The following is a 271,820-nucleotide window of genomic DNA, read 5'->3' as shown; positions in this document are numbered from 1 at the left end:
AAAAGGAAATGCAAATGTAAAATTTTGTGAAAGTAAAAAAAAAGTTAATATTTCTTATTCTAATCATTTTGCTTTCAATGGCTTTATATGGGAACTTTTTGATATGGGTGTAACAAACCTGTGTAGTTAACTAAATGGTGGGGAATTACCAGATTTCCACATGTTACTTTAATGTATCATTGTCAAATAGGTTAAATATTGTTCATATATATATATATATATATATAAGTAGCTATACTTTATACATGAATGTAGTCAAATTAATGAACTATTTATTAGTACATCAAATCATATTTGGTTGATTCATTGAAAGTGCCAAGTTAAACTAGGTGTGGCAGTGAGGCAATATTTAATGATTTAAATGTTTTATCAGGTTTATATTGCTGCTGGAAGACATTATAACTATAACTATAACTATTATAACATTTGTAGATTGGGTGATACCTTAAATGATGATAACAATGATAGCCATTCTATGAGTCTTTTTAATAGGCTTGTGGGTTAGGGTGAAAGTGAGGAAATCACCCAGAAGGAGACAAAGGGCGAATCACACCTGTGCCTTTTATAAAAGGCTCCAGACACACACAGCCCTCTCACAAGCTCATTGTCTCATCATGTTTAACACAGAAAGTGTGTTGTCTTGTTTAGAACTTTTGACATATTCAGTTTTCCTAACTACTGCAATACATGTCCACCATTCGCCTACAGTTACACTACAGCTTGAAAGTAGGCTATGTTATTCTCATGGCATTAAGTTTTATTTTTTTGTGTTCTTTCTTTTTCTTTTTGTGGCAACACTAAATCTGTTCAGACACAAATAATTCTAGTATATGATAGACAATATGCACAATTGCAATATCCACAGCAGTGCAAATAACTGGGGCTCTGCCTGTTTGGACACAACGAGGAGGGATCAGGTGAGAAACACATGCTGCAAAGGAACACAGGCTCTCTGTGTTTCCTGCCTTTCCTAATAAAGTACAGTACACTGGCACTCTACCACTGAGAGGGCAGTGGCCTGGATAGCAGTGGATGAAAGGCAGCTTTCCATCCCATTTCATCTGTGTTTAGAGCAGAGAGTTCAGCGTGACTCAAAATTGGCCTTTCTCTCTCCATGTTCTTGTCACACACAAAGTATTTCTGTCAAACCACCTGAGTTTGATCATCATTCTTTTGATCTTCTGGTCTTAAGTTGGTGAATATATATCATTACATGTGTTATATAAATTGCATGCCTCAAAGACTGTGGTGAACATAACATTCACAATACTCTACCATTTACTCTGTGTTGCAAAGTGGGCTCTGTTCTGGCAGTCACATGACATTCTCAGCGGGGAAAACTAATGGCTGCAGGCCACTGAACGTGACACCAATCCAGGGCAATGATGTGCTCTCAATGGTGAGATGTAGACTGTTTACAAGACCTTTGAACAAATAACTATCCCAAAACAAATTACAGACACGTTGGCTTCATCTTTAAAGGTGCAATGTTGCCAACTAATGAGCCCACTTTTCACTCGAACTTCAGCCCCTTTTGAAATGGTTAGCAACTATTTGCTCAAATGCTAACATATGGCTCCCTAAAAAAAATAAAATCACAGAAAACCAGCGTCAAGTCATCAGTTTCAATTTGTTCATGCGAAATTAAATAAAGTTGCTTTTTTGAAGTGTGCTGTGTCCACCTAACTTGATTTTGAGTGCAACAGTAGAAGTTTTGCCTCCGGGCCCCACAAGCGAATGAAAATCCAAACAGTAATTATCTTTGTTCCCATTACATTTAGACTGTAGCTGTTTAATAATTCACAACATTGATGCACAAGAATGCTTAAGCTGAATTTAGCACTGAATGAATAGAGATGTATTTTTTCACAAAGCTTTGCAGAACGTTAAATTTGCATAAAAAGATAAATAAATCAACCTCAGGCTTTAAAAAGATTCAAAAGAAGTGCCAGACATCAAACACCTGAGACAATAATAATAAAAAAAGAAAATCTATGACATTCTCCAAATGAAATTCATTTTCTTGAACATTACTTGAGCCATTATTTTCTAATCACTTACAAAGTACAACGTGAAAGCCCTTGGATCGCCACTCAGGGTAAGTAAAGCAGAACTATACTGCTTATTTAGAATGAGGAATAAATTAGGCTACCATCTATTTTTTTTAAAAGATGTGACTTTTACCAACATGCCAAAATAAGAAGAGCTTTTCCAGATAACAGGTATGATCAAGCATCTAACAGCTCTTTGTCCCTGCTGTAATCGCAGAGAAGTGGGGTCTCAGATTTCTATAGTACGTTAACACTCTGTCAACTGGATACCACAAAATTGCTTATGTCATGTAGCAGCTGAATTCTCATGAAATTCACAAGATCACAATCAGGAGAGTCGCAACTCCTTTTGGCTAAAATTCCTTTAAGGTGAACTCCTTTTAGCATGTAACCAGATAAACAGTAACACAGTGTTTACCAAACTACTTTGTTCAGACAAATAAGACTAAACTACCTTTGAAAGGAACATGAAAGTAAAAATCAGGAATACCACCTGTCCACAATCAATAGACAGCAATTAAATATTAACCACAAAGTCAAACATTGGTTCGATCTGTCGTGGCTGAAAATATTTTGTATCACAGTTTTCAGTGGGGATGACAAATAGACCACTTGAAACAGCTTGAGCAATCACTGAACACAATCACTGACAATGTAAGCTAATTCTCTTTTACCACTTGTAATTTATTAATCGCCCCTCCTAATGTTACACATACAATATGCATAGCAGTACAAACATAGGTTCCTTTCTGGCAATTGTGGTGTGACTGAATCAAATACTTGTCCACTACATGAATTGTTTGGCCACTAAAGCAGTGCTAACAAAGGAGAGAGAAAAGAAAAAACTTTTTTTGTTGAACACACCTGACAAATCATAAAAACTTGGCACAGTTTAGAGTAAACATGCACTTTCTAGTTATACATACACAATATATTTTGATATGTTGTCAATACTTATGGGTTAGGGTTAATTTATATTGAGATCAAGAGTCTGTTACATTAAAAAAAAACAACTAAGTGTAGCTGCAAGCAGTTATGAGGGGCCAAGTAGTTCAGATTTGATAGCAATTTGATCTCTTCATGTTAAAGTCTAAGTAAGATGGTCTCAGCAGGCACCAATGTCTCAGCACAGAGAGCTCTGCTCATTTTAGGATTTAGAATACACCTGCTCATTGTAATAATTCATGTGTGGCTAAGTTGTAACAAACATAGTTTACTGTAATTTGCCAAACTCTGAATGCACTCAGAAAAAGACTTTAAGAATGTGGCTGGATCAGATAGGAACATTTTTGCTAAATCAAATGCCTCCCATTGGCCAACTGGTGCAGTTTTAATGACAATCTTTGGTTGGGTTTGATTTCAATACATTAAACCAGTGCTGAGATGCGACAATCTTTTTTTTGGGAAGCTTCGCTGCCAACTGTTGTAGAGGATATCATTAGGTTGACATGCCCTTGGGACATGCTGCAGTAATAAACTCACAAGCAGCTGGTGCTTGTAAATATGCTCAACTAAGATTCTTTGCATCCTCTTTCTTCATGTGACCAGAAAATCATTCCTGTTCTGCAATCACAGAGAATTTTCCAGCGCCTTAAATGCACCCGCACAAGAAACTAAGGCATGGAGAAAGAAGAAACTAATAGAGAGGAAACACTCGTATATCTAAGTGAGAGTCTTAAGTGGTGTTATATGTGAACTTTGCATCTCAACCTGTAGCATGCATGTTGACATTGCTTTAGACTAAAACAAAGGCTCTAACCCTAACCCATTTATTGTTTGACCGTTTCTGCTTTCCTGTCCTCATGTTTCTTCTTTGCATTTATTTCTCACATGCTTGCTGGACAAGTATGCAAGATATTTTCTTTACAGGAGAACTGCGGTATTTTCAACATTAAGCCTCTTTTATGAGTCGTCTGCAATGTTTTAGAACCCCCCTCACCGCTTTTTTGAATTTTACTGCTGTCTCCAGTATTTGCCTAATTTTGATTCATCTCAACCTGCTTCAGAATGGCAAGTCATGTGCATGTCCTAAAAGGTCCGTAAAAGCACCTTAAACGTCCGTTTTCAAAATCATCAACTCACCGGAGTGGTTACTGGTGTGCACTGGTAATCCATATCAAATTTCGTTGCGAAAAGTTGCTTCTGTCGTGTTTTATTTGGCAGCTCGTTCATGCTCGAACTATTTTCTTAGCGGTGGCGGAGTAATATCAACGAACATCCAGTACAAAATGTCAAATGCCTCCTTGTGCATGTGATGGAGATTATTGCAACTCTCTTGAACAACTGGTGAGTGGACTTTAGACAGATTTACTTCTGTTCCTCATCAAAAAAAATAATGCCAACATGATTTGACTTTGCAATGCACCTGTTTTGTCCTTCTTTTCTGTCTAGCCATATTGCTTTTCATTCAAAGAAAAAGCCACATATCAGGTGTAGTGTAAAGCTGTGTTTTGATCTGTGAGGAGTGATTCATTCATTGCCAGACTACCCAAGACGTTTTGGAAATAACTAGAAGCTGTGAAATAAAAAAAGTGTACTAAAGTCAATGGCTATTTGGAATTCAGAGAAACATCTGTGGGGCATGAAGTCATGAGAAATAGATGTTTGTACATCTGAGAAAGATCGGATGGCAGGCGGTTTTTAGTGAAAAAAACACTTACAGGTTGAATCTCCATTTTCCAGATGTCTCCCAGCACAGGAGGTTCAAAAGTTCTCTTTCAGAGTAACCCGCAACAGCTGCACAGAGAGCTGCACTTCAATTTGAATCTACTCTCTTTTTTTTTCTTCTGAAGAAATTGTACAACATTTACATGAACAAACAACCTTTTCCCATTGGTAATGCTAAATAGAATACACGATTATCAAAATTATCAAAAAGAAGACAGAGGACAGTGTGGGGATGTGGGAGATGTGAGAGATAAAGGAGTAAAGGCAGATTTGGGTAACAAACTGAGAACAATGACAAAATGACAGAGAATCTGAAATATCCTAACAGAGATACGTTTGTGATGACAATGTCGACCACTAATTTAAAATCAGAGCATTGGTGAGCTTGGGTCACACATGAGGAGAGTTGGGATGAGGGAGAGCCAAGATGACAAAAGCAACACGAGATTTACGCAGCGTATGTTGTACTCTGGTTATTCACCCCCCACCTCCCTTACATAAGAGATGTACGCTTGACTGCAGGCGCAGAAAACAAGGTCTGTCCCCATGCACTGAACCTTCCCCTTCACTGGATCTTAAGCATGCAGTACACAAGAAAAGCAGACAGTGAGCAATATTGAATTATTCAGGCATAGAGAACATTGTGGCAGCGGCTCAAACTGGCCTGTGTTGTCTTTTGCCTGGTAAACAGAGCAAAGAGATTTTAAAAATGCAAATTGGTAAATTGGTGACTCGTGTCAATTCCCAGCATTCCCAGTGGAGTATCTATGTGCTGCCTGTTTTGAACATTTTTAAAATTCATGTGTGAACACCTGTAATAGACAGTAACTTTGTTTAAGCATTGTATAACACTAGTTTCAGCCTTTTCACTGAAAACTGTGGTACTATTTATTGATATTACCGTTTGATCAAATGACTCCTTCTAAGTAAAAGACGTCAGTCATGAAGAACCATTTGCTGATTCTGTGGTTTCCCTTCAAGATCACCATCTAATTTGGTTCACTCCCATGGTCCTCACACTATCATTTTTGGTAGCAGGAGTTACCAAATAGGTTCTGTACAACAGAAACAAACATCTTGGATGCATGCCACCTATAAGCATTTAGCAACATAAGAGACAAATCCATGGGCTTCAGATCTTGACATAGTTATACCTTATCACTGTTTTCACATTGTAGGTAGTAGGGGCATTTTCTGTTCTAATGCAAAAGTATTTTGTCTTCTGTCATTCATGGATCAGCTACAGCATTACAACTACCAGTTTAATATTGTGTAGCTCCCCACCTGTATTTGCCAAAACAATTCTGATCCACCCAAGCATGCACTCCATAAGGACCCCATATGTAATGTAAATCATGTACTGACAGTGACAATTTTCCATGAGATTATGTTTCGTGGGATTAGGCACCAAGATATTAGTAGCAGGTCCTTCACATCAAATGAGCTTTGTGGAGTGTCCAGCACGAACCAGACATTCTGTGTCAGATTGAGATCTGGGGACTTCAGTGGCCAAGAAAACATCTTAAATTATTTGAATCTTTTCCTCAAACCCTCTCTGAGTGATTACGTTCTGCAGTGGGGTGAAATGCATTAAACTATTGGAATGTCATTAAGAAATATTATTGCCATAAAGGGATGTATTTGTTCCGCAACAATATTTAGGTAATGTCAGTAGTAAGTGATGTAATTACATTTGTATTAAAGTTAGGACCAAAGGTTTACTAGCAGAGCATTGATAAAAAACAAAAAAATTAAAAAAAAACAGGATTTCTGAGAAAAAGACTAGACGGCCTTCTCTCATTGCTCTACGGTGCACTTCTGGCACTCACATGGCCATTGTAGGCAAATTTATCAGGGGACAAGGGTTGGCACATGCACTTTTACTGGTATGTGGTAACACAGCCCCCTACAGTGTAACTTGAGTTCACTGTATATTTTGACACCTTTCTATCAAAGCAAGCATTAAAGGGATAGTTCGCCTCTTTTGACATGAAGCTGTATGACATCCCATACTAGTGATATTATTTATGAACATTTTCTTACCCCCGCTGCGTCCTGTGAGCTGAGTTCCAGCCTCGTTTTTGCGGTGAAGTAAGTAGTCCGGCTAGTTGGCTGGGGCTTCACAAATAAAGCGTTTTGCTTCTGAAAAGAATATGCATTCAAAAGAGTAATACATTTGCATCACAAAATCGTATCTTCCGAAAAAGTTACACCTCACAATCGCTTGGCACTAGGTTGCAGTATCAATGCGCGCTGCCGCCTGCCGACAGCTGCGCCTGTTTCACGGTGTTTACTGCTCGAAAAGTTAACGTAATCATGTCTGACTACGACACCAATGATGAAGACATCCCTTTTACTACAGAGCTAAAGGGATATCTTTATGAACCAGAATATACAGATGCCGAACTTCACCAGATGGAGTTAGAACGGGCAGAGAGAGAGAGGAGGGACAGAGAAGTGGTCCCAGCTGAAGTTGGAGTCACAGCTGCACCTGTGAGAGACAGGGTGACCGACAAATGGTGGTGCACTTGTTCGAAGTGCCCAGTGATGCCAACGGAGGTGGAGAGCTGGCCTGGGTCGCTTCTTCCAGTTAATTTTGGGAACGTGGAAAAAGGTCCAGCATTCAGGATTGCGGGGAAGTCTTTATGATTTGTGATGCAGACCGAAGCTGGTACACTGGCCTCTTCATCAATTGAAAGGTCTTGCATCTGTGGCATGATGAGGTCCCATTCGTGGCAGCAGTAGCTCTCCACCTCCGTTGGCATTACTGGGCACTTCGAACAAGTGCACCACCATTTGTCGGTCACCCTGTCTCTCATAGGTGCAGCTGTGACTCCAACTTCAGCTGGGACCACTTCTCTGTCCCTCCTCTCTCTCTCTGCCCGTTCTAACTCCATCTGGTGAAGTTCGGCATCTGTATATTCTGGTTCATAAAGATATCCCTTTAGCTCTGTGGTGAAAGGGATGTCTTCATCATCGGTGTCGTAGTCAGACATGATTACGTTAACTTTCCGAGCAGTTAAACCGAGAAACAGGCGCAGCTGTCGGCAGGCGGCAGCGTGCATTGATACTGCAACCTAGTGCCAAGCGATTGTGAGGTGTAACTTTTTCGGAAGATACGATTTTGTGATGCAAATGTATTACTCTTTTGAATGCATATTCTTTTCAGAAGCAAAACGCTTTATTTGTGAAGCCCCAGCCAACTAGCCGGACTACTTACTTCACCGCCAAAACGAGGCTGGAACTCAGCTCACAGGACGCAGCGGGGGTAAGAAAATGTTCATAAATAATATTACTAGTATGGGATGTCGTACAACTTCATGTCAAAAGAGGCGAACTATCCCTTTAATACTTATAGCAGTTTGTGCCATGAATGTTCCCTTCCATTCCTGGAAATCCTCTAACCCAGTCATCTACCTGCCATCCCAAAGTCCCACCACGGATATTTAGCTTCAAGAACTGGCTATTCCAATTGCTGCTTCATAGATCTCCTCCTTTGACAAGTGGAATTGTAGCAAGGCAATCTCTATGTGATTCCTATGTGCCTGAAATGATAAAATGTTGGCTCCAGGGCAAAACAGACATTTATACCCACTATTTCCCCAGACATCTCAGGACAGTGTGTTAAAGTCTTTTGATTGCTGCTGTCTGTGGAGATATTAGATTTAAACAAAGTCTTTGCCAAGCTAAACATTCAGTCTTTCTGGTAAAAAAGCAGACAACAGTGTTATCACAAAGATACTGTTGATGATGTAACTTAAAGGTTCTTTTGAAAATTCCATTAATGATGAAATTTCCATTTTGTATTAATGAAGTATTACTACTTTTATTTAGAAGAAATTCATCCATCCATCTATTTTCTACACCTGCTTCATCCAACTCAGGGTCGCAGGGGGGCTGGAGCCTATCCTAGCTGTCACTGGGCCCTGGACGGGTTGCCAGCCCATCACAGGGCCACATAGAGACAAACGAGACAAACAGCCAGCCACTTTTAGGGTCAATTTAGTCACCAGTTAACCTGACATGCATTATTTTCAATTAATTTCACGTCAACAATTCAATTCAATATTTGTGTAGGGACCCCCATCTGACAAAGTCACAATGTAACATACTGAGAAATGAAAGAGGAGACCACAGTAAACTAGTAAGAGTAAACACTAAATTAATTTTCTCTGGTGCTTTGAAACATGACTCCATGTTAAGGACAATGTCGCTCATCATTTTGAATCATGTACTGTTGTTTTTCAACTTGAGTAAATTCATAGTTTTTAAGAGAGGTTTCTATCAACTGTTAATGCAAACATATTTTCTGCTCCACACTAAAGTGCAAATACCAGTGGAATGCCCTTTATTAGCAGCCACGAGATTCCCATCACCCACAGATCTCATGCTCTGTTTAAGATATTACACCAAACAAGATAACAGGACTTTCTTCTACCTCTGTCTGCAGTTCAAAACAGGACACAGACAATCCATTTCAGCCAGTGAAGTGGCTGAATCTCAACTTGTCGAATGATACATTTAGTTTGATAAGTACTGTTTAATGTGATTATGTGAATTTTCTTATGCTTCACATGTTTGCATTCAATATGACTTACTGTAACAAATTCCAGAATTCAACTTATTAGTAAACACTTATTTTTTTTTATTAAGTGTGAATAAAATCTTCATGTGTCGTTAACATCTAACGTTCTCTAAGATTTAATTTGGTTCTCTCTGTAGATATTTAAAGGTTTTTTGGGTTGCTCTTTGCACACTCAAAATAAACCTTAAGTTCTGTATGTAAGTAAATGTTAATGAGCAATATGACCAGTCAACCAGATGGTTTTGTTTTTTTCAACCAATTCCTATTTTAATCTCCAATCTATAAAATCAGATAGGGTGTGAATGATGATTAAAGGACATTTCTGCCTTTGAGGCTTATTCAGACAAGCAGATTAAGACAGTTTAAGCAAGTTTAGTAACATCGAGTGTTGTTGTAATGTATGTGAAAACAGGGATGTATATGCTAAAGTTGACACATGGAAAATAAAGATGTTAGATGGGTCCCAAACATGGAACCTCGTTGCAAATAGAGTTGTCTGTGAAAACAGACAAAGTGAACGAACAATGAAGATAAATAAACTGGAATCTCTGCATCTCTAAAGCCTGTTTCCCAAAAACACACTAACAACTACAAGTATTTGGCTTTTGATTGCAATAGGAAACTATTTAACCTTCATCCAGTGCTGCTTCAAATGACTGGCAGTAGTCACTGGTATTTATTGGCTCTGACTCCGGTCAGCAATGATGGGAAGTCCTGGATGCTCTCGCAAAATTTCAAAGAGAGTGCTATGCTCAGGAGCTGCCACAGTAGACATAGCTCACTTTGTCTTTACAGAAACACATACTTAGTGACACTAAATCTTACATTAGGACACTGAAACTGACAGCAACAACTCAAGGACGTAAAGAGACCAAATTGATCAATGTTACATGTCTTCAAGACAACTTAAAGTTCTTTCTCTGCCATTTCGGTCAGTATGCGGGTTGGCTAATAAATTTGCCTTTTCCACCCTAATTTCTCAGTTGGTAATGACAAATGTTTTTATGTACCTATTTAAGGCCTGCAATTATGTTGTAATATGAGCAAAAGAGATACCCACAAATATTACCAGAATGAATGTGTTGAAGGTGAGACAACAGAGATAAGAAAAACAGAAAATACACAATGAGAGATTTCCATTGTCTGCTTAAGAGATGAGTCAGCCCTTTACTGTGAACAACACTGAAAGGATGTTTGGTGGGTGTGAAGGATGTGGACACTTGTTGTCCGGGAAGTCACAAAGCTAAGCAATTAGAGAAGGATGTCTTTTTTTTTAATGAGGATATCCTGTGCACACAATCCACAAAATGTCACTTGACAACCACAATTTTAGACCCATTCCCTGAAGATACAGTGTTGACAAATTAGAAAGACTCTGCCTTTGTTGATACACAAATGCTATCAAATGAATGTAATAGAACAGAAAAAGAAAGGAAGGAAATCCTGCACTGTTGTTAAATTTATCAAAAGTATTCTGCGATTTTTCATGGACCTACAAAGTTCTTAGACCCAATTATATAGATTTATGTGGTTACAGTAACATGGCTTTATTAGGTAATGGCAAGTTTTTTTTTTTTACAAATAGTTGCACTATTATAACGCTCAGCAGTCATAGAGTAAGATGAAGTATTCTGAGTTTATGAATAAACATGTGAGAAAAAATACCTGCATTCAAATCCCTGGTAAAGTAGAAGCAAAGCCTATTTTTTGTTAAGTGTAACTAATGTATCAATAAAGGCAGGCTATGCTTCTCTGGCCAAATGGCTGCTGTCAGTGTAATATTGTTAAAAAGGTATAGTACAACAGGTACCTGATCCCTTGACCCGTGCAGGGAAGGCCTTTAGTGATTTTCCTGTGCTGTATGAGGCATTATTCTGGCATAATTTAGTTCCACCTGTCCCCTTTGAAGGAAGTTAACCAAAATTAATTAAAAAAGTATTGAATTAGAATTCTTTTATTGCTACTCTCTTGTTAAAAAAAACATGCAACATACTTTGAACTGCCCCTTTCGTAGAGTAAAACACATCCTTCACACCTGAATTCATACAGATTTCTCACAACGATAGATAATTAATTAGAAAATAAATAAAGCTGCCTTTGAAAAACAATGAGTAATTGCATTTTAAGAATATTGCACATCGGGTACTTAGAAAAAGAAAAACATTCTGGAGTCCATTCAAAGTGTGTACTGCTTTTAAGGAAATAGCTGTGACTGAATCTGTTAGTCTAGTGATTTAGTGATCTACAATGTCAAAGAGATCCAGGACAAGACTTTCACTGATGGATGCAGCTTTCCTGAGGTAGCAGTATTAGCAAACTTGCAAAAGGATGGTCACTTAATGAAAAGCATGTGAATCATATGATATTGTCTTCAGTCGTCTACATGTTTACCCGGTTTTCCACTACCGTCATCAAACAGTCAAATGAGGAAGAATGGTGTTCCATACTTCAAGTAGAATTTCACAAACTTGTGGAATCCTGTAATTTGACATCAGTGTCAGAAACAGATTACTAATGCTTTTACATAGAAACAGCATTTAATGTTCTGTCATGCTGATTGTAAACATGGTTGGCAATTTGATTTGTAGCAATGTTTGATCATTGTTCAAGTCAACATGTGCAAAACAAGTCATACAGAAGCTTTAAAAAATGATTTACTGCCTCCAAAAATCTCCTCTACAAGAGTTTTCATGGCTGACTAATGACATCTAAATTTAGTTAATATTGGTCTTTTACGAAAGATATTATTAAGCTAACTGGCCTAAATATGGTCCTGAAAGTACAAAATGTGGAATCATGGCAAGTAGTATTATGTCAAATGTCAGTAAACTGAAACTGAGCCGCAGATTTTGGACTGCTGGGGCAATATTTTTTCTGTTGGCAGTAAAACATATTTAACACAATGGCTCCATTTAAACAAAGCCACAATTTTTTTACATTGTTGGGTATTTCAATAAGCCTTGCTTTGTGATCTGGCTGCCAGCAGCTTGAATAGTTTTGTTCCTGATAGTAGACAGACTTTGAAGTACAGAACAGTTGGCTCTACAAAGCTTTGTACCACGGCTTTGCTCATTTATTGAATCAATTTGGCTTCACTGCTGCCACGGTTGGTTGTCTTTTTATATCAGCTGGCTGTATTTGGCATCTTCATCTTCTGATGCTGTGCACAGAACCGCAAAGGGTCTCTCTCTCACACACACACACACACACACACACACACACATACACACGCTCACTTTAGGCCTGAACATGCACACGTGGATACACTTAATCTTTCACATTTGGCTGGGTTTTTTTCTTACGTATCTACACAAACTTTGTTTTTATTTGTCACGTAAACATTAATATATTGGCATTACCACAGTGGTGGAGTACTTACATACAGAAGTATTTGCTTATAAATAGGAAGTGAAGCAACTTGTCAGCTGGAAGCATGAAACAAATGATTACCATTCAAAAAAAACTTCATAAAAGGTAAGGTGATCAATAGGCACCTGCAATTCTGTTGTTACTAAAACCTCATCCGTACAGGAACAGTTTGCTGTGATGCAAACACTGGGTGGCAAACTGTGTACAATTGCCATGGTTTCTGTGCATTCAGCAGATGTTTTCTGTCCACATGGAGTAACTGCTTACTAATGGAGCTCTCTGGGAATTGCCGTCTTCATTGGACACAAATCACACATTTTCATGTTATCTTTCTTGGATAGACCACATCACACAATATATTTGACATAACGTTTAGCGCAGGAGCAGATGAGAGAAATCCCTTTTCCCCCCGTGAACACTGACTTTATTTCTCTGCAGTCAATCAGGTTTCGATGTATTTTTTCTTTTTATGATTTGGACCCAGCTGTGTGTCAGCAGCAGCAGGCTTTAATGAAGATTTGACATGTTTTTGTAGCTCTAAAGCTGAATATTGTGTGTTGTGATACTGTGCGCAGGAGAGCGTTTCATTTTTTTTTTTACTTCACATGTTTTCTTGTGCTCTTTTTCTAACTATGTGCACCTCCTATTGCTTACCGTCATCTAAAAAGAAAATCTGCCCTCTTCCAATTTTAAGGTTTTGCATTTTGGGATGTAACCACAACAACATCAACAAAATACAGATACATAAAAAGATAAATAATTACACTCCATGATTCAACAGCTTCTAAATCCCCTTAAGCACTAATAACTTGAAGTAATTATTTTTCTCAATGTCATTATCAGTTTTATTGCATACTTGCAGAGGTAATGTGGTCCACTCTTTACAGCTTTGCTTCAGTTCATTGAGGTTTACAACCATTCATTTATACTCTACTCTCTTAAGGTCTAATGACAGCATTTCAGTTTAAATTCCGGACTTTGACTGGACCATTGCAACGTCCTGATTCTTTTCTTTTTCAGCCATTATGTTGTAGATTTACTAATGTATGCTTGGGATCATTGGCCTATCGCAAGACCAAATTTCATCCATGCTTTAGCTTCTGGACAGATGGCTTAACATTTGACTCTAGAATTCGATGGTATACAGAGGAGTTCCTGGTCGACTTAAAGATGTGTCAGCTAACACATCGATTATGTAATACTACTTACCATGATGCAAGGTGTCCAGGTCCTGTGGCTAAACAAGCCCAAATCATCACCCCTCCACCACTGTGTTCGACAGTTGGTTTGTGGTGTTTGTGCTGATATAAAGTGCTTGGTTTACTCCAAATGTGCTGCTGTGCACTATGATCAAACATATCCACTCTAGTCTCACCTGTCTTGTTCCAGAAGTGTTGTAGTTTGTTCAGATGCAGCTTTGCAAACCTAAGCTATGCCGCACTGTTCTTTTTAGAGACAAGAGGCTATCTAATAGTAGTGTGTAGTGTAATTGTTATTGTAAGAACTAAGGAGGACCAAAAACAAAACTTTCCCTTGTTTTCTTTATCAAACGGCTCCCTTGATGTAGTGAGTAAAGTGCGGTATCTGGGTCACATCATCACTGATGACCTGTGTGATGATGAAGATATCCAGCGTCAGTGCCGTAAATTGTATGCACAAGCTAATATGTTGGCACGCAGGTTCCATATGTGCACAGATGAAGTTAAGGTCAATCTCTTCAGAGCCTACTGCACTCCTTTTTATACAGCAAACCTATGGTGTAAATACCATGCAGGTAAGCTGAAGAAGCTGCAGGTGGCATATAATGATGCCTTTAGGATTTTTCTGAAGCTACCAAGATGGACAAGTGCTTGCACTTTATTTGTAAATTTTAACGTCCCCACTTTTCATGCTCTGCTGAGGAACTTTATGTATGCATTTATGGGTAGACTTGTTGGGTCCAGCAATGCCATTTTATCTTTACTCTGTGATACCAGGCAGAGTGATACGAGATACTTCTCTGAAATGTGGAAGCACTGGTATAGATGTTTGTATGTGTTTGTGTCCTAATTACCTGGTGTTTGTGTTGTACTGTCTGTTTTATGTGTTGTATGTGTTTTTTATGGAACATTGAGTCCGCAATAAAAGTTTTCATTCATTCATTCATACACACAGCCTTTTCAAACAAGTCACGCTTGTTCTGTTTGTTTCTATTTGTTGTGTCATTAGATTAAACTTTAACCACGCAAACTTTAGGTTTCTCTGAGCATTGCATGGTCCGACCTTGAGCTGAACTTGCTGCAATGTCCACCCCTGAGTAGACTGGTTCTGTTTCCCACTTGTGAATGATCTTTTTCACTGTTGAATGATAATTGTGGAATGTCAGACCTTCTTCTGGCGTTCTTTCTTTTTCAAATTACTTAGCTGTTTGAAAAGGGGCTGGTCTGTTACAAAGACTATTTTCACATGGCACAATGTATGGTAAGGAGTAAATATTGTAATAAAGGCTGAAATACACTTAGTTGCCATATTTTTAAGGTTCCTGTCATTGTATGTAAATAGTAAGTTTATTTTCCAGCTGAAATGAGTTTCATATGTGAAAAGTCTCTTTTTTTTGTTCTACTTTGGTTTTTTATGTAATGGTTTTGTTTATGACATGTGTTGTTGCTGTTGTAATCCTTGGGACCTCTTTGCCTAGTCTTATATTTGTCTTAATCATGTGCACTTGACACTGCTTAACTTTTTAAAAGAGGTTAGCTCTTTGGCAGTCACAGAGCCTGCACACAGTGGAAGGCATCAACAAATTTGCTTGTCATCTGTGTGCATTTGAAAAGAATGTTACATCTACCTCTTAAATTTAGTGAATTTTCAAAATCTGGATAAATGAATGAACTAATCATAGTGAATATGTGCTAAAAAGCAACAGGGAGGTTAAGAAATTAGGTGGGTACATAATTATGGATTTGGGTGACAAATATTTGATGTATTAGCGCCAGAATCTTATGTAGTTTTCAGCAATACAGTTTAGGTTCTCTTGTTCAAATGAGTGTCCAAAAACATGCATGTTGTGTATTTGTTGGTGTCCCTTGGAGTGAGTGTGAATGTGCGTGGTTGATTATCCTGTCTGTCTTTGTGTGGCTCTGTGATGGACTGGCGATCCATCCAAGGTGTGCCCTGCCCCACGCCCAGTCGCAGATGGTATAGGCTCCAGCTGCACCAACCCCGCCCCCTGAATTGGATTAACTAGGTATACACAATGGATGGATGGATGGACATTTTCCTTCAGAGTACCACATGATCGTGGAACTGACTATCTTTGGTGAAACTATGAAGTGTCAGCTCTGATAGTTTTTTTTTTAAGGTCTACTGCTGCCCTCTGCTGGCCAGGAATAGTTTAGACTTACGATTTGTCCTACTCTGTCCTAAATCACTACTTCAGTTTGAGATATACTCCGAGAGAAATGATCAAACATCCGGAGGGCTCTTTGGGATGAATATCACATTGTCATGCATCAAACATGCCTTCACTACCTCTTTTTGTCTCAATTTCTACATTTTCATCTCCTGTTGTGACAACTGGTCCACACATTTTTATGCATATTGACACCAGATGGAATCAAACTCTAATTTGAGATTCTTTGGATTCAAATTCAAAAAACATAATTGAGCAGAAAATTACTGGCACCATATTGCTGTCTTCTGTATTTTATGTACCAAACTGCAAAAAAGTTACGGCTTAGAAATGCCAAAAACATGCAAATGTTTCTAATTTTACATTGATAACAGCTGTTTAGAATTTGATGCTGGCTGTTTGTGACTTAAGGAGTCAAGTCTCTTTGTTAGAGTGATGACTTCCATTCAGTCGTATTTCCTGCTATAGCAGTCATGGCTCCGCTTCGTGTCTTTCTTGTCTTGAGAGATAGCTTAATCCTACAGGATACAGCAAATTTGGTGTTTGTGTTTGTGTCTGTTTGCTTATTAACAATATGTATAAATCTTTTACTACCTCTAGTTTTTATAGCAAAAGAGCACTGTCTCAATCACGACAGTATAAATAATCTTTAAAAATACAAGCAAATATTGATAAATCACCTCTCAAACGTTTTTACATTTCCCATGCCCACCAGTGGCATGGACTTACTGAAGAGGTGGGAGGCCATGGAGGAGTGACGCATTGGTCTCTCTCTGCAGTGTGGGAAAGAAACTTACCAAAGCAGGTCAGGAGTCAGGAGTCCACTTTTTTCCACAAGAGATTTGTAAAATAAAAGCAATTTGTTTAAGGCTTGTTACACTTATATCTGAATAAGATAAATAAAAAAATCATAGCCATTTTTTGAATATTTTCTTGGCATTCTGGACAAATTATTAAAAACACTATTGTCACGTCAAGAATGGAGTTGCTAACGCAAATATATTTAGCTGTGTAGTGCATGTAAGTCCAACAAGTGACCATCAAGTGTGGAACTGCTTCTGTCAGCTGTTTGGTACTGAGCAGGCTATGCAATAACTATAAGCTATTAGCCACTGTTGAAATGATTCGTCAAAATATCAATTTGCCACATCAATACATCAATAGCAGTGTGTTAGTATGCTATCTTTCTCTAGAACGCAGGGAGTATCGTGGTCCTCTAACAGACCTCTAACCTGTGCAATAGCTGTCTGACCTTGTTCCTTAGATGAGCCCTCCACATATCTCCAGGCTAGACTGGGTCAAGTACCAGCACAGTCCCATCCTTTCAGGCAAGATACTGTGGGAAACCTTTCTGTGGTTAAACTCAGAAAGAACTAATACCAAATGGTTAAGTTGGGGTGGTTGTAGCTCAGGAGGAAGAGCAGTCGCCTGGTCTGTTATTCAACTCCGGCTTCCCTGGGCCACATGTCGAAGCGTCCTTAGGCAAGACACTGATCCTCACATTGCCTACCAATGCGTCCATCCGCGTATGAATGTGTGTGAATGCGTAGAACAAAGCACTGTGTAGCCTCTGTATAGACGTGCTGATGAGTGTGTGAGTGAATGGGTGAAAGTGGCATGTAGTGTAAGAGCGCTTTGAGCGGTCAGCTAAACTAGCAAGGTACCATACAAGTAAAGTCCATTTACCATTTAAGTGTTAAGCTGCTGTTTGTTGAGTCTGGGCCCAGCAACAAGAGGTGTAGAGGCTTGTTTTTATTGATCACTAGGAAATTGCTACTTCTTACACTGAAACTCCTCTCCAGCCCAATTGCTCCTGTTTCCACAGCTGTGAATATCCATGTAGTTGAAATAAATCCACTCCACAACTTTTGAATGAGAAGTTGAAGTTTTACTCCTCCTCTTGACACTTACAAAAATCTAAATGAATTAACTTAAATATAAACTGCTGAAATCAAGGCTTCTAATATCTGCCGGAGGCGCAGAGCTGCAGGTAAGAAAACTGTTTGCTTCAATAGTTCCTGGCGATCTGATGGGAGAAGCGCAAAAGCATTTTCTCAGGTGGCCGGTTCGGTCAGTCCTTAAAGCGACAGTACACCTTTTTAATCTATAGGTAACAAATATACTAAGAACATAAATTATAATTCTTTTAACCTTTCTATGTAATAGTCATCATTTCTACCATGAAATAAACATATCTATTAAATTATAAATCCAAAATATATGATCTATCTTTTTAAGCATTAATTCCTATTCATATAAACATGAAGTCTTCTTTGGCCGCTACATACCCGGCCCCTAATTGCTTTCTATCCTAGAAACAATTACAAAAATAGAAGTAAAATACTTAACAGTCCTTTTCATTCTGCTTCTTGAAGCAGGCAGAGTTTGGTGATCGGCCGCTCAAGTTCATTCGTCTTCGTCTTGACTCGAACCTTGCGGACGACTCCATGCTCGTCCACCACGATCTTCACTATTCTTCCCATCACATGATCCTCGGGGGGCTGATTCATCGACGATCAAGACTACGTCTCCCTGGCTGAAGTTAAGCGATGGATGATTCCATTTCTGTCTTTTCTGGAGTTGAGGCAGATATTCTCTGGTCCAGCGTTTCCAGAACAGATCACTCATGTACTGGACCTGCCTCCATCTCTTTCGTGCGTAAGTATCATCCTCATCGAAGACACCCGGTGGTAGGTTGCGGTTAGTCTTGAGCAAAAGTAGGTGTTGTGGGGTAAGAGCTTCCAAATCATTCATGTCATTAGAAGGCGTAGTGATAGGCCTACTATTCAAGATGGCTTCACATTCGCAGAAGAACGTTTGAAGACCTTCCTCGTCCAGGCTTTGTTCTCTCAACGTAGCATTCATGATCTTCCTGATGGAACGGATTATTCTTTCCCACACTCCTCCGTGGTGGGATCCGGATGGTGGATTGAACAACCACTTGATGTCACGTTGAAGCAGGCTGTTCTCAATCTGTGTAGCATTCCACTCCTTTATTGCCTTTTTTAGCTCATGGTTGGCTCCGACGAAGTTGGTTCCGTTGTCGGATCTCATTTCCTTCACCTGACCCCTTCTTGCAATGAAGCGACGTAGAGCTTGAATAAAGGAGTCGGTCTCCAATGATGTTGCCATTTCTATGTGGACCGCACGACATGCAAGGCAGGTGAATATCACCCCATATCTTTTCACAGACACTCTTCCCCGCTTGACGATGAATGGCCCGAATAGATCCACACCAGTTCTGGTAAAGGGTGGTTCATTTGGTAGAACTCGGTTTCTTGGTAAGTCTGCCATCATTTGTGTACCTGATGCCCCATGTTGTCTTCGACAGGTAGTACACCGAGACAGCATTTTTCTGATTGACGAGGGGGCATCTATGATCCAATACCTTTGGCGTACGTGAGATAAGACATGATTACGTCCACTGTGCCCTAGGCACTCATGTGCATCCTGGAGAATCAAGTCCACCACGTGATGATTCTTAGGGATGATCATTGGATTCTTGGCTTCGGCTGGCATGGATGCTCGGCTGAGCCTCCCTCCAACGCGAAGGATTCCCTCTTCAAGTTGTGGATTGAGTCTGAAGATTCGGCTACTCTTCTTGACGGAGTCCTTTCTCCGAAGAGCAGATATCTCCTCTTGGAAGCTGTTGTTTTGGCAATGACCAATGATTCCGATCTCCGCTTTTTGCAGGTCCTCCACAGTCAGGTAAGTATGTTTGAGACTCTTTTTGTAGTTCAACATTTCCTTGTTCAACTGTTGTTCATCACTGAACAATCTTTTCAACTCTTTTCTCTTCCTAGACGGGTTCATCAGAATTTCCTTGAGTCGCGTAAACCGTGCCACAGCCTTCTTGAGCCGTATCCATGAAGAGAAGTATTGAATTAGTTGCTGCATTGCATCAATGCTTTCTACTGTGGTAGCATTAACCAGTATGCCTTTCTTCACCTCAGGATCCTCAGCCCTGAGCTCATCTTGCTGATCGGGTTTGACTGGCCACTCCCTTTCTGGTTGACAAAGGAAGCTGGGACCAGCAATCCAGACCTCGTTCTTCATGAAGGCATTCACTCTTAGACCCCTTGAGGCGCAATCGGCAGGATTCAACTGAGTGTTGACGTAGCTCCATTGATGCACGTTTGATGCTTGCAGAATTATGGCAATCCTGATTGCCACAAATGTCTTAAATCTGATGTTCTCATTGGCTATGTACTTGAGTACGGCAGTACTGTCCGTCCAAAACTTGGAGTCTGCCAATGGCAACTGAAGCTCCTTCTTCAGCATGACATCCACCTTCACAGCCAAGGCAGCCGCCGTCAGCTCCAACCGTGGGATGGTAGTTGGTTTCAGAGGGGCGACCCTCGCCTTCCCTAAGACGAATGAACAGTGTACTTGGTTACTGCTATTCTTCTGAACTAAGTACGTGACAGTACCATAGCCTGTTTCAGATGCATCACAAAAGTGATGCAATTCAGCTTGCACAGTTTTGCCAAATTCAGGTGGCTTGAAGCATCGAGTTACTCCAAAGTCAGTGAACTGTTGGATTTCTTCAGTCCACTTGGTCCATTGTTGTGCGAGGTGTTCTGGCACAGTGTCATCCCAGCCTGTTCTTAGTCTACACAATTCTTGCAGAATGTTTCTTGCAGGTAGTATGACTGGTGACAACATTCCGAGTGGATCATAGACTGAGCTCATTGTTGACAGGATACCTCTTCTGGTGAGAGGCTTCTGCTCAATGTTCACTTGAAACTTGAATTGATCTGACCGGATGCACCAGTGTACTCCCAAAGCTCTCTTGATGGCGAGTGTGTCCTGGTCGAGATCAAGATCTTTCACTTCCGTCGCTCGGTCTTCAAGCGGAATGGTTAACAGCACGTTACGACTGTTGGTCGTCCACTTTGTGAGTCTAAAACCTCCTGTTTGACAGATGGCCGTCAAGTCACGGAGTAGCTTGATCGCTTCCTTTTCTGTGTTGACTGATTTTAGACAATCGTCAACGTAAAAATTGTTCAACACTGTCTCCACAGCTGTTGCATCAAAAGTATTCCTGTTGTCCTTGGCACACCTTCTCAGCGCATAGCTTGCGCAGCTGGGTGAAGAGGTGGCTCCGAACAAATGTACCTCCATTCTGTACTCCTGCAGCTCCTTTGAAATGTCCCCGTCAGGCCACCATAAAAACCTGAGAAGGTCTACATCTTCAGGTGGGACCTTGACCTGGTGGAACATGGACTCCACATCTGCCATGACTGCGACTGGCTCCTGACGAAATCGAGTTAAGACACCAACCAGACTGCTGGTCATGTCAGGGCCTTGCAGTAGTTGTTCATTGAGTGTGGTTCTCTGATACGAAGCGCCGCAGTCGAATACCACTCGAAGTTTGTGCTTCTTGGGGTGGTAGACGGCGTGATGCGGAATAAACCACACCTTTCCATCACTCCTGTTTAGTTCTTCGTCTGGGACTTTAACAGCGTATCCATTGCTGATCACCTGGTTCATGAAGCTGACATATTCATCTCGTAATGTCTGGTTTTTCTGAAGCTTCTTTCTCATGTTGATCGCTCGTTGCTCTGTCATTGCTCTGTTGTAAGGCATTTTCACATGTTTGTTCTTCAACGGCAAACCAATTGAGTAGTGACCGTTGACCAGCTTAGTGGATGTGGTAACTCTGTCCATAAACAGTTGATCTTCCTTCGACATCTCACGCTGCTCTCCTAGAGCATTCTCGGGAAAATCATACTTGAATTGTTGCATCCACAATTCTTCAAGTCGAGCCACCGATATCCGATTCATTTGGATCTGTGGGTATCCATGGTTTGACCAGCTTCTGATGTTTCCACGCAGCGGTCCGTTCACTGTCCATCCCAAGACTGTACGAACTGCATACGGCCCATCTTTCACGCTGCGGATGACCTCTTCGGGCTCCAAAGCCTTTGCAACATCCGTCCCAATCAGAAGATCGATATCCGCCTTGATCGATGGAATTCGTACGCCTCGTAAGTGTGGCCACCTATCCACGTCTTCTTGAGTTGGAATATTCTCCTGACTAGCAGGTATGGCCTTTTGCGTAAACACACCAGTGAGCTCGACAAAGTCATCACTTTCCAGGCTGCTGACTTCAAGGTCTGGCAGAACTTTGCATGAGACTGCTTTTTGGTCTCCCATGGTGGTAAGTAGGATGTTAACATTTGTTCCTTGCAGGTTAAGGTTGTTGGCTAGCTTGTTAGTGCAAAAGGAGGCGTTGCTCCCTGGATCCAAGAACGCATAGCAAGTCAGCACCTTTTTTCCTTTCTTTGCCTTCACTCTCACTGGAACGATGGCGAGGACAGTTCCTGTACCCCCGGCCCCAGTCTGAGAGCAAGTTTGCCCTGCATCCACGAATCCACTGACCACAGTTTGTTCTTCTTGTGAAGACTCCTCCTTTGGTATGTCTTTAGGTTTCTGCTTTATGTGTAACAGCGTATGGTGTTTAGCTGAACACACCTCACAGCTCTTCTTTTCTTCACAGGTACTGCTCATGTGTCCTCCTATAAGACAGCTGAAGCAGAGTCCCTTGCTTTTAAGGAATTCCAATTTTTCTTTGTGCAACTTTTTTTGAAGTTTCTTGCACTGTTCCATTGTATGATCTCCCTGACAGAAGATACAAGGTTTCATGAAAGCCATGATCATGTTTGGCTTCTTCTCTTTAACTTTCTTGTCAGCACCAGCAACATCTTTCACTGCTTTCTGTTCCTTAGCTTCAGTGGCTAACAAAAGAAATAGAAGAAAAGAAATAAGTCCCAGGCACTCAAAAGTAGAAAAGGAAGAAGGTATAAATAAAAAGCCTTTAATGACTTTGGCTAATCATAATAAAATACCAACATGTTTCAACCACCACCGTGGTCTTCATCAGGGCAAAGCAAAAGTCACAGAATGAACAACGGTAAAGACAATTAAACCCCACACCTGGATCAGGTGTATAATTAGTGTGCCACCAATAACAATTGGAAGAGTAAGGCGCACCTGTCATAGAGGAGGGAGGGAGGGGGAGGGGGAGGGGGGGAAAAGGCATAGATCACAATACAATAATTGTTGTTAAAGTACCAGCATGACAAAAACAATAAACTCTTTAGATATACAAAAAAGCAAATGGGCAGATAATAACATCAGAAAAAACCAACAGACAAAATATCATAAAAAACATTTAAACTCGATATCTTCATTAAGGCCTGGATACCTAAGCGCATCTAACTGGTGGATCCAAAACGTCTCACGTTGGTTGAGCCTGCGGATCCGGTCGCCGCCTCTATCTAAGGGCCTGATGTGCTCCAAAGCCTCAATTTTTAGCAAGGAGTCGTTCTTATTGTGCACTTGTAGGAAATGTTGGGCCATCTGGTAGTCAGCATTAACAGTGCGTATCGCATATTTATGCTCAGCAAGTCGATCACGTAGGCGTCTTTTGGTGCGTCCTACATAGAACACACCTGGGCACGGACAGGACAGACGATAAATAACAAACGTGGTGTTACAATTTATAAAATCTTTTATTCTATATTCCTTATTGGTTTTAAAATCAGTAAATGCTTTTGAAGGAATAAGATGAGCACAATGAGGGCAATTATAACAACGGTAGACTCCCAATGGTCTCTTGAGCCAACTCTCCTTTTTAACAGGAGGAAGATGGGTGTGTACGAGTCTGTCGCGAAGTGTCGGAGCTCTTTTGTAAGAGACTAAAGGGAAGTTTAAGGGAAGTCTAAAAATGCGGAAGTTTAAGCGCGACAGAGAGGACTACGACAGGGGTCAGGTGTATCGTTGGAACCAACAGCGTACATCCAGATTCCACCGACAGACGCATCATCATTCGGAGCGTCAACCACGCCCCCGCCAACCTAAGGTATCCTTCAACTTAACTTCTAGTGACGATGAGGGCCGCTCCTTGGGCTCTGAATCCGACCATTTTTTGGAGGAGGAGTGGCCGCGACTTCAGACCAATCGGAAGGATCAAAGAAAACGCGCCGGGGCCGTAGGGGGAGAGGAGCGCACTCGGCCACCAACACTGAGACAGCAGCCGAGGAAGAGATTTCCTCTGTGATCAACCTCTCAGGTGTACCCCTTTCCAATGACCAACTGACTGTATTGTCCAAAGGTTTGTCGTTTGCACCCACCTATAACTCCAACTTGTTCAACACGAAAGTGGATTTATTCCGCTTTTATCGTAATTTACACCTTAAAGTATTCTATCACAAATCTGGACATACATGTCTCCCTGCTACTATAAATGGTGACATTAGCAGCACACCTGATTATTCTACTCCTTCTAACACTCCTAGGACTGACACTTTGTTCAAACCCAAATCCTACTTTACTCCAGTGGTGTCGAATCCCTCTCTCGTTGCATTTTGTAGAAAAGTGGATTATGAGATACAACATGTATTTGGTACACAGTCAAGACCTAACCAAAAACTTAATTTGACTTCGAATGAACGCAACGCTCTCACAGAGCTCTCTAACATGGACGATATCATCATACGCCCTGCTGACAAGGGTGGTGCGGTGGTAGTTTTATCTAAAGAGATGTATATTGTTGAGGCAACACGCCAATTGCAAACAAGACATTATGAAAGACTACATACTAATCCCTTGCCTACATTGACTGTGACCTTTCATAATATGTTGTCCCATGCTGAGAACGAAGGATGGATAACTCAAAACGAACGTAAATATATGACTATTGAATTCCCTTCTTTAGCTACATTTTATTTACTTCCCAAGGTGCATAAGCCTCCTTTTGACAACCCTCCGGGGCGACCTATTATTTCGGGCTATGGTACCCTTACTGTACTGGCATCTAAGTTTGTGGACTTTATGATTAAACCTTTTGTTAGGACTTTACCGTCATTTATTGAGGACACTGTGGATGTGTTGTACATCCTATCTAGGCTTGGGAATGTGAGGTCTCAATATCTCATCACTATGGATGTTGAGTCCCTTTATACTAATATCGACCATGAAGAGGGTTTACATGCATTTAAACATTTTTTGGCTGAAAGAAAGGACATTAGACCACCTTCAGACTTTATTGTGGACCTTACTGAGTTTATTATTTACAATTATGTTTTTGTGTTTACTGATGAGCTATACAAACAAAAAATAGGTGTTCCCATGGGTTGTTGCTTTTCACCCAACTACGCGTGTTTATATTTGGGACTGTGGGAAAAACTTCATGTCTTTAACTCTACCAATCCTTTCTATCATTGCTTAACATGGTATGGTCGCTTTATTGATGACCTTTTATTTGTGTTTAATGGCACCGAGACTCAAGTTAAGGGATTTCACCAATATCTTAATTCTATTAATCCTAATATTAAACTGTCCCTTGAGTACTCGCAAAACAAAATTGATTTTTTAGACCTCACAATTTCTATTGACCAAGAAGGTAATCTGCACACCACCATCTTTAGGAAAAAGACATCTCGCAACACCATTCTTAGAGCCGATTCCTTTCACCCACAGCACCTTATTGATAACATCCCTTTTGGTCAGTTCCAGCGTTTACGCCGCATCTGCAATGATGAGGCGGAGTTTGAAAGACAGGCCAATGACATGACTGACCGCTTTAGGAAGAGAGCCTACAAGCCTGATACGGTGGCGCAAGCCCGGTTAAGAGCGCAGGCTCTGAAGCGCTCAGACACTCTGATTAAAAAGAGCCTTAATAGAAATAAACTATCTCGACCCTTTTTTGTTACACAATACAGCTCAGAGGCCAAACAGGTTACACGGATCATCAGGAATAATTGGGCCATTATTAACTCGGACCCTGATCTGCAACAGATCTTTCCTGAACCCCCGTTAGTCTCTTACAAAATAGCTCCGACACTTCGCGACAGACTCGTACACACCCATCTTCCTCCTGTTAAAAAGGAGAGTTGGCTCAAGAGACCGTTGGGAGTCTACCGTTGTTATAATTGCCCTCATTGTGCTCATCTTATTCCTTCAAAAGCATTTACTGATTTTAAAACCAATAAGGAATATAGAATAAAAGATTTTATAAATTGTAACACCACGTTTGTTATTTATCGTCTGTCCTGTCCGTGCCCAGGTGTGTTCTATGTAGGACGCACCAAAAGACGCCTACGTGATCGACTTGCTGAGCATAAATATGCGATACGCACTGTTAATGCTGACTACCAGATGGCCCAACATTTCCTACAAGTGCACAATAAGAACGACTCCTTGCTAAAAATTGAGGCTTTGGAGCACATCAGGCCCTTAGATAGAGGCGGCGACCGGATCCGCAGGCTCAACCAACGTGAGACGTTTTGGATCCACCAGTTAGATGCGCTTAGGTATCCAGGCCTTAATGAAGATATCGAGTTTAAATGTTTTTTATGATATTTTGTCTGTTGGTTTTTTCTGATGTTATTATCTGCCCATTTGCTTTTTTGTATATCTAAAGAGTTTATTGTTTTTGTCATGCTGGTACTTTAACAACAATTATTGTATTGTGATCTATGCCTTTTCCCCCCCTCCCCCTCCCCCTCCCTCCCTCCTCTATGACAGGTGCGCCTTACTCTTCCAATTGTTATTGGTGGCACACTAATTATACACCTGATCCAGGTGTGGGGTTTAATTGTCCTTACCGTTGTTCATTCTGTGACTTTTGCTTTGCCCTGATGAAGACCACGGTGGTGGTTGAAACATGTTGGTATTTTATTATGATTAGCCAAAGTCATTAAAGGCTTTTTATTTATACCTTCTTCCTTTTCTACTTTTGAGTGCCTGGGACTTATTTCTTTTCTTATCGTGGATTTCCCTACCCCAAGAGCACCACTTTGGACTGTTCGTGATACACCTGAGCGCCGGGTTGATTTCTCTCTTTTCTTCAGTGGCTAACGTTGTGATGTTTTTCTTGCCAGCTGACCTTTCAGGTTGGCGCTTGGTTTGACCTGAAATTTCACCAAATACAGGGTGCGCTGCCATTTCAGCCTGTTTGGTAACGAATGACACCACGTCTTCAAACTTTGTTCGCCGGTCTTTCTTCTGTATGTCAATGGCGATGCTTCTGAATCTCTCCCTCAGCCTGTATGGGAGCTTGGAGATGACTGTGCGCATGTTCGCGGCATTCTCCATCTCATCCAAATACTCTAAGTCCGACATTGCGTTGTTACAATTGATCAGAAAGAGAGCATATGCTTCAAGTGCCTTAGCGTCCTCTGACTTGATAGTAGGCCAATTTAGAGCCTTGTCAAGGTATGCCATCGAGATCTTATATTTGTCACCAAAGCGCTCCTTTAGTAATTTCTTGGCTTCAGAGTAGCCCTGTTCTGCGTCCATGTGAAAACAGCTGCGCACTAAGTGATTAGGCTGACCGCTTGTGTGCTGTTCCAAATAGTAAAGCCGATCTTTGCTGCTTTCAGTCTTGCTCTCTATGCGATGCTCGAAAGCTCTCATGAAGAGACGGTATTCCATTGGATCTCCTTTAAACACTGTAATGTTTGGCGATGGCAATGTTGATAACCTTTGTTGCTTTATTAAACTCTCAGTTATTTCGTTTTGGCGTTGCATAACAGAAACCAGGTTATCTGTGTTTGCAGAATTGCCCTTTGAAGTGACATACACTTGTCGTGAAACAGACGCTGGTCGTGCAGCAGGCGCTGCAATGCTGGATGCATTGACAGCTATTCCACCACCATGGCTGTGCTGAGATACATTACTAGCCCCATTGCTCCTATTGTGGCTGACATGTTGTCTCTGAGTAGCCATCAGTGAATCCGCTCTATTGCCTTTAGAGCCTCGTGACACAATTGAGCTTTCTTCATATCTTCTTAACACGGCTAACTTTGCATCTGATTCATCAAGCTCTGCTTGTAACTCCAATTGTTCCTTTTCAGCTTTGAGCTGTAGCTCTTTTTCCTCCAAAGCTCTTTTTTGTTTCAATTTAGCTGTCTTGCTTAACAAAGTAGCTTGCTCCAATTCAACTTTTAAGCGTTCAGCGCGAGCTGCTGACACTACGGAGGCAGATGAGACAGACTTAGCTTTTTTACTCTGTCTGGATGTAGCTGAAGCGCTATCTTCAGGATTTACCTCACTGTTCACTTTTTTAGACTCTTCAATGCGAAGCATTACATCCTGTATCCACGAGTTTACTTCTTGCACAAATTTACCGTGGTCATCGTATCTTGGCTGAAACCAATCACTTTGATCTGCCTTCATGTTCTCTACACATCCAAGCTGAATGTACAGGTCTTTAACATCAGCATTTATCTTAATGAATCCTCCAATGAGCTCTTCATACTTATTTAGCAATTCCTGTGTTACAATTTCCACGTTTGCATCATCATCCATTAAAGCAAGCAATTCGTTTCTTTTCTCAGTCAATTTGCCTAGCTTAGCTCTTCTGGATCTGATTCTCGTCTGCAGATTATTTTCCAATGACACTTGTGTTGGTTTAACCAAACGTTTTTCCCCCGGAGGGCTTACCGTCTTTCCTTCATCATCCGTCATGATTGCTCTTTGAATGTCAGTCCGGTTTTTTTCCCGATTCCACTTGCGACAGTCACGTAGCAGCCACGAGCCACTTGTCCACTCACCAGTCACGAATGCAGCCCATGATCATGCTGTTTCTGAAGTTCCTCGGTAAATCCCTCAAGTATCTTCTTTCCAGTTTCAGCAAACCTCTCCAGCGTTTGTAATCCAATGTCAAGCAAGTTTTCTTACTAATGTAGAGGCTTGTTTTTATTGATCACTAGGAAATTGCTACTTCTTACACTGAAACTCCTCTCCAGCCCAATTGCTCCTGTTTCCACAGCTGTGAATATCCATGTAGTTGAAATAAATCCACTCCACAACTTTTGAATGAGAAGTTGAAGTTTTACTCCTCCTCTTGACACTTACAAAAATCTAAATGAATTAACTTAAATATAAACTGCTGAAATCAAGGCTTCTAATATCTGCCGGAGGCGCAGAGCTGCAGGTAAGAAAACTGTTTGCTTCAATAGTTCCTGGCGATCTGATGGGAGAAGCGCAAAAGCATTTTCTCAGGTGGCCGGTTCGGTCAGTCCTTAAAGCGACAGTACACCTTTTTAATCTATAGGTAACAAATATACTAAGAACATAAATTATAATTCTTTTAACCTTTCTATGTAATAGTCATCATTTCTACCATGAAATAAACATATCTATTAAATTATAAATCCAAAATATATGATCTATCTTTTTAAGCATTAATTCCTATTCATATAAACATGAAGTCTTCTTTGGCCGCTACATACCCGGCCCCTAATTGCTTTCTATCCTAGAAACAATTACAAAAATAGAAGTAAAATACTTAACAGTCCTTTTCATTCTGCTTCTTGAAGCAGGCAGAGTTTGGTGATCGGCCGCTCAAGTTCATTCGTCTTCGTCTTGACTCGAACCTTGCGGACGACTCCATGCTCGTCCACCACGATCTTCACTATTCTTCCCATCACATGATCCTCGGGGGGCTGATTCATCGACGATCAAGACTACGTCTCCCTGGCTGAAGTTAAGCGATGGATGATTCCATTTCTGTCTTTTCTGGAGTTGAGGCAGATATTCTCTGGTCCAGCGTTTCCAGAACAGATCACTCATGTACTGGACCTGCCTCCATCTCTTTCGTGCGTAAGTATCATCCTCATCGAAGACACCCGGTGGTAGGTTGCGGTTAGTCTTGAGCAAAAGTAGGTGTTGTGGGGTAAGAGCTTCCAAATCATTCATGTCATTAGAAGGCGTAGTGATAGGCCTACTATTCAAGATGGCTTCACATTCGCAGAAGAACGTTTGAAGACCTTCCTCGTCCAGGCTTTGTTCTCTCAACGTAGCATTCATGATCTTCCTGATGGAACGGATTATTCTTTCCCACACTCCTCCGTGGTGGGATCCGGATGGTGGATTGAACAACCACTTGATGTCACGTTGAAGCAGGCTGTTCTCAATCTGTGTAGCATTCCACTCCTTTATTGCCTTTTTTAGCTCATGGTTGGCTCCGACGAAGTTGGTTCCGTTGTCGGATCTCATTTCCTTCACCTGACCCCTTCTTGCAATGAAGCGACGTAGAGCTTGAATAAAGGAGTCGGTCTCCAATGATGTTGCCATTTCTATGTGGACCGCACGACATGCAAGGCAGGTGAATATCACCCCATATCTTTTCACAGACACTCTTCCCCGCTTGACGATGAATGGCCCGAATAGATCCACACCAGTTCTGGTAAAGGGTGGTTCATTTGGTAGAACTCGGTTTCTTGGTAAGTCTGCCATCATTTGTGTACCTGATGCCCCATGTTGTCTTCGACAGGTAGTACACCGAGACAGCATTTTTCTGATTGACGAGGGGGCATCTATGATCCAATACCTTTGGCGTACGTGAGATAAGACATGATTACGTCCACTGTGCCCTAGGCACTCATGTGCATCCTGGAGAATCAAGTCCACCACGTGATGATTCTTAGGGATGATCATTGGATTCTTGGCTTCGGCTGGCATGGATGCTCGGCTGAGCCTCCCTCCAACGCGAAGGATTCCCTCTTCAAGTTGTGGATTGAGTCTGAAGATTCGGCTACTCTTCTTGACGGAGTCCTTTCTCCGAAGAGCAGATATCTCCTCTTGGAAGCTGTTGTTTTGGCAATGACCAATGATTCCGATCTCCGCTTTTTGCAGGTCCTCCACAGTCAGGTAAGTATGTTTGAGACTCTTTTTGTAGTTCAACATTTCCTTGTTCAACTGTTGTTCATCACTGAACAATCTTTTCAACTCTTTTCTCTTCCTAGACGGGTTCATCAGAATTTCCTTGAGTCGCGTAAACCGTGCCACAGCCTTCTTGAGCCGTATCCATGAAGAGAAGTATTGAATTAGTTGCTGCATTGCATCAATGCTTTCTACTGTGGTAGCATTAACCAGTATGCCTTTCTTCACCTCAGGATCCTCAGCCCTGAGCTCATCTTGCTGATCGGGTTTGACTGGCCACTCCCTTTCTGGTTGACAAAGGAAGCTGGGACCAGCAATCCAGACCTCGTTCTTCATGAAGGCATTCACTCTTAGACCCCTTGAGGCGCAATCGGCAGGATTCAACTGAGTGTTGACGTAGCTCCATTGATGCACGTTTGATGCTTGCAGAATTATGGCAATCCTGATTGCCACAAATGTCTTAAATCTGATGTTCTCATTGGCTATGTACTTGAGTACGGCAGTACTGTCCGTCCAAAACTTGGAGTCTGCCAATGGCAACTGAAGCTCCTTCTTCAGCATGACATCCACCTTCACAGCCAAGGCAGCCGCCGTCAGCTCCAACCGTGGGATGGTAGTTGGTTTCAGAGGGGCGACCCTCGCCTTCCCTAAGACGAATGAACAGTGTACTTGGTTACTGCTATTCTTCTGAACTAAGTACGTGACAGTACCATAGCCTGTTTCAGATGCATCACAAAAGTGATGCAATTCAGCTTGCACAGTTTTGCCAAATTCAGGTGGCTTGAAGCATCGAGTTACTCCAAAGTCAGTGAACTGTTGGATTTCTTCAGTCCACTTGGTCCATTGTTGTGCGAGGTGTTCTGGCACAGTGTCATCCCAGCCTGTTCTTAGTCTACACAATTCTTGCAGAATGTTTCTTGCAGGTAGTATGACTGGTGACAACATTCCGAGTGGATCATAGACTGAGCTCATTGTTGACAGGATACCTCTTCTGGTGAGAGGCTTCTGCTCAATGTTCACTTGAAACTTGAATTGATCTGACCGGATGCACCAGTGTACTCCCAAAGCTCTCTTGATGGCGAGTGTGTCCTGGTCGAGATCAAGATCTTTCACTTCCGTCGCTCGGTCTTCAAGCGGAATGGTTAACAGCACGTTACGACTGTTGGTCGTCCACTTTGTGAGTCTAAAACCTCCTGTTTGACAGATGGCCGTCAAGTCACGGAGTAGCTTGATCGCTTCCTTTTCTGTGTTGACTGATTTTAGACAATCGTCAACGTAAAAATTGTTCAACACTGTCTCCACAGCTGTTGCATCAAAAGTATTCCTGTTGTCCTTGGCACACCTTCTCAGCGCATAGCTTGCGCAGCTGGGTGAAGAGGTGGCTCCGAACAAATGTACCTCCATTCTGTACTCCTGCAGCTCCTTTGAAATGTCCCCGTCAGGCCACCATAAAAACCTGAGAAGGTCTACATCTTCAGGTGGGACCTTGACCTGGTGGAACATGGACTCCACATCTGCCATGACTGCGACTGGCTCCTGACGAAATCGAGTTAAGACACCAACCAGACTGCTGGTCATGTCAGGGCCTTGCAGTAGTTGTTCATTGAGTGTGGTTCTCTGATACGAAGCGCCGCAGTCGAATACCACTCGAAGTTTGTGCTTCTTGGGGTGGTAGACGGCGTGATGCGGAATAAACCACACCTTTCCATCACTCCTGTTTAGTTCTTCGTCTGGGACTTTAACAGCGTATCCATTGCTGATCACCTGGTTCATGAAGCTGACATATTCATCTCGTAATGTCTGGTTTTTCTGAAGCTTCTTTCTCATGTTGATCGCTCGTTGCTCTGTCATTGCTCTGTTGTAAGGCATTTTCACATGTTTGTTCTTCAACGGCAAACCAATTGAGTAGTGACCGTTGACCAGCTTAGTGGATGTGGTAACTCTGTCCATAAACAGTTGATCTTCCTTCGACATCTCACGCTGCTCTCCTAGAGCATTCTCGGGAAAATCATACTTGAATTGTTGCATCCACAATTCTTCAAGTCGAGCCACCGATATCCGATTCATTTGGATCTGTGGGTATCCATGGTTTGACCAGCTTCTGATGTTTCCACGCAGCGGTCCGTTCACTGTCCATCCCAAGACTGTACGAACTGCATACGGCCCATCTTTCACGCTGCGGATGACCTCTTCGGGCTCCAAAGCCTTTGCAACATCCGTCCCAATCAGAAGATCGATATCCGCCTTGATCGATGGAATTCGTACGCCTCGTAAGTGTGGCCACCTATCCACGTCTTCTTGAGTTGGAATATTCTCCTGACTAGCAGGTATGGCCTTTTGCGTAAACACACCAGTGAGCTCGACAAAGTCATCACTTTCCAGGCTGCTGACTTCAAGGTCTGGCAGAACTTTGCATGAGACTGCTTTTTGGTCTCCCATGGTGGTAAGTAGGATGTTAACATTTGTTCCTTGCAGGTTAAGGTTGTTGGCTAGCTTGTTAGTGCAAAAGGAGGCGTTGCTCCCTGGATCCAAGAACGCATAGCAAGTCAGCACCTTTTTTCCTTTCTTTGCCTTCACTCTCACTGGAACGATGGCGAGGACAGTTCCTGTACCCCCGGCCCCAGTCTGAGAGCAAGTTTGCCCTGCATCCACGAATCCACTGACCACAGTTTGTTCTTCTTGTGAAGACTCCTCCTTTGGTATGTCTTTAGGTTTCTGCTTTATGTGTAACAGCGTATGGTGTTTAGCTGAACACACCTCACAGCTCTTCTTTTCTTCACAGGTACTGCTCATGTGTCCTCCTATAAGACAGCTGAAGCAGAGTCCCTTGCTTTTAAGGAATTCCAATTTTTCTTTGTGCAACTTTTTTTGAAGTTTCTTGCACTGTTCCATTGTATGATCTCCCTGACAGAAGATACAAGGTTTCATGAAAGCCATGATCATGTTTGGCTTCTTCTCTTTAACTTTCTTGTCAGCACCAGCAACATCTTTCACTGCTTTCTGTTCCTTAGCTTCAGTGGCTAACAAAAGAAATAGAAGAAAAGAAATAAGTCCCAGGCACTCAAAAGTAGAAAAGGAAGAAGGTATAAATAAAAAGCCTTTAATGACTTTGGCTAATCATAATAAAATACCAACATGTTTCAACCACCACCGTGGTCTTCATCAGGGCAAAGCAAAAGTCACAGAATGAACAACGGTAAAGACAATTAAACCCCACACCTGGATCAGGTGTATAATTAGTGTGCCACCAATAACAATTGGAAGAGTAAGGCGCACCTGTCATAGAGGAGGGAGGGAGGGGGAGGGGGAGGGGGGGAAAAGGCATAGATCACAATACAATAATTGTTGTTAAAGTACCAGCATGACAAAAACAATAAACTCTTTAGATATACAAAAAAGCAAATGGGCAGATAATAACATCAGAAAAAACCAACAGACAAAATATCATAAAAAACATTTAAACTCGATATCTTCATTAAGGCCTGGATACCTAAGCGCATCTAACTGGTGGATCCAAAACGTCTCACGTTGGTTGAGCCTGCGGATCCGGTCGCCGCCTCTATCTAAGGGCCTGATGTGCTCCAAAGCCTCAATTTTTAGCAAGGAGTCGTTCTTATTGTGCACTTGTAGGAAATGTTGGGCCATCTGGTAGTCAGCATTAACAGTGCGTATCGCATATTTATGCTCAGCAAGTCGATCACGTAGGCGTCTTTTGGTGCGTCCTACATAGAACACACCTGGGCACGGACAGGACAGACGATAAATAACAAACGTGGTGTTACAATTTATAAAATCTTTTATTCTATATTCCTTATTGGTTTTAAAATCAGTAAATGCTTTTGAAGGAATAAGATGAGCACAATGAGGGCAATTATAACAACGGTAGACTCCCAATGGTCTCTTGAGCCAACTCTCCTTTTTAACAGGAGGAAGATGGGTGTGTACGAGTCTGTCGCGAAGTGTCGGAGCTCTTTTGTAAGAGACTAAAGGGAAGTTTAAGGGAAGTCTAAAAATGCGGAAGTTTAAGCGCGACAGAGAGGACTACGACAGGGGTCAGGTGTATCGTTGGAACCAACAGCGTACATCCAGATTCCACCGACAGACGCATCATCATTCGGAGCGTCAACCACGCCCCCGCCAACCTAAGGTATCCTTCAACTTAACTTCTAGTGACGATGAGGGCCGCTCCTTGGGCTCTGAATCCGACCATTTTTTGGAGGAGGAGTGGCCGCGACTTCAGACCAATCGGAAGGATCAAAGAAAACGCGCCGGGGCCGTAGGGGGAGAGGAGCGCACTCGGCCACCAACACTGAGACAGCAGCCGAGGAAGAGATTTCCTCTGTGATCAACCTCTCAGGTGTACCCCTTTCCAATGACCAACTGACTGTATTGTCCAAAGGTTTGTCGTTTGCACCCACCTATAACTCCAACTTGTTCAACACGAAAGTGGATTTATTCCGCTTTTATCGTAATTTACACCTTAAAGTATTCTATCACAAATCTGGACATACATGTCTCCCTGCTACTATAAATGGTGACATTAGCAGCACACCTGATTATTCTACTCCTTCTAACACTCCTAGGACTGACACTTTGTTCAAACCCAAATCCTACTTTACTCCAGTGGTGTCGAATCCCTCTCTCGTTGCATTTTGTAGAAAAGTGGATTATGAGATACAACATGTATTTGGTACACAGTCAAGACCTAACCAAAAACTTAATTTGACTTCGAATGAACGCAACGCTCTCACAGAGCTCTCTAACATGGACGATATCATCATACGCCCTGCTGACAAGGGTGGTGCGGTGGTAGTTTTATCTAAAGAGATGTATATTGTTGAGGCAACACGCCAATTGCAAACAAGACATTATGAAAGACTACATACTAATCCCTTGCCTACATTGACTGTGACCTTTCATAATATGTTGTCCCATGCTGAGAACGAAGGATGGATAACTCAAAACGAACGTAAATATATGACTATTGAATTCCCTTCTTTAGCTACATTTTATTTACTTCCCAAGGTGCATAAGCCTCCTTTTGACAACCCTCCGGGGCGACCTATTATTTCGGGCTATGGTACCCTTACTGTACTGGCATCTAAGTTTGTGGACTTTATGATTAAACCTTTTGTTAGGACTTTACCGTCATTTATTGAGGACACTGTGGATGTGTTGTACATCCTATCTAGGCTTGGGAATGTGAGGTCTCAATATCTCATCACTATGGATGTTGAGTCCCTTTATACTAATATCGACCATGAAGAGGGTTTACATGCATTTAAACATTTTTTGGCTGAAAGAAAGGACATTAGACCACCTTCAGACTTTATTGTGGACCTTACTGAGTTTATTATTTACAATTATGTTTTTGTGTTTACTGATGAGCTATACAAACAAAAAATAGGTGTTCCCATGGGTTGTTGCTTTTCACCCAACTACGCGTGTTTATATTTGGGACTGTGGGAAAAACTTCATGTCTTTAACTCTACCAATCCTTTCTATCATTGCTTAACATGGTATGGTCGCTTTATTGATGACCTTTTATTTGTGTTTAATGGCACCGAGACTCAAGTTAAGGGATTTCACCAATATCTTAATTCTATTAATCCTAATATTAAACTGTCCCTTGAGTACTCGCAAAACAAAATTGATTTTTTAGACCTCACAATTTCTATTGACCAAGAAGGTAATCTGCACACCACCATCTTTAGGAAAAAGACATCTCGCAACACCATTCTTAGAGCCGATTCCTTTCACCCACAGCACCTTATTGATAACATCCCTTTTGGTCAGTTCCAGCGTTTACGCCGCATCTGCAATGATGAGGCGGAGTTTGAAAGACAGGCCAATGACATGACTGACCGCTTTAGGAAGAGAGCCTACAAGCCTGATACGGTGGCGCAAGCCCGGTTAAGAGCGCAGGCTCTGAAGCGCTCAGACACTCTGATTAAAAAGAGCCTTAATAGAAATAAACTATCTCGACCCTTTTTTGTTACACAATACAGCTCAGAGGCCAAACAGGTTACACGGATCATCAGGAATAATTGGGCCATTATTAACTCGGACCCTGATCTGCAACAGATCTTTCCTGAACCCCCGTTAGTCTCTTACAAAATAGCTCCGACACTTCGCGACAGACTCGTACACACCCATCTTCCTCCTGTTAAAAAGGAGAGTTGGCTCAAGAGACCGTTGGGAGTCTACCGTTGTTATAATTGCCCTCATTGTGCTCATCTTATTCCTTCAAAAGCATTTACTGATTTTAAAACCAATAAGGAATATAGAATAAAAGATTTTATAAATTGTAACACCACGTTTGTTATTTATCGTCTGTCCTGTCCGTGCCCAGGTGTGTTCTATGTAGGACGCACCAAAAGACGCCTACGTGATCGACTTGCTGAGCATAAATATGCGATACGCACTGTTAATGCTGACTACCAGATGGCCCAACATTTCCTACAAGTGCACAATAAGAACGACTCCTTGCTAAAAATTGAGGCTTTGGAGCACATCAGGCCCTTAGATAGAGGCGGCGACCGGATCCGCAGGCTCAACCAACGTGAGACGTTTTGGATCCACCAGTTAGATGCGCTTAGGTATCCAGGCCTTAATGAAGATATCGAGTTTAAATGTTTTTTATGATATTTTGTCTGTTGGTTTTTTCTGATGTTATTATCTGCCCATTTGCTTTTTTGTATATCTAAAGAGTTTATTGTTTTTGTCATGCTGGTACTTTAACAACAATTATTGTATTGTGATCTATGCCTTTTCCCCCCCTCCCCCTCCCCCTCCCTCCCTCCTCTATGACAGGTGCGCCTTACTCTTCCAATTGTTATTGGTGGCACACTAATTATACACCTGATCCAGGTGTGGGGTTTAATTGTCCTTACCGTTGTTCATTCTGTGACTTTTGCTTTGCCCTGATGAAGACCACGGTGGTGGTTGAAACATGTTGGTATTTTATTATGATTAGCCAAAGTCATTAAAGGCTTTTTATTTATACCTTCTTCCTTTTCTACTTTTGAGTGCCTGGGACTTATTTCTTTTCTTATCGTGGATTTCCCTACCCCAAGAGCACCACTTTGGACTGTTCGTGATACACCTGAGCGCCGGGTTGATTTCTCTCTTTTCTTCAGTGGCTAACGTTGTGATGTTTTTCTTGCCAGCTGACCTTTCAGGTTGGCGCTTGGTTTGACCTGAAATTTCACCAAATACAGGGTGCGCTGCCATTTCAGCCTGTTTGGTAACGAATGACACCACGTCTTCAAACTTTGTTCGCCGGTCTTTCTTCTGTATGTCAATGGCGATGCTTCTGAATCTCTCCCTCAGCCTGTATGGGAGCTTGGAGATGACTGTGCGCATGTTCGCGGCATTCTCCATCTCATCCAAATACTCTAAGTCCGACATTGCGTTGTTACAATTGATCAGAAAGAGAGCATATGCTTCAAGTGCCTTAGCGTCCTCTGACTTGATAGTAGGCCAATTTAGAGCCTTGTCAAGGTATGCCATCGAGATCTTATATTTGTCACCAAAGCGCTCCTTTAGTAATTTCTTGGCTTCAGAGTAGCCCTGTTCTGCGTCCATGTGAAAACAGCTGCGCACTAAGTGATTAGGCTGACCGCTTGTGTGCTGTTCCAAATAGTAAAGCCGATCTTTGCTGCTTTCAGTCTTGCTCTCTATGCGATGCTCGAAAGCTCTCATGAAGAGACGGTATTCCATTGGATCTCCTTTAAACACTGTAATGTTTGGCGATGGCAATGTTGATAACCTTTGTTGCTTTATTAAACTCTCAGTTATTTCGTTTTGGCGTTGCATAACAGAAACCAGGTTATCTGTGTTTGCAGAATTGCCCTTTGAAGTGACATACACTTGTCGTGAAACAGACGCTGGTCGTGCAGCAGGCGCTGCAATGCTGGATGCATTGACAGCTATTCCACCACCATGGCTGTGCTGAGATACATTACTAGCCCCATTGCTCCTATTGTGGCTGACATGTTGTCTCTGAGTAGCCATCAGTGAATCCGCTCTATTGCCTTTAGAGCCTCGTGACACAATTGAGCTTTCTTCATATCTTCTTAACACGGCTAACTTTGCATCTGATTCATCAAGCTCTGCTTGTAACTCCAATTGTTCCTTTTCAGCTTTGAGCTGTAGCTCTTTTTCCTCCAAAGCTCTTTTTTGTTTCAATTTAGCTGTCTTGCTTAACAAAGTAGCTTGCTCCAATTCAACTTTTAAGCGTTCAGCGCGAGCTGCTGACACTACGGAGGCAGATGAGACAGACTTAGCTTTTTTACTCTGTCTGGATGTAGCTGAAGCGCTATCTTCAGGATTTACCTCACTGTTCACTTTTTTAGACTCTTCAATGCGAAGCATTACATCCTGTATCCACGAGTTTACTTCTTGCACAAATTTACCGTGGTCATCGTATCTTGGCTGAAACCAATCACTTTGATCTGCCTTCATGTTCTCTACACATCCAAGCTGAATGTACAGGTCTTTAACATCAGCATTTATCTTAATGAATCCTCCAATGAGCTCTTCATACTTATTTAGCAATTCCTGTGTTACAATTTCCACGTTTGCATCATCATCCATTAAAGCAAGCAATTCGTTTCTTTTCTCAGTCAATTTGCCTAGCTTAGCTCTTCTGGATCTGATTCTCGTCTGCAGATTATTTTCCAATGACACTTGTGTTGGTTTAACCAAACGTTTTTCCCCCGGAGGGCTTACCGTCTTTCCTTCATCATCCGTCATGATTGCTCTTTGAATGTCAGTCCGGTTTTTTTCCCGATTCCACTTGCGACAGTCACGTAGCAGCCACGAGCCACTTGTCCACTCACCAGTCACGAATGCAGCCCATGATCATGCTGTTTCTGAAGTTCCTCGGTAAATCCCTCAAGTATCTTCTTTCCAGTTTCAGCAAACCTCTCCAGCGTTTGTAATCCAATGTCAAGCAAGTTTTCTTACTAATGTAGAGGCTTGTTTTTATTGATCACTAGGAAATTGCTACTTCTTACACTGAAACTCCTCTCCAGCCCAATTGCTCCTGTTTCCACAGCTGTGAATATCCATGTAGTTGAAATAAATCCACTCCACAACTTTTGAATGAGAAGTTGAAGTTTTACTCCTCCTCTTGACACTTACAAAAATCTAAATGAATTAACTTAAATATAAACTGCTGAAATCAAGGCTTCTAATATCTGCCGGAGGCGCAGAGCTGCAGGTAAGAAAACTGTTTGCTTCAATAGTTCCTGGCGATCTGATGGGAGAAGCGCAAAAGCATTTTCTCAGGTGGCCGGTTCGGTCAGTCCTTAAAGCGACAGTACACCTTTTTAATCTATAGGTAACAAATATACTAAGAACATAAATTATAATTCTTTTAACCTTTCTATGTAATAGTCATCATTTCTACCATGAAATAAACATATCTATTAAATTATAAATCCAAAATATATGATCTATCTTTTTAAGCATTAATTCCTATTCATATAAACATGAAGTCTTCTTTGGCCGCTACAAGAGGTACATGTAAACAGTGCATTGCCAACCCCCCCATACTGCATAATTCAGAATAGATGACAATGTACCACAACCAAATAGAGCCTCTGTAGTCAACTGTAAAGCACCTGGGGGGTATTCCTAGAAGCTGGCTTAGCGGAAAGCCTGGCTTATTTCGCTACTTCTGGCTAAATTTAGCGAGAGTTCCGTTCCATAAAGGTGGCTTATTTGAACGCCCGCTGAGTAACCATGGTAGTTTATGCTGCTGAACTAGTTGAAGTTGAAGCTTAGCTTATCTGCAACTCAAAAAATGTCCGAACGGCTGAAACGGACTCCGGAAAGAAATGTTCACCTAGAATTCTGCGCTCCCGCAACTCATGTCTTGTCTAAAAAACGAAGCAAAAACTGTGGTTATCATATCACCACTTTCACTGTCTCGAAAAATCAATCAGTCGGTGCCAGTGCAACTAAAGAAACACAACTATACACACGTATTGAGCATGAAATTAAATGAGAGAGAACATGGTATTCATTAAAACTAATCAATACCTAACAAACATCCGATCTACACCCACGTAGGACCAGACTCAGAAAAATGGGGGACAGGTAATAATGTTAATGATACAAATTATTTGTACAGTCAAGGACTGTACAAACAAGATATTAGATAAAACGCAGGAATTAAAACATCTTACCATATTAAAAATATGACCTCTGTCCTTTCAGGCTGCTGCTCCACATTTACAGTAGCCGATAATGTAAAACAACCTACTGGCTGAAGTATTTGCATTAAGTTCCCTCAGGCTTCCCTAATGTTATCGGTGCACTACACTGTACCCATGTACGCATCCAAGGCAAGGCAATTTGTAGAGCACAATTCGTACACAAGGCAATTCAAAGTGCTTTACAGCTACATAAAACCACAAGAAGGCAATAAAATCATTCCAAAAAACAAAAAAATCATTAATTAATTAATTTAAAAGTGAAGAGTGCAGATAAAATACTTTCAGGTGTCATATGCACATCTAAATAGAACTGTTTTCTGGATTTAAACATTGTCACATTGTCCAGGCCCCTGCTGGACCCGTGGAGGCTGACTATGTAAACCGAACATTTTTCCATATCCTAAATGTACAGGTACACTTGGGGATAATTGTCCATAGACTCTGAACTGGATTTCTCATTTTGAAGAATACCACATCAACCCCTTTGAGTAATGCTGAGCAATGTTACATTTATGCCCTGTGAAAGCTCATCATTGACTCCTATCCTCTGTGCATACAGATGATCTGTGATGGAGGTCATTTCATTTCCAACATTGAGGCTAAATGGCCGGGATCAGTTCATGATTCTAGGATCTTCCGAGCATCCTCACTGGCACAGAGGTTTGCACAAGGTGAGAATTTTACTTACCTGAAGGAGTGTACTTTTGAAGTAAGGTGTATATAGGCAGAATTTTGGTAATCTAATGAGAGGTCAGGTGTAGAGGTCATCTTAAGGAATTTAAAGTGCTCGTCATTCTTTATTATAGATAGCCATATAAGGCACATATTGCATCAAATTGCCAAGTCTTAACACATGTATATCCATCCAACATTTCTCTTATTCTGTAGGAGAGTTCAATGGTGTCCTGCTTGGGGACAGAGGCTATGCATGCTGGCCGTACCTCTTCACGCCATATCCTGATCCAGGAACAAGGGTGGAGAGGGCATTCCTTTTTTATTTTCAGTTTCTTCCATATCTAGTTTGGTGCTCTCTTTATTGGACAAACACATTTCTTCAAAGGCTACTTACCACTCTGAAATATTTTCCTGTACTTTACCTTCACCTGCTGCCAGGTACGCTTTTGGCTGTTAAGATAGCTCCTGTTGAGATGTAACAGTGAAAAATTAATATGTGGGTCACACACTCACGATAATACAGTCACAAAGTATGATGATGCGTGTCGATTATTGGGTTATTAATAAACTGAGCAGGGCCAGTATATTTGTACTGTACATCTCATACAGAGACAATTCAGCATGCTTTATGTAAACACATTATAACACAAAGAGGAGAGCATAAATACATGAGGACAGTGAAATAAATGTCTAACAATTGAAACTTTCAGAACTTACGCGTTTAGTCTGTCTGCAGTTGTTTGCCATGCTGTTTTCTTCGCTTTATTGATCGCAGCATTTCTGGTGATGACACTTTTAAAATCCTCATACAGCTCCATCAGCATTATTTGTTCAGCTGACGAAAAAATAACAGCTCTTGTCTCGCTCTCCTTTTCACAGAGATATCCGTTTTTCCACCATCCACTCGTCAGGGCTTCTTACGTTCCACGTTCACTCGCACTAAGCTAGGCTATGTAAGCCTCGCTTGGATTAGCCTCACCGAGATGCAGCTAAAATATCTTTGAGGAACGACTTGAGGCTTAAATGGGAGATGGCGATAGTTCAAGCGACGGTTACCGGCTATAGCCTGGCTTTCTTTAGCTACTTTCTAGGAATCTGCTCGACACCAAACTCTGTCATTATCGTCTTTTCTGTTGGACGTTTGAAACATTTCTCTTAAACTGTGATTTCAGTTTTGTTGTTTTCCCCATACTGTATTTTCTTAAATATGTTTATATTTCCTTCTTTCCCTTTTATATTCTTTTCTGCTATTTTTTTCTTCAGAACTGTTTAATTGTATATGTCTCAATGTGTTTAAAGGTCATTGTTTTGTTTTCTCTAATGTTTTTCTTTGTTTTTTTTTGTTGCTGTGATTTCTGAAATGTTGTGTTTTCAGTGTTGTTGTTTTCTATTCAATTGTATTTTCTCAAATGTTTTTTTTTGTTTTTCCCATGATGTTGTATATTGCAACTCAGGGCCATCGTAGCAACTAATAATTGAACTCACCTTGATCTTTGAACAATATCAAACATATTTTGGTATTTTTCATTAAATCGGGCTGTGACACTATCTAGTAAAGCTACAACATGTAAAACAGAAAATGAATGTGTTCAAGTGTTCAGCACAGTCTTTCATAGCCGATCCGAGCTTGCATATCACTTGTATTTTTAGTTTATCCAGCGAAAGAGAGCTCACAGCATTTTTCATTTCCTCCAAAGCTTCTCACAGCACTGCAGAGAAGGTGTTAAGCTAACAGACGTCAGAAGTCTACGAAGCTCTGCACCCCAGTTTTTGGTCATCAGTGTTTTTCAATCTCTCTGGGATTTGTTTATCATAGGGGTTGTGTGACCAGTGCGGAGGGGTTGGCTAGAGGGTGGGAGGAGGAAGGGAGACCTTGTTTACCAGTCGTCACCTCCCGGGAAGCTCCTGGCCAGTGGCTGATAGATGAGAGCATAGTGAAGAGGACAGGGTATAAAAAAAGGCAAGGGACAAGAAATTAATGCTGAGAGAGGCAGCTTTCACAAACTTGGATATTCACCTGTTTTTCCTCTTGCTGTCTGAGAAGTCATTATGACTCGACTACTGAATTATTGGATGCGTTTGGTTGCTTTATCATTGACAGTGACCACGAGCCATGCTTTGAGAAGGTAGCAAGGTTTTTCCTTAATATATCTTTCTGTCTGCCTAAATAGTGCAGTTTGGTGAAAATTGCAACGTAACCGAATTTGAAGAGGAGAAAAATTGTGTACAACTAAACACTGAATGTGTTTTTATTGGTTTGTTACAAAAACCAGTGAAATCGGCATTAGCTGAACATGTGGTTTTGTTCTCATTTATGGCTGGGGGCTAAAAGCAAAGTCTGTGCTTTATTTCAGGCTAATTGTCATACTGGGACTGTGATCAGGCGCATATGTCAGCTATATGAAAAATATACCTGACAGGACTCTAACATTTCTTCTGTCATCACATCCAAAGTTTTTCTTCCTATTTAGCTTTTTTGGTTTTACTTTGCTTTTAGAATCCCCCTGAAGAAGATGCCATCCATCAGAGAGACACTGAAGGAAATAGGAGTTTCTACAGAGCAGGCGTTGACTGAGCTGGCCCACATGAGCACAGCCGGCACCAACAATGGGACAGTTCCCACACCTCTAACCAACTACTTGGATGTGAGACATTTCTATGTCATTTTTTATTAGCAGGAACATTTCTAAAATTTACCACAAACATGGAGCTCTGTGAAAGGGTCTAGAGATGATAGGAAATCAAGATGTGTTAAATTGGAGACATCTGGATTTGCTGTTTTAGTTTTCGACATAAACAGACTTTTCGTCTTGAGGGTTAAAGGGGCCCACACGTCTAGGAGCCTTCATTGACGATCTCCGACGAGTGTTGAAATATCTTTTCGAGTAAAACAGCAGATCCATTTGCCTTTTAATTGGAACTTTGTGTGTGAGTCATACTCTGTGACATATTTTATGCCCTTAAGCTACATTTGAGGTACAGAGGTAAGTTGTTTGTTTTTTTTTATGTTCAAACACATCAAAAACAGCAGATCGTTTCTTCCTAACAGGCTCAATACTTTGGAGAAATCAGTATCGGCTCTCCGGCCCAGATGTTCAACGTGGTATTTGACACTGGTTCAGCCAATCTGTGGGTACCCTCTCAAAGCTGCTCACCTTTCTCCACCGCCTGTTGTAAGTTTCAGTGTGCATGACCACAAACAGAAAATAGTATTTACTTAAAAGTTATTATAATCTTTATTTCTGTGACAACAATCTGTCAGTCAGACACTCAGTCAGAGGTTGAAAACAGATATTGCAGGTTTAAATTGATAAAGTAAATATTGTTTTCAGATAAATAAAATGCAATCTTCCCAGGTGTCCACCTGTTTTATCACTCAAATGCATTTTGAACTTTCAGTCACTCACAACAAGTATGATGCATCACAATCTTATACTTACATCGAGAATGGCACCGGATTTTCCATCCAATATGCTTCTGGAAATGTCAGGGGATTCCTAAGCGAGGATGTGGTTGTGGTGAGTTGAACGTCTAAACCAATGACTCTGAGTTATTCTTTTTTTTCGTGCTTCTTACAGAAGAATGAACTCCTTCTACCATGCTCCACCTTTGATCCCTGCAGGTCGGTGGTATTCCTGTCGTTCAAGTATTTGCAGAAGCCACCTCGCTGTCTGCCATGCCCTTCATCTTTGCCAAGTTTGACGGAGTCCTGGGGATGGGTTACCCTGATGTGGCCATTGATGGTATCACGCCTGTGTTTGACCGCATCATGTCTCAGCATGTCCTCAAAGAACAAGTGTTTTCTGTCTACTACAGCAGGTGGGTTTGAGTAAAGAATTAAGCTTTGCTGTCATTTGGAACAAATTGACCTATAAACTGACATGAAAATAATGCATGTATGCAGTTGGAATTTTAAAATAGAACTTAAATAAATGACAAAACATATTTTACAAAATCATGTCCTATTAGAACATGTGCTTGGCTTAATATCAAGTTCTTTTAATCTTGTAGAAAATAAGGTTTTTGGTAAGGAGGAAAAAAATTGCAACAAAGTTAATAGACAACTGTTTTTTTTTTACTCACTTGCCATCTATCATGCTTATTTAGAATGAATCAGTTGAAAAAAAAAAGAGCATTATCTGTTCCTGTGGAAGGCTCTAAAGGAGTGAGAGGTCATAGTATCAAACCTCTGCTCAAGAACTTTGAGACTTACCAGCCTACATAAATCACAAAAATCCCAGCTTCACCAGTGACAAAGAGAAAATGCACTACAGGGGTGAGCTTCAAACGTTGACAGATTACGAGTGATGGACCCCTGAGTACAGAGTTGTCAAAAGGTCTCCCCTTATCAAAACAACTGCAGACAATGCAGTTGTTGTTTTTAGTCTTTTTGTGGTTATTTTATGTCTTTGCAAAGGTTGTGCTCATCTAGTCCTGCTCATCTCTGCCACTTTGTGGTCATATGTTTCTCTTTTTCCCTATTTTCGGAGCCACTTTATGTCAGTTGGTGTGTCTGTAACAAAGTTGTTCTAATTTTGTGCTATTTTCAGGTAACTTTGCTTCACTGTAAACATCTTGTGTCAATTTGCATTTTTTTGTTATTATTTAATGTTACCAGTCTCTTTCAGCAGAAGCCACTCTGACCTTTTGGGCTTCTTGGCCTTTGCCCAGCTGGCCCATTTTTTTAATCTTTGCACGGTTGCTCCATTGTTTTAAGAGACCCGAAACACTCCCCTGGTGGAGAGCTGGTCCTCGGGGGGACTGACCCAAACTACTACACTGGGAGTTTTAATTACATGGAAACGAGAGAGTTGGGAAAGTGGGAAGTTACCATGAAAGGGTGAGATACATTGCTTGAATTGAAAATAGTATGTGTATGTGTGTGTGCAAGCAACCATTCAGAAACAAGTTTTTTCTTACACACCTTATCTCGTACCTTTAGTGTTTCTGTGGGGACGGAGATGATGTTTTGTGCAGAAGGCTGCACAGCTGTGATTGATACAGGCTCCTCCTACATCACAGGCCCGGCGTCCTCTGTGTCTATGCTGATGAAAACCATTGGCGCACAGCTTGATGAAAGTGGAGTAAGTCTAACACAGGCAACATGGCTTAATACAAAAAATTCACCACCTGTTCTAATCCTTCACATTGTGTTATCCACCAGTACAAAGTCAGCTGTGACACTGTGACGATGTTGCCCAGTGTCACTTTCCACCTGGGAGGCCAGCCGTACTCACTCACACACGAGGATTATGTCTTATGGGTAGGAAGGATTTTAATGATTATACATATAAGAATTTTTATTTTTGATCCTTACAGTTACTTAAAACCAATCATTTTCCTCTTGTTCAAATGCTTTTTTAATGAAAAACTTTCACCGTAACTGATTATTTTTACGTTTCACAATTTATTTATTTTTTACTTATTTTACTGTATTAGTGGCTTATATTCAATAAACTGGTCTTTGTGGCTCCAGCAATCTCAAATTGAGGGGGATGTCTGCACTGTCACCTTCAGAGGATTGGATGTGCCACCTCCTACCGGTCCCATCTGGATTTTGGGAGCCAACTTCATTGCCCGATACTACACAGAGTTTGACCGTCACAATAACCGGATAGGGTTTGCTACAGCAGTCTGACAGGAAATTAATCATCAGCAACCTTATACTCTGTCTCTGCTTTTCTATTTTTGCTGCTATCTGTCTATAACCATTTACCACTTCTGAGTCCAGTCCTACTCTCTGTGATCTTTTATAGTAACTCATGATCAAAATGGAGGAATGCATATAATTTCTTGCATTTTTTTGCCTATTATGTGTCACAAGTTGCACCAAATGCCGTCTGAATATGTTTTTATTTATACACATTTTTAAGCAAATGCATTGTTTCTGTTTGTTGCTCTACTTACTATTAACATACAACAACAATGGAAATTTACATCTGCACTGTTCTGACTAAAGAATAAAGAATTATTTTTGAGGCCTCATTTCGATTTGAAGCTGATTCTAATACTGAGTGCATTGTTTACCTCCCAGTCTGTTTAATGCGTGCATGACAGCGATATTAAAAATCAAGGCGGAAGTTGGAAACAGATCCAGTAGCAGATTCTATCAGTCACACCAAAGGAGTCCTAAAATGCATTTAAAAATTACTCTATGTAAACATATCTGTTTTTAGGTAACATTGTAATAAAAATGTGATGTGCTTTTTTTTCATTTGGTTCTGTAAGGTAGGGCTTTAAAGTGAAGTAGACCACAGTCAGTATGAGCAAGAGCCACATATAATAAAACCGTTTTTCAATATTAAAGTTTTTAGGAGGCTCCTATCACAAATACAGAGGAGTTGCACTTTTTATTTGCAGAACAAGCTATTTTTTGTAAAACAAACATATCAGAGAACAGTTCAGGATCTGAACGGCAAAACTTTAATCTTCAAGGTGAATTAAAGACTGACTTGACAAAAATAGTTATTTTTGCTTACCTAGCAGACAAAGGACACACAAAGACAATAAAGCAATAAAAACACCTACATTTATCAGATGCTCTTGTCAGATCTTTTGTTCCGTTTTCTCAGAAGTGGCCGGGAAGTTCTCCTATGCTTCCCTGAACTGACAGCCGGAATGTCACGCTTCCTTGTTCTTACATCCATGAATTGTCTACTTTAGATTTGATCGGTTCACTGTGTGCAATGAGGTGAGAGTGGATGCTTGAATATAATCAATAGTCAAATCAATGCATAAACACGCTTCTCATACGAGTCAACACAGCTATGCAGACAGGAAACAACCAATAATACAACAGTAAATAATTTTTTCAAGGGATCCAGCTGTAATCTACATTATTTCTGGTAAAATTACATTAGATGTGTAAATAATACCTTAAAACTGAAATGTATGCCGTCCACTATTACAGAATGCATCATTAAATTGGCTGTAGCCTACAAAATTAAGTAAATTATTTCAATATTTCCAACTGCAGCTGCTGGTGTTAGTAATGGTAATATGTCTTCAATGAAGCCTAGCTATAGTCTACATAACTTGCTTAACAGTTTGGACTAATTCCAAAGAGGAAAATAAACAGAGTATCAGTATCATAACTACTCATCAACCAGATTTTTATTTCTACTTCTGAGACATAGAACATGGTATTCAGTTTTTAGATGACAGTTAATATCAAACCTGAGCTGATCTGGACACTTTATACTGAACTTATCCCTGAGGCGATGGCTTCAACTCTGGATGAAGAGATGAAGATCAACCAACATGAATGACAAATGTACAGCATCCATTGTCATAAAAACTCCACTCGTGCACGCACATGAAAATTAAAATTGAGCTAGAGTAAGTGTTGACAAATTTGTCTCTTATCAAAGTTAAAGTTTTTTTCTCATTCTCTCCTTCAATTTGGCATCTTGCAGTGACTGCCTCTGTGTAGGCGGAGGATAAAAAAATGAGGGTAAAGAATAAGAACCCCTCTGTTGTATTCAACAGAATACGACTGCATACTGAAATTACAATGACTTCTGTAAAGTGCAAGATTAAGATCTGGTAAGACACAACCAAGGGTTAAAGCAACACACCCATAAGCAATAGTGAAAAAATATACTTTTTCAACACTGCTCAACAACTATGGCTACTGTGCTTGTATGGAATATACCTATCGACTGTGCCTGTACAAAGTTAGTCCTCCAAACAGACTCCAATGGACAATAGTAGACGTATATATTTTTGCAGGGGAGCAAAGCTGCCTGCGGATGCGCCATGATAATCAGGCCTCTTAATGGCTGATGGCTATCAGTAATCTAATCACCTCTGTCGGTATGCCTTCCTGGAGACCCTCTACCAATTTTCTTCTTGAACAAAGATTATTGAATATAGTCAAAGAGGTAACCTTCTTAAAACGATGTTCTGTTATTTTTCTATTTATTCTTTTTCCAATTGGCGATGTGCAAAATAGTTATGAGTGATTAGTGTCTTATCTGCCATAGACATCATTCAGAGCGCTCTCTCTTTGGAGACAATGTAATTAGTTCTAATATGAGACTGAAACTAACAACTACCCAGACCAAGGTCACCAGATGAGTTAATTTTGCCTATTTAAAACAACCGAAAATCTAAAAGATTTCAAGCTAATGTGGACCTGAATAACAACACAAAAGTTCCTGTTCAAAAATGATGCAAAAACAAAGTATATAACTACCACTGTGACACTATGAGAGTGTGTAAAAATACAGAAAGTAGTGTTTACTCAAACTGCTGTGACACTGAAATTTTAGATGTTTGAGTTAAATATTTTATTTACTTGAACCAGCAGTGGTCATTCTACTCTAACTGCCATAACATTTGGAGCTCAAAATTAATTCTTGGTATCTAAATTTATCAAAACAACCAACACTAATCATTGCTCCCAGGAACTACGGAAGCACCTGGACCTTGCCTGTGTAGGTGAAATATAAGTATAACAACATACATAACAGAACCACACAACAATTAGTAAAAAAAAAAAAAACATAAGAAATGGCCTCACAAGAAAAGTACCCTCATGCCTCCTTCCATTTTTTTCTGAAGTTCAATCTTCAATCTCAACAAAAAAAAAACTGGAGTTCACCTTGCATCATAAAAGTTTGTGGAACAAAGAGCAGAAAGCTTCCTAGATTTGCCTGAAACCTTGAGTTCATTCTTGACTAATGATCTCCTTCTGTTACCTCTCCCCCTATTTCTACATCCCTTTCTTTATCACAGCTTCTTTCTCTCAGACTCAGTCAACTTATAACCAACTTAATATATGTCCTAGACTGATGTTTGAACTTATCAAGAGTTATATTCGTAAATTGAAAGCATTACTGTATTTACCTTTTTAATATCTGGAGTCTAGAGCCAGATGATGGTTGGTTTAGAAAGTGCTATGAGCAGGATTTTGTTAATCTTAAGGGAGAATCAGGACAGTATTATCTTTCTGTTTTTCCAGGAAAGCAACTGCAGTTCCACATTTGACTGGCAGACATTTCCTAAAATGTCCAACTATGCATTTACAGCTGAAATTAAGTGGTTGAATGACTGATAGATAACCTTACAGCAGCATTACATAATTAAGATATCATCAGTGTTTCTAATTTCAGCCCGGGGAGTTTTTGTTCTAAAAGAGGAGTATCAGTCCAGAAAAGAGATTCTTGAAATTTGGATACCACAGGAAGAAATGCAGAAGTACTTTAACAGTGGCTGCAAGCCACTTGGGGAGAGTTGGGAGGCTGAGGTTGAGGGCTGTGTGTACTGACTTACTATTAGTTTGACTTGTGATTTTACAAGGTCAAATGTCGGCATTGGAAAATATTTATTGCATCGTATGTAGAGCTTTATGTGATTTGCTCCAATGATCAATTATGCATTTGGCATAGACTACATAGGCTAGGCTGTTGTTCCATTGTTTTTGTTTCAGTTGAGATGAAACTCCCTCCTGCTATTCAAGAGATATAGCTGTCAGAGTTCATGGTGAGGACGGACCCAAATGGAGGACTGAGAAGACGAGGACAGACAATGAGGAACAAAGGCTTTATTGAAAACTAAACTGGAGGCGCTGCCATTGCATAAATGATAAACTACAAACAAAATGCACTTGAAAAAAGGGAAGATGAACTGACTGACTTACAAACCAACAAGGAAATCACAAAAGGACGAGTAAATAGCGACAGCAACAAACAACATACAATGATCTGGCACTGAACAAAGTGAAACCTGGAGGATATATATTTAGGTAGGTGATAAGAAACAAGGATCACGGGTGGCAATAAGAAACTGAACCAGGTGTGAAAAATCAACACAACTGAATACACATGAGAGCAAGTGCTTCAAAAATAAAACAGGAATCAAGGAAAGTGCAAGAAGTAAACTGATGACAAAAAAGGAAAAACCAGAACATAGGAAAACCAGGAAACCAAAAGATAAAGTCAAAACTAGCGGGGTGGATACGATGGATGGATAGACAACCTGAAAGGCCAGTGCATCTGAGAGGCATTAGTATTTCCATTAGACATAACTAACAAATATGTTATCAGATCAACCATGTGTGAAAGTGCATAACAAGTTCACAACCATCTGAGGAGATACATGGGCATCTCTGTTTTCATATGTTTAATCAAGAACCATCAAGATACTCAATATCAAACGGTGATTAGATACAACAAAACATGGTTTTAGTGCATAGCCTACTTTATTTGACCATTCTCGCACACCATTGAAAGCATGTAAGCCAGCAGAGGCTTTAAAAACAAGCTGCAACAGCAGCATGGCATACACGTAAAAGAAAGATAATAGGCCTCCAGCTTCCTGACAAAATCTGGTGTGGGATCATATTTTGTTGCAGTGAATGACACAGGTCAGAGCTGGCCATCTGTTCCAAGCTTAAACAAAAGTTTAGCCTACATTATTTCATTATTTCTGTATATGTTATTTATGTTCGTGACTGGTGCAGAAATCATTGCGATGTCTGTGGCTTCCAGGACGGCATGAGCCCGAGTGGTGTGTGCAGGCACATTTTAGCATGGCTCATTCATTTTCCATAAGAACCTCATTCAATGCCACGAGAGAGAGAGAGAGCTGCACTCACCTAATGCTCTTCAGTTAAATTCACGTAAAATATCAAATTCCCTCAAACACGTTCTTTCTCTTGAGTTTTTCAACAACACTGGTACCAGTGATGAGGCAATGTTTAAAAAAATTGCTATGGATTATTTCTTTGATTTGTCATGTTGGTTTTCAAGGAGACATGTTTGATTCTTTTCACAAGTTGACCAATTTTTCTTAGATCTTGATTAAATGCTTGCTACACTCTTTAGTCAAATAGTACAAAAAGCTCCCTTTTTAACTCCATTGTTTTCATCGCGGATGTTTAGAGGGTGGAGATAACAGCCGCATTTGGACAGAGCAGTTCTAAGAACGCAGTTCTAAGAACGCAGTTCTAAGAACGCAGTTCTAAGAACGCAGTTCTAAGAACGCAGTTCTAAGAACGCAGTTCTAAGAACGCAGTTCTAAGAACGCAGTTCTAAGAACGCAGTTCTAAGAACGGTCCACCTCGAATTTCGTTCTGATAACTGTCCTTCTTCAGCGGGACTGTTTCATTTTGCATTCGAACATGAGTCGGGACAAGGTCGGGACTGATGCGATGCAACCGTCTGCGACAGTGACGTGTTACTTTAGCCCCACACTCAACAACAAAACAAAACAAAACAAAACAAAACCCGCGAAAAGTAAGTACAGAAGAAAAAACACCCACCAAGAAGCTAATATGGAGAGCGGGGAGGCCACCGTGTTCATGGTCTGCAAGATGGTGATATTAATCATGGACGATCACATCGGGCGTCTAACATCGAGGCTGGAAGAGCACACAGATAGAGTCAGGATCTAGCGCAGGCGATACTTCTTCGTTTCATGAAGGAAGAAAGGAGAGCAGAGCGCCACAGACAAAGGAGACGACGTGTGCGTTCACACCAAACGCGATGCGAATATTCGCACCACCTTCATCGCGCGATTGTTGCCGCAGGTGTAAATTAAATTCCATCGCCTCAAGCGCCTCTCTCGCGCGAGTAAAAAACGAGTGAATAGCTCAAGGGGCTATCCATGGCTGATCGCGTCCTTGTACCTGCTGTGGCAGTCCGAGATTCGTCTGAAACGCACACGCCGTCGTGTCTGGGTCAGTGACATCATCCGGTGGTGCATTCAGCTCGGATAATTCATCGCCTTCTCCAGGAGTTGCGTCTGGATGACGGCCGCCTCCAGCGGCACCCCAGGCCCACCAGGACCCAGCCCGACGACCCGACGACCCGCTTGGGAGGACCGGCGCCTGCAGCCGGCGTCCCGCCGAGAGATCACGGCACCGATCCTCCCGAGCAGGCCACCAAACTGGGTCCCGGCGAGCCCGAAACACCGCTGGAAGCGGCCGCCACGGGAGGATCGGTGCCGTGATCTCTCGGCGGGACGCCGGCTGCAGGCGCTCCACAGCTGGGCCGAGAGATCGCGGCGCCGGTCCTCCATGAGTTCCGTCTGGATGACGGCCGCCTCCAGCGGCACCCCAGGCCCACCAGGACCCAGCCCGACGACCCGCTCAGGAGGACCGGCGCCGCGATCTCTCGGCAGGACACCATGCCACAGGCGCCCCGCGGCTGAAACGGAGCCGCGGCCCAGCTGCGGAGCGCCTGCAGCCGGCGTCCCGCCGAGAGATCACGGCACCGATCCTCCCGTGGCGGCCGCTTCCAGCGGTGTTTCGGGCTCGCCGGGACCCAGTTTGGTGGCCTGCTCGGGAGGATTGGTGCCGTGATCTCTCGGCGGGACGCCGGCTGCAGGGGCTCCGCAGCTGGGCCGCGGCTCCGTTTCAGCTGCGGGGCGCCTGTGGTTGGTGTCCTGCCGAGAGATCGCGGCGCCGGTCCTCCCGAGCGGGTCGTCGGGCTGGGTCCTGGTGGGCCTGGGGTGCCGCTGGAGGCGGCCGTCATCCAGACGGAACTCCTGGAGAAGGCGGTGATTTAATTTTTATTTTTTATTTTGTCAGGGACCATGTGCAAAGTACATTAATTACAAAGTAAAGAGATGACCTGCACCAGATTGTAGCTTAGAAGCTAATTTCTATGTGCAGTCCCATCTGCATGTCACAGACAGCGCCTGTCCATCTGTCTCCACGTCACTGTCGTCCAGAATCTCAACGCTGATAGGCTGTCTGGCGCGAATATTTCGCCAAAGTTGGATTTTTTGAACTCGCGCGAATCGCATATTTTCACTCGCGCGGCGGCCACCGCATCACCGCACCGCCTCACCGCTCCTCACCGCGCCGCCCCACCGCGCCTCATCGCGCCGCCGGCTCGAATCCGCGTCTAATCGCGTCTTTGCATTGACTTTGTATGTAATCGCGTCGCCCGACCGCGTCTGGTGTGAACGCACACGCGCCGGTTGTGTCTGTGTCGTATGAGTAAACATTTCAGCCGTTATTCTACTGTTTACATTGAGCAGATTAGGAACATGAAGAAGCGAAAATCTGACAAGGGGCGTGGCTACCAACCACCAAACACCTACAAGATGTGTTCCTATAGAACCCAGAAAAGACCCAGCCTCGGAGAAGGAGCTAAAATGGTTATAGGAACTGAGGGCCGTGGTCCCTAGTTCCTGTATAGCCGCTTTCGGACAGAGCCGTTCTAAGAACGCAGTTATAAGAACTGTCCTACTCGAATTTCGTTCTGAAAGCTGTCCTTCCCCAGCGGAACTGTTTCAGTCTGCATTCGCACATGAGTCGGGACCAGGTCGGGACTGATGCGCCGTGCGCAGCCGTCTGCGTCAGTGACGTGTTACTTTAGCGCCACATTCAACAACAAAGCAAAACAAAACAAAACCCGGTAAAAGTAAGGAGAGAAGAAAAAACACCACAAAGAAGCTAATATGGAGAGCGGGGAGGCCACCGTGTTCATGGTCTGCATGCTGGTGATATTAATCATGGACGATCACATCAGGCGTCTAATATTGAGGTTGGAAGAGCACACAGAGAGAGTCAGGAGACGAAGGATCTAGCGCAGGCGATACTTTTTCATTTCATGAAGGAAGGAAGGAGAGCAGAGCGCCGCAGACAAAGGAGACGACGTGTAAGTTTAACTTATTAAACACCCGCCGGTTGTGTCCGTGTCGTATGAGTAAACATTTCAGCCATGACAGCATGACACGGGGTGTAGCTACCGACCACCACACACCTACGTCAGATGCGTTCTATAGAACCCTGAAAAGACCCAACCTCGGAGAAGGAGCTGAAATGGTTATAGGAACTGAGGGAGATGGTCCCGAGTTCCTGTATGTCCGAATGCGGGAGAAAAAGGCCCCGCGGATTAAAAAGTTATTAGAACTGCCAAAGGTTCCTACAGTCCGAAAGCGGCTTATGTCAGAATGCGGGAGAAAACGGCCCTATTCCTGAAAAGGTTATAGGAACTGCAAAAGGTTCCTACAGTGGGAATGCGCCTAATTACTCAACTCTACTCCACCAAGACCAGATGCATGAATTAGGCATATACTTAAAAATGATGTGATACTTTTTCAACACAAAAAAACGATATTCATAAAGAAAAAATGTACAATTTCTCTGTGTGTTCCTCAAACATGCATCATATGACACCACGCAACATGTGACGCTATTTTTCCTACTATAGACTTTTAAGATATTTGTTTTAATTTCTCTTTTTTTGTTCATGATTGAGAAGTAAAGCCACTATGTAAATGTAAAACACAATTAACATTTGGTTGAATTATACTCTTTAGACTGTTTTTTTTACGTTTTATAATTCGTATAACTCTAACTATGTTTCATATTTTAGATTCCTCAAAGTTATTTCACACTTTTTGGTTTACTGCATAATTCCATATGTGTGCATTCATAGTTTCGATGCCTCCAGTGAGAATCTACAATGTAAATAGTCATGAAAGTAAAGAAAAACCATTAAACGATTATTTTACAAACTTTTGACTGGTAGTGTATGTGAGTCAGACTTGTGGACATAAAGGCAATTTCATGGGCCCATAGATTTATGTTCAAAGGACCGTGTGAAGACATGGGTTCATAAATCTAAAAAAAGGTGCAAATGCTCTTCATTTTTCAGGCTTTATGTGCACAGAATTTCAATTAAGTTTTATGAACTGCACCCCAGGTGTTGTAGAAAATGGCCGGAGTGTCCTTTGGGGTTAACGTGAGCTCAAACTTTCATGGTCTGTAAACAGGGTCAGCCAGTGATTTATTGATTATTCTTGCTCTTAATTTTACATTGAGTATGATTTTCTTAATTTCAGTCAATATAATGAAAATGATATTCTTTCATTTTGTGGGACTGTATTTGTCAAGACCCTTGTTTGTTCCTAAACCCAGAATGCAAACATAGACAGACAAAGTTGATTTATTGAAAATGTTAATGGTATTTAGAGAGAAGAACTGGAGTTTTGGATTCAGGATGGGGAGACGCTGTGCCATGCTGGTACAACTGCAAGAGGCAGCAGGTGATGGGTCTACAGATGTCTCAGTCAGAAAGACAGTGCTGAGGGGCAAGTGTCTACTAAAATAGGGTTGAAAATCCCTCGCATGAAAGTTCTTCATATCTGTCCTTATTCTCTGGTGTTTGGGCTTTTCATCTTGTTATTCTTTGTCACTTCTCTTTTCCCACGCTGTCAAAGTCACCTCATTAATTATTCCAGCTACCAACTCTTGCCCATAGGTCTTCTTGCCTGCAGCTTTTCAAGCCAATCAGTGAGGATAATCTTGTTCTTTCCTGTTCTGTCATTTTTCCTCCAGACTGACTTTCGCACCACCCGCCTCCTCCCCATCTCAACCTCTTTCTCACACAAGAGGAGCCTCAACCAAAGTATCTGCCAACTCCTATCTCTACTCATACACCGCCAATGTCTGGACTCCACCGGGAGTACCTTATTATCCACTACAGTGGAAACCGCTTATAGTGGTCACGGATATAGTAATCAACCGCTTATATAGATCAAAAGGCTTGGGACAGAATCATTTCTATACAAATGCTGTTTAAATAATTTGTTTATAGTAATCAAGAAATCCGCTTATAATGTTCATTTTTGGCCATTTTATGAATGTAAACATCTGCAAAAATAATTTTAAAACTACATGTAGCTATTTTACTTTTGACGCCCTTGATTCCTTTCTGGACGCTTCTGCCCTATGCTTCTGCCTCGCTAGCTAACGTAACGAGTTGACACCGGGCAGCAAGCGCGAGAATCATGGCTGGAAAAAGGAAGTAATTTTCTCTGAATGAAAAACGTAGTCTCCTCCATAGAGATAATATATGGTCATATATTATGGTCATCTATGTTCTCCTCGAGGCGTATGACAAATTACCAAAAACGAGCCAACGAGATGCTGCGGCGAAGCTTGGCATTCCTCAGGCTATCTTGTGTATTAAGCAACGACAGTCATGAATGCTAACGACGGAGAAAGAAAACGACAGGGGGTGTTTATTTACATGTGCACAGGAGCTTAGTGTGTATATGCTATATTCAACATGAATTTTTATGAATTTTTATGTTGTAGAGTTGTGAATTTATTTTATCAATGGAGAAATTGAGCAGCCTTGCTTTGTTGTCTACAGTAGTTGATCAACCCTCATCTTACTTTGAAGCTCCCAGATCAAGGAAGTGACGTCGACGCAGCTTTAGCAGCAGAGAAGCTATTAGGCTTGTGTTGATAATAATAAACTCCTGGACTATGGACAAACTTCCAAATGCATCGTTTTGTGAGTACAGACCATATTTGTACTACTGTAGAAGTTTGTTGTCATGGCATGTGATTTTAGTGTGGTAATTTTGGAGATACTGCCAGGGTCCGTTAGCGCTTGTACTAAGCTATTCGGGATAACTCAGTAACTCAGCTGATGTTCAGCCAATATCGGAAAAACTTTGGGTGGGCTACTTGGCTGGATGTCACGGTTCAAATGACCCAGGGTGAATCTACTCCGAACCATCACTTTTAAACATTTGCCGTTTTTTAAAAAAAGGCTTGTGCAGTGTATGAACACATGTGAAGTATTGAGTTTAGCCTATACGCATTTTAAATGCAAAGTATGAGTGAATGTGTTTATAGTAGGCTGTCTTGCGTTGGAGGTAGGCTAATAATAATAATAGCCTTATAGTAATAAATAATAATGATAATAAAAACAACAGTAAAACAGTAATGATGATACAATCGATTGTATATAGCGCTTTTCATGGTCGTGTGTGTGTGTGTGTGTGTGTGGGGATGGTTGGGAGGGGTAGCACCCTCGGTAAAAAGCCGTGCTCCCCCGTAGCACCAGCAGTAAAAAATCTCTGGCGCCGCCCCTGCTCGAGCCACAGTCGATGGCATATCAAATTGCTTTCTTTTTCCTTTTAAATTGGCATTAGGAAAACAAAACAACTTCCCCTTAAATATATGACTATATATATCGGCATAAAATAAAAGACTCAATACACACAAGTTCCAAAATATCACACCATTAACAACCTCAGTTCACTCTCATAGACTTTTATATCACCACAACTTTCTTTAGCACACCGAGAAACAAAAGAAAAATAGCCTCAGAGCAGCTAAAAAGACAAGTTTCTCACCGTTGCTCTCTGTATTTCAAAGTACGCCGATATCGGAGCTTGCAGCGGCTCTACAGATGACAGGTGAGTGTTAGCCTGTTAGACACAGAGCTAGCATTAGCATGGACGACGGTAAGCGTTAACAAGCCTTTATTTTGATAACTGACTCGTCTTACCGACGTACTTGTCTCCGGACTTCCAATCGGTATGTGCTCTGACTTTCTTTCAGTGTAACCTTTCTCCTTTTTCTGTCCTTTTCACAAGTAGCTGCGCTTTACTTCTCTGGTTAAAGATGCACTGAAACGAATGTTCATCTATCATTCAAATGAAATTTTTGTCTTTTTCTAAAACCATCAATCCAACTTGAACTAAATTTTCCGGGCATAACTTGTTAAAACGGCCATTTAAAAGTGTGAATTGTGGCCTTTGGTGCGAAATTGGCCACGTGACCGTGACGTCATAGGGTTGACTCCCTTATTTGCTAGTATGGCTGGCTGCGAAAATAACATACATTTGATGGACCTATATCTCATAAAGGAACCAAAATTCTGATACAAACATCAGCAGGTCGAAAGAACACACCTCTAACATTATGTGGAAAAACTTTCGTTGAATTTAAGCCACACAAATCGATTTAATATCTATATTGAAGAGGCTCTCTGCACCTCCGTATGGGTAATGGAAATGAAAGAAAGTTACCATTTTCGGCACAGGATCGGCGGCACAAAACAGCCATCGCTCCTACTACACGCTGATTATTATTAAGATGTTATCAATCAAATGACACAATAGTGTATGTTTGCTGTGGTAAACTGGAAAAGATTTGAACATGCCGGTTTCGCAGATATGGCATTCTGCTGCGCTGTCTTTGACACGTTGAAACCTAACGAAGGGGCACTTTGAAATCCAGCCACTTAAAAAAAACGTATGTGATAATAACATGGTTTTAATATAAGCTTAATAAACAATGGCGTGGATTAACGGGTCGGAGATCCTCCAGTGCGCGGCCCCATCTGCGGATCCTCACGGGTCGGCGGCAGGGAGATGTGCACCCGGCCTCGGCACGACTGACAGCAGCCATCGGTAGGAGTAATCCACGGAGCCTCGGATGTCGTAGCCGGCGCAATCACCGGAGAGACCAGACAGCAATTCTAGCTGGATATGTGTGCAGACCGAAGAGCAAAGCGAGCAGTCCCCTGCTTCCGAGCAGCAATTCAGGTGCAGCTATCGGCAGGCGGCAGCACGCAGTGATACGATCCACCGTGCTCTCAGCCAATAGCAGTGGTCGACACTTGCCTCTCAGAAGCGAACAGTAAGCGAACATTATTATATATAAAAAAAACAAGTCCAGTAATGTCCGATCTGGAAATTTCAGACTCACCTGTCTTCGCGCCCGAGCAGTAGTTCGAGCAGGGACAGTCTCCGTCGGCACACCAGGTCCAGCGATGTCAATAGTTGGAACAGCTTCAGCTAAAAGACGTCTCCTATTCCCAACCATTCCCGCGATCTCCACATTTTTAGTGAAACAGTTGTGATGGAAATGTACGGAGCACAACACGGATGTTGAGGACACTTCAAAATCACGACGATGCCTCCGTACAAACTGTATCCACCGTGCTCTCGTCTTTGCCTTCTCCTTGTCAGCCTCAGTTCCAGTAGTTTTTGGTTTGGGAAACATGTGCAGAGAGATCCCTTCAGTGAAGCTGCTATTTTTGCAACTAACACCATTTGTTCCTCCAGCAACACAATATTTTCTGCCGTGCTTTGATGTCTTAGCCATAGATGCCGCCATTACAGTTAAACTACGAGAACTTCTGTGTCAACCCTATGACGTCACGCATTAAAAAAAGAATTCGCACAAAAAGACAAAATGTGGCTCCTTTTGAGCCCGTTTTAACATGACTTCCCGGATAAATTATTATCCAGACAATATCTAATTTTAATCGCAAGGCTTGGAACCTTTAGAATCAGCAGCAAAAACTGTGAAATTCCAACAATTAAAATTCGTTTCATAAGCAATTTAAGGTCAGCAAATAACGTAAAAATCGCGTGCCTGCAGTTCACCTCCGAGCTGAGAGGCTGAACGTGGCCTGCGTAGCCCCTGATTGGCTGTTGAGGCACTCCCCACGTGGGGTCATACGAACTGTGCGGTGCATTCAAATGCAACAGGAACATTAAACTTTACCGATGCAAACATAAAATAAATACTCTCCCGCTTCTTTTATTGGTCTCTATGTCAGTCCAGAGAGATTCGGGGCTGAACCCCGGAGATTCGGGGCTGAAGCCCCGAATGACCAGGTCTCTCGACGCCCCTGGTTGTGACACATCACAGGGTAGTTCTCAGCTCTTGTCTGGCTCCCTTTCCATGCCTGTTAGTTTGATGGTCGCCTGAGGACAATCTGGCAATGGCTCTCAAAGCAGAACAAAAATCCCTCCAGACATGGGAACTGAACTGGGGCCTTTAGTTTCTTCAGCCGATGGAAGCTTAGATAGTGGAATAAAGTGGGCAGACAATGATGATCATTAACCATGATAAGAAATGCTGTGTTGCTGTCAAAGGAAGGCAGACAAATAATGTAGCCAAGAAAAATATGGGACCAGAATGATCCAGTGTTTCACACACAATGTTAATATTTGGATGGGCTGTTTCGGTAAATTAACAGATTCCTATACGTATATTTGTCTATAAAGATATTGTAATAGACTTCATTGCAGTCTTCTCCAGACAGAAAAATGATCATCACAGCAGCTGGCAAGGATGGAAATGAGATAAAAAGACACTCAACATGCATGTATAATATATTACAAATGTAACAGCAACTATACACACAAATATATCCAAAAACCACATGCTTGACTTAAACACAACAAGTACAGTGGAAACCGCTTATAGTGATCACGTTGGTCCAGAGCCAATTTGAACACTATAGGCGGTTGATTACTAAAACCGAATTTGTATTACAGGTATTTCACTTGTTTTTTTATGCAGAATACCATCTAAATGCCATTTGTATCGTTTTTCAATTATCGCAGGCGGAGCTGAAGTAGGTAGATGTTAACTGAGAACAAGTGTCCAGTGTGCTACACTTTCAGGCCCAAAACAAAACCTTTAAATGCCCTTTGGTTGAGATGCAGGTCTGACGTTTTACAGCTGTGTGTGAATGCAGCGGGAGCCGTGGGACGTTGGGAGGAACCTTTGATTAGTTTAGAGTAACAACAGCAGGTCCCGTGCACATGTAGATAAACCCCCCCGTCGTTTTCTTTCTCCGTCGTTAGCATCTCGTTGGCTCGTTTTTGGTAATTTGTCATACGCCTCGAGGAGACCATAGATGACCATATATTATGTCTATGGAGGAGACTACGTTTTTCATTTAGAGAAAATTACTTCCTTTTTCCAGCCATGATTCGCACGCTTGCTGCTCGGTGTCTACTCGTTACGTTAGCTAGCGAGGCAGAAGCATAGGGCAGAAGGGTCCAGAAAGGAATCAAGGGCGTAAAAAGTAAAATAGGTACATGTAGTTTTAAAATTATTTTGCACATGTTTACATTCATAAAATTATTTAAACAGCATTTGTATAGAAATGATTCTGTCCCAAGCCTTTTGATCTATATTTAGCGGTTGATTACTATATCCGTGACCACTATAAGCGGTTTCCACTGTATGTTCCTATTTTGTGGAAAATACTATCATCTCCTACAAAACTATGCTTAAAGAGTTCATATTGCAAAAAAAGTAGAATGTAGACGGCATTTATAAGGGAGCAAAGGCATGGTTCTTAAAAAAACCTGTTATGTCAGGCTCAGGCTGTACAAATTAGCAAATTCATTACCAGGTCGCCCCCCCATCCCATGTCAAGAGGAAAATTCCTGTTCAGGACACAAGTTGTTATCAGATTATCTGTTAATGTGATGGGTTCACATGTCCAGTAATAAAACTCCCGGACTACTTGGAAACTGATCGGGGCCACCCTGATAACATCAAACGCATTTGATACTTTAGAGATAAGTCTGTCCATGTGACGTAACTTATAACCTCTAAGCATGTATAATTTGCTGACTGTTACCTGCACTTATGGGGATGCAGCATTACTGTGTATCATTTATCAATGACCACTTTTGACTCCTCATTTTTAATGAGATGGATGTTCAAACTAGATGTTTAACATGTTCACTACATTCCACACAACATCTACATTCGACTCTTGCTGCATACTGATGTCAGCCTCCAAAAATTTATATTTGCCTACAAATGCTTATAGGGAAAAGGGAAGGTCAAATGGAGGCATTTGTCTGCCAGCCCCCGTGCTGAAGATCGAAAGTTCAGACCCATTCCACACAATGTTTTTCATTGTCCTTTCATTTTTCTGCTTGGCTTTTTGGCAGGATTTTGGGTACTCTTTTTTGACTCTTTGTCAGCTACCCATACATGTTGTGTGGGCAGATCTCCTGTGTGTGTGTGTGTGTGTTTTTTTTTTTTTTTAAATAAAGCTCTTTCTTTGCATAAATGTGTTTCTGGTAAATGTTCCTTGCCTCAATAAATTCAATCATGTCGTGTAGTAGCCTACATAAGAGAACAATGATATACAGCATAATAGCATATAAATTAAATAATAAATATATAATAATAATATAATAAATATATATATTATAATAATAAATATCATTTATTATTGGGGTTTACATTTATGAGCCTGCCTACTGGTAGCTCTGGCAACCAATCACGAGTGATTTTACTTGTTTGAAAAGTAGTGGTTTCATCCAATCCTGAGTAAGGACATTCAGCGCCAGGCACGCGGTTTCTGCATTCATATACTAATTAGAGCCGTGAGCATGGTTCGTTCCCGACAATTTGTGGCACCGACAAACGCCACGTTTGCAGCCTGTAAATTGTCGTTAACTGCCAAAAATTAGGGAGATTTTCGGGCGTTTACTGGGACGAAAATCCCACTTTTCATGCAGTGAGATCATCATGAAGTTTTTTCCATTGTGTCATTACGCCAATTTCAAAGGATTTTAAAACTCTTGCAGCCTGAACTCGTTTAAATTGGCCATAATCTGTGTAAAGGCTCTAGCATGGTTGCCGCGTCTGCTACCGCGAGCAGTGTTGATGACGTCACGATTTCGTGCCCGCAATATATAGTTGTTGCAATTTTCTCCGTCACAGAGGTGCCGATGCTACGTGAAGGTTACCGCTACTCTACAACGATGAAAGTTGAGAAGAAAACAATGAAGAGCAGGAATACTGTCATTAATGATACTGCTGCAGTATTCGGATAATTTTAATTTTTTAATTCAGTTAAAAGAGGTGAATGTCTGAAGCTCCCGGCATCACCACTTTTTGAGTCTCTGCCCTCTTCTTTGCCTTCACGTATCTGTCCCGTAGCTTCTTCCACACATTCTTACAGAACTCACTCTTTCCCCAAAGTTCTGTCAATCTCAATCTCAAAGTTTTGGGAGTTTGCGTTGGTCCCTGTGCTGTTTCACTGCAGTTTCGTACAGGTGCTGTAAAGACGCACCTCCTGACTGCATGGTCTCACATTGGTCCATTCGGTTTGTCATTCTCGGCGCAGCCAAGTTACAAAAATCGACTGGTGCACGACAACGCGATGCGCCGTCTTTTCAAGGCAAGCGCCAGGCCTGAAACGTCATTTTGACGTCACGGTCCGCCACCGCCGTGACAGACGCATCAACTGTAAATCCAGCTTTACTCAGATGAGATTAGGAAGTTTCAGTTTCAGTTTGCAAGTGCTGTGGGGAATGGCTGTATGAAAATATTAAGGTAGATTTATAAGACAAAAAAAAACCTCCTGAATGATAGATTACACTGAGCTTTGGAAGAAGCTGGGCTAGCCCAGATGTGACAGGTGAGCTCTTTAAACTAAACAAACATGATGGGTGAACACACAAAAGCAAGAATAAATGGTACTAAAAGGTTTATCTGAAACAGGTGCTGAAAAGATCAACAACAAAACAAATGTTTCGCTGAGAACTGTCAGAGGTTTGAATGATGCTTGATGCGTTTTTGGCAGGTTTTGATCTTTTTTTAAAATCTTTTCTTAACTACTGAATGAGAAAAACTCTCTTCTTTATTGTTAGTTTCAAATAACAAGAACAGATGTTAACAACCCCTTGAAGTGCACGGAAGGTGTCAAACTGAGTCGTCAGTCCATTTTTAGGAAAATGTCTGGAATAATTCCATGTGAAGGTAATAAGTCTATAACCCCCAAAAAAACTGCTTGTCATCACACATCTACAAAGACCGGATTGGTGTATCTTCTCCAACTTGGAGAGGTGGGAGGTCTTTAAAAGAGCTCTCTGACAACTGAAACAGTTAGATTCAGTTTGAACTCAGTCAAGGGAGGAGGAGCACGTCAAGTAATGCTTTGAAGAACAGCGCCACATGACGAAGTGTCAGATTTACTTAACAACACATTCCTTTCTGTGGAGTGGAAGTGAATATATAAAAAGGATCTTTTTGCTTCAATGTGTGTGACAGAGGAGTCTGGTGTTTTCCCAAGTCAAACACGTACCAGATGACCATCTTTGTGTCAACCCTGAGTCAGAGCAAAGTTAAGGTAAGAGCGTTTTAAAAATCATAGGATTGGCAAATGAAAATTCAGCACAAATACAACCAGTATACAACCAGCTTGTGAAAAAAGAGCCTGTTTGTCCACATGGGCAGTTTGCTGACCTAAATGCAATTCCTAAAGAAAGCATGGCAAAAAACAGATCATGTGATAGGGGATATTTGTATCATGTGCTCCTGCATTTGCCACATGCCAGTTACCTCAATAGTTTTATTAGATTATATTAATTTAATATGTGTTATAATCAGTCATTAAGAAGGCTCCGAGTAATAATTGAGCATGATGGTCTTTTGCTCCCGTGTAGCATCTTGTTCTTTGGGAATAACTCTTTTCACAGCTCTGTTTCAAATTACACACACCCTTGTTTCATTATTGCTTTGTCGTTAAAATTTCCATGGCATGAAATGACCATCTTTCATGGATTTGCATGAGGTTTGTAACACATAATTCACAAAAACAATTAGTATACAGCTTAGATGTAAATGAGTAACAGATGACAAAAACTGAAGATAATGTTTCTATTAACAAATCTGAATGTATTGACTTTTGTTTCCTAACACATGTCAGTAGTTTAACAGAAAACAAATGAGACTGTCTTGTTTCAGTTTGGTGTTTCATTTGAGTCTGTCATGACTGTTCAATGCTTAAGCTTCACAGAATGAACAGTACAAATATACCATGTGGATGATAATCAAAAAAATACTTTCAAGCTCTTTTTTTTGTACAGTAAAGAACATGTGCTTGTCACCATGTTTTAACCCTGAGTTTAAGTCCATCTGGAGCTCATTTTACAATTGCCAAAAGGTGCTTGGTTGCAGACATCATGAGCTAAATGAGGAGTTTGCATGTTCTTCTCTTTGGTCAAGTTTCAGTGGCAGAGGGCACTATACGACCATGGATAAAGCTTGTCTAAAACCTCAGCCAAAGGTTCCTTTGAGGTCACACACAATTCAACATCAACCGCTGTTGATGGAGCTGCAAAACAACATACATTTTGTTGACCAAATTTGATTCAAAACCATATCCTGGTTAAGTTGTTTCAAACAATTAGGTGCAGTGGTGAAAATGTATTTTGCGTATTATTTTCACTGAGCGGAAGGTCTAATGCAACACTGGGTTTGGATATTTGGGTGGAAAGACAAAAATTGGTGACATCCTGACTGTTAAACTGTAGTGGCACAACTGTGTAGAAATTCCATTGATGGTTGATGTTAACTTTTGTTTATTTTTTTTGGAAATTAATCTATAAGACAGTGCTTTTCCCTTTCTGTATTTTTTCTTTCTTTCTTTTTTTAAGAAAAGCTTAACTGGAATTGAACCAGGACTTGGGCACTGTAATGCCTGTTTGAATTTATTGAGCAGTTTTTAATATTGTTGTGGATATATATATTGTTGTTAATGTATTACATACTCATATACTGTCCTTGTGAGTTTGATTCAATAAAGATTATTTTGGTTGGCATAGAGATAATGTTCGCTTGTGTCAGTTGCAGGTAAAGTGTCTGTGTGTGCTTATGTTCCTGAGCTTCCGCCTAACAATGTCTGAGGTCCCTGGTCCATGCAGACACTCAATCACTAGGGAGCACCTGCTGACTGTCAGGCAATTGGTAGGTGTTAAAACAACCTTGGACTGATTGGATCACATCCCCCATGCTGAAATTCTGCTGTTGTTGTTTCTACAGATGGATAACCAGTTGAGAAGTGGATGCTCAATAACCTACACACTCGTAGAGCGGAGAAGTTTGGTAGGGAAACATTTGACTAATTGGAACGTTCCCATCTGAAAACCAAAACTTCCATCAAAGTGCTTTTCCTGCTTCTCACTTTGTGCTTTTCAACAGAGCAAATATTGCTTTGTGAAAGCTGCTTTACCCTGGATCCTGGAGCTGCTCACCACCCACTTCAAGTATAATCGGGGTTCAGTGAATGATGGCTATGTGCAGTCCTTAAGAGCCCTCATCCTCAACATTTATTCACAGAAATGTGTGCCTCAGATTAATGAAGAGGTTGAGGTGAGTGTGTGTTTCTGAAAACTGAAGGTAAAATTGTTTTAAAACATGAAATGAGAATATGTGTATTGAAAAATATCCAAGCGGGAGGAAAATCAATCTCGCATTTCCTAAAAATCATGTTTGTCTGAATCTGCCACAGGATAAGCCTGAAAGTTTTGAGATGCTGTACAGAGGGTCTCCTTCAGAAGCACTCCAGAAAGCTTCAGAGGTGTTGTCTGTTTATTGGGAACTTGTCACTACCGGTGACTCACCGGTCGACTGGAAATGCCAGCATGAATACACAGAAACCTTTGGCTCTACCACAGAGCTACCCACAGAGTCAACCACAGAGTATTTCACAGGTGGGAAACTCAATCTTTTGGAATGTTATGTGATGAGTAATGCAGATGTCCTGAGCTTCTGTAATCACGGATAATGTATTCCTTTTTACAGACAGTTATGATAAGGATTCAGTAAAGGCCTATCAGAGAAAACCGATCACAGATCTGTACAAGCTCGGCTTCATCATTACATCCATCTGCGGAGGACTGTTGGTCATTCTTACACTCTACTGTCACGTCATTTACAAGGTACTGGCTCATGTATACCCTGTAAACCTAAAAAACCGAAGTGTGCTTATAAAGTTTAGCCTTGGATAACTATCATATTAGAAAAAAGTAGGCCTTGTTGAGCCCGAAGTCTTCGGTTACCCCATAACCGGGCCCGCCTCTATGCCTAGATCCAATCACAATCGTGGGGCGGGGTGTTAACAGATTAGCTGCTGCTAGCTCCTGCTTTGCTCGCTGCTGTTGTGTTTTGTTTATTTTCCACCTGGACAGACCGAGAGACTGGTCGCGCTCCAACGCGTCACGTCCGCTTTCGATATGATTGGTCGAAGTAGTACGTGACACACACATTGAATTCTCCAATCAGGTTCGAGAGGTTTTTGAATACAACCCCCGCCTACTCACAGCAGAGAACAGCTAGGCAACCGACAAAATTCCAGATGGATGAGAAACATCCATCTGCGTGAGAACCAGGTTAGCCTGGCTCGGCTTTCTGGGGCTCTTCTTGCAGTAGCACAAGCCCTTCTTCACTGATAATAACAAAACAAGGTGAAGGCTACGCTTAAAAATATTGGCAGAAGTATCTGTTTTGTAAGAAACACATGCACAACATCTGCAAATGTAAATGTGCATTTATAGTTTTTTTTAATTGTCTAAAGTTATTTGACCATTTGGCTCTTGTATAATTTCCCTTTACGATAAATAAAGTATTTTTTTCATTTGGCATTTTGTAATTAACATCAATGGTTTTAATCTGCCTGAAGGCCACTGTCCACATTGTACCTTATTCATTAAGCTAAAGTAATGAGCTTAACAATATGCATGAGTGATAAAACTTAAATTTTTACACGTACAAGTAGTGAAACAGTACCAGCTGCAGTTTTCTCTTAATCAAAAACTAGTTCTCTTGATAGCAATTATATGCTAACAGGTAAATTATTAAATGAAATTGTTAGCTGTAATGTTTTTTATATATACATAAAACATTACAGCTAACAATAATAAAGCAAACAATTTTGAATTGCAGTTAAATGTTTGATGCCAAGCTAACAAATTATCTGTCCTTGTGGAGAAATTTATGCTTTGCCTATGATTGAGATATGTTGTCTATTTGGGAGCATTGGACTTACTTGGCGATTAAGCCAGATTCTCTAGCCAGAGCTTTAGACAAGTTTAGACAACTCACGAGGCCTTCTTTATTTGTGCTGCATGTTTTGTTTAGTATCAAACTGTAGTGCCTGCAGAATTATTCCCACAATACACAGAAAAACTTTTTCAACTGTGTTTTCACTCTGATGGCATCATATATATCACTTTAGCCAGGACATCTTGGAGTTATAAATCAATGCAGATGGAGCCCTTTAGTGTTAACGTTTAATGCAGCAGGTAAATGTAGTGAAACTGTGTATTTTTATGTTCGTATTCAAAACGCAAGTTTGATTTTACCAGGCAATCTGAGTTAAGATTATATTTTCTTCAAAACTAGTTTGATTCCTAATCATAACCATATAATTTTAGGTCTTATTATAAGGACCTTGCCACCTGTTAACTCTCCAGAATGTCACCTTCTGTAGTCGCTGTCGGCATCAGCCTGCTTGTCAGAGCAGCAGAGCACACCTTACATGCATCTCAAAGATGCTGCCAGCTTTGACAAAAGGCTAGAATTGAATGGCCTAGAATGAACTAAGAAAGCCCCTTGAATGACAGATGAAATGTCTTCAAGAACTAAAAAAGAAGTTCAGTTGCCTTCTTCTGAAGCATTAGGAGAGTGTGATGAATTTTGGTTAGGTTGGTGCTACATGGATCAGCGTAACTGCACCAACTACTGTGGTCAGTTATTACGTTGCTAACTGTTGGTAACTCCAACCAAACAGTGGGTACACCCTTTTCCTACTGCCAGGTTACAAGCCAGAAAAAAAGCAATGATAAGCAGCTGGAGAGAAGCTTAGCCTTAAAATCATGACCCAATAGGTCGAGAATCTGTCTGTCTGCTGTATTCTTCTCTTCATGTGAAGATTTTTGCATGAAGCTTATTTGGTGGAAGAATTCCACACTGGCAGCCTTTCACAAACACAAACAAGTATGAATGACCGGACAGGCAGCAACAGCACTGAAATGAGATGACATATTGATGGGTCTTGGTGTTTTTGGACACAAAAACTCACATATAAAGCTGCAGCCGATTCATTCAAATGATAAAGGGCAATGAAGACATTCCCAGCATGTCATGATTTGATTGTCTTTTTGGCCGAGTCTTAGGTACAAGTATACAGGCTAGGTAGCACAAGAAAGCATGTGGAACTAACTTCTCTTCCAGGAAGTTTTATTTATTTGCTTGTTTAGCTGATGACATGCAGTGCCAACACATACCATTAAAAGGCGAGGGGCTTACGCATGACTATGGCATGAGAGTCCCTGATATTATATTACTTTTAGTGATTTTCTAGATTTCTGCATGTAAGATTGGATCAATTTCCTCCATTGATAAATTACTCAATATTTTTGTAATCTCTTTGGATTCTCTGAATTTACATTTTGAAATTGTGTTATTATCAGATTCTACTTCTGTGTCCCTGTACCTAACCACATATAATCCTAAATGAGTGGGTAAAGCACTTTTCTTACTCTGAGAACTGACACTGACAAGATCCCTGAAAATGTCATTCATAAATGTATTTTCACCTCGTATTTTTTTTTAAACAAGATAATTTTATTCAGCACATATTATTGAATTGAATGTTGGTCTTACTGTAATATTGTTATAAGTCATGAGCTGGTTCATTTGGACAGTCCCCTCGAGAAAGTCAGAATATAATATCCCTGGATATTAGAATAGAATAAAGAGGAGATAGAATAGAATAAAAAATACTTCTATTTGGGGCAAATACCAAAGATTATATACAAATATGTATATATGTTTGTGTGTGTATTTATATCAGGGTAAATAATTTCATTCTAACCATGCCCAAGCATTGAGCACTGAAACCTCACAGACTTTTATTATAATCCGTTGTGTTTGCAAGCTGGGAGAATATTTGGCTATTTGAGGATAGAAGAGTTCAATATGTTGTTAGAGGAAGTAGACAGCACTAGAAAAAACAAAACTATATGAATATCCTGTTAGAACAAATTGCAGTCAGTATGTTTGTGCTGGGAAGTCTGAATCAGCTAACGCAATTAATAGTCATTCTAGAATTGTTGAAATGAACATGCCAGAGAAAAATGCCGTCAAGTCAAAACTGCGTTAAACTCAGTATCGTGTTTTTTTGTAAACTGTGACACATGCCAGATCTGTCTTTTTTGGCAGGATGGCAGTTTAAATATAGAGCTGATCTTATAACTGGATCAAGATCACAACATGAGGCAAACATGCAGATCTTTTTGGTCACAAAAAAACGCACAAACTTTCAATAGACCTCTATTCACCATCACTATCAAACGGTTTTCCTGCTAAGGCTCAATATCCACCCAAAGTATGTTTAACTTCAAGAGATAGATTCATTTGGCTGGAATTCTCTTGAAAATGATTTGTGACCCACCTTGGTTCACCACCCACTACTTGAGAACAAGGATCTAGTTTTTCTTTGTTCACAGGGGCAAGACAAAATAACATAAACATCACATTCCCAGAGACATTCCATGCAAAATTTGTGTGTGGACTGAGATGCTCATCCGTTGTAAATTTGATATGGCTGTAAAAAAATGCAATTTTCACAGTTGGGAAGCGTGGAGCCTGTGGTGTAGTACGGACTCAAAGCAGTAAGAATGCATTCCAGTAATGATAAAAAGAAAAATTTCACAGTGGAAAAAATACTAAATCACCTGCAGAAAGGTTTTGTAACATTACATTCAACAGCCTAATTCATCTGTGTACTATCTGTTCCAATTTTTGCAAAATATGTCACATTCATCACTTTTATTTTGGGGGTTTGGTGAATTTGAAAATGAAATGTCTTTAATTCAATTCCTCATGCTTTAGTTCCACCGTGTGTTCATAGATGGGTTTTATTTAATAAAATCTTCTCTTTGCAAAACAGAAAACTCATAACTATCATGGATCAAGAATACGCACAAATTCGAGGTAAGACCGTACTGTATAATTGAACCAAAAGGCAGTGGCCTTTCCGTGTTTGTTTAATTAATGCTAATGCATACTTCTCTCATCTGAATTAAAGAGGAGACCAGCAGGACATAGAGATGGAGCGACAGTAATGTGAGTGTCCCTCTAAGTTATATATAAGTGCTGTAGACTGTCAAACATCTGGAGCTAGCACAGATAGAGATCTGTTAAACACATGCTTGTCCATAAAGTTTGACTAAAAGCACATACATCTTTCTTTTTTTTTTTTGTATTTTCAGTGTCCCACTTTCTCCACAAGTAGTGAGAACACATGACTGCAACATCAGAAAGAGCACTTGGGAAGCTGTACATTTTATCCATTGCAAACAAATTTTCGTCCTTCTTTGTATAATGTATCCAACTTACCTATTTAATCAAACGCTTTGACAAACGCTTCAGACAAATTTTTTGCTTTTACTGAGAACAAAGGCAGATCTTGTTTTGAAAGATGCACTGTGTATATTATGCATTATCTATTGCAGATATCTTTTCCAGACAACTAAATAAAAGTTTTATTTTTTACGGTAGTCATGTATATTGAATCATGTGTCTCAATTTGCCACCACTTAACCAACTGTTTGTAATGTAATGTTTGCCATACATTTGCATGTTATTTATTATTTTAACTCAGTCACTGTATTGATAATAAAAAGTTAACCATCAATGACAGTGTGTTTTTATATGACCCCATAGGTGACCATTTTCTTAAAGTTATTATCAAAGATTTACAGATCAAGTTTTAATGCAAAACAGAACAAACAGTTTTAACACGAACTCTAAAAAATAATGCGTCATTGGCATTACACCCTGTGTAACTGTTGGCAGAGCAGTGGAGAAACGCTTATGATGGATACACATCTGTTACAGTGGCAGCTTAACAAGGGAGGTATTCACAACATAGCACATGACCAGATTCGGTAGGAATAATGTCCTGCCACAGTTTACGCATGCATGTATGACATTCAATCATCATTGCATGGTTATGGCAAATAACAGGCAAATATTGAAAGAAAAGACAAAGTGGTCCGTAATGCTGTCATGATTTTCACTACTGAGTGAAGGTCCTGCTCAATGTTTTATAATCATAAATTGCATAATGTGTGAGTTTGAGAAAAACTGGACAATTCCCCACAAAATTGAAACTTTTGTATGTGTCCCAAAGGATCACATGTCCTGTCAAAAAAATTTCCCACATGTGATCAAGTGCATGTGTGTTGGCCTCGCTTTTGTTTTTGAAGAATTCGTGTAGGAAGCCGAGGAGGAATAAGAAAAAAAAAAGAATAGCCTGCAACATAACATGGTCAGTAACACAGTTAATCTCACAGGTTACCACTTATCAGAGTGTCATTGTTACAGAGGCAGTAATCCATTTTTCATCCCAAGACATTGCTCCATTACAAAACAAGGAATGTATTTCTATAATTCAATGTACTGCCTTTTAGAGGATTAGAGGCAGCTGTGGAGAGATAGATAGAGAGATGAAAGGGCAAGTTTTCTTCAACAATAAATAAATGTGAATTGCCTAAGAGTTAGAATTTGCAAAAGGGTTCCCACCCTTTTTCTCTTTCCAAGCCTTTTTGACTTTTTTCTACCTTCTTGTTTTAACCTTCTGAAAACAAGGCCATTTTTTTTCAACTACTTCTTTATGGTGGTAACCTGTGATTCCCTTTCATTCTTAATATCTCTGCATGGATATGACCAAAAGATAGTTTATGGAAGTCATAGAAGTAAATAAGGCTAATTCGGTAAACTTGACATTATGATTATGCAGTATGTATATTATAGGCAAAAGTATGTGAATGCTTTCAGTACCAGGAATCATCTCTAGTAACTTCAGCCTTGGAATAATTAAAGCTTGTAACTCCGAGCAGCTTTACATCTGGGAAGTTGGTGGGTTTACATACATGAATTCCTTACGTCGTGTCCTTCGCTTACATTTCTCTTGGATTGGAGGTCAGGATTTTGATCCGACCATTCCAACACATTATCTTCTACTATTCTTTTGTTACTATCAACAAATGTGTTCCTCTGTAGAACATTTTGTGTGCTGGGGTTTCTTGTGATGCTGCATGACCCACTTTTTCTTTGGACTTGGTTTAAAGACAGTTGTTCAGATATTTTCTTAGAATTCACTAGCATAATAAAGAATCCACTGTATCCTCAAAGACAGGAAGACGTCCTGGCCCAGATGCAGCACAATGATAAACTATGATACCACCACCAACGTGTCTCACAGATAGGATCATTTGTTTTGTTGGACTGCAGCGTTTTCATATCTTCCAAAAAAGATGTTATGCTTTGTTATGGTCTGTCTACAACACGTTTTTCCAATAGTCCTCTGGTTTGTACATGTGATCTTAAGCAAACTGAGGTGGGCTGCAGTGTTCCTTTTAAAGAGCAGTGTCTCCTCACAGCGTTGTCATTTTGTGTTCTCCTGTTGGTGGACTAAAGAAAATTAACATCAGTTCATGTGTCCATGTAGACAATAAAGTAAATGGTTAGATATCATTTATTTGAATATCAGCTCAGGATAATGCAGTGACTCATTTGAAGAGGGATGCTTCCTCAGAGACACAAACAACTCTTATGCAACGTGGAATCTTCAAATGAAAAAACATTTTAACGTAAACATTTTAGTCAAATATTCTGACATGGCCAAACAATCAAACTGTAATTTAATTATTGAGTGCGAGTGATCAACTGAAAAATGTTCTCGAAGTAGAATTGAGAATTACAACAGCCTGAAGTTTCACCATCTTCCACATGGTGGAGACAAAGATCCAAACTGAATGTAAAACATTTAAGAGATCTATTCAGCTGGTCCTTTGCCAGACATGACAAGCGGAACTTATCGCTATTGGCTACAACTCAGTTATATAGGAAACAGTGTTATTTTGCCCCAAAAAAATTCTGATTAGTCTGTGAAAGGATGTCAGCAGTCTGACTTGTCTTGTTTTAATCACTTTCTGTCATTCATATGCCTGCCATCTGGATATGGGATTATACAAGGTTGGTAGTTCCCACTGTCTAATGCTCCAATTGTTTATTAATTGTAATAATGATAGCAGTACTTACAACTGCTTAACAAAACATAATCTCAACCATGTTTTAGTGCAGTGGGAAGTGAGCAGTATAAGGTGGATACAGTGACATGAGAGACACTAAGATGAGCGCTACACATCAATAAAGGAAATACGCCGCAAACAGTAGGCAGCTTCGGCAGGAATGTCTCTGGCACTGATCTCATTGGCATCCAAACGCAGCATTTTCAGCTTAGAGAAGTTTGTCATGTCTACTGTACCACAGAAACTGTTCAGGGAGAATTCTGAAAAAGAAGAAAAACGTAAAAAGGGGTTAAACATGCATGTCCCTCACAAATGCTATCAGACCAAACCAATCTTAACAAAAATGACTATGGCCATACATTAATCACACAAGGCATTCTATGAATGTGCTTTAAGGATAGCTTTCGGTCACAGAGCCAAACTAAGGTCACCAGAGTAAACTTATTAAATCAATTTAAAATGGTTTCATTATAATCAGTCAAGATTAATTTGCTGGAGTTCTTGGTAGTAGGAAAGCATATGACTCAGTGTGTGTGTGTGTGTGTCTGTGTGTTATTATTTGGGCTTCTTTAAGTATCCTTTTTATTGTGTGTAAAAAACAGTTTTAGAAAAAACAAAAATGCTTCAGGGGATGGGCATCTTTTCAAAAACTAATAAACAGCTTAAAATTCAGCTTTTGCTGCCATCTAGTGGTCAACAATTTATCTTGTTGACACACCAAATTATGATCAGCGGGAGGGTTAATTTCCAAAAACAAATTGTACTTTGAAAACAAAGAAGCCCCAAACAATATGTGTGAACTATTACATGACTTTACTTCAGCTTGTAATCACACAAACAATTGGTGTGGCCCATTGTGGCTAATTGATTTATGTAAGTGTGGACTGTAAAAGGAAAGTGCAACAGAAAGATAGTTCTCTGAATTAGTTTTTTAACTAACCATTTATCCATCCATTTTCTATACTTGCTTAATCCAAGTCAGGGTATTAGAAGCCTATCTAAGCTGCTATTGGACAGGCTGCCAGTCTATCACAGGGCCACACAGAGACAAATAACCATGCAGACTCACCCCAGTCACCAATTAACCTAACATGCATGTTTTTAGACAGTGGGAGGAAGTCGGAGTAGCTGTGTACACGGGGAAAACATGCAAAATTCACACTGAAAGGCCCCAGCTGGGATTTGAACCAGGAACCCTCTTGCTGTGAGGCAATACAGCCTGTCAAAAGTACAGGATAGTTACAAATATCCATTTCAATTTGTGCTATCACAATTTTTTTTTAAGTAAGTGTGTTATAATTATAATTGTTAAATTATTATAATAGTACATGGCATTGTGTGCATTTGACTGAGTATGATCGTATGAGCCATAAGGTTCAAGGCAGTACCATTTTTAAGATAAGAATTTGTTATTTGGCTGTCACCATCTTTGGTTTTTGGGACCAAAAATTGAATGGAATGGATGAATTTTTAAAACGCAAGGACACTATACACACCCCCATTGGATAGTGGCCACATCACTGACCTGTGACTGAAACCTCCCCTTTAATTATGAGTCATTTTTAGCCTAAATATAGTTTAGATTGATTAATTACTTAAAAATACAATCATATAGTAATTATGAATGGAAAACTAGCCCTGGAAATTGTATTCAAACACATTAATAGTAGCACATGCTGTTGCAACATCCTATGCATTGAAGGTAGATGTACAATCAAAGCTGTGCCATGTGTAGCTTATGTGAATAATAACAAATGCTAGTGTACAGAGGCAAGATAATGTTTGATATAACAGAGAAAAATCCTAACGTCAGCCATTCATCCATTTTCTATACAGGCTTAATATAGTTATTATATCATATCTGGGAAGACACTGGCCTGTCGTCTGTAAATTCATTGTTTATTGGCTCAGACTTGAAACGGCTGCTTTGTCCTGTAATTTTAGTCTTTGCAACACAATTTGAAAAGCTGTTACTATTCTGCTTACTGTAAAAACAGACAAAAAAAAATCTCAAATGAGCATTTAAACTTTTTTTCCCCTTTTTAAAATGATATCCCCTGAAAGTGAATTAAAACCTGAGATGGAAACCATTGTAGTTGTGCTCCTAATAAATCTCCCTTAGATCCATTGAGTGGGGTGTAGTGACATGTGTTGGCATAAATTGACGTTTGCGATTAGACTACTTAAAAACATTTTAAGCCTTTTGCTTGAAGTGGATAGAAGTGTGGACACAAAAAACATTAAATGCCTGCTGTTTGTGATTGATTTGACCCTGCTGAGCCACAGTTGTCGCCGGACGAATGGTCAGACACACTCTAATTTTCTTATGAACACGAGTTAAAAAATTTTAAATCATGAATACTTATCCTAAATGTTACAAAATGGAACTTTTAAGCCAACACATGATGTAGATATGCACAGCTACACTTATCCATACAGCCTACGCAGCCCAGTTGCCAATTGCCATTTCACATTTCTCGAGACCAGAAATATGTGCCAACTGTACGTTCTGCACATAAGTGTAGGGCTGTTTGTGAAAGTAGCAGAATGCGGCTTCCAGTATGCAAAACGTGTGCTACGTGCGAGAACTTGTCCGTGTAGCAGCTATTCATCCTGTTTCTTTTCTTAATCAGTTATCATCTTCCAGATCACTTGTTTAATCTGCAGCAACAGGACTGTCGAAGGTAAAATATATAAGGCAAAAGATATTCCTGCTGGAGTCGAAATCAGGTATGTTCGGTCAAATGCACATGTATTAGGTTAATTTGCCACTCCATCTTTTGTCTTTTAAGAAAGCACCTGTTCCTTGGCTGGTCACTGTTGTGTTGTCCCATCAAATGTCCCAAATGTCTAAAAAACATAAAAAATGGGTATGTACAAATTGTACAAAATTTGTTGGGAAGAATTTTTTAATACCTGTAGACAGAACATGGACATGTGATTTTTTTCTTTTATTTAGAAAAATAAAATGGAAATATATTTCCCAGGTGTCTGGGTTGGATTTAATCTAAATGAAAGAAAAGCTACATGCTTTGCAACATTAATAGGTTTAATGACTAAGAGAAAAATGATGCAGGCTATCACTGTGTCTTTACAAAAAAAAAAACGTTGTAATAGTGTGTTTGTCCAAAAAATGGATACGAATCTGTTTTAGACAGCAGTTTTATTACCTGGCAGGATCACATTGACTTAGAATCCTACTGGTAGTCATTAACAAAAAAATTCTTCCCCAATTTCATCAAAATAGAATTTGATCGAATATTTGATTAAAAAAAAAGAATAAGATTTCATTACAAATATTAATTTGTATTTTCTTTTTATTTGTTGCTTTGTTCCTTTTTTTATTTAGCAATAGCACCGTATGGGTAGTAGGTCTACCTTCCTTTTACATCAAAAAATTATTTGCATTATTTTGTTTGGAGGACCATTACAATAAATGTTTAAATGATCATCAAACTAGCTAATGATTGCAGATCTAATATAGTTTAAAACAGTTTTTCAGTAGTCTACCAGGCTGTAGGTATGTTTATTTCTACTATAATGTCAGAAATTTTAACAGTGGTTTTGCAGAGTTGACTCCCTCTTAGAGCCAGCCTCAGGTGTGTGTGTGTGTGCATATATATATATAACTTAATTTTTTACCTTATCCGGAAAAAAAAACTTAAGAAAATGTGACTTTAAGTGACAGAGAAATGTTCATACCTTTGATCTTATTGGCTTGTAAGTACAGGTTCTCGAGGTTCCTATTGACAACAGGGATCCTCTCCAGTTTATTAAAGGACAGATCAAGCTCGGTGAGTGTGCTGATATTGAAGACATTGGATGGAAGTCCTTTATCAGTCAGCATGTTGTGAGCCAACCGAACAAACTGCAGGCTGGGGTATGTGATGAAAAATCCTTCAGGCACACTCTCTATGCCATTATACTCCAAGTAGAGCTGCTGTAGATTTTCAGGGAGGCTGTCAGGAATTTTCTTCAGCTTGTTTTTCCTCATATCCAGCATGGCTAGAGATCTCAGTCCCTTAAAGACACCTACAGTGTTGTCTATGACATTGGCTTGGAGCTGAAGAATGGTGAGATTGGTCATGCCCTCAAAAGAGTTGGGGAGAATGTTGGAGATCTTGTTGTGACTAAGTCGCAAGTTTGTGATAGACCGGGGAAAATTCTGAGGCACACGGGTCAGTTCATTGTGATCCATGTAGAGCAGATCCAGTTTTTTTAGCTTGCTGAAGACATTGTTGCTGATCTTGTCTGAGTTGAGCTGGTTGTGAGACAAAACTATCCAGACAAGGTTGGTAGCATTGTCAAACACGCCATCCTTGATGCCTGTGATCTGGTTATGCTGCAGGTAGACATACTTTATATGTGATGGAACATAGGGAACATGCTGAAGATTGCGGCTGTGACAGTACATAGCTGTGGGGTAGGCTAAGGGGCAGGAACACTCCACGGGGCAATGCACATCGTCAGCCTGCCAATGGGTGTTCTGCCACCTCCCCTGTAGATGGGACAACCACCGGAACGGGCTGTGGTGCTGGCTGATGCTCACATCCACTATTCCCATTATGAGGAGGAACACCACTGTCTGCATGATTACTGGTAGAAAACAAAGGGGGAAAAATGGTCAAAATTATGGATTATAGAAAGGAAACAAAGTGCCATATTTCCTTATCACAATATCACACACTCTGGTCCTAGTTGTATATACATCTTGAAACTAACTCAGAATTAGGCTACTGTAGTAATCTAAGATATTTCATGCTTCACTTTTCAAATGGGCAGAAGGTACAGAATACTTACCAGTCAATTGATCTGTGACAATGTCTTCTCCCTAGCTCACCTCTCCTGTGTCTCTCTCTGACTGAGTGTAGCTGGTACAGTGTAAATAACTCTACCATCCCTCTTTGCAGCCTTAGTCCGAACCACCCTGTCCCATTAGTGCATAGTACATACATTTTTCCACTTGCATGTAACAAACACTTCAACATATTACCTCCAGCAATGTAAATATCAATCCCATCTGTAAACTGGTGAGAACATCTGCTTTTTAACAACCTTGTTTTCCATCTCTGTGTCAAGCCTTTTCATTAACACAGTCACTACATGTCTGGCTTGCCTCTTACAGTTGTGTTTTGGCTGTTATAAGCCGCTTTCGGACTGTAGGAACCTTTGGCAGTTCTAATAACCTTTTAATCCGCGGGGCCGTTTTCTCCCGTGTTCGGACATACAGGAACTCGGGGCTTTCTCCCTTAGTTCCTATAACTATTTAGCTCCTTCTCCGAGGTCGGGTCTTTTCATAGTTCTTATAGAACGAATCTAACGGAGGTGTGTGGTGGTCGGTAGCTACGCCCCATGTCATGCTATCACGGCTGAAATGTTTACTCATACAACACAGACACAACCGGCGGGTGTTTAATAAGTTAAACTTACACTGGTCTCATTTGTCTGCAGCGCTCTGCTCTCCTTTCTTCCTTCATGAAATGAAAAAGTATCGTCTCCTGACTCTCTCTGTGAGCTTTTCCAGCCTCGATATTAGACGCCTGATGTGATTGTCCATGATTAATATCACCATCATGCAGACCATAAACACAGTGGCCTCCCCGCTCTCCATATTAGCTTCTTGGTGGTGTTTTTTCTACTCTCCTTACTTTTACCGTTTTGTTTTGTGTTTGAATGTAGCGCTAAACGGCTAACGGCTAACACGTCACTGAAGCAGACGGCTGCGCGCGGCGCATCAGTCCCTATCATGTGCGAATGCAGACTGAAACAGTTCCGCTGGGGAAGGATAGTTATCAGAACGAAATTCGAGGAGGGTAGTTCTGATAACTACTTTCTTAGAACGGTCTGTCCGAAAGCGGCTATAGAGAGGGTATGTGCAATTGCTATTGAAAGTGTAACCACACAAGACATTGTAATTGCTGTTCTTTCTAATATTGAATCATTGCAGCTAAGGGGGTATTGTAAATCTAATCCTTATGTCTCTGCATGCTTTGGTCCAACATATACAGTGTGTCAACAAAGTATGCCAAACCCTGTTATTTGTACAAGATCTTCCTCCTTAAACATATTTCTTTCTTTTCCCATGCCTCAAGTGGCACTTTTGTCAATTATAGTATTCAAGTTGAATAGAAAGGGAACATGGCGCCTACACACAGAGAAGCACCATTATCATCCTGCGAATAGTTTTCAGAAAGGTCTTCACCGATATTCTCTACTGGGGCAAGGAAATTGGATGCAGAGTTTTAAGGATTGTTTTTTCATAAAATCTGGTTTCCAGGTCCCTTTGAGGAAATTGGTAACATTCTGTGTTGAAATGGACTTTGTCCAGCGAGTAACAGACCATAATAACCCGAAAATGGTTTCCCATCTGAAAAGAAAGGAAACTTGAGGATATACAGATGGGATTCTTTTGCACAAAAGGTCTGGAAACTCTTAGTAAGAGCCCAAAACAGATCAACTTGTAGTCTTAAATCTAAGACCAAATATGCAATTAAGTATATCCACAGTGACATTTTTTTCCATAATCATATACTGTCTAGTCTACATCGCACATGCATATCGATAGAGCCAAATTCAAAATAAAGCCACTCGTCACTTTTTTTTCTGTTTCTTCCCTTTCATGAACAAAATGCATCAAATATTGTGCTTGAAAATCATCTCATTAAGACTGCCTGTCACTTGAAGCATTTCCAGATTGTTGCTCTAATAACATCCTGATTCTATAACCAAATCAGCTGCCAAAATCACTATTTAACTAACTTACACACAATGTCTGTGCAGTAATTACATTTGTACTGATGCTTCTTGAAACAGATGTGTGAAGATTCTCATTGGCGTTTTAAAACAATTTTGTACATCAATTTCAGCAACTGAGGCCAAAGTTTCTTGCCTAACAGCCATGTCTTTTATGCTGTTTAGATGGATTTTTATACAATCTAGAAGACACTTACGCTCCCCGACTCATTTGGAAAAGGACATCTCTAAATAATTTAATTATTACTTCATGAGTCCACGATCAAGAATCAAATTATATCTATTTGAGCATATTTACATTTATGCCTGACACAATATATTGGTGTGCTGTGCTGAGTTTACAAGCTCAGTGGATGTTTGCCTGATTATTGGTTAAAGGAATCCTTTGATCTTATTGTATGCACATTTTGAAGCTCCAAATCATGTGAACTTGTTAGAAATGGTGGGGTGAAGACGGTGGAAGGACACAAATGCGGACTTTCAAAAAGCAAGACATGATCATGACTTAGACAAAAACAAAAAGGACTTAGCTTGACTTGGCGTGAAGGGTGAAAGGATCTCACAATGACTGTGAGAAACCAGAAAGACTAAATACTGTGGGAAGTGATGAGTAAATGGATGCAGCTGGAAGAATCAACAGGTTAAGTGAATGAACTGAACATGGGGACTGAGAAAACAGAAACTGTGGGGAAAACAATGGTAAAAATAAATACAAGACCTGGGGCCCGTTGCACAAAACTAAGATAAGGGATTAAGCCGGGATATGTTGGCTATCCTGGCTCAACTTATCCGTGGTCCAGTTGCACAAAAGTGGGATAGAGGGAAGTGGGATATGTTCAGACGTAAGTTACCATGGAAAGTTATTCTGTGAAGCTAGCCTGCTCCAGACCAGGCTAAGTTCCAGGATCTATTTAATCTCATTCCTCATCTCAGTCAGTGGTCGCCACAAATGGAAACCAATATTTATTCCACTACCTAGAACATATTGTTTAAACATTTAACTATACCCACTATCATTATTGAAACATTTGTGATCATTAATTGCAATCATTTTAGATAACTGATGATTTTAGATGAACTTGCAATCATTAGATAATTTAGTTTCCCACAGACTACACATAAAGTACATCACCATATAAATTAAAAATACGCATTAGAGAGTACCACGATGTTCCTTTATTGAACAAGCATGAATCAAAGCAAGTAAACCATCAGCTCCTTTCAAAACTGAAGTCACACAGTGCTCTACAAGACAAAAAGCACAGAATCAAAGCATGCAGTTTGAGAAACTGTAAAACTGTAAAAATGGGCTATACAAATAAAATTGCCTTGCCTATACAGCACAAAAACCTAACAAAAATTACTCTGCCATTGCAGGCCCAACTTAAATCAACATGCATATTAATTAAAATAATTTAACACATATTGGTCTCTGACCAGCCGACCACAGTCGTCATCCGGGAAGATGGCAGGATTGTCCCAGTCTATGAGAGCTGGCACTCTGGGGGCCCTCTCCTTTCTCAGGCAGGCCACATTGTGGAGGACAGCACAGGCCACAATGATATCACATGCCCTGTCTGGGTTGACTCTCAGGTGGGTCAGACACTGAAAGCGTGCCTTCAGTAGGCCAAATGTCATTTCTATCCGGGCCCTTGTTCTGGCATGGGCATAGTTGTATGCCAGTTGTGCCTCCAGAGGGTCTGCAAATGGAGTGAGCAGAAAAGGCTGGCAGGCATACCCTCTGTCACCCAGGAATTCACCTGTGAATACAAAATGTTACCATCACAACCTCATAAGTAGTGACATTCTTAACACAGCCATGATGTTAAAAGTGGTTATCAATAGAGGTTCTGTGGCTCACCTTGTGATAGGCGCCGATAGATCTGAGTTCCGAAACACTCGGGAGTCGTGGACCGAGCCGGGACACTTTGCCACAACATTACTGAACAAATAGTCAGCATTGCAGACCATCTGAAATGATAAGATGTTAAACCAGTCAATGCACATCACAGGCAATGTACAGTGTTCATTAATTAACTTTATCAAAAGTCATGTTCACCTGTACATTGATGCTGTGGAAGTTTTTCCTGTTCACAAAATCCCCCTCATGGCCACCTGAGGGGGATTTTATTTTGATGTGTGTGCAGTCCACTGCACCAATGACATTGGGGAAACCTGTAATACGATGAAATGAGTATCTTACTCTGAATGTTAACATTGTAATTGTAACTGTAATTTTTAAAAAAAATTTCTTAACTGCAATCCTATAGAACTCCTCCTACAAATGTGTTTTCAAATATGTTATATAACATTTTATTTGGATTGTAGCCCTAATTGTGATAGTTTCAGTGGAGTGGTGATTGTGTATTTGTGCTAGCCTGGAAAACCAGCGCCAACTGCTGGACGGCAAAATGTTTTGCCTGCGGTTGGGTCTGGCCTCGATCCACTTGTCATTTTGAAAATACTGCCCTGAATCTGGCAGATGGCAACTAAACCAATCACAACGCAGAGATGTGTTTTGAATCAACGCGGGCGGGCCAGAGGGTTCTGGTGCGGGGTTTTGAGGGAGTGACGACAGAGCAGTGCGACGTTGGGCAGTGGAAGCGAACATAGACAAGCGAAAGCACAACAAGAAAGATGGCGGCGGCAATGGAACAGTGCTCGTTTGATTCAGCCTTGGCACACAGCCATTATAACGAACAGCCTTGCCACTCTGTATTAAGCCCCATTGTACCGGCTTTTTGGCTGCAGTTCCACCAGAATTCCACTGGGAGCGTCGGTGGAGACCAGAATGAATGGGGCCCTATGGAGCTAGATGCTACAAATGGTCAGTTTCACCTAAGTCTCCTCAAGAGCGCTCAGATTTGAATGTAGTTTCTGAGAGCTCAACATGGGTTTCAAGTAAAAAATCTACTGAACGAGTACATATATCGCTTTGATTTCTTACTGGTTGGCTTCTTGTTGTCCACAACGCGCTAGCATTGTGCTAATGACAGCTGGTCGACCAGCTATGTATGACGTCATATACACTTCAAATCCTTTTTTTAAGCAAATGAGTGGCTCTAAAAATCTAAAACTCAGCCATGGGTATTTTCTAAACACCCTTTTTCGAAAACAACATTCGAATTACTAGAGAAAAAATTATATCTTGAGATAAGGGCACGAAAGGGCGTATAGCTCCATAGGACTCCATTCATTCTGGTCTCCAAAATTGGGCGCCCCACGTGGAAAGAGGGTGGAAATGCAACCAAAATCGCCTCGTTGGAAACCGGAAATGCACCGTGAGTGGCGTATCTGTCCTATTATAGAATCTGTGCTTGGCATCAGTTTTGGAAGAGTCCCCTCCCACCAAAGCTTTCTGTCGCGCTTACTACGTCACAGTCAGTTGCGCTGATTGGTCAGAGCGTTGGCCTATAGGCACAGACACGGTTTGAAAGACAACGGGTTGTGCTCATCAACAATGTTCCGTTGTATCCATTGATCGGTGCCAGACTAAATTAGACATCCAATCCATTTAGGCTGGTTTATCAGGCTATATTTGTGCACTACTTACGCATTCAGGCGGTCAGCAATGGTTTGCCACGCTTGCTCCCTTTGTTTTTTAACTGTGGCGGTATTTCCTTTTTGTTTTATTTTCTCCTTCACCTCTTCATATGCTTCCATTAATAGTTCTTGCTCCGCTGGGGAGAAATACGCCGCCCTTGTTGCCATGGTGAATCAGTGAATCTATGATCGATCGTGGGGTCTATTTAACCAAGTCGTGTGCAGTACTTATCCAGGATCGGTTTCACTTGGCTTGATGAATCCGTGTCTGCTCATCCTGGCTTGGCCTTTGTGCAATCAACTGGGCGCCCATGTTTTGGATTCCTTGAACCTGGCTAAGTAATTCATCCTGGATTTCTAAATCCTACTTTTGTGCAACGGGCCCCTGAACATGGGGAAAACCCCATGGACATGACAGAACTTGGAACATTTCCTGCATTTAGTTATTTGAGGTGCTATACGTTCAATGAGGGAGGGTGTGGCCTAAAGTAAATACCACCTAATATTAAAGTGTGCATAATCATTAGGTAGCTTCCCTTTGGTAAAATTAGCCATAAAAGAGCTTTACCAATATCAATCATTTAAAAATTACACTGACCACTTGGCAAACTCATAAAAGAATTCAAAGTAGCTTTCCATTGTACCAATCATGCAGGTTTCTTCTCTAAAGAACAACTTATTTTTGAGTATGTTTTCCTGTAATTTTGTCTGGTCTGTCAGCAAGATTTGGCAAAAAAAAAAAAGTATTTGCATTTATGACATGCCACCAAATCTTTGTGAAGTAAGTAGATTAAAATTCTTTGGGCTTGGACCAAAGTGGTGTGCAACATTTTCTGCTGCACATAACACTATTCCCTTTTTCCCTGTGGCAAAAACAACTCTTTCTTGATGTTGGAGAAATTCTTCTCGTGTTCGATCAAGATAAAAACAAAAAGTTGTGGTTTCTGGTTGTGGTCATTCGATAGACGCATAAATAATGCTGGCAAACTTTCTCAGCAACATCCGTCAGCCAAAAAGTCTGTCTAAATGGTTTCAACATTGAAAGCAGACCAGGAGTCCAAAGTTGTCTGCCAGAGTTGTGAAAACTGTCCTAATAAAAAGTACGCACCTATAAGCCACAGACCTACAAGCATCCCCCATATGGCATTTTTTCATCTCTGCACTCCAGTTTGTACAATAAAAACATCTTTACACCAGTGAGCTGCTCATACAGTGTCAGAATACACCATTTCAATATTTTTTTTATTTCCTGCAACTCAATCAGACAAGCAAGGACTTGTCAGTCCAACAACCAACATACCTCTATGTGTAATATCAGTATTTGAGGTGAGTCATCCTCACACAGACTTTTGAAACATGTGTTATGATGTTGTACATGTGCAAATTCAATTTTGATAAAGTCTGTGCTGTAGCACCTCCTGTGATCTTTGGTGCCTTAAGAAAAAAGAAGATGGTACAGATGGAGTGACAAGCAGGGTTTAGTTGGTTTCATACTACATATTTTAAAATTTCTAATTCAGCTCTCTTTCTAAATATCAAATATATTTTATTGCCCAGTGGTTGGGGACATCTATTTTCCACATTAAATACAACAAAAAAAAAAAAAAACTTAACTAACTTGACTGATGTACTTGGCATTGCTTATGCATCATGTTGCTGGTGTGAAGAAGAGTTTATGGGACCTGAAAAGACAGCTGTTGTCCAAAGCATAAAAAATCTACGAAAGCATATTTTTTAATTGCCTAAATGGTAATATTGGCAATACAGCAGTAATAGATACAATAGTAAATTAAATTTAATGTAGTTGTATATGAGTTTAGGCTTGTTAATTGATTAATTCTTGTTGGTTATAGTAAATCAACCACTTAAAATGATAACTTTTTAATAAACATAAGAAAAAGAGCATGTGAAAGACATTTCCTCACAGTTACATGGTTTTCTTTCAGCATTAAGCAATTCTGCTGTATCGAATCATTTAGTTTTGGTTTAGTCAACATAATTTGCTAGGGTTGATTAAATTAATTTACTGTGGCTGGGCTAAACGAACCAGTACAGGTTTTATGGATGTTATTTATACCAGTCTTTTTTCAATTAGAATTAAATTGAATTAAATGTTAATTTGTTCAACTGAATGACATAAGTAACATGGATCAAATCCTTGTTCAAATATCAAATTTTAGTTTTTCTTCATAGAAGATTAAGTTGAACCAGCCAATTCATATTAGGTGGTCACAAAAGAATTACTTGATTCTGGAAGAAAACCATTTTGTTACATTACATTTTTATATCCATTCAGGAGGTTGGAGCCTATCTTAGCTGGTATTGAGCGAGACAAACGAGACAAACAACCATACATGCTCACACACACACATATATATATATATATACATATATACATATATATAGATAGATAGATAGATAGATAGATAGATAGATAGATAGATAGATAGATAGATAGATAGATAGATAGATAGATAGATAGATAGATAGATAGATAGATAGATAGATATATATATGTATAAAACAGTTTAACCTGAAGTACTTTTTCTTTTAAGTTTGATTGAAAATGTGTAGTTAATGGACTGCATAAAATGTCTTGTAAGGCATCTCCTGTGCTATTATTAGCATGAACTAATATTATCAGTATCCTGATATTTGTTGGATAATGTTTTTAGGAATTCAAAAACCTGCTTTGAAGCAGAATTATATCAGTGATAGTCATTCCATGAATTTTCATTTACATGGTCTTTTACATGAATTCATTAAAAGAAAGAGAGGCTATAGTTTTTCTGTCAAATGAAGAGCAGTAGCTGACAGGCTGCACACCTTTTAACCCCAGCAACCAGGCCAGTGTTATTGTGTCCTTCTTTTGTGTGGAAATCAAATCCCACAGTTGACAATTATCAATTTGTTAATTTTACATACCAGCTTAACCCTATGCACGGTCACAATTTGGATTGGGGCTATTCCAGGTGTTATTGGGCAAGAAGCACAGCACGCCCGGGAGATATCACTTCTCCATGACAGGAACAACCCACAGACAATAACCATGCACTCATTTATTCCATTCCATTTTAAGTCCATTTGAAATTTTCCAGTTAAACTAGCGTGCATGTTTTTGAGCTGGAAGGAAGCTGGAGCACCTCAAAAGAACCCATGCTGGCATGAGGAGAACATCCAAACTCCACACAAAGAGACCCAGCTGAGATTTGAAACAGGAACCTTCTTGCTAAGAGGCGGCAGTGCAACCCACTGTGCAGCCCCTGATGTTGCCATGGAAAAGTTCTATAGCTGGCACACTACTTTATCAAAACAAGATGTTTGGCTGGCTGTGCTGCAACCGAATACACATGTTACTTTAATGTCTTGTTTATCAGGGCTCAAAATAGGTCTGCTGTTACTGGGGATGCATTTCCACAGGTGAGAAACCAAACCAAAACACAGGGTACAGATTTTAAATTCAGCTTATGTCACGTGTTTACCTCTCTTTGTGAATGGAGAATTCCTTCTGTCTAAACCTGAATACTCTACATCGTTTCAGGCTCAAAAAAAGGGCAAAGAAACAATTTAATGAGTCTATGAAGGTAGTAGGTCCTTTGTGTTTGCAGCAGGATTTAGCTTATCCTCTTCATGTCTGCGGTTGAGGGTGCAATTTTCTATAAAGACATCTTTTGGGACTGCAGCATCTAAGGTGGAGACTCAAAGATATTGAACAAAGCTATAAAGAAAGCCTCCTCTGTGCAGGGGACACCTCTGGAGCACCTGGAGCTCATCATACAATGCAAAGAATGGTGCTGCACAAGCTGCCAAGTATAGTGCATAATAGTGCAGATCCAGGGGATCATTCCTGCCAATTCAATAACCTTATTACTTTCTTTTCTAAGTCAAGTCAAGTCAAGTTTATTTGTATAGCACATTTCATGTACAAAACAATTCAAAGTGCTTTACATAAAATAAAAGCATTGCAGCTGGGAGTGGAAGAAGCATTAAAAATACATGAAAGAATAGAAACATCCATTATCTATACCGCTGAATCTGTCAGTCAGGTCGCAGGGGGGGTTGGAGCCTATCCCAGCAGTCAATGGGCAAGAGGCAGGGTACACCCTGCCAGTCCATTGCAGGGCCACATAGAGACAAATGAGACAAACAACCATGCATGCTCACACTCACTCCTAAGGACAATTTAGAGATGCCAATGAACCTAACATGCATGATTTTTTGGACAGTGGGAGGAAGCCAGAGTACCCAGAGAGAACCCACACATACACAGGGAGAACATGCAAACTCCACACAGAAAGGCCCCAGCTGGGTGTTGAACCTGGAACCTTCTTGCTGTGAGGTGACAGTGCTAACCACCACACCACCGTGCAGCCCAAAAGAGAAACAAATAAAATAATTGAAATTAAATTAAAATTATTAAAAACAAGCAACAGTCAATATAAGTTCAAAGATCCCATGCAGATTTCATGCATAGACACATGAGAAAATAAATGTCTTTAACCTGGATTTAAAAATGTCTACATTTGGTGAGAGTTTACTCTCCACTGGCAGTTTGTTCCACTTGTTTGCAGCATAACAGCTAAATGCTGCTTCTCCATGTTTAGTCTGGACTCTGGACTGGACCAGCTGACCTGAGTCCTTGGATCTAAGAGCTCTGCTGGGTTTTTATTCTCTGAACATATCACAGATGTATTTTGGGCCTAAACCGTTCTGGGATTTGTAAACCATCAGCAGGCTTTTAAAATCTATTCTGTGACTGACTGGAAGCCAGAGTAAAGATTTTAAAACTGCTGTGATGTGTTCAGATCACTTAGTCCGGGTTAAAACTCTAGCAGCAATTCGTACACAAGGCAATTCAAAGTGCTTTACAGCTACATAAAATCACAAGAAGGCAATAAAATCATTCCAAAAAACAAAAAAAAATCATTAATTAATTTAAAAGTGAAGAGTGCAGATAAAATACTTTCAGGTGTCATATGCACATCTAAATAGAACTGTTTTCAGTCTGGATTTAAACATTGTCACATTGTCCAGGCCCCTGCTGGACCCGTGGAGGCTGACTATGTAAACCGGAAATTTTTCCATATCCTAAATGTACAGGTACACTTGGGGATAATTGTCCATAGACTCTGAACTGGATTTCTCATTTTGAAAAATACCACATCAACCCCTTTGAGTAATGCTGAGCAATGTTACATTTATGCCCTGTGAAAGCTCATCATTGACTCCTATCCTCCGTGCATACAGATAATCTGTGATGGAGCTCATTTCATTTCCAACATTGAGGCTAAATGGCCGGGATCAGTTCATGATTCTAGGATCTTCCGAGCATCCTCACTGACACAGAGGTTTGCACATGGCGCAAGAATTTTACTTCCCCGAAGGAGTGTACTTTTGAAGTACATAGGCAGAATTTTGATAATGTAATGAGAGGTCAGGTGTAGAGGTCATCTTAAGGAATTTAAAGTGCTCGTCATACTTTATTATATATAGCCATATAAGGCACATATTGCATCAAATTGCCTAAACTCTTAACACATGTATATCCATCCAACGTTTATCTTATTCTGCAGGAGAGTTCAATGGTGTCCTGCCTGGGGACAGAGGCTATGCATGCTGGCCGTACCTCTTCACGCCATATCCTGATCCAGGAACAAGGGCATGCACATGCACATGTATATGCTAAAACAAGGGCACGGATAGAAATGACCTTTGGCCAAATTAAATACAGGTTCATTGCTTAAAGTTCCCAGGCACCATGGCTGATTTCTGACAGAGCCATCTTAAATTAATAGTATACGTCATATTTGATACATTTTGTCCTGTGGACAACTTTTCATGCTCAAGTCTTTTCGTCGTTGAGTCCCCCAAAAAGAGCATTAAACATCTGCAGCTCATCCAGAACGCTGCTGCTGGAGTTTTAACCAGTACTAAGAGATCTGAACACATCACACCAGTTTTAAAATCTTTACTCTGAATTCCAGTCAGTCACAGAATAGATTTTAAAAGCCTGCTGATGGTTTACAAATCCTAGAACGGTTTAGGCCCAAAATACATCTGTGATATGTTCAGAGAATATAAACCCAGCAGAGCTCTTAGATCCAAGGACTCAGGTCAGCTGGTCCAGTCCAGAGTCCAGACTAAACATGGAGAAGCAGCATTTAGCTGTTATGCTGCAAACCAGTGGAACAAACTGCCAGTGGAGATTAAACTTTCACCAAATGTAGACATTTTTAAATCCAGGTTAAAAACATTTCTGTTCTCATGTGTCTATGCATGAAATCTGCACGATATCTTTTAACTTATCTGGACTGTTGCTTGTTTTTAAATTCATTTTAATTATTTTATTTGTTTCTCTTTATATTATTTTTTGTCTTCCACTCCCTGCTGCAATGCTTTTATTTTATGTAAAGCACTTTGAATTGTTTGTACATGAAATGTGCTCTATAAATAAATTTGATTTGATCTAGTGCCTGAAAGGACTCAGTTTCTCCTGACACAGTGAGGGACCTGTACAGGGACACATATTTCCTTTGATCCTTATTGTTGTGACCTTTGAGTTAGAACTTCTTTTCATAATTTAGCATTGACACAGTAGCAGTTTAAGTCAGAGCAAGTGTAAGAAGGCTAAATGGACAGAGATGATTTATAACTGTCCACATGTTTGGGTCATGGAACCCCACTGTGAATATAATGTAAAAAACACATTTCTAACACTTTAAATGAACCGTACAATAATGACAAGTTTGAGTTGTGTTGAATTGTTTAATTATTATTTCATGTTTCTCAAGCTGTGGAGAGAAAACAGAATTAAATACAGTTCACAACACGAAATTCTCCTTTATCTGAATTTATACTAACATCCCTCTCCAGTTTCATAATCTCTAGCTTGATCTTTTTTATTTTCAGTTTCTTCCATATCTAGTTTGGTGCTCTCTTTATTGGACAAACACATTTCTTCAAAGGCTACTTACCACTCTGAAATATTTTCCTGTACTTTACCTTCACCTGCTGCCAGGTACGCTTTTGGCTGTTAAGATAGCTCCTGTTGAGATGTAACAGTGAAAAATTAATATGTGGGTCACACACTCACGATAATACAGTCACAAAGTATGATGATGCGTGTCGATTATTGGGTTATTAATAAACTGAGCAGGGCCAGTATATTTGTACTGTACATCTCATACAGAGACAATTCAGCATGCTTTATGTAAACACATTATAACACAAAGAGGAGAGCATAAATACATGAGGACAGTGAAATAAATGTCTAACAATTGACAATGGTATGAAACTTTCATAACTTACGCATTTAGTCTGTCTGCAGTTGTTTGCCATGCCATTTCTTCGCTTTATTGATCGCAGCTGTATTACCATTTCTGGTGATGACACTTTTAAAATCGTCATACAGCTCCATCAGCATTATTTGTTCAGCTGACGAAAAAATAACAGCTCTTGTCTCGCTCTCCTTTTCACAGAGATCTCCGTTTTTCCACCATCCACTCGTCAGGGCTTCTTACGTTCCTCGTGCACTCGCACTAAGCTAGGCTATGTAAGCCTCGCTTGGATTAGCCTCACCGAGATGCAGCTAAAATATCTTCGAGGAACGACTTGAGGCTTAAATGGGAGATGGCGATAGTTCAAGCGACGCTTTCCGACTATAGCCTGGCTTACTTTAGCTACTTTCTAGGAATACCCCTCATGTCTACTTACCCATGCTACCCGTTTTACCCATGTTCCACGTCATCATTAAGCTAAGTATTTATTTATTTATTTATTCCATGCTATGCCATGCCAAGTTTTTTGTTTGCCTTTTCAAAGTCACGTTTTTTTTTTTAATCCGGCTCTGCCGCGCTTTTTGTTTGAACTTTGTTATTCTTTGTTTTTGTGAGAATAAACTCAGTTTTCTTTGAAAGTCTGCATCTGTGTCCTACCTTCCCAACCCCAACCTGACACATACCATCTCAGAGTTTTGAGTTTTATGATACAAATAAAACACTTAAACATGTTGGTCAACATTTTCTCCACTCTTCCCCAAAACACTAGCCTGGGCGAAAGCCGACTGTTGACTCCGTCAAACAGTCTGGAAAAACCCAAGAGGAATCCGTTTCCATGGAGGGTGGGACCTTACTCAGCAACTTAAATTCATTGGAGTTCCCTTAACCAATCAGTAATGTTTAGAAAGGACGTAGGTTATGCGCCGAGGTTCATGCTTACTCTCGCGAGGCTCTAGCTCGCGAATCACGCTTCCCACATCCGCTTTCATTATACCGGTACCATTATGATAAATCAAACTTTTCCCAAAGCCAGTTGGAAGGAGAGCTACGACATCCTTGCCACTAACAAAATTGACGAGGCATTCCTCTTGCTCTTGTTTTAATTGTGTAATGCTCTCAAGAGTTGAGACAACTTCATGGATAGCTTCTAGCGTTCTTCCGTCGCCATGTTTATTTCCGCTGCGGTTGAACTACAATCATATGGACTACAATGGACTCCGCGCGTGAGTTCTGCGTCACCACTCGCAACTGTTTGCTGATTGGCAAAACACTGAGCGAACCGAGGTAGGGGGATTTGGCCAGACTATGTGCGGAGCCAAAATCTTTGGGCGGAAGTACGTAGGATGGCGTCGCCAGGCTACCAAAACACAGCTACACTGAAGATTTTTTTTAGAACAAGTCTCAAAATCACGTCATCACAGCACAACAAAGCCATCCCTATTATCATACATACATGAATTAATTTGCAGGAACTTTTACCTATTTGTTTTTGGAAAGCATTGCTAGAGCACAAGTTATGTTCAAACAATTTTCAATACTTCTCATAAATACTAGATTTCAGACATCCCAAGTCTCCCGGAAGTTCCGGGAGTCTCCCTGATATTGATAGTTAATCACGGATGCCCGCGAGTCGGATAAAATATCCCGGATTTTAGACTATTCGAGGGAGTGTTTTTTTTTTTTTTTTTTCAATGCGAGTGAGAGCGTGCAGGCAACACAATAACTCGTGCACCATGCGCGTTTGGACTGCGCAGGCACGAGAGAGAGAGAGAGAGAGAGAGAGAGAGAGAGAGAGAGAGAGAGAGAGAGGTTGCTTGTGAAACCTGTGCGTATCTGTCCAAAGCGATGCTCTGTTCAACGAGTGTTCAGGGCGACTGCTTGTCAGAGGGCGCGCTGATTGGTTTAGTCAGCAAAATAAGCCAATAACGTTCGGTGTGGGATGGCTTCGATTTACTCTCTGACAGTCACCTAAGTTACCACTCAAAACTGTGCATCCTGTGAAATGGCAGAAGGTGAATCCTCGAGTAAAAAAACGAAAATATAAGACTCATTTTACAGCAGAATATACTAAAGTATATCCATGTCTAGTGAAGGTGAAGAATGATGACACCGTGGCGAGGTGCACTGTATGCAGTAGTGACTTCAGTATTGCCCACGGCGGACTTAATGACTGTAAAACATGTGGAGGTAGGCTAAGTTGAACGCACCATCATCTGCATTTTATTTCTGTAGGTTAAGCAAAACGTATCAAACACTTATTTAAAGTATCAATACACATTTAGTTACTAAATTGTGTAGTTCTATAGCCTATCTAACTAACCAGCTACAGTATCTAACTATCTATATCCAGCCTGTCTAAGCCTTTTAAAAAATCCCCAATTTAATATGTTGATAATAAATAGGATAGATAAATATGCAAAATAAATTAAGCATAAATTAATTAAAGAAAATATGTGTGAGTGTGTGTGTGTGTGGGGGGGGGGGGGTCGATAAGCATCTCCCTGAAATGAGATTTTGGAACTTGGGATGTCTGTCTTTCTATTTTCATAAAACTATATGCAGTGGCTTAGTTTTGTTCAAGCTCGCTATCACTGCTTTAGTTGGAAAGATCTGTAACAAGTGTAATAGAACGTTTGTCAAGACAGAAAGTGATTATATATGGGAGTGGATTAATGGTGATTGTTGGGATGTAGAACGTTCAAGTTAATGTTATATCAGTTAATTACCTTATATCACAAGAAAAAGCTGAATTTCGGAACACCACAATGTTTTCAGGACAAATCTATGACATGATCAAAAATGTTTCAGTATGTTTCACATTAAATATATTAGGAAATGTCCTAATTTTGCTTCCTAAGACACCCCATATGTCAGAACAATACAAATTAAAAGTAAAATGAGTTGCAAGAAAAAATGTTCAAGGAGATCAGAGGAGCAGCTTGTGCACTGTATTTAGTTAGATGTTTTGCTGCATTTTTCTACCTTGAACACTGTAAAGTTCAAATAGTTGTCCCCATTAGGGCAAACTTAGCGTGAAACATCTTGCCTTGCACCTCAACACGACACTTTACCCTGCTGTAACGTTTCAGATTTCATTATCTTTCACCCATCTGTGGATTCCTACTCGAGGCCATTTTAGACACAGGCATGACTCCTCCCTCTCTCTCTGGCTGGGGGTGTTTGCACAGAACATGTCAGCACTCCTCATGTAAAACAACATGAAAGACCCAAGGCTTCACCTCCTGGGTAGCATGTAATAACTGACTCGGGCACAGAAATTCGACACTGACAAAGCTGTCTGTTGAGAATGAACACACATCACCAGAAAATACAGAGTTCTATGTGGAAAAAAAAGGAAATCAATAACTCATTTCAGTGACCCCACCTCTTGAACTTGGGCCTTTACTCCTTTTGTAAATATTACCTGTCACCCCACATGCAACAACCTGAGGTGGTACTATTTCACACATTTGTTAACCTTCACTGCAGAGCTCACCTCAATGCAATCTGAGAACAGTTTCAGCTCCTCTTTTTGCAAATAGTTAAACAAGCATGTGATGAAAAGCAGACGGGCTCAGAGCAGGAAGTCTGTTTGTCGAGCTTTCATGCTGTGCACCGTGGAAATATAAAGTTTTAGAAAGATCTTCCCCAGTCATGTTAATGCAATGAACAAATCACTGGAGCAAAGAGGTAGAAATAATTAAAGGAATATTTGATGCATGCAGATGAAATTGAGCACATGAACAATGTTGCAGATGTTATAAAGGCTGTGCAAGCTACCATTTTAACCAACTACAGACCCATCTCAAATCTTCCTTTTATAGCCAAGATTGTTGAGAAAGTGGTTTCTAATCAACTCAGTAACTTCTTGAACTCCAGTGGACATAAGGTTGAACACTGACTCAGGCAAGGTGTCAGTTCTGGTCCTGTTGGCTCTCAGTGCTGCATTTGGCACTGTGGATCACAGTATACTGCTGAACAGGTTGGAAACCTGGGCAGGACTCAGCGAGACAGTCCTAGAATGGTTCAGGTCCTACTTGGAGGAGCATAGTTATTTTGTGAGTATTGGAAGTAATCAATCTGATCGAGTGGCTATGACATGTGGAGTTCCTCAGGAGTCAGTTCTTGGACCCCTTCTGTTCACTCTATACATGCTGCCTCTGGGTCAAACTCTGAAGAACTCTAAAGTCAACTACCACAGCTATGCAGATGACACACAGATAAATCTCGCACGGTCTCCAGTTGACTGCAGTCCTACAGAGTCATTGTGCGACTGCTTAGAGCAAGTCAAAAAGGGGATGAACCAACATTTCCTTCAGTTAAATCAAGAAAAAACTCAGGTCATTGTGTTTGGCAACAAAGAGAAGAGGTTTGCTGTCAGTAAACACCTTGAGTCACTGTCTCTAGAATTCAATATAAACACAAGAAACTTGTGCTAAAGAAAAAAATAAAGGACCAGACTCAGTGAATAATTCCCTATACTCCCTATAATATAGATCAGTGAGCAGTGCTGACCAACATGTCATTGGGGTCATCAGGTGGGAACCTCCTTTCATCAGTGTTTCGTCTAGTTGGGCCCACGACACCTCCAGGAGGCTAGACAATGACCACTGGTGTCCCAGAGTCACCCTCCTAATGCCAGCCAACACTGCCCCTCACAACAACCATAATCTACCTCAGCCTCTCACCAACTGCACACCAGTCACAACGGGGTGGGGATGCAAACCCTGGTTCGGGTAGGGGGAGAAATAAAAGAGGTAAGATAAGCAGGAATGGGATTCAAACCCTGGTTCGGGTAGGGGTTAATGAAAATATAGAGGGTGCCAGACGTAGAGGCAGGACAAGACACACTAGCAGATTTGGCAGACAAACTCACCTAAACTGTCCTATAATCACTAAAAATACCAGCAAAAACAAAGCCATACAAATAGCTTGAACTTCTTCTTTGCTTTTTCAAAAGTCTGTTTACCCTAAGTGCTCCCCCTGCTGGGCCCCCAGCTGCTATTGCATCTTCTAATCCAAATCAACTGGCTGGATTTTACTGCCTTATCTGACACTTCCTGCACTATTTTCCTCACACTCTGTCCACTTACACCCAGCTCCCTCAACAATGAGACAACAGACTTTGCAACAAATCCTCTACATCCTACTTCCACTGGACAGATTCTAACCTTTCCATCCTCGCTGCTCTGCTTCTGCCCCCAACTCCACATATCTAAACTTTTTCCTTTCATATGCTTCTGCTACTAATTCCTCCCAAGGAACAGTCAGCTCTATGAAATAGACTCTCATTCTACTCCTAGACCACAAGACTATATCAGGCCTTAGAATTGTAGAGGCTATCTCCTGGGGAACAACAAGCTTATTTCCTAAATCTACCTGCATCTCCCAATCACAAGCATCCTCCAAGCTGCCGTGCCTCCTTATCGTCTTTTTAACTTTCTCCCCCTCTTGAACAAACTGAATTGCAACTCTCTTCACCTTAGACCCTCCTAAGTTTACCTGCCTTCGTTTATCTTCAATACCTGCAGCTAAGCTTCTTAATACTTGGTCATGTCGCCATGTATACCGGCCTTGTGACAGACTAACCTTACAACCTGACAAAATATGCCTTAGAGTTGTAGTACCTGAACATAACGAGCATAACGGGTCTCCATTTGAAAACTAAAGACCAAGTCTGGAACCTTGGCGGGCTGATAGACTCAGACCTGACCTTCAACAATCATATCAAATCAGTCACCAAATCAGCCTTTTATCAACTTAAGAACATATCCAGAATTAAGGGTTTTATTTCCCAAACAGATCAGGAGAAGCATGCTTTCATCTCCAACAGACTTGACTACTGTAATGGTCTTCTGACTGGACTCCCCCAAAAGAGTCTCAAACAGCTGCAGCTCATTCAGAACGCTGCAGCCCGAGTTTTAACCAGAACAAAGAGATCACATTACATCACCCATTAGGTCCAGAATACATGAATGACATGCTAGCAGAGTATACACCCAGTAGAGCTCTGAGATCTGCTGACTCAGGTCAGATAGTGGAGCCCAGAGTTCAAACTAGACACGGTGAAGCAGCTTTTAGCTGTTATGCTGCACACAACTGGAACAAACTACCAGCAGAACTGAAATCAGCCCCAACTGTAAGCACTTTTAAATCCAGGTTAAAAACATTTCTCTTTCGGTGTGCTTATGGTTGAGTTCCTTTAAATAATAGCATAATGCTATAAATCCTCTTAATTGTTTTATATTTTTCTTTTTTCCCCTCTTCTGTGATTAATTTTAACTGTGTGTTTTAATTTTTATTCTATTTTTTTTTATTCTCTTTAAATTGCTTGTTTTTATGCTGCTTTATGCTGTTCTTTTAAATGCCTTGTCTTTATGTAAAGCACATTGAGTTGCCTGTGGTATCAAATGCACTATATAAATAAAGATGCCTTGCCTTGCCTTTCCTTACAGTCAACTGCTTGATTTTACTTTTTGTATATCATTATATAGAAGCAATAACAATGAGCCCTCTTTCTTCAGCATTCTGTCAAGCTTCATGTATAAGTTGAGGTGTTTTCTTTTTGAGAAATGTATCTCCTTAAAAACAATACCCCTTGGCAATGTACACCAAAAAAGTTGCATGCTGTGTAAAATCTAAATCAGAACAGAAAGTAGTTACATGTGATGATCTAAACTCTTTATCTGAAAGAATGTTTTACAAAAGTAACACATAAATATCCCAGTTTTTGTTTGATGATTTTGATGTAAGCTAAGTTTGCATTCATGCAACGAGACATGAAAACAACTTAATTAAGGAACACAGAGTCGCAGAATTGTTTGAAATGGTATGAAAACAATTGGTGTTACATTAATCAGGCCACACATTTTGCATTTGGAGGTCCTAAGGATTGTGTGGCGAGGTGCTATATAGTCAAGTGGTAATACCAACCGAGTCTCATCCACTTGTGTTTTTAAACTTACTTTACTTTAAATTGTCTGTTTTTAAGATTTAGTCTCCCTTTCCTTGTGCTTTCAGTCAGTGTTTGGTCACTGTTTTACACATTACAAACTCTAAATCATCATAGCTTGTATTAAAGTAGACACTGTAATAACATATCACATGAAAATATACATATATAGTAATGTATTACTATACATGTACACGTTGACTATACAAAATGATATGGTTTTGTTTTAGATTTTTTGTAATAATAAATGGCATGGTAAAAGCTGTAAGCACTCTTTCTTTGCCAAAGAGTACAAATGAGAGGAAGACTAAAAGTTTGATAAAACACTGGCTTAACAATATGTGTTGTGAGTGTAACTGTGATATTGTAAATGTAAAAAATATGTGAAAAGAACCCAATTTAATAGTGAGGAGAGTCAATCACATACAATGGAAAGCTAATAATATTTCAATTTAACAGGAAAGTTGAGGATAACTTGTTTTCCAGATGAGAAATACAAGGCTGACCAAAAAAAAAGTGGACATCAGTAAATAATGTGAATGCAGAATGTGAAGGTATGTTATTCCGTGTTGGGCCTGGAGCCCCATCTAATAAGGAAAGCTCTCCCATTATGTGTGCATGTAACAATTGTCGCCTGGTTAGCTTTTGTTTTCTTTTTTGCCAAAAACATTTTGTCAAATATTGTCAATAAAGGAAAACAGGAGACACACGAGGAGACAGCAGATGGACCCTATTTGGGAAAAAAATTGCTGCTATATGCAATGTTTTAACAAACCTGTGTTGTCCCTAAATCCGATTCTATACTAAATTCAATCCTTACTTTTGCTAATTTATTATAGTATAAAACTTATTTAGCGTCATACTTAATAATTTAAAATGCATTGGTGTTTTCATTTCATGTAGTCATATAAAGATATTTTATAGAGTCAACATGCAGTGAGTTTTAGAAACACTTTTCATGTACATAACCTGTAGGAAACGGTCTTGGTTATGACTATTAGAAATTACTTCAATTTTGTCTGCCTGTATTTAGACTCCCTGGTTTCTTCCACAAGGATGAAAGAATTTTGTTTAGTTGTAAAAAAAATAATTAAATCAGTTTGAACTATTTATCTATCTCACCACTTGAACTCCTCCATGGTCAGGACTCCGAGTACTTTAATTAATTATTAATCTAACCAGCTAGGTTCAGCTACTACAGTTTCTAAATAAATGGAGGAAATTTGGGCATGCCTCACTCGTCTTGCGGAACGAAAGCTGGATCTCCATGTTTCCTTACGGACATAAATATGTGTCGGACTGTCTTGTTCAACGAGGAAAGCTTGGTTGCTGCAAATCAATTTTGTAGATGTTCTAAATATGTTGCCGCAGAAATGTTGTGCTGATGTATGGAACAACAGATACTTTATCTAAATAGCGGACGTGCTTAATTAATCGCTCTAACGATTTTCTGTGAAGATGTTTGCCAAACCGTTCCGTGTCAAATCCAACACCGCTATCAAAGGTTCAGACAGGTGAGTTGGTACTGGTGTCCCCTGACAGTCAAACCCAGCTTTATTTATCTTACTGGGGGGGGGGGGGGTAAAATATCCAGAGAGCAGCAGGACGTCATACCTGATATGACATCAGTTTGTATGTGTAGCTAAGAAATTGTTCATGACCACTTTTAATGTGACACAGAATAATGTTATGCGAGTCCTACTAAGTCCTGTCCATTCATTTTCCGAGTCATGTTGATGTAAGACACCAGAAATGCATCATCTGGCAGTCAGACCAGTCTGAGAAATGGAGCATAGATGAAACTAAAACCCCGGCAAAAGTTAGTTGGCAACAATGAGCTGCTAGGATGTGGCCGTTTAATGAAAACCACCTGAAACGTTGCATTTCTTCATTCAAAGTTTGTAATTCTCAAATGAATGAGACGGCTGTTTTTGTTCCTACGTCCAGGAGAAAGCTCAAAGCTGACCTCTCTGCAGCATTCCCTTCACTGCCCGTTGATGAGCTGTCCGAGCTCCTACCCAACAAGGAGGAGTTAAGTGTTGTGAAGATTTATGCACACAAGGGAGAGGCTGTTACAGTTTATGTTCTCCATAAAAATCCACTTTTCTTTGAACTGGAGAAACACCTTTATCCTACAGGTAATGCACCTCCAATAACACTGAGATGATGAAGTGACAGATTTGCTCAGGATGTTGTGTATCGTCCAATCTTTCAGTGTATGTGTTATGGCGCTGCCCTGCTCTCACACCAGTATTCAGGACATGGCCTCCTGTCCTTCAGAAATTGATTGGAGGGGCCGGTAAGTAACTTTTCTAAGACGAGAACATTTAAGTGTGTCTACATTAAGGATAGAAATGCTGAAAATATTGTGCTTTTCTAAAGATCTCATGCTACCCGGGGTAGTGGTGCCTTCGTGTGGTCTACCGGATGTGAACCAGGGGGATGTCTGTGCAGTTACACTAGTGAGAAATAGGTATGCTTAGGAGAAAAAAAAGAAAGCCAGAAAAGAAACCATTTTTCCCATATTTCTCAAACATATAAGCTTTACTGCGCTTTCCTGGTTGATTGCAGATCGCCTGTTGCAGTTGGCAAAGCTGCAGTGTCCACTTCAGAGATGCACAGTTTGGGTATGAAAGGGAGAGGAGTGTGCATTCTCCATACTTACATGGATTATCTCTGGTTAGTGCCTTCCATCTTTTTGCTCATTGTTGAGCAATATTTATTTGATAAAAAACTGTTTGTCTCTTTACATTCATGACAACAACTCAATGAGATGATACAGTGCAAAAGTCTTGGTTCAAATGTCTGCAGATGTCTTACAGGGATAGTTCGCCTCTTTTGACATGAAGCTGTAGGGCGTCCCATACTAGCAATATTATTTCTGAACATTTTTTTACCCCTCGCTGCGTCCTGTGAGCCGAGTTCCAGCCTCGTTTTGGCGTTGACGAAGGTAGTCCGGCTAGTTGGCTGGGGTTTAAAAAATAAAGCGTTTTGCTTCTCAAAACAATATGCGTTCAAAAGAGTGATACATTTGCATCACAAAATTGTTGTCCAGGAAAAAGTCAGACCTCACAATCGCTTGGTGCTATTTTCTCTCCCTTTGTATCACTCCGTGATTGCCGACAGCCGCACCTGTTATGGTGTTTACTGCTCGGAAGCAGGGGACTGCTCGGTCTGCACTTTGGTCTGCACGGTCTACACAGCACGCTGTGATACGAAGGGAGTAATAATATTACTAGTATGGGATGTCATACAGCTTCATGTCAAAAGAGGCGAACTATCCCTTTAAGAAAGAAAAGAGATTCCCCAATTTCCAAAAGGGATCAAGTAACAGATACACATTTCTTAATAATATCATAAAGAATGCTTTTTAAAATGAACTAATACTGAAACTGAGAGAGGAAAATGGCAGCATCACAGCAAAAGAGAGAATACATTTGCTAGCGCTGTTTTTCATTTTTGGAAACCTTTTCAAGGAACTGTGAATATCAGAGTGCTATTGCTGTTTATTGTTTATTTGGATCCACATCGGTTTGTGTCGTGACAACTACCAGAAAGCTACTCTTTCTGGAGTCGATATACGGTAAAATATATTGTGTTTTTTTTTTTTGTTTTTTTTTTTTTTTTTTTTGGTCATGTAGGGCATTTGGTGATAAGTCAGGCCCTCCTTCTTTACCAGATGCTGAGAGTGAAGAACAAGGGGTGAGCGGAGATGAATGTGATGTCAGTGAAAAAGAAGAAGAGGAAGAGGTTGAGAAGCGTGTGGAGGAGCAGCCGAGTTCTGGTGAAACAGTCGCAGATACAGCCTGCTGGGGTCTGGAGGAGCTGAAGCTAGCTGAGCTTGAGGAAAACAAATGTGAAATTAGCAATGAGAAAGAGGAGGAGAACCAGGATGACCAGAAAACACCTCAAGGTAGGAGATTTAGTCACATCTGCCTACATATTGAACTACATGCGTGAGCGATTACTGGAAAGTGTAAATCTTAAAATTCAAATGAGGCTATTATAAGCTTGTGTTGAAGTACACGACAGCTTCCCTTAATCTGCTTTTTAAAAGACTCACAAAGTCATAATGACCACAGATTTAAATGAATAGTCACCACTGAAAGGTGGCAGGGCAGAGGGCTTGCAGCATTATTTCTGTGAACAGATGTTTTATGATATGAGGCTTTGACTGGAAAATAAGAGTGCTGATGTTGCAAATGTGCAACCTGTACAGAGCAAAGGATGTGACCAGGGTCATACCTGATTTTACAGAGGTGATGGATGCCCTGCTGTTGCAGTGCTTTCTGCACGCTCTAAAGACCAAGGTGAAAAAGTCGGAGCTCCCTCTGCTGACTAGTACATTTCTCCGCAACCACATGTTCTCCTGCTGGTAAAGTATATTTCCCCTTTTTGGAACTGATGGAGGGGACTTGAAATAAACTCTGAAATATTTTTGCAATTTGCAGCCCAAGTGGAATGCAACTTGACATCAAGAAATCTAGCTATAAAAAGGTATACGCAAGTTTTCCCTGAATTTAAATCATGGAGTAGAAAATGTTAAATATCAGAATGCGTGTTTTTCCTTCTGACAGCTGTCCAAGTTTCTACAAGTCATGCAACAGCAGCATAATCTTCTGCGAGTGAAAGCTCTCACCAAAGGTGTTGAAAGCATTGTGGAGGTGGACTGGAAAAATCCAGAGTGAGTCGAGCCCTGCCTCAGCATGAAGAACTTCTGGTTTAAATTCAAACTTGCCATCTGCCCACATTGAACTGCTCTGTTGTTTTTTTTGTTTTTTTTCCCCTTTTATGTTGCTATAGACTGCGTTCCTTCAGCATTCCAGAGGAAACAGCTGTGGAAGCAACTGTGGTGCAGGAGAGTGGGGAAGGAGAAGTTGCGTACCATCCTCCAGAGATCATAACTCTGTACTCGGTGACTGCTCGGCTGGAGCCTCTCTTTTTAGATGCAGACAAGAGGTGTGTGTGTTTACTTAAAATAAATATTCCAGCCCCCCAGGGATGGCTTTGCTTCAAGTGACCTTAACTTCTTCACTCTTGTAAAGGGATAAGATAATATTCCCGCGATGAAATTGTCTGCGATCACTCCTCTCTGTCAGTCATGTATGAAGTAGTAGCAAAACAAAAGCCAACTATGTTTTTCTTTTAATATTACTTCATGTATCATTGGCAGCACTTTCCTTCCGTAGTAAACGAGTATTTCTGTCACGAGCGTTTTTCGACCGTCCTTTTCTCACATCCAGAAAATGGGATGTGCAGTATTTGGGAGTTCTCAACAGGAAGTAGCACACATCGTGGTTACAAACTGTATGCTTTTGACAACAGGTTCTTTCCTGAAGCACGTGGCGCCCCAGTAACTAGATTACAAGCCACTTCATGAAAAACCTGAATAAATAAAAGAAAAACATTCTAATGTCTACAGTGTTGCTCCAACCGTGTTAAAGTTAGTACGAGATCTGACTGTGCGAGCTGTAAAACACTTCTCATACAAACATTTGACAAACGGCGTGATGTTATACAAAGTTGACCTAAAATTAATCTAATAAATCATAAAGTCACAAGATTAATATGATAAGTCAGAAAATGCCAAGAAAAGGATTCATATTAGATGTGATGAATGATCGTTTGTGTAACAGCTGTTGTTCAAGGAAAAACTGTTCATAGAGCTATTCACAGTAGCTCACATGGAAGGATTTTTCAAAAAATCGGCTGCATTACAACATACTCCTCATATGTTTACTGTTTATACTGAACCACTTCGGTTCTTAGGTTTCAAATATGACTCCTAAACCCATTTCAGTCATGGTTTGTCACATTGTGCATTTCATGTAAAAAGAGACAAAGTGCTTTATGGTTGAGACATTTTGCGAGTAAGTTGCTTACAAGGAACTCTACACGAGTAGGAAAATAAAGATAGTGAGCTGTGAATGTTGGCGCCAGCTAGTTGTAGCTAATGTGAGCACGCTCCATTGGCTACGAGCTTCGGAGCACAGGGTATAGTGGTGCATTTCTGTCCATGTAGTGTACATCCTCTGTATACGACTTTTGTGTACGGCATAAATGAGAAGTTCAGTTACAAGTTTGAACAGAACAACAAAATGGGTGATTCACTATATAATGCACTATATAGGTAATGATGCTAATCCACAACTTCTTCAAAATGTGGTAGCTCACTTTCAAATAAGAATAAGTCATGAACAAGTTGATGGAGGGGATAAAGAAGGGTGAATCACAAAAACTGAAGATACTTTCCAATATTTCTCACATTTGCCCTCTGATTGGGGCACTGATGTTTGCTTCGTTGCCTTTGCAGGAAAGGAGCAACAATGCACCCTGCTGAAGTAAGAAGCATAGTCACGGAATATGTGAAGGCGAATGAACTGGTGGATGGAAATAATAAGAAGTAAGAGATTGATTTGGCTCTGTAAGGGTTTCATTAGGTTCTGGTGTGCGTCATTTGAAAACTCCAGATAACGGTGCATATTGTCTGTTCAGCAGAGGTCACTTTTAGCCTCTTTTTTTTTTTTTTTTTTTTTTTTTATTTATTTATTTTTTTTTTGTAATATGTTCACGGGGATAGTTTTTCTTTAGTTACTGCTATTTCTCAATTGAATTCTACTGGCTTGTCAGCTGACAAAAAAAGAAGAAATAACTGAAGATACTGAAGGCATAAACTTCTTAGAATTCCTTTCAGTGGTAAAAAATAGTGCCTTAATTGCCACTAAACAAATGTATCTCTGACCCCAGACCATGTAATGTCATTTAAAATGTTTAAATGTGATTCGGTGTGACACTGAAGAGCAATGTAACGCTTTTCTTTTTTCTTTTTGTCATGAAGCTGAGTTTAACTAATTGATAGAAATTAGATGAAGGTTGTTTAATGATGCAGCATGATTCTTGTTTAGTTCCAACTATCTAACGTCATTGCTTTTCACCCTTTCTTCAGTTATGTGACTATAAACCCTACTCTGTGTGACTGCTTACTGGAGAAATCAGAATACCAGGAGGTGGAGTCTCTCAAATGGGATGACCTTTTTGGCAGGTAAAAAAAGCTTGTGTTTTTTTTTTTTTTTTATTTCATTACATTTTACAGTGGACAATAAAATGTTTATAAACTAACTTGGCTGAAGATAAGTACTGTCATGTTTGTTTATGTATATTCCCTTAAAAAAAAAGATGCTGTTATCAAAGGTTGAAATTTGTCTCTGTTTATCTTCATATTAGTAGCATGTTACCATAAATCAATCTAAAATGGAATTACAAGGTTTCTTCTTGAAATTCTAACATTGCATGGTAAGGGGTGCAGGTACAGATTCACTTTATCATCAGCTTACACTGCTTACTGTAGTTATGTTTCGGTTCAGTTTTACCTTTCATTGAATAAAGTTGGTAAGAATATCTTGTTATAAAAGATGAGGTGCTGTCGCCACATGGACTGTCGACCTCAAGGCCAGTGACGACATGGGTGAATTCCATCTGCTGGTGTGCCTGCTCTCCATTTTGCTTTAACCTATCTTAGGGTTCGTTACATCGTCATTTGTAGGTTTTGTTTTTCTTGCGTTTAAAAAGAAAGAAAAAGTCTCTACAGTACAGCGTTCAAATGGATACCTCTTTATCCAAGAAGGCACTGAAGCTCTGGCCTGGCAGCTTGAACTAATTTAAAGTAATTGAATATGGAAATACAAGATTTCTACCCAGCAGTGATTTTCAGTTACCTTTCCAACAATATCTCAGTCTCTATCTTCTGTCATCATCATCTATAGATCTGTCTATCTCTATCTCTATCTGTCTATCTCTCCGTCTATATCTTTATCTCTATATCTGTCTCTATCTCTCTGTCTGAGTGCATGCTGGGAGTGAGTCTGTGGAGTTTTTCTGACTGTTTTTCACGATGTGATTGTGATGTGAGGGGTTTGTGGTTGTTGTCCCAGTAGTTTAGTGTAGTTTTAGGGTTTTATGGTGTAGTTTGGTGGAGGGGTAGCCGTGTTTCACGGCGGGGATGGCGTCCTCGGAGACGCTTTCCCTCTCGATCCAGCACGGGATGCGGGTTCAGCCCGACCCGGCTGTGCCGGTGGAGGAAGTTCTCCTGGCTGTTGAGTTCTCCCGGTGTTCGCCCGTTCATCCCCAATGAGGCGCTGGAGCAGGAGCTGCAGCGCTTCGGCAAGATGGGGAGTGGTTTCAAGACGGTGGGTATGGGCTGTAAGAGCGACAAACTGAGACATGTCCGGTCGTTCCGCTATGACAAACATTTGTTCCTGGTCCAGCCTCAAGCTGTGGATTTTACTGGATTGACATCGTTCTACCGGTTGGTGCTCCAGGCCTGGCAGATTTTAACTTCTAAACGGCAGACTGGGACCACACCGGGGATGTGGATCTTTGAAGAGCCACTCTTTGGAAACATCACCATCACCTTTCAGATCCTGTCTTCTGCCAGTCTTAGAGTCCGATTGAGAGACACTGGACTGGTGAATCTTGGCCATCTAATGAAGACATCCGTCCCTCACCTGGCAGACCTGCTGTGCATCAAGTCCACCAGAGTGCTGCTCAGGCTGGTGGAGGAGGTCTGTGCTTCCCTGCCAGCAGGCCTCAGGGCATTTGCTGAGAACTGGACTTTATCTGACAAATGAGATGATGAATGTGAGTACGCTTTTCCCTCCCCGGATGGGTCTCCAGCTGTGGGACAATGGCAGCCAGAGGAGAACGACCTGCTGAGTCTGAAGACCCCAGAGTCCACAGACTTTGAGACTCTGGGGAAGAAAGACGTCTACTTCCTCTGCATTAATGTCTTAAACTTACGCTCGCTGGCAGGGGTGAAGGTGTCAAGGTGGACTGAGGTATTTGGCGTGAGATCCTCCCCGAAGGGCTGTTGGCGCTCCCTGTACAAACCTGACAACAATGGGCTGGAGACCTCCAGTGGAGGATTGTACACGGGGCCATAACTACGAACAGGTATCTTGTGCACCTTGATCCAAACACGGGGGACGGCTGTCCTTTCTTCTCTCAGTCAGAGACCATATTCCATCTCTTTGTCCAGTGTCCCAGATTAGAGACCTCTGTTCAGACACCTTCAGAGGTGGTTTAAGGGGTTTGGTCAGGTGTTTTCTTTTGGTCTTTTTATTTTTGGGCCATGGTATTGTCCCAAAGAGAAGGCTGTCCACCAACTGATCAACTTTGTTTCAGGGACAGCTAAGTTGGCCATCTGGAAGACCACGAAGAACAGGGTCAGAGGTCAGAAGATGTGTTGGCCATGGTGACTGGGCTCAGAGTTGAATTCAGTTTTTATAAACTGACTGAAAAAACACAGGAGTTTGCGAACTCCTGGGCTTTGCTTTGAGTTGGTGTAAAAAGATAAACTCTCTCTCTCTATCTCTCTCTCTTTCTCTATTATTGAAGTAACGACAACAATGAAACATTAAACCTTTTTTTCCACAGGACATTGGGAAGAATGCAAGAGTGCTATCAAGTCATCTTCCCTGGACAAGCACCTAGAATAAAGAAGGGCCATATCGAGCCTATAGACATCTCTGTGGCTTCTCGAGGCTCAAATAAAAAGGTGACAACTTCAGCAACAATTTAACTGCCGGATCAGTGGGGGGGTTTGTAGGAATTTTTCGGTTTGATCACTTGAATTGAGCACTTCAGACTTGGACTTTAGTATGTCAGTAAAATTTTCGGCTATTGCAGAAAAATGTTCACCGAAGCAGCGTTCATTGGGCTCTTTTTCAGCATGAACAGGCTCTCATTTTTCCTTTACATGCCACATCTGCAGACAAAGAAATGTTGTTCTTTTCTTGTCAAATAATGTTCATGAGGGAGGCGCAAAAGGTTGACTTCAGAAAGCTTTTATATGCATTATCGCTCTAAGCTCCAACTGGAGACGCCACACAATAAGCGATTGACTGAGGGATTTATTAGGTGATTCATTCAGATTGGGGGAGAAATTAAATTTGAATGGAAAAGTACTCAAACCAGAATTGAAAAGAAAATGACCTTTCAAAATAAGTTCTTCCCTATTCTGTTTATACATGAATTGGGTTACAACACAAGCTGTAAAGACCGTGAAAATCTTTTGAGTGATTGAGTCTGCTTTATTTGGAACAGCACTCCTGCAGATATAGCCAGCACGTTTACCGTAGCCAAAACATTTCCAGTTTGAAAAAAAATAAAAAATTAACCTCCTCAATCTGGGACACACCGCCACAGTCATTTTACCTATTAACAGGTTTGACACCATCCTTTTTTTTAAAAGACTTAATGCAAAGCCATAACTATATCTTTCGTGCCAAGACCTTACACTGAAATGTCAGAAAACATATCAAATTAAACCCTGAAATTCCCTCCTGAATTAAATATAGAGGGAAGCAAAGGCTGGGGCCTTAAGGCTCGTGTATACTTCGCAGCAGTGTGTCGCAGTGAGCTTGTCGCAGACACGACGCAGTTATTTTTGATTTATGCCTTGAAGCGCTGTCTGCGCTATGTTAATCCCACGCCACAACGCAAGAGGGACAATCACGAACAAGCTAGGATTGTGGGTGTTACAGTTACGGAGGTCAACAACAATGGCGACTGGACGAATGCGCACTTTGATTGAGATGCAGCTGATCGATCTAGAAATAGAAGAAATATTGCTACTACTGGAGCTGGCAGAGAGGCGAAAGAATCGTCACGGTTAGCACGGTTAGCGTCAGCCGGTTAGCAAACCGGAAATACGCATAGTGTAGAGCGGATGTAGAGTTGACCAATCAGAGGCCTCCTTTCTCTCCTCCCTGCGGCGATGTCTGCGGCACTGTCTGCGGTGAGTTACAATTTTGAGGAGGTGCACCAGAGTGTCTGCGTAGTGTCTGCGTTAACTGCGACACACACGCAGACGACCTGGTTTCCGAGTATAAATCAGGCTTTAGTGATCTTAGTAGTGTGACAAGCATCACAATCCATAAGTCTTCCAAATCACAGACATATGAGATATCAAGGCTATTTGCTAAACAGCTTGTTTTGCAATTTACTTTCTTGGCACAAAGTGCCCTTTTTTTTTTTTTTTGACATTACATTTTTCTCATCAGTCTCAAAATCTCAAACTCCGATGGACCAGAATTTTTTTTTTTTAAGATTTTTTTTTTTTTTTATGCCTTTAATGATAGGACAGTTGGAGAGAGACAGGAAGCAGGGGGCAGAGAGAGCGGAAAGACACGCAGCACAGGGTCTGCTCGGTGCGGGAGTCGAACCGGGGCCAGCTGCAGCGAGTACTGTAGCCTCTGTACATGGGGCGGCTGCTTAACCCACTACGCCACCGACCGCCCCAGGACCAGAATTTCTAAGAAGCCCGCACTAATCTTATATTGCCCTATAAAGCGTACCTATACTGTCTGTAGTGTAGGCAATAGAGAAGCCAGCGTCATCTCTCTCAGGACTGAGCATTTACAAATACAAATATACAAAGGTTTAAAAGGTCAAAGAGGGGAAAAAAAATCTTGCCTACTTATTTTCCTGAGGGCAATTCCTTGTGTGCTACAATTACTTATTATTTTATTTTTTTTAACTAAAAGGCAAAGGCATGACCACGGCCTGAATTTTATTAGATAGATAATAGTTGATGATGTCAAAGCACTTATTTGAAATTAATGCTTATTTCCTGAAGTCAAGCAGCCAAAGTTAATATGCCACGGACCCATTTTGAAATGGCCTGAATCTGGGAGATAAGTCTGACATGTCACTGTTAACAGAGCAGCCATTGTTTGCTGCACAGGCCACTCGTCAATAATCTTGTGAGAGATTAGGAGTATACCCACTTCTTCTAATAGCACTCCTTGGCTATCAATTTGATAGTTTCAACTCATGATGATATGACATGAGTACTCAAATGCATTACATTACATTACATTACGGTCATTTTGCAGACGCTTTTAACCAAAGCGACTTACAATAAGTGCGTTCAACATCGGTAGGCAAAAGAACTTCAGGTCACAAGAAATCATAAGTGCATTTCCTTCCAAAACCAAACAGCTAAGAGCAAAACTAGTGCTAGAGTAAGTGCGATAAGTCAGGTACCTAGACAGATGGGAGGACAATTTAGAAAACAAAGACAATTTAGGATTCAATATAAACACAAGAAACTTGTGCTAAAGAAAATAAAAAAATTAAAATAAAATAAAGGACCAGACTCAGTGAATAATTCCCTACACTTCCTATTATATAGATCAGTGAGCAGGTCTGACCAACCTATCATTGGGGTCATCAGGTGGGAACCTCCTTCCATCAGTGTTTCGTCTAGTTGGGCCCACGACACCTCCAGGAGGCTAGACAATGACCACTGGCATCCCAGAGTCACCCCCCTAATGCCAGTCAACACTGCCCCTCACACCACAACCACCATAATCTACCTCAGCCTCTCACCAACTGCACACCAGTCACAGCGGGGTGGGGATGCAAACCCTGGTTCGGGTAGGGGAAGAAATAAAAGGGGTAAGAAAAGCAGGAATGGGATTCAAACCCTGGTTCGGGTAGGGGGTAATGAAAATATAGAGGGTGCCAGTGGTGGAGGAAACAATAAGTGCGTAAGGGACTAGGACGGAGCAGGTGATGTCCTAAGAGGGCGGAACAGGGTAGTGTTTCCTGAAGAGGTGGGTTTTCAGCCTGCGGCGAAAGATGGGCAGCGACTCAGCTGTCCTGATATCAGTCGTTCCACCATCGGGGTGCCAGAACAGAGAAAAGCCGTGACCGTGTCGATCGTGCGCAAGGACCCCTGAGTGACGGGGCAGCCAGGCGCCTGGTGGCCGCAGAGCGAAGCGGTCGGGCGGGGGTGTAGGGCTTGACTATTGCCTGGAGGTATGAAGGAGCTGTTCCTTCCACTGCCCTGTAGGCTAGCACCAGAGTCTTAAACTGGATGCGAGCAGCTACAGGGAGCCAGTGTAGAGAGCGGAGAAGGGGAGTGGTTTGGGAGAACTTGGGGAGGTTGAACACCAGACGAGCAGCAGCTTTCTGAACCAGCTCCAGAGGTCTGATGGCAGAAGCAGGGGCGCCAGCAAGGAGGGAGTTGCAGTAGTCCAGGCGGGAGATGACAAGAGCCTGGATGAGCACCTGTGCTGCCTTGTCGGTGAGGTAGGGGCGAATCCTCCGGATGTTGTAGAGGAGGAATCGGCAGGAACGGGTCACTGATGCGATGTTTGGCGAGAACGATAGTTGGTCGTCCAGGGTCACACCCAGATTCCTCGCGGTCCGGGTTGATGTCACAACAGAGTCATCCATGGTGATGGCCAGATCTCGGAACGGGCAGCCCTTCCCCGGGAGAAACACCAGCTCAGTCTTGTCCAGGTTGAGCTTAAGGTGGTGCATCGACATCCACCCCGAGATGTCTGCCAGGCAAGCAGCAATGCGTGCTTCCACTTGGGTATCAGAAGGGGGAAAAGACAGAATCAGCTGGGTGTCGTCTGCATAGCAGTGGTAGGAAAAGTTATGGGAGTGGATGACAGAACCAAGAGATGATGTGTAGAGGGAGAAAAGAAGAGGACCCAGGACCGAACCTTGGGGAACCCCAGTGGTGAGCCTATGTGGCTTCGACACAGACCCTCTCAGTGTCACCTGGTAGGAGCGATCTGTCAGGTAGGATGAGAACATGGAGAGTGCAGAGCCAGAAACCCCCATTCCCTCCAGGGTAGAGAGAAGGATGTCGTGGTTCACTGTGTCAAATGCTGCAGACAGGTCCAGGAGAATCAAGACAGAGGAGAGAGAGTTAGCTCGAGCAGTTTGGAGTGACTCAGTTACTGCTAGGAGGGCCGTCTCAGTTGAGTGGCCCACCTTGAACCCGGACCGGTAGGGATCCAAGAGGTTGTTCTGGTGGAGGTAAGAGGACAGTTGTTTAAAGACAGCATGTTCAAGAGTTTTGGACAGAAAGGGTAGAAGGGATACCGGTCTGTAAGTCTTGATCTCTGAAGGGTCAAGAGCTGGTTTCTTTAGAAGAGGAGTGACTCTGGCAGTCCTGAAAGCAGAAGGAAAAGAGCCTGATGTCAAAGATGTGTTAATGAGGTGGGTCAGGTAAGGAAGAAGATCAGGTGCAGCAGAATGAAGGAGAGGGGAAGGGACTGGGTCAAGGGAACATGTGGTGGGGCGGCTGGATGTTACAAGGTGAAGGACCTCATTTGCAGAGAGGGGAGAGAAGTGGGACAGAGAGGGAGGTGAGGGAGAGGGTGGTAGAGAGGGAGAAGTGGGAGAGCGACAGGTGTGGGTGGTGTGGACAGCTGGGAGGTGAGGGAAGGAAGATCGGATATCGTTAACCTTCTTGTCAAAGAAGTCGGGGAGGGAGGAGGGGAGAGGGGGTGGGGGTTGGAGGAGGGATGAGAAAGTTTGGAAGAGTTTTTTGGGGTTGGAAGCAGAAGTTTGAATTTTGTTATAGAAGAAGGCAGTTTTTGCAGCAGAGAGAGAGGAGGAAAAAGTGGAAAGCAAGGACTGGAAGGCAAGAAGGTCTTCAGGAAGTTTACTTTTCCTCCATTTGCGCTCAGCCGCCCTCACGCGCCGCCTCTCAGTACGCACTGAGTCCGACAGCCAAGGGGCAGGTGGAGCTGAGCGTGCAGGCCTGGAGGTGAGGGGACAGAGTTTGTCCAGAGAGGAGGACAGGGTGGAGAGAAGAAGATAAGTAGAAGTGTCAGGGGAAATAAGAGAAAAAGATTCAGGGGCAGGCAGAGCAGAGAGAACAGAAGAGGAGAAGTCAGTGGGGGAGAGAGAGCGAAGATTGGGACGAGAAGATACCAAGTAGGCGGGGGGAGGTGGTCGGGAGAGAGGAGAGGAGAGGAGAGGGAGAGGGTGTAGGACATGAAGTAGTGGTCAGAGAGATGAAGAGGAGTGACAGAGAGGTTGGCGCTAAAACAGTGCCTGGTGAAGATAAGGTCCAGTATGTTGCCAGCCTTGTGGGTAGGAGGAGATGGGGAGAGAGCTAGGTCGAAGGAGGAGAGAAAAGAAACAAGAGGGTGAAGCTTCTCTGTCTGGATGTTGAAATCACCGAGAAGGATGAGGCCGGAGCCATCATCAGGGAAGTGAGAGACAAGAGTGTCCAGCTCCTCCAGGAAGTCCCCAATAGGGCCTGGTGGGCGATAAACTACAGCGATGGTGAGCTTGACTGGGTGAGAGACAGTGACAGCATGAAATTCAAAGGAGGAGGGAGAGAATTGCAAGAGGGAACAAAGAGAGTATTTCCAGTCCTTGGAAATGACCAGGCCAGTACCACCGCCCTGCCTCGCAGCTCTGGGAGTGTGAGAGAAAGAGTACACATCAGACAGAGCTGCGGGCGTGGCAGTGTTTTCTGGGGTGATCCAGGTCTCTGTAAGAGCAAGAAAGTTAAGGAAGAGCATGGATGCATAACCTGAGATAAACTCAGCCTTCTGCACAGCAGACTGGCAGTTCCACAGCCCCCCTGCCACCACTTGCTCAACATGAGTAGTGAGAGAAAGGTGGCTGAGGTTAGTGGGGTCCTGGCCTCTGGGTCTGACCCTGTATCTGCGTGGTCGCCAAGACCGAGAGGAAAGAACAGGGATGAAGCACATGGTTTCTTGAAAAATGGTACTTTACACTTAAGCCCTATTCGGACGGGACTAGTTTAATGGGGGGACCTAGGGTAAAGTAATAATAACCGGGAAATCTAGTCCCGTCCGAACACGCCATGTCAGTAAAGATAGCGGAGTATGTCGGTAAACTTTGCCGAGAATTCTACCTCCTGTGAAACGGTCCGGAGTATCTACCATAGGTAATACTAATCCCGTGCGAATGCGACCTTCGGTAATAAGTACGGAATATGTCGTCACATCCTTTTAAAGAAAGAAACAATTAGGTGTGTCTGTTTGCAAACATGGAGGTTCTGGATGAAGCGCTGCTTGCAAGCACGCATGGTCGGCGCCATGTCTGTTTACAGATGGGGTTTACGGAAGTGAAATGAAGACGTGCATGGCATCCAGGATGTGACGGTTGTGCGTAACCAACAACTCCTCCCATGTTAGATGAATAGTACAGGGATTTCTTGTCCCGTCCAAATTGGTCATTTCTTCTCCCTGGCGTCGTCTGGTTAACCAACATTACCATACGTCCCCCCATTGAACTAGTCCCGTCCGAATAGGGCTTTACAGGGACCGTCCAGACGAAGATCGTCCTTGAGGAAGTCAGACTTGAAAAAGTCAAGTGCCTTTGTAGGACAGCCTTCGTTTGGAGACTGACGCTTCCAACAACAGGAGTTGCTTTGTACTGATTCACTAATTGTCTGCAGGAGTGCAGACCCCTCCCACAGATTAAAAGACAAGTGGCCACTCAGGGCTGAAGCTAGTTTCAATGGGGCTGTTATCACACAGTAGCCCCTTTCACACTGCGACCCGCTACTTTAGCGGGTCCAAATTGCACCTTCGACCCGCGTCGAGCAATGTGAACGCTTGGCGTGTCAGGGTGACCCGTGCCGCCTGAAGGCGAGTTCAGGGGGCGTTGCCTAGTGGCAGAGCGTCACACGAAACACATAAAATGCTGGGCGTGTACAATGACGTAGGCACAAGCCATGCGTCGGAGGTAGGGTTAAATACACCTGTCTGCATCAAATATTTTCAAACAAACGATGGCGGGACACCTTGAGAACTCGTTTTTGCAATCCAGTTCATGGAGATGTTACTTTACGGTGCGTCTTGCTGCGTGGGAAACCGCGCTCTCCCATCTTTCTCGCCAGCCCTTCCAGCAGAGGTCCATCTTTCACCGTCCCCGACATGTGGCGGTAAATAACGTCCTCTGCTCGGAGGCTGAGGAGCTCGCGGACCTCCTTGTCTCCCCAGTTGGCCATATTAAAAAATGTCTCAAACTTGATGTAGGCTAAAACAGAGTAAAACTTGTCCTCACCTGTGTCTGTTGTTCTGAATCAGCTGTCCATTCTGTCTTTTAAACTCCTCACGTCACGCCCACGTCCGACCCGCGTCGATTGCGTTCACACCAAACTCGGCTCGGCAAAAAGACTAGGGTCCGACGCGGGTCGAAAGGCGAGTCGAGTTGACGCGGGAGCCCGGGTCGGCAGTGTGAACACAACAGCGGACACGCTAAATTCGCGAATTAAACGCGGGTTATTCGACAGTGTGAAAGGGGCTCGTGAAAACAAGCCTCCGGCAAATTTACTTTTAGCAGTCAAAAATCTAGCAAAAATCAGGCAAAGATCTAGCAAAAAGCAAAATGATACACAAGATAAATGTAGCTTACGAATTCTGGATGAATCAAGAAGTCAATAGCTCCTCCAGAAGGTCAAACACACACTCAAATGACCACTTTACTTACAAATTATCTTCTGGGAATCACAAATACTTCCATCTTAGTAGTAGTATTTCTTCACTGAAGAGTCTTGTTACCTCCTAGCTGACATCTTGGCTTATGTGTCACCTTTGCTTATTTATCGTTCTAACTCAAGCTGTTTCCATTTGCTGCCTGTAGGTGACTTTAGTAAAGAACTTGGAAGTGTATGGTTTGGATCCAGGAGTTGTTGCCACTGCTTTGCAGCGCAGAGTTCAGGCCAGCACTGTCTTACAGCCCATCCCTGGAGCCAAGGACAAAGTATTGGTCCAGATTCAAGGCAACCAGATTCATCAAGTTGGCAATTTGCTGCTCGGTATAGAACTTTTTATTACAATTAATCTCTTATTGCTTTATTTATACTAATTCAGTCACTTTGTTGTATTTATTCATTCATTTTTTTCTGTTTTCAGAGCATTGTCAAATTCCTCGCAAGTACATTCAAGGACTAGATAAAGCTCCCAAAAGTGGCAAGAAAAAGTAACATTTCAATCTGCTGTACCAACACATTTCTGACATAAATCATCCCTGAAAAGTGTGTTATTAACCACTCAGCCCGAAAGGAGTAATTTCAATAATTCAATAATCGCCAAGTAAATAAAAATGGCTATCAATAAAAAAAAATGAGCAGTGCTTTCTGCTTTCAGATGCTGGGGGCATGTCAGCTGATCTCCATGTTTTACAAGTCTCAGATCAGCTCAAACAAAACACACTGATGGTTAAAACCGATCTTGTTTTAACAGAACCCAATGGTGTAGTGGTTTCACATTTAAGCTTAACTTTTTCTAGATTAAATCCGTTCTTGTTTTCCATCTTGTTGTTCCTCCGCAGTGTAAGTAGACCGTTTATCAAATTCTGGCATCCAAAGAAGACTAATTTCCACGATGAAGGCAGAGCTGGTGGGGTCGTTTGATATAGTCAGTCCACTATAATATCATGAAATTGTGATCTTAGACCTGCCCTAAAAACAGAAAATGTGTCAAACTTTACAATTCAGTAAAACACAGTTAGTTTTAAGCCTCTATTGATTAACAAATATAATGTGTTTTTGTGCAAATCTCTGACTTTGCTGTGCTTTGACGTGCTTTGAAGTTGCTTTATTGAGTGGAAAACTGCAACAACAAACTGTTAACCATTCATTTAAATAAACCTCATTCACTGTATTTTTCTGAAGATTGATGGAAATAGACTGTTTTGGGCTCCTTCTTGGTTTTTAGAATAAAGTTTTTGGTGAGTTCAGCTAAACCAGACCAATAGTTTGATTTTGAACTTTTTCACTGACGGGTATGTAGAAAAATAATCAAATTTTTCAGCTTTTGACACCAGCATCAGAAATTGTGCCAGTGTGATATTTTGTTGGCAGAGCACAAAACTATATTTAGCCATAAAATAATTTCATAAAGATTGAAAAGGATGTGCAACAATCTCCTCAGATGTATCTCAGTTGGGCCAGCTGCAGTTTGGGGCCAGTATTCAATTATGTACTCCTATGGAGGGGTTTTTGAGTATCCTTATTATCCCGAGAGTGGTGTTGTTGGGATGTTAGCCCCTGGTAGAGGTTTCCCATGGCAAATTTGTTAGGATGCCACTTTCACATGGGCCCAACACTCAGGGAGGAAATTCAAAGTCGGATGCATTGCGAGCTGGGTGGCAGACGAAGGTGGGGCCTGAGCGTACTAAATCCTATCTCTGGCTGGTTTCCTTCAGGAATCCGTTGTTCTTCTTGGGGACTTCAATGCCCATGTGGGCAATGATGAAGTGACCTGGACAGGCATGATTGGGAGGAATTGCTTCCCTGATCTGAACCTGAGCAATGTTTTGTTTTTGGACTTCTGTGCTAGTCATTAATTGTCCATTGTACAAACGCCATGTTCAAGCATAAGATGTTTCATAAGTAAACCTGGTACCAGGCCATCTTAGGCCATAAGGCAGTGATCAATTTTGACCTCATATCCTTAGACCTGCAGCCATATGTCTTGGACACTCGAGTCAAGGGAGGGGCAGAGCTGTCAACTAATCACCGCCTGGTGGTGAGGTTTAGCTGGGAAGACTGCTGGACAGACTTGTCAAGCCAAAAACCGGTTGTGAAGGGAAACTGGAAACATCTGGCAGAGGCCCCTGTACTTGAGATTTTCAACTCACACCTGCAGGGGAGAATTTTTCTCATTTACCGGGGGAAGTTGGCGACAAGCATCTTAATCGACCATGTTCAGGATCTCAATTGGAGGTGTTATGGTTTGGGCATGTATGTCTGCCACACTTATCTTCAGTGATGATGTAACTGTTAAAGGCAGTTGCACAATAAATTCTGAGGTGTATAGAAGCATCTGCTGAAGTTTAATTAAAAAAAAAAAAAAAAAAGCCTCTAAACTCATTTTACAGTGCTTCATCCTGCAACAAGATAATCATCCCAAACATTCTGCTAAGGCAAAAGATGAGAGTTTCTCAAAGCTGACAAAATGGAAAATTCTTGGACCGCCAAGCCAGTCACCTGATTTAAATCGAATTGAGCATGCTTTCTATATGCTGAACAAGAAACTTAAAGGAACTAAGCCCAGGAACAAGCAGGAGTTGACAGTGACTGCAGTAGAGGCTTGGCAGAGCATCACCAGAGAACATTTCAGCACGTTGTGATGTCTACCAATCACCAACTTAAAGCAGTCATTGCATGTAAGCAATATGCAAAAAAGCACTAAACATGACTGCTTTAATGTACTTACCATTACTTTGTTCCAAGCATTATGGTGCCCTGAAATGAGGAGGACTATGTCTGAAATGTGTACTTTAATCACATTAAGAATTATTTGGTTTTGAATTTTACACTGAAGAGCAAAGACTCAAAGAAAAATGTGACTCTGTCCCAAACATTATGGAGGGCACTGTATATCCCTTCTGGCCTGGAAACGGCCTGAGATCCCGCGGGAGGAGCTGGAGAGTGTCGCTGAGTAGAGGGATCTCTGGGTTTCCCTCCTGGACCAGTTGCCTCCGCAAGTCTCCAGGTTAGGATTTGGAGTCTTGTGCAACGCCTCAATGGTTCCAGTTGTACGAGGTAAGGGCAAGTCTTCATTCCTTTCTGTTTTTAAAGAAGCACCTTTCAAATCATGTTAATTACTTTCCTTGTGCCATGTTACATCTGCAAGTCCAATTAAGAGATTCAAAGTGAATACAGCAACCAGCACGTTTCGGGTCCTGTAGATTTTACTTTTGCCAAACATGTATAAATGCAAAGAAACTGGGATACAAATGAAAAAAGTCAAAATTGCTTTAAAGAGGTATTTTACACTTAAAAGTGCACCCCCCCAGTCATGCTGATTTTAGACCTCTGTGGGGATCTAATCTTCCCTCTGGAAATAAACTTTTGGGTTATTATGTTTGGAAGCTTTTGTTGAGTAGTAAAAGATGAAAGTCTGAGCCATTACGATGTTATCCTGGAGGCTGTCCATGTCCAGTCATTCATAATTCTCTCCTGATGGTGAACAGTCAACCCTGTGATTTCCTCTGAGGTTGAGCTGTCATGATATTGTTCTAACTTTTGAATATCTAGTCTGACACTACCTCACTTTAGCTTTCTCTGAAACAGTATTTTCATGTTTCACTTTGACTGTATGTATACCGTATGTAACGCATGGCTCTGTCAAATTGTTTCGGGTACTAATAATGGAAACTACAAACAAGTAATCATGATTGAAACAATTAAGTATCACAGTGGTTGAAAAATGTTACTAGACTGAATTTTTGTATAAGACTATCTCCTTTCTCTGTTTCTGCCAGAAATGAACTTTATTACTGTTCCGCAACTAGAATCATGCCTCTCCAGAGCTTTCAGCGATTTGTTTTTTATCAACTTTGTTGTAGGCTGGAAAATTTAACCGATTCATTGCACTTTTAATTGACATACTTAAAACTTATATGAAAGCCCACCAATAACCACTAAATCAACCTAAAAAAAACTTTTAGATGTTGAACAATACCTGGGAACAGGCTCAGGAAGAGATATTTCAAAGTTTGGAGCCGACACTTGCTAAACCAAATTAAATACCACATTGAAACTGGTCAAAATCCTTGCTCTAATTTCAAAAGCCAAAAAAAAGTCTGCACCATAAACCCTACACCACATTTTTAAAATCTTTTGAAAAGTCAGTTTTGTTCACCATGTGTTTCAAAAGTCTTTGTTAACAATTTACTGATGAAAGTACTGTTTGCTAGTAGCTACAGGGCTTCTAAATATGAATGTAGACATGGAGCCCTGCATAGTGACATGTCTCATGTTAAGATCACCTATTTCCAAATTGAAGAATAATAAAAAACATCACTGTTCAGATAAAATAGTCTTACTTACATTATAGCAAACCACATTGTGATGTAATGTTTGTTTCAACATAAAAGATACCAGGAAGTGTTGTTCACTACAGCATTGCCATGATGCTTATCTGATTCATCAGCCTTTGTACATTTGTATTTGGTTAGCTAACCTCTTTCCCAGTAGTGATAATGGTTGTCAAGTCGTGCCTTGTTTGTTTGCTCAGAGTATAAAAGCCAACTGCAGGAAATTAATTTTCAATTTTAGAGTCTTACATCAAACATTGGAAATGTGTGTCATGATGGATAACACAGAGGGAACGCATCTCTTTTCCTAAACAGAGGGGTAGGATAAATAAAAAGCAGTAATAAAATAAAATTTGACAGTGTTTTTCAAGTTAAAGACTTTGTTGACTGGTCAGACAAAGTCATTATTCAGTTATGACTTCCATAATGATGTTTCCTCTGTTCCATGACATCTATGAAGAGCAGCTGTTCAAACTGTAGCTACAAAATGAAGCATATTAATGGTTATTTTTTGTAAAGACATGGAGGTGGTTTTTCTTTTCTACAGTTTTCTTTTACAGTGAAAAGAGACCTGTCTAACACAAGCTAAGAACTCCTGGCGAAACTTAGACTGAGTGCATACATACAGGTACATGTTAATAGCAGCGTTGCTGAGGCATAGCATGGTGCCAGTGTCAGCTGCTATATTTATCCTGAAGTTATAATCATTACGATCCATGGTGTACATATCAGTTGTGCGGAGGATGATCTGAGTTACAGCACGGGTGACAGACAGTAGCACAAAACTCATAGATATAGTCACGAGTAGAACCACAGATTTTCTCTTCCTCGAACGAAGAAGGGGCCTAACTTTGTGAATCCTGGAAGTCAAAACTGCAGAGATGTGAACCCGGTTGCTGAGAGAAATAAGTCGTAGGGTCAATCCGTTAAGTGTCAAGATGACGACAAAAGGGAAAATGTAGGCTTGTATTGTTTGAAACCAAACCAGGGTGTGTATGAACTGAGTTGGGGCCTCTGGTTTATATATACACAAGGTCTGATTGTTTTCATGGACCGAAGCATTAGACCAGTAGTAAGGAATAGCAAAAAGAAGACTGAAGACGAAGGTGGTTATTATAGTCCACACAGCACATCTCGGACTGCAGATTTTTGTTTTAATTTTCCACGTGTGGATGCTGATAAAACGTTCCACTGTGAACAGAACCACCAGCCATGTTGACGCATTGAAGGCTCCGTAGTTAAAAACGTCTCTGAGGTTGCACCACGGATCATAATTCCAATATGGCTCCTTTTGGTGGTACTTAAAAGATAGCTCAAGAACCACAATGAAGATCAGAACAAGGTTGTCAGCCACAGAGATTGCCATCAGATAGAAAGCACTGGATCTGGAGAGCATGCAGTTCTTCCTCCAGATAATCAGAAAGGTGATGGCGTTGGCTGAGGACAAGAAAAACATGTCATTGAAGGGATCTTATGTCTCACATTGGTCAAATAACTAACATTATCACCGCTTACCAAGTCCCCAAATGGCAAAGAACAAGAATTACTGTATTCATTCACCTAACGGCTCTGACGTGTACTTACATGGGATACCCACGGTTGCCAGGGCAGGGTAGAAAACCTCTTGCAGAGTTACCATCCAGTGTTTGTTTTGGGTATTCATATCCTCACACCGCAGAGAGTGCTGTGAAGTGCAGCATCATGGAAGCCTGGAGGCTGAATATACTCATGCTGTTAAGGAGCCATACGGTCACTCCCACCTCATCTCATATACAATCCATGGTGTGTGCCAACATTATCGTGTTATTCCAACTCAGAAGACCTAAATGTATTTATGGCACTGGAATGTCAGGACAAATTTGAAAACAAAGACCATAGCAGTATTTTCAAGCTCACTGAGTTTGTGACTAATTATTTAGAAATGTGAAAAGCTTATTAAGACAAATGACCACCTACTTGTGAATGAAAAAATATATTAAGTGGCTTTATAGCCAAAAAAATGATCTACTTATGAAACGCATTCACGATAATGCTTTGAATTGATTATATCACCTTGCCGAACATCCCGACTTTTCATCTTTTGTAAACTTGACTAACTATTTGGTTCCTTTCCTAAAATATTTGAAGCTAAAAACATTCCTATCAGCCTGTACTGTTTTCAAAATAAATGAGCAAATTATACAATGCAGGCATGCTAATCTAAGGTTTACATGGCAAACTTTACCTATTAAATATCACAGTGTGATTGTATTGATCTGGTAACACAACTATACATTTATCATACTGTATATCCACTTAGACATTGCAGTAGATTGTCCACCTTTATGATTTCATTAACATTTACACCTTTTATGTTTTTGAAACTTTGCTTCCCAGCGGAATCCACATCAGCTGGAATATTTTTAGTTTTGATTCATTGAGAAGGCTAAGGTCAAGACGGTCACAAGTTATTTACATTAACTATCATGTTGAGTTACACAAATTAACTTGAAATAGCATTTGCCTTTCTGGGATTTCATTCCATGATGCTTTGCTTTACTTTACTCCAGATGAGAAAGAAAAATGCAACAAGCACTTATCTTGTTAATTCACAACTGCAGACATGGAATTGATTTTTTTCAAGATATATTAGCCTGTTTCCTTAATGCTGTGTAAGAAATGGACTATTTTATGTTAATATCAGATGGAATGCTTAAATGAAAACCAGTGCAGGCTCTGTGGTTTCTGTAATTCAAATCAAACAACATAAACTGGAAGAACTTTGAATAATATAAGAAGAACACAAAATAAATCAGAAAGCCCTGAACATCCTCTCCATTGTTCAAACTGACTTTCTTAGTCGAAGTCCACCAGTTGATTTTTGTGCCAGGACAACTGAAGTAACACTTTTATTTTTATTATGAGGCTAGAAAGAGACTTTTTTTCTGTTTGGAAGTAGCTTTTCCGCGAACAACAAAGCCTAACTCACAATCTCTTTCCAGCTTTTCAAAGTTTTCCACACCTTTCTGCATGATTCTGCCAGGCTCTTAACTGGACCACACAAGTCATCCCCTCTCATCAGCACGATGACTGATGAGAGCCGACGAACAAGGTCTGTTCGTATTCGAAGAGGAATCTTGATTTAACAGGCTGAGAAATTTATATGGTTTATCAAACTGATTATACAAGATGACTGTGTTGTCAGCTATGTGTCCCGATGGATCGCTCATAAGACTTCCATTATTTTCCTAGCTGTTGTGTTGGTTTTGTGCCTCTGTCAAATCTAGCTCTGTCTTCAATGACTTATCCAATTTGGCCAAAAGTCTAGAAATTAAGTATGCCAGGAACGGCATGTTTGATTTTTTGTTTGTATTATTCACCAGGACTGATAAATGTCCTGTCATTGAAAGTCTTATATTTGGATTCTGAGAATTTGGTTTTGGATCAGTCTTGTTCTAACAGTTGGTGGTTGATCTGGAAAAGCTTGACCCTCATCACTCAAAACATTTTTAAGAAAAATTTCTCTGTTCAAGGCACTTTCTCTCTAGATGTCCTGCTGTGTTTCTGCTGAGACTCTGACTGGAATAAATATGAGTAATGTTCAAGGATCTTATGACTAATATCTTTAATATGAAAGAAATGTTACTGTGCCGTTCCCAAAGCACAGTTATGCAGATGTAGCATGTTAACAGTTTCACATAAATAATTTTAGGTCAGTAAAATCTCTTTATCATTATGAACCTTTCACCTTGTAGCTCAGATATTGTGTTCTTTTTGAGGTCTATTCTTGGTAATGTGGCAGTGTCTGCTTCCTTGTTATATCGGTCTCTCCAGTCATGTGGTTTTTGTAGAAAAATCAACTGAACAGTTATGTGTTGCCAAGCTTGCTCCCCTATATTTTTGGATGCTGTGTTTGCATATTAATTGTAGGATGAGATTTTTTTTTTTCTATTTTCATGGTTGTATAACGGTAAAGACACACACTTCCACACCAAATATTGTTAGAATCCTTTGATTTCAGTCAGCAAGTCTAGGTGTTGTTTTTTTACTCCACATATAGGTTTAAAGTGCAGGAAATAAATGGAATTCGATGTAATGCATGCTCACGCTCGCCCCTACAGTTAAAGCTGCAGTCTGCAACTCTTTTTCAAGCATAATGCCTGGAACTGTCTGGGGATTCTGAAAGTAGTACATTAAATACCCCAATACAAAAAAAATTAGTTCTCTAGGTCCCCTATATGTCCCGCTAGGTCCCTCCAAAGCCAGCAGGTTTGTTTACAAAATTGCAGACCGGACCGGTAAAAGGTAACCAATCAGGTTTACGAGCTGGGCTCTGCTGCCTGTCAATCACCGATTGTGCACGCGCGATACAAGGTAGGCTCGTCCCCACGCTTATTTATCTGGATTATTGAACTTCATTACGGTCTAGTCTACTTACTGTGTCTTCCATGATCGCAAATGACAGGTGAGTTGATGAATGAGGAGTCATGTAGGCGCATCTGGCGTGCACGTAGACGTGCACGAGTTCTCATGTGTTTTGATGGGGCGGGACAGGAAGTTGAATAACTTTTTATTTTTCGGTTAAAAAATAAGCATTTCTTGCATTTTGCGACTACGGAGGTCACCGTTTTCAACTTCAAGCGTTCTGATAGATCATGTAAACTCTTAAAATGCCAAAAAGTAGGACTTTACGTATGACAACAACAAATCCTGCAGACTGCAGCTTTAATTTAAAATCACTAATTAACCTGACATGCATGCTTTTAGATTGTAGGAGAAAGTTGAAGTTCTACCATTAACAGAAAGAATTCCACACAGAAAGAACCCAGCCAAGATTCAAACCAGGAGCATACTTGCTATGAGGCGGCTATGTTAACCGCCACACCACTGTGCAACCCATTATGAGTAGTGTGGCATGTAAAAATATCTGTGGACGGGTTTAGTCAAAATAGTACTGTCCCAAGTGCACAAGATGAAGTTTTCATGAAAACCTTCATGCACGTAGTCAAGGTCAACATGACAGTTGAGGTCATGGTGTGACTTCTGGATAATAAGTTATGATAATCACTGCAAGGCCGCATGGGTCAGAACTTCAACTTGTTTATGGGCACATTTGATCTGTTAGGTTGTCGGACAGCTCAACTGGTTGAGTGGTTGGCCCATATACTGAGACTGAAATTCCTCGATGCAACTGGGCCAGGCTCAAGTTCCAGCCCGTGGCCCTTTACTGCATGTTGTCTCCCTCTCTCTGACCTCTTTCATGTCATGCTGCTTTCAAATATAGGCCTCCAGTGCCAAAAAGAAAAAAAATTAGTTTCCTATGGTATGCAAATGTTTTGGTTACTTAACTCACACTTGGCTAGTTTGTGATTTTTGACCAGACCATTGAGATGTCTTACAGATGGGTAGAATTAATTATCTTGTCTCTTTTAGCCCATGAGTTCTTGCTGTCTGTTTCAGTATCTCCATGTGAAACGTTACGGTCAATAATTGTGGGTTTCTGTATAGAAAAAGTGAGTGATGCCTACTCTCATAGCCCTAAGTGCAGTACCTACTGTGAAAGTTTTTATGTGCACCCAGGTGTTGTATTTCCATTAATGCTGACTGGAGCTGGAGACGATACGACCCATGACTGGTGTAGAATTATTTGAACCGAGACTGAATTGAACATGTTCCCAGAGAACTCAAAACCCTGTTTTGAGAGTTTGTTAACTGTTTTTTTTTTTTTTTTTTTTTTTTATAACTAAAGAAACAAAGCTCTATTCAAACTAATTTACAGCTTAGCATGGCTTTTAAGAGCACACAGATCTGTCCTTGTTATACACAAATTGAATAAACAAGATAAAGTGTCTCAATTTGTAAGCTTTAGTGGTCTTGTGGCAGTGATTCAATCCCCTACTTTTTAAGCTGTTCCTTCACAAGCTGCTGCGCAGGCACACTGATGGGACAGAATTTATTGAACTTTTACAACCTTTTGTGGAACTGCTCTGCAGAGGCATGTGTCTGGCTGAGCTGGAAAAATATAAGGATGATTGGATACAGCAAGAGAAAACACCTTCAGACACGTATTCTGGTTGCTATGTCAGACTAGTGCTTCTCTCTGCTGAGTGAGAGGACTCATCTGGAGAGGATTTCATGTCTCAGGCTGCATGGAGGGTCATCTTATAATTCATAGACACAGTCTTCCCAGGCTGCTCTCAACAATCTGGCTCTACTTAGTGCAGTGTGCAGCAGGGGTCCCTGCTCCTCCCTGCAGTAACCCGCTGAGGAGATATCTGAGTTTACTGATAGTCTGCCAGCAACACACAAATATATGACAGTGATTACCATGTGGTCCAGGGGTTGCATAAGCTATTAAGCCAGCCAAAAGATGTTTTTCAACCATTTCTGAAATTCACATTTGCCACTCGATATCCTGTTGTTGAATGATGTTAGTGTTGTGGTGCCACTCTTCTGTGGCAGATTATTTGTGTTTCAGCTCTCCCGTTGCAATAAAGCTGCTGATTCAAGGCTCATGTAGTCTAGCCTCTAGCCTTTCTCAAGCATTTTGGGAAACCATTAAACTTTAAAAAAGATTTAAACTGAAATGATTGAATAATAAAACAATTTGTCTTTTTTTGTTGTTGTTGTTTTGCCCAAACAAACACATATAATATAATATAAAAAATTCTTGGAAACAGAATGGAGGTGAACACAACTGGTATTAGCTCTTACAATGACTGATGTAAGTAAACATTGTAATATGTGTGTAGATTTTTATATGAAATAGATTAGCAGTTGTGTTGATTTCAGTTTAGTTAACAGATTTGGAGATTGTGTAAGCAGAGCACAGCGATGCCTACTTTTTTTTTTTTTTTTCTGTCCCCAACACCAGGATCACAGATGTTTACACTGGTCTGATTTAAGGATGAGAAGAAAAAATAAACTATTTGGATGATAATATGTGTTATTGTGAGCCTCCATTTTGGTAAATAAAAAAAACAAAAAGGCTTATAAAACTCTTTAATTGGTGCACTTTCAATCTCCATTGTTCCTGTATTGTGATGGCGTTACAGTCTCCTTTCATAGATGCCATATCATTTGAGACATCATGATGCAGCATTAAACGGAGATAAGTTTACTTTAGGAATTTTTCCCACAGTTTTCTTCCCCAGATGAGTGCCCTAATCAAAATTCTAGTGTGATGTAATGAAAGAAAAATGGTGAAAATCTCCCAACAAGAAACACATAGGAAGCAGTTGTCAAAGAAAACACAAAGTGAAGTTCTTCAACATCGTTTGAAAAAGAAAAGAGGAAATTTGAAGTGTTATAAGATATAGTGGCACAGAGGACCACGCAGAATATGAAAGTAAATGATAAGCCACACCAAAAAAAGTGCAAATAACATCATAGGGTATTAGAAAAAAGCAGACCCAGTCTTTGTCGCCATCTGTTGATCTTTAGTGAGCACTGCAGGAATCCTGCACAGTTTAATCATATAAGTAGAAAACCTGTAATACATATTAGTTTACATATAGCAAAGCCAGAACAGTGTAACTGAATCCTAACCGGAGGTCCTGCATTGAAATGCTTCTTGAAACCATAAAGTGTTCGACTTGTGTCAAATAAATCACTGTGAGAAATATTTCAGGCCATTGTGATGAACCCTCACTTGGTGCACAATATTTTTGTTTCCATGGAGTCTTGGATCATAAACACTCCCCTGTGCAAATCTCAGTTATTCGTATGAAAAAATATCATTTAATTGCAGTCATGGAAAAAAAAAATTTAATGTTTTTTTTTATTCACCATAACATAAAACATTTTATTTATCAAGGGTTAAGTTATTGTTTCTTTTAGTCCTCTTTCATTACGAATAGTCTGCATGCTCACCCACCCTATACTGCTGACAGTGTTTTCAGGCAGGCACGCACTGATCCATTGCACTGGCTACAACTCGACATCATTCTGAGAGGATTGCGCTGGATTACACCAGTTTTGCATTTTTCATGCAAAACTGCTTAGCAAATTTGAAGACAAACATAAATCAATGACGAAGGCAGATCAAACTGTAATATTTTGGAGGGGTTTATTACGCTTGTGTTGGACTGACATTGCTGAATCACGAAAAGATGAACATCACTTTAGGAAGGAGATGTATCAGATAATACAGCATCACAACGACAGTCATTAGTATGACATTGTTAAAAACCTAAACCATCAGTTATCAGAAGATAATTGCATCCACTTGTGCATTTTATTTTCATTTATTTTTCTCTTATAAAGGAATTTAAATACCCCATTTCTCGTAATTGTACATCTTTCCAAGACGGAGAAAATAGCACCGGCACCAAAACTTTCTCATGAAAATAAAAGGGGATCGTGCAAGAAAGAGCGTTTATATAGAACTTTGACCATCAATTTAATTTATGACTATAGACACAAATTCCTCAATTTAACTACTCCCACCAGCTGCTTTACAGCATGTGAGTACATCCACTCCATATATTGAATAAACTGTCATCTGTCAGCCGATGGCTTGTTGAATCTTGTCTTGACATTCAGACTGTATATTATAACATAAGTTAAACATCAGAGGTGTGTGTTTTTTTTTTTTCCATTCGCCTCAACTTAGATATTTTCACACTATTTTGCTGAAAGTTCAGACCTGCCATGATGCACTGAGCAACTCTGCTATCTTTATTCTCCATGTACATACAGTATACGACGACGTTGTCCAAACTTGTATCTGTCTTTGTGCTTTCTCAGTAGATATCCCTGGTCTGGTGTTATGTTGGTCGCCTGTCCTCTCAACCCCTTGCCAGATGGCCCTCCTTCCTGAGTCTCGTGCGGCTGGAGGTTTCTTCAAGTTAAAGCGAGTTTTCCTCTAAACTGTTATCTTGTGCATGCTCCGTATGAGAGAGTGAATCGAAGAAAAGTTGTGATCCACGGTTTCTTTTTATGAAATGACATTATGTAAACTAGACTAATTTGGACTATCATGAATTTGATTTAATTGGATTACGCCTGGATTATGCCATAAATGCATGATCAAAATCTGTAAGCATACCATAATAAAGTAATATTTATTTGAGAGTAAATTATCTCAAGTAAAATTGTTTGTGCATTTTACTGTCTCTGGCAAGGAAAACTGAAAACCATTGGATGTGAATGTGTTAAGGAGTAAGTGATGTGCTCATCCTGAGCAAAACCTCCTCTGTCTTTTATTACCTCACGCCGCTGCTCAATCATTGGTTTTGTCACAGTTCAATCACAGGTGGGACAATGCATAGGTGTCATCTTGGTGCTCAACAGCCATGAGTTGAATAAAGAACTAAGATAAAAGCTGAGGTCAGTCCCTGTGCTCAAACAGGAAAAAGTGGATTTCAGCCTAGCACTGCATGACCTTAATCTGCAGGATTAGGCCAGAATAAAGATCACGTCGGTGTGTTTGCCTAAGTGTATATGCATGTTGTGTATTAAGTGTGGGCGCTCTTTTTTGTTTTGTTTTGTTGTTGTTGATTTCTTATTTTTTTTGTATTTTTCGTAAGAAAAATGCCTGTGTTGCATTTGCTTGCACACTTTTGTATTCCAGCATAGGGGATAATGAGTTTGACCACTCTGATGTTCAGGGCCACATGTGTGGCAGCAGCAGCAGGCGGGTGAGGCGGGAGGGAGGGAGGGAGGGAGGGAGGGGCCCATGGGTTAAGAGCTAAAGCCGCTTGGCCCAGATGAAGATGGCTCTCAGGCTCTCTGCCAATCAAAGCCCAGCCAGCAGCCCACTTTTACTGACAGGAGAGGAAAAGGGTGAGTTAGGCAACATGCACACTTGATGTTAGTGCCACCAACAGCAATTTTTTATATAAAGTGCATGTAAGAGTAGAGCATTACAGGGGAAAGTACATAATTCGAGCTGTAATCAAAGTTTAATTAAGTTACTGTAACCAATGTTTTTATCCATCCATTTATTTTCTATACCCACTGAATCCAGTTGAGGGTCGCAGGGGGGGTGCAGCCAATCCCAGCTGCCACTGGACCGGAGGCGGGGTACACACTGGACAGGTTGTCAGTCCATCAAAGGGCACCGCAGAGACAGATGACACGAACAACCGTGCAAGCACCCTCTCACTCCAAGGGACAATTTAGAGTCGTAAATTAACCTAACATGCTTGTTTTTGGGCGGCGGGAGGAAGCCGGAGTACACGGTGAGAAGCCACGCATGCACGGGGAGAACATGCAAACTCCACACAGACAGCATTCCCAGCCGAGATTCAAACCACGAACCCTGCTTGCTGTGAGGCAATAGTGCCAACCACTGCGCAGCCCTCAATGTTCAATCATCATTTCTAAACTGCTCATGACAATAAACCCACAAAAAAAAAGATCTCCCACCCTCATCTCTACAGAGTATTTTGTCTTCATCTTTTGGCTTTTACAGCCCACAACTTTTAGCCCACAGCTTTTGTCAGATTACTTTCTGCCTGTCTGCCTGTTATATAAGGCAGACAGCTGTTCCAGATGGTGAACAAAGTGGAGTATTTATTATATAGTATTTATTATAGCCAATTACCTCAAGAGTTAATGTATTCCAAAGCACAGGTAATAGGAGAGTGCTGATTGGACTTAGACTTGCTCAGGACTCCAAGGAAATAGATGCTGATATTGTTGAAAGTTTTCCCTGCCTATGGACAACTGCTAAGAGCCTTTGGGTTAGATGTGGGCTTGTACTCGCACTGAGTAATGATGTCCTGTGTTACACTTACATGTTACCATGGTTAATGAAAAGTTAAAACTCCTGCACATCATGGCTACTCTTTAAAGTCCACCTGAAATGTCTGACTGCTGACTGTCTGAGTGCTGTTTCCTTTATCTTATTCATATACTTCCTATGAAACCAAAGCTGGGGGAGGGCAATCCTCAATCCATCCATCCATTTTCTACACCGGCTTTATATAATCAGGGGTGGTGGGCGTTCCTTCTGTGTGTTAAAGGTGCAAACCATCACACCACTATGCAGCCCTCAATCCTGCTCTGGATGCCTTCAGTCCTCTCTGACTGCTCAGCTTCTGTGCATCAGCTCTATTTGAATTTTTTTTTTTGATGAAGCATTTCATTGGATGCCAGTCCATCATAGGCCCCCCAATTGCAAAACTACCATACCAACACTTTCAAATATGATTACGAATATATACAACACAGATTATATTTTCATTTATGCTGGTGCTGCAGTTAGTGGAGCAAGATAAATGGAATTAAAACACTTGGCCCTTTCAGTCCTGAGGCTTCTTTCAAAACAGCATTTCAGACTTACATGTTCTGTAATAAAGGGTTTTCGTTAACCTGTCCATTGAAACATTTTAATTCTCAGCCTCTATGAAAACTGGAAAAATGAAAGGAAAAGCACTTTTTAGAAGAAAACTTGTGATATTGATGCAATGTGTGTCACTCGAGACTTGAAACTTGCAACAACATTTATGTTTACAACAACTGAACGCATTGATGTTAATCTGCTTGAAAAGTTTTATTTGTAATACAATTAAAAAAAAAAGCGCAATTGTTGTGTATTTGAATCAAATTTCTTTTTTTTTTGTCCAATTAGCTGACCACTTAGACCAGAACTGGCCCTTACAGGTGGCACACCCTGAAGACAAAGGAGCCAAAACAGAACGATGCAGTGAACAATAAGAGAAAAATAATGATTGAAGCATTAAATCATATCAATTATATAGCACATTTCATGTACAAACAGTTCAAAGTGCTTTACATAAAGTAAAAGCATTGCAGCAGGGAGTGCAAGAAGCATTAAAAATACATAAAAGAATATAAAGAAAAACAAATAAAATCATTTAAATGAATTTAAAAACAGGCAACAGTCTAGATAAGTTAAAAGATATTTCATGCATAGACACATGAGAACAGAAATGTTTTTAACCTGGATTTAAAAATGTCTACATTTGGTGAAAGTTTAATCTCCACTGGCAGTTTGTTCCACTTATTTGCAGCATAACAGCTAAATGCTGCTTCTCCATGTTTAGTTTGGACTCTGGACTGGACCAGCTGACCTGAGTCCTTGGATCTAAGAGCTCTGCTGGGTTTATATTCTCTGAACATATCACAGATGTATTTTGGGCCTAAACCGTTCTGGGATTTGTAAACCATCAGCAGGCTTTTAAAATCTATTCTGTGACTGACTGAAGCCAGTGTAAAGATTTTAAAACTGGTGTGATGTGTTCAGATCTCTTAGTCCGGGTTAAAACTCCAGCAGCAGCGTTCTGGATGAGCTGCAGATGTTTAATGCTCTTTTTGGGAAGTCCAGTTAAAAGAGCATTACAGTAATCGAGTCTACTGGAGATGAATGCATGGATGAGTTTCTCCTGGTCTTTTTGGGAGAGGAAACCTTTAATTCTGTTGATGTTTCTGAGGTGGTAAAAAGCTGCCTTGGTGACAGCTTTGATGAGGCTGCTGAAAAGCATGTGAACATTTTCTGCTATTTGTCTAAAGCAAAATGATGAATCTATAGATTAGCATAATATTAGTACAGGCTTAATTAACATAACTGCTCGCAGTTCATATTTCAGCTTAATTATGTTAATTAAGCAAAAATATGTTAATTAACCTAAAACCATACTATCAAAAAGCTTTTACTTCTTTAATCTAGTTGTTTATTTCATATCTCTAATCTTTCCTCTAAAAAACGCTCATGTGCTTTTCGCACATGGGCTCTTGATGACAGTAATCAGTCAAATATTTCTCACTCTTGGAAATCTTGCCAAGATTTAACAATGAATTTATTGACTTCTTCTTGCTGTCATTTAAACGTTCTGATGGCTTTTTTTGCATTGTAGTTAAAGCGGAGATAAAGGAATGTATGTTTAAGGTATCAATCAGCTCTTATTGAGCGTGGTGGGGTAGCTGGTTTCTGCCAGTGAGGATAAAGTCTATTTGAACATCTGCCAAAATTCAGAGATCATGTAACCAGAAATCGCATGCAGTCAGCTCTGACTTAATGTGCAAGCGTATAAATACTAATGGTTGGAGGGGTTATTTCATCTATTAAATCCCAGTTGTGTTTGGGCCACTTTGCTGTGTCTTTACACAATGCAGTTGATGTGGATTAGTGATGCTCCACCGTAAACTTCAGTATGGGACATGAAACATGGTCCAAGCAAAAACGTGTAATCCACAAGCCTGCAGCTTTTTACCCTTAACCAACCACCATGTAACTTCTGTCCACTCCTTTGGGTCTTTTTTCTTTCTTCAATGTTCTTCTTATTGTGTACAACTATATTAGCCCATTCTTTCCCTTGTCCTCTTCCCTCATAATATGTCATTTCTGTTCATTATTTCTAAACAGCTCTGTTATTTTGCATTCCTCACATGTTGTCGTTATGGTGACCTCCACGGCGCTGTAATTAGAAATCTCTTAATTCCTATTAAAATACAAATGGTTGAGTTTAATTGACAAACATTACATTACATTACGGTCATTTTGCAGACGCTTTTAACCAAAGCGACTTACAATAAGTGCATTCAACATCGGTAGGCAAAAGAACTTCAGGTCACAAGAAATCATAAGTGCATTTCCTTCCAAAACCAAACACTCCAGTAGAGCATTTGTCACATTGCAGGTCATTTGGCACAACCTCTTCAGTTCATTTTCATTTATAAACCAAATACAGGGATTCTTATATTACAATTACATACCATCAGTACCAAAATATTTCCACTGATGACTCTTAATTCATACATATTTGTCTTTTTATTTTCACCAAGATATTTTTGAATAAATTAAATAAATGAATAGATGGCTCCCACGCCATGGCTCCAAAGGTCTGCTCCCACACCGAGACAGTTCAGCCAGTGCTTATGGTTACAGTGAGAGTTAACTTCACAGAGTTATGCAAGTGCAGCCTCAAGCTCTCCCACAGATAATAGACCGTAACCACACAGAAATGTATAAAAGAGAGACGTAGCAAGGGAAAAATATAACAAAAGAGGGATGAATAGATAGTAATGAAATGGAATCTCATCTTCTGTCTGAAATGAACATCAAAGAATATGCTTAAACTCAGGAGGCAGTGCTTTGTCATTCGACTTGTATCCCCTGTGTCTCTCAATCCTTTTCCATCCATCTCTAATGATGAGATGGATGCTGGTGACCGTGCGTGAGAGAGAGAAAGAGGGAGGGAGGGAGAGGGAGAGGGAGATAATACTTTCTGAATACATGATGAATGTAGTCATCAGGCTTAAACTGACTGGGGGGGCAAGTGGCGCGCAGAGACCAAGAGCGTGCATGTGAGTGATCAGCATCCACTCTCCCCTGCAGCTGCTCTCAGTCTCTCTATACTCCACCTGATGAGAGACAGAGGGGATCACGCAACAGAGAAGTTGAGTAGAGTGCAAAATATAGCCCTCCCTTCTCTAGTGTAGTTTTTTTTTTTTTTTTTTAAACAGAACATCCAGAGTGAAGAGGAACACAGTGAGATGCACAAGTAAAGCGCATCTTATCTTTGAGCTCTAGCACACCCAGAGTTGTTTTTTCCCCCATCAACTAGATCCAGAGCCGTGCTCAGTGTGCGCGGCCTGTTGAGGAGGAGAAGGGATGCAGAACAACCTGACGGACTGTGAGGAGGGAGAAGGGGGACCCAACAGCCAGGGTGAGTGACCAAACCTGCCCCTGACCGATGAGTGAGAAGCATGTGTCAGTGCGTAGCAGTGTGTGGATCTGTTTACGTATGTGTCATTGTCAGCATGGGTGATGAGAGATCGCACATGTGTCTGTTAGAGAAAGTTAGGGGGAAAGATTATGTCAAGGATACAGAGAGTAGTTTTGGTCCTTGCATTTACTTCTTAATATGGGAAATGTTTAAGAAATTAAAAGAAAAATGGGCAAAAGGGAATTTTTCTGTGTGATCTCTGGGTGATTGAGGACAAATATTGATATATCACAAGTCTGGAAAATGAAACAAGTAGATATGATCCAGTGAAGAATCAGACTTCACCGCAGCACCTTCACTTGGCTCTCATGCATCACACCTGCTGGGGTTGTGTATGTAAACCTTCATCTGGTCAACCTGGGTTGTCTTTCTCCTCTTATTAATCGCAAATTCACTGCTTTTTTTTTTTTTGCTTTCAAACAAGCAGTTTTGGTCATAGCATTAATGAAGTTGACACTTTGGTGCAGATTATACTCAAATATGATCAGCCAATGGCCTAAAACTTTCTACCAAGAGGTTTCAACATGAGAAATTGCAGCAATTGCCAGTACCTGCGGGAACGCCAGCTCTATCATGTCTCTAGAAACACACATGAAAATATGTCATTGATGGTAATCTCTCCATAAATATGCATACACACACACACACACACACACACACACACACACACACATAACTATAATATATATATATATATAATGTCTAAGATTCAGGTCTAGACACATACAGACAATATTCGTCATTCAAATCTGTTCACCTTATATTTGCTTTGTTAGTTATTACTTCAAGTGATACAATTACAACCTGATATTGTGGAGACAAATTTGTTGTTTTTAGGGAGAAAAAGATCATTCAAGACATCACTATTAATGGTTTAAGTACTAGAGTAATTGTTTTTTTGCAGCCTTTTTGTAATATTATATTTTTTTTTTTAAGTCGCGTGTCTGTATCTGCAAACACTATCAACGAAGACAAGTTTTGGGGTGTTGTGAGGCAGATTAGTCATGTACCGTGAAGACAGAATAACATGTTAAATCACTGGATTGTTTCCAAATAAAAATTACTCTGAGCAGCTTTCCACATCACTTGTGTCTCAATAACTTGGGCTTAAATCTTAGTGTCTGTTATTTATTTCTTATACATTCATATGCTCACCCACATACACTTTCTTTTGAGGACAGTTAGCAAGTCGTATGCACGAAATAAAGGGTACACACCTTGTCCAATGTCACTATACTGTCAAATGATTAAAAATTTTGGCATGTCTCAATATTTGCATTATCTTTAAGTTTAGTCAAGAGGTCACCTGCCCCTATAGAAGATTAAAATCTACAATATGAAAAACATGTAACACGCCTTTTTTTCTTAGTGCTTTGCACATTTCTGGTAACACAGTACTGAGATGTTCCATCAGAGGCTCTTGTCTTTTATTTTCATTCTTTTGTGTTGTTTAAAAAGCAACAGAAAAATATTTGTTTGCATCCTTCTTTTTCTTGGGGAAATGGCTACAGTCTATGTGTTTCGTTTTATTTTTATTTTCATCAAAATGACTGAGATTCACGGTAAATGTATCAAAATTTGAAAGAGTAACGGCACAACGTTACATGCTACATACCCAAGCCAAGTGTTGGAGATGGCTTAGGCAGGTTTACGTCCACCAATTTTTTATTAAAACTTACGCTATAGTCTTTGAAAATCGTGATCTCATCAATGGTAGCAGATTAGATTAAAGGGTTCATTTCAGGGCTATGCATTCACTGTGGCGGTCCTGACCATCTTCACGATGGAAATGCTGAACTCCATCTGAGGTTTAAAACACTGCCATTGCACATAATGCTTCTGAGTAAGCACCCTGACGTCATATAGTAGCTTGAGACTTATCTGCTGCCAAACTAGCTGACAACTGTAGGTAAACAGGAGGCGATGGATCTCATTGTGTGATCTGGGTTTTTGATTATTTTTTTTTTTTAGTTGAGCCTTGAACACCGTGGGTCCAGTCTCTGCTGAGTTCCGTGTTTCACCATTGATTCATCTTCTTTTTTTATTCACTCACTGTTCGAATAAAGCCTGAGGGAAAACCTAGGTTTTAGTCAATCAACTGACTGAGTTAGCATTCCCCTCAAGGCCTTTAGTTTGAGAGGATTATGGCAGAAAATTGGATTACAAGGACAGTTACTTTAAATTAAGTAGATGTTCAGTTGACTGTGGCCACATGCCATTTTTTCTGTAACAGCTGTTCACCAACCTGCAAAGCATTTAGACACATTCCCATCTTCTCAGAGGAAACTACACTGGACACAGATACTCTGTATAGCAGTGTTGTGAAGCTTTAGACATGATTAAGTTGTGATCTATGAGTAATATTCAGAAATCAATATAAATAAAGCAGAATATAGTCTCAAATATCATAGGTATGTTGACAGTTTTGATAGTTGTGGGCTAAATTAAAAAAATATATATTATATAGAGACTTTCTTGGGTGTTGGTGGGACAGCACAGCACACTGAAATACCATCCTACCCTTAGATATCACAGGTTTAAATTGGACATATCCCACTTGTGACTTAATAAGAAGTGATTACTGACCATTACTAAGAAAATTCTTTAACACAAATTGATATAATTTTCTATAATTGTCTAATGGTATACTATTTGTTTTATATTTTCAATGTGAAAAGACCACAATGGTCAGTTTTACTATATCGTAAAACTATAACAATATCTTGTTAATTAATGGGTATTAAAGGTAGGGTAGGAGATCCTGGATTTTCTTCACTTTCCCCCCGAAGGCACGCCTCTAGAGTACATGAACGTGCACGAGCGCTGTTCTGACAGCAAGCATCGATCGTTGCCGTATTTAGTATTTAGTATATGATAACTTTATGTTTAATAATGCTAGGTGCTAGCCAAGCTGGCTCTAGTTTAGCTTCCTGCCAAGCTTCTGGACGCGTAATTCGTTCACGGAGCAGGGTACGCGCACAGGGGGAAGGAGGGGGAGGGAGGAGCAGATTGCAGTTTGATAGACGGCATCAGAATCCAATCATTGTGAACGGACCGTTCACAATGATTGGATACTGTTTTTCCTAGATTGTACGTTCTAGAGGCCACTAAAACTTTTCATATTAATGTCAAAACTTTTAATTAATTGGTTGCAATGGGGGTGTGAAGAATATTTCAAGCAATATGTAAAAAAATGTTCCAGAAAAAGATCCCCTACCCCGCCTTTAATATGAATAGATCACCTTTAGCTTTAGGCAAAGTGTTAAAGATAAAATCTAGGTATTGCATTTCTATATTTAGTTATAAGGTTAAGTAAATCTAATATTGCCTTTAGGTTGATGATAGTATTTGGCTCATATATAATTCTTTCATAATTATTTTCAGTATTTTAAAAACCATTAGTCCATGTCTGCTACACTGTATTTGCTGCTGCTTTAACACCTCTGCAGCACCATCCGAGTAACAAACTGCAAGGACATGCAGAATCCCATTCTGAAAGTGTTTCCCTTTTTCAGCAGATGCACATAATGTATTCATTTCATAAAACAATTCTGTGGGTATGGAGCTTCAACATGAAGCTGTTTTGGGGATGTATTGCTTGTTTTGTTCTTCTTGAACATTTAGCTTTTTCTTTAAAGTTCCGAGTGGGATTTCAGTGTTCATAACTATTTCCCTAACAACATATTTGTGTAAAAATAATAACGGGATGATAGTGCTGAAGGAGGCCAAATAACCTTTTGGAATGCCATTATGAGCTACACCATCACCACACCACAGGGGTGAATGACAAGGTGACATTAGGTAGCAAGTAGCAGCAGGCAGGAGTGCGATCTTGTTAGTAAGACAGAACAAGAGCATATAATGAACCATAAATTCAGGATCACACCTAGAAAGGACTTGCCTTTTTTATTTTAGTCTTGCCTGTTTAAACAGAGGGGACAAAATGACATGAGAATCCTGGAACTTGCATGCTCGCCACTGACAGAAGTAACTGTGAGGTGCAACCTCACAGTTGTCATCAGTTGTTTAGTGCTTGTGGTTTCCATCGAAAACATGTTGGTTTATTTTGTGTTGGTTAGCTTTCTTATTGACATGAGCTGTAAATGATCCTCCTATTCAGCTCAGCACCTTTGATGTGTCGTGGTGTCTTGCGTCTGACATTGTCTGCAGTGTTGCAGGTCACTGTCAAACCATCAGACGTGTCAAACATGCAGTAAAGTGCTGGATACAGATGAAACGGCAGACATTCACAGTACCCCTCTTAACACCACCTTACTATGCAGCTTCTGACAACAACATGCCATTTGTATCATCTCGACCAGCTGGTAAAGGATACAAACAGAAGTCACGTAATTATCAAAACTTTGTTTGTATGTGAAATTGTAATGACTAGAAGCAAATTTACAGTTACAACAAATGATTTGCATTGTCGTTTTGAAGAGAAAGCATCAAGACGAGGAAACCTGCAACAAAAATGTTGCATTCTTCTGATTGTTGAATGTATATTCAGGCCCTGTTAGTATAGGGTTAATGCTGAAAAAATGAAAGAAAAGAATGTCCGAGATGGATGAGAATGACATTAGTTTCACAATGTTTTGGTCATAAGCATCAGTATTGAAAATACAATGTATCATACTGACCCACTGAAAAATGTCTGCAACAAGTTTTGCAGTTTGAAAAAGACAACAGATTATGAAATCTATTCCTAACATGTAAATTCAGAAGATCACCCAAGACATTTAATCCTTTGGAGGGGACTTAAATATCTGCAGTGCTGTGATATAAACAGATAGGGCATCACCAGTGTGAGTAGGATTAATTACAAGTGGGAAACGAGAGTCTGTATAAAATTGAATCAATTGCAATCCATTTTTGAGAGCTTTCACCTTTGAACAGTCTGACTTTAAGGGACACTTTGTAATTTCTTCCCCCATCTAGTGGTGCAATTTTATTTTGCAAAGTCGAATGAATTTGCTCTCTAGCGCCTCGCGTTTTCAAATGTGCGTTGCAACTTCTTGAACTACGGCAGGCGGTATGTGTCAAGATTCAAGAAGCTACAAACAAAAATACATCAAGACATACAGTACAAAGGATTACATAACACACATACAATAACACTATAAATACAGATGACAGATAACATGTCAGATAACATAAGTTGACATAGCCTTTGGTGTAAACAATGCAATTAGTCATTTTCCGGGAGTTACCGGAAGTGACGTCGACGCAGCGTTAGCGTTAGCAGCAGTGTGTAGTTGCTATCTGGAAAGTGTTCTTTTAAATAAACTCCCGGTAAACTTACAAACTTTCTAATGCCTCGTTTTTTGAGTTAAGAGCCTATGTGTACTACGGCAGAAGTTTGGTAACAATCAATGCATTATTAGTGGGATAATTTACGAGATAAAATCTATTTACTATTAGCGCTAGTAATAAGCCATTCGGCGGACGTGATGTCAAAATGAAGTCATTTCCGCTTGCAGACCTGGCGTTGGGGAAAACGCGATTCGAAGTGCTTTATGTCCCTCTTGGCACTTCGTCGTTTTTCATAGACCGGAAGGACATGGCAGCCTCCATAGAGCTTGCCCGCTCTATGTAGATACAGACAAGTTATTCTTCACTCAGGAGGATAATTGAGATTTTTGACAGAGACAATTTTACACCAATAAGGACTAATTTATGAATGAATATGTTGATTTGAGCTAATAAATGACTTAATTTATTAAATAGTGTCCCTTTAAAAAAAGACTGCAGTCAGTAGAAAGTTTAAAAAGTGAATAATTCTTGAACCAAAATCTTTCTTTCTGCTCTCCTCCCATGTTAGTTATCTTTCATTTGACTTGTGACATGGTCTTAATACCACAGTTAGCTCTCTTGTAGGATTTTTGGAGCTGTCTGATCTGAAAGTGATCCCGAGGCACAATTGGCTTTCACTTGCTCTTCAGAGAACAAAGTGTTTGGAGTGGCTGAAAGAGAGTGGCTCCAAGAAAAGAATACACTAGATGTAGTGCTTTTACATGCTCTCTCCTCACTGTGAGTAATTACAAAAAAAAAATGATGACACTGGCACAGAGAAAAAAAAATATGATGTAGTTAAAACAAGCCCTTACGCATGTGTGAATGAACAACTGTAGACAAAGCATGGACCTCCGGACTTTTTTTATCATTCATAAACCATATCCATTTAGTTGAAAGTAAGCTATGGGTGAGTTTCACAAAGCACGAAGATTGTAAACCGGGAAAACAACTAACCAGGGCCTGTCAAAAAGTCAGTTTTATTAAATGAATATGCTTTATCTCAATTTCTATTTACAAAATACCTTGAATGGTGTGCAGACGTTACGAGCTGAATATTTATCGTTTTTTATACAGTGAGATACTATGGTAATTGGTTGGCTTTAAAGACACTAATATGCAGATGTTGTTAACTTTGTAAATAAGCAAATATTGACTTATTCCATCAAAGTTAGTCTGACACGTCTGTCCTCGCTGTCATAACCACAGCTTGTCGAGATGGATTTAATCTGCTTGCCAGATGTTATTCGCTCATCCACTGGTGTTTGAATCTAAATCAATTTGTCTGATTGCCCATAAGTTAATACAGTGCCTACTGCTGTAATTTCACTGAGAGAAAGGTCACCTGACACTTTTGCATTAGATGCACAACCAATGCATGTGACACTTAATAATCAGTGCCAGGATCATAATCATGGGTAAATACTGAGGCACAAAAGGTATTGACAGAGTTGGTGGCTTTGCTGCATTTCATCATGATTGGTCATGCATATCGCTGTACAATAATATAAAAATAAGGACATTAAACAGGGAATAATCACTTATTTAAATCTCAGATATCTTGAATACAATATGCAATTTTTCACAAAGACATAAGCTGTACATCCTACAGTTTTCTGAAATACATAATTCTCGTCAATATCAAACAGTATAGCCCATGGAACTGTAGTGTGGGCTCCGTTATTCTCCATTAACTACGTTACAGTGAATCATGGCGTTCCACGTCAGGTATTATTTCCCTGCAAAGTGCTGCATTATGTAAAGCTGCTCTCTCAAAACGACATTTAGGATTTGAATATTACCGCTTCCCTTTCATTTCGGTGACGTATCCTCAGCTGATTTGCAGCTTTAATAAACTGCCTCAGAAAATACGCTATTTGTCTGCAATTAATGCTGATGATTGTGATAGAACTGTATTACTAACGAGGAACAAGAGGAAGAAAAAGCAAAGAGTGATTTTAAGTTATTCTCTAATGTGTTGTCTTGCTCTTCAGGTTTTGGATAAGTCATGTGTCTGACACTAACTTTAATACCTAAATAGAAGCTCAGAGTGGCATGGATGGATTAAGGCTTTGACATCTTTTGCACAGTTATTTAGATTGGCCCACCACCAGCAGAGTGTGCTTTTTATGGGATCAGTTTTATGGCAGATTAAAAACATCCACATCACTCCTGCTGCTGTGCCTTCTTATTGGATAAATCTCTCATGTTATTAACATGATTTGTCTTTCTTTCGGCACTTCCCTCAGGTAATCTTACTAGTTGTACATACATACATTTACAAGCACAGTCCTTTCACTACTGTCAAGGTTTTTCTAAATTACCAGTGTTTTTGAAAATATAGCCACCATGTTTAAGAGAGATTAAAGGTTTTCTAATGCTCTTTTAGGTTGGATGTGAGAAAAAAAATATTTTTTTTGGTTAGTATTGGAAAAATGACTTTTTGTGTGTAGTTTGGTTTGATCATTTCACATGGACCACCAGCATTACTAAAGTTTTCTTACGTAGGTATGATGTAACACAGCATCAAAATATCAACACACGATCGCTAATTTGTCATATTTCGCACTCAGGACCAAAGTTTACAATAAATTAGCCGTTAGAAATGCCTCATTACCTAATTTAGTCAAGTCATTGGCCCAAATTATCTGTGTACATCCTGTGTGAGAGTCTAACCCGTTATTAAAAGAGACCAAGAGGGACTAGTGATAGAACTCTCCTCAAATCCTCCCACTGAGCTGCAATACATCTCCTTACAAGTCATCTCAGATGAGAGATTATGAAATAGTGTGATCTAATCCTGTCTCCCTCGTTACTTCCCCTCCCACAGCTCGCTCACAGCAGCCCAGTCACGTCACACAGTCTGGAGAGGAAACTGTGAGCATCCTGTTTCTTCCTCACACAAACTACAGCCATAGTGGTAGTCATCATTTGGCAATTTAACGACTGCCATTGCCATAGAAAACAAAAACAATCAATTTTTTTAAAATTTCAGTTCCTGAAACAGAATTGATCAAACTCCACTGTTACAATAATGATGATAATCTTGTTCCTTACTTGGCCTGATTGGATCAATTGCTCATGTGGCTAAATGTTTAAAGGGTTATGGTCATGCGTTGAACTACAGTTTTACTGAGGTAAATTATTGAGTTAAGTTTGCTAATTTGATGAGTTCACTCTACTTATGCTGTTGTTGCCTCTTTATAGCATTACCCTTTAAACAATAGCTGCCACTTAAGGCCACAGTGAAAATATTCTGAACTAATGAACTAATTGTAAATCATAGCAAACGTGACACACTTGAGAATTTACTCATTCACAAACTTTTGATTTGACTTTTTAGCTGTAGACCAAAGCGTAGCTGCTAAGATGCTTCTTGCAGCTGTAATATTGTTCAGGTTGTTCGACGACAAGCTGATAATGATAAATAATTGTCTATCTACCTCTTTTCGTCATCACTCCCTTCATGTTAATTGGATCTGCTAATGGTACATATGTGGATCCAAGCTAACCTCACAACGAGATCCCAAGAAAAGACGGGGAAAAATAACTGAATTTGGAACGGTGAGAAAAAATTACGCTGAGGTGAAGATCCCTTTCCATCATGTCATGAGGTAAAGTCACCTTCTCTGACTTTCATATACCCCGAAGAGTCATGAGGTATGGAGGATTCATTTGATGTTGATGATGACGGTTCAGATGATTCATTATAAAGCCTTAAGTGGATTGACCTTTGCACCCCTTTTTCTTCTATAACAAGTAAGTCAAGTGAATATTAATCATAGGAAAACCAGTTTTAAAGCCTCTTCATGTGATGTTTAGAAGACTGAAGGTTGCTTTTCTATTTGCTTACATACTAAGTCATTTTCTTACCATTTACTTTGCGCCCCTGTTGTGTTAAACTCACAGTTGGAGTTTATGTTTGGCTTTGGTGACAAGTGGGTTGCCATTTGATAAATGGAGCACCCTCCCCTTTATTTTTTTGCTTGGTTCTTGAAAAACGTTTTGGTTTTGGAGACAGAATGCATTAATTCGGACAAACAAACAGAATGTTAGAAGCGGACAATTTCCGTTGGTTTCAGTTCACTGTTTTGATTTTCTTTAAATCATCCAGCATTTCAGCCTTTACCAAAACTTTAACATTTTGAGACATCTGCTTGGAGGATTTTTTGAAAATTCGCCAATGTCTTTTTATGTTTTCATTTACGCTGTGCATGTAAAGAGGTCTTTACGTGTTCGCCTGACTAACCTAATATTCAATACAGAAAGAGTTTAAACAGGGCTATACCCTCCACCGTGTCATACAATAAGCTGGGGGCGTTGTTGTCCGACTGCAACTGTATGTTACATTTCACACATCCTATGTTGTGCTGCTAAATACATAGAGGGCACGTACCCATTGTGCTCAAACAGCAGCCTATTGGCATAAACAGTAGACCGTGTCCTGGATGTAGGCCAGTGTTTCTTCTCTACATATCCAGGCAAATAGGAACAGGGTGGTCTCATTAGCAGCTGAGCTATATGTGGAATGCCAATTTTCACCAATAACAAAGTGCTGTTCAACTTGGCAGACATGATTGTTGGAGTAGCAGAAGTGTTAATTGTCAGTGGCAAAAATATCGTTTTGTTAAACGTGACAAATATTCACATCTGGAAATGTTAAGGCTGGTTTAAATTACTTTTTTTTCTACTTTTTTTTCTACTTTTTCTTCGTCTTTATTTGTTTGTTTCTTTCTTTCTTTTTTGAGTCATACTTGGAAGATCTTTATTCCTCAGAACTGGTTAAGTGTTGCCAGTGAAATGATATAAAGTCTCACAGAGATCAAGCCTTAAAGCAAATCTGATTTCTGAGTTTCTGAGACATCTGTTTTGAAATAATCAAGTGCAGGCTTACCAAAGGTTTCTGCAACTTAATTATCAAGCTTTAGTAATTATAATAATTGCCTCTCAGCATATAGCAATGCTAATCCTTTTTCAGGTACTAAAACCTGTGACATCGCCTGCACTTTATATACTTTCATGACTAATACTTTCCAAACAAGACAATACTTTTTTTCCACTTGTTTTTTTAGGCAGTGGCATGAACATACTTATGTATTCATTGTGAAGGAACAAGCTTTTGCAGTCTTAATTGAACCACCTTTGTTTCAACGACATAAACGCCTGCAAGGGAAACAAGTTTTTATCCGAAGTATGTCTGACTCATAGATTTAAGACATCAATTTTTTTCTGTGTAAGATCATTGTACATTTAAACATAGCTGAAATCACCACACATACACTGTTCTTAGGTTTCTTCATTCATGTCAGATGACACTATGGTTGTGAAATCGTGATTTTACAGGATAAGAGAAACAATTTGGAAACGCTTCAAACAATGACAAATTGTCTTCAAAGACAGCTTTAGGTCACAATTTCAGACTCAGCCATCTGACAAAAGAGAAAAAAAGTCTGTGAATAAGAGCAGTACTATTGAGAATTTGGGTGTATCGATATACCTTTAAGCTATACTGTAACTTATGTAACTTTGGAGCATGTGCAACACGCCTGGGCCGATTGAGTTCACTCAAGCAAATACATGCAGGATTCAGTCTAACACGTTCGTCCTGTTTTGGTCTAACTAGCACAATAATTATTTTTATTCTGGTGTCATGTAAATGTGCTTGCTGTTGTATCTCTGTGGTAACCAAGAAAATGGAGCACAAGCTCTTAACAGAAGGAAACAATGTGCAGTTAATCATTGATGTTTTCTTCAAAGTTACCAAGCAGTTTTTGTGCCTAAGCTGAACCAAAATCTAAACCAGACAGTGAGGGAATCCAAAAACGTCAAAAATGTAACAATAATGGTCCAATGCAGGGCCACAAAAATCAAGGCTCCTCATTAGATACCACACACTGATGCTTGATGAGGAACTCTGCAAGAACATAACGAGTTATTGTTTTCTTAATTTCTTTCCTTAGATTAGTCTATTTTAGGAAGAAGAGTCTTTGTGATGTGTTATTAATGAAAGTATGAATAAAGACACAATTCTGTATTTTCAGCATGCTAACATCTGCTAATTACCAATGTTGCAAAAACCTGTCGCTGACATAACTTTTGCAGGTATTTGGTCATAAAGAAGAAAATTCAGGCAGTTATCAGATTTTACATCCAGTGGAGCCGTCTAGTCTGAAACAAATGTCATGTGAGTCCACCCCTACAAACTAACCTGAAACTAACCTTAAACCCGATTTAACAAGTTACATAAATGAACCAGCAGTAAGGTGAGACACAGAAACAACCAATAAAAACAGAGCATTGCTCCAGATTAAAAGCACTGGGTCAAAAACTGTTGATGACTAAATAAAATAACAGTATTCTAGTACAGACCTGAGGGTAATTGATAGATCATTTCATCATTGAGTGATGTGTGTTTAGTTTAATACAACATACCACAAAAACTAATGACAGTGCCACTGGCCTCAACTACAATGTGGGTTTTAGCAAATGTTGAAATGTAATTGATTAAGTAAACAAGCCGAACACCTTCAGGCGGTAAGCATTACGCCCAGAGCATCACTGTGTGATTAAGTTTGATCAATTTAGCAGTGACATCTAGCAGCTCAATTTGCAAATGGTAACCGACTGAATGCTCCCCAACAAACAAGGATGCCTACAAAAAAACATAATAGGGCCACTCTGGAGCCAATATTTGATTTATTTGTAACTTCTGTAGTAACATGGCAGTGCAATATGGAGAGGAGATGAGGAGATGAGGAGAACAATTTTGGATATAAACAGCTCATTCTAATACACGACTTTCATTTTCAGGGTTCTCCACAAATGATAATATACTGATAAATTTCATTAAAAAAGACCTAAATGAGGCACTGTAGAATCAAAACATCTTTTTTGTTGACTATCAGACTACATTTTTAGCTTTGTGAAGGTGACATAAAAACAAAATTCGAACCTGTATGTGGGAAAGTAATGACATAAGAGAAAAACATGTTTCTCAGATGATCTTTCGTGGACATTTAACACCACCACCCTGCTGTGGCAGGCTCGACAATGTTTTTAGTTGTTTTTTTCCTCAGCAGGTGCTGCTCTCCTACTCTCGCTGCACCACAGAGAGCATCTTAACCCATTGCATCTGCATGTGGTTCCACAGCTGCACCGCAGCTGACCGAAAAGCACTACAGCGGGTGGTAACAAGGGCTGAGAAAGCCCTGGAAAATAGTTATCACATACACTGCCTCGGGAGGGCAACCAACATCCACACCCGACACACCCATGTCACAGCCCCCTTTGAACTGCTGCCATCTGGTAAACATTACAAAGCATTCCGATTTTGAACCCAGAGACTGAGAAACAGCTTTGTGCTAAGAGCAATACATGTCCTTAATCAGTCCAGCAACCATAATGCACAAATGGCACTTTAATACAACTGCTGCTCATTTTGACTATTTGCACTATGTATGCACTTTGCCATGAGCCCTACTCATATGTGACAGTTTACTCTTTATAGTGTATTTTATGATCTTGTGTTTACATTTATAATTTCATGCATATACTTCTATATGCATACATATACTTACAGTACATATATTTAATTATATATATCAATATATCTATTTCAATTAAATTGAAAATAAATCAAATGTCAGCATTTGACAAAGCAGGTATATTTGTTTGCTTCAAGAGACTCCAGTGTTTAAGGTGATCATCATTTGATGTCAAATTTATCACCGAACACTACACACGAAATACAGCTTGTGCTTTTTGCTTTATTTTGATGTCATTGAACCTTTGTTCAGACAGGTAATCACATTAAGACACGTGACTCTCAAGAGAGACTTGCTCTTTAGTCTGGATCATGGAAAGCTAGTGCTACGGTACTCCTTCACTCAATATTCTGTTCTCATTCGCTATTTTAATGAAAAGTTTCTTTTTTAAACAGCATCACATCAGTGTTCCACCTGAGTGGCAGTTGGCCGAACAACGCAGCCAAAGAAAGTGTCAGTGAGAAGATGAAATTAAATCAAACCATTGACTTCATGGAATTAGCCCTAATTCCACAGTTACAGCAGGAGAGAAATGAATAATAGGGATGCTCTTGCACAGCTGACTGGTGCATTTCTCTCACATGCAGAAGTTAATTTCTGTGTTTCTCTACGGCCTCCAGCAGCTGCCGGATAATCCCCTTGAGCCTGTGTCCTATTAAGCTTTTAAAATCCGGTATGAACTGTCCATTTTTTAATAACCATGTCACATCAAGGGTACAAATCTCCATCACCCAATGCCTTTCATCTGCATGCTTTCGTCAATTCATTCTCGCGACATTACCTGGAGTTCATGTATAAGAAAAACTTCCGTCAGGAATGTCTGTCTTCAGCAATGCTGTGTTTTGTGTTAGATAACAATCACTAATATTTAAACAATTATTATGGTCCACTGTCCTTATTTCATTGAGAAATGGCATATGAACAATAAGTTAGACAGAAGACATACTAAACATAAAAGCCCTAAAAGTATTATCTATTTTTCTTTTACATTTTTGTCGTCACATCCTATTTGTTTGTTTGTTTGTTTGTTTTATGTGGACTTTATCCCTTTTCATTTCAATGGTGATTCTTATGGGAAACTATTACAAGAAAACACAAACAAATGCTAAGTGTTGCTGGCACTCCTATAAATCTTTTGGATCTGTTCAGGCGCTTGACTAAATCTTACAGTCACTTTCAACCCCCCTTAATCTCTTTGTCAGTGATTGCTCTTTGATTTTAGCACACTAGTGACGGTGCATATTTATTTACTCAGTTTGACTTGACAACAAGCGCTCCAAAAGGGGCTAGGACAGAAAGAAGACTGGTGATTTATGGATTCACATTTTCTCCCATCTTTAGGTTATTTCATGGGCAACTTATGAGCTCAAACTGAAATCCTATAACAAACCATTACCAATAGGATTTTTCATAGCCCCCAGGTACCAGACTGTCTGACTCCCGGATGAGTACGGATGACCTCTGCTTCAACTGTGGTCTGTAATTCAGTCTTGTACAGTGTTGTATTGCAGGGCACCAGAGGATAATATACATGGAAAGGAAAATATGCTAGTTTTAGAAGTTTAGAGTGCACGGCTGTGTAAAGGAAGTAAAGAGTCGGTTGGTTGTTTCGTTGTTCGAAAAACTTGGTCGAGGGGGCCTAACTGTGTTAGAAATACCCATGAGTTAGGTAAAAATGAATAATGGTGAGTTTTAACGGTTTAACAGTTTCATGCATATATTTGCATTATGTGAAACTGTCACAAAAATAATGTTAACCATTCATGCCCATAAACCCTTGCATGAGGAAGGAGGACAGTGTGGAACTGTCATGCAAAAAAACCTGCGTTCAGACCCCCAACCAATCTGTTCTTGCACTTTTCAACTTTGCCGCCTTCATTAATCGGTTAATGGCGGTTAATAATCGGTTAAATTTAAGCAAAGATAATAATTCTGCGTTACAAAAAACATTACACATACTACAACATTGCCATCTCACAATTTTAAAACCTTTATTTCTATTTTCTTTCTTTTTTTCTTTCTTTCTTTCTTTTTTTTTGGCACCGAGAACAAACTTGGGTATTACATATTCTGAAGTGAGACAGGGCCGGCAAGTTAAAGATTACAAACAAGTACATTTTATTACATTTATAAATCACCAGGCAATGCCAGAGGCCAAAATATTCGTCTATGCTCTAATGAAACATATATAGGTCTGCTGCACAGAGAAGAAGTTGAGGGTTTTAAGGAGATGAGCCCTGTAGGGAGAGTTGACATTTTTGTTCTGGGCAAGAGGATTATTGTCCAGACAGACAGCAACAACTTCCTTTGTCAATCATTTGTCCTAATATCCTGTCTGGGCATATGTTATGACAGATCTCTTTGTATAGCAAGTGCCTCTTCAGGGATAAAACCCATTGTGCCTCTAGATATTACACAGCTTTGTATTTTTCATTTTTGCAGGAAACCCACAGGAAACAACAATAGAGCCATGCTATTAGCTCTGGGGGATGTAGTGTTCAGAAAGCCTTGCAGAACATAAATATTTCTGAAACATTTTATCATTGAGCTTTGCCAGTGATAAATGAACAAAATGTTAACAGTAACGCAAGTATTAGGGTTTTTTTTGCACTTTTTGCGGAGCTTTTCCTGTGGGCATCATACCTTCAGCGGCACGATCACTCAGTGTCCCCAAAGTGACAGCAGCATTTATTTATGGATCTGCACAATAACAGTGACTTTATTAGTTATTCAGAACCACTAATTGTTCCCAACTCAAAGGTGAGATGAGTCAGGATATATTGATAAATCCCGTCTCTGCTTGTCTGCATCTCAGATCGGTGAACTGTCACACGTTTACTGCAGTTTGTTACATTGCAGGCTAAGTCCTGAGTTTGTCCTGAATCCCGTGATCAGGCTGGTTTAAAGAGGTGTAGTACTAACACATCAAGTGACTTGATGCATTATTCTGATGATATATTAATATACCTGTATGCTTCAGAGAGATTGAAGTAGTTTTGCAGGTACTTGCACTGGAAAAAATGCCCCTCCAAAAAATAAGTAAGAAAAACAACAAATACAAGACGTTTTTGCTTGAAATAAGCAAAAATATCTGCCAATGGAACTAGTGAAAATCGGCTTGTCAACATTTCTTGAAATAAGATGTGATATTTAGGACTTTTGAGATAAAAGTGATCTTGAAATTAGCTTAAAAACCTCTTCAAATGTCAAAAAAGCTTGTTTCATATGAAATCCGACTCAAAACAATTTGTTTTCAAGACTTTTTCATTTAACAAGATATTCAAGATGTATTGTCTTCCAACAAGTCCCTATATCTGGCTGAAATAGCACTTGTTAGGCAGTTGTGTCTTATATTAAGTGTAATGAGATATTTTGACTAGAAATGAGACAAATATACTTAGTAAGACTTTGATTTTTTTCCAGTGTGAACAAAACAAAATAACATTCAGATGATCCTGCTAGAAAGACTGATGAGAGATCACAAAAGCGTTCCGTAAAACCCCATCAGAAGTGCTTGCCACACAACAAACACACGCACGTAAAACTTCTTGGCATCAGATTAGAGTGTGCTCTAGTTTGTGATTTGTGGTTTCTGTCTTGATCAACCACTTTAAAAGCATAACCTTATCTGTTCAGACAGAAACACATGAAACTGTTTTTTGATGCCCAATGGTCAGAAGCAAATGTTAACATGTTGTTATATGAGTTAATGTGAAAAATGTGCAACAGTTCAAATGAAAGGCCAAATTGCTGTGGACAGTGATAGATCAGGACATCAGAGATTTTTCAGTTAGTTACACTCCACAGTCACTTGATTGTTGTCATGGGTGTGCAGGGTGAGGTGCCATGGCATGCCAATGCCAGGTTCCAGAGCGAGGACTGCTGATGTGCATCTTACAAATGGATTATTGTTGCGGATTATCATTTGTTGGGTACAAAAAAAAACAACTCTGATTTCTGAGGGAAGGAAAATACATTAGAGCTTTTATTTGTATGAATGTTTCAAAGCATGGATATTGTACAACACTCCCATCCCAAGGGTTAAACTCAGGGCATCCAGCAAAGACTCTTATACACAGCTTTATTGGGAGAGTAATATGAAAATGGTTTAGGGCTGCTCAGTGAGGGTCAGGAGGCACAGTACAGAGTAGACACATCTAAAGACTGTAACAGAAAGTTTACCAGCTGAGGCAGAGGGAAGAGGGGGAAAGACAGATACAGCAACACAGAACAAAAAGGACATGTGTGATGAGTAACCAATCCAAAAGATGTCACACGAACACACAAAGGCATTCAGTGTAATGAGGTTAAATTGCATTTGCATTCTTTTAAAAGCAGATTTCATCCTAAGAGCAGCAATGAGCTTTACATGGAGATTTTAAAATCATGGTGGATTACAGAGCGCCGCTTGGCTTCAGCATAATCCAAACCAAAAGTGGAAATAAGAGACCTGTTGGCAGTTTGACAGCTCTCATCAGAGCAAGTGAAAAGTAGTTGGGATTCTTCTTCCCTACACCCACCAGGCACAAAAACACTTCTTTCTCTGCATCCAAACTACTTTGAAAAAGCTTTTTCTAAAAGAAAAAAAAATCAACCTTTTTTTTAAAAAGATGGCGGGTGGATACACTAAAATGGTCTTAATCTAAAAGATCTGTTCACAAAGGAAGTACAAGGTGGACTTTCACACATAGTCTGGGAGTTTTAAATGTGTTGTTGTGTCCAGGTATTGATAAAGCTCAACAAATTGAAGCTGAAATGTTCTCCTAATGCAGTTCAACAGTGTTTTGGATAGTGGTCAAGGATTACAAGCTGTGTGAGAGCAGTATGGCTGGCATTTGACTCTCCTCTTTGCTTTAAAGATTAGTGTATAATGCTGCTGTTAAGTCGGGAATTCGAGAGGTGATTTGATTGTGTTGCTTTGAGCGTCCAGATGCTACTCTGCTGCAGGACATCAACTCACATGGCTCTCTTCATGACTGAGACAGGCTTTAAAAGGCCATTGTACTCCAAATTTTGATGTGGAATGTTCATTTGTTCATTGGTCCACAGGACATGTTGGATTCTTCACGTTTTGCATGTAATGCCAGAAAGGTGAAAAGACATGGGAGAGAAGAAAATGGTTTCTCAATGGCCCAAAATTTTGACATAGATAAAAAAGATTGTAGGCCTGTATAAAACTGATGTTTTTGCATGTGCTTTTGGTTGATTGCATCCATAATTCCTTACTAACCAGCTAAACTTTATGGATGATGTGAATTTAATCAAAAATAGAGAAAAATTAAGCAACACCAAACAGCATGACCATACTTTACACACTGTATCACAGTGCAGCTGTGGTGGGTTCATGTGAGAGAAGAGGAGGGAAAGCACCATTGTTGAATGAAAGGAAATGAGATGGAAGGGCTAAAAACATGCAGTAATTAGATGAATTAGAAAGAATAGGAAGCAGGAAGACAGAAGAGAAACTGGACTAAGGGAGGGCAGAGTGAAAGAACCAGACTCAGCCTCAACTTTGAACTGCAGTCAAGTTTATTAGGACAATGGGGAAAAATTAGGCAGCAAAAATGTTCAGTTGCTGGAGACAACCAACTACTGATAACTGACAGAATAATCCTAAAATAATGTCACTATAACTTTTCCCAGCAGTGAAACAGGTAAAGACTAATAAAGGCTCTCATGAGGAAGTCACATCTGAGCCTCTAATCTTTGCTCCATCCACCAGCTTTTTCTAATTCATGTATGTGAAAACAAGAAGTTAAAAGCTTCTCTCAGAATAAGGAGTTGTGACAGACTTGTTGGATAGCTCACTACTCGGTATCACTTTTGCAAAGATTTGAAAAAAATCTGTTTTTAAAAAACAGGCTTTAAATACATTTTTAGTCTCATAGTTGGTATTTGGGGAATAGACCAGTTGATTTGTCATTGACATTTGGCAGCCACTGTGCATGCAACGAGGCGAAGCAACAAAAGTCTATAACTCTGATGCAAAAGTGATACGGTGTACAATTCAGCAAATATATATAGCTTTCGTTCCAACTGCAGACAGTTTATGAGCTATCTGAGATATAGAAAATTCCCTCTTTTGTGGCCTCATCAGGAGGAGTTCTTAGCCAAACTGAGAGCGCTCTGATAGCCATCTACCACAGGTAAGGTACTAGCTCCTAATAATAAAACAATTAAAAAAAACAATCTGAAAAATAGATGTATAAAATTCTAATCTAAAATTTGAAATTGAATAAAAAAAAAAAAAGAAATATTTACATAAATAAGAAACACAAAAACAGAAGTATTGCTCTGTTAATTAGAAAAAGATATGGCCACATAAACAAACACACTTACTGCACAGTTAGGAGTAATTAATACGGAGGTGTTGCACTATGGAATGTAAGTGATTAACAGCTCCCGGGAGGAAAGCTCTGCATTAATGTTCCTTCAGAGATTTATGGTGCAGAAACCTCCCACTAAGGGAGATTCATGGACTGACAGATCTTGACCAGGAGGTAAAATGGATTGGCTATAGCATCTTGCTTTTTTTCCACCACTTGTACTTGGTCGAGGGGGCCTCCCAGGACGGAGCTGGCCTTCCTGATTAGGCCTTCCAACTGCATCTTACGCATCTAAGTTGAACAAAAGTATTTCCTCTGACAGTTAAATGATTTAAGTTTTTAATTGAAATACAAACTAATTTATAATTGTAAATAATCTGATGTGATATCACGGTTATCAATATGATTGAGCTCTCGCAATCATTGTTTTTTTTGTTTGTTTGTTTTGTCATTTTTGCAGTGTACTCTTTGTCCTCCCTTTTGATGTCTTTGCCTTTTATTTCTCTCATATTTTCTTTCTCTTCTTTCTTTTTTACATAACCAAGTTCCACTTAAATAAGGTCTAGTTGCTTCATTACAAGCTTGTGACCATGTCTTCTTATGTTTCCCAGTTCTTAATCAGACATAATGGGATACTGTACACCTTGTTGCCCTGCGCTGCATTTGCTTGGTATGCCATAGTCCATTAATTGAAATTTACCAAAAAGGGGTTAAGGCAAATTTAGATAGTCAACAACATGGGAACTCATTTGTTTAGCCAGTCACTATGCCTCTGGGAGCAGTGGAAAATATTCCTGGGCATCCATTGTGGCCAATAGAGACTTGAATGATGGATTCCAGATAACTTGGCAAACCCAGTCCATGTACAGGCCTACATGTATCTTAAGGCATGCTAATAATTTTGATAAAAGCTAATAAGATGAGGAATCACTGTAAGGCAAATGATGGTTTCAGCATTCTGTTTTGGCCAGTTTCTCACCTGCAGATTCTTCTGATACATATGCAGAATATGTTTATATGAATCAATTTTTTTTTTTTTACAAGGCCTTCAATTGAAATCTGACAGCATTTTTAGAAAGGACTTTTTAATGGCTGTTATGAACTGGAGAAGGTATTACAGATAGAAAGAAACCTATTTGAGTGCACATAAAAGCATGTCCAACATGAAACCAAATCAGATCCTACCCTGGTGCAACTGAGTGAAGAGTTTAATCCTATGCTGCTGTCTGGTATTTTCGTGTTTCAGGTGATGGAAACCCCAAAGAGAGCAGTCCTTTCATCAACAGCAGTGCAGCCACTGATGTGGAAAAAACCCAGCAGTATGACGGCAAGAATATGGCTCTATTTGAGGTGGGGACAGTTCTCACTGGTGTTGTAAGGTTAGAGATGTAAATGTGTGCGAGCGTTTTACAGCTGATGCAGACACTTATTTGTTACCAAAGATTTCCGGTCTCATATAACTGTCTATATACATGTTTGTGCTGCAGGAGGAGATGGATACCAGTCCAATGGTTTCCTCCTTGCTCAGCACTCTGGCCAACTACTCCAACCTGCCAACTGGCAGCAAAGAGCATGAAGAAGCAGAAAATAATGAGGAGGGGGCACGTCCATCTAAAAAGCCGGTCAAGGTAGAGCACTGCATCTGATTTGTTCTTGTCTACTCTGGGGCAACAAGAACTAGAAGACCAACATTATTGTTGTGCCTGTGGTTGAGGTGGGAGAGTAGATTTGTTCCATTTAGAAGATTGGTGGTTCAGTTCGCCTACATCTTTCAAAGTGTCCTTGGGCATGGCACTGAGCTATCCTAGATTTCTTTGTAGGCGCTACAACAACAATCCCAAAAAAGCTGGGATGCTGTGTAACATGTAAATTAAACATAACAGATTGTTTTGTTCATCTCAGTTTTGTCACAATAGAACATAGAAAACCTGTCAAATGTTGAAAGTGAAATATGTACTATCTTTATGAACATTTTTAATTTGATGGCAGCAACACATCTTTGTATAGCATCCCCTCTTCATTTCCATTAATGTGTTGGAACTGAGGTGACCAGTTGGTGGATCATTGGGAGAAGAATGTTCTTCCATTCTTGTCTGATGAAGTTTTTTAGCTATATTTTGTATTTTATAATAAGCCCATTTTTTTTCAGCTGGTGAAAAGGCCTGGACTTCAGACATTTGTGACACATCTTAGAAATGTCCTTGCTGATAGAAGTTGATGAGGCCTTATGTACAACTGGGATGATGGGTGCAGATTGGAACAATCCTACTGACAAAAAAATGGAAAGTTAAACACAAAACTTTCATGTGAAAAGGATGTGAACTTCTACTGCAAGTTCTCAATTGCTATTTGGACAAAACAAGAGCAAGATCATAGCACAGAGAGGTCATGCAAAGAAACAGCCCGTTTTTGCACATGTGCAAACATGCTTGTGCTGATTTATGAAATTCACCCTGCAGTAGGAGACAGAGGAGGAGATTTATGCTTTCCATCACGAACTGAGTCAACTCGAAGAGCATCACTGGCATCTCAGCATCTTTTCCCTGTGGACAAAATACCAGCAGTGACTTTCATCTGTCCATTCATTTTTCACTTCCTTATTATCACACACAAACTAATGGCTACAAACTGATCACCTGACAAAACAATGAGGAAAAGGGAGAATAAACAGTCATCTGCCACTTTGTATACTTAGAGGAAACAAATTTCATAAACTAAGAGCTCGCTTTTCTCTTCGCTACAGGATTACTATGTCTTTGTGTTGAAAAAAAATAATCCTCTTTCTTTTGAAAATCCTAGTGTCGTAAATTTCAAAAGCAAAATAAGAGACAGAGATCGTAACCCTCATTTCAAGCCTTCCTTGTGTGATGTAAGATTGGCTATTTTAAAGCAAGACCTGAAAACACTTAACTTATTTTTCACATTATATGTTATTTGTGTGTGTGTGTGTGTGCGTGCGCATGTTTTCCAGGCACCTCAGCTTGGCACGCTGATGGGAGTGTACTTGCCATGTATCCAGAATATTTTTGGGGTGATCCTCTTCCTGCGGATGACTTGGATGGTCGGAGTTGGAGGCGTGTTTGGCTCTTTCATAATCGTCTTCATGTGTTGCTCTACGGTGTGTGTTAAACTGCTGATGTTCCTGCTGTAAATTTTGAAGATCGAAAGATCATGATCAACCTATCAAACTTGGTTCCTGTGTACAACACAGAGCCCATTATTGGAGTAGATGTGTGTACAATTCAGTGTGCAGATGGTGAAGATGACATTAAATCTGGGCATAAGGCATTCTGCCAATAAATCCACCAGCACCACATGCACCCTGTCAGTGGCTGCTGCTTTATCAACACTGTACTCTCAGTTTTACATATAAAAAAAGAAAAAGGAAAATATCTTCCTTTAGATAAAGGGATATTCACTGAACCTTGAATATGATGATTTTTAAAATATCTCCGTACCTCTGCTGTCAGATGAAATTAAACTCTTCAAAAATATGATGTAAGCAGCTTGTATTCTTAGGTAGGTTTAGCATCTCTTCGTAAATACTTTTTGTGCTCTTAAAAATACAGGAGTAGGTCTGTTTTATGCCATAATTTATACACAATGTTGTACAGTGTTGTAAAATGAATATTGTAGAGAATTGAAGTAATGATTTTAAACCAAACATATCAAAGAATGTGCAGAATTAACTATGTGTTTAATAATGTAGGGGAAAATAAAAAGCTGGCTTGCCTAATGTTCTGCAACAGTTTATTGGAAAGATTGATGGGTACTGGCAGAAAAGGTCTGGCGAATTCAAATGAAATAACTAACATAAAGCCACATGAGAAATATAAAGCAACCGAATGTTATTTTTATATAGTATGTCTGACACGGTTGGGAAGAGTTCCCTCTGAAATTCAGTGCAATAAAAATGTCATGAAGTAGAAATGCTGTGACTGCTCGCAGAGACATTGTGCTGAAATGCACAGAATCACTGGAGAGACGTGCTAAAGCAGAGTTTCTGTCAGCCTTACAAAAACAAACAAACAAAAAACGATTCGTTAATGAATGAATGTTTTTTTCTGCTCACTTTCTCAGTTTAAGACATCGCTTTCGGCCATACTTAATTTTGATTGCTCATCTGCGACCTCTCAGACTCCCATAATAATCCTCTGATGTCTGCTGCTGTTTTCAGACCATGCTCACAGCCATCTCCATGAGTGCCATTGCAACAAACGGAGTCGTACCAGGTAACAGATTACCAGTTAGTTTGTTTGTGTGTGTAAGAGCAGTGCAATAAATCCTGTGTGTTCGTTACCCACAGCTGGAGGTTCATATTATATGATCTCTCGGTCTCTGGGGCCTGAGTTTGGTGGAGCTGTTGGGATTTGCTTCTATCTGGGCACCACATTTGCCGGTGCCATGTACATTCTTGGCTGTATTGAAATTCTGCTGGTACGTGGACATAATCATCAAATAGCATTTTTCAACATGTTGCTTCCTGCATTGGTTTTAAAGACCTTTGAAAAGAGATATTTGTATTCTTTCTTTTTTAAGTGGGGTTGTATGTAGTACTCGTGAGTAGTTAGTGTCTTCCTGTGAGATAAACTGCAGTCAGAGTCCCCTCAGTTTTGAGGAGCAGAAGACTTCCAGAAGGGTGACATAAAGCTAAAAGCTACTGAGAATGAGGCCAAACACAAACTTTAAAAAACTAATTGTTGTTCAAGCAAGAACTACATTATGCACTTTTTTTTACACTGCAGCACTTCTGCATCATTGTGCCAAGTTCTGTTTTCTTTTTCTTTTTTTTTTTACATAAAGTAAGTGAACATGAAAATATTTGATGAAACATTCCAGCACACTTATCCATTTTCTAATTTTCTTCAATAATTTATTTGTACTTCAACTCTTCTTCATCAAACTTCTCTACATTTTGCCTCAACTTCATCATTCCTTCTAATGCCTGCTGTTCTCCCTTTGTCTACTCTTTCAGATTTATATTGTTCCTCAGGCAGCCATCTTTCAGATCGAAGGTGTTGAGGGGCCAGAGGCAGAGTTGGCTCTGCTCAACAATATGCGAGTATATGGCACCATTGTGCTGAGCTTCATGTCGCTGGTGGTGTTTGTGGGGGTCAAATATGTTAATAAACTGGCGCTGGTCTTTCTGGCCTGCGTCATCCTCTCTATTCTGGCTGTTTATGCCGGAGTCATCAAGACCGCCATTGATGCCCCTGTCTTTCCGTAAGTGATGCTGTCATTCATAGGTCACTGGTCTGGGGAGATGTTCAATTGGGTTACGTGATGACACAGACTTTTTCTGGCTGTCTTTGCAGTGTCTGCCTCCTGGGGAATCGAACTATTGTCTCTAAAGCGTATGACATCTGTGCGAAGTTCATCGAAATAGACAATGAGACTGTCACCACCAAACTGTGGAGGTCCTTCTGTGATTCTGAATCCCTGAATGCTACTTGTGATGACTACTTCACCAACAACAACGTCACAGAGATACAGGGCATCCCAGGGGTCACTAGTGGTATCCTAGCAGGTAGGATTATATTTAAAATGGGTTTCTATCACTCATCAGAATGACGGTTTGATGCCAACTAAATTGCAGTGCAGCTTTAAGAATAATTTAGCATATTTACTCATTTTATATGCATTGGTCTCCCTCTCTTTTTGTCAGAGAATCTGTTTGGAAACTACCTTGAAAAGGGGGTGATCCTGGAGAAGCGTGGGGTTGTATCCACTGCAGATCCTGATAGTCCCGCACTCAACACCAACCGCTATGTCCTGGCTGACATCACAAGCTTCTTCACCCTGCTGGTGGGAATATACTTCCCATCTGTAACAGGTTAGCATTAGAGAGACGATTAAGGTCTCTCAGAAATACTCACTTAATAAAAAACATTATTTTGAATCCTTATAACCATGTTTCCCACAAAAAAAAGACAGGAAAATAAGAGAGACTGGAACTTTTTGTCACTCCTTCAAAACTTCTTGATCTGGAACATTTTACCCTAACCCCTTGCGCTAAATTGAAAGAGCAATGTTCATCAAATCACATGCATTTTCTGATTTCAAAGTGACATTAATGAGGGGAAACTGTTGACGCATTTACTGCATCAGCTTTATTATCTGATACACAACTGCTGTGGCCTGGATGAAAACATTTTAAGTTGTCCAATCATGTGGTGTCATGACATAATAGATCAGTTTTCAGTTGAAAAAGCAACACTCCAGATTAGCCAGTCGGTGCAAGTGGTCGGGCCGATGCTGTTGTCATGAACATTAAACAGCACTGGTTAGTTATCACTGGTGGGTAATTTGTTCCAGAAAATCCTTTCCCCCACTGAAATAGGGTTGAGTGGAGGCATGTTGTTGTCTCTGATTTCAGACAATAAATGTTGCATTTACACATGTTTTTGCTGTCATCTTGTGGACAAAAAGAAAATATGTCATTGCAACTTGTTTGTAAAAGACTATGCAAATCTTAGCAAATCTTGGCGATCCAGTTGAGCAAAGCCAACTGACTGGTTTAGATGGTCAACTCAAGCTAAAATTTCCACCACATGGCACACTCCTCTCTCTGCTGTGTAAAGTATATCCTTTACTCACTCTTTTGTTGGCATGTCTGCTGTCATACCTTCTAAACTAAGCTGTGGAGTCACCTTTACAGCTTATCATGTAAACTTTGAGTACATATTTCATAAAGGGAGAAGTTAGTATAGATGTTCTCCGCTTGCTACGGTCTTCAAATGATTTTCACCAACAATGTGCATATTCTATATTTAATAGAATACCACACCTTCACAGATTTAAGAACAGCTGACAGGTTTATTAACCCAAGTGACACAAGAGTTAGAGCATGTAGGAAGAAGTGTTTTTTAAAAAGAGTATATATGCACAACAATTCCATATAGAGCTAATTTAGTATTGGAGTTTTGGACACGTTAATAGTACAACATGCAACTGTAGAAGAACCACTAGGTGTTTCACTTGAACAGCAGACTGTAATGCCTAAATAGAGCTAAAGTTGAAAATTAAACCTACCTTTGAACTGCAAAAAATTGCTAATAAATACTTGTCTCTACATGAAAACTGATCCAAAGGACTCCAGCTCTTTGTTTGAGTCTTTTTAAAGTTACAGCATACAGTGGCCTACACTATCAAGCAGGATCTATCACTGTCTTATGTATATTGGTGTCCTGGCAGACCGACGCCATGAGGGCACTAAACCAGATACTCAGAGAGAACTGCTATCTCCTATCAAACTCAGATGATTCAGGCTACTACCTACTATCAAATTTCCAGATACATTTTTATCAAGAGAAGATTGTCACGGTTGTTATTACAGAAGCATCATAGTTCTGTCCCTTCACCTACAAAAAATTACCCTACACAGGAAAGAGTGCTTATAAGATCAGGAAGATTATGGATTTTGTGGCTTGCCTTCACAAACATAATATACACACAGATGAAAATCCCCCAAAAAAGACCAACTAGCTTTCTTAAAACTACACAAAGTCACTATAGCTTAAACTTTACACAGTGCTGAAAGCAGGCACTCTTCCATCTGACAGGTTGGGAAAAAAAAATGTTTTTCAGGAGAACTTCTCAGAATACTCTTGCTACTTTTTCAAAGCATTTTTGCATTTGGGGCTCAGAAAATGCATTTTAATTGAATTGTAACTATTCAAACCAATATTATGTATGCTTCAGTTCCTGCACCTTCTTGATTTATGAGAGAGATTCAAAGGAGAAACAAAATATTCAAAAGAACAAGAAAAAACAACATTTAGATTTTAAAAGACTCCACAGTTGTATCGTTTTCACCTCAGCATGTAGTGTCTGTCTGTGTGAGAACTTCATTATTGTTAAACAAGGCACTGGGATATTGAGGAGACCGATAGAGAAATAAGTATTATCTTCCCTCTAAAGGTATGAAGCTTTGTCTCATTTTGCTCCTCTCATAGGTATCATGGCTGGCTCCAACCGCTCTGGTGACCTGCGAGATGCTCAGAAGTCTATCCCAATAGGCACCATAGCAGCCATCACCACCACATCGACTGTGTGTATCCTTCACTGCGCCGCGGCCTATGAAATGGAAATCATTCACGGGGCTCATTTATAATGCCGATATTACATTTACAATGTGTGATTATATTTGTGTCACATATTTTCAGCCATGTGTTCCTTAACTGTTTTCTTTCCCAGACATGTCATGTGTGGTGCTGTTTGGTGCTTGTATTGAAGGTGTAGTACTTCGAGACAAGTAAGCCTGATTATGTACATTTCTAGATCTCAAATATACCAGAATATTTTGTCCATATTCAAATCAGCTACATCAGATTAAGACTGTCCATAAATGTCTGTTCTTAAACAGTTTTCCCACTGCTTTCTATTTTTTTGACACACTCCAGCAATCATTATCAACTCATTTAACTCTAAACACTTGTTTCCTTTGGGCACTGAAACAAACATCCGTCTATATTTGGCTGTTCAGTTTTATTACCCAAGCACAGTATCTTCCTTTTTCAGTATTGTGATTTTTACACATTAAGAGGCCATGGTCAACATTTCCTGATAATATCTTCCTCTCAACATTTCTAAACACATTTTTGTACTCGATACATAGTAACCTACATTAATAATGTCTTTCCTGTGAGATCTTGTGAAGACTAGCACTCGTCTTTAAGCTTGATATAATTTTATAAATATCATGCAAATATTGAAGACCTCTGCAACTTAGAATAAATGTCCTAGAAACACAAAGTCAAATGGAAGGAGCGTTTTCTGCTAACACATAGAAAATAACAACAGTTTACTTTAGTTGTCACCTCATTGAATTAATCAATTCTTGCCAGGAATAACTGAAAATACTATTTTTCTCCAGTAAAGAATTTTAAATGGTGAGTCTTGTTATGAACATTAAATATGCAACGGCAAAATAGCACTAATGATGTTACACGATGTTCACGTATACTTTTCCCCTAAATTGCACAGCTGCAACACCTTTCAAATGCAATAGGAAATGAACACATACAACTTACCCGGTTTAACAATCACCACTGTTTCGCACCCCCTCATTTCAGACATGCTTCTCAGCAAGTTCAGTTATGTACAAAATCAACTCAACAAGCACTCAAACACTTAACAGTCACATTATTTGCATGAGAGTTAATGTATTGAGATTCTTCCCTTTTTGCGGGAACTATGTGTTCTGGGAGGGCAAGTTGTACTGCAAATCACAGTAATGGTCTCCATTACCGGTTAGGAGAGCCAAAAATGATGTTGTTGTTTATCTGGATTTTTTTCCTCACTGAGCTTCTCTTGAACTTTAAAATGCAGTTATTTTAGGTTTGGGTTCTCATCTCTTTCTTCAGGTTTGGTGAGGGAGTCAATGGTAACTTGGTGATTGGCACGCTGGCATGGCCATCTCCATGGGTCATTGTGATTGGCTCCTTCTTCTCCACCTGTGGAGCAGGACTTCAAAGTCTGACAGGAGCGCCACGTCTGCTTCAGGCCATTGCAAGAGATGGCATCATCCCCTTTCTTAGAGTGAGCATTCAAAGCATTCAAACATGTTGCTGTCATAAAAGGAGAAGCGTCTTTTCAACCTCTCAGAGTCAATGACTTTTTATAGAGACTTGCCTTTTCTCCTACTCTGTGCTGCAGAGACAAATATCACAGGATTAAAATCCCATTATATATGTACGGTATTGCAGCTTTTAAGTCTTTTTGCACTGTTGCAGGTTTTCGGTCATGGCAAAGACAACGGGGAGCCCACCTGGGCGCTCTTACTCACAGCTTGCATCTGTGAGATTGGCATCATCATTGCCTCTCTGGATGCAGTCGCCCCCATCCTCTCCATGTAAGAACAACTGTGCATGTTCACTTCTGAACACAGCCACTGCACTTAAAACCCTCTCACTGTCCTATTTATCTTCTCTGGTTTTCTTTTTTTTTTTAAGGTTTTTCTTGATGTGCTACATGTTTGTCAATCTTGCCTGCGCCCTGCAGACTCTCCTGAGGACACCAAACTGGAGGCCACGATTTAAGTTCTACCATTGGTGAGTTTATATGTCACTGCTGACTTTCCAACCATGTAGTGTATGCTGTTTAAAAATGTCCTGTAAAGATCCTTGTAAATGAAATAAACACAAAATAATGATAACCGGGCGTAGTGTGTAACAATTTGGTCGATTTACTAAGATTTCCCATCCCACATCAGTTTTGTTTTCTGGTAAAATGTGGATGTATGTAACAATATAAAAGTTGAGCCATTGGAGTTTGGGATATCTTGCATCAAGTCACAGCCACTCTTATAGAGGGTAGATAGAATTGATATGTTTCCCTTGAAATGTTGAGCACATTTAATTGTTTGGAAGGAGTGCTGAGAAGTATTTCTAAATCATTCTGCTCATGGGGCACAAATTGAGCTGCATGGCTCTGGTCAGTTTAATGTAAAAGGGACATACATAAGATGACTGAAGAGTGGAGTTTATAACCCTGCCTAAGAACACTCTTCCCTGCATCTGAAACAAACAGCAGGCCTCTGGTGTGATCGAATCTTCTTGTAACATTCACCAGTGCGGCATGCGCCTCAAATATCATGGCAGGTTGGAGCTTGTTTATCCTATCTTCCAAGGTCATCTTAGTAGCAAAAGACTGGACAAAAAAATCCTGTTTGCAAACTGTGGTCATTGTTGTATTTCAGCCAGCAGTGTGAAGCTGGCAAAAAAAAAAAAATGTGTCAGTTAAACCAATCCTATTATATCCTGTCACCCACAGGGCTCTGTCTTTCTTGGGTATGAGCCTGTGCCTGTCCCTCATGTTCATCTGTTCCTGGTATTACGCCATAGTCGCCATGGGCATCGCCACCTGCATTTACAAATATATTGAGTTCTGTGGGTAAGTGATTGTGACAGCACAAAACTTTTATTTCATTATTGTGCTGAACAGAGAATGTGCTTACTATGATTATGCTGTGAAACAGAGCTGAGAAGGAGTGGGGTGATGGCATACGTGGCATTTCGCTCAGCGCTGCAAGATATGCTCTGATGAGGCTTGAGGAGGGACCGCCACACACCAAGAACTGGAGGTCAGTTCAGTCCATCCTCAGAGTTTGAAATTCTTGTTTTGAGTTGTAATTTTAGGAAATGTTTACCAGATTTTGGTCTGTGGACAAGTGCATTGTTTCCCTACCGTACTTCTTTGTTCATTCTAAGACCTCAGATCCTGGTTCTGGTGAGTGTGGATGCTGAGCAGAATGTGGAGCAGCCCCGTCTGCTCTCTCTGGCCAATCAGCTGAAAGCAGGCAAAGGTTTAACCATCGTTGGTACCTCTGTTCAAGGAACCTTCCTAGACAATTATTCTGAATCCCAGAGGGCAGATCAGGTCCGTAACTCCATCAGATACATACACATTGTGACAGATTCACCACACACAAAGAATAACAAGTGTCACAGTCCCTGACAAAAGCCTTCTCCTTTTACTGTGTGTCTGCAGTCTTTGCGTAAGTTGATGGAGACGGAAAAGGTAAAGGGCTTCTCTCAGGTGGTCATCTCTTCCAACCTGAGAGATGGGACATCCCACCTGATCCAAGTAGGAGGACTCGGAGGTCTGAAACACAACACTGTGCTGGTTAGCTGGCCCCTGAACTGGAAACAGCCCGAGTACTACCAGCAATTTAAGAACTTTATCGGTAAGGCAACTGGTGACATGAAAGATGCAGTATCTAAGATGTTTTTTAAATTAATGTTATCTCCATGTTGTTGTTGTTGTTTTCCATGAATTTTTCCATGGGTCACAAAGGAAATAACATTTATTGGGCTAGTGAAACAAAATGCAATCTACTTAAGAAGTAAAGAGGTGAATTAATTATTGTTTTAGGGCATGTAAGTTCTATTTTGTTCTTTGTTGTAGGGGAAAAAGAACAGAATGTAGTCTTAGGAAGGCTATCAGTACCGTAGCAGCAAATAAATGTGGTCAAATCTGTCAAAAGTGCTGTGATGGATGTTTGTTGGAAGCTAGTCTGAGGTTTAGAAATGACTGTGAGCCGTCAGGAAAATTTGCCATGGGTCAGAGGGTAAAGAAATGATGTAAAGACACTGATCAGTGTGGCTTTTTGTAAACACTGATCAACCTCCAAGGCAAGAGCTGAGAAAGGGGCATTCAATAGTAGCAGTTGAACTGTCTATCTGTTTGTCAGTCAGCAAGAATAATTCCTTGACAATTGGAGAGGAGAGGATATGCGTGGGCAAACCGAGGGATCATTAAAAATGGTGGTGTGGATCCACAAAACTTTCTCAAAAACTGGGTAATAGGTAATATAATTATTCTTTATCTCATAGCTTGTGATCACTAAACATGAGACAGTGTGGACAATGTATTTGTTCTATTTACACTGATCACAAGAGTCAACCTTCTTACAGTTTTAAGACTGTTACATCAACAAAACTGTATCAACCATTTAACACAATCATTTTAAGCAGATTTGCTTCCGCTGTTATATCTTAAGAGGTTTCAAATGCTCTTGAAAGACCTAAATCATACATTTTTACAACCGATCCAGTCCTATCACATATACTGTATGTTGTTTCTTAATAGAATGTGTAGTTAAATGTACATTAGCAAAAATGTTGTGTCATAAATAGTTTAGAGACTGTGGAATTATATAGAGTACTGACAGGTTAATTTCTTTAACTGTACAAGTGCTTATAGTACATATATTGGTCAGGATCCTTTATTACAGAAGGCCATGGATCTTCATAAGAAATGTATGTTTCAAAAATCAATATTAGCTCATATGTCTTTAAACAAATCTGAATTATTATGGTCATTGTCAGCCTCTATAATCTAGTATAGGTCAGACACTCAACCTCATATGGTTTTTACCCATTAAGCTTCATTATGAGATGAATGTTTGAAGAAACATAATTGCTTTAAGATAATGAAAAAAAAGTGATGTAACTCTTTTGGCGGTCCTTCATTATTTTATATGTCCTCATTTCCTCTGCAGAAGTGGTTAGAGAAACAACTATCGCAAGTTTGGCCCTATTGGTTCCCAAAAATATCTCCAGCTATCCATCCAACGGAGAGCGCTTCACTGAAGGCCACATCGATGTGTGGTGGATTGTCCACGATGGAGGCATGCTGATGCTTCTGCCCTTCCTGCTGCGCCAGCATAAGGTGGGGGATAAAACAAAAAAAGGCTGTGAAGAGTTTAATATGATTTTGTGGGGGGAATTAAACCAGTATAAAGTGTATTTAAGCATCTTCAACATTTCGGGAAAGTGAATGTTTTGTGCCACAGGTGTGGAGGAAGTGCAAGATGCGCATTTTCACTGTAGCACAAATGGATGACAACAGCATCCAGATGAAGAAAGACCTCATCACCTTCCTCTATCACCTGCGCATTGATGCTGCTGTTGAAGTGGTGGAGATGGTGAGAGATTTGTTAGACACATCATGAGTTCACAAACAAACTCTGCCAGAAGACAACCTCTTTTGGAAACTGTTCTGTCCTGAGCAAGCACCAAGCAATTTTCTCCCATAGACCAAATCTTTTCTCCAGATTACAAATATATATATATATATATATATATATATATATATATATATATATATATATATATATATATATATATATATGCATGTACATATATAGTATATATACACTTTAAAAGTATCCGATTAGCATCCAGTTGATACATGAAAATGTGTTTTCCCCTCAAAGCTTGACAATGACATCTCGGCTTACACCTACGAGAAGACATTGGTAATGGAACAACGATCACAGATCCTTAAACAGATGCATCTGACCAAGAATGAGATGGAGAGAGAGGTAAATGAGAAAACTCATTAGTTTGTATAACTGGAATTGGCAAGAATGACACTCATTTTAGCTTTTTCATTATCACTTCATGTGCTTTAAATATCTACTCTTAGGCAGGGAAGTTGTCTGGACTTGTCCTCAGCGAGGTGGAGGAAAGCCTAATGAACAAAAATAGAAATCAAATTATAATTTTTTTTATTATTATTATTGCAGATTCAAAGCATTACAGATATATCCCGTGGTTCCATCCGGCGTAAAAACCCACACACCTTGGGGCCTCAGCACAGCACAGACGAGGGAGCCCGCGTTGCAGAAAAACCAGAAGATGAGGTAATTCAGCTGTGGCCTCTGTAAAATAAATATTTTTCTGTACTCTTATTATGTGAAAGACCTACCAAGAGCAGTTTTCACAGCAGTGTTTGACGTTTTCTTGTGACTGCTCTGTGATTTCTCACTGACTTCCAGAGGTTCACCTTTGCTGACAGGCGTCTCTTTTCGCTTTTTCACCCTGTCACACTGTCATGTTGCGTGTTTGTCTCTCAGTCTGAGGCTGTCTCCAACCCAAAACAGGTACAGCTGATCCAAAGCAAGGATGCCGCCACACCCACAAGTCCCACAAGCCCCACATCACCTGCTGCCCCCCCTGCAGGAGGTGCAGACAAGGGGAAGACAATTTTAGCAGCGACGCCAGAGTCAAGCAAAGACCTCTTCAATATGAAACCGTGAGTGAGCAGGCAGCTTCATCCAGCTCATCCCAGGAAGAAAACACAACACACTACACACACACAACAACAACAACAACAACGTGGCTTAACTGTTAATGTTTTAAAAGACACCTGTTTATACTGTCAAGTATATTTTAGGTGTGTGTGGAAGATGGAAATATGGCATATTATCTTTAATTGAATGTGATTTAATTGAATGTAATTTATCAATCGGCAATCTGTGCTTAATCTGTGCTGGATTTAATGTTTTTCAAGCAGGCAGTAAAAAAATGTTCCAATGCGAGCAGCCACAGAGTGAAAACGGTGTGTGAATTTCACGCAATATTATATTTCACAGTTGTAGCAAAAGTGACCCCAACCTGCACCAAAATTTGAATTATACTTTCTTCTCACTCTTTTTCCCATGCTCCAACTTTCCACCAAGTTTCATTCACGTTGGTTGGGTAGATTTTGCATAGTCTTACAGACAAACAGAAACACTAACAGAAACATTCCCATATTCATACCAAAGCCTTTGCAATTACCATGGTGGTGAAATAACCATTTCACAAATATCTACTCATCAAAACAGAGAAAAGAGGATGTATCACCCTCCAGTCGGCTGGAGGTCACAATACTTCATGGCTCTCCAGAGCTCAATTATGAGCCTTTCAGTCATTTTAGAGGATTTCATTTGAATACGTCCATTTCATGTAGACATATGTCATGTTCCTGATAATCAGAGGGCTCAGTGGTTAGAGTGGGTCGTCCAATAACCGGAAGGTCGGTGGTTTGAATCCCACTCTCGCTGCTCTTGGCTGAGGTGCCCTTGAGCAAGGCACCCTTACCCCCATGCTCCCCGGGCACTGCTATTGGCTGCCCACTGCTCCAGTGAATGGCATCAGTCTCCATGAGTGTGTGACCGTGTGCATGAGCATGTGTGTTCAACAGGTGCCAACCTGGATGGGTCAAATGCAGAGGAGTAATTTCGTGTTAACATTTGTGTGTACATGACAATAAAGTAATCTTAATCAGAAAAACCAATAAAATACCAATAGATGCAGCTTCCTTTGTGTGTTGGCGGCTCTCCAGTATGTAACTCACACCCCATTGTTTTTTTTTTCGTCCAATCATGCTGCAGGGAATGGGAGAACTTGTAAGTATAGACGTTTTGTAGCGAGATCTGCTGCCTGAGATGAATAGCTAAAAGGGGCGATTGGTCAACCAAACCCAGTGTGACCTTGTGTTTTCTTTGCATCAGAAACCAGGTCGATGTGAGGCGAATGAATACAGCGATGCGGCTCAATGAGGTCATCACAAAGAAGTCCAAGGAGGCTAAACTTGTCCTGCTCAACATGCCTGGTCCACCAAAGAACCGAGTGGGTGACGAAAACTGTATCCTTCACGTCACTTTCCGTTTTCCATGTTTTCATTTGTGTGTGTGTGTGTGTGTGTGTGTGTGTGTGTGTGTGTGTGTGTGTGCGCGTGTGTGTGTGTGTGTGTGTGTGTGTGTGTGTGTGTGTGTGTGTGTGTGTGTGTGTGTGAGTGTTAGCTGACGTTTTGTAAGAAAGCAGCATGAAAACAGAAACGCAAAAAGTAGGATAATATGAATCCAAAATCAAAAACATCAGTAGTACCGTTACACAACAAGTTGTCAAGCATGTCGGACACCGCTGCTCTGCAGCATGTGTACACATTGCATGTTGTTACTATTACACATACAGGTACAAAATATCTGCAGTCCTTCACTCCGAATGTCTCAGACATGGAGTTCCTTGAGGTGCTCACTGAAGGTCTCAATCGGGTCCTCCTCGTGCGTGGAGGAGGACGTGAAGTCATCACCATTTACTCCTGAGGGGCTTTAGACGGAGTCTTTAAAAACACTGGCCTCCCTCGCCTCCTTTCTCATTCCAGGAAAATCCTCCCACCACAGGCCACACCCCCACTGCAGCGTTTCCAGGTGACATCGACATCCTCACAAAGACTCAGCTGTATCTGTTACCTTTAAACCTGCGGGCAGCAGATAAGATTTTATGGTTGTTCTAAAAATTTTGCAGAAACTTATGCAAGGAAAATGAACCTTTGTAAACAGTCCTTTTTCTTTTCACTGTTTGCTTTCAACTTTTCTCTCCGGCATTCCTCAGGAATGCTCTTTCGTTCTCATTTGTACTTTTTTTTCAAATGTTTAGTGTCAATGGTATTTATGTATCTATTCTCCTAATCCTGTTTGTCTCTTCTTTTTTCGTTTGTCCTAGCATGGTTGGAACAACCAGAGTGCTGTTGATTAAACTAATTCAGTGTGTTAGATAAGGACCTTCCTGTGTTCATGTGATACATTCACACTCAGTAGGAAAGCCACTCAGTTGCAGTTTTACAACTGCAGAAGTGGGGGCTTTTTTGCAGTAAATGGATCAAATCCTGTGGATCAAACTGATTTTAGTGTCCCAAATATAGAATAAATAATAATCCAATAAAATAGACATCCGATACTGGTGTATAGTCGATGTATAATGGATGACAGATCATATACAAACATTGAACTGATTTCACAGGGATTTTAAATAATGTGATTAAGATATAGAAATATTAGATATATGTTTTACTCTGATATATTTTATTTATGATAGGTGCTTAAATAGAAATAGTTTGGCACTTTTTCGTATGTCCACTTGTCGTGGTTTTTGTTTGAAGATCGATACCGCTAACTTATTAACTAGAATCACGAGGGAACAGCTTGTCTTGTTCTGTCCAAAGGTAACTCATTCACCTGTCTAAAGCTTACAACTGCCAACAGCTCTCTGTAAAGCAGACAGAAACAAGATCTCAAGCTCTAAATTTAAAGCTCAAAGAAAGTATTTTCAATTTCAGAAATTTTTGTGGATGTTAATGTGATTGCGGTCGATGTTTAGTATGTATACAGAGTGTTTAAAAGTCAGCGAACACAGCAGGACTTTCTATATATTTGCATAACCACCACCTAAAGCATCTTCAGATTTCAGCACAACTTTCTAGGTTGGCAAAAAGAGAAAGAAATTGTTTTATCGATCATCTATTCAGATACATTATTCAATATCAAATATATGTACATGCCATAAGTATGTGAGGCTTTGCTGTCGTCATTTGCTTATAATCTCTTGTACAGAAAAAAATGCAACTAAACGTTTCCAGGAACTTTATCAGTTTTGCCCATCATTGCCCGATATTTTTTTTTTCCATCCAAGCCGTCTTAGCCTAGATGCAACAAAACAGGCCCTAACCATGCCACTACTGTTTCAGGGTTTTACAGATGGGATCATGCCCTTACACTAGAATGAAGAGTTTTGTTTTTCCAATCATAATGGTTCTCATTTTTACAAAAAAGAGGAAAAAAGCCCTGCCATTGCACACCATGTTGTCTTCAATATCCACATGATGGTGAACGTTAACCACAGAGATAGTGGCCATTAGTTGCTTCAAAGTTACGTTCGGATGTGACCTCGCAATTAGAAACCTTGCTATAGGGATGAGATTTGTTGGTTAATCACTCCTTGGGAGGTTAGCTCTTTGATTTAAATGTTCCTCCATTCATTCTCGATCTCCCTAACTCGATTGGTGAAGGCCACACTCTTCAAGGATGGTTTTTGGACCCTTTTTCAACCCGATAAGCATCAACTCTTTTTCTTATTCTCCGTGGTTTGATACAAACATCCTGTGAGACCGACTGTTGAGCGTTAGATAAAACAGGGCATCCACCCACAACTCTCATTTTTATCATTCCTTCAATAGGTAAATGAACAAGTGTAATATTGTTACATTATTTGTTTCACTGAGCTGTTTTTATTTATTTTTAGAACTAGTGTAAAAATCTGACGATGTTCAAGATCATATCTATGCAGAAATATAGAGAATTTTAATGATGCTTGAAAATCACTGCATATATATGTACGGTTGACATTTATATTTTGTAGGTATTCTTGCTTATCAGTGTCCACCAATTCTGTTACAGTATTAGTATGAGATCAGAGTACGTTACTTTATTCCGGAATAGTTTATTAGTATGGAAAGAGTATTTTCAGTATATATGGGTTTTTGTGCAAACATGATTGTATATAGTTGTTTTGATTTGTTCTTCCCCTTGACCTATTAGTGCTGTACAATAATTTGTTTAAGAAAATCTGCATCACTTGTAACTCTTCTGATATCCTTTTATTTATCGTACACATGTCATTTTTGATGCTATTTTTGAAACCTTCCCTCCTCATGATGGTGTCATCTTACAAGTGAATCATTCTGGTCAGTAGTCTGCAGAAATATAGAGTGGACTCCCTCAGTCAGAGTGTGTTTTATGTATGTTTGCGACTGTCACTGTTTCACTGAGGACAGCAGTTTACAATGTGTTCAAGACATGTGTGACAAAGCTAAAGGGAACCATTTGTATGAGGATCTGTGATTTTAGGCTAGTAGATAACAAATGAGTGTTAACAGAAGTTTTATAGCTATATAATTGGCAGTTTTTAATGTCTTTGAAAATCTTACACTATTCTAAGTTTTACTATATCTTTTGCATTCATGTACAATTAATGGTTTGAAGAAACCATTTTATATGTCTGCACAAAATGCAATAAATCTAAATACTTTTAATACAAGACTTAGAGGTATTAGTCATTTTTTGTGGAAGTGTTTGCTGTATTTGCTGTACTGTATGACTGACAGGAAACAGGTCAGAGGCTGCTGCAATTGATAATTTGTGGCTATTTGAGTTCTGCGGTGATCCTGTAAGAATTATAGCAAATTTGACACTTGAATGTTTTCAAATTGTGAAATAAATTACTAAAATGTTCAAGATCTCCTCCAGCAAGTTTCAATTCCCACCAAGCTCATCTGCATGACTGAAAATTGTAAATATTTCAAAATTTTTGCCAAGATTAAAAACTCAGGGCCTTCAAATGGCTTGGGTACGACTCTGCACCTTTTTATCAATCAAACTGTCATTGTTGGCCTTGCCCCTCTGGCTAGAACGCTACAGGGTAGGTGATGTCTGTAATAAAGGTAAGTTTAGATAACCTTGCCCTCTTCACTGCTGCAAATAGATCATTCTACGCCTTCTGAATAAGTATATCGGGCCTTTTATACACAATTTTTCCATTTGTGTTTCCTTTAAAAGAGAAAAAAAATCATTCTGGACCTTGAAAGTGTATATTGTTGCACTCCTTGCCTCTCCTTTTTCTTGTAGCAAAAGTATTTCTAGGTATTGATTCTCACCTATTAGTTTTCTCTTCCTATTAGGTTAATCACTTAAGAGAAACACTTAAGACAAAAAGCAAAGAGCAATTTGATAACTCTTTTCCAGTGAGGAGTTTCGTTTTACATCTTATAAATTGTGTTCGTGAGCAGTGGCAAAGTCTGTCTGCTATAATAGCAATAATTGTTTGACATTCATATTGTACAAATCTCAGTGAACTGCAAAATTATTTCACTTTCTTGGAGGGTGTCCATTTTTGGTGAATGGATTGGTAATGTTACCGCTCAGATAACACATTTACTTGGACATCTTGTGCAAAAATATTTAGTGTGACAACAGGAATTCAGCAGAATGCTGACATTTCAAAATGTTTTATTATGAGGGACAAAGTCCACACAGTTACATCTCTCTGGGAGGAGAATAGTGTTGTGCTTGTCTGAGAGCCTGAACCAATCTCTTTGACCTGTCTTATCTGAACAGAGATAATCCAGGCTGCAAAAGAAACAAATGCTTATTGCTCCAAAGAGTTGTCAAGATGAAGACACAGTCGGCCAACCTTCGGGTGAGGTTGCCTGTGTTTGTGTTTGTCACTGAGGTGATTATTGTTGCCCTTTATGCTGCCTTTGTCACCTACGATGAGCATGCTGATGCCCGTTTTCAGACCAACCAGACAAACCCAATGCACAATGCAGTGTACAGGGACTACCCCTTCTTTGCAGACATACAGGTTATGATATTCCTTGGCTTTGGATGCCTCCTGGCATTTTTCCGACTCTATGGCTTCGGGGGGATGGTTTTTAACTTTCTGACTGCCACGTTTGCCATCCAGTGGGCAGTTCTGGTGCAGGGTTACTTCCAGTTCTACCATGACGGTAAGATCCATCTTGGAGTGATCAATCTCATAAATGCTGAGTTTGCCTGCGCTGTGGTGCTGATATCTTTCGGGGCAGTACTGGGGAAGACCAGCCCATTGCAGTTGCTGGTTATGGCTCTGCTGGAGGTGCCTATGTTTGCAGTCACAGAGTGGGCTGTGCTGAAGTATCTGAAGATCAACGATGCAGGAGGCTCTATTCTCATTCACCTCTTTGCCTGTTATTTTGGTTTGGGTGTGACTTTTGTGCTGTACAGGCCTAGTTTAAATGAAGGTCATGCAAAGGAGAACACTAGTTACCAGTCTGACATCCTTTCTGTGATGGGGACATTGTTCCTGTGGGTGTTCTGGCCCTCCCTCAACTCAGCATTGACCCTGAAAGGAGATGACCAGCACAGGGCCATCGTCCACACCTTCATCGCCCTCTGCGCCTCCACACTCACAGCCTTTGCTCTCTCTGCGATGCTAAACAAAAATGGCAAACTCACCATTGCTGATGTTCAGAACGTGACCCTGGCAGGAGGTGTGACAGTCGGGGCGTCTGTGGATATGATGATATCGCCTGCGGCTGCATATGCTCTGGGTATGATGGGCTGCGTGGTATGCATGCTGGGTTACAAGTACCTAAGCCCCTTCTTGGCACGGCACTGCAGGATCCAGGATCAATGCGGGATACATAACTTGCATGGACTAACAGGACTTATGTCATGTGCCGCAGGGATATGTGCCATACTGATGGCTGACGAGGATGTTTACGGCCCCAGTTTGTATGAGATCTTTCCCCACAGAGCACCAGTAGAAGGAGACCCCAAGCTGAAAGAGCTCCAGATGTTGATTCCAGGTTTACAGTCAGGTTTGGGGAGGACAGCCCGCAAACAAGCTCTTTTCCAGGTCGCTGCCATGTTCTCAACGATAGGACTATCAGCACTGGGAGGCGTCCTGACAGGATACGTGTTGAGGTTACCATACCTGGCACCACCTTCTGATGATAACTGTTTTGATGATGAGCTGTTTTTTGAGGTTCCCCGAGACTATGATTCACCACTCAAACCCAGTAATTACATTACTGCTGAGGATTCTGCAGCCTGATGTGTAACATCCAAGTCTGTCGGTGCATTCATGTGATGGTAAAGATTATTGTGCTGACGGTTTGTGTGACAATAACCATCAATTAGATGTTTGTACCCATTACATTTTAAATGTGTTACCATAGTGATCACATGGAAGTTCAATCTCTTTTTCCTCTGTAATTCGTGCTGTGAGACTCACTCGTCAGATACTGCTTCAGAGAGTCAACATGAAACAACACAATCAATTGACAGAACAGACACCCAAACGGGACTGACAATAAATCCACAATAAAAGTACAACACTTAAAACCAAATTCTCAATCATTTTTTCTTGCATTGGTAAGATATAGCATACTGACCCCAAATAGGCTGCATTTGTTACTTTGATTTCAAAGAAGTTGAAAGTTCTTCCTAATATTCACTAGATGGCAACACAGAACTGTCAAGCTAATCCAACTGTGTTCTCATGCTGAAAGGTGATTTTCCTTGTATGGTTGGGCCATCAGAGGCTGTTATACACGGTCATTTGGAGCAACAAGGCGCTGCAGGCACTGCAGTAAAAATTATATTGGCTACTGGGCACTAAAGACATTAGACAGTAGATAGAGCTTATGTGAAAAAAGTCATGGCAGGGAATGTTTGATAAGAATGAAGTGATATGGATGCAGACTTGAATCTGACCACTTTACGAGTTAGAGGACAGAGTGTATCCAGATGTAAATACAAATAAAAATGCTGTCCAATATCAGGCAAATCAGCACATTTAAATGTATATGAACATGAAGAATAGTAATACTTGAAGTCATATGAAAAGAAAACATCTCCTTTCAGGGTTTTATTTTGATCCCATATGTAATGTAAATGTTATCATTCAGATACTCTCAGGAAACCTCTGTGTTTTCAGTTAATTCTTTATTATTTTACACTGAACTATATTTACTCCCTTCATATTTGAAACAAGCAATCGTTTAACACCATAAATATATAGGAATGTGTAAGGAGAGAAAAACCCTGTTTCCAGAAAAGTATAAAAATGCAAATCAAAACAGATTTATATATCAAATATCAAAGAATCAAATAAAAATAGATTAACAAAACAGTGACAGCAAATCATTTGTATTTTATTTAACTGAAAATGGACAGCATATTAAATGCTGAAATGGAAAAGTTTTGTTTCTTTTTTTTTTCAATTATGCAAATAAATAATTGGGGAGGGGCTGTCCACTCTGTGAGCGTACGTGGGCAAATAACTCAAGACTTTTCCTAAATATTGTTGTACACTGTTTATCACTGCATTCATAATGTATATTAAAGATGTTCCCTGTAAAAAAAAAAAAGAATACATTTCACGATCCACTTGGTAGTTGACTCCGGAGGGTGGCGGTAAAGGGTTCCGAACTGCGGCCTCTGCTGTTGAAAAAAATAGGAAATCAAAGAAGAGGAAGAAGACGAAGAAGACGGAAGGAGAGGGTCAGGCCACGACCTGCTACGATTAGTTGCTAATAGGTGGTGCGGAGAAAAAGGTTACATAACATCGAAAATTGTGACCTCATCTTAGTTTTTGTGTTCTATAAAGAGAGGCTCCTTGAAAGGAATTGTTTGAACAGCATATTAACCGTGATATATTGACTTTGGCACACCATTTCATCAATTTCAGACGGTAACGTCATTGTTTGCTAATTAAGCTAGCTCGTTGCCGCGGAAATGCTGTTAGTGGCCATGTTGGCTCTGTAAACTGAACGCCTATTTTCTTCAACAAAAAGCGATCTGCGCTCCTGCTGTCGTTTCTGAGTAACTGGATTTCAAATCTATTTTCAGTTAACTACCATGTGCGCTTATTTGTGTCTTTAGTGGCAGTCTATTAATCGAAATTTCTAGTAAACGGGCCTCGAAATGAGCAGAGTTTGAAACTACGAGGATGAAGCCCATGAACGTGGCTAGTTAGCATTAGCTCAATGTCGCGTTAAACGCTGTATGACTTTGCTGACCTGTTAAATGTCACCGAGCTTAGTTTGAATCTGCCACTTAAGGATTTAGGTCCTTATTCGGATATTTTGGTCAATCGATTTCTTGTAATATATATATTGCGGAAATCTGAAAGATATTAAGCAAACTCGTTGAAACACTTAGCCCTCTCATCGTTAGCATCGGCCCTATTATTTTTTTTTTTGCCTTTTCACGGTTCGTATGTGTATGTCAGAGCAATGATTGTATTTTTTTCTATTGTGTACAGGATCAATATGGCCGATGACTTTGACGTTGAGGCCATGCTGGAGGCTCCTTACAGAAAGGTGGGTTGAGAGTTACAGAAACTAGGCCTGCATCACTGATATAATCCTTTGTGTAACTCTATATTTGCTGTTGTGAAGAAGTTTACTTGAATGTTGTGTGGTGTGATTGAGTATTAAAAACACAATACAGAATTATAAATAAATCCACATCTATCTCTCTTTATAGACTTCCCTAATGATATCTCACCTCTACTCCCATGAATTCATCTTTGATTCCACTGTGAACTGTGAAAAAAAAGGAAGGTAGTTATTGCGCATATACTGATGTACTGTGGTTCACTTTAGGAGTAAAAGAGATTCAACCTAGATCATCCAATCCCTATTCGGTTGCAACAAGGTGAATGTCAATGGTTCATAAGCGCATCTTTACCTATCCAGCAAAGGAGGCAGTATTCAGATTTACAGTCTGCATCTCTCTGCTGGTCCAGAACGTTGAGTCCTTCTCATAAAGAGTTAAGATTCTTCTCATTCAATGGAAAAAAGTTGTTTTCTCACAGGTATAATTTTGTCAGCTTTATGTATTTTAGCTATTAACTAATTCTCTCTTGGCAAGTATGTGTCTTTAAACTTGCTTGTATTTACTTGATGATACTCAGTTGTATTTTTGACTACAAGTGACAAACCTGATTATTTTGCCCATATTCTGGTTTTGCTGTGCAGTGTAGATTTTTCTCCCTTTTTTTTTCCGCCCGTGAATATGAATACTGCCTCTTTGCCTTAGTCAGCTGTAATGTGAATCAGCTTCTTGATTTTATTGCATGCTACACAAAACCACATATGTTAATATTTCAAAATGACTGTAAAATAATACTACTATCTAGTGTCATTGTTTTATTAAAGTATGCATTTAAAGTAGTTAGTATATCCTTCTGAAGTCAAAAGGTTGTAAGTATTTGATAATGCATACTACAGATAGTGGTAGTGTAACAGGTGGCTGATATGAATCTTTTTATTTATTTTCTTGGGCGTCAATATTACTAAGAAGTGTGAATCCCTGTTTGCTTCAGGGCAAGATGTGTGACAGAGGTGGCATCGAGCTCTTACAGTCCAAGAACGAAAATGGGTGAAGATCACTGGACTGACACCAACCACACAGGATCTCTTTTAGTGGCCATGGGCCATGCGTGGTCACATGATTAGGCAAATAGTGGCATTGGTACGACCTGTTAGAGGGGGGAAATGGTGGAGATGACCTGACAATTGTCAAAGCTTCCTGAACTCTGCTAATATGTTGGAAACTCCCTTAACTTTGCATTGTTGCATTAAGTACTGAGCAGCTTTGTAAAATGTGGGATGGGAAGCTATTGGGGAGGTGGAAGCACACTGTCCAGACTTGACAGTAGAAAGTTTGTATTATTATTATAATTATTAATTGAATATATTCTGCATTTTCTCTTGTCCCACCCCACCCCCTTTTTACCTTGACGACTCTAAATGTTTCATCTACGTCCTCATGATGTTCTTCTATAAACCTTGCTTAGGATGAGAACAAGTCCTCTCATGCCAACGGACACGATGACCACAAGAAGTGAGTTTTTAATATCTGATGTTCAATAATACAAATTCAATGAATGATTTTTATCATAGTGTTGTCAGAAATGTCTTTTATGCAATAATCTGTCGGTGAAATACAGATAAACTTTAAAACTTGCTAGCTTCATTTGTGAATCTTATTTTTTCTTAAGTAGTAAAGCCAGACATATTCATATCCTATCAGAATTTGACCAGCGGCTTTGGCTTATTTCTTATTTGTGCTGTATTTCAGGAAAAGGAAGAGCCGAAGCAGGAGCCGAAGCCCAGGCTCAAAGAAGAAGAAAAGCAGAAGCAGAAGCAAAGACAGGAAGAAGAACAAGAAGAGGAGCAAGAGCCGAGAAAGAAAACGCAGTCGCAGCCGAGAAAGAAAACGCAGCCGTTCCCGCAGCAAGGATCGGTCTGGGCGGTACAAAGCACGCAGGAGCCCCATGTATGTGAATTCTTTAGCTAAAAGCTGCGCATGTGCCCTGTCAAACCTTTGTTACAGGCTTCTTTATAGTTACTGCAGCTGTGTAACCAGCGTCTGACCTCACAAAGCTTAATGTTCAATTGATTATTCCCTTATGAAATCATGGCTGGAGCAGAGTCTGCAATGAATTAAAGTATATAGATATATTTTTTCATCCTGTTCACTTAACAGACTTAAACAACTCAGTTCCTCCTGTAATGCATCAAACAGTTTTGAGCTGGTTTGAAAACAATGGTCATTTCTGCTTCTTTCATTTCAGTCGGAAACGTTCCAAAAGCCGGAGCCCTGTGAAAAAAGAGAAGAGTCCTGTCAGGTAAGATGAACTCTCAAGGTCATTTTGTACTGTTCAACAGTCGCATTAAAATTAAAACACCTTCTTAGTTGTGTTTGGAGATGTAATGCTATTTTAGAGCTTAACATAAAAGTTTAAGTATGACTCATTTGGGAGAAGTTGTAATGCTGTCTGAGGCGTTCTAGTTTAACTTCTTTTCTTTTTTTTTCCCTCAAAGACAACCCATTGACAATCTAACACCAGAGGAGAGGGACGCCCGCACAGTGTTCTGCATGCAGCTTGCTGCGAGAATCAGAGCTCGAGACCTGGAGGATTTCTTCTCAGCTGTTGGAAAAGTAAGCTGATTTTCCAAAGTTGGCACATAAAAATCCACCAGCGTTCGCGTAGAAACGATCCCTAAAATTGTGACCGTTTTCCGCCATAGGTGAGAGATGTGCGAATAATCTCTGACAGAAACTCTCGGAGATCGAAGGGTATCGCATACATCGAGTTTGTAGAGTCGTCATCTGTACCACTGGCAATTGGACTCACTGGCCAGAGGCTTTTAGGAGTGCCTATCATCGTCCAGGCCTCTCAGGTATGTATCAGAAAAAGCCATGCTGGGAAGTGTAGAAAAAGTGAAAGTCACTAGTGTAATGTCTAATTAAATTGGAATTAAAAAATTCCTTTATTTTTATTTATTTATTTTCCCTGTTCATTGATTCAAAGCAATTCAACTTGCTATGTGTTTGCAGGCAGAGAAAAATAGAGCTGCTGCTGCAGCTAATAATCTACAGAAGGGCAGTGCAGGTCCAATGCGTCTGTACGTGGGCTCGCTGCACTTCAACATCACTGAGGAGATGCTGCGAGGGATCTTTGAGCCTTTTGGAAAGGTGAGGGAACGTGCTTCACTCTGCACTTTAATCACATTAGTGTGGATGCATTTATCACAGTCTTCTGTGCCGCTGTGCTTTGTTTCCAAAGATTGAAGGAATCCAGCTCATGATGGACAGCGAGACCGGGCGATCCAAAGGATATGGCTTCATATCGGTAACTGGAAGCTGCTGTGTTTGATGGGGCTGTCGTGTTCGCTGGTGGGCACCCTCTAAGTGTTTTTCTCTGTTCAGTTTGCAGATGCAGAGTGTGCAAAAAAGGCTTTGGAACAGTTGAACGGCTTTGAGCTGGCTGGACGTCCCATGAAGGTGGGGCATGTTACAGAGCGCTCGGACTCATCAACAGCCAGCTCGTTCCTGGATAACGATGAACTAGAGAGGACTGGTATCGACTTAGGCACAACAGGGCGTCTACAGCTTATGGCTCGACTAGCAGAAGGTTTGCTATATCTGACACAAGTTGTTTTTTTATTTTTCTCCCAAATGATCCCAATTATCGGTCGCTGTTAAGCAACACCTGCGATTTTTTTCCGTCATAGGAACTGGTCTGAAGATCCCTCCTGCCGCTCAGCAGGCTCTACAGATGACTGGATCCATACCCTTTGGGAACATGGGTGCTCCATCAGGTGAGTTAATACGATGCAAAACGGTTGGTGTTTTTCCTTTTGCGAAAAGTCTGACGGATCAATACTCTTTTACAGTTCCAGCTCAGAGCCAAGCTTTGAACCTCCCATCCCAGCCCCTGGCCACACACTGCCTTCAGCTGTCCAACCTGTTCAACCCACAAGCGTAAGGACATGGTCATTCTGTCAAGCTCGTTTAGACTTAAATTCTCTTTCATGTGCACAGTGAGAAATTTCGTCCCGTTCTAGGAATATTCTCAGACCCTGAGCTCATGGTTTCTAATGCTCATTGCTATCTTTTCAGAGAAAACGATCCGGGCTGGGCCACCGAAATCCAAGATGATGTGATTGAGGAGTGCAACAAGCACGGGGGAGTAGTTCACATCTATGTCGATAAGAACTCCGCTCAAGTAAGTCAAAGCATTCGGTTTAATTCAAGAGTCTGTTCACCCCAAAGTACGTCATCCAAGTTCAGACCTCAGGTTGAAAATTGAAATTCAGGTTTTACAATATTTTCCACTTCCTCTTGCAGGGTAATGTGTACGTGAAGTGTCCCTCTATACCCGCAGCAATGGCAACTGTAAATGCACTTCATGGGCGCTGGTTTGCAGGTATGTAGGGTAGATCTACCACCATCAATGGAAAGTTGGCATCTATAAATGATTCACATTCATTTGTTGTTGTTGTTTTTTTTTCGCCCACCAGGTAAAATGATAACTGCTGCCTACGTTCCTTTACCGACCTACCACAACCTTTTCCCCGATTCAGTAACAGCAAAGCAGCTTCTAATGCCTGCGCGTCGATAGTCTGAGACTTGTCGAGGAGAGTCTGTAAATACATAAGTTTGCATTCATAGAAATGTCATTGAAGCAGATGCATTGACATTAGTTGGCTGTGTGTAATAAAAGTGGCCTCACATTCACCATTGAAATGTAGAAACTTTTTTTTTTTTTTTTTTGAAAGTTACTTTTCAAATTTTGTGGGTTTGTGTTGTAAACTACCACTGAGAAATATCTCCAGGTATCTATTGGTCTGTATGTTTTTTAAATATTACCGTCTTACCTGCTTGTTAAAAATCAACAGTTTTAGATATGAATACATTGCAAAAAGTTCCAGAAATGTTGGGTTAACGGGCCTTAAATGCCAAAAGTATATCAATGTCAATAATCCTTTGTAACTTTATACAGCCATAATTTCTTTCCTTTTTTTCTTTATTTTGTATGAAGGCTTCCAATAAATTTGGCGACTTCACAATTTATTTTGGTTTTGTCCCCGTTTTGGGGCATTTGTCAATCCAGGTTCAATTTGAAATGCCTCTGTGATTAAAGTCTTAATTGCAGCATTGGACCCCTGTTTCTCGCTCGAGTCATTTTGATACTTTGGACTAGTTGTGTTTATACCGGTTGGCTCGCTGTCGTTTTATAAAATGGGAGACGCGTACGAGTCAAAGTTGTAACTCGCTCATAGCATTTGCTGTTGCGCCTACTCAACTCATTTTACACAAAGAGATAGAAGTTAGGACCATATTTATTTCTGAATTTACGTGCTGGGGCTGTGGTAAAGCCAGCCCTCATGTATTATGTACTCGGTTGTATGATTGCTTTTCAGAGCTGCGTGAGGAATAAAATCGTGAGGTACCAAAGGTTCTGCAGTATACCATGTTGGTTTATCACTTCATATTATTACACATGACTTTATTCATCCCTGAGGGGAAATTAGGTTGTTATAGCAGTCCAGTATATTTGAATACAATAGAATAAGATATTGAGGTACAAAAAACAAATGCACAGAATGGGACAAATAATATGATTATGTAAATAGAATGTGCTAAAAGATAATATTGTATAAATGTGTTATGTAATATCAATATGGTTTATATTAGCACATGATATGAAATAAATGTTCCAGTATTAGAAGTGGAGTGTTGACGTACAGAGTGCAAGAGGTGACAGATTTAGTCCAGTTCTGTAATAGTGGTTCTGACAGATGAGTTGTAAAGTGAAAGCGGGAGAGAGGAGCGATTTCCTGTTGTTCATTACAGCAGCAGGGTTGCATGAGTCTGCTGAAGCTGCTCTTTAGTTTGAGTGAGAGGGATTGTCAGTGGTTTTGCCAGCATCCTGTCCTCCTCCAGGGTGACGAGCTTAGAGCCAACAACGCTCTACTTTCCTGACCAGTTTGTTGGCGTCCTTTGCCTTGATGCTCGCACCCTAGACCACAGCAGCAAAGAAGATGGTGCTCGCCACGACATCATGCGGCATCTTGTTGCAGATGTTAAATGACCTGAGCCTCCTCAGGAAGTAAAGCCGGCTCAGGCCCTGCTTGTAGATGGCCTCCGTGTTAGTGGACCAGTCCACTTTGTGACCCAGGTACCTGTACGCTGGTACCATCTCCACATCCGTCCCACCGCTGCAGACAGAAGGCAGGGGCTTGTTCCTCTTGAAGTGCAGCTGCAGGTGGTTCTCCCCACACCACTTCATAAAGCGGTCGACCAGGTCCCTGTATGCAGCCTCCCTCCCACCCTCAACACACCCCACAATGACTGTGTCATCAGAGAATTTCTGCAGATGACACGACTCAGTGCAGTACTTAAAGTCAGCAGTATATGCGGTGAAGAGCATCGCAGTTCCCTGGGGGGGCCCAATGTTACTGATCAGATGATCAGACACACAGTAGACACAAACCGTGGTCTGCCCGTCAGATCAGACCAGTTTGGCCTTCAGCAGTTGATGGAGCAGATGGTGTTGAAGGCGCAGGAGAAGTCAAAGGACATGATCCGGACTTGGCTTGGGAGGAGTAGGCCTTCTGCAGCAGGTGGATGATTGCATCATCAAACTCCACATGGGGCTGCAGTCTGAGGTGTGCCAGGACCAGTCTCTGCATAACCTTCATAGTGGCAGGCCTCTGCTGTTGGGTGGTTAACGTGCATATATGCGTCTGATGTCATGATGTCAGTGCATGAATCTCATCTTGTTTTACTAGCCTTGATTAATCAAAATGCAGGTGCATTTTCTTTTCCCTTCAAACAGTCATTGCATTTGGATCTTTAGAGATTCATGTTGCATTGTGGCAAAAGTGGGTGGTAGAGATTGCATGTGTTCCTTTTACACAGCGTTGCACCACTGCACCCCTCACATGAGCATGTTTTAGGGGAGCTGCCTGACTGGTGATTTGCTATTCTTTATCCATTTGTTAGTTTTGAACATTTGAACCAGACTTGGGGGGTAAAAAATAAAAAAGGAGGGATTTTTTATTTTTCCCAGGTTGCAGCATTCGAAATTCTGTTTGGAACCCCCACCACAAAAAAAAAAAGTTTTCAGAGTGGTTGTGTTCATTAGGCACTTAAATTTAAGGATGTTAAGTACACCTGAGGGTTGCTTGTATTTTCCTTTTTTTGGTATGGTAAATGCAGAGGATAAAATGTTAGCCAGACAGTGCAACTATACAGGGATTCATAAAATGTTTTGGAAAATTTTTCACTTAAAGCATTTAGCCTAGAAATACTAATTCTAAGTAATGCAATAAGGGTTTTGCAAACATGCTGTAAAGGAAGTGAGATGTGAATGCGCCCTGCCAATTATTTCAATACTACATTTCCTTAATAACTTACAACATACATTTGGAGACTGTTTTTTTTGCATCAAAGACTTTAAGCTCAAAGACAAACTACCAGAGCATTCTGGTATTTCATTTCCCAACAGTGTGTGAGATACTGAGTGTGAAAGAAGAAAGAATCTTGGTTTTATTTTATATGTCTGGCAAAGAGAATGTGTCAAAGGTTTTAACTATAGATCAAATGTTTTATGCATCTGACCCAGTCGTTTATAAAAAATAAATAATTAATACATTGTGCTCTGAAATTGTGAAGGCACTCCTCTGAACTCACACTGCACTGGTGTGCTGAGCAAAGATGCATTTTAAATGGATTTAATGTTTCATAGCAAAAGGTCACACACAGAAAACCAAACAGACTGTTGAGTGACTTCCAGGACCTTGTGATGTGCAGATGCAAGTAAAACACCTCAGACTTCACAATATGCAGAACACCTTTACAAAAACAACAACAAAAAACAAAACAAACACCAATCAGCCATGACATTAAAATCACTGACAGGTCAAAGTAACACTGCTCATCTGTTCTGCTGGGAAAACATGCATGTGGCCAAAACAAGAAGGATACTCTCAGATATTCTCTGTCCACACTGACAGGTCAGACCTCTTTTGGTGGAATGAGAACAACATACTTAATATCTGGCAAATGGACATAAAGTTATGGCTGCATATCTCAGTGGTGCTGTTGAAGCTCAGGTCGCTAATGGAAACATTCAGGGCCAAAGTCCAAGTTAGGTATGTATGTTCTGTACTGCTCATCCCAGTGAAAAAGGGGTAAATGCAAACATTTAGGCAACATATTATCACATTCGGTTGAAAGAAAAAAGAAAAAAAATAATAATAGTGAGCTCGGCAATGACCGAATTTCTTTCTTTTTTTTTTTTTTTAAATCTATTCAACTGACAAAAGCTTACTAGGACGAGTTATTAATGAGTCCAAACTAAGGATATATTTCTTGTTCTGTTTTTTTTTTTTAAGAGGGAAAGTACAGAGACCAAACTTTTACCCCACCTGCCACAACAGAGCACCTCAGCCATTTCTTTGGTCCCTTGCTTATTCAAGATCATGTCCAAACAGGGAAGAGGCAGTCAGAAAAGGTTTTACAGCTGAGAGCACACCAAGCTGTACGACAGATGCATTTACCTTTGGCGTTTAACAAATGACATAAGACAGGTTTAATGCATACACTGGAAACTTTATCTTCTAACAAAAGATATTGCAACAACAAAATAGCTTTAACTTCAGATAACTTTTAACAGCCTACGTAATCCACAGATTAGTTTCTTTTCTTTTTTCCTCAAAATTGTACTGAACAGTCTTCCCCCCCTCCTCTTCCAGAACATTGCTGACACCTGGGAAAAGAATGGCATGGTTAGGTCATTTGATGGAAAATGTCTCCTGCCAATTAACTTTGCCTAAAACACAGCTGTGCAGAGCCTGTTGACCTCTGTTTGTTGACCTCAGGAGCATGATGTGACTGAAGGGGTTTCCAAGGGTAAAGAGCAAGAGTTCTTTCAGTAAATACTGTAACTTGAAGCAAGCATTTGCTAAATCATTTGGGATCAGCAAAGATGTGGGTTCAATTTTCCGAATAAATAAAAAGAAAATAATGAAATTTTCCCTTTCAGATAATATAATCGCGCAATCCAATCTCAAACAGAAACCACTAACAAGAACAAAAAGAAAGAGCAGCTCAGAGGAATACACATGCAACACAATTCTGGAAGATTTTTCTGACATTTATAAGAAACTTCTACTGCTACTTTCCGGTTGTCCTGTCACAGAAGTAGGTGGTCCCTCAACGTGCAACTGGGATCCAATAATCCAGGACACATGTTGGCACAGAGTCTGAATGGGGCGTGAGCTTTCTAAATCAAATCTGAATATAATCATGTTTGTAATGAAAAAGCTACTTTCAAATCACACCTGAAGTAACTGTAAATCAGGAAGTTCCTGGGATTTTTCCAACCGTGGCCACTTTTTTCATGAAGGCAAATTTTTTAATAGACAAATATTTTTGCAGTTGGTCTTGATTAAAGGGGACGTTTTAAGATAAAAATACATCATACAATAAACATTTTCATCATGTCCTTTAGAGAACATGTTTGGGTGTCTGAAGTCACGACCAACTGAAAAAAAGAAAAAGAAAACCAAAACAGAAAACTGGCACTTTGTTCTGTGCCGCCAAGGTAAAAAAAAAAGTTGAAATCTGTCAAATCTTCAGTGTCAACTTATTTCACTTGTCATGTTCCTGCTTTTGGCCTCCACCTCCGAGCCCTGCAATGAACCCAGCTTTGCACAGAAATGCCCCGTTGTTACACCGCTACCTACTAAACGGTTTGCTTTCAAAGTTACATTCTGTAATGCGGACAATCCGCAGCTGTGTGGATAAGGCATCCGGGCAGACAGAGACATTAGGAGCAGAGCAAAGGCAGAGGGATTGCGCTGCTTGGCAACAACAGATGGTGTAATTCTTGACATGTGAAGGAGAAGATCTGTACTCTGGATATAGCTGTGAGTTTACATCCATATTATCAACTAAGAGGGTTCACCTCAGTTCTTTTGGTAGCAGTGCATATATTAACTGCACCACTGTCGGTCTTGCTTGTGACGTCAGCTCAATCACTGTTAAGCTACAAACCAAAATCCCTAATACGCTCATGATGATCTCTGGAGATTTCCACCACGTCTACCTCTGTGCTAGACTTTAAACTTTTCCACCATTAGTCAACAACACTGCCAGAGATGCATATAGTTCCTCTGCTTCTCCTCCATTATTACAATCAGACCACAATCCGATTCCCATCTAAACCCCAACCCAAAAAATAAATAGTAGTCTCACATTTATTCTTATTTGCATGGTGCTTCTAAACAAAACAAACAAACAAACAAAAAAAAAAGTGGATGCAATTTCTTTTTATAAACTTGAACCGATACTCCAGAAAGAGCATTTTTGCCAGAGCCATCCGGCAGTCTTTCTATAGCTTTAATATGTCAACTCCAGTCTGTGGATGTTTCACAGACTGCAAAAAATCACTAAATGAAAGCCAACCGTCTCATTTCTTTTGGAGACACGCTCACATGACGCCACAGCCCTCGGAGGAAAAATCCCAGACCGTTTCCTTCAAATCGCGGAAGTTGTGTAATCAACAGGGCTGTAAGGATTTGAGAACATGTTGCTGACCTGAAAGGGCTTCACTTCTTTGGGGAACACTCTTTGGCCTGGTGAGCCTGCAGGACAGCAATAGCCTCATCCATCTGCACAAAGGACAGGAAGGAGACAAAGGAGTACGCTGTTAACTTTAATCACCTTATCAATAAAATAAATCTAAGCTACAGCCAACACAATTGCAATATAAACAGTACACGTGGCTCTCTCCAAAAGGTAACCCCACAAGTTCAACCATCAGCACATCTGCATGCTCGTTTAAGTCAAGCTGCAGCATACAAACATGGGAGGGGAAGCAAACTATTGACATCCCTCCCATTTCATTAAGTGTGCAATTTCCAATATTCTATACAAACAATTTTTGCCAAATCCTAGACTTTCATGAATTAGCAATAGTTTAATGATTGACTTAATGTAACCACCAGCCTCACAGATACTAAAAGCTCATTTTGGAATTTTTACCAAAAATAAATAAATAAATAAATAAAGGCTGCTGTAGAGCTCTGCAAAAGTTTAAAAAAAAAAAAAATAAACTGTTCACCGCCTCACAAATTGGTAACACACAAGAATGATAAATGTCAGTCAGGGTTGAACATAAATATGCCTTAGAGTTCAGGGACTCCGGTGACTCCAGCATGTGCAGCAGCTCGGAATTGTCAATCTCTAGCAGCATCCCAGTGATTTTTCCAGCCAGGTTGGGATGGAGGGCATGAATCAGCGGGTACAGTCGCTCCCCTGTGCGTGACAGCAGAGAGAAGGAAGAGTGAAAACACATGCACACAAACCACCTCAATATGCATCGAGGAAAAAGCAGAATTGAGCGATGCCAAACCAAGAAGCTGTTTCTGGTCCATGAGCGGAGCTGCAGCCAGCATAGAGGCGGTGAGCGGCTCCAGGCCGTGATGGTGCACGGGTGGCTCCATTACGGGTGCAGGAACAATCTGGGTGCAAAACAGTCCACTGAAAAATTGATCTAATTATAACTTTACTTTAGCCTACACGCTGATGGGGCATTATACCCATTTCATTTTCAAGCAGTGAAAAACCCAGTTACTGCACCTAAAGATTTTTGAAGGGATATTCTATTCATTCATTTGAAATCTATGCCCTGTATTTCCATTTAATGCCATTTTGGTGGGTGATTGATTGAATTTCAATCTGCCTTTTTCCTCCCGAGACAACTGCCCATCCTGTAATGTCCTAACATATCCCATAATGCTTTATAATGGACTCCCCTGTTCGTGTTCCCCTTGGCTGCTCAGAATAAGAGAATGAATACAGTAGAGCACAGAAAGCACAGAAGGGTACCTGTGGTCTTGTCATGGGTGCAGGGACAGTAACAACATGCAGAGGGTTCCTCACTGCAGATGAATACTTGTACTGACTGCCTCTGGGTGCACCAGGCACGTCAGTGCGCCCTCCTACAGTCTGAGTCCCAATGTTATCTAGAGAGAGACGTTACATGTGTCGAATAACAGCATCCACATTAATGGAACCGTTTAGGAGAATGGAGCACACTGGTGCTGTCGTAGTTGGTGGTTAGGTACTTGTCTTTTGGTTGGAAGTTATGATGCGTGGGGCCTGAGTGGATGCCTGTCTGACTGTGGTAATGGTGGTCGATCCACGACGAGGAACAGAACCACCAATAAACTGGGTCGAGTAAGGGCCTGAAAACATTAAGACCAGATCTCTGTATTAACCTGTCCGTACAGCAGATTTAATTAGATCTAGATGTGGTTTCAATAAATTCACCCTGTGGTCTCGGTGCTTGTCCTGTCCAACGAGGAACTGGTCTCACGTTACTGACAGCACTGTGGTTGTAAAAGGAGCGAGTAGGAGGCTGCAAAGGAAGGCGTGTAAATTAACCACTGGATCACTGAGTTTTTGTAAGTGCAGACAGAACACAAACTGTAGCATCAGCTGCATATTAAAGTCAAATTAACATTTCAATGGTTTGGATTTTTTTAAATCATATTTTGATGCTGCATTTGTTCAAATTAAGTTCTAATTGGTGGAGATATATATATATATATATATATATATATATATATATATATATAGTTAGATATTACAATGACAAAAAAAAAATTCTGGCTAAAAGAAAATAAGCCAGAATGCAGCAGTGCAGAAATATTTTTCTAATACCACAAAATATCAAAATGCACCAAAAAAAAAAAAAAAAAAGTCTTATTCCCTCTTTTTCCCTCTTTACTGTCAATGTTTAAGCCTCCATACCTGCGGTACAGTCATGTAGTATCCAGACTGGTGGTATGAGTCAATGATTGGACTGGTCATGGTTCTCAGGGTAGCAAGTCTCTGCATGTACTTATTGGTAAGAATGGCTTTACGCTCCTCCCTCCGCTGAGCCAGGGCAACATACAACGGCTTGGTCGCGACAATTCTCCCGTTCATCTCAGTTACTGCTTTTGTAGCCTCTTCAGGAGAAGAGAAGCAGACAAAACCGAAGCCTTTGCTTTGGCCACCATCAGTCATCACCTGAAGTTCAGAGACGTTCAATGTTATTGACACTAAACCAACAAAACAAGGTCTTTAAACACTGTCCAAGCTTTTGTACTCCTGATTCGGAGATGCACAAGTTCGGTCCTGAGCAGTCAGCAAACAAAAGGTCGCACATGACACCCATCAACGGTTTATGTGGAATTCATTGATGATATTTTTGATCGTTAGATGTCATTACTTCATTGTGATTAGCTTTTCATAATCTGTACAAACATTACCTTTGCACTCGTGATGGTGCCATAAGGGGAAAACTCGTTCCGGAGTCTTTCATCGTCTATGCTATCATCCAAGTTCTTCACATATAGATTCACCCCCTGTTATCAGAGAGAGTACAATTTCAGTTATCTTTAAGCAACTATGGGGCAGGAATACATTTTTAATTCTTTTTTTTTTTTTTTTTTCCATTACGTAAAGAAAAAGTCAAATGTTTTGTTGAATGTGTGAATCACATTCCCTTAACATCCGTTCTGTCTAGCTCAGAGATTATTCCCCCTTTAAGTAGAGCAACGTTAAAATAACTTCCTAGTGAGAAACTTCAAACACATGCTGGAATTAACATTTTGTTGAACGGGCATCTTTAAATTTTCAGTGTATGTTAAGGCATTGTTTATATTAAAAACAAAAAAACAAAAAAAACAAAAAAAAGACCAACCCACGCTGTTTAATAAAAAAAGATCTGATAAATCCTTCTATTGTGAACAGTACTGAACCTTTTATGAGTGGAACTAACTCCAAACGACCCTCAAACGTTCCAGCTCACATGTTTTATAGTTACTACACAGCAGCACCTGATAGCGTTGGATGCGGTCCTGTTTGATCTGGTCAAACTTGCGCTTCAGCTCCCCCTGGCGCTCCAGGCGCTTCTGAGCCCGCCCAGCGTAGAGGACCTTCCCATCGATCTCCTTTCCATTCATTTCATCAACAGCCTGGGTAACGAGAGTGAGTCGCATCAACATGTTGCCTTTAAAGGAAACCGTCACACTCCCACACACATCCCATACTTTGCGATACGCAGAAATGTCCCCCCTCTCTGGTCACTGTGCTGCCTATCAAAGTGCAGGGCTGTTGGATTTGTTTTTGGAATAAATGTAAACAAATGAGAGCAAAGAGGTCCACGTTAAAAGGTTTCTTACTCGGCATGGTTACATGCAGAGTCTGACCTGGTCATTCAATTGGACCGTCATCCTCATCCTAGTACACATGCACAGCAGCAGAATCTAATCCTAAACAGAAGCACATGGCTGGTGCCCCGATGCTTTGGACTGTGAGAGGAAACGTTTAAGCTGTTATTCGGTTTCTCTGTGGCAGATCAATGTACGTGTATGTAAAGCTCAATTCAATCCAGAGGCCATCTTCACATAACTTGAATGGTGGTTTTGTCAAACGATGTTGCTTCTATTTATAAAAGAATAAAATAAAAAAAATAAAATAAAATAAAAAAAACAGGATTTTATTAGAGCAGAGTAACTCAGAGCCTTGATATGAACAAACTAGTCAGAAACAGATCTACCTGAACTCTCCAGCAAAGTCCAGATAAATGATTCAAAGAGTAAAGCTGGTCAAATAACCATTACGGAAGTTTTGTGGACTTCAGAGGCAACTTTACTCTAATATACAGTATGCATATAAAAAAAAAAAATAAAAAAAATGATCCAACTATTTAATGGAAATCCAGCTTCGTCTTATCAAGATGCAAGACATCCAGATTAAATTGAATACTTTATTAATCCTAGAGTAAAATTATATTGTCACAGTATCAAATAAACATCTAGTATTTACAAAAAAAATAAACAAACACGTTAACGACAAATAGAGAGACATTAGGTTTTCATCTCAATGGATTCCCAACTCCAGCCACAATCATTCTAAAAATGATCCGTCATGTTTTTCATATAACTTTCCCAGGTTTGTCCCGTCTTGTCCCCTGACCCCATCTCTGGGGTTCTCAGTGGCTGTAGCTCCTTGCTGACGACTCACTCAACACGCGGACCCTATTAAACAAGTTGGATAACCAGATGGAGACTGGGATGTGTCTGCGAGCCTGACAATCACATCTTTGGAGTGTTCACATGTGGCGATTAATTAATGATAGCCAATGGAACCACTCAAAAGGTAAGTTGAGCTAATATTTGAACCAGTTAATAAGTTTAACAAATCACATAGACAGAAACAACTCAAATTGGATGACAATTGTTTTTTTGTTTTTTTTTTAATAGGCCAGTGATAGGTTTTACTGCAAGACATACGTAAGCTACTATTTTTAGCACAATTTTCTTGGCCCCTGGAATGCCATGAAAACACCAAAAAAAGCAGCCATGCAGCAGTCCAACAAACGCTTCTCTTGGTGGTTTCCGGTGACAGAACACAGAAACTTTGCACACATTACCTTCTGAGCATCCTCATGGTGAGCATAGTTGACAAAGCCAAATCCTCGTGAACGGCCCTTCTCATCTTTCATCACACGCACACTGAGAGTCTTCCCTGAGAGAGGAAAGAAATCCCCAAAACAAATTTAAAAAAAATAATAATAATCATGAACTCAGCCATAATGATAAAACTGTTTGCCACTGATCCAGGCAAATCGATTTATCCAGGAGAAGCAAGATTTCTTACCAAATGCAGAAAAGACCTCCTTAAGCTTCCCATCAGTGTAGTCTTCTCCAAAGTTTTTGACGTACACGTTGGTGAACTTCATAGCTTTGCTGCCAAACTCCACCTCTCTTTCCTTGCGTGACTTAAAGTGGCCAACAAACCTGAAGAAAGAACCAGACCCAAGAAACCGAGAGGACAACAATTCCAGGGATGAAAGAGAGGAAGTCAGTTATAATATTTACTGTCCACAATGTGGATGGTCCTATTTAGATTAACCGCGCAGCTTAGAAATCACTACTCAACAATACATAACAGACATGAAAAAATAATGAAAGTAAACTTCAGAAAACTTAAGATCACAACATTAAAGAACAAATCTTTTTTCTGCTTCCACCATGAATAAGAAAAGGTAAAACACTGAATGGGCTTTTAAATCCATACAAAAGTGTAAACTGCTTACACCTAAAAAGGACAATACAAACAAAGGGGACAAGCCTAGACACAGATCCTACCTAGTCGCTGACCTAACCTCCAAGAACTGACATTTTTTCCACAGGAAACGGTCTTGTGGGTCGATAATGCCAGATTCCAACTGTTTACCTGCCTTTCGACTGAGACACACATGGAGCGGCATCTTTAATCATCATCAGTACTCATTAACAGTTTTAATAGGCAATATTCACAAAATCTGCACTACTCTTTGCCTAAACTATTTTTTTTTCAAATGGCTTTTGGTGCCAGTGTTTGAAAACTCCAGGTCAATCAAAGTGTACTCACACTTTCCTGTCATTCAGCAGCATCCCATTCATTGTTTCAATGGCGCGGTTTGCAGCCTCCTGAGTCTCGAAGTGAACGAAGCCATAGCCTTTGGATCCTTTCTCATCGCAAACCACCTACAAAGGCAAATGCTTTGTATAATACTAATTATAACATTTTCTTGTACAACTAACCATCTGCTAAACTCTGTAAAAAAACAGCAACTTCATTCAAAGCTGACCCAAGCCAATTACCTTGCAAGACAAAATGTTGCCAAAGGCTGAGAAGGTGTCATAGAGTGCTTTGTTGTCAATAGACTCATCCATGTTCTTGATGAAGATGTTTCCCACACCGGACTTCCTGAGTCCTGGGTCACGCTGAGACCACATTATTCGAATTGGCCGACCCTTGATGACATCATAGTTCATTGTATCAAGGGCACACTCCGCTGAAAAGAAATTAAAAAAAAAAATAATAATAAAAAAAAACACCTCATTGAACAGAAGGGCCGTTTTAATCCCATTTGGCAACAAGAAAATTAACTCCATGCAGGACTGAGTTTCTAGTTTTAATGAAATACCAAATGGATTCTATTCCACAAACTTAACTATTGAGTGTGTTTGACACATAAAAGTTAACTTCATCAAGAGCTTAAAACTCAGATTGCTTTTAGGAGTACTTCCGCAACATGAAAACATTTCAGGTTTATTCCAACTTGCATTCGGACCAAAGTAACCAAATATGATATAGGATGTTGTTTCTTCGATTTTATGACTTACGTATACCCTCACCGTCAACTCTGTCTATACGTTATGGTCTTCTGCCTTTTTCTGATTTGGCTCTGAGCCAAAGTGTTGCCTTTTGGGTCGCATTGACAGTTGTTACTTGTAGTCTCTCAGCAAGAGTAGAGTAATATTTCTGTATTTTAGAATAACAGGTATACTTTCTACGATCTTGCGAGAAGCAAAGTCATGGCCAAATACCCACCACATAAGCAACTTCCGAACCAAATTTTCTAAAAAGATCATTGTCAGCGTTGATATGTGGTGCCACAGTGCAGCTCGTTTACCCCATTGAGTCAATTGTAAGTGAATGCAGAGGGGGTGCTGTACCATCAGCTGGTTGCTGGAAGTTTATGTAGGCGTATCCCAGAGATCTGCGGGTAATGATGTCACGGCACACACGGATAGACATGATGGGTCCAGCAGGAGAAAATTTTTGGTAAAGCATGGCCTCTGTAACATCAGGGTGCAGGTCCCCAACATACAAAGAGGCAAGAGGATACGCTTGTCCACTGCTGTTCATCTTGCAACTAGATCAAGACAAAACGTGCATTTAAATGTCTTTATGAATTGTGAGCAGCCTTCAGTTTTAGGCTATGAAAATAAACATTTTGTTAAGACACACCAACACATTCATTCCGTTTCTAAAAGCAAAAGCTTAATTCTTTGAAGTAATGGCAGTTCAACTAAATTGCATGTGCGTTTATCAGACTGTAAATGCAGATGCAAGCACGCGCTACCTTTGTTCAAATCTGTATGCTGAGTTGCACGCGCGAATGCATATATTAAAAATATTTAATTAAAATATGAAAAGAAATGCCTGGCCTTTGCTCCGTAGATTTATTATGATTAAATCTGTATGCTCCCTTAAACGAAATACAATTCGACACCATCACAGACTAATGCAATCCAATGTGACTATATATTTAAATCAAAACATTTCTGGCGCAAAAGTTGAGCAAGGAAATGTCCTTGAAAAGACAATGTCGCAGGGCGACATTTATTCCAATGGAACCTAACTGGTCAGGCTAAAAATGTTTAGGATCTTGATTTGAAACCCATCTACTTGTGTTTCAAGGATAAATATATAGCATAGCAAAATTAAACCTGATAAGACACCGAAAAGAAAAAAACAAGTACCGCCTTGTACGCCTGGGAAAGGCCTCGGAGGAGGGGAAAGGAAAAAAAGAAGTTAAAACGAATTTTTTTCATTAAGGAATAAAGTTTTATCAGCTAACCATTTATGGCACAACTTTGAGTTTAGGGACGGGGAGGGAATACTGGGATTGACCTCTTGCGAAAAACATTTCTAAGCTAAATTTGAGTCGTATGCACGTCACAACTAAGCTCTAAGATGTACCAAAGGAGAAACTGATTAAACCCACTAGATGAACTTACATTTAACGCGAAGGTGTCGGACTTTTCAGTGCAGCGGCTTGTGAGCAGACTTCCACATCGGCGTGAGGTTGTTTTGATTTAATTATCACCGTCGAACACCTGCACACCTCCTCCGCACAACAGTATTTCAATTAAGCTGTGAGAAGGCAGGGATTGAGAGGGGGTGGGCGTCATACTCCGCGATAAAAACTAGTTCGTATTAGCATATTAGCTAATATCACATTTGAAAGGTTGCTTGTGCTCAGCAAGGTGTAAAGGAGTGGTCAATAATTGAAAACATAGCTCAACGCTTTAATACGACTTTTTAATTCATGGAAATTTCTTGTCAGGGCTCTAATGTGAACAGAAATGAAGACGTAATTTGCCTCTTATCTTAAACGAAACTTTATTTCACTGAATGGTCTTTGACACTTTTCCTATTTTTTTTTTTCTTTTACATGAATAGTGAAACTAGAATGGTTTTAAGATACATAAACACAAAGCTAGAATTACACCAACCATTGTTTATCTCCATTTCGTCACTGCTTTTTATAGCTATTCTAAATTTTCACAACCACGTGTGTGCACTGGGTAATAGACTGTTACAGAAGCAAATTTTAGCCATAAGACTTGTCAGTAAAAACAAAGCAAGTAAATACCTGATATACAGACAGGCTTCGTTCCACATTCACTAACTGCATTTTCATCAAGCATAATAATAAACTGACATGTTTTTGTTATTCTCCCCAACAGAAACTTCACTTCATTTGAGCATTGTCAAGAGTAAACAGACCGCCAGCTATAATGTGGAATGGTGTCTTCAACTACAGTAATGTGGAATGTAGTGGTGATGCATGGTATTGTGACACTGAGCCTCTTTCCAAAATGATGACATGCGTTCATTCACCTTCTACAAACAGACCTGGTTTTTGAGGCGATCATTCTCACCGGTTATCTTTTAACAGCAGTGATTCACCCGGCTAAAACTGAGGTCAAGATCTAACCACTTTTTTGTTGTCTAACTCGTTCTATGAGATTTCCCAACAAGCATTATGTTGCTACCTAGAGAAAAATGCTAGAGGCTGTAAGAGAAAGCCAGGCACAAAAACTTTTTGGAGAAAACAACCGTTTTAAGAGGAATATTTTTGCAAGCAGGGTTGATACAGTGTGGCAAGACATTTTCAATTCTCAATAAAAGGTTACTTTAGGTTTTACATACAGATGATAGTCAATCTTGCAAAATACATGGAACCACATTTACGCACATACAATTTCCATTGTACTGAGATCAAGCAGCACCTGAACAGTGAGTAAAACTACAATGACAATCCATACTTAGTTCAAAATAAACAAAAAGGAGCACTGCCGTTTCCAAAAGCCTAATAATGTGGAATGTCTTATGTCTGAACAAATCTAACATGACAATTTAAGGGGTCCCTTAGAACTTTAAAACTGTGAATTTGTGAACATGATCGAGGAGCATTACACCAAGATGTCAGTGTCACAATACAGCCTGCCTCCTTTCTGTATGAGCTCACAGCAGAATTGCAATTAGTTGAATACAGGATTGTAATGTGTCTGGAAACACAAAACTGTTCTAGGGTTGTGAAGCAAATGGGACGCCTACCATCACAGTGTTTGGTGGAAATCAACTGCCAGTTTAATTACCATACAATAAAACCTGTAAATATCATGAGGAATCACAAATAAGAAAAGTAACAAAAAGGGATGAAAAATGCACAACTAGCTGGGACAAAGGAATTTGGAAGGACGATTAGAAGTCACAACACCCCCCTCCCCCCCCAGAACAAACGCACAATCTTTCGCATCCACTCACACTTGCTCACTCACTACATGCAGACCTACATACAAAGCTGAAAAAAAAAAAAAAAAAAAAAAAAAAAAAAAAAAAAAAAAACAACAGCAACATGGACTCACTAATCAATACAACATGTTTCCACAAAGTGACTGAATCTGCTAACAACTGAAAATTACCCTGTCACCTCACAGTGAACTGAGAGGGGTAAACTAGTTGGTCAGAAGCAATTCAGGCTGCTTGTCATACAGAAGTGGGAGGGGCTGATGGAGTGGAGGGGGATGTATATAAGCTGTCTGTGTTTAAGATAAGAGTGTAGGTGGATTAACAGTGCAATTCCATTAGTTTTCCCCGTCTCCGGTTTCTCCCTCATCTGCCTGGTTTTCTGATGTCCACAGCTGGGAACAGAAAAACAAAAAAAAAAGTTACAACTTCCTGTGAACAAAGACAACAGGATCAGACAAGGACCAACACAAGTGCGGCTTTGACTTACAGTCAGGTTGTCCCTTAGTAGTTGCATGATCAGGGTGCTGTCTTTGTAAGAGTCCTCGTTCAAAGTGTCAAGTTCAGCAATGGCTTCATCGAATGCCTGAAAAAAAAAATGAAAAAACAGAAATTGAACTTGATAAATACAGCTGCATCTGCTTAACACTGTCTGGGAGTGGTTCAGACTTCAATTCTCTCTAATAATAATATTCTCATATTTTCTGACAAATCTATGCCATTTTGCATCCAAGTTCTTAACAAAAACCTTCAAATTGATTTCAAGTAATGCCTTCAGGCTTCATTTCATACCGTCTTAGCAAGGCTGCAGGCCTTGTCCGGGTTGTTGAGGATTTCATAATAGAAGACTGAGAAGTTGAGGGCAAGGCCAAGCCTGATGGGGTGTGTTGGCTGCATTTCTCCCTTGCTAATGTCAAAAGCTTGCTGGTACGCCTGCTGGGAATTATCCACTGTATCTGTGTGGACACAAGAAAGTGTAAAAGATTCATGATTCACAATTTTTAAAGTCTGCTAATTTATTTTGGCCACTTGAGGGCAGCAGAATAAGCAAGGCAAGCACGGAAATACTGTCTGAGCTATCACTTAAGCCTGGTTCATAGTCGTCCGGGAAAGGCCACGGAGAGCCCTCGCCGTCGTCGGAAACTCTCCCGGAGACGCTCTCCATTGCTTGCGTGCGTCGGCCAAAATTCCCATCTATCCGTCGAGGAGACGGAGACTTGCGGTTGTGATTGGTCGGCTAACAACATTTCCGGAATCACTTTTCCGGTTTAGCTCCTTCCTCTCACAACAACAACACCGCCATTTTTGAAAGAGTTTACTGTGTGCCGGTCAACATTTGGTCAAAATTATTTGCATTTCAATATCAACAAGCTCCAACTCCAACAACAGTCTTTCTCTCTCGGTCGCCATCGTTCACTGTGAAGAGTGGGACGACTTTCACGATAGACGTTGCGAGATTAGGTCGTCTAACGTAGCATACGTAGCGACGCCTGCTAATCGGGAGGTGAATTGTCTTGCGTATCCGACATCCCGACGGAGAACTTCTAAAGGTTCAATATCCTCTGCATGACCACGGAGTAGGATTGGCGGATAGCGACGGAGTAGCATACCGAGGCGTTTAGGTTCAACTTACTTCCACACAGTTGCCTCAAATCAAGCTGACATCAAGTAAAACATTAATGGTGATTGAGAAATGTGAATTTTGCATTCAGTCTTTTTTAAATTTGGTTCCAGCATGTCCTGAGAAAATTTCACCAGCTCTTTAGGTGACAATTTCTCTATTGTATTTTAAAACTAATTGCAAAATTGCTGTCGGAAAGTTTAATTGTTCACTTTTATATAAAAAAATTAAAATTTAAAATTTAAAAAAAAAGGGGAAAAAACAGATTGTGCTGGAGGAAAATTTGATAAAAACAACTGAAAAGATAAATATGGTCCATTCTTTTTCCTCTGAACCATTCTAAAAGTTCATGTTGTATTTAGAACACTTTAAAGGCTGATTTACCATGTTCGTAGTTAAATGTACATTGTGATGTACGAACATAATGATAGAAAAAAATTCAAAACAAATCCTGACTTACCCTTTTTAGTATCTCCAGATGCAACCTCAGAAAGGTATCTATAATAGTCGCCTTTCATTTTCAGATAGAACACCTTGCTTTCAGCAGCAGATGCGTTGGCAATGAGAAAGTTGTCCAGTAGCCCCTGAACACAATACATGACAGTGTAAGTGTTGAGGTCACCTTTCTAAACTACACAAAAGCACCGTTGTCATAAGTGCATGAATTAAAACTATTCTTAAACACAAGAGAAGCGTGAAAACCTTACAAGCACATCGTGGCAGATTTCCTGCAGCTCAGTTTCTATCTTCTCCCGGTATTCACGTGCCATCTGCTGTTTTTTGTCGTTGCCCTCAGTCTTCTGCTCAATGCTGGAGATGACACGCCAGGATGAGCGACGCGCTCCTACCACATTCTTGTAGGCAACGGAGAGAAGGTTGCGCTCCTCATTTGACAGCTCCGCGCCTTGCTCTGTCACCGACTTCATGGCTGCGGCCATGTCGTCATAACGCTCAGCCTGCTCGGCAAGCTTGGCCTTCTGTACCAGGTCGTTCTTATCCATTTTCTAGACTAAAGGAAAAGAAAAGGCAGAATTAGTAGTGGTTGTGTCTAGTTAATCAAAACACATGGAGGACGTTTCTCAGTAACAACCCCAGTTATTCCTTTGTAGTCCTAATTACTTTGATACAACATTTTTATTTTATTTATAAGAAACCTTTTTTTTTTACTGTACAGTTAAGATAACTTTTGAAGAGGGCCCATGGCAAGTGGGTCAGCCATACACATCATTTGCTATGCTTAGCTGCTAGCTAGTTGATAACGCTCCCCAATCCTTTCTCGTCCCCTCTGTCACAACCTTATTCTTATAATTCATCAACAATCTGTATTATTGTTAGGTTTATCACGCACAATAGTTTTTTTTTTTTTTTTGGCTTGCTGAGATGTTGTAGTATGTTTTAGTAATCACTCTCAATAATCAGCCAAAACCTTTTTTCGGTCAGGTTTTAATGCCCTCCCCCTAAGGTTGTTAGCAGTACTAGCGGGCTGTGCATTTTATTGCTCAATCTTAATATTAGCTTGGAAATATAGACTGAATTGATTAAAGGTTGCTACCCATTTATAATAAACGGTATGATCTAACTGGATTAGGGAACATTAGGGGTGCTAATCTGTCGTGATAACGCAAACCATTCGGATGGGCTAACATTTTGCTAGCCACCGTCGTCTGATTGCCGCTACTGGTAATAGCTAGGCCAGCAAAAATCAACGGCCAACATAACTTAATAAAACAGGATTGAGATGCTAACGACTATCATTTCAAACGTATTTAACCGGACAAAAGCTAAATATTTTATATCTGTGAACCGCATTTGCGTTTAATTCATTTTCAACAGCTGTACCAAGGCCCGCCCAGGCTGCCGAGCCTGTCAGAACAAAGTGTCATGGAATCCGACCGTCGGTTAGCTCGTTAGCTAGCAGCTAGCCTGCGAGCTAACCTAGCCTTTCACAAACCCAGCTAGCCTTTCGGTTATGATGGCTTCTCAACAGGATTCAACCGGACACGATAAAAACAGCCCTTCTATCATTAAGCTACGAATGAAAATGTAGTATTACCGAGCTATATTGAAGCCCGCGAAGTTGATACACTTACAATATTGATGACTTTTAATCCTGCTTTTTTTTCACTTTCTGGACGATTCAGCCTCCGTCCTCCGTCTCGCTCAGCGTTCAGGGCAGTACCACTTCCGCTACACTGGCACTTCTGTTTCCTCCTTTCTCACCACACATCTGCCTTACGTAATGCAACCGCTGCTCCCGTGTTTAAGACAATTAATGTAGCAAATCTTAAATAATTTCGCTAAAAAAAAAAAAAAAAACGATGTTATTAACTGCATTCTCTTTTTATAATCTCTTTGACGGCGGCTACAGGAGATTTTTTATTTTCTTCTAAATATCAAAAAACGAATAAATCAATAATGAATATTGACATGGCTGCAATGCTTGACATTTGTGACGCCAAATGTGTGCCTCACTGTTTTACTGTACTATCATCTGTTCATATTATCTAGGCTTTAGAAAGACTGCAGCAGTGGATACTCTGGAATAATGAAAGTGTTGATCATTTTTACACGTAACCTATAAATAATCAATAGATAATGATAAGACCACGTCAGGCATGCATGTTTATGTGTGTGTTTTGAATGTAGGTTATGGTAATTAAGAGTTTTCTTTCCCATCCTGCAATACAAGGTCAGAGGCCAAGGTCAGTGTGCTCTTCAGCACACTCCTTTTTTCTGGGCTCTGTGATTGATAAATCAGTTTGAAGCAAGCCAATAGGGGTAACTAACAACATTATCAATTAATAAGCGATAAGACATTTTTATAATAAATTATGTAGTTTCAGAAAACTAAATAACATTTCATTGGGATGACTGTATTTAGTTAAGGTTTAATGGCCTTATATTGTGTTGAAATCTGTTTTTTTTAAAAAGTAGTAGTTATTGTTTGTTGCTATTCTTTATGGTTTTTCAGAGTTTGATATTTTTTTAACAGAGAACTATTTAAAAAAAAATACAGGTGAGCAGTCCCACATTCATGGGTGTATGCTAACTTTGCACCCAAAGGACAGATTTCTCGAATTTTGGATGTGGAATGGAGGGCGTTTGCCTGATCAGGCCACTGGAACTGACCAATCAGAAAAGAGTGAGAAAAGAATATAAACATGCAGGAACAGCTTCCCACAGATCGTTTCATGGGAACTTTTAAGACAAACTACATAGGATACTGAAGGAGGGATGAAAAACTGTGTGACAGTTGTGATGGAACTTTTGACCATCCTGCCGTTAGAATGGAGACATACTGGTTATAGTTAAGATAAAAGAAGTAATCTTCTAGAGCTCATCAATGGCAAAACAGATTCAAATATATCTGAAGATATAAATAGTTAACTTCTGATAAAAAGTTCAAATGCATTGTTAAAAAATTCACACCTCATCGACACTGCCCTCGCCCTAAATTACCAAGTGAGCAAATATTTTTCATTGGAAAAAGTTCACCACTGCTTGCATGAAGCTCCTACTTCCTCCTACTTCATAACGTTATTTATCAATGCACATGCAGGCAGGCTTCAAGTTTCTACATCACACCTGTGTGAAAGTGCTTATTAGACGAGGAGTCCTAAAACTCCCATTTTCAGGGAAGTTTCCAGTGGATTAATTAAAACCTAGTGGTTTTTTTGTTTGTTTTTTACCAACGTTTACCAAGAAACATTTTTCTGAAGATGTGAACGGGGGTACTTTAGCTAATGTGCTCTTACTATATTGTTTGAAGGAGACTTTATTATTGAAATCGTATGAATAGAATAGGATATACAGCAACACAAAATATTACCTCTTTATTAAGAACAGTAATTAAAAAGTAAAGGAACAAAGGTGAGAGATGTTCTGCTCACCCTCATAGCTATTAACATAAATCCCAGGAGGAACGTCTGTATGAAAGTAATTGAGCGAGGCTTTGAAAGTGGAGGTCTCAAAGAAAAGCCGGAAAGTATAATCTCTCCTTTTAGAAAGGATTGTCAAGTGTTTCCAGTGCTACAGGAGATGATAAAGGAGGCACCGAGGCGCTCTTTTATTTCAAGAATATAGATCATTTGACCCACTCATACTGTGGCTGCTGCTTTGATTCCGCAGTTCAGTCATTGAGGAATCTCTCCAAGGACAAAAAAAAAAAGAAGAAAAAAACGAAAAAAAGTCATGTTGGTAATTTAGTATTTCGTTGAAGAATACCTCGATTTAATAAAAGAACACCACTCAACTTTCTCCAGTCCCCTTGTTGAGCAGAATACATTGATTATTCTTCCAGTAAAAGTGTTGTTTTGACAGCGAGAGAGGAGAAAAAAAATGACTGCATGCTGCATTGTTGACATGATGATTTGCACACAATTGATGTTTCAGTCATCACTCTGACTGTCAGTTGAACCCCCCAAAAACCCCAAACATTGTTGTTTTAAAGATATGATACAAACAGCATGTATTGAGTTAAAGTGTTTCCCATACTTACACGGTAATATGCTGGCAGTTTAACTCGATGGAAAATTTTTCCTGCTCACATGCACCCAGCCTAGCAGACAACACTCTTGTCTCTGACCAGCAACCGAGACACCACGATGCAACTGAAGATTTCAATCTTTGCCTCGGTTATGCTCTTATGGACACTGGTGTCTGCTGCAAAAGATGGATACGAGGAAGCAAGAAAACCTGCAGTAAGAATACCTTTTAGAGTTTAAACCACGTCTTAATGAGTTGACGAAACATTTGCATAGTCGTCTGGGTCGAGTGGAAAAGAAACGCTGAGAAGCAGCTTTCTTTTTTCTTCTCTTTTTTTGCAGATGGGGATTGTAAATATTGCGGCCAACGGCTTCCAACAAGACTCAGAAGCGGACCCAGCAGTGGCTCAAAAAGCCAATGGTGAGCTTTATTTAAAAAGATAAATAGTTTTCAGTAACTCTTTAAAAGTGGATTATGCAACACTTGCTGAGGCATTCTTCCACATTTTTGTGAATGTAGCTAAAGCCCATATTATGTAACAATGGGGCCGATCAAGTGTCCTCCTCTAAACTATGCCCAGTGCATTTTAAGCTGTGCAGCCATATTGCTCAGACCATTTTACTGACTTATTCGTTAGGTAATCTGTGTCTTTACAAAGAGTCATACGGAAAGATGTAACCCTTTTCAGAGCTGCCGACGTGTCTAATGTGCGTTTGCCTAAGTGGATCCGTTTACTGTGAGGAGGTGTCCCCTGAGATGACCGCCGTCCCATCACTGCCGAAGGAAACTTTGTACCTTTATGCACGTTTCAACAAAATCTCCAAAATAAGAAACAGTGATTTTGCTGACACGGGTAAGAAAAAAAAAAAAAAAAAAAAAAAAAAATCAGCTATTGTAGTCATCACTGCTCTCTAGTCATCTTCACCTTCATCTTCTATTTTCCAGCCACACTGAAAAGGATCGACCTAACTGGTAATCTCATCACCGAAATAGAGGATGGAGCCTTTTCAAAACTTCCTTTTCTCGAGGAGCTCACTCTCGCAGAAAACAGACTAACCAAACTTCCCGTGCTTCCCATGAAGCTGGTATCTTTCAACGCCAATTCCAACAGGCTTAAACCCCAGGGTGTGAAGGCAGCCGCGTTTAAAGTGAGTCAGTCCACTGACTTCACCTTAAATGGTGCAGGAAGCATCTTGCTTGCATGCCGTCACATGCGCCTTATGTATCACATCGTGGCCTTTTGTCGTTGCAGAAACTTACTCGCCTGGCATATCTTTACCTCGGAAACAACGAACTGACAGAAGTGCCAGAACTTCCAGAGTCTCTCCACGTTGTGCACCTGCATGTGAGTTTTACTGGAATTCCCATCAATCGAAGCAACAAATAGGAGATGGTGTATAACAGTGACTCAGATTTAGTTACATAACAGACCAATGTCGTGTGTTCGGCTTGATTTCCTGCAGAACAACAAGATCGCCACAATTACAGATGAGACATTCTGCAAAGGTAACACCAGCCACTACATCCGGCCCAACTTGGACCAGGTGAGGCTGGATGGAAACCCCATCGAGCTGTCGCAGCACCCGTACAGCTTCATCTGCCTGCAGTTTCTCCCTATCGGCTGGTACAACTGAAATTTAAAAAAAAAAAAAAAAAAAAAAAAAAAAGAAAGATAGAAAGGTAAAAAGGGTTTTGGCAAAGGTAGCCCTTTGACAGGGTCTGGGTGAACTGAACGACCGTATGGTAAGAGGCACAGATGGTGCGAATAAAACTAAATAATAAATAATGCAGAACAAAGTTCAGTGACATCTTTATATACTCAATAAATCAACAGTACAGTTTCCCAACATATGCACTGAACACACCAATTCAAAATCTCCCCATTCATAAATACAACGACATTGTTTTTGTCGTCTTTTAGTTGACGACTGTGTCTTGGCAGGTGCTGTGCAATGTTTTCAACACGATGCACCGACACAATTACGGTTTGGTTTCTATGAACAAACGAGACTTCAGCTGTGACATCTTTCAAGCCTCGATCTCTAACCGGCTGTAATTTTTTCTACAGTGTTTGCTTATGCTTCTTTAACTGACCATATAAACAATAAAACCTGCATGCTGGAACTGCCTTCTCCATCGTCTTTAACCTCGACTTGTCAATAATGTTCATTATGGTGTTGAGCCAGCGAGGGAGTAGGAGTCCAACACTGAGTCCGAAGGAGAACGCTGACCATTATTCACTTGGCTGCAGGCTCATCGTGAACTAGCCGACCACCTGTGATCTTCTGCTGGTACTCCCGCTCCGATTCTTTCCTTCGGTAGACGTCGTCTGAAAAAAAGAAAAAAAGAAGATTCAAAAGACTGAAACGTGGGTCTGTTAGGGCGATTAAAAACTCAGACACATGGGTGGCTATTACTTTCCACTTATGTTATATCAGACTTTCTTCACAGCATGACATTTGATGTCGCATTGTTGGTAGCAATGGCTCTGCTCTACTTAAGTGACCCAGCAAGCGCATCAGTGTGAAAGCGAGCGAGCTTGCACAGCAGTGCGGCTCGCCGCAGGAGAAAGAGCCCACTCGTAAACTAATATCTGCTGCATACCACTCATGTGAGCCGGCTCCGAGGGGCTGGTATTGTACATACAGGTTTCATCGGAGACTCATTGAAAATGAACCGTCAGTAACAAAATCTGTTTTAAATCTGTGTTTTTTTCTGCTCTGAGAAGTCAAAATGTTTGCATCGGTTACGCTGCAGAAAATAGTGCCTTTTTTTTTTTTTATAAATACTGCAGAGGTAATGTCGTCACTAAACTACTTTCAAGGTGAGGAATGTGCTCTGTGTGCCTGAAAGCCCCACGAATACTGCAGGATAAAAAGTAAGGGCTAGATGGGCCCCCCTCCTTCCTTTCTTTCTTTTTTTAAATCACGTGGGGATTTTGAGTCCTTTCAGTTCTCCTGAAATGGCACATGTGAGCACATCTGGAATATTGGGAAAGGGGTTGAGAGTGAGTGGATGCACACCAAGGTATTTTTGCCTCTCAGCCTTTTTGAATAAGGCACTCTTTCAGGCGTAGCTGCAGACACGTGGATACAAAAAGAGCCATGTGTCGCACACTTAAGCTCTATCTACGTGTTCAAGATGAGTCCCGCTCATTTAGATAGCTACTTTTAGCACCCGTTTATGATACTTCTGCCCCACTAGAGTTCACAAGGAAACATTTCCAAATTACTTTGAAGACATCCCATGAAAAGCAGTTGATGCATGCTTACGCTGGTCAGAAACAGCACTTAAAGTGGTTCCAATAACCTCCATCTCAGCTAGGTAAACCCGAAATCCAGCTCCAGCTGCATTTATTATCTAAATACATTAATGCCGCACATTTTAATGAGATCAACAACTGGAGCTGTTCATCAAGGTCGGTTCAAGCTTTTGCAAGTGTGCGTGTTCCTGCTTTTCTTTGTTGCAACACTGTTACTTTAAACCTTTAGTTTTAAGATGAAAGAAAAAAAAAAGAGTGACAAAGTTAAATATTTCAACTAAACATCCATTGTGGTGCTTCAATGCACTGTGTTTCATTGCTCTAAAACACGTCAACACAGCAAAAATTCCACATAATGACATATTTGACTTTTATACTTCAAGTACAGATTTCGATTCATTGCTTAAGAAAAAGTATGTATCCAGGGCTCTTTTTTTCAGTGTCATGGCTTAATTATTGTAATAAACACTGTTGTTCGGATCAAAGTTTAACGATATAAAGTTCCACGAATGATGTGTGTTTTTGGGGCGTTCAAAAAAAAAAAACATACATAGCTTAAGATTGGATGGAAATGAACGTTGGCGGATATACTTCGCCGCCAAAATCAGCAGTGGCAAAAGTTTTTGGATTCTTTCTTTACGTGAAGGTACCAATGCAGGAACGTAGAAACTAGGTAAAAACAAAAACGAGAAAAAATTGTATCGTCTGCAAAGCTCTTAAATATTTTGGGGCACTTACTCTAAATATTAGTGATTTGAGAAGAGTTAAGCTATTTGGAGGAGCTGTTATTTTTTTTAAATAAAAAACATTTTAATACATTTTAAGTGTGACCCTGTCTGCACTGTGATAGGCCAAAACGGTTTTGTGAGATTTTGAGATGTCAAATAAATATATAGAAAAGTGGCATTATAAAAAAAAAAAAACAATAAGTAGAGTACAAACACCTTAAAGTTGTACTTGAGTACAGTTTATGAGTCACTGAAGTATTTCTGTTTGTCCCTCATTGCTTTCTTTATATCCCCTTTTCTTTTAAGTGAGCGAGAGAGGAGGAAAGTTGGAGGACATATCTGTTAAGGTTATTACGTGTTACGTTCCTGATGACTACGCTGTTCTCAGATTGTGTCCAATGAAAACTCAATGCACAAACGACGTCGCGCCTCCTACGTCACAAAACAAAAAACGTCTCAAATTGAGTGTAGAAGCATGTCAGGAGGAGAGCTAATGTTTCAATTCATACATACCGAGAGACAACATTTGGCGACATGTCTTTATTTATTCTGAACTGTCGCTTTTTTATGCAAAATGCTAACGAGCTAACACTGTCCTTCGTCCCCAGTCACGTAGGTTCAAACGTGCCCCTGACGGAGACTCTGAATGTGTTGTCGTTTAATACTTACAGAAAGTCTCGCTTCCTATTCTAACATTGATCATGATCCACTCCATGACTCCACCGATGCAAAAAAAGATAGGAAGGAACCTGTACGGCCCCAGTCGTCGTTTCCCGGGGACAAAGTCCAACAGATATTTCAAGGTTTTACTTCTCTGAATCATTGCGGCTTGCAAGCATAAACAAGCTGTAGCCAAACTGTCATCCGCATGTAAATGATTCACACCGGCGTAGGTATGGACCTTTTACATGTCCTTTAAAAACGTTACGAGAACGATGAACGTTGCATGGTGAGCTCGTTTTGTGGCGTGGACTAAACAGAACGGGCGGAGCTCTTGAGAGTCAAAAGACGACTCGGCAGCAGCTTGATCGTGGTTTCTAAAACGAACGCATTTCAAGGGGAGTCGTCATATCCGGTCGCGTTTTAGGCAGGCACACTATGGGCAGGCAGGACTGCATGTTGTTCTGGTTACTCGGTTCCTCCGTAACATCATTGAGCATAGACATAATATACGCATATTATGTCTATGTCAGTGAGGACGTGAACCGCTGAATCCGAGTCGAATGACTATGCAACGTCAAGATATGTTACTTGCAGAGATTAGTAAATTTAATTAGGTCAGAATTTATATAAAAAAAAAACGTTTCGAAAATATTACAAATATGATTTTTATTTTTTTGGTGACACTTGCCCACTATGCGCAAGCACAAAAGAAACTATATGTAATAAAACATGCAACATTATATTGTGGTTTCCATGGCAACTTATGCGTTCCTTTGAAAATGTCGACCGTATGTAGGGAATCAAAGACTGATCCGTTCTACACAGCTGATTTTGATTGTTTTAACTTTGGACAGGCATGGTTAATTCTCTATTTCCTGAGTGGAAAGGACTTGGACAGATCTCGATGCATAATTGTAGGGTTGTCAGTATGTTATTACAGTGGGGGGGTGTTGATAGCTTTTGTTCTATGTCCAAGTCCTGCCAGGCACTGACAATTACCAAATCCATCAACTGATGTGTGACAATGTGCACTTTTGATAAAAAAGGAACATTGGCCTTAAAATGTTGCCACACAGGCCACATCCCAGAGTTTCCAATCTCTTGGTTTATAATTTATTAAAGTTTTTTTAAAACTTATTATTGAAGTTAATCTAGCAATTAGCTTTGAAACATTTCTTTTAAAATAGACTAGATCTATTTTCTGTGTGACAGGATCATATATTTAAATGTAATACATGTCTATGTGTTAGCATTTATGGACATGTCGCTAATTCCAGTGCTTTCTATTATGAAATTCAATAAATAATTCACAAAAATCGGTCACTGGATTAAAAAAGAAAAACGGCATACGGTTGCACTGATGCTGACAAAAAAAATGTATGAAGAGCTTATGAAACAATGTGCTTTTAACGATTAGTAATTTTCTAGTTTTACTTGTAAAAACAAAAACAAAACACTCCAGCAAATACACATTGATTGAAAACCATTAAGGACAGAAACTTCGATTAAATCAAATTAGTCCTGTCCTGCGTTTCAAAGACATTCATTTTAAAAAGAAGGCTCATCCTATGATAACGATCTATGCAATACATCCCCGAAAAACTACTTTAATTTCAACTATGTCCTCCCAGTGGGTCTGCAAATTGTAGTAAACCTTTTACGTAATATCACGGAGCTTTAGGCTGTTAGTTTTTAGAACAGCTCGTGCGCTGCCTGAGTTGTCGTGCAGAGATGTTAGACCTAAAAAGAGGAGCTGGTTCATCAAATTAAATACACAAATGGCTTTATTTTTTGGCTGAGATGAACACATCACTGTTGACATGACAGTATGACATGATATTACAAAGCACACAGCTTATACATACATGATACAAACACAAGACACTCAGACACATGCAACAGCTATTGGAGGGGGGAGGAGCGGGCTCAGAAATAGTACCGTACGTGGACGTAAGATGCACCTAAGAGACTAATTATTCTCCCCCAAAAATCTACTGGGCTAGAGATAATCATAAGTTATAGTAGAATAATCAGAACAATTATTAAAAAGGACACTCCTGAAAACACCGGAGTGTGAAATGGGACTTCACGTGGGATCAAGATGGCTATTGCAATCTTTTTTTACCTTTTGTACAAATTGCGGTTGGAATTACCATTTCCGCATCTGATACCATGGATAGGCACTGAGTCTCAAATAACAGATCCTACTAAAAAAAAAAAAAAAAAAAAAAAAGACTGATTTCAAACTAGAACTAGCCTAAAAATCCCTGTATGCTAACACATGTTTTTGCATCATTGTGAAAACGGTCCTAAATAAAAACGTTTCGTAAGAAATTCTATGTAGTCGCGCAGACCGTACAATCAAAGATAAATATCACATATGCGGTGGGAGCACAGATGATAAAAGTGTTGTGTTCGAGCAGACAAATAAATTAAGACTTCACATTTCCTTGTTTTTTGTTTTTTTTTGCCGCTGTCTGGACTCTGAGCTTTGTGCGCTCAAACACACTGATCAAAAGATGAAAAAAAAACAACAAAAACATGGCAACGAGTAACTCAAAAGAGCTCGATTCTGTTCACCCGTTTGCTATGATTTGTGCGATAAGACGGCGAATCCGACAACGTCTTCAGTCTTCCACTTTGTGAGCTGGTCTGCAGAAAGTCCAGTGGTGCTCCACGGTGTTCTCGTTAGCACGCTCGCTCATGTGATGCACACGCGTGTTCCGAATGGTGAACCCTTGTTTCATGATGTAGTCCATGAGGTGAACCCTTAAGGACACCTCTTGATGATAGTCACACGGTCCAAAGGTGAACGACACCTGACAATCTCTGGTGTCCATCATGTGTTTGTTCCACTTGGTGAAGTTGTTGGAAATGCCCTCCAACAGGGCGTGAACCTTCGTCGTTATGGTTAGCTGTGTGATGATAACGGCGACTGGGTTCGAGTATTTTGACAGTTTCCGAGTGCTGGAGAGCTCCACCACCTGCTCGAAGATGTCGGGCGGGTACAGCGGCTTGGGATCATTAAGGCACTGGATCAAAGGTTCGATCTGGTAAAAGTCTGCCTCTTTCCTCAGCAGGTCGGTCTCTGTGAAATCCAGAGGAAGGGTGAGCTCAGATGTCCGCAGGAAGTTCAGGATGTAACGGAAAAGTGTGCCATCGCGATCAATGAAATAATTCCCCTGGGAATCTCGAGTTGTAGGAAAATCTCCCCGGAACATGGCACCCAGCATGGAGTCTGGGTAACGCTGCAGCGTGGACAGACTGGTGGTGTACAGGTGGCCTCCCACGTTCAAGGTAACAGGAGTAGTCATCTAGAGGGAAAAGAGTTTCTTAAGTCAGCTAACATACTGTAGAAGAAAGCAATGACACAAACAACTTGAATAATAAAATGGAGGCATACAAACATTCAAAGTGCGCACGAGTTCACACATACTGTGAAAACTGTGAGGATGTACTGCCTCATGTGAGAATACAGTTTAAGGGGAATACAAGCTGAACTGGCAATATAGTGGATTTAACATCAATCATTTCTATATCCCACAAATTAGCTTGATTTCTAGCCACCACTTACCCTATGGCCCCAGTCTCCATTATCCATTTGTAGAAGAGTACCTGCTTGGCCAGAACCAAAATTGAGATGGAACAGTCAAGGATTGGCTCACTTTAATTTTATCTGTGGGGTAAAAAATGGTCAAATTAGCATGAGCTGTAACAACAACAAAAACAAAATAATAACAATAATAATAATAATAATAATAATAATAATAATGGGGAAAATAAGGCACAATCATGTGTTTTTCAGAAGAGATTACGGCTTTAGATTAACACGGTTGTACAGAGGATCTGGTTCAGGAATCACTGAATGATGTTATTTACCATCAGGAAACGAGTTCTGATCTTTTTTAGAACTCAGGTGAGATGCAGGTTTCTACATGAAGACATGGTAGAAGAGTGTAGAGATCATGGCACCATCAGATGACCAGTGCTCACCCGATGGGTACTGAATCAACTTTGTTGTTCCAAAAAGAAGTTTGGTGTGTTATTCTACAAACATTCTACATAATTTTTTTTTTTTTTTTTTCAAAAACACTTAAATGAAATTTTGCCTCCACCATCACAGGTGATGATTGTTCATGTGATGATGTTCAGGCATTATCCTGCACGATTTATGCGGTCTGAACAGAAGTGTTTCCCTTTCCCACACGGACATCTGAAGATTGAACAGCTCTGTTCCACTCATGGAAGAGGTGTCATCAAGTGATCAAATTTAACCGCCAGATGGTCTTTGGTGACCCCCTATGGATATAGTTAGTGCAGTCGATTTAGCAATACCATTCCAACTAAACCGATTAACTTTGGCGATATTTAGAGTTCATTCTTTCCACATTTTCTACTCTAAAAGAGACAACACAGTGTGACGTAGCAGCCTACGATAGTGCTTTGTCAATTGATAATCTTGAACTCAACAATAAACTTCACATTTCTCATGGCCGCGTGTAAAAGTCATCACCGGGGAGCAGAAACGATAATGCAATTTCCTTGAGATAATAATCTGGTTTAGATTCATCTTTAAACTCAAAAGGCCAATAGAGTTTCAGCTCGTGAGTTACATGACTGCTACTCTGTGGAACCACGGTTTCTAACTGGGTGAATCCGGGAGAAACAAGCTTCACAATGCTCGTTTTATAGCCAATATTCAGAGGAAGTTACTGCATTTGCTGGCAAGACAATGAAAGCGGCTAACCGAATGCAACAAAATCCAATTTTAAAGTTGTATATCTACGTATCATCGGTTCTGGTGCACTTTTGTACGGAGCGTTGCCTACAACGGGCAGAGCAAACTGGAAATGTTTAATGTAAAGGCTACTAGCCTGGCTAACTGCTAGTTTCTGGCTTACAAGCTAACACAGCTAGCAACCCTTTGAGGCTAGCTGCAGTTACAACTGGGGTTAACAGCGGGATTTTAAGCGGACTACCTTGTAATGAAACTGGCATAGAAAACAAAGCCTCACCGATTATTTGAAGGGATTGCTTTTTTATTTTTCGTCCTGTGGTCGATCAGGGTTTAATCGTGAAGCCGGACAGTCATAGATGTCAGCCACTGGTATCACTGGGCAGCTGTTCTCGGGTCCAGGCTGCAGCAAAACTGCGCAGACAGGGAGGAGGTCCTGCTGCAAACAGGCACCTCTGCATAAACACATCCACAAACACAGAACTGAAGGACCAAGAGCCCAGGAGGTAGCCCGGTTTCTGGTCTTACACATAAAAACACATAAACCGTAAAAATACATAGAAAAAACCCAGAATGGAACACAGGGGGGGACATTAAACGACAAGAAATGGACAAAAAGCCAAATCAAAGAGGCAAAATGACCAAACTGGGAGATAAATGAAACATTTAACTGAAGAATGGCTGTAAAGAGAAGCAAAATGCCCAATATGTGACAGATATACAAAAAAGATTGATTAAAAAAAAAGAAAAATAGAAACTGAAAAACCAACCAGACTGAAACCTAAAACAATTATTAAGATGAACATAAAGACACAAATGATAGTTACAAAATGGATGGAAAATTATCCAAATGAGACATACGAGTTACCCTAAGGAGTCAAACAATTAAGAAAAGAAACCCAACAGCTAAACATTAAGATACTCAGTTGAAGATGCAAAATCCCCATAAATATCATTTGTGTGGTCACTGGTTGTGTCACTTTCAGTCTGGGTGCATTGGTCCTCCCTGAGAGACGGGTAGCCATGGGGTGTTTTTAGTGTCTGTGCCCGGGGGCCCAGTTTGTGGACAATGGGATCATGAACACGCATCAGGACACAGATGGATACAGATAAAACCATTGACTTTTATTGTCATGATCCAGTTTACATTACAACATCACAATTGTGATCACATGTGCAATTAAAATATTTCAAGAAATACAGGAACACTGTAACTACTGCCTACTCCATTACCGTGTAACCAGTAAAGAGGAAATGATGCATAAGAAGAGAAAGGCATGTCAACATGTTCAGTTCAAGTAGACTTCTTTGTGCCACTCCTGGCATTTTGCTGCGAGATGATAAACTCCAGGATAAGTTTGGCTGTTCGACAAGGCTTCTCCATCGCCACAGAGTGGCCACAGTTATCCAGCAGGTCCACTCTGCATCCAGGCAACATCTCTGCAATGACTTGTGCTCCAGAGACATCCACCACCTGGACAAATAGGGGACAGCGAATATATGAGACTCGGGTTTCTTCAGTGAAACAATGAATGAGCCTCAAGAGAAACTTGAGCAATCACGTCACAAGTTTGTACTCATCCTCCAGAATCTTGGGATTAGTTTGGAAACAAAAGCTGCAAGCTCTGCCAAGTGACTGTATAAACATTATCATTACCTGATCTTGTTTGCCCCATATCACTTGTAAAGGTGCAGTAATGAGATGTAAGTGCTCCTGTAAGGCATATCTTGATTTCTCAACAACAATCTCCATAAAAACTAATGACAGAAAAGAGAGTGATTTTATTTTTCAAAGCTGACAAACACTGTGCTGGAAAAAGGGCCATGTTTCAGAACACAGTGTTCTAACCTTCCTCGTAGAACGTGTTGTGAGGTTCCCGGACATCGACGAGTCCTTGAAGAATCTTAACAACGAAAAACACGGCTTTAAAACATTCGCTAACATCCCGTATTAGTGCAAAGAAGGTTGGGATTCACGTTGCAAGAGTGGGCCTGACCTGCTGAGGAATTTTAAAGCGGACGTGTGAACACAGTCTGAACATGTCCTCCATCTCTTCGGGCGTGGTGGGGATCAGCGGGATGCTCAGTGTGTAGTTGCTGTGTTCCAGGTCCTGCAGGTGATTGTCGAATTTGGTCTCACATGGATGTTTTATACCTGCGGGATGACACCAATGCTTCACTGATTAGAAACGGAAAAAGACGGCAAGTCACAAGCCACAAAAGAGATGGTTAACTGAGTAATAGGGTGTGAGAGTTCTACTGGGTGACAAACCCATAAATAGATAAATGTCACAAACAGTAAAGATCACTTGGATAAGATAAATTCAAGCTCTGGATGAAACCACTTGCTTGTAGAGGCCCAAATTTAAGGACTTGGTCAGAGAACAGTTAAATTTAAAGCAGGCCCCATTCGTGGCATTACAATGTCAGACTCTTTCTGGCTCAGGGAGCTCTATCTGACCCATGAAGTTGTTGTGATGTTTGCAACAAAGAGAGAAACTTTACACATGGGGGACTTTTTGCCAGAAAGGCCATGCTGCTGAACGAGGCCTTTTCTTTTTCTGCATCCAAACGGAGTTCATGAACTCATGAAAATGACATTTGAAGTCATGTTCAGAGCTTGTGATGGGTGAACAAAGTCAATAGTGCAACCAGAATGCAGTGCAAACACAACCTCCGTTTGTACCATTTATCCCTCTTTTCCTCCACCCAAGAAGCCACGCCTTTTTTTCCCATTCAGTTTCCTTATACCCGATGTTTTCTCCAGTCTTTTACCTTTAGTCGCGAAACTGTGACATCACAACACTGTGACTGCTCTGTTGCAGTGATTGTCCCATGGTGATACATTCTGTCATTTTTCTGAGGACCGCGTGCAAATACTTCTAAGAAGTTGAGTCAGGGTTACGTTTACCCCTCTGTTACATCACCCAATCTTTTAAGAGCCCTTTGTAAGCATTTGGGAAACGAGGAGACGAACTGCTTGTCAATATGTACATTTTCCTCAACACGTACACCAATGCGCTCCCACACACCGTCATGGATGCTGTCTTATGAATTGCATGCTGACAACAATCCAAATAGGCAAGGCAATTTTATTTATAGAGCACAATTCGTACACAAGGTAATTCAAAGTGCACTAGTCACTCTCCTTTTTAGTTCGAAGGATGCTGCGCCAAAAACAGTGAAAATTTGGATTCTTCCGACTTTAGATGAATTTTCCACTTCACCTCGGTCCATTTTCATTTATCTCTGCTTCGATAAGGTGGCAGCATTTATGGATCTTTAGGCGTTGTTTTCTCATTCTTTCGCACTAACTCGCGTCTTTGGTTGCAGCCAACTGCTCGGTTTATTGACAAAGTTTTTCAAGGCCAGTGCAATGAAGCGTGTCTCTTATATTATTGCAGAGCATCACATCCAGTCCATATTGGGTTTCGGTTAGCTGCCCGAGCTTCACCCTTTTCTAACCTCAACCTGAATCTTCCCCTTTGAAATTGACTTTGTTTTGGTCTCTAAATGGGAGTTGAGTCCTGCATTGCAACTCCCCCCTCAATAAAAAAAAACATACACAAATACACAGACACACATGCAGTGACTGACCGTCTGGACAAATGAGAGTCATGCTACAGATTTCTGAGGGATAGCAGGCTGCGTAAACCCCCGCTACGTTTCCCCCCATGGAGGTTCCGACCAGATGGAATGGTTTCCTGTTTAAGCGAACGGTTTCCACAAACTGAGAAGAATGAGGAACAAAAATAGATCTTAAGTGGGATGACTGAAGTACCTGACCCTTCTACACTGTGCAGTTTCTTTTATACTGTATTTCAAAGCTCTTTCTGGGTAGTATGTACCTGATGGATCCTTTTGACCTGCCCTTGTATTGAATAATCCTCCGAGTTAGTGCGTGTTGTTCCTTCGTGGCCAGGCATGTCCACACACACAATGTGCAGATGTTTTGGTAAATACTACAGCAGCAGAGGAGAAATAAAAATTAAAAAAACATGTGCAATGTTGAATGTATCAAAGCCATAAGTGACAATAGAGTAAGAGGAATCTTACAAGCAAATGAGCACTGAAGCGTAAATAGCAGTAAAAGATTTTACTCGGGGAAAAAGAAAAGATCATTTGTGTGGTTTGAGTTCACTTCTCCAACTTAATGTTGGACACTTTATTTTAACCCCCTGGTTGTTGAACATAATTACTAAAAAATGATTTATGCATAGGTAAATTTGCTCACAAAAATAGTTTAGGTTCACATGTTCTGAAGACCAACGATTTAGTTATGTGTGTTGTTGAGAGTCTGTTGAAAATGTCTAATTTGAGGCTGACAGACATGTGCTCTTATATGAAAGAAGCTGAGTCTCGTCCCTTTAAGGCTTTAGCAAGAAATTGCATTTTTGGTTACTCCAACCTTGACAACAGTCAGCCATGTGTCTTTGTGAGCAGAGAAGCCATGAAGCATTAAGATGGAAGGTCTCATCCCAGGCTTTCCTCTGTAGGAGAAACAGAAGCGATAGCCACCGCAGTCTGCGTGGCGTACCTGCAGGCCCAGAGTCCTCCTCCAGTACCTAAAGACAACCGGGTATATCTCTTGTTACAGAATAAGACATGCTTGCTCATTCACTTTAAGTTACTACTTGGAAGCCAAAAAAGTCTTTTATCTTGAGTGAAATTTTGGATTTTAGATCTCTACAAATAGAGAGATCTAATCTCAGCTTTGCACGGCATGTGTAGCTAAAGACGTCGAGTTTTTTTTTAAAAGATAGGCCTGCATTGTTCAAAGTAGTCTTAAAACAACATCCATGTTTCTTTGTGAATTAAGAGAGTTACTGGTCACAGTACCTAAGAAAAGAAGATCCTTTTCTTAAAAAACAGTTACGATGGACAACAAAATCCACAGCCTTCGAACATGCGTTGACTACAGTCAAGTGTGGTTTATTTATGGAGATAATTTCCAAATCAGATGTCAAAACTGGATTATAATGAATGCATTTCGAGTCAATATATGAACAATGTGACGAAAACTTCTACTACATGTATCACTACTGTACTAAGGCTGGACTTAAGTGGACTTTTTTAACCCAAATCTCAAACTAAAAGGTTTCCCACACTTTAAAAAAAAACTCATTGAACTCAAACTGTTAACAAAGCTGGAATTTTGAATACTTTTGAAAAGCCCTAAAGATAATTTTGACCTCATCAACAGGGCATTATTAGGAAACACCCACATAGCCTAAATAAGCTATGTGTTTTTTTAGTTGTATTTGTGGGACTTCAGTAAAAGGACACTGGAAACTGCATTACAACTACTAAAAATAACCCGAGACACGTACAAAGCACTAACTTACCCATAGTCAGCCGAGCCACTACATCTTTCACTACAGCTAGCTACCTTACCAGTAATAGACTTTAATGAGCACAGATGGCCAGAGGAGGAAGGAAGCCAGAAAAGCCAGGATGGGAATAGCCAGTGTTCCTCCAGCAATGATAAACAAGTTCACCACATCTAGCTCAGCTGCCATGGCTGACCTAAAAATACATGAACACTCACATTGCACACATGCTGGATGACTAGAGACAATATTTAACTAATACTGATTAATAAAAGGCAAGCATTTCAAAAAACAAAAAATGGAACCGTACTTTTCAGATGATCTTTTTTTCTTCCCTTGCCTCTTCTGTCACAAGCTGACACATGTGACTCTGGCTCAGTTGGGATTCTGTTGATTAGTTTTTCAGCAAGCAGATGCTGCCGAGTTTCTCAGTTGTTCTTGTTGTGTTGAAGTGGTAAGTTGTAGACCTCTTTTTCTGAATATTTTTCTTAAAACTGCGCCTGCATAGAGTGCAGTTCGCTCTGGCAGATTATGTTTGATCCGGTGAAGGTCATTGATTACTACTCATCATTAAGCAAAACCAGGACGCTACGCTATACGGTCAATCTTTTAAAGTGAACGCACAGGGTTCAGCTTTGCTTTTGTCTGTGGGAAATGGGTTAGGGTTGAATATAAATGAATATAACAAATGGTAAAACTACAGTAAATAACTCTGTAAGCGATTATTGAATCTTCTCTGCCCACATATTTTCCACAACCAGGTTCAAAAGCTTGAATATTTGATGCTCTTCTTGGTTGTACGTTCCTGTATAATGGATATTTTGGAATTTTGGCAAGTTTCTTCTTCCAGATGTTCTTACAGAAGAATGTAAAAACATGTAACTAAGTTATCATGGGATTTTACTTGTCATTATCCAGTACCATTCAAAAAGCAAAGTAGTATTCCATGCCAATAGCTCACAGAACACACGAGGTGTCAGTTTGGGGGTCCGATTATTACTGTAAATGCCTGACGCTTGAAAAAGAAAAAGGAGCTCAAGTTGAGTGAAAGAGCAATAGAAATGACCATCGTGTAACACTGGAAGGAGTGGTACATCATTTCTGGTACAAAAAAAAAAGAAGCAGAATTTGTTCTGTGACAGCTGACTGGAGCTGTGTAGCTCTTTGTTACGTTGCTAGTCAGTGCCTTTGATTACCGTTGTGTACAGTTGGATGTTATGAAAGAATTCACTCATGTTGCTGTCCTCAGTTAGTCTGAAAACTTTCAGGCTGATGAGTTCAAAACTCACCACTAGATGTCAGGATAGAGGCAGGCTGTGGAGTATCCTTTGTTTACTGCCATGAGTAGATTTTATTGGTGTTTTGCATCGACCACTGAGTGTCATCAACCCGGTTAAAAAAAAACTAAATTTCTCGCTATCATAGGCATGGTAACAGCCGCTGATTCTCCAGGCTAGCCCCTAAGTGATGAGGGACTGCCTTTGGGAAATACACAACTCTGACAAATAAATGCTAATAAATAATGTAAGTACACTGGAATTCAACTTATGAGATAGGCTAAAGTGGATAGAGCTATTCTCTAAATGAGAAATTTGTTTAATCACCATGGCTGCTCACCACCTCTGTAGGAAAGTAAATTAGCCAACGAATATACCATAAAAACACCACTGAATGCAATGGACACTGTTATCCTGCTGCATCTCTGGTCCACTACAAATGACCTATATACAAACTGGAGCAGAACAAATGGACACGGTAACTGTGCAGTGATGCTTGTCTTGCATGAGAATGATTCTCATATCTGAGTTTATATAGGACAGAGGGGGCTGTCCTAACTCTGCTGAATAATATTCGCCACATTATGCTGATGGTCGCATTAAATCCTGAGAGATTCCTAAGAGAAAAATTAGATCAAGTACGCCATGATAGATGATTCATTCTTACATGGCCACTGATATATTCTGGAGCAATGACTGTATGGATATTGTGAAACTAGAAATTTAGTAAGCGACTTCACATCCTGTTGAGAAATATGCAGCAACCTCCCTCACAAAGAGACCATCAATTTGTCTGCCTGCTTAAGGGGAGTAACTGGTTTAAATTCTTAGAAAACTTTCAGCAGAACGGCCACCACAGCCATTGTTGGATTACTGAATGGGCCCAAAAGGGGTTGCGGGATTCCCAAGTCAGACCCTCGTTTGAAAGAGACCAGTACATTTAGATGGACTAAACCACTACAAGAGGCACAGAATGTGTTGTTCCGAATTGGGTGGCAGTCTTTTTACAATTGTGTGTACTGCTTTAACATTAAGCCAGATGATTAAACTGTGCTTGTGTCACCCCTTAATCCCCTCGAAGGGCTGCAACGGCAATTTACAAAGATTGGGGGAGTCACATAGACTGAGAACCAGGGGATTCTGAGAACCAGTTTCTGTGGCAGAATGTGTCTGCGTCTTCTTGTGTTTTAAGGGACTTTCCTCTGACCTCGCATGAATAGTTTTATCTAATCTGAAAAAGGTTTATTAGACTGCACCGAGGTCAAAGCACACTGCTCAGGCACCGTGTCAAATGTTTTGCTTGCCGGGATTGGTTGTAAGTTTACCTATTCACTTCCAGAGGAATTCTACAATGGACGTTAAAGGAAAACAAGGCCAAAGGTTCCTGACTGTAATATCTGTTGCACAGTTGTTTGGTGAAGTCAGGGCCGGACTCAAAGGTAGCAGATTGAGACAGAAATCTTCATCTGGCAACTCTGCGTAATCAGGGTTACTTTTGACAATTTGAGAAAGCAGAAGACATGCTGAGAGAGCTGATCTTTCCAATTTAGGAATTACTGGAATGCTCCTTTAGCAACCGAGACTGTAACTGACAATTACAGATGAGCCATACAACGGCATGAATAATCAAACCACTTTTCTTTTTTTTGTGGGGGGGGGGGGTGACACAGCATACTGGATGTATTTTGGAAGCACGAAACAAAACCCTGGGAATTGATCAATTGCGATTTATTATCAGTCCACATGTTCACAGTAAAACTGTATGTATTGCTCCATGTTTGACCAGATTACGTACACAAAGGTTCACCTAACAAAACTAGTTTTCTTTAGGGGAACACCCTGGGGCATGGACTAGCTATTTTAAGTGCCATCTGCAGACGAGCGGTTGGAAGAAGCCGGTAAAACAGCAGATATGAATAACGTCAGAAACGTTTGTGGACTCAAGTGTTTGACTGCAGAGACAGAGCGCACGTACGTGGTAAATGGTGCTACAGGGCTCCCTTACGGAGGTTACTCTTCCATTTTTAGAGTAGTTACTAAATGTATAAAATTTTAAGTCCAAGACACTGCAACTTTCAATCTCTTTCAAACTTTTCACATAAAACTGTGGAAATTACGAAATTCCCCCGAAATTATTCCCCGAACGAAATTATTCCCCCAAATGAACATATTTTCATTAATCTATTTTAAACTAAATTCTTGGATTATTAACAAACTCATACAATGTAAACATTTAAGCAATATAAACCAACTTATGTAGTAGTATATAGGTTTCTTGCATTGGCTATTGGTAAGGTGGGATGCAATATACATAGAATAAAGTACGTGAAGGATATTGTTTCTACGTTGGGATTTGTGGTGTCATATCGACTTCTTCTTGGATACAACAGTTGAAGAATATCTTATTTTGCAGTGGCACAATACTTCAAGAGGTAGTGCTGCGATCCGAGCTGTATCGGAGCAGCTGGTAGCTTCAACACAAATGAACAAACGTCTTAAGGTCATCTATAGTTTATCATCACAGATGTTAAATGAAAAGCAGAAGGAAGGATGGAAATAAAAGTCACACATGCACAGAATGTACAGTCTATAAACTCAATCAGTGAAAGAAATAGTTGCATTGGTTCTGTTTAACGATGCTCTGTTGAAAAAAAAAATCAAATCATTCTTGTCCAACCTCGGTCCATTTTCCCACTAGCAATAGCTCTGCCAACAGAATATTAGCCACCCACAACCATCCACTGATGTTCTGTAACCCATCGATTGCATTCATTAAGCAACCCAAAACGGGCTGTTATTGTGACAGTTTTAAACTCTTCAAATTATTCTAATAATTACATGGATGTGCTACATGTAGAGAATGCTCCACCAGAAAATATTCTCTATATATGAATGAAATTAGTCAGAGAGCATTTTTTACATTCATTAATAGATAATCCTATGAGACAAAATGGCAAACAACATATCACCTGACAATGTTTCCTTCGAATGACAGACATACAGACTTACTGATTTGCACACAAAACTGACATTCTTTTATTAAAGTCTCTGCCATCTAAAATAGAGCATCTTAAGAATTAAACAGTTAAATACAAACCCTCCTAATTAATAGTGCAGATATGATAAGGGGAGCAAGTGTCGACATCTGAGGACAATAATGGGTTTACTTGTGTGTGTGTGTTTGTTTGCGTGTGTTTTTGAATAAGTTGCCCTCAGGTCCTGAAGAGCACAGCAGCAGTCACAGCTGTTAGAGCCACAGCAACCGCAGGCCCCCAGATCATCCATGGTTTCTGAAAATAAGTGGCAGCAGAGAAAAGAAAACTTGAGCATCACCGGATAAAACCACCCATCCAAAGAATTGCCGAAGCTTGGACAGCGGGAGCTAATAATTGAGATCGAGATAAGGTAGAGGGTGAAATTTACGCAAAGCGCTTTTCAGATGAAAATGAGCATCGTCAAAGCCAACTCAGAGGAACAGTTGTTAAGCATAAGCCACTCAGACAGAACAAGCATATGCCAGATGTTGGAACTGCATGATTAGAGAGGTTAGGCTTAGTTTCCCCCAAGGAAGGCATTCTGGGAAATGAGGAAAACCCAAGTAAGTCATGCAATGATCTTGAAGACACTGATGAAAATGAAAGATGTAGGCCGACTTGACAGGAGTATTGTGTACCTTACTACCACAATGCGCTGAAGCACCAATACAGCAAAGCCAGGAAAAGGCCGATGACTATGGCTTGAACAGGCAGCAATAGGGAAGTCTACAGAAGGGAAGGGATATTGTAGTAATCAACTGAAATGGGACATACTTTGCTTGGGCGTAACTTTATTAATAGGTCGCTCAGTCAGTAGACTGTAACTGGTGTTTATACTAATCTTTAAATTATACATGGCTGTCAAGTACAAGTTATACAAGTACAACAGTGCCTTCTCACATACGGATGCAAAGTAGCTGGTAGTACATGGCCTCTCAGGAACCTATTTAAACCTGTTTTAACTGCCTGATTAGAATTTCGCTCCAGTATCCGAGATGGAAATATTCAAAGTGTTGTGTGTCTGTTGCAATTGGGCCATGCCTGCCTATCGCTCACATTGCTTCAACGGACTTTGGCATAAACACGGGCATTTCTCTCAGCCTCCTCCGGTAGTATTCCTGGGTACTTTCTGGGTCAGCCAACCTCAGCAGGGGCACACAAGGGCAAAGCCAGATTTACTTTAGCCCAGCTTTCTGAATCCATATGTGTGAATGATCCACAAAAGCAACATTTAAATACTTTAGATGAATAGTGGTGAGCAAGCTTGGTGAAATAGAAAAAAAAAAAGATATGTTGTCTTTCTTATAAGCGATTCAAATTTTATGCCCGAGATATTTTACAAAATAAATCAGATGTTTACATAATACTGTTGCAAATTTGGAAGTAAAGCTCATGATCCTAAAATGTTTGCTTTTTTTAATTTAAAGACAAATATATTTGAATCTTTTTAACAGCTCATAACTTTAATAGATCTTTAATAGATCATAACTTTAACAATTTATGCATCTCTTAAAATAGTATTTGTCAGTTACATGCAATTATGTGACACATGGAAAACAACACCTTCCTCTCAGTGTGGAGTGTCTGAAAGATCAACTCTCACCTTCGATCCCTTCTCCTGTAACTCCTTCATGCTGGCTTTGCATTCCTCAAACTGATCTGTGATCGACTGCTTTTCCTGCTCGGTCTTCTCGTATTTTTCCTTTAGGTCTGACAGCTCAGTCTGAGCCTCCTCGTACTGTATGAAGCAAATTATAAGATTTATTTTGGATAACAGCTTGCATAGTATGTCCTGTACTGAGATGCAGTGCTAAATTTTCTTTAAAGCTAACTAACGAGGGAAAGCTTAGAGTACTTGATGTAAATCGACTCCGTTTACTTTTTCAGAAAGAGCAGCCCCAGATTGGGATGAATGATGCGTGCTTAAGACTGACTTCCTCTCCATTTTCTTGTATCCAACAATGTCAGCCTTGTCTTAGTGTTACAAAAGTGGATGATCTTTATCCAGACAGCTAATTCTTACTGGGAGAAAAGAAAAAAAAAGCACCAATGCCAGCAGATGGCAATGCGTGGTGTCTGCAATGGAGGATGTTTTAAATTCAAAGTGTGTTCTTTTACAAAGAAACGAAGAGTTTCCTCATTATTGAAAGACACAGATTTCCTGATATTAATTGTCTACATCTGTAAGTGCCCATCACTTGTGCAACAAAAAAAAAGTTGGAATGCTGTATGAATTGAAATAAAGACAGAATATAATGACTTGCAAATCCAATAAACAGCTATTTTACTACCCATGGCCAAATGTTGAAAATGAGACATTATACTATTTCACAAAAAAATCCTGACTCATCTTGAATTTGAGGGCGGCAACATGTCTCAAGAAAGTTGGAGCGGGTACAGCACATGGTTGGTGGTACTAAGTGGAAGTGCTACTAAAAAGATGATAAAGGAGGAGCATGTTGCAATCGATTAGGATATATTGGTAAGTAACAAGAATGAACCTGTGAAGAGCCCCTTTGAGAGGCAGAGTCTCTTATTTTGGACTACCATTACTGGGGAGGAAATAAGAAAAATAAAACAAGAGAAAAATATGTTTTCTTTTGCTTTAGTAGTAGGTAGGTACCTAAACAGTGTCGCTACTGTTCATTGTTACAAATGCATTGTACCACTAATTTGTTTTTCAATTTGTTAATGTCATGCTCGCATAAAATCCCAACTGCAAGCACAAAGAAGTATGAGCTTATGTTGGAGATTTGCCATGGTCCTCAAATACATTGATTTAACATATCTACGTACTTGATATTTGATCATTTAGCAAAATGTTCCACATGCGCTGATGAAACAAGACCATAAGCAGTGGCAGAGTTTTGACAGAATTATTATCATTGCCAAAGCACGTTTTTATTTAAATGCTACTCTGGCTAAACGGCATTAAAAAGTAAAGTAAAGGGAATATAAGCAATGTCATTTTACAGTAGACTAACCTTAACCCTTGAAGGACAAACTTACAAGAAATTGCCTTTTCTTTATTCAGTTATATATATTTTTTTGCATGAAATTACTATTCCTGTACACGTCAGCCATTTTTATGATTTTGTCGAAAAAAGGATAACTGATTTGCTTTCAAAATATACGTTTTTGCTGTCGTTGAGAGTGCACGAAGGAAATGTCATTAATACTGCAAGACCATGTCAACATTGGTACCGTGAAGTGGCGTGGTCAGCAGGACACCAGTGGCAGCTGCAGACCTCCCAACAGTTAAAACGCTGCTGGATCTGCTCTGCTAACAGATCTCTTCAGATTTTGCTCACGGATCAATCAATAACAGAATGTGATGTGGACTGCTTTCTGCAGCAGTGCTAAGACTGAGCAACATGTATCCGATGCAGACAGGGTTTAGCTGTCAGGTTCAGCTCTCTGAGAGCATACCTCTCTCTGCAGTGCCTTGCTGCGGCCGTCTGCCTCATCCAGTTGGGTTTGCAGCTTGGTGTTATCCTGCTCGTGCTGGCGCTGCAAGGCCACCAGCCTCTTCTCCAACTCCTGCTGGGATTGCTCGAGGGCTCTGAGGCTGCTGTTCAGCTCAGCATTCTGGCCTCGCAAGCTACCAAAAACACATAAACCAAAAAAAATTCAATAGGTGATGGAAGACAGGATGATAACCCTGTGTGATAGGTATACTGTGGCAAAACTAATTGCATCTGAGTCAAGCAAATGGGACTGAAGAAACACAAAGGTGGGGGTAAAGCTACACCCTGGGTAAAGTAAAATCAGTGCACTGACCTGACAAGGTCTTTCTCCAGCTGCTGCTGTGTCTGCACCACTGCCTCTTTCTCACTGCGCAGTGCTGCACATTCACTCTGCAGGCTGGCTTTTTCTTTCTGGAGACTCTTGAGGAGTTCCTCCTTCTCCGCCCTGAGAGAGGCACACTCACTTTGCAGACTGCTCTTTTCCTTCTGGTGCTTATTCACCATGTCCTGTTTCTCAGCTCGCAGGACAGAACACTCCTTCTGAAGACCATTACACTCCACCTGCATGGACTGCAGCTCATTGGCTATAAGGAGAAAACATGTTTCATTTAATGATGCATTACTCGAGCAGATGGTCTGATCTGAATTTCCTTGTGGATAAATCCGAAGCATCACAAAAACATTTCTAACTGCATTTTTAATATGCTCGGCCGAGTTTGAGAATGTTCGTGAGCAACTGAATATGAAGACACGTGAGAAGAACCTCTAGCAGGAAACAAAACACAAAACGTATATATTGTGAAATTGCTCAGCATCTCTTTTTTAAGTAGGGAATGAAATGATTTTAATATAAATTAAGTAATACAACCAGTGGTTAGCTCGGGAAAATATAAGATTTGTTCTTTAAGACAAATCCTTTACTTCCTGTGTTTAGGACTGGAACAAATAGCACCACGAAACCAAAGGTTTTTGAAGTCAAGTTAGTACAAATTTTCCAAGCTATCATGTTAGCTTCTGTTAGACAGTTTCACCATGTAATACCTTGTATTTCAGCTGTTTTCTGCCACTGCATGCTCTGCTGCTGTAAGTCACGCTGCAGGTTTTCAATCTCACGCTCATACTTGTTGGCAGTCTGGCGCCACTTGTCCTGATCTTTTGAGACAGTTGCCAGGTTGGACTGAATAGCAGCGACGTCCTGGTCACGCTCAACAGTGGCTGCTTCCAGGGCCCGTTTCAGCGACTTTACCTCATCTCGAGCACTTTGAAGCTCCCCATGTGAACTGGAGGAGACATCTATCTGCTGTCTGAGCGTGCCCATCTCATCTTGGAACTGTTGCAGCTGGCCTGTCCAAACCGAGGTCAGTGCTCAGATAAGCAGTGGTGACATTTACAAATCTGCTACTTTGGGTAACAAAACAGAAACCTCCCAAATGCACAAACCTAAAAAATGTACCTTGAAGATGTTTTATTTGTTTTGCAGATTCATCAGCTTGCTGTTTTTTTCCTTTACGCTCTTCCTCAAGGACTCCTTCAAAATATAAACAGATTTAGTTACTTCATGTGGACTTAAAGGTGGGGTCTGAGATCTTGGAAAAACGGTTCCTGCAAGCTATATTTTTGAAAATACACAACCTTGCCTCTCCCTTCAGCCCACCCCTCGAAACCACGCCTTCAAAACAAATGAACGAGTCACGAGTCTGTGAACGCGCAGGGGGGAGGGGGGGCTGACGGTTGATTGGCGTGTCAGAATCCAATAGAAGTAACTCTCATCATTACTTCTATTGGTCAGACATTTCCTCTTGCTACACCCTCTCAGAGAGTCTCTATTATGAGGAGAGGGAAAACTGGCGGCTATTTCCGGATGGTACTGCACTCTAGGGGCGCCAACGAAGCAGTGCAGAGCACGCCGAACTCTATGGTGGTACTATGAAATCCACCTTAGATGCAGCCATTGCTTTGGATATAATTTTTTATATTTTTTCATTTTAATTTTCCTAAAGGCAGGATAAATTATCCTTTCAAACGGCACTTGGTTTGATTTTTTAGACTCACTAGATTTGTTTAAAATCACATTTATTGTCAGTATTGCATCCCGAGTGACGTCACGCATGTGGCATCACTTTACGGCATGGTCAGTCCTAGCGCTGAGCTAGCAGTGAGGGGTTAGCTCAAATAGTTACAGATTTCAGCACAGCCCTTTTACATACTCTCTGACTAGCCTCTGGTTTAGCTTTGGTTGTTGTTAGCGGCACCAGGTTAGCACTCTGGAACAGTGGACGAGTGCCGTAAAGCAGCCGGTCGTAATCAGCCGTGCGTTCTTCAGATTCCGTTAGCTAGATGCTAGCGGATACTGACTTGCAAATGCCAGACCTGTAAGAAAACAGAAAGCTATAACTCCCAGGTTATTGTACTTTCGATATAAATCCACATCCCTCTGTCAGAAATCACAGTATTATTTTCAGGTTTCACCCGCTAGCGGGGACATTTTTTAAATTATTAGCGCCAGCCCTATGGAAAATGGTCATTCTGCACTCGCTCGCCAGCGCCCTCAGAGAAAATCAACTGAACTGCAGCCAAATTTTTTATAATGGGGCGAATAGGAAGTGGAACGGCTGTCTGTAAAAGGGCTGTGACCCTCTACAATGGACTAAAAGATTTAGTTTTTTTTCCAAACATTCTATTTTAGTGGGTGCAATGGGGTCGTGAAGAGGTTTTCAGACAATATGATAAAAAATGCTCCAGAAAACATCACAGACCCCACCTTTAACTGTGTGTGTAAAATGTTACACTGTAAAATGTCGCGACTGATATGTATCCAATTCTGAGATGTTCCATGTTACCTTGGAGCTCCATGCACTTATGTTTCTCCTTATTAGCTAGCTCCCGGGCCTCGCGAAGTTCATCATTCAATCGCTGCGTCATTTTTTCTGAGTCACCAGAGGACCCCATGTTTGATCTTGTCAGGTCTTCTGATAAAAACATAAAGAGCACAAACTATTACCCCACTTATAATATCCTTTTTCATCACATGAATGTGCAGCGGTAAGAGGTCAACAGGCCACATTTAGGTACACAGGAATGTAAAGTATGACAGATCAAGCTAATGGATGGAAACTGAGTCAGTTACCATAAGAATACAAAGATAACAAAAAAATTCCACCATGTTAATTCTGTTTTAACCAGGGCTGCTAGATGATTTCCCAAGATATTGAAATGGCCTATTACATAAACTAATTGCTAACCCAGAAATAGACACAACTGCACTTATCTGCATTTTCTATCCAAGTTTTAAACCAAACTGTCCATCATGCCAGCCACATACGAGTCTCTGGTACATCTACATTGCTCATTGATAGCATGTAAGTGTAAACAATACACAAAGGGAATAGCCTTGCCAACGTTGTCAAGGGACTGTTGTGTTCCCAGAGGTGAAAACAGCTCCACTAATGCTTGTGCTTTGCAAATGCCCAGTGAAAATCTCGATCCCCTAATCTACCATAGCTTGGAAAAGAGATGATCTCATCTCAGACTTTTTGTTGGAGGCCAAAAGCAACAGGCATGATAAGTCAAGCATGTGCACCATAAATGGACACATCGCAGGGCTCGGAGTGTCATGAATTGCGGCAGTTGTTTTTAAAACTTTGATGTCACTAAGTCTAGCACACATGTTGAATAATCCCCCTGCACACACACACAAACACACCCGTACACACACACGTAGTGGTGCCATCAGATGGCACTGATAGATGCCCCTAAAATTATCGAGCATGAGACAAAGGCTAGGGGCTGGCGACGCCCTCTGACTCAAGCACATGACCACCCTGCTGTGTGCACCCTGTGCCAGACAAAGGATGAGAGGCCAGCTCTCTGCCCAGTATGTGGTTGCGTGCTCCGTCATGTATGCATATGTATGAGTGCGAGCCGGAATGTGAGTGGGCTCCCTGTACTGTGTCGACTTTGTTGGAAAGATGAATACTCTCTGAAGACAGCAGGAAGGTTAAATGATATTTCAGCTGAGAGTGCAACACTCTATCTATAGAAACATTAGTTACAACAGCCATTATGCCTTTTGGTGCAATAGAATGACACCTGACAAAGTAGTAATGGGATTAGTCCATGTGTAAAAATACCTCACAGTGGACTAATGGAGAATATAGTGCCCGTCACGCTGCCTCAAGTGACGACAGAAAAAAAAATGTAGGAGAAAGTCTTTTTTTAGCTGTGCCGAGGGCTAGAGCCATTGTGGTGCATCTTTATCCGCTCTCTGTTCCTTAGCACCGCTCAACTAAATGCTGACAATTTTCTCTTTGAAACTCATCACACTCCCAGAAGTAACATTAAATTTCAGCTATAAATCAGGCGCCTGTGGCCGATTCTGAGAAATATTCCTTCTGAAATGACACTGAGGACACTGCTTGTCTTGTGCTCCCTGGCATTACAAATTCATTCATCATGAAAAATTGATTCACTCACCAATGTGCTTATACATTTTGGCAGGAATGCCCCAGCTGATTTTTTAGATTATCTGTGTGGGACTGTGCGTTATCTTCCCCAACATTCTGTTTTAATTAGTCACTGAAATGCCAGAGCGAGCGCACATTAGTGCTCTCAGTGCAGAGGGACTCCATCCTATAATAAGCTGTTGGGGAAAAGAGAGCTCAGCCTCTAAAACAAGGCCACTGCCAGCACTGTAAGCTCTAAAGCCAACTAACTGTCCGCGTATGTCCAAACACTGATCTCAGGTGTGACTCATGCTTTTTCTACTTCAACACGTTCCCTTAAAAATACAGGTGCACACACGAAACAGGTTCATGTTATTCATTAAAATCATTTCTGCCCGTACTTTAGAAAAGAAAATGAATGAATAGCAGCGCAGGGTTACCTTTGATCAATGACACATTGTTCAGAGGATCACTCAGCTCTTTTTGATCCATTTGCTTATCTGTTTAAAAATAAAAAATAAAGGATAAACAGCATGACAAAAATGTCAGTTGATATAAATATACAGATTTAAATCAATCAGAAATGTTAAAAAAAAAGGAAATAAAAACAGACGTCACTGTTATTGTTGGAGATTTGAGAGCCCTTAAAGGTAAACACAAAACTGCACGCTCATCTATGAGCACATGAGCACTTCTAAAAGGGACAGCTACATTGAGCTGCTAAGAAATGTCCCTTGAAGTCTATCATAGGCAATCCACTAAAAGCAAGGCGATGAATAAAATCAGTAGGAGATTTTACCTTATGTGGTCCAAGAGCAACAGTGCTGAGGCTACTGCAGTCCCTGACATGAACAACTCTTCCCCAACTATCAGATTTTTGTCTGATGTGAAATGGAACAGTCCAAGCAGTGAAAGGGGGGCACTAATGGGATGGCACGCACTGTGTTCCAAACATCCCTGCTGTTCCTGGACTAGAGACGAGGATGACAAAAATCTAGCTAAAGTAAACAGGCAAACACCTAAAAAGTGATCCAAATGCTGGTGTAGAGGTAAGTGAGAAGATTTTCCTCAAACATAGGACCCCTCTTAATTTTATGGCTGTCTTCAGCCCCTCCACACTGGGTCATGTATCCGTGTAGGGCATCTCGGAAGCAGCAGCTGCATACTTACACAGAGAGGTTTTGTTCGGGGTGCAGAGCTGCTCTCTAGCCGGTTGGTACTGATGTAAAAAATCCACAGGATGACACAGAGTGGAGGCTGGCATTGTGGGCGCGTGTGTCATGTATGTGTAGCATCCATGTTCTCTGCAGTTATGTCCTATGGGACACCCGATTATACCTATAAATCTGTTGACCTTTGGGTTTAATACTACAGGTCATGCCGAGAATGAAGTTGTGCTTTAACGACTGCAGAGATAATCCATATGCAATGTTTAGCTTGGGTTTGTATTCATTGTATAGCCAAGATAAATGTATATTTTAGCAGTATACGATCAAATAGAGGCCAATTTTGCTCAGATATGAACATTTTCACATATTTGTCACCGGGATGCTAATTTTGAAGCTAATCCGATTCTAATTCTAAATGTCAAAAGCATGTTTTTTGGGTTTTTTTTTTTCAAAAAAATGTTTTAGGCCGTACAATTTCATATAATTGTTGGTTGTTTCACTGTTTAATCACAATATCAGCGAAGGATTGATAATAATAATAGTAACTGAAAAACAACGATACGTTTTCTTAATTCAAGCAAGAGAAAGGTCTAGTATTTCATCAAGCATAGATGGCGGTCTGAACATGCAGTGCTGAAAGTTAGCAACACACCTAACACAGTTTGTAGCTTCCTGCAAACTAATTTCTGTATTCATTTATGCATACGATTTATTTAATTGGGATTTTTTTTTTTTATACTTTAGATTTTTTTTGTCATTCCAGAAAACAAAACAGACAACAAATGTTATTCATTACAAAGCCCTACTTTATTGCATTTAAAACAAAAAAACAAACAAAAAAAAAAAAACAAGCAATAGTGTTGCAAAACTGGCTCCAATAACTTCAACCAGGTTCTCAGTTAACTATGAACAATAATAAATATTTCTTTTAATTGTCTAAATTCCAAATTGTAATCACACGGTGAGGTTAACGTTAATTGGCAGTAACAAGCTAACTAGCTTAAGCTAATCATGTGACTTTAAACGCTAACTGGAGGCGTCCGTTTAGCGTATTTACGGTCGCAGAGAGAAAGGCAAAAAAAAGAAAATGTGTTCACTTTTCACGTGGAATACCTCTACGTTGAAATGCGGTGGGTGTTTCCTGTCCGCCACAGCCGCGTGTCAAGCTTTAAGTTCGCACAGTATTTTTTTTTAGCAGAAGTGATGCTTCCTCAGAGGAGGGCTGTAGTGAGGAGGCAGGACTTCACTTCCAAGTGACTCTCCAGGCTTGGCTTGCTTGCCATTGCTGAATTTTTCTGCTTACCGATGACTTCCTCTATCTCCGCTTGGATTTGGAGTGAGAAGTTTTGGCTTCCCGAAAATGTGTCCTGGGCAAATGTGGAGCATCCACCACCTGGAGCCGAGTACCCTAGACCGCGGCACATACTGTATGCTCTGCCTCTGGCTGTGGGAGTTTTACTGATAAGGCAGCTTTTTGAAAGGTAAACTAGACCGCTGTTTGTTTTTCTTTTTTGGTACAGCATTAGTTTCTTCTTCTTCTTCTTCTTCTTCTACATGTGGGAGCCTGCTCTGTGGGCTTATGTGGCAACCGTGCTTCATGCTGACAAAAGTTAAACAAAGCGACAAAAATGGGAAGTGGAACTGTAGAAGTTGCCACTCAGGGATGGCGATTGATAAGTTTCTATCTCTTTATCGATCTCTCAATCTATACAGAATACGCTGTTGTTGGTTTAGCTCTAATCTTTAGTTCAAGTGTGTCAGCATTCCTGTGAGCTGACACTTTAAGATGACTTCATTGACTTGAGATGTGTACTTTGCTCTTCAAAGGCATGGAGGGAACACAATATTAGCATCATTCTTTGTGCGACCACAGAAAGCAGGATGCTTACCGGTCTGGCAGGGTAGCTATTTAAAACCAGCTACCCTTTCTCGATCCCAATGCACATACTCCACGTTTTGGAGATTTCCCCCCCCAAGCAAACTAGGGGTTATGAACATGACCCTAACTTCCTTGTTTGGGATAAAGTGACCAATAAAGCAGAAAAACCAAAGCCCAGTAGACTGTTTTTATTTTTATTTTTTATTGCTACTCATTCACTCTTGTTGGAACATGCGCAAAGTATTCCAGATAGACGGGGTGCTATTAAGTTTACATGTCACAATAGGCTCTGGGTTTTAGCTAAACACTGGTTAGCTCAACCGAATAATCTTGTGACACACATCAGTGTTTTAGCCAGAGTTGTCCCTCCCATACAAAGTTTCCCACTCTCACATGACAGGTCATCATGCTCTGTTTAGACTAGGTGCTACATTCTCCAGGACTTCTTACGCAGCCCTGTGTCTCCCGTATAGCCTCTGCTACGCTCTTTCCCTCCCCTCAAGACAAACAGACTCATGTATGTCAGACACAACTCTTTGTGAGCAAACTGTGAAGCTTAGCAGTTCATGTGAGTTGATGAAGTCTTAAACTCTGACTGCCATTGACAAAATGTCTCTCTTAATATCTCCTGTCTTTGTCCCCGCCCTCTCTTTTTTGTCCCTCTGTCTGTGTGTACTCAGGCTAGTGGCCAAGCCCTGTGCCCACATACTTCAGATTCAGGCGGGAGTGCCTCGGCGAGCTCAGCCCAATGCTGTCCTGGAAAGGCTGTATCAGTCCAAAACGGTATATAGGCCCGTGTTTGTCCTGTAGTACATCACATGTTCCTGTGCACACTGCAGCGTGGTGTTATTGCCGTGGTACACACCGCCACAGGCCTAATGATATGTTCAGTAAATGCCACCGAAATACCTGTTGGTATCGTGGCTCAACAAGCACACTTTGGAAAAAACAAGTCATTTCATAGTTGGCCCATTTCGTCATTCTTAGTGTCCAGACACGAGGCAACTGGAGGAACTGTCCAAGCGGCTGGACTGGGATGAAAGAAAAATACAAAGATGGTTCCGTGTCCGTCGGACCCAAGACAGGCCCAGCATGGAGAAAAAGTTCTGCGAGAGCATGTAGGTCACCAAAGAGGTTCAACTTCACTTTTGTGTCATGTACACGACAGAAAATGAGTGCAGAATCAACAGCACTGCGGTGCAGAATGGTGTTTTAGGACCAAACAGTTTTCAGATGGCCTAGATACCTCGTGGGCCTTTTAATCTGAATGCATTCACACCACACATAGGAACTCTAAAGTGAGGTAACAGCCAGCCAACTGTTGAGAGATCAATCGAAATCTATTTCTAATTCCTTCAACATGTACACAGATCATTTGTAACATGAAAACCACTGACAGGTGAAGTGAATAACACAGACTGTGTGTGTGTGTGTGTGTGTGTGTATATGTGTATATATATATATAAAAAATTCTCGGTAATCCCATAAGTCTACTTCGTGCTACTCAGGAAATGCTTGAATTCTCACTATGAACACATGACGTTTGTATATGCAGCCTGAGAAAATATTTTCTAATTTTCTATGTCCATGTCTTTCTATCACTTCAGGTGGCGATTCAGCTTCTACCTGGTGATTTTTATCTATGCCATTTGCCATTTGTGGGTGGTAAGCTGAGCTACCAGACTGCATGCTTTTGTGCAACTGTATTATTGTAGAGCTCAAGTCGTGCTGTAAAACGTTGGCGTGTGATGAGAGGTGAACATCTGAAATGAATGAATATGAAACTAAACTCACTATGTGTCTGATCAATGTCTGTTAGTCGCCTTGGATGTGGGATACAAGACAGTGCTGGCATAACTACCCTCTTCAGGTGAATAGTTTTTGTTTTTGTTTCTTGATTCACTGCATAAGCATCATATTGCATACGACTGCTTTTATCTGTCCAGCACTTTAATGTTGGCTGGTTAGTCTGGCTACCTGTTTACTAAAGGTGTGTCTGCCCCCCCCCCCCCCCCCCCCCCCCTCCCCCCACAAAGCCTCTGAGTCCTGGACAGTACAATTACTATTTTGCTGAGCTGGCTTTCTATTGGTCCCTGATGTTGTCCCAGTTCACAGACATTAAACGTAAGGTGAGTGAACAACAACTTAACTGACACTGCTCTTTTAATAGTCTCACTTAAAGCTTAAAGCTGCAGTCTGCAGGATTTGTTGTTGTCATACATAAAGTCCTAATTTTTGACATTTTAAGAGTTTACATGATCTATCAGAACGCTTGAAGTTGAAAACGGTGACCTCCGTAGTCGCAAAATGCAAGAAATGCTTATTTTTTAACCGAAAAATAAAAAGTTATTCAACTTCCTGTCCCGCCCCATCAAAACACATGAGAACTCGTGCACGTCTACGTGCACGCCAGATGCGCGTACACGACTCCTCATTCATCAACTCACCTGTCATTTGCGATCATGGAAGACACAGTAAGTAGACTAGCCCGTAATGAAGTTCAATAGTCTAGATAAATAAGCGTGGGGACGAGCCTACCTTGTATCGCGCGTGCACAATCGGTGATTGACAGGCAGCAGAGCCCAGCTCGTAACCTGATTGGTTACCTTTTACCGGTCCGGTCGGCAATTTTGTAAACAAACCTGCTGGCTTTGGAGGGACCTAGCGGGACATATAGGGGACCTAGAGAACTCATTTTTTTTTTGTATTGGGGTATTTAATGTACTACTTTCAGAATCCCCGGACAGTTCCAGGCATTATGCTTGAAAAAGAGTTGCAGACTGCAGCTTTAATGCCTGTAGTGTCGGATCCTTTTTGCTTTTTTTCCACCTTTTGTTTTTGTTACATATCCATTTGTCTTAACTAACATATAAACGATGTCAACGAACGTTGTCACATCAGTTATCAGCACATAACAATGAGCCACGATGAAACGTCCTGGCAAAGTACGCCAGACAACAAAATGTGGGATTATGATGCCGCAGAGATGCAGTCTGAATACATACTTGGAATCATGTGAAAACATTTTTATTTAATTTTTTTTAAACATATTTCATTTAACATTTGAGCCTCTTTGGAAACATGCTTGTAAATGAAGGTGATGTACCTGAATACAAACTCCTCTGTCCCCTCTTCAACAACAACAAAAAAAAAAGTACCTCCTCTGAGACTTCAATTGCTAGTATTGCCCAGTATAGCTGAAATTACGTCGCATAGGCAATTGAGACCATTTTCCACCTGACGTTGGCTCACTAAGATATCCATCACTTTTGTGGTATGTGGTGCCCAATTCCTTTTTGAGCCGTTTCTTTCTTTTTGAACAACACTTACTTCTTTCCAAGGCAAATCCTGTCGGACTGCAGATGCGTTTCATTTGACTACGTCAGTTGCAGGTATTGATTGATTGTTAGGCTTTTTTGAGACATCTTTTTTTCATAAAATTGTGTGCAGTTCTTGGGCTGAATTGGCTGCAGAGCCCAGCATATTGATGAAGTGGAATGTGTTGAAGCGAAATTGCTCAAATGACTAAAAGTGGAATTACGTGGTTTAAAAAGATTCCGAAATCTTTTTCAATCAAAGCTCTCAGGCACTGGCTACCTTTTCTAAGAAGGCTTTGGAGGGCAGCTTGTAATTTGGCAAGACTACACCACTCTCATTGATGGCCAAGCAAAACCGGGGTGTCAGAAATTCAAATGGGACACGTTCTAATCACCGACAGCTACTTTAAAGGATCCCTGATTTTTAATTTACATGTTTACATCTGCTTTTTTTTTTTTTTTTATAAAAAAAAAAAAAAAAATTCAAATGAATATTTCCAAAAATGTTGATTTTTCTTTTTTTTAGGTGTATTTTCTTTGAGTAAATTATCTTTATCTGTGGTCACTTTTTCAAAATGGATCAAGAGGATTTTCATAAGAAGGTTACATATAATACATAAAGCCTTGCCTCTTAGCATCCCAGTCTTTACGGTCTTTTAGTGGTGGTAAGAAGAGTGTCTTCATTGATTTTTAGCTACAGTTGTTTGTGTGTGTGCATAGATATTTTGGAATTAACTTGAGCTTCCCATTTGCCCCCTCCACCTGTCTTTTTCTGTCATCTCCCTTCCTTTTGCTGATGACAGGATTTCGTCATCATGCTAGTCCACCACCTGGCCACTATATTCCTCATCACTTTCTCCTACGGCAACAACATGCTCAGAGTTGGCACCTTGGTCATGTGTGTGCATGACGCATCGGACATCTTTCTTGAGGTAAACAAATGTATGTTTATAAGTTTTCAACGGCCACTTACTGTATCTGTGCCAGAGGGCAAATATAAAGGGGGTGCAGAACAACCGCAGGAAACGTGAACATGGAAATGATTCAAAATTCTACTAAAATAGAAAAAAAAAAAAACGCAGATCAAATGAAAGTTACACTGATACGAAGTTAGTTGTAAATTGCGACATTGAGATTTTGGTTTGATATTTTACTGTTGTCAATCATTAATGTCTTTATTCACTCCAAGGCAGCCAAGTTGGCCAACTATGCCAAGTACCAAAGGCTATGTGACGGCCTGTTTGTGGTGTTCAGCATAAGCTTTTTCCTCACTCGACTTGTCATCTTTCCTTTCTGGTGAGAGTTTAACAACCTAGTGTTGACGACTTGTTACATATTCAAATATTGGGACACATTTTTACTGCGTACATTTCTGCTTTGTGTATGTGTTGCAGGATTATTTACAGCGTCATGTTTGAGAGCTGGGAGATCGTTGGGCCGTATCGGGCGTGGTGGGTCTTGAATGGGTTCCTGCTGGTTCTGCAAACTCTTCACATCATCTGGTTCTACCTCATTGCTCGGATTGCTATCAAAGCCATTTTCAAGGGAAAGGTGGGTCTGGTTTTTCTGGTCTATGCGTGAGCTACACTAATGGCATTTTCCTATTCGGAGTAGTATCTGTTACCAGTTTATCGGCTGGTTCACATCATTGGTTGCGACTGTAAAATTTTTGTGGTAAGGGTGCACACCACAAAAACTGAAAATCTCAATTTATTTATTTTTTTTTTTAGATTCAAGCAGGACTCATGACTCACCCGGTTATACAAAGGGTGAACGTGAGACTTTTTTTCACTAAAAACCTGCAAAAACGATATTCCCCTCATCTGCAACTGTAGGTTGTGTTTGGTGTTTATCTCTTAATGTCAGGATGTTTTATTTGGTTGTTTTAGCATGGTTAGCACAGTTGCAACCTCACAGAGCAGCTGACATCAATTTACTTTTGGTCTCGTTTTAACGATAAATGTCCCGTTTCCTTGTGCCGGTTAGCAAATCTGTGTTATGTGTGTTTTCTTTATAGGTGGCAAAAGATGACCGCAGTGACGTAGAGAGCAGCTCAGACGAGGACGTTTCCTCCAGTAACGGTAAAATCTCCAGTCAAACCCCAAAACTCAACGACCGCCGTCGCACTAGTGCCCTCAATGGAGAAACTCAACACCATTGACTTTTCTTTTCTGCTTTTTTTTTCACAATTATGCTGAGATGTTCAAATGAAGAGAGGACTTTGATACAGGAGAACTCCGTGTGTGGTGTACAGACTTAACAGTGCCTTATTGAGAGTTTACAATGTGAAGTTTACACCTGCTTTTTTTTTTTTTCAGGAGTAGACTGAAATGTTTGTTTGTGAGAATTGCTGCAATTGTAGAATTCTTTGCAATGCATGTAAATACTTTTTTTTTTTTTTTTTTTTTCCTCAATGGAAATGGGTAATAAATGTCACTGCTGTAAAACGCAGCATCTACTATTGAATGCATTCCACTTAAGTGTGCTGCTTTCTCTTGTGTGCTAATGATTCTAAATGGCAAACATCTGAAAGATTTCTTAATAAAAGACCAAAGCATCAACTCCACTGAAGATTGTAGTTGCTTTATTGTGTAATGAATGGTGAATTTTCATAGGGAAGAAGTGCTGCAGCAGCTGCTGCTTTTTATTCTTTTTTTTTTTTTAACTGTTTGGGATGCTGAATCCAAGGTTTCACAGCAGAACATAACGTTAAAAAAAAATCTGTGTTATTCAAGTGGTCCATAAGTTGTTTGAATGTTATGGCTTTTTTTTTTAAACCGGCAAATCAAATAAGGAATGCAGTCCTGTAACTGTGTGGGAGATGAATGGACTCCGGCCCTCCTCAGTACTCTATCTTATGAGACTCCTCCAAGATGGGGAAAACATCCTCACTGAAGTCATTGTACCTCAGACTGAAAGAGATGGAGACAAAAGCAGTAGTTGGATTCTTATCAAATGAGCTTTCCTGTATTTAAAAAGATTACGTCACCTGGCTAAAGACGGTTGAGAACTAAGTGAGTAACTCTTACACCAACTGCTCCATAATGTGGCTGTCCTTCACCGCTTGGCTAATTGCTGGGACGGAGGCGTCGGTCAGCGAGTTGTTTCTCATATCCAGCACCTTCAGAGTCTTGCTTGCTCTTATAGCAGCACAGACATCTTCAACACAGGCGTCCGTGAGCTCATTCATTTCAACACTACAACACACGGTAAGAAAACCGATTTCAATCGAGTGCAATGCAATGTGGCGGTTGTGTGGTATGAATTTTTTATTTTTACTTTCTTTGTGTGTACTCACTCCAGTTTCTCCAACAAGCAGCTTGGATGTGCAACAGCCTCCCATATGTGTTTAACCCCATGGTCTCCCACTTTATTGATACCCACATACAGGGACTTGAGTTGACAAGTTCCATTTTTCAACACTGAGCCCAGTTCCTTGAAGACTGCCGGAGTTAACTCGCATCGTATCAACCTGAAGGGTGGAGCAGAATATAAACCAATGCATATATCAGTATTTATCTTAATATTAGATTAGATTAAATCCCCCTTTATTGTCCCACAATGGAGAAATTCACATTGTTACAGCAGTTAGAAAGATTAAAAGAAAAAAAAAAAAAAAAAAACAATCGAACACACAACAGCGGGTAGTATCAGCAATAGCAGCAGTTGTACATGGAATTGCAGTGTAATATTTGAGAGAGATTGTACTTTGTCATCGAAAAGTCAATAGTCTGTTCTACTAATGCAGGTGACCTACATGAGCTGTTTTAAGGCACAGCCGGGACGACTCAGGCCTTGGCAGAGCAGCAGTCCCCCCTCCTGGCCCAACTCATTCAGTGACAGATCCATATCTAACAGAACACAGCTATCTGACATCAAGGCTTCCTTCAAATGGGAGCCGCTGGCGGCAGTCAGGTCGCAACAATACAACCTGAGATAAACAAAAGATAGTTATTCCTTTCATCTGATCATATCATGTCATACATGAGCGGGAAAGCACTGATTGCAATATTGATAACCATGAAACAGACTTACCTGAGAGTCTGCAGTCTGCAAAGTGGCTGTTGCAAGGCTTTGCACAAGGCCTCCATTCCACTGTCCCCAAGCTCATTATTGTTCAGGTTCAGTTTTCTCAATTTCAAGTGATCAGAACACAAAGCTGCTGCAAAAGCCCCCATGGATGCTGCAGTCAGGCGGCACCTTTGCATGCTTTCAATGAACAAATTCAGGTCATTCAGACTTGCGAGGCAGTGCATTAAAAAAAAATGAGTAGGTGAGACAAAATGCAAGAGTTTATATAATAAGAATAAATGCTTGGTTTAAATGCATACTAGAGTTCCTGTAGTCTGCAATGAGGACTGAGCATGGCCTTGCACAGCTTCGTGAAGCCAAGATCCCAGATGTCATCAAACCTGATTTCTAGGATGTTCAGCTGAGAAGTTTCTGAGGTCAGCACAGAGGCCAGGTCGTCACAGCACGCCCCCGTCACTCCGCATTCTTCGAAACTGAAAGCAAAATATCAAGAACGGAATGAAAAAAAAAAAAAAAGGCAATAAAAATAATAATAATAATCAGGTTATACTTACGTTAATCTGTCCAGCTTTCTGCCTTTGAGAGCAACGCAGAGAATTTTCAAATTTTCATCAAAGTATTCCATGTTGGCTAAATGAAGGTACGTGACGACCCCCGTGCTGAGAACTGAAGCCAGACGAGAGATGGCTTTCCTACTGAAGGAGTTCCGTGAAAACCTAGGGAACACAACATCATACTGAACACATCACGCAAATGATATCCATTTTCATGATTTTCAGATTTCTCTAAATCTGGCTTACGATATCTCTTTCGACCGACCCAAAGCTGCAGCCAGGATTTCTGTCTTCTCTTCTGTGAAATGCATGTTGTACAGACCCAACCTCTCCATTTCACCGAAGCACGTGAAAATATAATTTACAGCTACACAGTCCTGGAGGCTCGGGTTGTCGTGACCCATGCTTAGTTTCGCTGCAGGAACCGTGATCTCCTGTACCAAGCTCTCATTTTGGGCTTGATGCAGCAGATGGAAGCACCTGTAGTGCTTGTCCCTTTGGAGCCCCTTCAGTGTTTTCTTTGAGCTGCTTTTAAACCAGCATTTGTAGTCCCTGATCTGATCAGAGTTAAATATCCCCAGCAGGTTCTCCAGTGGTTTGCGTTGGACTGGCTCGGAGAGCCCGGACAAGAAGAAATCCAGGAATTTTGCTTTACCTTCGTGCTTTTTCAGCATCTCCTCCGCACTCTCGCACGTCAACTTGTCCATAAAGAAAGCCACGGCCAAAATAAACTCCTGCATCATTTGGGAGTGAAAGGAAAAGGTACGTGCGGCCGACTCCAGTTCACCAAATACTTGCAAAAGATCATTAACCGAGGTAAGAGGCTGTTGTGAGACATGGAAATCAATGTGCTCTTTGGCGCAGATTGAATGTTCGTCAAGAAAGCAGAGAGAGGCCATCCTGCAGAGGGCCAACACGAGTGCTCTGCTGTGGGCCCTACTCAGTGAGAGCGTCTGAATCAAGTGGACCAGAACATCAACAAACAGCTGAGTTACGGTTTCAGGAAGTTGTGCACCAGAATCGATAAGATGCTTGTAAATAGAACAAACTGTCCAACAAAATCTTGGAGAAGTACAAAAATCATAGAAGCCTAGAGTCCTTTCCATATGCAGGAGTGCTTTTTTGGCAGCATCGGGGTCAGTAAAGAAGCTGTTAGAGTAGGCCTTTCGCTGGGGCTTCAGAAAGCCCAACACCTCCACCTCTGTACCAGAGAAAAACTTCAGGTTTTCTGTCGGCCTGGTTGCCACCACCAAGGCAGCTCCTCTCAGCAGGGATCCTTGGAGCAGACTGGTCACTAAACAGGACACTGAGGCCGCTTGACTCGGGTCAGAGCAAAGGGCGTGGATGGAGGGGTCCAGGCTGTGCTGGTACTGATCCAGACCATCAAATACAAACAACACATCCTCAGGCTTCTCTATAACCAGAGGAATGGCCTCTGGAGTGATTTGATGATGATTGTGTTGGATGAAAGTCTTCAAAGTGAGAGCACCTTCAAGTGAATTTAGCTCCCTGAACTTGAAGTGGAAAACGTGCGAAAAGTTTTGCAGATGCACTTCTGTTGCCCAGTCGGTCACAAGCTTCTGCAGAGCAGTGCTTTTACCCGATCCTTCTGGACCTATGAGCGCAACGTTTCTCTTTTCACTAGACAGAGCAGTGGAGATGGCATGATCAAGAGTGGGAAAGTCGTAATCCGGAGTTTCAGTGGTTAGTGCAGGGATGTACTTGTCACTGTTAATGACGCTGGCAGGCAGCTCTCCACTTAGAAGGGTCGGTGTACCCTTTGATTTCCGGATGTGAGTCAGCACAGCTTCTTTGTCCATTGCGCTAAAAACTGAGAAAGATAAATAAGTTGTAATACATGGTTTTAAAAAAAAAAAGAATTTGACAAAGCAGGCAACATTCAGTGCGTGTCTGCACACGATAAGAAACTGTACTTACATGCACTAAGAACTGTTAAGATCTTTGCAAGAGAACAATGCACATTGTCATTTTCAGAACAAGTTAAAACTTAAGTTACCTTGGAATGCAGCGTTAATGGAAATCAAGCAAACTTGTCGCAAAAACAATAAAAGTATCTTCAGAGATTAGATAGATTTCTGTGTAAAAAAGGAAGGTTGCGCCCACACTGGGAATGCAGCAGCAACACCATCAAACTATGAGGAACCTAAAACAGGAAGTATGTGTTTGGATTCATAACCCTGAACTTTGTCTTACAGACAAGGGCGTACTGCAAGCACACATAATCCCTCCCTTAACAGTAAGGAGAAAAAAAAAGTGACTCAAAGTAGGTCTGTTTACAGTGACTGAAAATAAGTATTTGATGAAGAAATGCCATTTTAAGATGTATTTTCTCATCCACTGCATTGAACAGCTTTCTTTCTTTAACCTGTTATGGCCATAATGTCTGAAACAGGAGCCTAAAAAAAGAAGAAAATGTTAAATGAACCTGTATACTTCTGTAATATAACCCGTAATAAGTGATGCTTATTTCATAAAAGGCTTTAACTTTGGGTCCCAGTTATCTACTAGGGCAGTTTTTTAATTATTAAAGCAAGAGAATTTTTTATAAAAACTCTTTGTTGTATCCCAACGGACAAGCCCATACGTGACAGAAGTTAGCTTGCTAGTTGGTCAACTTTATTCCCACAGAGGAAACGCTTGTTTTAGTGATCTGTGGTCACAAAACTTAATTTCAGGACGGCGTGGTCGTAGTTAACCACGTATAACTTTTACAGTGGGTGCTGGAGAAACTGTATTCTGTTTGCAATTCAAGAGAGGAGTAGGTCAAACAGGCGGCTACTGGTAAACGTGTCTGGCAGTGTCAACTTTAGTAATTTGTTGTAAGTTATCTTGCTAAAGGAAAACGGGCATATCACATTCGCCACTTTATGTGTGTGCCAACACAGAAGGTGGTGGCCGGTAATGTGCCTTGTGAGCTGGTTGCACAAGAACATGGCGGCGGGGGGACGGGGTGATATTTGTGTGTCTGTGTCGTGAAGCAGCCTTGAAAGCTGAAAATGTATTTTCTTTTATAAAGACAAAACGAAGCAAAGAGGCTGCGGGGCAGGATATCTCAAAAAGCATTCCGAAAGTACATTCAAAATAAAAAAAAAACTGAGTCCACAAGCACAATTAATAGATTGGGCATGGCAGGCTGAAGGGAAAAAACATATCTATGGAAAAAAAAACCAGCAGCAATAAACCACGAAAGTACGGGTAGCAGCAGGCTTCAACCCGGTTAGCAGAAATACTCAAAGGGAAAACGCCGTTTCAAAGTAAAACAGGAAACTAACCAAACCACAGAAAGAAGCAGACTTAAAGGACACAATACAGACAAGCAAACAACAAATCACTGATCATGAGAGTATAAACTACTAGCTATTGAAACAGTGGTAATGCAAAAAATATTTGCTCGAGGAATTTCAGTTAATCAAAAAAATGTGGGATCAACCCTACCTACAACCAGTGCAGCCACGCATGACCAATTCACCTGGAGGGGTCCATTTTGTATCGCAAATACTGTTGGCGAATTGTGGGTTTTGTTGCAAACCGAAGTTGTTTTTCAGTAGTTAGCGAAAACCCTTCCATCAGATCGCTGTCTGCTTTAAATCAAAGATGAAATCACTATGCTTTCACATTTTCGGGAAATATCAATGCTGTGATTGCAGCTGCTGTTGGAAAGCTTTATTTTAAAGCTGAAGAGGAAGCGGTGAGGCTGAGGAGCCGGCTAATGGCATACCTGTCAGCTTTTGTCAACTCCTCTGGCATTTTCGCTTGACCTGCACTGTTTTCTGGGATAACAAGCTGTCTGAAGTCTACACATGTAATACATCCATGAGTCTACACAAGTCACCACAGAAGCATACTCGATCAAATGGGCGGAGCAAGTACACATCCGGGAATGTGGAGTGTATGCGTACTTTGAATTGGAACAGTACATGGTCCTTTCGTGATGACGTTTCAGAAGTACACGAGAGCACAAGTACAGACAAGTACGCATATTGACAAACGAAACGCCCATAGTTGGAATTATATTTATTTTTTTTAAAAGGGGAAAAAGTCGAAGCTGACATTTAGCAGCCTTTTTTGTAGTTCTACCACAATGCAACATTCTTTAAATGGACAGTCAATCTAGTTCTATTTCTATTTGACATATGCCACAAAAAAGTACGTCTAATTGTCTAATCCTCTGCATTTCTGAGTATTGTGAAGGAAAGTGTTTTTTTTTATCTAATAAATCAGCAGTGTGCTGGTTGCACGCTCAACTGTGCCTCGCAAAGCAGATGTGGCACAAAAGCATGGAAACAAACTGAGCCAAGATTTCAGGTGGCAGGTTTCTCCGACTAGCAATAGACCAACACAAAAAAATCCAGCTTTTAAAGCCTGTTTAAAGAAAGACAAATGATGTTTGCGGCTGTTGTTTAAAGATTTATTTCCACCAAAGGGAGTGGTTATTTATGTGACACAAGTAGAAGGGATACACACACACAGACACACCCACACACACGTGGTTTATTTGTGCAGTTGGCTTTTCCAGTAACAAGTTCCTAAGAGATTAATGTAATGGCTGCATTCAAAGGCCAGGGTGACCCAGCCAGAGTGAATACTGCAGCGTGTTTTCGGCTTTAGCTGTATGATCTGTCTTGGGTCTCCACTGTCTTGATGAGGATTGGGCCTGACCTCCTCCGCTGGTGGCTGTCAACCATGGTGGCTGTTAGGACAAGGGGAGGACACTGTACAATGAATTAAACGCACCACGGTCAGGATAGGGGATGCCACTGATTTTGCATTGTGAAATACTCACTTTGGGTGGGCACTGTTTGGATGTTGACAATAGACTGCTGTCCAATTCTGTCAATGAGAAAGCATACAGTGAATAGAAGATGCGTAAAAAAAAATCTGACAATGCTTTGTGGTTGAGACTGAAGGTCCCACAGAGAACAGTTACAGTTTATGTGAGTGTATTTCTTAATGGCTGAGTTGAGCCACAATTCAATTAATTTCATTGCACCCGAACCACAGCGAAACTGAGTGATTGACCCAAAAGTATCTCTGATGCTGTGGACTTGGACTCGAAATGTACAGGACATTTCCCGGCTTCTAACTTTCTCTGTGGGATATAAACATATCACACGTGAAAGTGTAGTTGAACTCACCGTGGAGACGTTTTTTAAGAATTTAGCCAGGTGACACTGACTTTTTTTTTTCTTTAAAGCAAAGCAACAGTCTGGGAATCCTTAAGCGACTACAAGTCATCACAATTTCAGACACTTTTAGCTCTCTGACGAAAGGAACAAAAAGACACGCGTGAATGAAAGCGGTTTGATTGGGATTTCAGCCGCTTGAATTTAATCTTTGGCTTTTTTTTTTTTACAAAGAGATGGAATCCTCGACCTCGGCTATCTGAGTCCAGTTGAGAGTGTACATGCAGGAGTGATACGGTCTGCATTATCTGGGTGTGTTATTCTGGGTTTGAGAAGCTCAGTTTTGTCCGTTTTTTTTTTTTTTTTTTTTAAATCAGACAAACGCATCGATTCGTTTTTTTTCTAGTGACGTGTAAACATGCTTACTGTCTCACTTTGTGCCTGTTGGGTTGAAAACACTGAAGCCTGTGACCTCCATCACAAGGGAGCAGTAATGAGCACATTTTGATTCAAAGCAGTGTAGTGAGGTGGAGTGGGTTTGCTTTGACAAGGCACACTAAGCTTAGAATTTTCTAAATTGGATCAGTTTGGGAAAAAAAAAAAAACCACTTGCTCTGAAGGGCCTGATTGAAGGTTAAGTATCTCATGGTTATGTTTCCTGATCTATCGTTGACATGTCTCTAAGCAAAATGCCATGAGGCTGATCTGCTTTGCGTGTGAGGTTTTGACCATAAAAAAAGTCATTCAAATGTGTGTGTGTTTTTTCTTTTTTAAACCATCCCCCTACGATTGAGTGGCGACCTTTCCAGGGTGTAGCCAGCTGGCATAGACTCAAGCCTCCCAACAACCCCAAATTTAATTAAGCGGGTATAAACAATGGAAGGATGGATGGCTTTTTATCCCGTTTTAACACATTCAGACTTGTGTCGCCGTGCAGCTATGGGAACTGCGGTACCCACACATTGCATCGGGTCTCGATGGGTTAAAAGCGGTGAGAATGTTAAAAGCTCAAGCCCCTCAGTTCAAGCCCCTCAAATACTGTGCACACAAGTAATTATTTTGTTTGCTCAAGTCATTATCCTGTGATGACATTCATTCCTTCAGTTTGACAGTAACTCTTGTGCATGAGATTTAAAAAAAGAAAAAAGACAAAGAAATTGTCAATGGCTCTTCAGGAACTCCGGCAATTGTTGATTATCCTGAAGCAAGATAGATTAAATTGTCTAAGAGTTGTAACCTAGCCGGAGATCTGCCAGTGCGGCTCACCTTTCTTCCTCTCCCTCCAGCAGCTTCTTGTAGGTGGATATCTCTATGTCGAGGGCCAGCTTGACATTCATGAGCTCCTGGTACTCTCTGAGCTGCCATGCCATTTTCTGCTTGGCCTGATGCAGAGCCTTCTCCAGCTCCTTGATGCGGCACTTGCCATCTGTCACCGCTTGTTCCCCACGTGCTTCCACCTCAGTGATGACACCCTCAATGCTGGCAACCTGCACGGAAATGAAATTCCATGGAAATCTGAGCTCTTCAGTCATAACTTTTCAGTGGAAGTCAATTATCCTTGACAGTGTGACTGGTATGTGATAATTAGAGGTCTAATTATCATGAATTGTAAAGATACAGTTCACTTGAATCCGTAAAACTGTTTTTTTAGTTACCGTCACCTTTGTAGTCCTCATTTCTACTTTCTGTTTAAGGTTCAAGAATGCAACATCCGACGTGTGGCCTTTGGATTAGTTTAGATGCACTTATACAACAAACTGTAAGCCCTCTACCTTTGTCTTTGAATAAATCGGAAACCTTAAACTCACTTGTGTCTTTGCAGCATCAATCTCACGCTGTAGACGGTTGATCATTCGCTTGAGCTCAGCTATTTCCCCCTTGGTGTTATGCAGCTCACTGTCATACTGGTTTACCTCAGCCGCCATCTGGTTGAACTGGTGCCGATTAGGATAGGATCAAACAGGAGAACAAAGAGGAGAAAACAGAAATTATCAGGCTCGTCATAGCAAGTTCTGGTTAAAAAGATCAGGCTCATCTTGTAGATTACCCTTTATTTCTCCCAACTTTTGAACAGAAACTGGTTTTACTCATTGGTTTGTTACACAAAGGTATGCGAGCATCGGCGAAACAAATCAACAGCAATCCCCAAAGCAGTTTGGTCAATGCTGGACCTACCCGTCAACATGCAGCATAATGTTGCTCTATTACTTAAGGGTGGGTGTTGCACTGATATGCATGTCCATAATTACCAGAACCCGACATTCCACCTTCCAGATGGAAAGCAGCTCACATGCATTACTTGCCTACATGGCATTTACCTCTTTGTTTAGACCCAGGGTCATCTATTCCTCACCTTGCTCTTGTACCAGCCTTCAGCCTCTTCGCGGCTGCGGGCAGCAATGTCCTCATACTGAGCCCTAACGTCAGACACAATCTGATCCATGTTCAGCCCACGGGAGTTGTCCATCTCCACCACCACACTGGTGTCCTTCAGGCTCTCCTGCAGCTCGCGCATCTCCTTTTTTATAACAACACAAAAGGAACCGTAAGAGGAGAAAATCCAGACCACAGCAGATTTTGAGAAGATTAACAAGGAGGCGTTATGTACCATATCATACAGATTCTTTAGGAAGTTAAATTCATCTGTGAGAGCACACAGCCTTTCGTTTAGATCCACATTTGACATGTATCCTGCATCCAAATCCTGGGGGCAAAAAGAAAAATAAAAAAGTTTTTCTCAGCGCTGACATTTTTTTGCTCAAACCTTTTGGTAAGAATCATTTCATGACAACGGACTCAATAGACAACTATGTTCCATAGCAGCTAAATTAGAGAAAACTGATTTAAAGTTGCAAATGAAACAAGAATTTTCTTTATGATTGTTTACCTTTTTGAGCATGACAAACTCATTCTCTGCATCAGTCTTTTTGTTGACCTCTGCCTCATACCTGAAACAGCCACACATATCACATTACTCATGCAGATCTTATCGTTGAGCGCTTTCTTATTGCATGCCAAAAAAAAAAAAAATCATCTTCGGTTCAGATGCAAATTTCTCACTTGGTCTTGTAGTCATCCACTTGTTTGTGCATTTCACTGTTTTCTGCCCGAAGTCTCTGTTTGCCATTGCTGATAACTTCCAGTTGCTTTTGCAGGTTGGCAATGTAGGCCTTCAGCATGGGCTCAATGTTGGAGGAAGCAGAAGTCTGTCTTTGCAGCAGTTTCCACTTAGTTTCCAGCATTTTGTTCTCCTTCTCCAGGTGTTGCACCTTAAACACAAGTACAAAGTACTCTGAGCTTTAAACAATGGTTCAAAGGCCTGCGTTGTGGCCTATTTCGTACAACCAGGACTATCCATGTCATATACATTCATCACTTCCACTTGTCAAACATAAATTTGAGTGAAATTTCTTTTTACCTTATCAATGAATGAGACAAAGCGGTTGTTCAGACTCTTGATCTGGTCTTTCTCCTTTGTGCGAACAGCTTGGACAGTGGGGTCGATGTCTATCTTCAGCGGAGTGAGAAGGCTTTTGTTGACGGTTACAGCCGTAATGGGAGCCCCAGAATTAGGGGTGCTGATTCTGGGGATGGAGTAGGATCCCAAGGACATGCTGCTGAAGCCCCCAGAGGATGCATAAAGGCCAGGGCGGGTGCTGCGGTTGCGCCTAAGACTCATTGTGGTGCTGTCTGAAGATCTCACTGCTGGAGAAGAGTGTTCAGGTGGTGGGGGTGTTGTTCTGTGTAAGTCTTATCTGTTTTTGGCGACTTTATAAGGCAGAACAGGGAGTGGCATGATAGGGAAGTTATGTGAATGTGGGTTAACCGGTCTGACGCATGCCACTTGTTCTCCCACCTACCCCTCTGAAAAGATGCATTCTTTCAGTTGTCATGCAGTTCTCATCTTGCACTACACATCAAGGTGTACTTGTTTTTTCTTTTTACACACATGAGAAACGCCCTTTAATCAGGGCCAAATTCATCTTGTGGCTTTGTTGTGTCGAGTCACATTCCAAGCTCAGGATGTTTCCCATATTGCCGGCGATAGTTTTGTTGTTTTGTCTATCACTATTTGTTTTGAAAGTTATCAATTATTCGAGATGCTTGTCCCATTTAATTTCTCACATTTAACGTTATTATGAAGAGAGACCTATTACCCCAGCGAAAATGTGTAAAACTTTGTCAGACGTTTAGCAACTAACTGAATAATCTTGGCCATGTTTTTTATGTAAGTTTTGATTCCTTCCATTGTGGAGGTTGAAAAAGTCTCCTTAATGGCCAATCAATTGGATATGATGTCTGATTTATTGAGTTCTTGTCAGGTTTCTGTCAAGACGGTGAGGATGGGAAGGGAGGACACGGATGCGGACTTCAAAAGTAAAGGTTGGTTTATTAAAAAAAGCAAACAAAAGGCGCGGCAGAGCCGGATTCAAAAAACACAGTTGTGAAAAACAAAACAAAAGACTGGGCATGGCATGGAATGGAATAAATAATTACTTAACTTGGAAGGGGGGACGAAGAACATGGGGTAGAACGGGACTCTTGGCAGGTAAGCAGGCAGGTCGGGTAGGTAGACAAACAAAGATCCAGCCACAAGACAGGGGAAACTGCAAACTAAATAGGGAGTGAGTGATTAAGTGAGTGGGTGCAACTGGTGGGGAATGAACAGGTGAGGGGAATGAACTAATTAACTGAGTGAGGGAAGTGAGGGGAAAAGCAATGGCAAAACCTAACACATGACATGACTAAAAACCAAAATGTAATCTAAAACATGATAACTAAAAACAATAGTCCCATGGCGTGACAGTTCTTGTCTATAAATGGTAATACAGGTGTTCATTTTTCTCCTAAAAGTCTGTAATGGCAGAACCAGTAAAGACTCAATTGCAAGGATCAAGTCTATTATGGAGGTTTAGAGATCAGGGATCCACACATGCACCGCCTCCTAACTAATCACTTCTTTTAGTAAATGATCAAGTAAAATAGATAGATAGACCGTATGTTGACACTGAGAATCTCTGTCCAACTTTGAATGTTTGACTTTAAATCAGATGCAGAAAGATGCGTCACCCAAAGTGAATGCCTATGTAGCCTGAAATGGAGACTCATTACTTAAAAAACCTATTCCTGGCTGACTTTTGACGATTTGGAACTAACAGTTACTTTTAATATTCAAAATCATCACTGAAATACTAAAGATTTCCAAGCCTTTGTCTCATATATTTTGCTATGTTTAGATTTGCAAAATTGGTTGAGATGATATTTGTGGGTTCATATTCATATCCACATACATCTTATGGTGTTTTAAAGATTTATAGAAAATAGCCACACCTCTATAACCCATTTGTTAAGCATTGCAGAGCCTGAAAGAGAGAAAATAAAGTCAGACATATGCAAAAAAGCTCACTGACTGATTTGAATTGCTTTAATTTGTTTATTTTGCCTAGCACAAGGAGCATTTAGAGCAGCCGGTATCAAATCTTGATGAGATAAGACTGCAAAATTCTCACATACTTTAAGATTTCACCTGCATTGCATTGTCTGCATTCCCCTTTTTTGTCTCACGTCATCTATGCTTCCTGTTTTGGCTGCCATCAGCCTGATGGAATTATTGAATGGGGCTGGTCACTTGTAGCCAACACCCATTTGGCATGAGAGTCCACGCATCCAGAGTCTGAAAATCTGGGTTGACTTCCTGTGTTGATCAAGATCTCCAGCTTAGGAAGTTTAGTGAAGCCAGATCACCTAAAGATACTTAGAAAATGTTGAACCTGCTTTGTAGTGCACCCCTGAGGGTGCAAAAACCAGAAAAAAAGTCTCAAACTTCAAAGATAGGGGTTTAACAAGCAAATATTTGAAATCCAAGAGAAATGATCAATGTCACTGGCAAGACAAAACCAGGAATAAACTTACAGAAAAATGACAGCAAAACTATGAAAACAACACCGAAGGAAACCAGGCTAAAAAGCTTGTACAACAAACAGTCTGGCAAAGAATGACTGAGCCAGAGGAATTTATATGCAAAGTGAGAGATGACATACAAAACCAGGCATTTAAAGGCAGGAAAAGAACAAAGACTGGAAATAAGTTGGCAAAGGTGAGTACAAACACAGGATATACAAAATAAAAACAGATAGTTACATGAGAATCCTCACAGGGCCGGAGATTATATTGTGAACGCAATGAGCAGTCATCACCAAAGAAGTGCAGTGAACCAGCAAGTAAGGTGGCCTTGTGAAGCAAAAACACACCGACAAGCAGAAGAAAATATTGGAAAACAGAGCAGAATTGGACAAAACATCACAATAAAACAGAAAACAACACCCTGACAAAAATAGGTCAAAATTTCAGGAAATACAAAAAAAAAAAGGAAACATAATGTTAAAGAAATCTAAAATGTTGTTTCTGAAATGTTACATATTCTGTGTAGTTGCGATGATGTGTCTGTTGAACTCTTACACATCTCTAGTCTCTTAAATGTTTTGGATACCATTGCTCCTGTCAAGGTTAGAATAGTTAAAAGTAGGCAAAGGGCACCATTGAGAAAAGAAGAGTCGGTCATGGCAGAGAGTTGCCCACTAGATTTCTAAAGTCTGTGCTGAGCAGTTTGTTACTACAACTCACTCATCTATTTAACATGTAACTCCAGACTGGAACATTTCCAAAGGCCTTACAAACTGCTGTCATTAAGCCTCTTCTAAAGAAGAGCGATCTTGATGCCACAGTACTGAACAACTACCGGCCCATATCAAACCTGCCATTCTTAGGCAAAGTCCTTGAAAAATTATTACACCAACAGCTTACTGACCTTCTCCTATCTAAAAATGCTTTTGATACTTTCCAATCAGGCTTTAGCCCCCACCACAGCACTGAGACAGCTCTGATCAAGGTGACAAACGATATGCGCCTGAACACAGACACAGGCAAAGTCTCAGTCTTAGTTCTCCTGGACCTGAGTGCTGCCTTTGACACAGTTGACCATGCAATTTTATTACAGAGGTTAGAAGACTGGGTGGGAATCTCTGGTAGTGCTTTAAACTGGTTCAAGTCCTATCTTGAGGACAGGAAATATTTTGTTGAAATTGGTAACTGTGTCTCAGACCAAATGGCTATGACCTGTGGGGTTCCTCAGGGGTCAATCCTGGGACCCTTATTTTTCAATCTGTACATACTTTCTTTGGGCCAGCTAATACGCAGCTATAATGTGTCCTACCACAACTATGCAGATGACACTCAGATCTACATGTCACTGACGGCAGGAGAACACGGGCCTGTAGATACTTTGTGTCACTGCATCGAACAGATCAGTGTGTGGATGCAAAATAATTTTCTCCAGCTAAACTCAGACAAAACTGAAATCATTGTCTGGGGCCCACAGAAACAAAGAGAAAGTGTTATCAGTCACCTTGAGACTCTCTCTCTAAAACCTAATAATCAAGTTAGAAATCTAGGGGTAATATTGGACTCAGACCTGAACTTTAACAGCCATATTAAATCAATAACATCAGCAGCTTTTTACCATCTAAAAAACATTGCCAGAATCAAAGGAATAGTGTCTAAACCAGACTTAGAAAGACTTATCCATGCATTTGTCTCCAGCAGGTTAGACTACTGTAACGGCCTGCTCACTGGGCTCTAAACGGGCTGTAAGACCGCTGCAGTACATCCAGAACGCTGCTGCTCGAGTCCTGACCAGAACCAGGAAATACGACCATATTAGTTCAGTGCTCAGGTCTCTGAGCTGGCTTCCTGTCGCTCAGAGAATAGACTTTAAAACAGTTCTGCTTGTGTACAAGTCTCTTCATGGTCTAGCGACAAAGTACATCCCTGACATGTTAAAGCCATATGAACCAACTCGGGCTCTGAGAACCTCAGGGAGGGGTCTCCTGCTGGTGCCCAGAGTCAGGACTAAACAAGGTGCGGCTGCATTTTATGCTTCTAAAATCTGGAACAGTCTTCCAGAAGATGTGAGACAGGCTTTAACTCTGACAATGTTTAATTCCAGGTTGAAAACAGTTCTATTTAGCTGTGCATATGACACCTGAAAGTATTTTATCTGCACTCTTTGCTTTGAATTTAATTAATTAACTAATTAATTATTTTTTGTTTTTTGGAATGATTTTATTTGCCTTCTTGTGATTTTTTTTAGCTGTAAAGCACTTTGAATTGCCTTTTGTACGAATTGTGCTCTACAAATAAACTTGCCTTGCCTTGCCTTAACTGCCCTTAATCACATCAAATGTGACCAGAAGAACTGGTCTATCCACTAGATGTGAAATCCTTTTTCAAACTCTCTTCTGTTGTGGAACTGAGTAGCCAATCATTTTCCTCCGTTAAACAAACAGCTAGAAAAATATGTTTCTCACGCAACCAAGAGCTGCTATATTCCAAAGGTCTGACATCCGTGTGTGCGACTGACGCTGCGCCATTTGGAATACATCTTGACATTACTAGAGGTAATTAAAGTTGGGAAAACAGAGATTTGAGAGTATGTCTGTCATTTGTATGTATGAATCAAAGCTCAGTACATTTCACATGTTTATTTACAAGAAGATTAAATGTCTCATTCTAGCTCTTCTTTTGTCAGATATGAAGATCGCTGCATTCAACGCACAGAGGTTTGGACTTACAAAAGTCTCAGATCCAGATGTCTTGTCCATCCTGGTTAAGGCAAAACACCAGTAAAATTAATAATTACTCTGGTTTGGTTTCCTGGAATGCATCGGTTTTGTCACTGATGGGGTTATTGGGGAGCTGCCAGGTGTGGTGTCAAATATGATAATGAAAGTTATACCTGTTTTGTAACTGCAATTATGGCTGTTTTGAGTTTATCGTGACAAACTCTGAGGGGAGGCTGGGCAAAACAAACAAACCCCAAAGCCTGATTACTGAGGTTTTTCGCAGATTGTGTCTCGATACGACATCATAGTCATTCTGGAGGTTGTGGATGTGAGTGGGGCTTCTATTAAACTGCTCCTGGAAGAACTTAATAGGTAATTTTTAATTTTATATAATCCACTGTTGCTGCCTTTGACAATACAATACAATGACAACACGCTGGCTTTGACCGTCCTGTGTGTCTCAGGGTGAACACATCCAATCACTATGCACTGCAGCTCAGTACCCGCCTAGGAAGGACCAGATACAAAGAACAATTTATGTTTCTCTACAGGTAAATCATACATCATTCCACCAGACTCCAAGAGCTGGAATATAACCACCAAAAAGCTGCTTAAAAACACACCTTTTTCCTACTGATAGGGATAATATGGTCGACCTGATTGACTGCTATCAATATGAAGACAACCAGGCGAATGACATGGATGCGTTTGTAAGAGAACCCTACATTCTCTTCTTCACACCTCGCAACACAGGTCAGTCTCTGCACTTGTCTCAGGCTTGAAGACAGGTTGTGCACCAATGTTTGTTGATGGTTGCTGGGCTTTCTGGTATTTCTGAGTCATGTCTATACAGTATGTATGCACACAGTATTGTTTATGCCTCTAAGTGGATGAGTGTGATGTATAATGACATGCGGTTAAAAGGAGTGGGCAGCAGGTGTGTCAAGCAAACTCAGTCAACAATTTGTATGTTCATCCAGACATGTTTAAGCTATGTCACAGTGGGGGAGTATCGTTAAGCATGTGGAGTGAGCAGAGTTGTTTTTGACGCAGTGCTGAAGGATCTAGTGCTGATCCCAGTCCACACAACACCGCATAATTCGGAGAGAGAGCTGGATGAGCTGTACGAGGTCTTTCTGGCGGTCAAAGACAAGTGGAAAACTGCTGTGAGGAGTAATTTCTTGGTTTTATAATTATAACCACTCACACTTCTATTATATACAGTTACATAACAGGAATAGCTGTTATTACTGCAGCCTACATGACCTGCAAATAATCACTGAAATACTCAAGTTGTGAATAGTCACTCTCAATGTGTTTCTCTATATAGTCATATTTCAGTGAATGGATATTGTAGTAAGTTGTGATAGCAACTACAGAGGGTTGCAAGTTCAAATCCCGCCATTACCTCTCCCTACACCTCTATCCATGGCTGAAGTGCCCTTGAGCAAGGCACCTAACCCCACATTGCTCCAGGGGCTGTAACCAATACCCTGTATCTAAATAGCTGTAAGTCGCTTTGGATAAAAAGCGTCAGCTAAGTGTAATGTAATGTAATGTAATGTAATAGCACTGGCTGTTTTTCCATATCATTTTAGAATGTGATGATCCTGGGGGACTTCAGAGCAGATGGTGCATTTGTCACCCCTGAGGAAATGGAGGGGATCCGTATTCACAGCGATGAGAATTTCCACTGGCTGATTGCTGATGATGTGGACACCACTGCAAGAACAACCAATGATCACGCATACGACAGGCAAAGACATGTGACATTATTTTCAGGAAGGGAATGTTCATATTGTCGGATGAAATCATGAGCTTGTAATGCTTTTCTCCTGCAGGATTGTAGTGTATGGAGATGACATGATGGCGGCCATTGTGCCAAACTCAGCCAAACCATTTAATTTCCACAAAGAGTTTGCCATGACAGAAGAAATGGTAAGTTAGCTTTCTTTACCACAGTGAAAGAGACATTTTTCCTGGCTAGAACATTCTTCATTCAGTCCACACACCCTCCTACAGGCTCTGAGAGTGAGTGATCACTACCCTGTTGAGGTAGAGTTAATCGGCGCTTCTCCTTTCTGGATGACAAGGACCAACCAAAGATGTGGAAATGTTGAGTCCCGGCTAGTGTCAGTTAACAGAGCTGTTACTGGTAAGGAGCAAAACTGAAATTTACTCTGTCTAGTCACTGGGAGATATGGAATGTAGTTCTTGACGAATTGACTTTGTATGTACTGTTTGTTTCTATAAGAATTCCAGTGTAGTGTTGCCTCTGGGAAAGGCAATGCAAAGGGAAGTGGGAGTGTCTACATACGAATATAATTAGTTATGTAAATTTTGAATGAAATGCTCTTGTTTTCAAGATTTTGTGAATAACAAAGGCTCGCATTATAGGGTGTAAAGGTTTGGTTTTGTGACATCGCTCAAACTATGCTCAGTGCATTGAAAAGATATTCATCTATTGGTGCACCTCTCCTGTTTTGTCACATTGCAGCCTTCAATTTAAATAGGAAGAATTCATGTGATGGACTTACATAAAAAGTCCGAATTGGTGAAGTGAAATTAAAATAAATTTTTGAAGCATTCCTCAAAATAAACCTGAAAAGTACACGCATAAGCACTTACCCCCTTTTCCTTGAAGCCCTTAAGTAAAATTGGATGCTGCCATATTATATCACACTTAGTGAAGTCCGCTTGTGTGTGAGAGTCTGTCTCCATTGACTACTCTAAGATGTCCCCACAGTGGCTAAAATTAGCTACTGGGTGTCTCTAAACACACTTAAAGGGGAACTCCGGGGCATTTAAAGCGCATTTCCATTGCTAGAGGTTGTCAAATACTGATAGTAGGACACAGAGAGGTGCAAATCTGCGCTCCCTGTGTGGAGATTGCGCTGTTCGCACAGCGTGTCATGCGAGGCTAATACGTGGTGGCTAAGGGGCAAGAGCTAAACCTTCCACGTAAAACAACAACTTGCACACTGCAGAAATGTCACACCACTTTATAAACCATCCGACAATAAAGTCACAAGCCTTACCATCAAAACCATATGCATGGTTCTCACATTATTGGCATGGGGACGTTACAAAACAACTTTATAAACAGCATGTAACTCACCGGCTGGTTGTAGGCTCGCGCATGTGAAAGCCCAAAAGAGTCGATGGAGAATAATCCCATATACAAAACAATTATATTCTCTAGAAAAACTGCGTTCAAGTATTTAAAACATTACAACAATACATGCCCAGTAATATTGTTTTAATGTTTTAAATACTTGAACACAGTTTTTCTAGAGAAGATAATTGTTTTGTATATGGGATTATCGTCCATCGACTCTTTTGGGCTTTCACATGCGCGAGCGTACAACCAGCCGGTGAGTTACATGCTGTTTATAAAGTTGTTTTGTAACGTCCCCATGCCAGTAATGTGAGAACCATGCATATGGTTTTGATGGTAAGGCTTGTGACTTTATTGTCGGATGGTTTATAAAGTGGTGTGACGTTTCTGCAGTGTGCAAGTTGTTGTTTTACGTGGAAGGGTTAGCGCTTGCCCCTTAGCCACCACGTATTAGCCTCGCATGACATGCTGTGCGAACAGCGCGATCTCCACACAGGGAGCGCAGATTTGCACCTCTCTGTGTCCTACTATCAGTATTTGACAACCTCTAGCAATGGAAATGCGCTTCAAATGCCCTGGAGTTCCCCTTTAAGTTGAATCATAGTGAAACTAAAGTTAGGTTTTTTTTTCCCCAAATCAGGTTCCTATGACGTTCTCCAGACTCGGGGCTTAAAAACTCATAATACATTGATAAACTTGATAAACATGTTCAGTCGAGGAACACTGCAAAAGTATGCTCTCTAGTGTCTTTCCAGCAGACAGAAATGCTCATTCATACTTTTGTGTCTTCACACGTGACTAATCACAAGTTCCACGCTTCCAATTAAAGTTCAGGATATAGTTCATGATCCTCCTCCTCGTGTATGAGAGCTTGTAGAATCTGGCCTCAATATATAAGTGAACTTGAACACCCTATATGCTTACAGACATCTCAGGTCTTGAAATCAAGGCCTTCTAATTGTTCCTTGTTCTTGACTAAGACAGGGACTGAGCATTTGCTGACAGCGGAACCGTCTTTCTCTGGGAGTTAGAACAAAAGATTTTTTAGGGTCACAGCTGAGCACTCATCTCTTTTCAAGGTGTTTTTGTATTTGGCGCACGTAGTTGAGGATAATGCTGTGGGCTGTTTTACATTGCTCTGTCATCTTTTTTTACTTTATGCATAGTTTATGCAGTTTATTTTTTATGTAAATCTCTTGCATTAAAATACTCCTTATATGTTTTGAAAGGTGCTATATAAAATAACAATAACAACAACAAAAAAAAGCAGCCTCACCTAATTTATTAAATTCCTAAATGCATGGTGTTGTGTGCTTTTCTATTTCCAGAGAGTTTGTCAGAGGATGTGCTAAATCTGCAGAGGGAAACCCTATTGCTGAAGCGAGAAAAACTTCAGCTTCAGATCAGCTTATTGAAACACCAGTTTGCACCACTGCAGTAAAAGGAAGATATTTTTCAGATCTTGATGAAACTGAATTTACATTGTAAAATAGTTCTTTTTTTTTTGCAAAATAATAGGGAAGGCAATTTTTTTTTTGTATATAATTATCTTCCATGTAATCTATGAATAAAGAAACACCTGATATACATCAACATGTATTTGACTGTGGATGCTCTGTGTGAAAGAGGTTTGTTTAGCTCCAGTAGGCAGAAACTGGGACATTTCAAGTCGTCGTTTGGTCCGACGGTGGAATGAAACAGCGAAAGAGACAGAACTTTGTATTCAATAACTTAGGGAAACTGCATGTCAAGAACAGCGTTGAGCCTTATTGTTTATTGGCTATTGTTGCAGTGAAATGCTTTTCCAGATGCGGAGAATGTTCGAAAATAACATAACGCCTGCTGATGCATTCGTGTTAACTATTTGAGCAGGGAAATTCGAGTTTTAAAGTCACTTCCGGCTTCTTACTAAGTCAAATTACATGCCTTCTGCTTAGACTGTCAGTGAAATAACCTTGCTGTAAAAGCAATTTTATTTGTTTGTATTCATGTTATATCAAAGTAGATATGGCTAAAATAATCCTGCGGGTCCGGGAGAATCGTATAGCCTTTATTAGCTGCTATTCCGTACATGATGTAAGTGAACGCTCTCTAGTCACATGACTGCTGAAGCCTTCGACCAAAACACAGAGAGGACCCACTGGTTGTCAACAACTGTCGAAGGAGGTGTGTGAGCTTGCCAACTTTCTCAGCGTCCTAAGAGCAACCTGTGAAGCTACACCAAACCGTCACTCACCTGTCCGGTAGACAGGCCGTCTCAATGTATTACAGAGGACCGAAAACACCGAGGAGACCATGGATGTGCACGAGTTGTTTAGTAGTTGCAGAAAGGGCGACATTTGTAGAGTCAGGTAACCAGAGGCTGTGGTGACATTATTTTGGTTAGGCTAAAAGCCCCGTTCTTAAAGCATGTACACTACGTGGATATATAGTTATCCACAAAAAGGAAAAAAGTATAGCCTTTATTCTGCCTCCTGTCTTGCTGTTTGGCGCAAAGCTAACTGTTTTGCATATAAACGGGAGTGGAAGGTGTGTTGCTAACATTAGCTGTGACAACCCAGCTTGTAACTTTAGCAAACATTTTGTAGGTCAGCTCCTCAGTTTCCAGATGCAACCAAGCTGTCAGGGTCAAATGGCCAAAGGATGGTACGTTCATACTTTCTGTGCTTTGGGAGAGTCCTGCTAATGACTAAATAGCGTTACAGTCCAATTCTGTAGAGAACACACTTTAAATGTTATGTTTCACACGAACCAAAATACCAGTACTTCAATTACTGTAACCAAGGTGACATGAATAAAATCATCAGTCAGTTTTCCCATGATGACTCAAGAACCCAGGGTTGCATGATTAAAAAGAGGGGCTTAAATTGTTGCATGAAGAAGATGTGTTTATAACGTTCAGTTGTCCCATTTTTCTGTTTTGCACTACACCCAGGGATGATCCTATCGTCATGTACCAATTTTAATCTGCTGAAGTTTTGTGAACTTTGTGACTTTGGGTCGCTCATTTGATAACAGGCTGTGATCATGTTGATACCAGCCAATCACTGTATCCACTCTTTTTATTTTCTCTCCAAGATACCTTGTTGAACAAAGAGACACAGACCTCAATGTGAGAGATCAGTGGGACAGCACCCCTTTGTAAGTACAGTGAAAGTAATCCTCTGTCTAACACCATCATTATGATGAACGCTTGATATGAAGACACTTTGTCCATTAGGTATTACGCCTGTCTCTGTGGTCATGAGGAGCTTGTCCAGTACCTCCTGGCTAGTGGTAAGGCCGAGCAATGTGCTCATCATAAGGGTAAAAAACGAAGCAGAGTTAAATATTTTGTTGAATCATGCTTTTTTTTTTTTAAAAGCACCTTGACTTTCAGGTGCCAAGTGTGAAGCCAACACATTTGATGGGGAGAGGTGTGTCTACGGCTCCCTGAATGACTCCATTCGACGCCTGCTCAAAGAGTACAAGTGTGTCAGTGTCCGTCCCATGCAACGGAATGATTTTAACTACCTCCTGCACATGTGAGTGTGCCCCATCCGGTCCAGGCGTTGACCTAAGAGTAAAAGGAGAGGACCAAACAGGAAACAGTCGACCGCATTTACAGTTTGCAAGAAACGTATCTGTATGTTGCCTTTAGGATACTGGAGCAGGGTCAGCACAGCGATGTCAAGTTCCTGGTTCACGGACAAACATTTCAGGCCCACCGATGTATTCTCAGCGCACGCTCGGAGTACTTCACCGAAATGTTTGAGAGCAAATGGAAAGGAAAGAACCTCATCACCCTCAAGCATCCTTTGGTAAGTAAAGTCCCTTTCTGACGGATTCATTCTGTACTCCCTGCCTTGTGACTGTCATGTCCGTTAGAATAAGTAGAGTTTATGCCGATACAAATAAAAGCTGTTTTGATTTCAGATTAATCCTGCAGCCTTTGGAGCCATCCTGCAATATTTCTATACAGGTGAGGGGCAAGATTTGAATTAGTATTCTGAAATTAGTAGTGAATTAGTAGTCTGAAAACGACAAAAGCGGTCTGTTCAGCTACTCCATTGGAGATGCTCAGTGGCCAGCATGTCTTACCGTTTGAATTTATTCCTGCAAAAGATAAGACGACCCCAAATATGTACGCCTACTAAAAAGGAGTCGATAAGAAATATACAGCTTGAGATCACGTATTGTCTAATCCGTTAGGAGGAGACACCTTCTTTTTCAAATCCGTATTTTGTTTTAATCACCATTTAGATTTAGAGAAGCATAACCTTCTGGTAAATCCAGTGCTCTGACATGCAGGTTGAAAGGCAGTGGCCCAAACGGGCATCTCAATTTAACGTTTTTTTTTGTGAAATTTGACCTGGCAGTATTTGCGTTCTCTTGCTAACAAATGGTACCGAATGCATGCCCCATTGAAGAACCAGCAGCCGCAGTCGGTTGAACTCACTGGATTTAAAGTACTTTGTCAGTTTGCTTCTGCTTGTGCTGCTATGGAGCAACATTTTTATGAATGAGACCCAGTTTTGTCAGGGGCATTTTCATCACCATCTGGAATAGAATAGAGACAAAATAAGTGTGTGTCACAAAATAAACTAGCTCAAAGACTTGAGAAAAACTAACACAACATTAAAGAGATTATTTGAGACATAAAATAGATCAAATTCCTACCATTACTGATGCACAGATAAGAGTAGCAGTGCTGTTTTAAAGGCAGTAAAAGAAAGAAGGCTGCTACAAGCAGACTGAAGAAATTATATTTTGACATGTAGGAAGAAAACAAAAACCACATGCTAATCTTCGATTTTGGTGACGAGCACTGAAAGCAAGCGTGGATTTCTTTGTCCACGACAAATCTGCACAGGACACCACTTAATGGGGACTCCTGCTTTTCACAGCGCGTTTGAAACAAAGCGTAACTGTACTCATGGAAAGATATTTAACCACGACTTCTACCACAAAGGATGTGAATGTTGGACTTTTCCCTAACTCGTGCAAGTCTACTCTTTGCGTGGTTTTGTGGGTGAAAATGCAAATGAAATGGAAAAGGTGGGAGAAAACACTTAGTTTGTTTTTACTTGATATTACAGGACGGATGGATATTGACATAAGTCTTTTGGAGGACAGCAGAAGACTCGCCAAGCAGTGCAAAATGGCAGATCTCATCGAAGAGCTGGAGAATAAATGTAAACAGGTGTATGAGTTTGGTAAGACGGAACTCTCGGTTTACATTTACAGCTGATTGCACACAGTAATAAAACACTTTATTCAAATAGTTTCAAAATACCAAAATGCTTTTTAAAACGTTGGGCCTTTTTTCTGGATTGTCTTTGATCTGCACGAGTGATGAGTAGTGAGTTATGTTTCCTTTCTCTGTCTTATTGAAGTGTCCAACAAGCCGGGAATCTGTGTGAAAGTTCTCAGCCTGGAGCCTCAGAGCTGTCAGCTACAGGATGAGATGGCTCAGTTAGCAGACTGTGCGTTACCCACCGAACTAAGAGTAAGGACTTGATGGCAGCGCCCTCAACAATTTCAGCACACTGTGCCTGCTTCTGTGCTTAACATCTGTCGATTCCTTTCAGGTTGGATTTGGCGAACTTCCCTTCAACAGAGTCGACCGTTTCCCTACTTATCCCGACATCTGTTTCAGAGTAGAGGGTTATGATTTCTTATGTCATAAGGTACAGACTGGAAGCTCTAACAGCACTCCTCAGACCCCTGTCCTGATCCTGACACTCGTGTGAATGTGAAACCTTTATCGTGTGTGTGTGTCTCCAGGCGTTTTTCTGCGGACGCAGTGATTATTTTAAAGCGTTACTGGAGGACCACTTCAGTGAGGGAGAGCAGCTGCAGTCCCAGCCCAGCACCCCAGTGATTACTTTACACAACATCTCCCATGAAATCTTCATCCACGTCATGTACTACATCTACACCGATGACACAGAGGTTTGTGCACAGTTTTTCTGTCAGAGGTGGATTTGTATATCGGGGATGCACACATTATTATTGTTATACACGCTTATTATGCTTATTACTTTTTATTCTGGGAGAAAATGGGGAAAAAACTTGCTTTTCGAGACGATGAGTCATAAAAAGGTTGTCAGCCAAGGAAAAAGCCATCGTGGACCAGTTTGTGGCTGATAAACTGGTTTTGTTGGGAAAGTTTTCCTGTTACCTCTGATGAAAAATTAGATAGAGACTTTTTTTGTTTTATTTTCTCTGCACCTCAGCGGTCACGGTGAAAAAAGACCCCGAACAATGGAGAGACTGAGGTGCTGTTTACACATACCCGGGTATTTTGATAAACGCATATTTTCTAACCTTCGTTTGCAAAAAAAACTAGGTGCACACAGCCCCGTTTTAAAAAAAAAACACGTCTACATTGATCCGCATAAATACGCTATCAGGAGCTGTTAAATTACGCCAAGCCTGACGGTGGCAGTGTTAGAACAATGAGAATTCCACACAAGCCAATCAGAAGCCTAATAGAGAACCGCTGACAGGAAGAACTTCCGGATCCTTTTCAAGAAGAAAATATGGCGCCAGGCTCATGTTTGTGGACTGACAGCGAGACTGAGCTACAGAAGCTCCGCAATTGCTGCCCTCCGCCCGCGCCCTAATGCGCCTTTGTTGTTCAATACATTGTATGACTGTAATTTTCAAAATCACACAAGCGAGTATAGCTCTCAACAACAGAAATGCTGCTAGTACCTCCATGCTTGCCAGATAAACAATGAATGGCGTTTTCACGCTAGCATCCTGCCAACATGGCGGATAGGGGCGGGGCTCTGTACTATGACGACAACTCCGCATTCCATTCTGAAAACTTCGTTTTCGTCTCTTTCAACCAGTTTACACACAAACGCTAAACAGAGTTTTTAAAAAATCTCCACTTTTGCCGGAGTTTTTTTTTTAGCTTCGTTTTCGGAGGAAAAAACTCCGTTTGTGTATAAACGAAAGGCACAAACTAAGGGAAAGGTCTTCGTTTATCAAAATACCCGGGTATGTGTAAACAGCACCTTAAACATTTATACCTGAGGAACCTCCCCCAGGAGGCAAGATAAAGGGGCTTTTGGCCTTTTGTTTGACCATCACCCTCCCCCTGGGGTGGGGTTTCACACTTGGGGCAGGATGTTTATATCTTGGTGATAATTAAGAGGCAAATGGTTGAAACAACTGATGTGTTGGTTAGTAGTGGAGGTTTCTCAAGCAGTTCTAACAAAGACATTGAAATGACCAGTTTCTTACTGCAAGGCATGAGCCTTTTTTATAGAAAAACAGCATGTGTAGGTACAAAGGTGTTAGTACTTGCACTTTAACTATTGAACTTTTAATGTTTCTATACCAGCTTTAGCCAGAGCCGTCCAGTTACCGTCAGCTAATGAGAACATAACACCTTCTGCTTGTTGTTTTGGATTTCCAGCTGGCAATTTTAATAATTTGGTTCATTTCTCTGCACCAGACAGATGAATTTAGAAATCACCTGGTGGCATATTTTAGCAGCCACGGGGGTTCGACACATCATTCACCAAGTAGATAACTAAACAGAGCTCAGAGATCATTTAAACTTCAAACGCAGCTTCAAATGAAGGCTAATGTGCTCCGTTTTCAGTAGTTGCATAATTATAATACAACAAATGCATGAACTAAGTTTATGATTGCGGCTTCTAATTAGCTGACTGACATGTTTACATCCTCAACCCTGCAGCGCATCGAATGTTTAGATGAATTCTGTGTGTTTCTATGATCATTGACGATCTAAAAAAAACAAAAACTCTTAAAACTTAATGCCTTTACAGAAGAAGCAAAATTTCAGCCAAGACTTGGTTGCTGTTTGACGGGTTCCTCTTTATGTCCAGCTGACGATGGAGAACGTGTTTGATGTGCTGTGTGTGGCTGACATGTATCTGCTGCCGGGGCTGAGGCGACTCTGTGGGAAGACGCTTGCCAAGACTATTTGTGAGGACAACGTCCTGCACATGTGGAAGACGGCCAAGCTCTTCCGTCTCTCTCGGCTGGAGGATCAGTGCACGGAGTTCATGGCCAAGATAATCGAGCGGGTGGGTTTCCGTGTCTCTGTGTTGACGCTAGCCTGAGCTTCATGATGGGTGAATGACCTGAAATATCCCAGCTGATGGTTCTTTACTGCTTTCTTGCCAATTAGATGTGGTGTTTAACTCAACCCTCATGTTTTCATTGACTATAAAGCTGGAGTTGGCACGTGATAAGCTTTGATTTACTCATAAAAACGGGGGGGGGGGGGGGGGGGGGGGGGGGCAGCTGTAGAGTACCTGTTACCTATGTTTCTTTAACTCTATTCAAACAGTCGTGTTTCATGTGAATGTACATTTTACCCAAATTGCTCAACAGCTGCCTTTTTATAACTATTCAGCTTCTGTAGAAGCAGTGAAATATGTAGGATGAATTCTAAAGGGAGGGTTTATTTTCTTTGAAGCAGGTTTTTATGAGGCAGTTCCTTAGTAGTGTATTATCTGCAGTAGATTGCCGTTGGCACACGCCTAGTTTGAAAGGAGTGCTGGCATGAAACCCTCACTGCTGTCAACAGGCCCAGCAGCAAACCACGCTTTACATATGTGCAAAAATAAATCATCATCCTAAAGAGAAGGAAAAAAAATGAATATCAGCTTTAAGAAAGCAAACCTAGATACAAACTTGAACATTTTCCTTTAATAAAAATCTCAGTGGTACTCGACTAGCCTTTTATCTTTTATCTGACTTTTATCACAATGCAAAGTCTCATTAAAGGTAATGGGATATTTTAGTCGCTGCTAAATGAACTCCATTTTCAATAACTCAACAACTGTGAGCAGAAGCTGATGTTCAGGATATTCTGGTCAGGCTTGCTTAGCGTCCCCCCCCCTTAGGGTAAATTCACACCCGTGTACCTGTTACACCTGTCTGTCACAGCTGGTGGAACAGGCTGAATTTGCCGAGATCGTGAAGGAGGATGCTGCATCGCTGGAGGAGAGACACGAGACGGACTCCGTCCCTCTGGTGGACGACATCCGCTACCACATCGCCAGCAACGTGCAGACGTTCAGCGCGATCGAGGAGGCCAATCAGAAGCTGGAGGCTCTGGAGGAGCTGCTCTCCAGCATTAATATTGACTGTTGAGACGTCAGGCTTTCATTGGAGCTGCTGTGGAGATTAAGGTGGACGTCTGTTGAGAGATGACGCAACAACAGGCAAAACGTGATAACATATGCACATGTATGTTTGTAATGTTCATTTTATTTACAGTGTATGGCACACAGTACACTATATACGCAGGTAGCTGGTTCTGATGTTACGGGGCTATAGTCAGAGACAGCTGGCAGCTGTTTAAAGCTTCTGAACTAGACCTACCAAATGTGAGAAAGGTGTTTGGTGAAACTGTTGTTCAGTTCTACAAGATGGATAGAGAGGAGATCATATATTGCATATTTAAAACACAATATTTGCATCACACATGCAAAAATTTATTTTAGACATTAGTTGTAGCTGCTAGAAGTAACACTGGCCGATACATCTGCTCTTTTGTTCATATGTGTATCATGTGGAACATAATGAAATTTTATTGTTATGTTTTGAAAAAAAAAGAAAAAAAGGTGACACTCACTTGAGAACTCTGTGTAAAGAGGTTTATGTTTGTATGATTGTCTGCTCCTCAAACTCCAGTTTTGATGTTACATGAAATATAGTCATTGGATTTTGCAGCTCTTGTTCACCTCATTGTAGGATTGATAGTCCTCCATTTTAGATAATTACTCTCTAACAATATGCACCTTGTTTAAACCTAAAATCATAAATCTTCACAGCAAACCTCTTTGCCACACGTGTGGAGTGGAACATAGAGTTATTACCAGTGTTTTCCCCCTCTTGTCGCCCGCTGTTATGAAAATGAATGAATGGTCGCCGCTAATTTGAACAATTAAACATGCTATCGCAAGCATAAATAGTGTTTAATTCCGTGAATTTCATTCTGAGTCTGTTTTGGTTTCCTCAAACTGAATAGCTTTGACCAATTCTGACTTTAAATTCTGACTTTATTTTTTATTTTTTTATTTTTTCAAAACCACCAGAGATGACAACATCAGAGGCATCAACCCTTTTCTCCAGACAAAATGTCTGGACAGCATTTTGTTGGGTGGATCTTAAATCTGAATTCTCATCTAATGCTAATGTGATCTGGTCAAAATTTTCCGCCTTTTGTGACGTTCTCATTTGCTTGAACTGAAGAGAAACCCTTTAAAGATGCCATATTACAGTCCTTTCAGGCATAGAAGTCTCACAACGCCTCTTTCAATCTTCAGCTCAGATGGTACAGATTGTTAATTTGAGCGCACCTCTTTACTTCTGGTTTGTAAAGAGGTGACATCACAGCCTTATGGATGTCCTGACACGTTGTTGTAAGGCAGCTTTTTATAACATGGACTGTGTGCACATGTAGCGTGGTGCAGAGTGAAGACTGCCTCCACTACACATTTAATTTGTTGTAATGATTTTTGTTCTGCAAAGAGCAAAAGTAGGTAAACTTATTTATTCCCGTTCGCCACACACAGCTTCTTTCGCATTCACAGGTGTGTTCTCGTTCTCTAATAACATCAGCACCAACATCAAAACAAATAATTATGTATTTTACATCACTATTCAAAAACCAGTTTCATCAAGTACATTCAATATCAACTTATTTCTGAAATACACAGTCAGTCAATCACGTCTCCCAAACATTGTCATATTAACCAAATTAATCATGTATCTATTTCTTAAACCATGAACTAAACATGAGCAGCGCGAGCTTTTAAGATCAACTTCTATTCCTCTCCAGCTTAACAGGCGCTCGAGGTTGCTAGGCAACCAACACTAACCACTGGCTAGCCATTCTCAATACGTTACGTTCGCTGAACAAGTAACGTTCATAACCAAAATCACAAAGTCCAACTGGGATTATAAAGTACCACATAACATTGTCATATTAACCAAATTAATTGTATATCTATTTTAAGTTATTTATTTCTAAAATCATAAACTACACATGAGCAGCGCAGATCGACTGCTATTCTCCAGCTTAACGGGCGCTCGAGGTTGCTAGGCAACCAACACTAACCACTGGCCAGCCTTCCTCAGTACATTACGTTCGCTGAACAAGTAACGTTTATAACCAAAATCACATTAAGTCCAACCGGGATTATAAAATACCACATAACATATTCACACATCAATTACACCCTTCTAACCCTCCCTTCTTACCTGCAAAGAGCAAAAGTAGGTAAACTTATTTATTCCCGTTCGCCACACACAGCTTCTTTCGCATTCACAGGTGTGTTCTCGTTCGCGGAACGTATTCCCGCGAGACTTCCCTTTGTCCCTGAACACACAGTGTAGCGAACGAGCCCTCTGCTGGTAAGGGTTAGACACTGCATCCCGATTGCTTGATGACCATATTTTACACTAAATAATAACAACAATAAACTAATCTCCTATCTTATCACAAAACACCCAGACTATTTTCACCACCCTGAAC

At 40.5% G+C, this 271,820-nt stretch overlaps 19 protein-coding genes across 31 annotated transcripts; 10 read left to right on the top strand and 9 right to left on the bottom strand.

Annotated features, from left to right (window-relative positions):
* The first annotated feature begins 43,642 nt into the window (after positions 1-43,642).
* ren (renin) lies at positions 43,643-47,642 on the top strand. The gene is made up of 9 exons (XM_075475716.1): positions 43,643-43,766; positions 44,138-44,285; positions 44,690-44,813; positions 45,040-45,158; positions 45,263-45,459; positions 46,358-46,480; positions 46,583-46,724; positions 46,805-46,903; positions 47,117-47,642. The coding sequence occupies exons 1-9, from the start codon at positions 43,690-43,692 to the stop codon at positions 47,276-47,278; spliced, it is 1,191 nt and encodes a 396-aa protein (XP_075331831.1). The 5' UTR covers positions 43,643-43,689; the 3' UTR covers positions 47,279-47,642.
* A 17,442-nt stretch (positions 47,643-65,084) lies between these two features.
* Positions 65,085-72,619, top strand: csf1b (colony stimulating factor 1b (macrophage)). 2 transcript variants are annotated; one of them, XM_075475714.1, is made up of 9 exons: positions 65,085-65,306; positions 66,812-66,925; positions 67,001-67,063; positions 67,160-67,330; positions 67,470-67,671; positions 67,763-67,899; positions 71,913-71,956; positions 72,051-72,088; positions 72,235-72,619. In XM_075475714.1, exons 1-8 carry the CDS (start codon positions 65,265-65,267, stop codon positions 72,085-72,087), a joined length of 810 nt encoding a protein of 269 aa, XP_075331829.1. In that variant the 5' UTR covers positions 65,085-65,264; the 3' UTR covers position 72,088; positions 72,235-72,619. The 2 variants fall into 2 exon arrangements, with proteins under 2 accessions (XP_075331829.1, XP_075331828.1); XM_075475713.1 differs by having other exon boundaries at positions 66,806-66,925.
* Positions 72,620-75,168: 2,549 nt separating this feature from the next.
* Positions 75,169-79,651, bottom strand: fmodb (fibromodulin b). Its single transcript, XM_075475712.1, has 2 exons — positions 78,763-79,651; positions 75,169-75,320 (listed from the first exon to the last, which is right to left on the bottom strand). The coding sequence occupies exons 1-2, from the start codon at positions 79,649-79,651 to the stop codon at positions 75,169-75,171; spliced, it is 1,041 nt and encodes a 346-aa protein (XP_075331827.1).
* A 21,129-nt stretch (positions 79,652-100,780) lies between these two features.
* On the top strand, positions 100,781-117,809 carry eif2d (eukaryotic translation initiation factor 2D). Its single transcript, XM_075474748.1, has 15 exons — positions 100,781-101,099; positions 101,533-101,723; positions 101,801-101,884; positions 101,968-102,058; positions 102,157-102,264; positions 103,227-103,498; positions 103,843-103,960; positions 104,037-104,082; positions 104,163-104,269; positions 104,389-104,544; positions 105,899-105,988; positions 106,532-106,627; positions 109,018-109,138; positions 117,019-117,193; positions 117,291-117,809. Exons 1-15 carry the CDS (start codon positions 101,044-101,046, stop codon positions 117,359-117,361), a joined length of 1,782 nt encoding a protein of 593 aa, XP_075330863.1. The 5' UTR covers positions 100,781-101,043; the 3' UTR covers positions 117,362-117,809.
* A 17,678-nt stretch (positions 117,810-135,487) lies between these two features.
* slc12a5b (solute carrier family 12 member 5b) lies at positions 135,488-174,101 on the top strand. Its single transcript, XM_075474747.1, has 26 exons — positions 135,488-135,818; positions 156,287-156,390; positions 156,528-156,668; positions 158,012-158,158; positions 159,218-159,272; positions 159,347-159,477; positions 160,016-160,263; positions 160,356-160,567; positions 160,706-160,873; positions 162,996-163,094; positions 163,237-163,294; positions 164,406-164,580; positions 164,775-164,893; positions 164,994-165,092; positions 165,814-165,933; positions 166,019-166,123; positions 166,251-166,419; positions 166,531-166,726; positions 168,044-168,213; positions 168,338-168,469; positions 168,761-168,868; positions 169,073-169,189; positions 169,403-169,581; positions 170,705-170,719; positions 170,825-170,958; positions 171,327-174,101. Exons 1-26 carry the CDS (start codon positions 135,764-135,766, stop codon positions 171,416-171,418), a joined length of 3,348 nt encoding a protein of 1,115 aa, XP_075330862.1. The 5' UTR covers positions 135,488-135,763; the 3' UTR covers positions 171,419-174,101.
* A 1,218-nt stretch (positions 174,102-175,319) lies between these two features.
* rh50 (Rh50-like protein) lies at positions 175,320-176,744 on the top strand. The gene has a single exon (XM_075475510.1). The coding sequence runs from the start codon at positions 175,320-175,322 to the stop codon at positions 176,742-176,744; it is 1,425 nt and encodes a 474-aa protein (XP_075331625.1).
* Positions 176,745-178,146: 1,402 nt separating this feature from the next.
* rbm39b (RNA binding motif protein 39b) lies at positions 178,147-184,152 on the top strand. Of its 5 annotated transcripts, none has more exons than XM_075474744.1 (15): positions 178,147-178,248; positions 178,959-179,016; positions 180,498-180,544; positions 180,782-180,979; positions 181,278-181,331; positions 181,528-181,645; positions 181,735-181,887; positions 182,045-182,182; positions 182,274-182,339; positions 182,417-182,621; positions 182,722-182,808; positions 182,884-182,971; positions 183,110-183,215; positions 183,338-183,416; positions 183,511-184,152. In XM_075474744.1, the coding sequence occupies exons 2-15, from the start codon at positions 178,966-178,968 to the stop codon at positions 183,609-183,611; spliced, it is 1,491 nt and encodes a 496-aa protein (XP_075330859.1). In that variant the 5' UTR covers positions 178,147-178,248; positions 178,959-178,965; the 3' UTR covers positions 183,612-184,152. The 5 variants fall into 5 exon arrangements, with proteins under 5 accessions (XP_075330859.1, XP_075330858.1, XP_075330860.1 ...); XM_075474743.1 differs by having other exon boundaries at positions 178,162-178,385; XM_075474745.1 differs by lacking the exon at positions 178,147-178,248 and adding an exon at positions 178,395-178,516.
* A 3,559-nt stretch (positions 184,153-187,711) lies between these two features.
* pabpc1l (poly(A) binding protein, cytoplasmic 1-like) lies at positions 187,712-196,756 on the bottom strand. The gene is made up of 15 exons (XM_075474741.1): positions 196,564-196,756; positions 195,706-195,899; positions 195,473-195,588; positions 194,717-194,856; positions 194,490-194,584; positions 192,892-193,029; positions 192,322-192,417; positions 191,819-192,079; positions 191,336-191,423; positions 191,131-191,250; positions 190,892-191,028; positions 190,416-190,524; positions 190,188-190,318; positions 189,599-189,672; positions 187,712-187,766 (listed from the first exon to the last, which is right to left on the bottom strand). Exons 1-14 carry the CDS (start codon positions 196,754-196,756, stop codon positions 189,610-189,612), a joined length of 1,881 nt encoding a protein of 626 aa, XP_075330856.1. The 3' UTR covers positions 187,712-187,766; positions 189,599-189,609.
* Positions 196,757-197,999: 1,243 nt separating this feature from the next.
* Positions 198,000-203,255, bottom strand: LOC142389733 (14-3-3 protein beta/alpha-1-like). The gene is made up of 6 exons (XM_075474739.1): positions 203,141-203,255; positions 201,758-202,059; positions 201,511-201,634; positions 200,222-200,385; positions 199,920-200,015; positions 198,000-199,824 (listed from the first exon to the last, which is right to left on the bottom strand). The coding sequence occupies exons 2-6, from the start codon at positions 202,049-202,051 to the stop codon at positions 199,768-199,770; spliced, it is 735 nt and encodes a 244-aa protein (XP_075330854.1). The 5' UTR covers positions 202,052-202,059; positions 203,141-203,255; the 3' UTR covers positions 198,000-199,767.
* A 2,312-nt stretch (positions 203,256-205,567) lies between these two features.
* ognb (osteoglycin, paralog b) lies at positions 205,568-207,864 on the top strand. The gene is made up of 6 exons (XM_075474737.1): positions 205,568-205,750; positions 205,877-205,955; positions 206,224-206,388; positions 206,481-206,683; positions 206,788-206,880; positions 206,999-207,864. The coding sequence occupies exons 1-6, from the start codon at positions 205,655-205,657 to the stop codon at positions 207,167-207,169; spliced, it is 807 nt and encodes a 268-aa protein (XP_075330852.1). The 5' UTR covers positions 205,568-205,654; the 3' UTR covers positions 207,170-207,864.
* uqcc5 (ubiquinol-cytochrome c reductase complex assembly factor 5) lies at positions 207,329-210,537 on the bottom strand. Its single transcript, XM_075474738.1, has 2 exons — positions 210,195-210,537; positions 207,329-207,864 (listed from the first exon to the last, which is right to left on the bottom strand). The coding sequence occupies exons 1-2, from the start codon at positions 210,346-210,348 to the stop codon at positions 207,773-207,775; spliced, it is 246 nt and encodes an 81-aa protein (XP_075330853.1). The 5' UTR covers positions 210,349-210,537; the 3' UTR covers positions 207,329-207,772.
* Positions 210,538-211,956: 1,419 nt separating this feature from the next.
* kctd6b (potassium channel tetramerization domain containing 6b) lies at positions 211,957-215,344 on the bottom strand. The gene is made up of 3 exons (XM_075475711.1): positions 215,204-215,344; positions 213,763-213,864; positions 211,957-213,502 (listed from the first exon to the last, which is right to left on the bottom strand). Exons 2-3 carry the CDS (start codon positions 213,787-213,789, stop codon positions 212,816-212,818), a joined length of 714 nt encoding a protein of 237 aa, XP_075331826.1. The 5' UTR covers positions 213,790-213,864; positions 215,204-215,344; the 3' UTR covers positions 211,957-212,815.
* Positions 215,345-216,066: 722 nt separating this feature from the next.
* Positions 216,067-220,443, bottom strand: abhd6b (abhydrolase domain containing 6, acylglycerol lipase b). Its single transcript, XM_075475710.1, has 8 exons — positions 220,318-220,443; positions 219,332-219,488; positions 218,772-218,885; positions 218,521-218,653; positions 216,921-217,078; positions 216,773-216,827; positions 216,581-216,681; positions 216,067-216,397 (listed from the first exon to the last, which is right to left on the bottom strand). Exons 1-8 carry the CDS (start codon positions 220,440-220,442, stop codon positions 216,218-216,220), a joined length of 1,023 nt encoding a protein of 340 aa, XP_075331825.1. The 5' UTR covers position 220,443; the 3' UTR covers positions 216,067-216,217.
* A 3,582-nt stretch (positions 220,444-224,025) lies between these two features.
* slmapb (sarcolemma associated protein b) lies at positions 224,026-233,382 on the bottom strand. 2 transcript variants are annotated; one of them, XM_075474734.1, is made up of 10 exons: positions 233,274-233,382; positions 232,915-232,974; positions 230,873-231,001; positions 229,486-229,560; positions 229,074-229,376; positions 228,346-228,616; positions 227,995-228,166; positions 226,169-226,303; positions 225,204-225,291; positions 224,026-224,820 (listed from the first exon to the last, which is right to left on the bottom strand). In XM_075474734.1, exons 2-9 carry the CDS (start codon positions 232,964-232,966, stop codon positions 225,208-225,210), a joined length of 1,221 nt encoding a protein of 406 aa, XP_075330849.1. In that variant the 5' UTR covers positions 232,967-232,974; positions 233,274-233,382; the 3' UTR covers positions 224,026-224,820; positions 225,204-225,207. The 2 variants fall into 2 exon arrangements, with proteins under 2 accessions (XP_075330849.1, XP_075330850.1); XM_075474735.1 differs by lacking the exon at positions 225,204-225,291.
* A 1,366-nt stretch (positions 233,383-234,748) lies between these two features.
* On the top strand, positions 234,749-241,405 carry LOC142389729 (ceramide synthase 5-like). Its single transcript, XM_075474736.1, has 10 exons — positions 234,749-235,124; positions 236,203-236,305; positions 236,510-236,640; positions 237,130-237,187; positions 237,342-237,392; positions 237,559-237,651; positions 239,643-239,771; positions 240,029-240,135; positions 240,234-240,390; positions 240,857-241,405. The coding sequence occupies exons 1-10, from the start codon at positions 234,949-234,951 to the stop codon at positions 240,998-241,000; spliced, it is 1,149 nt and encodes a 382-aa protein (XP_075330851.1). The 5' UTR covers positions 234,749-234,948; the 3' UTR covers positions 241,001-241,405.
* On the bottom strand, positions 241,268-247,294 carry LOC142389726 (NACHT, LRR and PYD domains-containing protein 3). Of its 3 annotated transcripts, none has more exons than XM_075474731.1 (9): positions 247,165-247,294; positions 243,672-245,256; positions 243,426-243,587; positions 243,171-243,344; positions 242,875-243,048; positions 242,597-242,770; positions 242,138-242,311; positions 241,869-242,036; positions 241,268-241,751 (listed from the first exon to the last, which is right to left on the bottom strand). In XM_075474731.1, the coding sequence occupies exons 2-9, from the start codon at positions 245,243-245,245 to the stop codon at positions 241,682-241,684; spliced, it is 2,670 nt and encodes an 889-aa protein (XP_075330846.1). In that variant the 5' UTR covers positions 245,246-245,256; positions 247,165-247,294; the 3' UTR covers positions 241,268-241,681. The 3 variants fall into 3 exon arrangements, with proteins under 3 accessions (XP_075330846.1, XP_075330845.1, XP_075330844.1); XM_075474730.1 differs by lacking the exon at positions 247,165-247,294 and adding an exon at positions 246,882-247,120; XM_075474729.1 differs by lacking the exon at positions 247,165-247,294 and adding an exon at positions 245,443-245,610.
* Positions 247,295-247,840: 546 nt separating this feature from the next.
* LOC142389727 (keratin, type II cytoskeletal 8-like) lies at positions 247,841-252,335 on the bottom strand. 2 transcript variants are annotated; one of them, XM_075474733.1, is made up of 9 exons: positions 251,988-252,335; positions 251,630-251,838; positions 251,457-251,517; positions 251,178-251,273; positions 250,923-251,087; positions 250,378-250,503; positions 249,836-250,056; positions 248,230-248,276; positions 247,841-248,158 (listed from the first exon to the last, which is right to left on the bottom strand). In XM_075474733.1, the coding sequence occupies exons 1-9, from the start codon at positions 252,246-252,248 to the stop codon at positions 248,124-248,126; spliced, it is 1,221 nt and encodes a 406-aa protein (XP_075330848.1). In that variant the 5' UTR covers positions 252,249-252,335; the 3' UTR covers positions 247,841-248,123. The 2 variants fall into 2 exon arrangements, with proteins under 2 accessions (XP_075330848.1, XP_075330847.1); XM_075474732.1 differs by having other exon boundaries at positions 247,841-248,136; positions 251,988-252,333.
* Positions 252,336-256,921: 4,586 nt separating this feature from the next.
* LOC142389724 (deoxyribonuclease-1-like) lies at positions 256,922-261,910 on the top strand. Its single transcript, XM_075474728.1, has 10 exons — positions 256,922-257,025; positions 257,157-257,239; positions 257,474-257,562; positions 257,655-257,741; positions 257,831-257,943; positions 258,244-258,356; positions 258,789-258,946; positions 259,032-259,128; positions 259,213-259,345; positions 261,637-261,910. The coding sequence occupies exons 2-10, from the start codon at positions 257,159-257,161 to the stop codon at positions 261,747-261,749; spliced, it is 984 nt and encodes a 327-aa protein (XP_075330843.1). The 5' UTR covers positions 256,922-257,025; positions 257,157-257,158; the 3' UTR covers positions 261,750-261,910.
* A 499-nt stretch (positions 261,911-262,409) lies between these two features.
* On the top strand, positions 262,410-269,914 carry abtb1 (ankyrin repeat and BTB (POZ) domain containing 1). Of its 4 annotated transcripts, none has more exons than XM_075474725.1 (12): positions 262,410-262,474; positions 263,387-263,449; positions 263,529-263,584; positions 263,673-263,832; positions 263,949-264,108; positions 264,224-264,269; positions 265,387-265,503; positions 265,684-265,796; positions 265,879-265,977; positions 266,075-266,242; positions 268,156-268,356; positions 269,225-269,914. In XM_075474725.1, exons 4-12 carry the CDS (start codon positions 263,798-263,800, stop codon positions 269,429-269,431), a joined length of 1,146 nt encoding a protein of 381 aa, XP_075330840.1. In that variant the 5' UTR covers positions 262,410-262,474; positions 263,387-263,449; positions 263,529-263,584; positions 263,673-263,797; the 3' UTR covers positions 269,432-269,914. The 4 variants fall into 4 exon arrangements, with proteins under 4 accessions (XP_075330840.1, XP_075330839.1, XP_075330842.1 ...); XM_075474724.1 differs by having other exon boundaries at positions 262,410-262,659; positions 263,688-263,832; XM_075474727.1 differs by having other exon boundaries at positions 262,447-262,474; positions 263,688-263,832.
* The last annotated feature ends 1,906 nt before the right edge of the window (positions 269,915-271,820 follow it).

This window comes from Odontesthes bonariensis, chromosome 10, assembly GCF_027942865.1.
Source record: "Odontesthes bonariensis isolate fOdoBon6 chromosome 10, fOdoBon6.hap1, whole genome shotgun sequence".
In the NCBI taxonomy this organism is placed as follows: domain Eukaryota; kingdom Metazoa; phylum Chordata; class Actinopteri; order Atheriniformes; family Atherinopsidae; genus Odontesthes; species Odontesthes bonariensis.
This window is presented reverse-complemented; position numbering and strand designations above follow the sequence as displayed.

What these genes read in the sequence shown, in the direction of transcription:
- LOC142389733 (XM_075474739.1), bottom strand. Translation starts at nt 202,051, where the DNA reads ATGGATAAGAACGACCTGGTACAGAAGGCCAAGCTTGCCGAGCAGGCT. An exon ending in AAATCTGCCACGATGTGCTT is followed by an intron (nt 201,635 to 201,757) that starts GTAAGGTTTTCA and finishes TATTGTGTTCAG; the next exon opens with GGGCTACTGGACAACTTTCT. An exon ending in CCTGCAGCCTTGCTAAGACG is followed by an intron (nt 200,016 to 200,221) that starts GTATGAAATGAA and finishes TTTTTTTTTCAG; the next exon opens with GCATTCGATGAAGCCATTGC.
- LOC142389729 (XM_075474736.1), top strand. Translation starts at nt 234,949, where the DNA reads ATGACTTCCTCTATCTCCGCTTGGATTTGGAGTGAGAAGTTTTGGCTT. An exon ending in CTTGTCATCTTTCCTTTCTG is followed by an intron (nt 240,136 to 240,233) that starts GTGAGAGTTTAA and finishes TATGTGTTGCAG; the next exon opens with GATTATTTACAGCGTCATGT. An exon ending in AAGCCATTTTCAAGGGAAAG is followed by an intron (nt 240,391 to 240,856) that starts GTGGGTCTGGTT and finishes TTTTCTTTATAG; the next exon opens with GTGGCAAAAGATGACCGCAG.
- abtb1 (XM_075474724.1), top strand. Translation starts at nt 262,604, where the DNA reads ATGGATGTGCACGAGTTGTTTAGTAGTTGCAGAAAGGGCGACATTTGT. An exon ending in GGCGACATTTGTAGAGTCAG is followed by an intron (nt 262,660 to 263,386) that starts GTAACCAGAGGC and finishes TTTCTCTCCAAG; the next exon opens with ATACCTTGTTGAACAAAGAG. An exon ending in TGGCCAAGATAATCGAGCGG is followed by an intron (nt 268,357 to 269,224) that starts GTGGGTTTCCGT and finishes TGTCTGTCACAG; the next exon opens with CTGGTGGAACAGGCTGAATT.
- uqcc5 (XM_075474738.1), bottom strand. Translation starts at nt 210,348, where the DNA reads ATGATTCAGAGAAGTAAAACCTTGAAATATCTGTTGGACTTTGTCCCC. An exon ending in AATAGGAAGCGAGACTTTCT is followed by an intron (nt 207,865 to 210,194) that starts GTAAGTATTAAA and finishes TCTTTTTTTCAG; the next exon opens with ACGACGTCTACCGAAGGAAA.
- rbm39b (XM_075474742.1), top strand. Translation starts at nt 178,930, where the DNA reads ATGATTGTATTTTTTTCTATTGTGTACAGGATCAATATGGCCGATGAC. An exon ending in TATGGCTCGACTAGCAGAAG is followed by an intron (nt 182,622 to 182,721) that starts GTTTGCTATATC and finishes TTTCCGTCATAG; the next exon opens with GAACTGGTCTGAAGATCCCT. An exon ending in TCATGGGCGCTGGTTTGCAG is followed by an intron (nt 183,417 to 183,510) that starts GTATGTAGGGTA and finishes TTCGCCCACCAG; the next exon opens with GTAAAATGATAACTGCTGCC.
- pabpc1l (XM_075474741.1), bottom strand. Translation starts at nt 196,756, where the DNA reads ATGAACAGCAGTGGACAAGCGTATCCTCTTGCCTCTTTGTATGTTGGG. An exon ending in GGAGGTCTTTTCTGCATTTG is followed by an intron (nt 194,585 to 194,716) that starts GTAAGAAATCTT and finishes TTCCTCTCTCAG; the next exon opens with GGAAGACTCTCAGTGTGCGT. An exon ending in ACTACATGACTGTACCGCAG is followed by an intron (nt 191,424 to 191,818) that starts GTATGGAGGCTT and finishes CTTCCTTTGCAG; the next exon opens with CCTCCTACTCGCTCCTTTTA.
- slmapb (XM_075474734.1), bottom strand. Translation starts at nt 232,966, where the DNA reads ATGGATCAAAAAGAGCTGAGTGATCCTCTGAACAATGTGTCATTGATC. An exon ending in GAAAACAGCTGAAATACAAG is followed by an intron (nt 228,617 to 229,073) that starts GTATTACATGGT and finishes TTCTCCTTATAG; the next exon opens with CCAATGAGCTGCAGTCCATG. An exon ending in GCAAGGCACTGCAGAGAGAG is followed by an intron (nt 226,304 to 227,994) that starts GTATGCTCTCAG and finishes TGCTTCATACAG; the next exon opens with TACGAGGAGGCTCAGACTGA.
- ognb (XM_075474737.1), top strand. Translation starts at nt 205,655, where the DNA reads ATGCAACTGAAGATTTCAATCTTTGCCTCGGTTATGCTCTTATGGACA. An exon ending in AGTGGCTCAAAAAGCCAATG is followed by an intron (nt 205,956 to 206,223) that starts GTGAGCTTTATT and finishes AACCCTTTTCAG; the next exon opens with AGCTGCCGACGTGTCTAATG. An exon ending in TCCACGTTGTGCACCTGCAT is followed by an intron (nt 206,881 to 206,998) that starts GTGAGTTTTACT and finishes GATTTCCTGCAG; the next exon opens with AACAACAAGATCGCCACAAT.
- rh50 (XM_075475510.1), top strand. Translation starts at nt 175,320, where the DNA reads ATGAAGACACAGTCGGCCAACCTTCGGGTGAGGTTGCCTGTGTTTGTG.
- LOC142389727 (XM_075474732.1), bottom strand. Translation starts at nt 252,248, where the DNA reads ATGAGTCTTAGGCGCAACCGCAGCACCCGCCCTGGCCTTTATGCATCC. An exon ending in TTGTCTCATTCATTGATAAG is followed by an intron (nt 251,839 to 251,987) that starts GTAAAAAGAAAT and finishes CTTGTGTTTAAG; the next exon opens with GTGCAACACCTGGAGAAGGA. An exon ending in AGTTTGTCATGCTCAAAAAG is followed by an intron (nt 251,274 to 251,456) that starts GTAAACAATCAT and finishes TTTTGCCCCCAG; the next exon opens with GATTTGGATGCAGGATACAT.
- LOC142389724 (XM_075474728.1), top strand. Translation starts at nt 257,159, where the DNA reads ATGAAGATCGCTGCATTCAACGCACAGAGGTTTGGACTTACAAAAGTC. An exon ending in CTCCTGGAAGAACTTAATAG is followed by an intron (nt 257,563 to 257,654) that starts GTAATTTTTAAT and finishes TGTGTGTCTCAG; the next exon opens with GGTGAACACATCCAATCACT. An exon ending in AGTTAACAGAGCTGTTACTG is followed by an intron (nt 259,346 to 261,636) that starts GTAAGGAGCAAA and finishes TTCTATTTCCAG; the next exon opens with AGAGTTTGTCAGAGGATGTG.
- LOC142389726 (XM_075474731.1), bottom strand. Translation starts at nt 245,245, where the DNA reads ATGGACAAAGAAGCTGTGCTGACTCACATCCGGAAATCAAAGGGTACA. An exon ending in GGTCGGTCGAAAGAGATATC is followed by an intron (nt 243,588 to 243,671) that starts GTAAGCCAGATT and finishes TGTGTTCCCTAG; the next exon opens with GTTTTCACGGAACTCCTTCA. An exon ending in AGAAAGCTGGACAGATTAAC is followed by an intron (nt 243,345 to 243,425) that starts GTAAGTATAACC and finishes TTTTGCTTTCAG; the next exon opens with TTTCGAAGAATGCGGAGTGA.
- ren (XM_075475716.1), top strand. Translation starts at nt 43,690, where the DNA reads ATGACTCGACTACTGAATTATTGGATGCGTTTGGTTGCTTTATCATTG. An exon ending in ACGAGCCATGCTTTGAGAAG is followed by an intron (nt 43,767 to 44,137) that starts GTAGCAAGGTTT and finishes CTTTGCTTTTAG; the next exon opens with AATCCCCCTGAAGAAGATGC. An exon ending in TGGGAAGTTACCATGAAAGG is followed by an intron (nt 46,481 to 46,582) that starts GTGAGATACATT and finishes TCGTACCTTTAG; the next exon opens with TGTTTCTGTGGGGACGGAGA.
- abhd6b (XM_075475710.1), bottom strand. Translation starts at nt 220,442, where the DNA reads ATGGCAGCTGAGCTAGATGTGGTGAACTTGTTTATCATTGCTGGAGGA. An exon ending in CATGGCTGACTGTTGTCAAG is followed by an intron (nt 218,886 to 219,331) that starts GTTGGAGTAACC and finishes CTGCTGCTGTAG; the next exon opens with TATTTACCAAAACATCTGCA. An exon ending in GACTCTCATTTGTCCAGACG is followed by an intron (nt 217,079 to 218,520) that starts GTCAGTCACTGC and finishes GTCATCCCGCAG; the next exon opens with GTATAAAACATCCATGTGAG.
- slc12a5b (XM_075474747.1), top strand. Translation starts at nt 135,764, where the DNA reads ATGCAGAACAACCTGACGGACTGTGAGGAGGGAGAAGGGGGACCCAAC. An exon ending in AACAAACGGAGTCGTACCAG is followed by an intron (nt 159,273 to 159,346) that starts GTAACAGATTAC and finishes CGTTACCCACAG; the next exon opens with CTGGAGGTTCATATTATATG. An exon ending in ATTGATGCCCCTGTCTTTCC is followed by an intron (nt 160,264 to 160,355) that starts GTAAGTGATGCT and finishes CTGTCTTTGCAG; the next exon opens with TGTCTGCCTCCTGGGGAATC.
- csf1b (XM_075475713.1), top strand. Translation starts at nt 65,265, where the DNA reads ATGACCATCTTTGTGTCAACCCTGAGTCAGAGCAAAGTTAAG. An exon ending in TCGTAGAGCGGAGAAGTTTG is followed by an intron (nt 67,064 to 67,159) that starts GTAGGGAAACAT and finishes GCTTTTCAACAG; the next exon opens with AGCAAATATTGCTTTGTGAA. An exon ending in ACTGTCACGTCATTTACAAG is followed by an intron (nt 67,900 to 71,912) that starts GTACTGGCTCAT and finishes TTTGCAAAACAG; the next exon opens with AAAACTCATAACTATCATGG.
- kctd6b (XM_075475711.1), bottom strand. Translation starts at nt 213,789, where the DNA reads ATGGATAATGGAGACTGGGGCCATAGG. An exon ending in ATGGAGACTGGGGCCATAGG is followed by an intron (nt 213,503 to 213,762) that starts GTAAGTGGTGGC and finishes TTTTCCCTCTAG; the next exon opens with ATGACTACTCCTGTTACCTT.
- fmodb (XM_075475712.1), bottom strand. Translation starts at nt 79,651, where the DNA reads ATGCAGACAGTGGTGTTCCTCCTCATAATGGGAATAGTGGATGTGAGC. An exon ending in ACAAGCCAATAAGATCAAAG is followed by an intron (nt 75,321 to 78,762) that starts GTATGAACATTT and finishes CTTCTTTTTCAG; the next exon opens with AATTCTCCCTGAACAGTTTC.
- eif2d (XM_075474748.1), top strand. Translation starts at nt 101,044, where the DNA reads ATGTTTGCCAAACCGTTCCGTGTCAAATCCAACACCGCTATCAAAGGT. An exon ending in TTTTTAGATGCAGACAAGAG is followed by an intron (nt 104,545 to 105,898) that starts GTGTGTGTGTTT and finishes TTGCCTTTGCAG; the next exon opens with GAAAGGAGCAACAATGCACC. An exon ending in TGGGATGACCTTTTTGGCAG is followed by an intron (nt 106,628 to 109,017) that starts GTAAAAAAAGCT and finishes TTTTTTCCACAG; the next exon opens with GACATTGGGAAGAATGCAAG.